General features: G+C 44.4%; 1 protein-coding gene, 1 long non-coding RNA gene and 2 pseudogenes across 6 annotated transcripts; 2 read left to right on the forward strand and 2 right to left on the reverse strand.

Annotated features, from left to right (window-relative positions):
- The first annotated feature begins 42,860 nt into the window (after positions 1 to 42,860).
- On the forward strand, positions 42,861 to 236,969 carry LOC100607558 (cat eye syndrome critical region protein 2). Of its 5 annotated transcripts, none has more exons than XM_030815771.1 (19): positions 42,861 to 43,328; positions 155,480 to 155,574; positions 176,363 to 176,546; positions 178,200 to 178,339; positions 179,735 to 179,839; positions 182,215 to 182,264; positions 183,648 to 183,817; positions 190,663 to 190,746; positions 205,720 to 205,873; positions 219,735 to 219,864; positions 221,172 to 221,209; positions 221,292 to 221,383; positions 221,646 to 221,772; positions 223,051 to 223,436; positions 224,454 to 224,582; positions 224,774 to 225,620; positions 230,795 to 232,211; positions 234,675 to 234,786; positions 235,852 to 236,969. In XM_030815771.1, the coding sequence occupies exons 1-19, from the start codon at positions 43,203 to 43,205 to the stop codon at positions 235,855 to 235,857; spliced, it is 4,392 nt and encodes a 1,463-aa protein (XP_030671631.1). In that variant the 5' UTR covers positions 42,861 to 43,202; the 3' UTR covers positions 235,858 to 236,969. The 5 variants fall into 5 exon arrangements, with proteins under 5 accessions (XP_030671631.1, XP_030671632.1, XP_030671634.1 ...); XM_030815772.1 differs by having other exon boundaries at positions 230,798 to 232,211; XM_030815774.1 differs by having other exon boundaries at positions 224,774 to 225,455.
- LOC100593064 lies at positions 94,146 to 95,216 on the forward strand (annotated as a pseudogene).
- LOC115836107 lies at positions 197,153 to 201,682 on the reverse strand (annotated as a pseudogene).
- Positions 236,970 to 237,096: 127 nt separating the features above from the next.
- On the reverse strand, positions 237,097 to 240,177 carry LOC115835966. The gene is made up of 2 exons (XR_004030946.1): positions 237,824 to 240,177; positions 237,097 to 237,783 (listed from the first exon to the last, which is right to left on the reverse strand). It is a non-coding gene; the product is annotated as an uncharacterized LOC115835966 (long non-coding RNA).
- Positions 240,178 to 243,793: the final 3,616 nt, after the last annotated feature.

Here is a 243,793-nt window from a genome sequence, read left to right on the forward strand (position 1 = left end):
ACTGCACTCCAGCCTGGGCAACAGAGCAAGACTCCATTTGAAAAAAAAAAAAAGAAATATTATCTTATTATTTGATCCTGTGATCCATCTCTGTTGTATTTACCCGAAGGAGTTGAAAACTTCTGTCCGTGCAAAAACCTGCACAGGGATGTTTATAGCAGCTTTGCTCATAAATGCCAAAACTTGGAAGCAACCAAGATGTCCTTCAGTAGGGGAATGGAAAAATAAACTGTGGTACATCCACACAATGGAATATTACTCAGTTCTAAAGAGAGAGGAGCTATCAAACCATGAAAAGAAATGGAGGAAACTTAAATATCATTTCAATGGCAAAAACCGCAATAACTTTTGCATCAACCTAATAAGTGAAAAGAACCCAGTCTATGGAGACTCCAAACTGTGCTTCTGACCATATGATGTACTACAAAAAAGAAAAACTGGGGCCGGGCACGGCAGCTCATGCCTGTAATCCCAGCACTTTGAGAGGCCGAGGCAAGCGGATCACAAGGTCAGGAGATCGAGACCATCCTGGCTAACATGGTGAAACCCCGTCTCTACTACAAAAAAAATAAGCTGGGTGTGGTGGCAGGTGCCTGTAGTCCCAGCTACTCGGAGGCTGAGGCAGGAGAATCACTTGAACCTGGGAGGCAGAGGTTGCAGTGAGCCTAGTCGTGCCATTGCACTCCAGCCTGGGTGACAGAACGAGATTCTGTCTCAAAAAAAAAAAAAAAAAGAAAGAAAAACTTAGGCCTGGTGTGGTGGCTCATGCCCGTAATCCCAGCACTTTGGGAGGCTGAGGCCAGCGGGTTGCTTGAGCTCAGGAGTTCAAGAGCAGCCTGGGCAACATAGTGAGACCCCATCTCTATAAAAAAAAATACGAAAACTAGCCAGGCGTGGTGGCATGCACTGTAGTCACAGCTACTCAGGAGGCTGAGGTAGGAGGATCTCTTGAGCCCAGGAGGCAGAGGCTGCAGTGAGCTGAGATCGCACCACTGCACTCCAGCCTGGGCAGCAGAGTGAGGCCCTGTCACAAAAAATTAAAAATAAAATAAAAATTTTGAGAAAGTGAAACTACTTAATATGATATTATAATGGTATATAGATTTTATTATACATTTTTCCAAACCCATAGAATGTACACCAGGAGTGAACCCTAATGGAAGCCAGGCATGGTATCTCATGCCTGTAATCCCAGCACTTTGGGAGGCCGAGGTGAGCAGATCACTTGCAGTCAGGAGTTCGAGACCAGCCTGGCCAACATGGTGAAATCCCGTCTCTATGAAAAATACAAAAATTGGCCGGGTGCAGTGGCCCATGCCTGCAATCCCAACACTTTGGGAGGTAGGGGTAGGCAGATTACGAGGTCAGGAGTTTGAGACCAGCCTGGCCAATATGGTGAAACCCCATCTCTACTAAAAATACAAAAATTAGCCAGGCGTGGTGGCACGCGCCTGCAGTCCCAGCTACTCGGGAGGCTAAGGCAGAAGAATCACTTGAACCCGGAAGGTGGAGGTTGCAATGAGCCAAGATCACAGCACTGCACTCCAGCCGGGGCAACAGAGCAAGACTCTGTCTCAAAAAACAAAAAATACACACACACACACACACACACACACACACACAAACACACACACACACAAATTAGCCAGGTATGGTGGCATGTGCTTGTAATCCCATCTACTCAGGAGGCTGAGGCAGGAAAACTGCTTGAACCCTGGGTGGCAGAGGTTACAGTGACCTGAGATCGTGCCACTGTACTCCAGCCTGGGAGACAGAGTGAGACTCTGTCCCCAAAAAAACCAACCAAAAAAGAGTGAACCGTAATGGACACCATGGACTCTGGGTGGTAGAGATGTGTCAATGCCAGTTAATTGATGGTAACAAATGCACCCCTCTGGTGGAAGAAGTTGATGACATAGGAGGCTACAGATACGCACGCAGGGGATGAGGGTATATAGGAAATCACTGTACCTTCTGCTCGACTTTGCTGTGAACTTAAAACTGTTTTAAAAAAATAAAGTCTGAAAAATAACTGCTCCAAAAAAATAAAGTCTATTTTTAAAAAATGTAGGAGACATGACAAGATATGCCAGGAAAAATCCATAAAGCCAAGGACAATCGTGAACAAGCAATACAGATTTGAGAAACAGTCCCTGAACTTAATTAGGGCCCAGGCATACACCAAAGACCTAGGTAGAAAACAGTCTGAGGAAGGACCAGGTTGTCTTTGGGGGAGCTGGCAGAGATACAGTATGCATGGTGTCAACATAGCTGACATATAATTTCAGACTATGTTAAAGATCCATAGAGCCCAGATAAGGGTTTTTTGTTTTGTTTTGTTTGCTTGTGTTTGTTTTTGTTTTTTTGAGACAGAGTCTCACCCTGTTGCCCAGGCTGGAGTGAAGTGGCGGGATCTCAGCTCACTGCAACCTCCACCTCCTGGGTTCAAGTGATTCTCCTGCCTCAGTCTCCAGAGTAGCTGGGATTACAGGCACAGACCACCACTCCTGGCTAATTTTTGCGTTTTTAGTAGAGATGGGGTTTCACCGTTTTGGCCAGGGTGGTCTCAAACTCCTGACCTTGTGATCCACCCGCCTTGGCCTCCCAAAGTGCTGGGATTACAGGCGTGAGCCACGTCGCCCCAGCCCAGATAAGGTTTTATTAGGTTTTATGTTTGTATGACTTCTGCCTTCCCTGGACCTCATATCTAATTTCTCTAACAGCTTCATCAACTTCATTCTTGAGTCATACTTACTTAATAAACAAGACAAGATCGACAACAAGAAAGGTGGAAGAACACAGCTGGTTTACCTGCACAGGAGCTAGATACTTTGCAATTCCATTGGCTGAGCACAACACGAAGAGGCTGACTAAGAGGAGCACACACGCACAACTGCTGCGTGGGAAACAGGATGGCAGCGAGTGGGTTGTCCTCAGAAGCTCAGCTTCAAGCAATGTTCTGTACCACTGAGTAACAGCAGCCGCTGACAAACCTGCTCAGCCTGTTGACACACTTCAGGGCAGCTCTGTCCAGTGCAGGGAGATGGCTGTGTACAAATAACTAGCAACGTGATGCAAGCTTCCCATGGTGAAATCAAAACACCAAAGGGCAGCCAGTCTTGACTTGTTCCTACTCTTCAAAAAATGGTCAAGCTTCTGGGTGGTACTTAGTGACTCTGAATATGCAGGACACACAGAGATAACCAGCAAGATGCTTACCTAGCAGATGAGACACCATGGTCACCTAATCAGGGAGTACACAGGGACAGCTAATAGATACAGAACCCTTCCTTCATGTTTGAAATTCAGATTTATAGAAGGCTTAAATATAATACATGCTTATATATAAAAATTTAAAAAGTAGCTGAGCGCAGTGGCTCACGCCTGTAATCCCAGCCCTTTGGGAGGCCAAGGTGGGCAGATCTCCTGAGGTCAGGAGTTCGAGACCAGCCTGGCCAACATGGTGAAACCCCTTCTCTACTAAAAATACAAAAATTAGCCGGGCGTGATGGTAGGCACCTGTAATCCCAGCTACTCAGGAGGCTGAGGCAAAGAATCACTTGAACCGGGGAGGTGGAAGTTGCAGTGAGTCGAGATTGTGCCACCGCACTCCAGCCTGAGATTGTGCCACTACACTCCAGCCTGGGCGACAGAGTGAGATTCTGTCTCAAAAAAAAAATTAATTAAAATAATGAAAACAAAAAAGAGGCAAATTATAAATTAAATAAACTACTAAATAGGCCAGGCGCGGTGGCTCATGCCTGTAATTCCAGCACTTTGGGAGGCCAAGGGGGACGGATCACCTGAGGTCAGGAGTTGGAGACCTGCCTGGCCAACATGGTGAAACCTAGTCTCTACTAAAAATACAAAAATTAGCCAGGTGTAGTGGTGCCAGTGAACCGAGATTACGCCACTGCACTCCAACCTGGGCAACAGAGACTCTGTCTCAAAAAACAAAACAAAACAAACAAACAAAAGTCGTGAATAGTGTATAAAGTGCCAGTATTGTTCGTTTTGGCTTTAACATAATACTAACTTCCAAATTCAATCTCCTTGGTCAAATAAAATCGAATAAAACTGGGCTAAGGGAATGAATTTGCCAATGCAACAAAGATGACTGCCATTCTGCCCTGCCTCTGGAATCACGAAAGGGGTGGTCTTCTGACGTCCTCCGTCTTCACAGGGGCCTGCAGAGGGAGGCAGCCGCTGTGGGGAGGTCACAGAGCGTCTGCAGCTGCCCGGGAAGCCCTCCTAACTGGCGCACCTGAGGGGCTGGGTGTCCCTGTGCTGCTTCTGGCTGCCCTGGTCCGCATTAGTACTAAATCTCTTCCTCACCTCCCTCTGGCCCAAGCATGGAAAACGCCAAGTCTTCCTCTCTCCTGAACACAGTTGGGACTAGTGGGAATGTACCAAAGGAACTTTCCTAAAAATTAAGGAAAGCCAAAAAGAAAATAAGCAAGAGAAATAAAAATCACAGAGGCGACAGGCGGTGTCCAGGTTTCTGAGCTTACAATAGCTCACTTGTGGGCCACTCCATTTCTGGTTTGCTGGGCCCCTCCCAGGAAACCCTCCTTTACAACGCAGAGCTGTTCCCCACAGAGGCGGGACTGGGTGAGGCCCACTCTCCTGGCTGTTCTTAAGAAAGCCGTGAGCCACAAAAGGCTGATGGCTCACAGACCTCATCTCCCGAGGCGCCTAAGCATCTTCTTTAACCACCCGTCTCTAGGATGGAGAACATTTTTTCTGCGTAGTGTCTCCTGGAGAGGGTTCCCATGCTCCAATCTCTGTGAGAGGGACAGGAATGAAAAGCGCCCAGGCCTGGCCCCAGTCTGAATCCAGGCTTTGATGCCTCCTGGCTGGGGACTGTTTCTTATTCAACCACTTTATTTTATTTTATTATTTTTGAGACAGGGTCTTGCTCTGTCGCCCAGGCTGGAGTGCAGTGGCGCAATCTCAACTCACTGCAAACTCCACCTCCCCAGTTCAAGCGATTCTCCTGCTTCAGCCTCCTGATTAGCTGGGATTACAGGCGCCCGCCACCATGCCCAGCTGTTTTTTGTATTTTTAGTAGAAACAGTTTTCACCATGTTGGCCAGGCTGGTCTCAAACTCCTGACCTCAAGTGATCTGCCTGCTTCAGCCTCCCAATAAACCACTTTATTATTCACAAACCATATAATTCACCCATATAAGGTATAAAATTACATGGTTTTTAGGATATTCAGAGTTGTGCAACCATCACCACAATCCATTTTATAACATTTTCCTCTTCCCTAAAAAAGAATCCCATACCTATTAATGTCACTCCCCATTTCCCCAAACCTCCCCGACTAGTTCCCTCAGCCCCCACCCTAGGCAACCACTAATCTTTTGTCGCTACAGACTTGCCAATACTGCTGGCTACGTATGCTTGAAAAACCTCTTTAGTTCTCAATTTCTTCCTATGTAAAATGGAGCTAACGATAGCCCCACCCCACATATGCAGCCGGTGGGAGGCAGTCTATAAAAATTAGTTGTCTGGCCCAGCGCGGTGGCTCACGCCTGTAATCCCAGCACTTTGGGAGCCCGAGGCGGGTGGATGACAAGGTCAGGAGTTCGAGACCAGCCTGGCCAATATGGCGAAACCCTGTCTCTACTAAAAATACAAAAATTAGCCAGGCATGATGGCACGCGCCTGTAGTCCCAGCTATTCGGGATGCTGGGGCAGGAGAATCGCTTGAACCCAGGAGGTGGAGGTTGCAGTGAGCTGAGATTGCACCTTGCACTCCAGCCTGGGCAACAGAGCAAGACTCCATCTAAAAAAAAAAATTAGTTCTCAATATATACCACCTGCTATATACACACAAAAATTAAAAATTTAAAATGAGTTAAATGAGTTCTCTCCTTCCTTTTCTTCAGGGCCTTAACACACTGAAGTTTGTTTGTTTTAGTTTTATTTTGTTTTGCCTTAATTACACCTGTGCTGAAGCAGAGGCATTATCGCCTGTATTTTATAAGAATAGGGCTCATGTCGCTGAGGTAAAGACCACCCATTTTCCTCCTCTGGGCCCAGGGTATGAGCAAGCTTCTCAGCACCAAGCGCGCCAGCAGTAACACTAATCCCTGTCCTTTGTTGAGAGCTCACTATGTGCTAAGCATTACTCCAGGTGTTGTGTATGTAATAATAATCCTCACCAACCCTATGAGACAAGTGCTGCTGCTATTCCTGTTCTACAGATGAGGAACTAGAAGTGTACAGGATGAAGTAATTGGCCTCAGTTACACAGCTAGCGCTGGAGCCAAGCTACAACCCAGGCAGGCTGCTCAGAGCCTGCACGAATGACTGGGCCACCTGTGCTTCTCCAGTGCAAACCCACCGTTTGTCATCAACAACAGGAGGGACTGACTGGAGGCCCGCTGCCGCTCAGAGAGTTTGTCCATTTCTGGGATATTATTGATTAACCTGTTTATATTCCACAGTATCAGAGCCTGGATCACCTGGAAGGCATTCCTTTCTAGACGCAGCAATGCAGGAGAGTCGGCGACTTCAGGCACTGCGGCTGGAGGTCTGCAAAGGCAGATCAGGAGGTGTGGAGGCATTTGTTTCTTTTTTTTTTTGAGTCGGAGTCTGGCTCTGTCGCCCAGGCTGGAGTGCAGTGGCGCGATCTCGGCTCACTGCCAAGCTCCACCTCCCGGGTTCACGCCATTCTCCTGCCTGAGCCTCTCCGAGTAGCTGGGACTACAGGCGCCTGCTACCACGCCCGGCTAATTTTTTTGTATTTTTAGTAGAGACGGGGTTTCACCGTGGTCTCGATCTCCTGACCTCGTGATCTGCCCGCCTCGGCCTCCCAAAGTGCTGGGATTACAAGCGTGAGCCACCGCACCCGGCTGTTTCTATATCATATCACCAACCGCAATACCACTCTGGGATGGAAAGACTCTGTATTTCCAAACAGTGTGCAACTGGGCCGAGCTGGTGGCAATAAGAAATGTCTATGTTACTTATCAAGCTCATTTCCTGGGATCACATCATGCCCTCCACTTACCTTAATATTGAGAACGCTTAATCGTTCATTTGAATTATTTATGTCTCCCCCCGATTCTCTAGGCTATATGGGGACAATGTCTTACCAGATACATCTCTAGGTTCCTTAAGATTAATACTGGTAGGCCAGATGCAGTGGCTCACACCTGTAATCCTAGCATTTTGGGAGGCCGAGGCGGGCAAATTGCTTGAGCTCAGGAGTTCCAGACCAGCCTGGGGAACATGTTGAAATCCTGTCTCTACTACTATGTATATATTAGCTGGATGTGGTGGCACACGCCTGTAATCTCAGCTACTTGGGAGGCTGAGGCAGGAGAGTCACTTGAACCCAGGTCAGGGAGTGGTGGGTGGTGCGGCGTGGAGGTTGCAGTGAGCTGAGATCATGCCACTGCACTTCAGCCTGGGTGACAGAGCAAGGCTCTGTCTCAAAAACAAAACAAACAAACAAAAAAGAAAGTTTGCTCCAGGTCAGCTCTGGGTATAAACAGGAGGAACCCAGTTTGAATAGGAAATAATATCTAACAGATACTCTTACTAACTTCTATTCTCTTATTAGTCAACTAATTTTTTTTTTTTTTTGAGACAGGGTCTGATTCTGTCGCCCAGCTTGGAGGGCAGTGGTGCAATCTCAGTTCACTGCAATCTCCTGGGCTTAGCCAGTGATCCTCCCACCTCAGCTTCCTGAGTAGCTGGAACTACAGGCACCGCCACTGCACCTGGCCAGATGGTCAACTCATTTTTAAGAAGGACTGCTTGTTGGCTGGGCGCAGTGGCTCACGCCTGTAATCCCAGCACTTTGGGAGGCCGAGGCAGGTGGATCACCTGAGGTCAGGAGTTTGAGACCAGCTTGGTCAACATGGTAAAACCCCGTCTCTACTAAAAAATACAGAAATTAGCCGGGCGTGGCAGGCGACTTAATCCTAGCTACTTGGGAGGCAGAGGCAGGAGAATCATTTGAACCCAGGAGGCAGAGGTTTCAGTGAGCCAAGATTGAGCCATTGCACTCAAACCTGGGGGACAAGAGCGAGACTTTTCTTAAAAAAAAAAAAAAAAAAAAGAAGGACTGCTTGTTAAACTATCAATGTAGTGTCTACTTTTTTACTTCATTCTGAAAAATTCAGTATAATTTTCAAAATTTTCCACTAGAAGTATTTTGAGAACACATACATACATTTTTTTCATTTGGGTGTGTATACATTCCCAAAATATTATAATTGGAATGTTTCTAGACTTTTTGAGGAACTTTCAGAGCAGCAAAGAACCAAAAAAAAACTAAACCTATATCATTTAAATTGATTATATTAACAAGGCAACTCAAGGGTTTTCACCTTAAACTGACTATAATCTTATTATTTTACAGCATCTGTGAATCTTGGTATTAGCATAGAGAAAACATTTTTTTTTGGCAAACACAGAAAGGGGAACCTTTAAAGAGACAGACTAACTTGCTCATTTTACAGGGGAGGAAATTGAGATGCAGAAAGTGAACTGATTTACTTAAGGTCCCTTGCTTAGTAAGTAACAAATGGGGAACTAGAACTCAGCATTTCTGATTCCTGACTCTTCAACTTTCCTATAATACCTATTGCCTTGTCAACGGAAAAATGATTTTCCATTTGTATTAAGTACATCTTCTAGTATTTATTTATTTATTTAATTTTTGAGACCGAGTCTCTCTCTGTCACCCAGGCTGGAGTGCAGTGGCGCGATCTCAGCTCGCTGCAACCTCCGCCTCCTGGGTTCAAGCGATTCTCCTGCCTCAGCCTCCGAAGTAGCTGGGATTACAGGCATGTGCCACCACGCCCAGCTAATTTTTGTATTTTTAGTAGAGTTGGGGTTTCATCATGTTGGTTGGGCTGGTCTTGAACTCCTGACCTCAAGCAATCCACCCTCCTTGATCTCCCAAAGTGCTGGGGTTACAGGCATGAGACATGGCACCTGGCCTTTGTTTATTTATTTACTTTTTTTTTTTTAGACAAGGTCTCGCTCTGTTGCTCAGGCTGGAGTGCAGTGGCGTGATCATAGCTCACTGCAGCCTCAATCCCCTGGGCTCAAGCGATTCTCCCACCTCAGCCTCCCTAGTACTGAAGACCACAGGAGTGCATCACTATGCCCAGCTGATTTAAAAGAGAAGTTCTGCAGAAACACTGTCCTGCTATGTTGCCCAGAGTGGTTTCAAACTCCTGGGCTCAATCCTCCTGCCTTGGCCTCCCAAAGTGCTGAGATTACAGGTGTGAGCCACTGCACCTGGTTCTAGTTTACTTTAAATGGTCAACCATCTCGGGCAAGGCATCTGTTCAGAATCACTCCACCTTTACCCCTTCCTTTGGCAGAAATTGTGAATTATCTTCCAACATCCATCCTCTCCTTCTTCCCTCAGAATAGAAGCCCTGATTTTCAACTGGGCATGAAACTGCTCCTTCTCCTTCCTGCTAATGGGACACAAGGGCTGATGGCATCTGGAGGTAGAAACTGTGTATTGAGGACAATAGAGCAGTAGGGCTCTTAGAAGGAGCCCGGCCTCTCCCTACTGTAGAGCCTCCACACCTGTCTTCCTTTGTGACAACACATTTTATATTGTTTAAGTAACTTCTATTGTTGTTGTTGTTACCTGCAGCCAAGTTAATCCTGAACCTAGCAAGTGCTCCGTCCCTCCACCCTTGTGTCTGTCTCTGCTCACAAAAGCGGTTTCCAGAGCTGTGCCTAGGTCCCATCTCTAGCAGCCTGGTCCCTCTCTGGCGGGGTCTCCTGACTTTCTGTCCTCTCTGCCTTTGTCATAGAATAGTACATTGTTGAGCTGGTTATTCTCTGGCCCCTGTCATCCGTTCTCTGCCTCTTCTCCATCGCAACAGGCTGATCCCTGCAGACCTATCACTTGGGCTCCCTTGCCAGTTGGCTGGGTGCTAAGTGGCTGGGCCACTTGGAGGGACCACTGAGGGCTCAGAAGGTAGGAGGAGAGAAGGATGGGATGTTTCCTGCTCTCCTGTGTTCCTGCTTTGGTATTTAGCTCTGGCACTGACTACATTTCTCCATGACTCTCACAGTGGCAGAGCAGTCCCTTCTCCTATCTCTCTCTGGGGTGCCATTCACACTGTCCGCACCTGTGACCCTTCAGGCCTGGCGGTGACAGTGGCTCCCTGCCTTTTCTGGTTCCTGAGTGCCTCAACATCCCACATCGGCTACTTTAACCTTGCTCCCCCTCTGTAAAAAGTCCTTCGTTTCCTTCTCCTCTGAATTCCATCAGAGTGTGCCCCTGTATCTTGCTGGACCGTGACTAATAAAATTAAGGCATAGTTGTTCGCTTACTTCTGTCTGCCTTCCTGGAGTATAAGTTCCCTGAAGGTAACCAACACTGCCCTTTTCGTTTCTTTGTTTTTTGCAGCTTATAGCATCATAGCATAATTTTTGACCCAGGAGTGTTTGTTGAAGAATGAATACATGTAAATTAATAAATGTAATAGACCAACAAGGTATTTCTTTCAGCCAGATGTGGTGGCATGCACCTGTAGTCCCAGCTACTCAGGAGGCTGAGGAGGAAGGATTGCTTGAGCCTGTGAATTCAAGACCAGCCTGGGCAGCATAGTGGGATCTGATCTCAGAAAAAACAAAAAGATATTTCTCTTAAGTATGCTTTCATAGTTTAGATTTTTATTTTAAGTATTCTATATTCTATTGGGAATAAGTAATACATCTTCCTTTCACCTCTAGCCAATAGCAACCCAGATCACCTTCCTGAAGCAAACACGCCAGCAATGTTATTTTAACAAAATCCATCCATATAAAACCAATGTTCATCTTCCTCTGATCTTTAAGTTTGGATACTACTAATTTAATACATCTTTTAATTTCTGAAGAGACTAGAGGAAATCATATGAGTTCCTTGATTAAGTTAAATTTGAAACTTTCAAAATATATTACAAGCTCAGAGAATTTTAAAGTACACTAGAAAATCTTATTAAAAAATAAAAAAATGAGCTGGGCACTGTGGCACACACCTGTAGCCCCAGCTACTCAGAAGGCTGACATGAGAGGAACTCTTGAGGGGAGGAGTTCGAGTCTGCAGCGAGCTATGATCACTCCTGTGAATAGCCACTGCTCTCCAGCCTGGGCTACATAGAGAGACCCTGTGTCTGAAAACAAAAACTAAACTAACATAGTTTCTAAAATGTTTTTTTGCAGGAGTCCTCGGGAATGTGGTGTATGGAAGAGCTTCAGTAATCTTCACTCCTACTGCTGGGGAATCCCATTCTGTCTCCTGGAGGCACTGGAACCTGGGTCAGAACCTGGTCTGTGCACTTTCTCTGGTCTAAAACTTAAGAAGTGTTTTTGATAATTTCCTCTCCTGCAGCCTGCATGGCCAAGCCAGGTTCCTGATGCTATCTTTGCAGCTTCTCATCACCCATTGCTCTGACTTCCCACTGGTGCAAAGCTAATCTTTGCCCTCGTTACCTCATTCCTGGCTTTTACAAGTATCCTAAAATAGCTTCACTGCTTTCAATACGTCTCTCTTAAGTCCTTCCTGGCCCTAGGCAACCTACCCGAGCTGTTTCCCAATCCTCTCTAGCAAACCTTCTCCACTGAAGATAGCCTTGTGTAGTCCACCCCACAAGCATGCCTGCCCAATCCTGTCTCTGCCTGTCCCTTTGTTGATGTTGTTCCCCATATCTGAAATGCCTTCCCGCCTCCTCTCCTGGCTATCTGGACCTCACCTCTAGTTTAAGTTCAGCTCAGATTTCACCTTCACCATGAGCTTTCCTCCAGCAACTCTAAGCCACAGTCATTGCTCCCTTTCGGTATCCCATAGCACTTACTTATAGAATCAAAGAGCTGAGAGGAATCTCAGTAGGCAATGAAATCAAAACATTGATTTTACTAAATGAGATTAAGCAATCTCTCCAAGGTTACCTTGTTCGGGTAGCAAGTGATAAGCAGGAACGAAGCCTCCCAGCTCCTGGTCCAGTGTTCTGTCACAGACACTATGCCATCTCTCCTCCACTTGCAAATTCATAGGAATTTGCTTGTATTATTTACATTCATTCCATGGAACAAAGTTGTATCTCCCTATACAATAGATTGAAAGCCTCTCTTGAGATTAAAAACCATGCCTTTTACTTCTTTAATATTCTCACAGCAAATATTACACACTCAAAAAAACTTTGTTGTATTAATTTTTTAAAAAATTTTGGAGGCCGGGCACAGTGGTTCACATCTGTAGTCCCAGCACTTTGGGAGTCTGAGGTGGGAGGATTGCTTGAGCCCAGGAGTTCAAACCCACCCTGGGCAACATAGTGAGATCCCATCTCTAAAATAAATAAATAAATAAATAAATAAATAAATAAACAAACAAAATTAGCTAGATGTGATGGCACACACCTCTAGTACCAGCTACTCAGGAGGTAGAAGTGAGAGAATCACTTGAGCCCAAGAGGTAACGGCTTCAGTGAGCTGTGATTGTGCCACTGCACTCCAGCCTGGGCAACAGAGTGAGACGTTGTCTCAAAAAAAAAAAAAAAAAAAAAAAGGCCGGGCACGGTGGCTCACGCCTGTGATCCCAGCACTTTGGGAGGCTGAGGAGGGTGGATCATGAGGTCAGGAGTTCGAGACCAGCCTGACCAACATAGTGAAACCCCACCTCTACTAAAAATACATAAATTAGTCAGGCATGGTGGCACACACCTGTAATTCCAGCTACTCAGGAGGCTGAGGCAGGAGAATCGCTTGAACCTGGGAGACGGAGGTTGCAGTGAGCCGAGACTGTGCCACTGCATCCCAGCCTGGGCTACAGAGCTAGACTCCATCTCAAAAAAAAAAAGAACAAAAGAACAAAAAAGAAAAAATAAATGAATAAAAATTTTAAAAAATATGTTGAGGCTGGGCACAGTGGCTCATCCTACATGTGGGAAGATTACTTGAGGCCAGGAGTTCAAAACCAAGCAACATGATGAGACCTCACCTCTACAAAAGAATGTTAAGACCGGGTGCAGTGGCTCACGCCTATAATCCCAGGTCTCCAGGAGGCTGGGAGTCAGGAGGATCTCTTGAGCCCAGGAGTTCAAGACCAGCCTGGGCAACATGGCAAAACCCCATTTCAACATACCAAAAAAATACAAAAATTAGTGTCAGCTACTTTAGGGGGCTGAGGTGGGAGAATCACTTGAGCCCAGGAAGTGGAGGCTGCAGTAAGCAGTGTTCATGCCACTGTACTCCAGCCTGGTCAACAAAGTGAGATCTGATTTTTTTTTTTTTAATGGAGTTTCATTCTTGTCACCCGGGCTGGAGTGCAATGGCACGATCTTGGCTCACCGCAACCTCTGCCTCCTGGGTTCAAGTGATTCTTCTGCCTCAGCCTCCTGAGTAGCTGAGATTAAAGGTGCCCACCACAAAGCCTGGCTAATTTTTGTGTTTTTAATGGAGACAGGGTTTCACCTGTTGACCAGCCTGGTCTCGAACACCCAACCTCAGGTGATCTGCCCGCCTCAGCCTCCCAAAGTGCTGGGATTACAGGCATGAGTCACTGCACCTGGCTGAGAGATCCAGTCAGAAAGAAAGAAAGAAAGAAAGAAGAAAGGAAGGAAGGGAGGGAGGGAGGGAGGGAGGGAGGAAGGAAAGAAAGAAAGAAAGAAAGAAAGAAAGAAAGAAAGAAAGAAAGAAAGAAAGAAAGAAAGAAAGAAAGAAAGAAAGAAAGAAAGAAAGAAAGAAAGAAAGAAAGAAAGAAAGAAAGAAAGAGTCCGGGCGCGGTGGCTCACACTTGTAATCCCAGCACTTTGGGAGGCCGAGGCGGGCGGATCACGAGGTCAGGAGATCGAGACCACGGTGAAACCCCGTCTCTACTAAAAATACAAAAAATTAGCCGGGCATAATGGCGGGCACCTGTAGTCCCAGCTACTCGGAGAGGCTGAGGCAGGAGAATGGCGTGAACCCAGGAGGCGGAGCTTGCAGTGAGCCGAGATCGCGCCACTACACTCCAGCCTGGGCGACAGAGCGAGACTCCATCTCAAAAAAAAAAAAAAAAAAAAGAAAGGAAGGAAGGAAGGAAGGAAAGAAGGAAAGAAGGAAAGAAAGAAAGAAAGAAAGAAAGAAAGAAAGAAAGGAAGAAAGAAAGAAAGAAAGAAATTTAAAAATTATCCAGGTGTGGTGATGACCGCCAGTAGTCCCAGCTAATTGGGAGGCTGAAACACAAGGATCCCTTAAGCTCAGGAATTAGAGGCTACAGTGAGCCACTGCACTCCACCCTGGACAATGTGACAGAGCAAGGCCCTATCTCTAAAATAAGTTTAATGTAATATTTAATTTAATTTGAAAATTTAAAAATGTTGGGTCTTTCGACAGTTCTACAATTTTGCACACGCTGAGCACATGGTAAATACTTCAGAAATGCTAGTTGCTTGATTAGCTGAGTGAAAGACAAACATACAGGTGTTCCTTTCTGCATTCAACTAAAGGCTGTCATGCATCAGGCACCATTTAGGTGCGAGAAGTGCACAGATTATTACATGAGATTGCGCTCTGGTAGGAGGTGATACATAAAGTTTTAGGGAAGCCGAATATGCACACAGCACTGCCATGCAATAAAATAACTCTTCCAGAGGAATACTGGGAGGGTGGCCCAAAGAGGTCTCCTTCGAGATGAGTCTTTTTTTTTTTTTGAGGTGGAGTCTTGCTCTGTCACCAGGCTGGAGTTCAGTGGCTGGATCTCGGCTCACTGCAACCCTCGCCTCCTGGGTTCAAGTGATTCCCCTGCCTCAGCCTCCCGAGTAGCTGGGACCACAGGTGTGCGCCACCACGCCCAACTAATTCTTTGTATTTTTAGTAGAGACGGGGTTTCACTATGTTGGCCAGGATGGTCTCGATCTCCTGACCTCGTGATCCACCCACCTCAGCCTCCCAAAGTGCTGGGATTACAGGTGTGAGCCACCGTGCCCAGCCTGAGATGCATCTTCAAGGACAAGTACAATTTCCTCACGTATGTGTAGGAAAAGAACTTCCGGAATCAGGGTCAGCAGACACACGGAGGTGGGAAAGTGTGTATTGTTCAGAGGAGAGTAGGGGCCTGGCCTATGTTTGTGTTGGAGAAGTTGAGGTGGAGGCAGGTAGGTGGGATCGAGTGTAGAGAATCGTGCATGCAGAGCTAAAGAGTTTGGAACTTATCCTGTAGGCAATGCAGAGACAGGAAATTTTCAAGCAGAGAAGTGACAGGATCAGATACTTGGAAACAGTGTGCAGGGTGGCCTGGAAAGAAGAGCCTGCAGGCAAGGACACCAGTCAGGACACAATTCCAGGCTTCCACTGAGGGAAGACGAGCAGCAGGCAGGGGCCAGGAGGGGCGGAGCAGAGACCACGGAGTGCAGATTTTTGTCTTCCAAATATAAAAGTTACACATGAGAGACATGTATAGTGATGTACAGCAGTGTTAACAGTAAGTACAACAATGTTAACGGTAATATATGTACATAATGGTATTACATGCAGTTTTTCTTGTTTTGAATTGTTTATGGTTTTTTTTTTAATTTAGTTGTTGAGACAGGGTCTCCCTCTCTGTCACTCAGGCTGGGGTGCAGTGGCTCAATCACGGCTCACTGCAACCTCAACTTCTTAGGCTCAAATGATCCTCCTGCCTCAGCCTCCCGAATAGCTAGGACCACAGGTGCTTGCCACTACACCCAGCTAATTTTTGTATGTTATGTAGTGATGGGGTTTCGCCATTTTGCCCAGGCTGGTCTCGAATTCCTGGCCTCAAGTGATGCTCCCACATCGGCCTCCCAAAGTACTGGGATTACAGGTATGAACCACTGTACCCACTGTGGCCTTAAAATCCTTTTTTTTTTTTTTTTTTTGAGATGGAGTCTCACTCTGTCACCACATAGGCTGGAGTGCTGTGGCACGATCTTGGCTCACTGCAACCTCTGCCGCCCAGGTTCAAACGATTCTCCTGCCTCAGCCTCCCGAGCAGCTGGGATTACAGGTGCTTAATTATTGTATTTTTAGTAGAGATGGGGTTTCACCATCTTGGCCAGGCTGGTCTTGAACTCCTGATCTTGTGATCCACCCGCCTTGGCCTCCCAAAGTGCTGGGATTACAGGCGTGAGCCACCACGCCCGGCCTTTTTTTTTTTTTTTTTTTTTTTTTGAGACAGAGTCTAGCTCTGTTGCCCAGGCTGGAGTGCAGTGGCGGCCACCTCCCAGGTTCAAGTGATTCTTCTGCCTCAGCCTCCCAAGTAGTTGGGATTACAGGTGCATGAAACCATGCCTAGCTAATTTTTGTATTTTTAGTAGAGACAGGGTTTCACCATGTTGGCCAGGCTGGTCTCAAACTCCTGACCTCAAGTGATCCACCCACCTTGGTCTCCCAAAGTGTTGAGATTCCAGGCGTGAGCCACCATGCCTGACCACGGCCTTAAAATTATTTTGTAGAGGTGAGGTCTCCCTGTGATACCTGGTTTTGAACTCCTGGCCTCAAGCAATTCTCTCACCTTGGCCCTTGGCCTCCCAAAGTGCTGTGTATTACAGGCATGAGCCATTGCGCCCAGCCTCAACATTTTTTTTTTATTCATTTCTTTTTTTATTTTTATTTTTCTTCCTTTTTTTTTTTTTTTTTTTTTTTTTTTTTTTGAGGCAGCACCTCACTTCACTGCCCAGGCTGGAGTGCAGTGGTGTAACTGCAGCTCACTGGAGCCTCCACCTCTTGTGCTCAAGCAATTTTCCCACCTTCACCTCCTGAGTAGCTGGGACTACAGGTGCACACCACCACACCTAGCTAATTTTTATTTTATTTTATTTTTTCAGACAGAGTCTCACTCTGTCACCAGGGCTGGAGTGCAGAGGTGCAATCTTGGGTCGCTGCAACCACTGCCTTCTGGGTTCAAGCGATTTTTCCACATCAACCCCCTAAGTATATGGGACTACAGGCTCGCGCCACCATGCCTATCTGATCTTTGTATTATTTGTAGAGACAGGGTTTCACCATGTTGGCCACAATGGTCTCAAACTCCTGGGCTCAAGCAGTCCACCCCCTCAGCCTCCCTAAGTGCTGGATTTATAGGCATGAACCCCTGAGCCCAGCTACTTTTTCTTTATGTGATGTGGATTTTTCTGTAGTTTTAAAGTTTTACACATTGAGCATGTATTATATATTATTCTAGTATATTATTCATTATATGACATACATTACTATGATTAGTAAAAGTGAATACTATTTTTAAAATAACACATGGTCATTATGAGAGACTTCAGAAATACAGAAATGTATAAACAATAAAAATTTTGAAATCACCCATAAAAATGCTCATGTCATTACATTAAGAGGAAAAGGATACAAAATTATAGATATAATTTCATTTTTATTAAAAAATACTTATGGGGCCGGGCCGCAGTGGCTCAAGCCTATAATCCCAGCACTTTGGGAGGCTGAGGTGGGCAGATTGCCTGAGGTCAGGAGTTCGAGACCAGCCTGGCTAACATGGTGAAACCCCATCTCTACTAAAAATACAAAAATTAGGCCAGGTGCGGTGGCTCACACCTGTAATCCTAACACTTCGGGAGGCCGAAGCAGGTGGGTCACCTGAGGTTGGGAGTTCCAGACCAGCCTGACTAACGTGGAGAAATCCCGTCTCTACTAAAAATACGAAATTAGCCAGGCGTAATGGCGCATGCCTGTAATCCCAGCTACTCTGAAGGCTGAGGCAGGAGAATCACTTGAACCCGGGAGGCAGAGGTGAGCCGAGATCGTGCCATTGCACTCCAGCCTGGGCAACAAGAGTGAAACTCCGTCTCAAAAAAGAAACAAAATACAAAAATTAGCCAGGCGTAGGGGCACACACTTGTAGTCCTAGCTACTCAGGAGGCTGAGACAGGAGAATTGCTTGAACCTAGGAGGTGGAGATTGCAGTAGCAGAGATCACGCCCCACTGCACCCTAGCATGGGTGACAGAGCAAGACTCTGTCTCTAAAAAAAAATTTATGTAAGGCAGGGCACGTTGGCTCATGCCTGTAATCCCAGCACTTCGGGAGGCCGAGGTAGGTGGATCACCTGAGGTCAGGAGTTCCAGACCAGCCTGACCAACATAGTGAAACGCCATCTCTACTAAAATTACAAAACTTAGCCGGGCATGGTGGCATGTGCCTGTAATCCCAGCTACTCAGGAGGCAGAGGCAGGAGAATGGCTTGAACCCAGGAGGTAGAGGTTGCAATGAGCCGAGATCGTGCCACTGCACTCCAGCCTGGGGGACAGAGCAAGACTGTCTCAAAAAAAAAAAAAAAATATATATATATATACATATATACGTGTATATATATATATATATATATACATATATACGTATATATATATATATATATATACATATATACGTATATACGTATATATATATATATATATACATATATATGTCCTGACCCCAAGTGATCCACCCACCTTGGCCTCCCAAAGTGCTGGGATTACAGGCGTGAGCCACTGGGCCCAGCTGGCAATTTTGTTTTCTACAATACTGTGTTTTACTTTATTTCTATATCTCTACAATTAGTATGTATTGTTTTTCCATTAAAATGTATCTTTTTCCATATAAAGGTAACACATAATCATAATAGAATATTTGAGAAATGCACAAAAATAGAAAGAAGGTTGAGGAGGTGGCCATCGTCATATAGCCCAAAGACAAACAATATTTTTACTATATTTCCTTAATAATAATAGCTACTTAAAAAAATTTACTGTGTGCCAGGAATACTTTGCTTATTTAATCTTCACGACACTATGAAGAAGTATTATTTTACCTATTTTAAAGATGAGTGCTCTGCCTTCCATAATTTTTTTTTCTGGAGATAGAGTCTTGCTCTGTCGCCCAAGCTAGGATGCAGTAGCGTGATCTCTGCTACTGCAATCTCCACCTCCCAGGTTCAAGCAATTCTCCCGCCTCAGCCTCCTGAGTTGCTGGGACTATAGGAGTGTGCCACTACGCCTGGCTAATTTTTGTATGTTTAGTAGAGACGGGGTTTCACCATGTTAGCCAGGCTCGTCTCGAACTCCTGACTGCAATCTGCCCACCTCAGCCTCCCAAAGTGCTGGGATTACAGGCTTGAGCCACCGTGCCTGGCCACATAAATATTTTTTAATAAAAATAAAATTATATGTATAATTTTGTATCCTTTTCCCCTTAATGTAATGACATGAGCATTTTTATGGGTGATTTCAAAATTTTTCTTGTTTATACATTTCTGTATTTCTAAAGTCTCTCATATGAAACTGAAAAATCATAATTGTTTTTGGCAGAGCCAATCAGCACATTTAACATGATTTTTCTCCAGCAACAACAATGCAGCATCATCTCATCAGCCTCTTCCTGTAGGTGCTATTTTCCAGTGCTTTTCTGAAGCTTTTTACATTCTCTACATGCTACTGGCATGTGGCACCTTTATTCTGACAGCAGTGAAGGCCTGTTTAATGCAGGTTGAAAGGGTCATCTTCTAGTAGGCAAATATGAAACTGTGTAATCAAATCCCAAAAACCAATTACAGAAAAGTAGTTGAAGGAGATCTTGGCCTGACCATTTATTTATTTATGTGAGTCGGAGTCTTGATCTATTGCCAAGGCTGACGTGCAATGGCACGATCTCAGCTCACTACAACCTCCGCCTCCCCAGTTCAAGAAATTCTCCTGCTTCAGCCTCCCGAGTAGCTGGGATTACAGGTGTCCACCACCATGCCTGGCTAATTTTTGTATTTTTAGTAGAGTTTCACCATGTTGGCCAGGCTGGTCTTGACCTCCTGACCTCAAGTGATCCATTCGCCTCTGCCTCCCAAAGTGCTGGTTTGATTACAGGTGTGAGCTATCATGCCCAGCCAGCCTGACTGTTTATTTTAAAATTGGGGGGTTTCTGTTGCCTCTGGACTCAATATGAACCAATGGTGTGATGAGCTGCCAAAACCCTAATGCTAGCTTGGTTGTCTTAAGATAAACATGCTTATCAGCTCAAGGGAAGGAAGCAACACTATCATACTGGGCATTGGTGAAATAACTTTTGCTTTGTTTTATTTGTTAGTACAATCCCAAGAACCTTGAGAAGGCTCAACAGGACTTTAAGAAGTCTTGGAATCGCGCCACTGCACTCCAGCCTGGTGACAGAGCAAGACTCCATCTCAAAAAAAAAAAAAAAAAAAGAAGTCTCGGGCCAGGCTCTGTGGCTCATGCGTGTAATCCCAGCACTTTGGAAGGCTGTGGCAGGCGGATCACCTGAGGTCAGGAGTTTGAGACCAGCCTGGCCAACATAGTGAAACCCTGTCTCTACTAAAAATACAGAAATCAGTCGGGCGTGGTGGCACGCTCCTGTAGTCCCAGCTACTTGGGAGGCTGAAGCAGGAGAATCACTTGAACCTGGGAGGCGGAGGTTGCAGTGAGCCAAGATCGTGCCACTGCACTCCAACCTGGGGGACAGAGCGAGACTCCGTCTCAACAACAACAACGACAACAAAAGTCTTGAATCCACGTCATGCGAGGAAGGAACGAGGGAAGGACCACAGCTCTGTCCTTAGCTCTTGGCCCCCCTCCCTTCCCATGTCCTCCCTGGGGAGCCTCACCAAGGGCTTGCTACACCCTGCTGGCTCCCGCACCACGTCCACTGGGACCTCCCTGCTGGTCCTGTGCATCCGGCTGGTCATCAGCTCATCGTGCCTCAGGGTTACCACGTGTATACCTGCTTGCTTCAACTTTCTCTGAAGAGCCATAGACTGGATTTCAGGCAGTGAGGTCATCCCTTGCCCAGTCACGCGAGTGTGGGATATGATGAGGTTTCTCTTCAAATAGCCCTATCAATCCTTTATTCTTTAATTCATATACTCTCAAACCCCTTTTTCCTTTTTCTCTTTTTTTCCTTTCTGCCTTTGTTACATGCCCAGACACGCCACAGTACCAGGCTTATCAGTACCAGCTCACATTCTTTCCTTATTTAAAAAAAAAGACCACCGGGTGCAGTGGCTCATGCCTGTAATCCCAGCACTTTGGGAGGCTGAGGCGGGCGGATCACGAGGTCAGGAAATCGAGACTATCCTGGCTAAAACCATGAAACCCCATCTATACTAAAAATACAAAAAAATTAGCCAGGCGTGGTGGCGGGCGCCTGTAGTCCCAGCTACTCGGGAGGCTGAGGCAGGAGAATGGCGTGAACCTGGGAGGCGAAGCTTGCAGTGAGCCGAGATCGTGCCACTGCACTCCAGCCTGGGCGACAGAGCGAGACTCCGTCTCAAAAAAAAAAAAAAAAAGAGTAGCTCGCTAACTCATTACAGACACCCTTTCCCCTTTTCCCCTCTCTCCCTTACGTGTCCACTTATCTAAAAAAAGTTCAAATGTCTAGCCAACCGGGATTAGTTCAGATTGTGCGACCCGACCCCGGCCAATGGGGAAAGGGTACAGGGGCAGGACTTGGCATCAGGAATAAAGGCTCTCGTGCCCCTTTGTTCAGGTGTGCTCTCATGGTGACCGACCAAGGAAAAGCAGCCCTCTGCGCAAAAGTAAAATTGCTTTGCTAAGAATCCTTTGTTTGAGTGTTCAATCTCCTTAAGATTTTAAGTGTTATTCCAACACAAGTAATCTTGGACACGTATTTCTCAAGCAGCACACACATCAGTCACCAAAGCCTGTGGGTTCTAGCTGCACAGTATTGTCCTGGCTCCTCCTTTTCTTCATGCCCTCTGCTGTTGCCTTCGGTTAGGACCTCACTGCTTCCTGCCTGAATTACTGACTTCAGCCTTTGTGACTTCAGTCTATTTTCTAACTTGTCTTTCTGACTACAACCTATTTGTTCCCTTTGCTTCTTCAAGCCATTCTCCATCATTGTGCCAACGTTCTAAACGTAAACAGTTTCTATCATTTTCTTGCTTAAACTCTTTCAGTGGCTTCCCCAAATGTGTCAGCATGAAGCTTTAACTCTGAGCTGAGCACTAAAGGACTTTCCTCACCTGGCTCCTGTACATCTGTAGCCTCATTCTTCTACCACAACCAACAAACATGCTTTGCCCCAGACACTCCGAGTGACGCGACTATTTTATGCCGCTGCGCCTCTTAGCTTCCCCCTTGTCCACCCAATGGGCACATGTCCTTCAAGCTGCACTGAAGTATCTCCGTGTCCAGGAAGCGTCCTCTGGTGTCCTAGCTTAGTGTAGATGTTCTTTGTCCGTGATCCCCATAACATATTGTGCCTACACGCAGATCTCTAATCTCTGATTTATTTGTTTGGCTTCCTCTCTAGACTTTAATTGCTGAACTGCATGGACCCTGGTTTATTGAACTTCGTACATCTAAATCTACAGTTGGATACCATGCATGGCACAGAAAAGACCTTCGATAAATGATTTCTGGTTTCGTTTTGGTTTTGTTTTATTTACTGCTTACTACCATCAAGCACTGCTGTAGTTGCTGGAAATGCAATTATGAACAATTCACACCTGGGTCCTACTCTGAGTAAATGAACAAATAAATATTAAATAAATGAAGTGGGAGTATTTACTTGCAGAAGACAGAAATCTTAGAGTGGCACTGACTAGCGTCTTCAAGGGGCTATTATTACGTGGAAGAGAAAGTAATACTTTTTTTTTTTTTTTTTTGAGATGGAGTCTCACTCTGTCGCCCAGGATGGAGTGCAGTGGCATGATCTCAGCTCACTGCAACCTCCACCTCCCAGGTTGAAGCAATTCTCCTGCTTCAGCCTCCCAAGTAGCTGGGATTATAGGTACCTGCCACCAAGCCTGACTAATTTTTTTTTTTTTTGAGATGGGATTTCACTCTTGTTGCCCAGGCTGGAGTGCAATGGCACAATCTTGGCTCACTGCAACCTCCCCCTCCTGAGTTCAAGCTATTCTCCTGCCTCAGCCTCCCAAGTAGCTGGTATTACAGGCACCCACCACCATACCTGGCTAATTTTTTGTATTTTTAGTAGAGATGGGGTTTCACCATGTTGCCCAGACTGGTCTTGAACTCCTGATCTCAGGTGATTCACCCACATTGGCTTCCCAAAGTGTTGGGATTACAGGCGTGAGCCACTGCGTCCGGCCAAGTAATACATTTTAATCTTGCTCTTCAATCATCAAGTTAAATTTACAGAAAGGCAGATTTCACTTCACTGTAAAAGAAGATTCCTTGAATAGTTAGAACTGACCAAAACTACGATCGTCTGCCTCCCGACGCAGTGACTCCCAATGCTGTAAATGGAAAGTGATCGAGTGCAGGCTGACGTGTCCTCAGAGATGTCAGGAGGCATTCCTCAGTGGGTGGGAGGTTGACCCACATGCCCCTTAAGGCATCTCTGGACCATGAAATCCCAATGCACTTTTGACTTTCATTCTTCTCAGGCTCCATCTTGCTAAACACCCTTTGCACAATGGGAGTCTTTATCTCACTAACGCCTTAATTTCAAAGAGTTAATGCATATCATTTTTTTTCCTTTCCACTTAATTTTCCTTCATAGCCTGTCCCTATTATGCACCAGCATATCTGGAAACTCATTTATCCTCTTTGCACCCCTATGCAGCCTCTCTGATGCTGTTCCCCTTGGCTCATCACTACCAATCCAAGCAGTCTTTCTTTCAGATGAGGACGATGAAAGAGCTGAGAAAACACAGCTGGATGTTTCACATCCTGGTTGGATTGACAGGGGTGCCAGCAGCTGGGAGTCACCCTTTCATGTCAACAGAGTCAATTAGATTGGGAAGTCAATGAGGAAGAAATTAATCTAGTATCCCATAGTATCATTTTTATAGTTACCATAGTTACCTTAAGACAGAGCAACCCAGAACAGCTACCTGCTTAATGCTTAAGTGACTACAATCTGCAGGTACAGGCTAGCTTATGCCAATGCTCCAGATACCAGTGCAGTGTCAAGCAGTCAACCAGCATAAGTTTGCTTTTTATTTGCTAGAGTTAATGAACTCTTGTATATCAAGAAAAAAAACAATAGGATGGGAGACCTGGAAATACCCAGTCCTTGCTTTTCCACACAAGAGGGCAAGAAACGCTTGGCAGTTGTACAGGCCTTTTCCACTCACCCAGGCAATGAACAAGTCCTAAGTCAGAGTAATAAAATAACACTTCTTCATTTATATGAAATCTTTCTTTCTTTTTTTTTTTTTTTTTGAGACGGAGTCTCACTCTGTCACCCAGGCTGGAGTGCAGTGGCGCAATCTCGGCTCACTGCAACCTCTGCCTCCTGGCTTCCAGCGATTCTCCTGCCTCAGCCTCCCAAGTAGCTGGGATTACAGGCATCCACCACACCCAGCTAATTTTTGTATTTTTAGTAGAGACAGGGTTTCACCATGTTAGCCAGGATGGTCTCGATCTCCTGACCTCGTGATCCACCCGCCTCGGCCTCCCAAAGTGCTGGGATTACAGGCGTGAGCCACCGCGCCTGGCCTTTTTTTTTTTTTTTTTTTGAGACAGCATCTTACTCTGTCGCCCAGGCTGGAATGCCCTCACTGCAACCTCCGCTTCCCAGGCTGAAGTGATTCTCCTGCCCCAGCCTCCCAAGTAGCTGAGATTACAGGCACGCGCCAGTACTGCCCGGCTAATTCTTGTATTTCTAGTAGAGATGTGGTTTCACCACATTGCCCAGGCTGGTCTTCAACTCCTGACCTCAAATGATCCACCCGCCTTGGCCTCCCATAGTGCTGGGATTCAGGTGTGAGCCACCTCACCCCCTTTTTTTTTTTTTTTTTTCTTCAGACGGAGTCTTGCTCTGTCACCCAGGCTGGAGTGCAGTGGCATGATCTCAGCTCACTGCAACCTCCATCTTCTGGGTTCAAGCAATTCTCCTGCCTCAGCCTCCCAAGTAGCTGGGACTACAGGCACATGCCACCACGCTATATATAAATATATATATATATATATATATTTTTTTTTTGAGATGGAGTCTCACTCTGTAGCCCAAGCTGGAGTGCAGTGGTGTGATCTCAGGTCACTGCCACCTCCACTTCCAGGGCTCACGTGATTCTCATGCCTCAGCCTCCTGAGTAGCTGGGATTATAGCGCATGCCACTGTGCCCAGCTAATTTTTTGTATTTCTAGTAGAGACGTGGTTTCACCACATTGGCCAGGCTGGTCTTGAACTCCTGACCTCAATCTCCCAAAGTGCTGGGATTATAGGCGTGAGCCACTGCCTGGCCTATATACAATCTTTCATTCTTCAACCACTGTTGACCAATCACTGACCATCCCCCCAGAACCCCCCCTTTGATGGTTCTGTCACTTCTATTTTGGCCTCAGTCTGAGCTGCCAACAAGAAACACTACTCTGGGCCGGGCTTGGTGGCTTACACCTGCAATCCCAACACTTTGGGAGGCCGAGGCGGGTGGATCACGAGGTCAGGAGTTTGAGACCAGTCAGACTAACATGGTGAAACCCCACCTCTACTGAAAATACAAAAATTAGCCAGGCATGGTGGTGTGCACCTGTAATCCCAGCTACTCAGGAGGCTGAGGAATGAGAATTGCTTGAACCCAGGAGGCAGAGGTTACAGTGAGGCGAAATCATGCCACTGCACTCCAGCCTGGGCAACAGAGTTAGACTCCGTCTCAAAAAAAAAAAAAAAAAAAAAAGAAATGCTACTCTGTGCCATTTGTTATGAGTTTTAAGGTGCAGACACTACCCTCGCAAATGAATTGGCAATACCAATTTCGTTTTTACACTTCACCATCCAGCCTTTAGCCAGAAAACTTGATTGCAGTTGAGTTTCAAACAGGCACATGAGATATACTCACAAGGCCAGGGGACTAATTTGGGACCTCAAACTGTTGGAGATATTTCCACAGTTCCCAACCTTTGCAACGGATTGTTTCTAGAGATTTGTCTTTTCTACCATTAATTAAGAAGCTTGCTAACTCCTGTTATTTAGTCTGGCAGGGATGAGCCATTAGATCAGAGTGTTTTTATTTTTATTTATTTATTTACTACTTTTTAGAGATGAGGTCTTGCTATGCTGCCGAGGCAGAGTACAGTGGCTATTCACAGGCAGAACGCCATTGCTGATCAGCATAGGAGCTTTGACTGTTCTGCTTCTGACTTGAACCCCTTCACCCCTCCTTGGGCAACCTGGTGGTTCCCTGCTCCCAGGAGGTCACCATACTAATGTTGAACCTAGTGTGAACACCCAGTTGGCATAGTGAACTATAGTCCAGAACTCCCGGGCTAAACTGATCCTCCCGCCTCAGCCCCCCATGTAGCTGAGACCGCAGGCATGTACTGTCATACCTGGCTATTTTTTTTTTTTCCCTGTGGAGATAGGTTCTCACTATTTTGCTCAGGCTGCTCTTGAAACCCTGGGCTCAATCAATCCTTCTGCTTCCGCCTCCCAAAGTGCTGAGATTATAGACATGAGCCACTGCAGCCAGAATTTTTTGTTGTTGTTATCGTTTTGTTTTGTTTTTTGATTTTTTAAATTATACTCTAAGTTCTAGGGTACATGCGCACAACGTGCAGGTTTGTTACATATCTATACGTGTTCCATGTTGGTATGTGCAGCCAGAATTTTTTTTTTTTTTTGAGATGGAGTCTTGCTCTGTCGCCCAGGCTAGAGAGCAGTGGCATGATCTCGGCTCACTGCCAGCTCTGCCTCCTGGGTTCATGCCATTCTCCTGCCTCAGCCTCCCGAGTAGCTGGGACTACAGGCACCCGCCACCACGCCCAGCTAATTTTTTGTATTTTTAGTAGAGACGGTGTTTCACTGTGTTAGCCAGGATGGTCTCGATCTCCTGACCTCATGATCTGCCCGCCTTGGCCTCCCAAAGTGCTGGAATTACAGGCGTGAGCCACCACGCCTAGTGCAGCCAGAATGTTTTCAGAGGTCATCACATTAGCTAATGTTTCTGTGGTCTAGGAGGGCAGGTCAGAAGCTGTCTTCTGGACTGGCTGCGATTTACCAGAAATGTCATGTTTTTTAGCATGATTAAACCTAACAGCATAATCATATCCATCTCTATGCAAGAATAACCACAGTTGTCACAGGGTGCCCCCCATCCTTTTCCTTTTTCACCAACAGGTCTCTTCCTCCTAAATGTTCAAAAACCTTTTCGTTTTTCAGCCATGCAAAGACAAGAATCTCACAGACTCTGCTTCAGTTGTCGTTAATGAAGATAGAAGGTGATAGGGAAACCTGATTAACTTTAAAAATAATGAACGCATACACATAATAGATTTGAAGTTCACAGGAATTTCTAGGTCTTCAACTCTTACAACAATGCTTAAAATATAGTAACTGTTTAGTAAATATTTATGGGGGAATAATATGAAAATTATTATTCATATTATTATTCCCCAAAATATGGGGAAAAATATGACTGGGGAAATCAAATTGGAAAACAATGTCAATCCCACAGTTGTATTCATAAAAAGGAAAAATTTTTTCTTTCCTTCTTTTTTTTTATTTTTATTTTTTGTGAGACAGAGTCTTACTCTCTCACCCCCACTGGAGTGCAGTTGCGTGATCTTACTGCAACCTCTGCCTCCCGGGTTCAATGATTCTCCTGCTTCAGCCTCCTGAGTAGCTGGGATTACAGGTGCACACCACCATGCCTGGCTACTTTTTGTATTTTTAGTAGAGACAGGATTTCACCATGTTGGCCAGGCTGGTCTCAAACTCCTGGCCTCAAATGATCTGCCCACCTCAGCCTCCCAAAGTGCTGAGATTACAAGCGTGAGCCACCTCACCTGACCAAATTTTTTCTTTTTGGGGTAAAATAATGAGTATAGCTTATACAGACTAGGGCTTTGTGTATTGTAATAAATAAGACAAATTGTTTTTACTGTAATTGGTGCAGGTAGCTTTAGGCTATATAATTGTTTACTCTTCATCTTAAGTTAAAAGCAAGGGAAGTTAATTTCCATGTTCCTCTTTTTTTTTTTTTTTTTTTTTTTTGTGACGGAGTCTTGCTCTGTAAGTCCTGGTTAGAGTGCAGTGGCACCACTCACTGCAACCTCTGCCTCCTGGGTTCAAGTAATTCTCCACTAAAAATACAAAAATAAGCCAAATTAGCCGGCTGTGTGGTAGGCGCCTGTAATCCCAGCTACTCAGGAGGCTGAGGCGGGAGAATTGCTTGAACCCGGGAGGTGGAGGATGCAGTGAGCCGAAATCATGCCATTGCACTCCAGCCTTGGCGACAGAGTGAGACTCCATCTCAAAAAAAATTTAAAAAGATAGGCCGGACGCAGTGGCTCATGCCTGTAGTCCCAGGACTTTGGGAGGCCAAGGCAAGTGGATCACCTGAGGTCAGCAGTTTGAGACCAGTCTGGTCAACACGGTGAAATCCCGTCTCTACTAATAATACAAAAATTAGCCTAGCATGGTGGTGCATGCCTGTAATTCCAGCTACTCCGGAGGCTGAGGCAGGAGAATCACTTGAACCTGGGAGGCAGAGGTTGCAGTGAGCTGAGACTGTACATTGCTCTCCAGCAACAAGAGTGAAACTCTGTCTCCAAAAATAAAAATAAAAAATAAAAAAAGTGGCCGGGCGCGGTGGCTCATGCCTGTAATCCCATCACTTTGGGAGGCCAAGGCAGGTGGATCACGAGGTCAGGAGTTCAAGACAAGCCTGGCCAAGATGGTGAAACTCCATCTCTACTAAAAATACAAAAATTAGCCGGGCGTGGTGGTGGGTGCCTGTAATCCCAGCTACTTGAGAGGCTGAGGCAGGAGAATCACTTGAATGTGGGAGGCGGAGGTTGCAGTGAGCCGAAATTGCACCACTACACTCCAGCCTGGGCAACACAGTGAGACTCCATCTCAAAATAAAATAAAATAAAATAAAAAATAAAAATAAAAAATAAAAAAAGTAAAGATAGAGATGGGGTCTCTGGGGTCTCGCTATGTTGATCAGGCTGGTCTCAAACTCCTGGCCTCAAGCGATCCTCCCATCTTGGCCTCCTAAAGTGTTGGCATTATGGGTGAGAGCCACTGCGCCCGGCCCGCAGATTTTTCGTTTGTTTGTTTTTTGAGACAGACTCTCACTCTGTCTCTCAGGCTGGAGGAGTGCAGTGGCATGATCTTGGTTCACTGCAACCTCCACCTCCTGGGTTCAAATGATTTTCATGCCTCAGCTTCCCGAGTAGCTGGGACTACAGACACCTGCCACCATGCCCAGTTAATTTTTTTCTACTTTTAGTAGAGACGGGGTTTTGCCATGTTGGACAGGCTGGTCTTGAACTTCTGACCCCAAGTGATCCTTTCACCTTGGTCTCCCAAAGTGCTGGGATTACAGGCATGAGCCACCATAGCGAGCCTAGAATGCCAGATCTTTTGAATGAATCCTACAAGACTGCTCTTGCCTTTTCAGTATATTGCCTTCTCTACTACATATCACTTCATTATTTTTATTATTTTTCTGAGGCGGAGTCTTGCTCTGTTGCTCAGGCTGGAGTGCAGTGGCACGGTCTTGGCCCACTGCAACCTCCACCTTCCGGGTTCAAGCAATTCTCCTGCCTTAGCATCCCAAGTAGCTGGGATTACAAGCACCTGCCACCATGCCCAGCTAATTTTTGTATTTTTAGTAGAAACAGGGTTTCACCATATTGATCAGGCTGGTCTCAAACTTCAGACCTCAAGTAATCTGCCCACTTCAGCCTCCCAAAGGTTTGGGATTACAGGCGTGAGCCACTGCGCCCAGCCTAAATATCACTTTAAGTTTAAAAATTATTTCTAAACTAATTGCTTTTGAATTTAATACAAACTTTATTTATTTATTTATTTATTTATTTATTTATTTTTGAGATGGAGTCTCGCCCTGTGGCCCAGGCTAGAGTGCAATGGTGTGATCTTTGCTCACTGCAACCTCTGCCTCTTGGGTTCAAACAATTCTCCTGCCTCAGCCTCCCGAGTAGCTGGGATTACAGGCACCGACCACCACGCCCAGATATTTTTTGTATTTTTAGTAGAGACAGGATTTCACCATGTTGGCCAGGGTGGTCTCAAACTCCTGACCTCGTGATCCGCCTGCCTCGGCCTCCCAAAGTGCTGGGATTATAGGTGTGAGCCACTGCATTGCACTCAGCCTACAATTTTATTTAAGTTTTTAAATCCTGGATAAAGATAGCTAACTGTGTTTCTCACCAGTTCAAGCCCCATCTTCCTCATGAAGCGTTTCCCAAACATTCTAGCTCACACTAAGTATTTGCTTCTCTGAGCTCCTCTAAAAGGAGCAATTGACTAGATTATTTCTAACACTTTATAACTTTAACACTATGTAGTATACTTATAGTCTATACTACACAGACAATCTTACTATTTTACCAATTGTATTAAAACTCCCTGAGGCCAGAGACTCACTTTTCGACCCAAATGTGTATTTCCATGTTGAATGAAACAAACTGGAGAAATAACTCAGGCCCAGCTAAAGAGTTTGAGTCCAGATGTGTACAACCCTGGGCACTTTGTCAACCAAAATAATGCGACCTTTAAACTGAGTAGGGTTGGTTAGAGGCCAAAGGAATGACACAAGGAGCTAAAATAATTAAAAAGAATGTAAGAGAAATTTGGATTGTAGCCCCTTTGAAAAGAGATTAAGGAAGAACGCATTAAGATTCACCACCTTCTGAATGGCACTGAGAATTGAGATGCTACAAAGCTGTTTGACCTGGTGTCAAGCACAAGGGAAGATGCCACAATGAGATAGGCCAGAGCTGGACACTCCAGGAATTCAAAGAGGAGTTCTGGAACAGAGCAGCACGAACAGGGGCTAAGCAACCCAGGAGCAGCAAGATAGCTGATTCTTAGAGTTTTTAGAAGAGAATTGAACAAAAGCCCTTCAGCAGGACATAAAATCTGGTGAGGACTTTGGTCCTGAATCAAAGTGGATGCCCATGGTAGAAAGGACTCCTTCAGCCCCATTTTATTCCCACCACTGGGTACTGAGTGAACTAACATTTGTACTCATTTCCTCCATGGCTGCGTGTAGTGTGAGAACATATTTGTTTTCTGTTTTTGTTTGTTTGTTGGTTTTTTGTTTTTTTGTTTTTTTTTTGAGACAGAGTTTCACTCTTGTTCCCCAGGCTGGAGTGCAATGGCACGATCTCGGCTCACCACAACCTCCACCTCCTGGGTTCAAGCGATTCTCCTGCCTCAGCCTCCAGAGTAGCTGGGATTACAGGCATGCACCTCCATGCCCGGCTAATTTTGTGTTTTCAGCAGAGTCAGGCTGGTCTCCAACTCCCGACCTCAGGTGATCCGCTGTTCTCGGCCTCCCAAAGTGCTGAGATTACAGGCATGAGCCACCGCGCCCGGCCGTGAAAACATATTTGTTAGGTTACAGCCCCCAGTTCTGATGCAGGCTGGCTTGAGCCGGAGCACAGAAGCAATACTCCAGAAAGCAGCAGCCTCCCTCCTCCGGGCTGAACTTCTTTCTCAACCAGGGTCAGGAGGCTTTCAAGCTTGACACTTGGGTTTCATGGCAATAACAAATTACCAATCTTAAGGGCCAAAATAAAGAGAGCTGTTCACACAGCCTTGGTCTAAGGCAGCCTTGCAGCTGTTACTAAAGCGCCAGGGGAGGACGTTGAGGCTTGCAAGCCCCACAAATCCACAGTAATGAAAGTCTCTGTTCTAAGGAGTGCTGAGAGTGCTGTGGCCAGGTAGAAAGAAGAGCCACAGTACGTTAGGCATGTTTCCACTTCAACCTGGGCTTTAGGAAAGGTAATTAACTGGAAAAATGCTTATAGAAATTTCTAGAAATGGGAGGACATTGATACAGAGCACAGCGTGATTAGCCAAATAATTTCTGACAGATTCTCTATTCGCAGTGAATGCTTTTTTCTTTTTCTTTCTTTTTTTTTTTTTAGATGGGGTCTCCCCATGTTGGCCAGGCTGGTCTTGAACTCCTGAGCCCAAGGGATCTACCTGCCTAGGCCTCCCAAAGTGTGTGCTAGGATTACAGGTGGGAGCCATCTTTTTCTTTTCTTTTCTTTTCTTTTTTAGATAGGGTCTGGCTCTGTCCCCAGGCTAGAGTGCAGTGGGATAATCATGGCTCACTGTAGCCTTGACCTCCTAGGCTCAGGTGATCCTCCCACCTCAGCCTCCTGCATAGCTGGGATTACAGGCACGCAGCACCATGCCCGGCAAATTTTCGTCTTTTTAGCAGAGACTGGGTTTCACCATGTTGGCCAGGCTGGTCTCGAGGGATCCTGGTCTCCTGGACTCAAGGGATCCACCTGCCTCGGCCTCCCAAAGTGCTGGGATTACAGGCGTGAGCCACCACGTCCCATCCATGGTGAATTCTTACAGTGACTGGCTACTTTTCCCAACATGCTTTTTAAAAAAAAAACAAAAACAAACAAAAAAACCTTCCTGCCATTTTCTCTCTCCAGTAGTCTGTTATGTTCTTTCCCAGCTGGTGGCCTGTCAATCTTTTTGGAACCTCCCCACGGTGCATCACTTTTCAAACTTGCTTTGCAGAACATTCCACGCTGACAAACTTCCCATGGAAGGGGAAGTAATAGAGTGTAAGAACTACAGGGTCCATGGCAGCTTGGAGGGAGTGCGGGAAAGAAGCTGGAAGGAGACCTGAAGATGAGCACAGGTAGCATCTGTGACACGATAAAGGAAAATTTTGTTGAATTCCTTATGACTTACCCTTTGTTCCTTCGCAGCCCGCGTTTGCCCTAGATGCCAGGGCAGTGCTGTTGGCCTTAAAGGAAAAAGGATGAACAAATACCTGTGTGGTTTCACTTATATAGTACTTAGCTTGACGCCATGTGAAATGAAGAGGTATGTGGAACTTGGTGATACGAAAATGGAAACCAAAAGCCTGATAACAATACAAGGGAAAAATCAGGATGGGGAAACCATCCCAAAAAAGGATTACGGAAATCACTGAAGAGTGGAGAAACTAAGTGGAAATAGAAAATCAAGTATACATGAAAGGCTTAAAAATAATCTTAAAATGTGGTAACTAGTTATGCAGAGCTGGGTGCAGTGGCACGTCTGCAGTCCCATCTACTTGGGATGCTGTTGTCGGAGGATCCCTTGTGCCTGGTGAATTCAAGGATACAGCAAGCTATGATTGCTTCTCTGAATAACTACTGTACTCCAGCTTGTACAACATCGTGAGACACCATTTGAAAAACAAATGAAACAAAACAAAACAAAACACTAGGCCGGGTGCAGTGGCTCACGCCTATAATCCCAGCACTTTGAGAGGCCGAGGCCGGCAGATCAGTTCAGGTCAGGAGTTCGAGACCAGCCTGACCAATATGCTGAAACCCCGTCTCTACTAAAAATACAAAAATTTAGCCAAGCATAGTGGCTCGTAATCCCAGCTACTCGGGAGGCTAAGACAGGAGAATCACTTTAACCTGGAAGGCAGAGGTTGCAGTGAACCAAGATTGTGCCACTGCACTCCAGCCTGGGCAACAAAGCTAGACTCCATCTCAAAAAAAAAAAAAAAAAAAAAAATTTGCCCAAGCATGGTGACATGTGCCTGTAATCCCAGCTATTTGGGAGGCTGAGGCAGAAAAACCACTTGAACCCAGGAGGTGGAGGTTGCCGTGAGCCAAGATCTGCCATTGCACTCCAGCCTGGGCAACAAAGTGAGACTCTGTCTCAAAAAACAAACAAACAAACAAAAAACCCACTAGGCTAGGTACAGTGGCTCATGCCTGTAATCCCAGCACTTTGGGAGGCTGAGGCGGGTAGGTTGCTTTAGCCCAGGAATTCAAGACGAGCCTGGGCAACATGGTGAAACCTCGTCTCTACAAAAAATACAAAAAATTAGCCAGGCATGGTGGTGTGTGCATGTGGTCCCAGCTACTTGGCAGGCTGAGGTGAGAGGATCACTTGAGCCCACGAGGTGGAGGTTGCAGCGAGCTGAGATTGTGCCCCTGCTCTCCAGCCTCGGTGCCAGAGGGAGTCCCTGTCTCAACAAAACAAAGCAAAACAAAACAAAAAAACAGGCCAGTTGCGGTGGCTCACGTCTATAATCCCAGCATTTTGGGAGACCGAGGTGGGCAGATCACTTGAGGTCAGGAGTTTCGGACCAGCCTGGCCAATATGGCAAAACCCCATCTCTGCTAAAAATACAAAAATTAGCTGGGCTGGTGGCGGACACCTGTAATCTCAGCTACTCAGGAGGCTGAGGCAGGAGAACTGTTTGAACCCTGGAGGCGGAGGTTGCAGTGCACCATTGCACTCCAGCCTGGGTGACAGAGTGAGAGTCCATCTCAAACAAAACAAAAAACAAACACCCCTCCCCCCAAAAAAAACAACCTAGGTTACATAGTAATAGCAAGGGTGTTGACACTTTACAAAGTATAATCTGCTAAAAATATAAAAATTAGCCGGGCATGGTGGCGGGCACCCGTAATTCTAGCTACTCGGGAGGCTGAGTCAGGAGAATCACTTGAACCCGGGGGCTGAGGGGAGGTTGCAGCGAGCCAAGATTGAGCCACTGCACTCTAGCCTGGGCAACAGAGCAAGACTCTGTCTCAAAAAAAAAAAAAAAAAAGAATATGTCCAAGAATTGTTGGTTCTTCCTTTAGATGCCTCTTACATTCCATTTCCTTTTGATAACCCTAGTCTCCATCCTATGTCATGTCCTTTGCATCCCACTATTTTAGCCATTTCCTTCTTTTTTTCTTTTTTTTTTAAGACATAGTCTCGCTCTGTTGCTCAGGCGGGGGTGCAGTGGTGCCATCTCAGCTCACTGCAACCTGCACCTCACAGGTTCAAGCAATTCTCATGCCTCAGCCTCCCAGGGAGCTGGGACTATAAGTGCACACCATCATGACCAGCTAATTTTTTGTATTTTTAGTAGAGAGGGGGTTTTGCCATGCTGACCAGGCTGGTCTGGCCTCAAGTGATCCACCCACCTCAGTCTCCCATAGTGCTGGGATTACAGGCATGGGCCACCGCACCCAGCCTATTTAGCCATTTCTGAATTTTTTTTCCCTCTAATTTCTCTGCCATCTACTGTACCTTGCCTAGTATTGTAAAATTTATTTGCTGAAAGCCGTGTATCAGGGTCTCACTGTCACCCAGGCTGGAGTGCAGTGGCATGATCTCGGCTCACTGCAGCCTCAATATCCCAGGCTCAAGCGATCTTACTACCTCAGCCTCCAGCATAGCTGGGATTACAGGCACATGCCACTACCCCTGGTTAATTTATTATTTATTTATTATTTATTTATTTATTGAGACAGGAGTTTTGCTCTTGTTGCCCAAGCTGGCATGCAACGGCATGTTATCAGCTCACCGCAACCTCCACCTCCCAGGTTCAAGCAATTCTCCTGCCTCAGCCACCCAAGTAGCTGGGATTATAGGCATGTGCCACCACGCCCAGCTAATTTTGTATTTTTAGTGTAGACGGGGTTTCACCGTGTTGGTCAGGCTGGTCTTGAACTCCTGACCTCAGGTGATCAGCCTACCTTGGCCTCCCGAAGTGCTGGGATTATAGGCATGAGCCACTGCGCCCGGCCACCCCTGGCTAATTTCTGTATATTTTGTAGAGATGTGGTTTGCCATGTTGGCCAGGCTGGTCTCAAACTCCTGGGCTGAAGCAATCCACCCACCTCGGCCTCCCAAAGTGCTGGGATTACAGGTGTGAGCCACTGCACCCAGCCATTTATTCTTCCTTTTAACATGTCGAGTTTAAGGTGATGGGGAAGCATCCAAGTGGTATTTAGCAAAATGACTCGGGACTCAGAGAGAAGCTAAGCTGAAGATGTACACTGAGAAAGGCATGACCTACAAGGCTGTGGCAGTGAATGAGTGGGTCCCACAAGGGAGAAAGAGTAAAGGCAACTAAATGAATTCAGGAAAGTCAGATCCAACCAGGCATTTAAAGGAGGTCTGAATTCCTTATGCTTTTATGCCATTACTTACATTATCACTATACAATCAAATCAATCATTTAATTGGTGCATATTAGGGAGGATCCCCCTTAAAAGCCTAATCTGGTTGAGAAGAAAAGACCCACCCCAATTATAGTAAAAGATTTAAGGCCAGGCGCAGTGGCTCACACCTGTAATCCCAGCACTTTGAGAGGCTGAGGCAGGTGAATCACCTGAGGTCAGGAGTTTGAGACCAGCCTGGCCAACATGGTGAAACCCCGTCTCTACTAAAAATACAAAAATCAGCCGGACGCAGTAGCATGTGCCTGTAGTCCCAGCTACTCGGGAGGCTGAGGCACAAGAATCACTTGAACCCGGGAGGCAGAGCTTGCAGTGAGCCGAGATGGAGCCACTGCACTCCAGCCTGGGCAACAGAGCAGGACACCATCTCAAAAAGAAAAAAAAAAAAAGATTTAAGTAACACTTCAAACTAAATATTGGAAAGAAGGAAGTGCTTGATAAGTGAATCATATAAACGGTAATTTCTTGTGAAAGAGGACCTGGCAAGATACCCCCAAGCTAAAGTATTTTAGGGAAGCTTAAAAATGAAGTGAGTTTTGAATGGGTCATGATCAGAGAGGCTGAGTTGTAGTCTTTCCAGGCAATTGACAGGGTGTGATTGAAAGGGAGGTGGCCAGGAGATCCAGCCAGTGAGTGAACCAGTTTGACAGGAGGAAGGAGTCACTGGTGGGATGGCAGATAAGGCTGGAAAGGCAGGTGGAAGCCAAATTTTGGCAGTTCTTAAATAAGAACTTGTCAGTTAGAACTTTTTTTGTTTTGTCTTTTTGAGACAGAGTCTTGCCCTGTTGCCCAGGCTAGAGTGCAGTGGCACCATCTTAGCTCACTGCAACCTCTGCCTCCTGGGTTCAAGCAATTCTCCTGCCTCAGCCTCCTGAGTAGCTGGGACTACAGGTGCCCGCCACCATGCCCAGCTAATTCTTTTGTATTTTTAGTACACGGATATTCACCATATCGAGACTAGGCTGGTCTCGAACACCTGACCTTATGATCCGCCTGCCTTGGCCTCCAAAAGTGGTAGAATTACAGGCGTGAGCCACCGTGCCAGGCCAATTTTTGTATTTTAAGCAGAGACAGGGTTTCACTATGTTGGCCAGGCTGGGCTCGAACTCCTGACCTCAGGTGATTTGCTTGCCTTGGCCTCCCAAAATGCTGGAATTACAGGTGTGAGCCACCACACCTGGCCTATTTATTTTTGAGGCAGGGTCTTGCTCTGTTGCTCAGGCTGGAGTGCAGTAGCATGATCTCAGCTCCCTCCAACCTTCACCTCTTGGGTTCAAGCAATCCTCCCACCTCAGCCTCCGGAGTAACTGGGACTACAGTGTGTACCGACATGCCTGGCTAAATTTTGTATTTTTTGAAGAGATGAAGTTTTGCCATGTTGCTCAGATTGGTCTTGAACTCCTGGGTTCAAGTGATCCACCCACTACAGCCTCTGAAAGTGTTGGGATTACAGGTGTGAACCACTATGCCCAGACTAATTTCTAAAAATTTTAAATTAGCTTGGTGTATACCCCTCTTCGGGAAAAGGGAGTTATGGAATGCAACTCCTTAATGAGAAAAGCTGAGCTGTTCATGAAGGGGTGTCAAGAATTTGTGCCATACTTCCGGGCACGGTGGCTCACACCTGTAATCCCAGCACTTTGGGAGGCCGAGGCGGGCAGATCACGAGGTCAGGAGATCTAGACCATCCTGGCTAACACGGTGAAACCCCATCTCTACTAAAAATGCAAAAAATTAGCCGGGCGTGGTGGCGGGCGCCTGTAGTCCCAGCTACTCGGGAGGCTGAGGCAGGGGAATGGCGTGAACCTGGGAGGCGGAGCTTGCAGTGAGCTGAGATGGTGCCACTGCACTCCAGCCTGGGCGACAGAGCAAGACTCTGTCTCAAAAAAAAAAAAAAAAAAAAAAAAGAGTTTGTGCCATACTTGGGCTTAGTTATACACAGTTGACTAAAATGCTAACATAATGTTTATACTACACTCTCCTGGTCCAATTTGATTCTGGCACTGAAACAAGAGGTATCCAGGTCAGGTTGGCAAACAAAGGTAGAGAAAGGGCAATTTAAATAGAAGAGAGAGGCAGGGCACAGTGGCTCACGCCTTGTACCTCCTGCTCACTTTGGGATTACAAAGTGCTGTAATCCCAGCACTTTGGGAGGCCGAAGTGGGTGGATCACAAGATTAGGAGTTCCAGACCAGCCTGGACAATACGGTGAAACCCCATCTCTACTAAAAATACAAAAATTAGCTGGGCGTGGTGCTGCGCACATGTAGGCTGAGACAGGAGAATCACCTGAACCCAGGAGGCAGAGGTTGCAGTGAGCCAAGATCACACCACTGCACTCAGGCCTGGGCAACAGAGGGAGACTCCGTCTCAAAAAACAAAAAACAAAACAAACAAAAAAACAAAAAATAAGAAGAAGAGAGAAGTAGCATGATTCCAAAGAGAGAAAACTGGCTGAACAGTTAGATTTTGATGCTTGGCCGGGCACAGTGGCTCACGCCTGTAATCCCAGCACTTTGAGAGGCCGAGGCGGGTGGATCACCTGAGGTCGGGACTTCAAGACCAACCTGACCAACATGAAGAAACCCTATCTCTAGTAAAAATACAAAATTAGCCAGGCGTGGTGGTGGGTGCCTGTAAACCTAGCTACTCGGGAGGCTGAGGCAGGAGAATCACTTGAACCCAGGAGGCGGAGGTTGCAGTGAGCCAAGATCATGCCACTGCACTCCAGCCTGGGCAACAAGAGTGAAACTCTGTCTCAAAAAAAGGAAAGAAAAAAAAAAAGATTTGGATGCTTGTCCTGGTTAACGATGGTTATGAAGAAGCCACACTTTCCTTTGTTCATCTCTTCCAAGGTTCAGTAATAATAAAGCAGAGCACATATTTTTAAATTAATCCTTTGGAACTAACAGTGTATTTCCCAAAGAAACAATGTCATAAAAAGGTGGTTCGGCCAGGCTCAGTGGCTCACGCCTGTAATCCTAGCACTTTGGGAGGCCAAGGTGGGCGGATCACGAGGTCAGGAGATCGAGACCAGCCTGGCTAACACGGTGAAACCCCGTCTCTACTAAAGATACAAAAAAATTTAGCCAGGTGTGGTGGTGGGCGCCTGTATTCCCAGCTACTCGGGAGGCTGAGGCAGGAGAACGGCATGAACCCGGGAGGTGGAGCTTGCAGTGAGCCAAGATGGCACCACTGCACTCCAGGCTGGGTGACAGATCAAGACTGTCTTGGAAAAACAAACAAACAAACAAACAAACAAACAAATGTGGTTAGCCTGGCCTGTAGTGCCAGCTACCTGGGAGGCTGAGGCAGGAGGATTGCTCAGTAAGGTGGCAGTGAGCTATGACTGCACCACTCCACTGCAGCCTGGACAACAAAGGGAGACCCCATATGTAAAAAAATAAAAAGGTGGTTCATTTCCCAGATTATCCTCCAGGAACCTATATAAATCCCAACATAGCTAACATTACTTTATATTTTGCAATGGGAAATATAAATATTTTTGCAATATTAATGAATAAGCAAAACAGAAAAACCAAACGAATTATTGTGGGATTTTTAAATAGAAAACATTTGATTAAAAGAGGATTATGGAACTCAGGGTCGGAGAATATGAAAGAATTACTTCTTGTTACTTTTGATATTATCTGAAGTTAATGGCACTGGCTCACAAACAGAAAACAGCATGAATGAGAAGGGGGAAGAAAATATGAGCTGTGTTTTTTCTTTCTTCTTTCTTTTTTTTTTGAGACCGAGTCTCACTCTGTCGCCAGGCTGGAGTGCAGTGGCACGATCTCCGCTCACTGCAACCTCTGCCTCCCCGGTTCAAGCAATCGTCCTGCCTCAGCCTCCCGAGTAGCTGGGACTACAGGCGCGTGCCACCACGCCCAGCTAATTTTTTGTATTTTTAGTAAAGACAGGGTTTCCCCATGTTGGCTAGGATGGTCTCGATCTCTTGACCTCATGATCCGCCTGCCTCGGCCTCCCAGAGTGCTGGGATTACAGGCGTCACCTACCGCCCCGACAAGCTGTGTGTTTTTAAGGAAGATGATACAACTAGTGTTTCGAGGGTGAAAAAATGGGCCAGGCTGGAGAAGTACAATAGCACTCCGAATCAAAGGGAGAAGGGAAGAAGGGTGAGTGGCCAGCCTATTGGTAGGGGGTCATTAATCTACATTCTAGGAGGTTAGGCTGGAAGTTCGTCCAGAAAATAGGTCTGAGGCAGTTAAGTCCAAGGGGAGGGGTGGCACAGATGTTCAAAGCAGGGTCAAAGATTCAGGGTATCAATCCTAACAGGGCCAGAGGAGGTCCAAATGGAAAAGCGCTGGTTGGAGCCCAAACTCAGGGAACTCAAGATTGAGATTTACAGTTCATTCCAAGACACTTGAGACCCCTCAGCTCCTGGGGACAGGATCCATTCCAGAGGGTAGTTGAGGCCAGAGTAGCAGGGTAGGTGGAGGAACTAGGGAAAAAACTGTAGAGACAGCCAGAGTTAGAGAATGGTGGGAGGAAATGGGTCTAAAGTTGGTGTGCTGGGCCGCAGAACAGAGAAGACCCTCAGAAGGAAAGGGCAGCAGAAGGGAGGAGGAGACCTGAGAGACAGGGCGGATCTCTGAGCGGCACCAGGGGGCGCGTGCGGTTCCCGGATAGTCTTGTTGATTTCCAGGCCTTGGCAGTGGGCGGAGGAGGCAGGAAGACAATGGCTCAGCCTTTAAATTGGGGCTGGGATGGTGTTTGTAAACGACATTAAACACACTACCGTACTAAAGGGTAGCCAAATCATCTCATCTCTCTGCTTCCTGGTGTCATTAATATCCTAGGCACTAATATTACTAGGCTGGCTAGTGGTGACAACTGAGAGGCCAGGGAAGAAGCTTAAACGATGACAAAAGATAAAGGAAGGGAAACGCATTAACACTTTTTTTTTTTATTTTTAGAGACGGAGTCTCACTCTTACTGCTCAGGCTGGAGTGCAATGGCGAGATCTCGGCTCATTGCAACCTCTGCCTCCGAAGTTCAAGCGATTCTCCTGCCGCAGCCTCCCGAGTAGCTGGGACTACGGGCGCCTGCCACCAGCCCAGCTAATTTTATGTATTTTTAGTAGAGACGAGGTTTCACAATGTTGGCCAGGCTGGTCTCGAACTCCTGACCTAAGGTGAACCACCCGCCTCGGCCTCCCAAAGTGCTGGGATTACAGGCGTAAGCCACCGCGCCCCGCCAACACACACAAAGAGGAAAAAGTGTGCAAAGTCTAACTGTGAGGAAATAAAGACGGAGAAGCAAGTCCAGAAAGCACCTCGTTCAGGTTACGTGACAATTCCGGGGTGGCCTGTGTCCCTCTCCCATCTCCCTTGCTAATGCAATACCTACAGGGGAGCTGTGCTTCACCAACACACACAAACGTAGGCTTGGCTTTTTGGGAGCAGTCACATGTGAGCTCATTTTTGCCAAACATTAAATAAAAAGCATGGTAGAATTTGAGGATGCACTTTAAATCATCAAATAGTTCCAGGGAACGACAGAGCAGAACTTTGGGGTTTTTTTTTCTGTGCCAGGAGAGTGGTGGGGGGCGGAGGAGACCCTTGTTAGAAGATGATGTATTTTGAGATTACTAGATTCACAGAAGATGCACGTGAATATACTCTAACCATTTAAAAAAAAGTTTCTGAATGCTGCCTTAAAAAATACAACAGGTTATTATCATAATAAAGTGAGGGGGAGTGGAGGGATAATTATCCAGACAGCCCATTCCAAAATCTATCATATAAATTACCTCCAGATTGTACAATGCTTAAATGTAGAAGAGGATCTTTGAGTTTAACCCTCGTACACTTTGTGATTGTGCCTGTCACTCAATAAATAGTTGATTAATTTGGCGGACGCGCCAGGAGCAGTGTTTCCTATCTGAGAGGTGGACCACAGAACTCAGAGGCGGCCCTCTGAGACCAGCAGGATGCAAGTGCAACGACCAATACAAATTTCTGAGCATTCAATGGAGTTTTTCCAAACTTCTAGCCTGTTTCTGGGGTGATTTTTTTCTTAGGATTTAGCAGTACTCCATCGCGCTACAGCAGTTAGCATTTCTAAAGCGCACACACCTCAACACCCTTCGGCCGCAGCACATTCAATCCCTCCGCCGGGGCGTGCGGGTCTCCTCCCCTCCGAGCACACTCCTCGGCTTCCCGGTCTCCTCTGCCCCATCCCCCAGCCTTCCAAGCACATTGTGCGCACTCTTCCAGGCAGCTCTTTCAGCGGCCGGGCAGTAGCAGGGCTCCGAGCCCGTCTTCTCCGGGGCGGTCACACGTGTCCATTCCCTGGGGTAGGGGATCGCTCTTCCCGCTTGGCTGCTGATTGGTGCCTCCCCCTACCCCACCCTTCCCGCCGCTCTCCGGCCTCCATCCTACTTCGTTCCAGCTCAATCAGCCCCACCGCCTTCTTCCCTCGGAGAAAAAAGCCACTTCAGAGCTCCTTGGGCGCCGTTCTCTGCTGGAGTAAAAGCGTTAAGAAACAGGTGGAAAGCACTTCACTTCTCTAGGCTTCATATTTCTAGGGTGGACAGCCCGCTCCTGCTCCGGCTCTGCCCTCGGCATCAATAATAACTGAACTCCCACACGTGCATGTTTCTGTATCTAGCCCGACCGAAAGCACCACCCCGCGGGCCCTTTAAAAGGACGCGACCACTCAGGCCAAGTGGGGGTGGGAGAGCTCCTGGCCGTCCTCCCTCGGGAAAGCGCTTCAACTCCCCAGTCCCAAAGCCCTGGAGGGCGGAGGGCGCCGCGTGAGAGTTGTCGCGGGGGCGGCCTGCGTTCCCTAGGTCCAGCGGATCTGGGCCCGGGGGCGCGCGCCCCGCCCCTCCCCCTCCCTGGCGGTGCAGCTGTCCGGGCGGGGGTGGGGCGGGGGCGGGGGTTGTTGTTGTGGCGCGGGCAGCCCCGCCCCCTCCTCGTGGGCGGCCCCTCCCCCAGGCCCCGCGTCCGGCTCCTCCGCCCCTAGCCCCATCTGTTTCCCCGGGGGGGACTCGATTATATTGTAGGGGACTGGGGGCGGCCGCCGCCGCAGCCGCAGGATGGGGCGAGCGCGCGGACCCCGCGGGCAGCCGCAGCCGCCTCAGTAGCTCGGGCCCCCGCGCCGCCGCCCCCCGCCCGGCGCTCGCCCTCGGCTCCTGCACTCGCCGAGCGGCGGCAGCAGCGGGAGGAGCGCCCCGCCGCCCCCGCCGAGGACCGCGCGGAGGCTGCTGCGCTGCCGCGGCGGGAGTCCCAGGTCGGCGGGCAGAGCGCGGGCAGCGAGGGGCCGCCGCCTGTGCCGCGGCGGGGAGATGTGCCCGGAGGAGGGCGGCGCGGCCGGGCTGGGCGAGCTCCGCTCCTGGTGGGAGGTCCCGGCCATCGCGCACTTCTGCTCGCTCTTTCGCACCGCGTTCCGCCTGCCCGACTTCGAGATCGAGGTGAGTGGCCGCGCGGGCGGGAGGCTGCGCGCTGCGTCTTCTGCTCCCCCTGCCCCGCGCGGGGCGTCCCGGGCCGTCGCGCAGAGGGGCCGGGGCCCGAGGGACTTCGGCCGGGAGTCGGGGGCCAGGAGGAGGGCGCAAAAGGGCAGGAGGGCGGGCGGGGGCTCCCGGGCTCTGCCCCGGGTGCCGAGGGGCGTCGGGCCGGGGACGCCGGCTCCTGGGGTGGAGAAGCAGGCGCCGCGAGGGCGGGGCGGGCCCGTGCTTTTGTGGGAGCGGGAGCGGGACCCGGTGACCCTCCCGGGACTTCTCCGGTGGGCTGGGGCTGAGTGTGGGCGCGAGGGCTGCGCGCGCTCGCCGCCCGGTGCCATTGAGGCGCGAGCCAGCTGCTCCGGCGGGGCCGGGCGCGGAGGGGGGGGGCCCGCGCGGGATTAACTCGGACCCGGGCGGGAGTCGGCCGCGGCCGGCGGGGAGGGCTAGCCCCGCTGTGGTGGGCGGGCGCGTGGCGGGGGCTCCCGGAGGCCCCAAGCTCCTGGGAGGCGCTCCGGCCAACTTCGGGCCGGTGGAGACCGGGCCTGGGCGCGGGGCTCTGGAGGTGTGGAAGGAAAGTTTGGGACTCCGTTATTCTTCCACAACGTCCTTCCTCCCGTAATATCCAGCCTCTTTATCGCGGGGCTCGGGAGCCCTTGGAGTTGATCTCGCCACCATTATCCCCCCGGGCGAGCGCGGAGGACGGGCTGGCCATTCTGGCCAGGCCAGAGGTGTTTTCCAGCCCGGGGCTTTGTGATAACTGGGCCGAAACCCGAGGGTCCTGGAGCGCGGCGGGTGGCGGGAGCGTGCGGAGCGCGGCGCACACGGCGGCCAGGCATCGGCCAGCCCAGCGGCAGCCCCCTTTTTCCTATTTTTATTTTTATTTTTGGAAGGAGCTGAGAAATAGTCAATTGGTTGGCAGGTTGAATTGTCTTCTCTTCTATGGCAATATGTGTCGTGACTTTTCACCTTTTGCCTTTGGACAAAGGTGAATGGCAACTGCGTTGGTCAATTTTTGTTTTCTGTTCTGCGGATGGGTTCGCCGACGCAGTAATCAAAATTAGAGCCACTCTTTTGGAAGAGCAAATCGTTGTTGTTGCCTCCCCAGCCCCACGGATCTTACTTTGTGCCATTTTCGGGTTGATTTTAACTCGTTTATTCCAGAGCTCTTTGCCTCACCTTTATTTTTAGATTCAGTCGTGTTTGCTGAAATATCAGTTGCTTCTTCTATGAATGAAGTGTGGGAACTTGGTCTTGTCGCAGTTAATGAAATCAGGAAAATAAAAAGATCAAAAGGGTTGGGGATGGGAGAATGAAGAGGAATGTGGACAGATAGTCTAGGGCCACTCACTGATTTTTGGCGATTCTTAGTCCCTTAAGCTGATTAAAACAATGTGAGGAAATGTGGGCTTCTCCACTTTTTAGGAAGAGGTAATAACTTGGGCATTTTACGCGGCGCGACAGCGTTTGTTTTCAAAGTTTGAACATGAATGTAGCAAGCATAATTTTATTAATGAAAATTTTCTTGAGGCAACTGTTAATATTGACGAAAGAAGAGAAACAGAGCCACGGAAGCTAAAGAGTTGGGAATCCTAAAGGTCAAGGGATGTTTCTCAGTTACTCTGATGTCCTGTGTTTTCTTTCTGTTGGTACAAAATCGTGAGTAGTTTAATTATATCCTGCAGTCAAAATGGTGGCTGTGGTGGGAGGTGCCGCCTGTGACAGGGCCATCTTGGGTGCGGGTATACTTGCACCTAGCCCCTTTTCTTCCTTGCGAGATAAAGTTGAGGTGGTGCTGGGATTACGAGTTCAGAGTTTAAAGACCCATCTTAAAAATATTGTTGGAAAAACTTCATGTCTCAAAATCCATGTATTCCCATTTTGTTGAAAAACTAGAGGTAACTTAAGTACTCGCAGCATATTTACAGTAACCTGTAAATAACTTGTCTTCTGTTATAAGAAATAAACTTGTGGTTTCTGAGAATTAGCTGGTTTAATTCCTAAGGGAGATGTAAACTGATTAAAGAGGTCAAATTTATATGTATAACATGAAAAATCACTGTAGTTTACATGGTGAATAATCAAGGCTATTTGATATGACTGCCCTCTCTTGACTCCTGTGTTTCTTGGAAATGACACTTTTTTCGGGCTAAAATACATGCTGTTTGAGATACATGCAACAGAAATGAATATTTGGCTTCAAACATGCAGGTGTCAAGAACTATCCACACTCGTTTTTATTCGGAGATGTTCAGTCAATGGATAACAAAGTCAGAGTGACTTTTCTCACCTGCAGTTCTTGTCTAATCCATCTCAGGTATGTTTTGATATGGCTAATGGAAATTTTAACTTAAGCTTTTTAGTAGTTATCAAAAATTAGAATTTTATTGGAAATGATTATATGTCAGATTAAAAAATTAAGATTTAAGAATGTATTTTCTCGGCGCAGTGGCTCACCCCTGTAATCCCAGCACTTTGGGAGGCTGAGGAGGGCGAAACACCTGAGGTCTGGAGTTCGAGACCAGCTTGAGCAACATGGTGAAACCCTGTCTCTACTAAAAATACAAAATTATCTGGGTGTGGTGGTGGGCGCCTGTAATCCCAGCTACTTGGGAGGCTGAGGCAGGAGAATGGCTTGAACCCAGGAGGTGGAGGTTGCAGTGAGCCGAGATCATGCCATTGCACTCCAGCCTGGGCAACAAGAGTGAAACAACGTCTATATATATATATAGATATATATATTTTTTTTCAGACTTCTTACACATTTGACCCGTTGACAGTGCAGAACTTACTGGAAGCACTGTCAATTCTGATTCTCTAAGTATACATAAATTATTTTATTTTTCCAAGGTGATTTTATTTTAATCTAATAGTTTATTGACCTGACAGTTTGAAAAACAATCCCTTGGTTAGACTTTATGATGCAGTGGAAGACCCTTTAAAAATAAAAAGCAGCTGGGTGCCGTGGCTCACGCCTGTAATCGCAGCACTTTGGGAGGCCGAGGTGGGCCGATCACCTGAAGTCAGGAGTTCGAGACCAGACTGGCTAACATGATGAAACCTCGTTTCTACTAAAAATATAAAAAATTAGCCAAGCATGGTGACGCGCTCCTGTAATCCCAGTTACATCTGTAGGCTGAGGCAGGATGATTGCTTGAACCCTGTAGGTGGAGGTGGCAGTGAGCCGAGATTGTGCCATTGCACTCCAGCCTGGGTGACAGGGCGAGACTCCGTCTCAAAATAAATATATTAATTAAAAAATAAAAAATTCAAATGCTGAGCCATACCTGTTAGGCCATGTGGAAGGGCCCTACAGTCTTAATTTTCTGCAACTTTATAAGGTAAAAATGATAAATAATAGCAAGTAGTAGAAGTTGGATATCAGTTATTTCAGGAAACTAGTTTTCACCTGTGGGAAAGATCTCACCAGGCTGAACGGATGGATTTATAGAAAATTTAGGAAGCAGAGTCCTCGAGGAAAAGTCCTCAAGGACTCTGCTTCCACTTATCTAAAGTGAAGCAATCTCCAAGACAGGTGAAGGGCTGGCAGGATTCATGCCCCACTTCTCCGGGAGAGTAAGACCTTCCACTTAGAAAACAGTCCCAAAAACGTGGATATTTTTATTTTTGTATGTATTAAATAAAAATTTTTTTTTTTTTTTTGAGTTGGAGTCTCACTCTGTCGCCCAGGCTGGAGTGCAATGGCGCGACCTCGGCTCACTGCAACCTCCACTTCCCAGGTTCAGGTGATTCTCCCGCCTCAGCCTCTGGAGTAGCTGGGACTACAGGCGCGCACCAGCACACCCTGCTAATTTTTGTATTATAAAAAAACTTTTTACTCTGTTAATCAACCTTGAATATACAGGATTGCTTTAGAGGAGTCAACATACTTGATTCTTAGTTTTAGACAAGAAACCTGTCAAGTCTATAATAGTAATGCTTTATCTCAGTTCAAAATTCCTAGTTGTAAAAATACTACAAAAAATTACATAAACCTGAAAATTATCATAAAATATAGGTAAAAATTAAAACCACCCATAGTCACCAATCAGGAATAAAAGTTAACTGTTAACATTGTATCCTTCCACTCAGGGATAAAAGTGATTCACTGTTAACAAACTTAGACATTCCTAAATATGCCCCTGGTGTAATTGTTCTGTAGGTTAGATGTTTTTACTTTTCAGATGAGATTGAGGTATAGCTGGAAAACAGATGAATGACACTGAATTCAGTAGTTGATATCATTAAGCCCCTACTTTGTGGTTAACTTGGAACTTGGAGATTTACCGAAGAAGCTCTTACCTGGCCTCCTTTGCCCCAGAAGATTATCTGTTAATATTTCAGAACCAGCAATTTTATACCACTTGAGTTAAATCAAGTATTTTATAATTGTTTAACATTCTAGTGGCTTAGGTTGGCTAAGTTTTGTTCTGATTCAAGAAAAGAAGAAAGGCTAATTGACCTCTCCAAGATTTACTGTTTTCCCCCTAGCCAAATGCCCTGTACAGTAAATACAATGTCTCACTTGAGTAAGGTAAGAGAGGACAGAATGATTTTCAGTAATCATGATGGATATGGGGCTGCATTGGTGTCTGTAGGTGGCCATTGCAAAATGGTCATGTAGAATTATTTGAATAGTTTGTATAGTAGCAGCATGATCAAAATAATCTGTCCTGTCTACCTTATTTCCTGAGTGTCCTGCTTTTGAGTACTTAATCCTTTGCCTTCTTTGTGTCTCCTTCCTGGTTGTGTTTGTACGTGGGTAAGATCCCTTACCTAATCAGCATGAGATCTGGGGGCAATATTCAGTTTCTTGAATTCCACCCTTGGTGCATCCTTGAAGAATCCAGCCCCTTAATCAAGTGCTGAATGCATGGATTGTTAAACATTAAGTAATAGAAATAGCTAAAAGAAACTTGTAAGTACATCCATCGTATCAGTGGTTCCTAAACCTGGCACCAGGGTAGGAGACTTTGTTTTGGTGTACATGTGTGCACTTTGCTGGAGGAGAGGGCCTATTGCTCTCATCACATTCTGGAAGCAGCCCCCAACCCATACGAGGTTAAGAAGCCCTGAACTGTATGAAAGAGTAAGTTGGCCCCAATTAGGGGTTCAGAAGCCTACTTCCGTGACACAAGATGTGCCGCACTAGGAGTTAGGAAACTTGTATTCTGATTGTGCTGCTGTAACTGACTGATTTGGGGCAGGTCAAAATAACGTGATAATAAATGACACTGCGTAGTACTTGGTACATTTTTGAAATGTTACCCCATTTTCTCCTTAGCTGGCCTTAACCCCATCACCATGAGGCAGGGGTATTCTCATTTTACAGATGTGGAAGTTGAAAGTCTAGAGAGGCTAATGCTTGCACAGGGACTCTCACTTGGATCTCAGGTTCTTTGAGGCCAAATTCTGCCTGTTTCTGCCACATCACACTGCTTCTTCAGTTCTTATTATCTTTAAAATGAGGGGCCAGACCCATATGTAATGGCCAGATTCCACAGTGCACCTTTAGAGTTCTTTGGCTTTTAATAGTGTGGGGTACAGAAGATTTTTTAAAAAACTTCTGAACTAAGTACAAAGGGACAAATTCAAGTATTCATTCATTTATTTCAGCAAACATATATATATATATATATTTTTTTTTTTTTTTCAAGTTGGAGTCTCACTCTGTCGCCCAGGCTAGAGTGCAGTGGCGTGATCTCAGCTTGCTGCAACCTCCACCTCCTGGGTTCAAGCGATTCTCCTGCCTCAGCCTCCCAAGTAGCCGGGATTACAGGCAAGCACTACCATGCCTGGCTAATTTTTGTGTTTTTAGTACAGACAGGGTTTCTCGATGTTGGTCAGGCTGGCCTCAAACTCCCGACCTCAGGTGATCCACCCGCCTCGGCCTCCCAAAGTGCTGGGATTACAGGCATGAGCCACTGCGCCCAGCCAGCAAATGTTTATTAAGCATCTACTACATTAGGCGGTGTACTAGGTGCCGATATGGTTGTGAACATAATAGAAAAATACCTGCTTGCTTTTTAGTGCAATGAGACACAATGTATATAATGTCAAAAGGCCCCAAGTAGAGTGGGGTGGAGGCTTGCATAGGGCCATGGTGAGGTGTAGATTGTTGCCGTTTAAAACAGGGTGATTAGTAGGGCCTCCCTGAGGAGGTGAGTGATTTAAAGTGATTTTTAAAATAGTCCTTTGTCACTGGTGGCTCACGCCTGTAATCCCAGCACTTTTGGGAGGCTGAGGCGGGCGGATCATGAGGTCAGGAGTTCAAGACCAGCCCGACCAATATGATGAAACCCTGTCTCTACTAAAAATACAAAAATTAGCCGGTTATGGTGGTATGCGCCTGTAATCCCAGCTACTCAGGAGGCTGAGGCAGGAGAATTCCTTGGAGCCGGGAGACGGAGGTTGCGGTGAGCTGAGATCGCGCTATTGCACTCCAGCCTGGGCAGCAGAGCGAGAGCGAGACTCCATCTAAAAAAAAAAAAAAAAAATAGTCCTTTGTCACACTAATCTATTTAATGTAACATACTAGAGGATAAAATGCCTTCTGAAGATTCAGGATCGGCACCCTCTCCAAGGAGGAAAGTCCAAGAACAGGATGTGAATTACAGAAGGACAGATTTGCACAGGCTAAGATCCTGAAAGGGGAGAATGTGCTATCATAATGTAACTCTTTAAAAGTGAATACCAGGTCCCCTTTCTATTTATACGCACGCTTTGAAAGGAAAGGCTTGCTGCTTTGTTGTGTGTGTGTGCCCACCATGTGAAGCTTCAAAGGCAGTTGGGATCTTCTGCAGTTTAGAAGGGGCAGCCCCTTCTCATCTCTGAAGGGTGGCCTGCATTAGCACATGGCTCGCTTTGCAACGGAAGTTAAGTTGCTTAATTTTCTGGAACACAGTTAGGAAAGCCTAAAATACACCTTGGCAGCATTCAGTACTACCGATCATCTGCCCCTTTAATCAGGGGAGCTCAGTGTGGGATTCCATGGTGTGCTGGGGCTCAGAATGCAGTGTGCTTGGCAGAGTGTGGAAAACTACAGTGCAAAGGTGGTTTAGGTAAAAATGTGGTGTGTGGACAGAGCCAAAGGGGAGCTTCTAACTACATGGTCTTAGATGTAGTTGATGTGACTAAACACATTTTCTTTGTTTTTTTTTTTTTTTGGAGACGGAGTCTTGCTTTGTCGCCCAGGCTGGAGTGCAGTGGCCTGATCTCAGCTCACTGTAACCTCCGCCTCCTGGGTTCAAGTGATTCTCCTGCCTCAGCCTCCCAAGTAGCTGGGATTTCAGACATGTGCCATCTGCCTGGCTAATTTTTGTATTTTTAGGAGAGACGGGGTTTCGCTATGTTGGCCAGGCTGGTCTCGAACTCTTGACCTCGTGATCCACCCGCCTCGGCCTCCCAAAGTGCTGGGATTAAAGGCATGAGCCACCACTCCCAGCCCCTGAACACATTTTCAAAAGGCAATCAGAAGGCTGGATTGTGGGCCCACCTGTCATTAAGTTGTGTTCTTAGGCAGATGACTGTGGGTTTCAGGTGCCCCATCTATAGACTCTGATTCCTAGGTGTTCCTAGGTCGAAAGTTCTGTGATTCTAGAAATGTTTCTCAGCATGCATAACACTTCTTAACTAATCTAGAAAATTGCTGACTCACCAGTTAGGGTCAAGGTTAGGATCCATGTCTTACAAATTAATTACGTACCAAGTGAAAACTGCAAATCCATACTTGGTGTGTTTGCAAATTATAGGAATTTTTTCTTTCTCTTTCTCTGGCATCTTGTCTGCAAATAAGCTACTTTGAAAGTAGCTTTTGAGACTTGAAGATTGACATTTTCACTATCTCTAGTGTCCTTAAAGTGATCTAAGATTTTGTGCTTTGAGATTTTGAGGAATTCTAGAGGTTGAAGGCCTTGAATTACGTGATTCTTATTTCTTTTTTTTTTTTTTCAAAGACAGTATCTCACTATGTTACCCAGGCTGGATTTGAACCCCTGAGCTCAAATGATCCTCCTGCCTCAGCCTCCCCAGTAACTGGGACTCCAGGCACATCCCACTGTCTTTGCCTCCCTTTCACTTAGTCTGTTTCTTATATCTCATGTCATCAGTAGCTAGAACTCTGAATAAGATCCACTTACAGCTTCTGGCTTGTTGTTTGCCTTTCATTTGCTATTACAACCTTTTCAGATGGCTGCTACCCTCCCTCCATATTTGCATATTTCATGGGATGCTATCCCTTGGATGCTTTTAGTATGTCTTTATATTAGCCTCTAACAAATAACAGTCAATTTATATTGGAAAACTTGGGGACAGTCATTTTTCAGCAGCTCTTAGGATTGAGAAAGGAATGAATGATTGAGCTCCAGATTCTGTGTTCCTTTAATCCTCTGGATTTCTCAGCCTCAGCACTATTGATAGTTTGATCTGAAAATCTGTTGTGGAAGCTGTTATGTGAGGAATATTATATGCATTTTGTTTTGTTTTGTTTTGTTTTTGAGACGGAGGCTCACTCTGTTGCCCAGGCTGGAGTGCAGTGGCGCAATCTCGGCTCACTGCAACCTCTGCCTCTCGGGTTCACGCCATTCTCCTGCCTCAGCCTCCTGAGTACCTGGGACTACAGGTGCCCACCACCATGTCTGGCTGATTTTTTGTATATTTAGTAGAGACGGGGTTTCACCGTGTTAGCCAGGATGGTCTGGATCTCCTGACCTCGTGATCCGCCTGCCTCGGCCTCCCACAGTGCTGGGATTACAGGTGTGAGCCAGCCCACCCGGCCCTCGTTTTAAGATGTTTAGCAGTATTGTTAGCCTCTGTGCTCCAGGTACCAATAGCACCCCCAGTCATGACAAATAAAAATGTCTCCAGACATTGCCAAATGTCTCCTGGGGGGTGAAATTGTCCTGCTTGAGAGTCATTACTTTAGTGTGTAAGGTAGAGGTGACTTTTCAGTGTTGGTCATTGTGTAGAAGGTACACCATATGTGGGATAGATGAGTTTTTCCTTGTGATGGGCATTTTTCCCCCTAAATGCAAACCTTTAGTATTTTTGTTTATGGAAAGTTAAGGAGATTAAAGTTGCTCCCAGATGTGAATGTCATCAGCAGTTGTACATGTCACAAACCTGGGAAACAGATGTTTTGTTAATTTTTTCTTTTTTTGAGACAGAGTTTTGCTTTTGTGGCCCAGGCTGGAATGCAATGGCGCGATCTCGGCTCACTGTAACCTCTGCCTCCCAGGTTCAAGCGATTCTCCTGCCTCAGCCTCTCAAGAAGCTGGTATTACAGGCGTGTGCCACCACACTCGACTAATTTTTGTATTTTTAGTAGAGACGGGGTTTCACCATCTTGGTCAGGCTGGTTTCGAACTCCTGACCTCCAGTGATCCGCCCGCCTCAGCCTCCCAAAGTGCTGGGATTACAGGCGTGAGACCCCGCACCTGGCCTTGTTAATTTTTTTTTCTTTCCTGGAGTGTCATTTAAGGAAAGAAGAGAGTTTGGGGCTAGTAGGGAGGGAACTGTGAAGCTGACTGAGGCTGATAAAGAAAGGCCTTCCCCTACAAAAGGCCTCCCTGAAGCAGGGCCTGGCTGCCTAGTGCCGCAGGGAGGAGGGGTGAGGGGTGTTTGTGCTGCAGCCTGGGGCTGGAGCGGCTGCCATTGCCTGTCAGGGCACAAGGCTCTTGACAGATCTCTTGAGCATTGCGCAGTGGTGTACTGGGGAGGGCGTTATCCATGACCAGGTCAAAAGTTCAGTGGGACCTACGTTGAAGGTGTGTGTGTGTGTGTGTGTGTGTTTGCGATATATGCATATGTAAAGTTCATTATTCCATCAGAATTTTCAGTGTAGAACACAGCGACCACATAAGCTTGAAGCTGCTCTAAATGTTTTTTAATGATTTTTCATGTTTAATTTTGCTCTCAGCAAGCATGGTGAAATAGTTTATGGATTCAAATAGATTTTTATTTTGGTTTGGGGAGAAAATGGTGTTGTGAGTGTGACTCAAGCAGTCTAGTGCACTGTGAAGGGCTTTGAGCTTCTTGGAAGAAAGATACCATAGAACTTCAAGGAAATGAGATCACTTATCTGTGGCTTTTGAAGATGTTTTTCATTGAGTGTCCATCTCCAAGTCCTCTTTTTCCATCTTGGGGTATTCAATCCCCACAGAGACCCTGTGTCTTGTTTTTTATTCTTTTTCTCTTTGACTGGGAACTAAGGTCTGACCATTGTTTCTTTTTGTTTTCTCTTCTACTCCCTTGTGCTCTACTCATGCCCTAGGGTTTGTTCTGGGCATCAGTGGAGGAGGGGTAGAATTTCTGGCCTGGATCAAGGTGTTAAATCCCAGAATTTGTGTAAATAAGTTGGTGTGAAGTCAATCAGTTCTACAGCCAAACGCAGTTTTCTCCTCTTTAGAGGGCAGATGACTCCTCTTTAGAGGGCAGATGACCCCTCTGAATAATTGTCTCATGTGTTCTGTTTTGTACTTCGTTAGCCATACACTCATTTAAAATGTAATACGGTTTATGCAAAAATATATAGAAGATAGTATTTCATTCTCCTTTTTTAAAGTCCCTGACCTCATGTGGCCTTTACGAAAGACATCGGCCGGTTTAAATGATGTCATATGCGTCTAAGTTTCACACTGGAATGGTCAGCTTTTAGCTTTGGTTCTACAGCCCAGACTCTTTATGAGCTAAATCAGGTCTACTTTTTCCCTAGGGTGGGTTTGCTGGAGTGACGTGTGACTTGGCATTGTGTCACTGAGGCATGTGGCCACCTGAATTGAATGTGTGAGTGGCTGTCAGAACAGACTGTGTGTACCCTCCCTTGCTCCTCCCCACCCATCACCTCCAAAAGTAAGTGAAAATAGAGGAAGCCATGGGGCCACAATTAAGCTCACTGCTTCACGTTTTCAATGTTGAACTTTTAAATCACACCCAATTAATAATTCCTGAGAATGGATAAGTTCTTAGAATTGAAAAATGCTGTTCAGCAGTCTTGTTGACTGCAAGAGTGTTTTTTTCTCCTGGCCAGTTCCTTTTAATGAACACCCCTACCCTGAGTGTTCATTGTCTCAGCAACAATGGCACTAAGGACAGTTGATTTGCTTGACAGAAAATGTGTTAAATTAGCAGATCTACTTCTTTAGCAAATCCTTTCTCTTCTCCATCCCCCATTATGTCTCTCTGTCTTCCTGAAAGGTTGTTTGTGAATTCTTTTAGGTGTGGGGACAATTTTTATAGCAGAGGCCTGGAGTTCTTTGTTCAGGGAACATTGTTCTACATGGGGGCGGGGGGGCGCGGAGGGGGCGTGCTTTAAAGAAAAAATTTCACCTGTTGTCATAATAAAGGAATTTAATTTTGGATTATTTTCCACTCTTATACTGGCATTGATTTGGGTTAGTATCCACACGAATGTGCTAATGCTTTTCACATTGGTTCTGAAAGACTTTCCCCCCATTTTCCTTTGTGGTGTTAAAGCAGCCCCCCAGCCCTCCTTACAGGAATGTTGAAGATTGGGAGGGGGATGCTCTGGTTGAGGATGCTTGTGACACCTAACTCCAGACTTTTTTTTTTTTTTTAACGTGGAACACTTCACGACTCTGCGTGTCATCTTGAATAGGCCAGTTTTAGTACAAGTGCTGCTGGAGTGAGCTCATAACCCTGGATTTTCATCACTTTCAACAATGGAGCCCATCTTCCTTACCCCTGACTCTGCTTGGATTTCTGTAACATGCACATTTTTAAGGTTAAAGTGAAATGTTTTTAAAAAAGGGAAAATCTCAAATCCCAATCAGCCTTCCCTGTTTTACTGTCATCATTATTAATATTAAGGTTGTAGAGGTATGTGGCAGAGTCCCTATTGTGCTGCTGCCCTGGAGGAATTTGTCTGTTGAAAAGAGGTAGGGCAGCAGTGATATTGTGAAACCTATGTTATTTGCCTGGTGAGCGATAGGGAATATGATTGCTATAAGAGTTCAGAGGAAGGCAGAGATGGCGAGTGAAAGGCTTCCTGGAGAAAGAATCATGCTTCTGGGGGTCATGCTGAGTAAGTCACTATAGTTAGCTAGGTCAGAGAGCCCCCACTTTTTTTTTTTTTTCGAGACAGAGTCTCACTCTGTCGCCCAGGCTGGAGTGCAGTGGCACAATCTTGGCTCACTGCGAGCTCCGCCTCCTGGGTTCACGCCATTCTCCTGCCTCAGTCTCCCGAGTAGCTGGGACTACAGGTGCCCACCACCACGCCTGGCTAATTTTTTCTTTGGTTTTTTTTTTTTTTTTTTTTTTTTTTTTTAGTAGGGACGGAGTTTTGCCGTGTTAGCCAGGATGGTCTTGATCTCCTGACCTCGTGATCCACTCGCTTCGGCCTCCCAAAGTGCTGGGATTACAGGCGTGAGCCACCACGCCTGGCCAGAGAGCCCCTTCCTTATAGAGACTAATAGAAAGAGGTTGAAAGAGAGAGATCACAGAGGCAGCATTGCAACAAGCCTTGAAGACTGGCCTCGCTGGTGATCATCATTTTTCTTCGGGCAGTGGGGAAACCAAGTTTTAGAATAAGAATTCCTGTATACTAAGTGTTTTAGGTTAAATCTGGTTTTGGTAGCTGGAATAGAACAGACTGGAAGAAGAAAGACTAGTTTTGGCTACAGGCATACCTCAGAGATATTTTGGGGTCAGTTCCAGACTATTGCAATAAGGTGAATATTGCAGTAAAGTGAGTCACGTGAAATTTTTGTTTCGCAGGGCATATAAAAGTTATGTTCACGCTATACTATAGTCTGTTAAGTGTGCGGTAGCATTATGTCTTAAAAAATAATGTATATACCTTAATTATAAAATATTTTAGGCTGGGCACAGTGCCTCACGCCTATAATCCCAGCACTTTGGGAGGCTGAGGCTGGCGAATGGCTTGAGCCCAGGAGTTTGAGACCAGCCTGGCCAACATGGTGAAATGCTTTCTCTACTAAAAATACAAAAATCAGCTGGGTGTGGTGGTGTGCACCTGTTGTCCCAGCTATATGGGAGGCTGAGATGGGAGGATCACTTGAGTCTGGGAGTCGGAGGTTGCAAGTCAAGTTTGCAACACTACACTCCACCCTGGGCAGCAGTGAGACCTTGTCTCAAAACAAACACAACAAAACAACTATTGCTTAAAAATCCTAGTGATTGGCTGGGCGCGGTGGCTCACGCCTGTAATCCCAGCACTTTGGGAGGCCGAGGTGGGTGGATCATGAGGTCAGGAGTTCGAGACCAGCCTGGCCAAGATGGTGTGAAACCCCATCTCTACTAAAAAATACAAAAACTAGCCGGGCACAGTGGTGGGCACCTGTAATCCCAGCTGCTCACAGGCTGAGGCAGGAGAATCTCTTGAACCCAGGAGGCGGAGTTTGCAGTGAGCCGAGATCACGTCACTGCACTCTATCCTGGGAAACAGAGCAAGACTCCGTCTCCAAAAAAAAAAAAAAAAAAAAAAAATCCTAATGATCATCTGAGCCTTCAGCGAGTCATAGTCCTTTTGCCGTGCAGGGTCATGTCTGAATAGTCCTTTCGTGAAAGATTTCTCCATAGCATGCCATGCCGTTTGATAGCATTTAACCCACAGTAAAACTTCTTTCAAAATTGAAGTCAGTCCTCTCAAACCCTGCCACTGCTTTATCAGCTTAGTTTAGAATATTCTAAATCTTTTGTTGTCATTTCAACAATGTTGACAGCATCTTCACCAGGAATACATTCTGCCTCAACAAACTACTCTTTTTGTTCATCTATAAGAAGCAACTCCTTTTAATCTAGTGTTCAGACAAGGTTAAAAAAGAAAAGAAAAAAGAAAAAACTCTTCAAGTTTCATCATGAGGTTGCAGTAATTTAGTCACATCTTCAGGTCCACTTGTTTTTTTGTTTTTTTTTTTTGAGGTGGAGTCTGGCTCTGTTGCCCAGGCTGGAGCGCAGTGGCAGTACACTCTCAGCTCACTGCAAACTCTGCCTCCCCGGTTCAAGCGATTCTCCTGCCTCAGCCTCCCAAGTAGCTGGGATTATGGACATGCACCACCACACCCGGCTAATTTTCTTTTTGTATTTTGACTATAGACAGGGTTTCACTATGTTGGCCAGGCTGGTCGCAGACTCCTGACCTCAGGTGAGCCACCTACCTCGGCCTCCCAAAGTGCTGGGATTACAGGTGTGAGCCACTGTGCCTGGCCCAGGTCCACTTCTAATTCTACTTCTCTTGCTATATCTATCACATCTGTATTTCTTTCCTCCACTGAAGTCTTGAACCCCTCAAAGTCATCCATGAAGGTTGGAATCAGCTTCTTCCAAACTTCTGTTAATATGGATATTTGGACCTCCTCCTATGAATTATGAATGTTCTTAATGGCATCTAGAATCATGAATCCTTTCTGAGAGATTCTAAATTTGCTTTGCCCAGATTCATCAGAAGAATCACTATCTGTGGCAGCTATTGCCTTACAAGATGTATTAATTTTATTTTTTGTAGAGATGAGGTCTCACTGTGTTGCCCAGAGTGGTCTTGAATTCCTGGCCTCACGCAATTCTCCCATCTTGGCCTCCTAAAGTGTTAGGATTACAGGTGTGAGCCACTGCTCCCAGCCATGAAATGTATTTCTTTAATAATAATACTTGAAAGTTGAAATTACTTCTTCATCCATGGGCTGCAGAATGGATGTTGTGTCAGCAGACATGAAAACCACATTAATCTCCTTGTATATCTCCATCAGAGCTCTTGGGTGACAAAGTATATTGTCAGTTAGCAGTAATATTTTGAAAGTAGTGACTTTTTTCTGAGCAGTAGGTCTCAAAAGTAGGCTTAAAATACTGAGTAAAGCATGCTGTAAACAGATGTGCTGTTATCCAGGTTTTGTTGTCCCGTTTAGAGAGCACAGGCAGAATACATTAGCACAGTTTTCAAGGGCTGTAGGATTTTCAGAATGGTCAATGAGCACTGGCTTCCAGTAAAAGTCAGCAGCCCAGCCTGTCCTTTGAAGCTTTGAAGTGGGGCATTGACTTCTCCTCTCTAGCTATTTAAGTCCTAGGTGGCATTTTCTTTCAATAAAAGGCTGTTTCACCTACAGTGAAAATCTGTTGTGTATTCACCCTCGTTAATGATCTTAGCTAGATCTTCTGGATAACTTGCTGCAGCTTCTGTATCTACACTTGAGGCCTTATCTTGCATGTTTACCTTACATTTCCTAAAGCGTCACGAACCAACCTCTGCTGGCCTCCAACTTTTCTTCTGCAGTTTCCTCACCTTTCTAAGCCTTGGTAGAATTGAAGAGTAAGGGCCTTGCTCTGGATTAGGCTTCGGCTTAAGGGAATGTTGTGGCTGCTTTGATCTGTTCTCCAGGCCACTCAGGCTTTCTCCTTATCAGTAATAAGGCTGTTTTGCTTTCTCATTCCTGTGTTCACTGGAGCAGTGCTTTTTATTTCCTTCAATAACTTTTCCTTTGCATTCACAACTTGGCCAACTGGCTCAAGAGGCCTAGCTTTTGGCCTGTTTCAGCTTTCAGCACACCTTCTTCATGAAGCTTAATCATTTCTAGCCTTTGATTTAAAGTGAGAGACGTGGTAGTCTTCCTTACACTTGAACACTTAAAGGCCATTGTAGGATTATTAATTGGCCTGGTTTAAATGTTGTGCTTCTGGGAATAGGGAAGCCCAAGGAGAGGGAGACAGGGAACTGGTCTGTAGAGCAGTCAGAACACACACATTTATCAATTGAGTTTGCTGTTTTATGTGGGCGCAATCCTTGGTGCCCCCAAAACATTTACAGTTGTAATATCCAAGATCACTAGTCACAGATCAACATAACAGATTTAATAATAAGCATGAAAGCGTTTGAAATATTGTGAGAATTACTAAAATGTGACACAGAGACATGAAGTGAGCACATACTGTTGGAAAAATGGCCCTGATAGACTTGCTCCTCGCAGGGTCGGCACGAAATCTTCAGTTTGTAAGAAATGCAATATCTGCACGTGCAGTAAAGGGAAACACAGTACAATGAGGTGGGCCTGTATTAGAGCGGAAGGGGCATGAACCGCTGATGGTAGTGGTAACAGGAAAGGACATTTCTCACTGGTGCTACTGAAGAAAGAGTAGGTGGGACTGGATGACCCCCAGGGTGGGAGCGTGTGAAGAAGGTTGCGTCGCTTAGGGTATTTTTGGCTGCGAATGATGGAATAACAGTGCCTTCAGCACTGCGGATTACCCTACATCATGTAAGCTGGAGGAATGGGGCTCCTGGCAGGCCAGGCGGCCCCACGGTGGGTGTCATTGAGCCCTCATATGGTGGTACCACTCGTGGTCACAGGACAGACTCTGCAGCGACAAGGTCTGCATTGCTGAGTGATGCAGAGAAGTATTAGGAAAATGACAACGGAAAACAGCCTTTGAGTTGGTGATTTGAAGGGGTCAAAGATGACTTCGGAGAAGGGATTTGAATTACTCTGACTGAAGAGGGAGAGGCTGAGACTTAAAAAAAACCTCATTCTACTGGAAGAGAGGACAAGACCTCTCAAAGAAGCTTAAGAGCATGGTGAGAAAGGAAGGGCGTTTTAAAAAAAACTTTTTTCACAAAGAATATATAGCGATTGTAACAAGACAAAGTTAAATTAATCTCAGTTCCTTCATGGTGAAGATTTTGGTGTTGTATTGAAGAGATCAGTTGTAGGACCCCCTTTCTCAGCCTGTTTCCAAACTCTGCACCATGTTTTATACCAGTAATCAATCCCCTTCTTTGTGGCACCACTCTCTAATTGTTGGGATGTGGTTATGTCACCCTAGGACTGTCAGTTGCTCGGTATTTTAGCTTTCTGTTGAGTAAAATGGAAATGAAAATCCAGCCACAGAAATGTGCCTTTCTTTTTTTTGTTGTTGTCCAGGCTGGAGTGCAATGGCAGGATCTCGGCTCACTGCAACCTCCACCTCCTGGGTTCAAGCCATTCCCCTGTCTCAGCCTCCCAAGTAGCTGGGATTACAGGCGCATGCCACCACGCCCAGCTAATTTTTGTAATTGTAGTAGAGACGGGGTTTTATCATATTGGTCAGGCTGGTCTCGAACTCCTGACCTCAGGTGATCCACCCACCTCAGCCTCCTAAAGTGCTGGGATTACAGGTGTGAGCCACTGTACCTGGCCAGAGATGTGCCTTTCTTTCATTAGAATTTTAGATTTATTCTTGTTTGACTGTTGACTTCAGTTTTTAGTTTCTCTCTGTTACGTGTTTAATGTTTTGTAACACTACTAAATGTTACTTTGTGATCCTTTTGTAATGGGAATTTGTGTACAAATAAGCTATTCAGGTATTTATGTTCTGTGTTATGTTTAATAACAGGTTCCCCATTGCCAGAGGGAGTTACAGCTCAACAGAAAGGCTTTTTTGTCTCATTTCTCCACTGGTTCAACTGAAATTTTCAGAGGTTATCTGGCAGCTGTACCTGCCCCTCCTTGCCCTTGTCAAGCAAATCTATATCTTGGCCAGTAATCTATAACACATCTCGCAAGAAAAGATGAACCGGGCCAATGAAATTTCCATTCTTGGGAGCGTAACCTAGGAAATACAAGGATTATCGAGTTAGCGTGGAAAAGAAGCTGAAAGGTCATGGTGAGCAGCCACGACGCAGCCAGAATCTTACAGATGAGGAAGCAAGCCTGGGAGAGACCCAGCCATAGAGGAATTAACGGGAAGGCCCCGGCTGCAGCCTGCTGGCGTGTGTCCAGCAGGAGCCGCCACACCTGAGGGAGTCTTCCATGCCCTGCCCCTCAAAGAGCCTAACACATCCTCACTTTTGTCTGTGTGCACATAACACGTTAAGTTTCTTGTAAACACAAGATCATACTTTTCTATATGCTTCTGAATCCTGACCTCAGGTGATCCGCCCGCCTCAGCCTCCCAGCGTGCTGGGATTACAGGTGTGAGCCACCACGCCTGGCCAAGTTTTCTTCATAGTTACTTTTTGTTTTATATTTTATCATAAAAGTTACATGAATTTTGGTGCCGTGCACTGCCTCAAGTGTTTCTCATGCAGAACTGACCCATCTGTTTAATTCCCCCATGAGGCAGGCATCACCATGACAGCACTGTAGGAAATAGGCCCAGAGTGAAGCGACTTACCCAAGGCCACATGCCCAGCGGGTGGCAGAACCCACACCGGCCGACTTCAGGAAAATGCGGAGGCATTTGTTGGTAAATGAATTGAACGGTACTGCTAGTGAGACAGGAAAACTGACATCCAGTGCGGGTTCTTGAGAGTATATGGGAAGGTGAGTGAGACTAAATTTTAGCTAGTGTCGTGGCATTAGAAAGGAATCTTTTACGCAATTTACGAAGAACACTGAGTCAGGAGACATTTTAGAAGTGAAAGAAATTCAGTTTTTCCTTCAGTTGCTTAAATTACTTACAAAATATGTTAATAACCGTTAAGAGCTCCTTTTATCATTTTTCCACTCTACTGTAACTCTGGGTGGAGCTTTTTAAAAACTTTCTTTATTTTATTTTATTATTTTTTTTGAGATGGAGTCTCACTCCGTCGCCCAGGCTGGAGTGCAGTGGCGCGATCTTGGCTCACTGCAGCCTCCGTCTCCGGGTTCAGGCAGTTCTCCTGCTTCAGCCTCCTGAGTAGCTGGAACTACAGGCACACTCCACCATGCCCGGATAATTTTTGTATTTTTAGTAGAGATGGGATTTCACCATGTTGGCCAGGCTGGTCTCAAACTCCCTGAATTCAAGTGATCCACCCTCCTTGGCCTCCCAAAGTGCTGGGATTACAGGTGTGAGCCACTGCGCCCGGCTTTAAAAACTTTATTTTTAAGTAATGTCAAACTTACCGCAAATTTAGAAGGCTGGTACAGAGAATTCCTAAGCTCCTACTGAGATTCCCCACGTGTCCAGTTTTACACCATGTGCTTTACTGCCATCTCCCTCTTTCTCCCCACCAAGCTTTCTTCATGGTTACTTTTTGTTTTATATTTTATCATAAAAGTTACATGAATTTTGGTACCATTCTCCTCTGTCTCCCAACTGCCTGCTCGCCTGCCCAGCTAGCTAGCTAGGCATCTCTAGCTGTGTAATTACTGTTTTTCTACGCTGAGAGTAAGTTGAAGACGTGATACCTTTCACTCCTTGACGTTTTAGTGTTTTTATGACTTGAAGACATTGTTTTTTTCTTTTGAGGTGGGGTCTCACACTATGTTGCCCAGGTTGGCCTTGAACTCCTAGCCTCAAGCAATCCTCCTGACTCAGCCTCCCAAGTAGCTAGGACTACAAGCATGAGCCGCCACGTCCAGCTCAGGGATATTCTCTTATTTATTTATTTATTTATTTTGAGATGGAGTCTCACTCTGTTGCCCAGGCTGGAGTGCAGTGGTACGATCTTGGCCCACTGCAACCTCCACCTCCTGGGTTAGAGCAGTTCTCCTGCCTCAGCCTCCAAAGTAGCTGGGACTACAGGCATGCGCCACAACGCCTGGCTAATTTTTGTGTTTTTAGTAGAGACGGGGTTTTGCCATGTTGGCCAGGCTGGTCTTGAACTCCTGACCTCAGATGATCCGCCCACCTCGGCCTCCCAAAATGCTGGGCTTACAGGCATGAGTCACTGTGCCTGGCTGGAATATTCTCTTATACATATAAGTACAATTACTAAAATCAGGAACTTAATACTGAGTAAGATCTGCAGATAATAGTATATCAAATGTTGCCAGTTGAGCCAATAATATATATAATTTGTACGTTATTTTTATGAATTTTAAATATATTATTATTTTAGAAATTGTTTCTAGTTCAGGTTTTCAGTCTAGGATCAGGCATTGCTTTAGTTGTTGAGTCTCTTTAGTCTCCTTTAAAATAGAGCCATTTTTTCAGTGTTTGTCTTTCTTGAGCTTGACCTTTTTGGAAGAGTAACAGCCGTTTATTTTATTGACGGTCCCTCCACTTGGGCTTGTGGGAAGTCCTCTCAGGATAACTTGGGTAATGTGTTTTTGGCGGGAGTGCTGAAGAGGCCCGTGCCCTTGGTGCATAGTATCAGCAGTTACATCATGTTGATTGGGCCCTTTATTGGTGGTGGTTACTAACTTTGATCACTTGGTTAGGGTGATGTCTGCTTTCCACTGCAAAGTTACTGTTTTTCCCTTATAATTAACAAGTACATTGTGGGGAGATACTTTGGAAACATCCTGTTTCTTCTCCAAATTAACCCATTAGGAATTGCCTGAATCAGTCATTACATCACAGTTGCCAGATTCCTTTTTACAAGTTGGCATTCGGTTTTCATCCATAAATTTTAAGTGTTTGATTCTCAACCAGGTGTTTTTATTTTGTTTTGTTTTGTTTTTTTGAGACAGGCCTTGCTCTGTTGCCCAAAATGGAGTGCAGTGGCGCCATCATAGCTCAGCAGCCTCAACCTCGGCTTCCCAAAGTGCTTGAATGACAGGCGTGAGCCACCACTCCTGACCCAAAACCATTTGTTCTTAATATCTGATAAAAATATAATTTATAAAAAGACTTTGATTTTTTTAACTTGGAAAATTAATCTAAAGTAGATGAACACTGATAAACAATGTTCAGAAAGTGAAATTACTTTTTAAAGCTTCAGCTTTTTAAAGCTTTTCCTATTTTATTTTGAGAATTTTCAGATGTACGGTGAAGTTCAAAGATAAGTGAAGCCCTGCATACGTTTTATTCTAGATGTACCAATTGTTAACATTTTTGCCACACTGGCTGAACCATTTGAAAGTAAGTCGACTGTGTCATGGCAGTCTACCCCTTCATAGTTTCACATGTACATGTACTTCCTATGAATAAGGACTTTCTCTTATATGACCACAATGTTATACTCACATTTAGGAAAATTAACAGTAATTCTGTAATAACCTCCGGTAAACAGTTCACATTGAAATATCCTCAGTTGTCCCCACAGTGTCTTTTATAGATGTACCACACCTCCATCCTGGTTTACACACTGGTTGGTTGTTAGGGGAATTGTTTTTAGGAAGGCTGAAGCCAACCCAGTTATCCTAGTAATATAGGGAAACCGGGAAACATTGGTAAAATGATTTAAATTTCAAGCCGCAGGGATACTAGTGAAGTAATTACAACAGAGAGTTGATTGGAATCACCCTGGCTCCGGTCCAGGCTTTGCCCAAGGTCTGGACCTGTCACTTAGCCCTTTGGAGCCTTAGCTTATTCATCTGCATCTTGGTTGTCTTGTGTTCCATAGGGCTATGGTGAGGTTCGAATGAGCCAAGCATGTGAGGGCCTGGCGCAAATAGATCTCAGCAACTGGTAATTATTGTTACATTTTCTTTCATTTTAGATTGTGATTATGGTAATAATATGGAAATTGTAACAATCATTTGGGAGAAAGGAATTAACTGACAAATAAATTGATCACATATTATTTTGAAATCAAAGTATAATGAAATAAAATTGTAAAAATATACCAATATAGTGTGCTTATGTGGATTAAAGTGATTGTTGAATACAAATACTTTGAGACGGAGTCTCACACTCTTACAGGCGGGAGTACAGTGGCGCAATCTCCGCTCACTGTAACTTCCGTCTCCCAGGTTCAAGCAATTCCCCTGTCTCAGCTTCCCGAGTAACTGGGACTACAGGAATGTACCACCATGCCCGGCTAATTTTTGTATTTTTAGTAGAGACGGGGTTTCACCATGTTAGCCAGGCTGGTCTCGAACTCTCGAACTCCCAAACTCAGGTGATCACCTGCTTTGGCCTCCCAAAGTGCTCGATTACACGCGTGAGCCACCGTGTCCTGCCGAATACAAATGTTTTTTGTTTAAAAAAATAAGCGTGGCTTGGTAGCTCATGCCTGTAATCCCAGTCCTTTGGGAGGCCGAGGTGAGAGGATTGCTTGAGCTTAGGAGTTTGAGACCAACCTGAGCAACATAGTAAGACCAATTATATTTTTAATTGGCCAGGCGCAGTGGCCAGCCTGGCCAACATGGCGAAACCCTGTCTCTACTAAAAATACAAAATTAAACGCATGGTGGTGCATGTCTGTAATCCCAGCTACTCAGGAGGCTGAGGCAGGAGAATCACTTGAACCTGGGAGGCGGAGGTTGCAGTGAGCCAAGATCATGCCGTTGCACTCCAGCCTGGGTGACAGTGAGACTCCGTCTGAAAAATAGAATAATAAAATAAAATAAAACAAAACCAGGCATGGTGGTGCAAACCTGTAGTCTCAGCTACTTAGGAAGCTGGTCTGGGAAGATTGCTTGAGCCAGGGAGGTAGAGGTTGTTGAGTCAGGGAGGTGGAGGTTGCAGTGAGCCAAGATTATACCACTGCACTCCCAGCCTGAGTGACAGAGCAAGACCTTGTCTCAAAGAAAAAAAAAAACAGCTTTATTGAGATATTATTTACATACTATACAACTCATTCATTTAAAGTGTTCAACAAGTAGGCCGGGCACGGTGGCTCACACCTGTAGTCCTTGCACTTTGGGAGGCTGAGGCAGGCAGATCACAAGGTCGGGAGTTCAAGACCAGCCTGTCCAACGTGGTGAAACCCCGTCTCTACTAAAAATACAAAAATTAGCCAGGTGTGGTGACGCACGCCTGTAATTCCAGCTACTCGTGAGGCTGAGGCAGGAGAATCGCTTGAGCCCGGAAGGTGGAGGTTGCAGTCAGTTGAGATCATGCCACTGCACTGCAGGCTGGGTGACAGAGTGAGACTCTGTCTCAGAAAATAAATAGTGTTCCAGTTAGTGGGTTTTAGTATATTTACAAACAACTGTTGCCACCCTAACCCTACCTTTATAAGGTTTTCATCACCTCAAAAAGAAACCCTGTACCCTTGAACTCCCTGCCTCCTCAGCTCTCACTACCTCTTGTTTCCCCAGCCTAAGCAAGTTACTCTGTGTTTTTATAGAGTTTCCTTTTTGGGCCTTCCTAATGGGTAGAATCATGTAGTATGTGCCCTTTTGTGACTGGATTTTTCATTTAGCATAACGTTTTTAAGTTTCATCCAAGTTGTAGAAAGTATCAGTCTATAATTCCTTTTTATAGCTATATTTAAAGCTATACATTATATATAATAATTTTTATTTTATTTACCCATTGGTGGACAGTTAGGTTATTTCCCCCTTTTGGCTATTATAAATAATGCTGCTCTAAACATTTGTATGCAGGTTTTTGTGAGGACATGTGTTTTCAGTTCTTTAGGTATATACTAAGAAGTGGAATTGGTGGGTCATACAGTAACGAGACTTGATCTGTGAACTGCCTGGTTATAGAGTGGCAGCACTATTTTATGTGCCCATCAGCAGTATATAAGCGTTACAGTTTCTCCACATCCTTGCCAACACTTATTATCTGACTGGTTCTAGCCACCCTAGTTGGTGTGAAGTGGTTTCACCATGTGGTCTTGATTTGTACTTCGCTTATGCTTAATGATGTTGAGCCCCTTCTCATGTGTTTGCCATTTGTATGTATTGTGTAGAGAAATGTCTGTTCACATCCTTTGCCAGTTTTAAAAAATGGGCTGTTTGTATTTTTATTATTGAGGTGTAAGAGTTCTTTTTTATTTATTTTTTGAGACGGAGTTTTGCTCTTGTTGCCCAGGCTGGAGTGCAGTGGCGCGATCTCAGCTCACTGCAACCTCTCCCTCCCGAGTTCAAGCAATTCTCCTGCCTCAGCCTCCCGAGTAGCTGGGATTACAGGCATGCACCACCAGGCCTGGCTAATTTTGTATTTTTAGTAGAGAGAGGGTTTCACTATGTTGGTCAGGCTAGTCTCAAACTCCCGACCTCAGGTGATCCACCTGCCTCAGCCTCCCAAAGTGCTGGGATTACAGGCGTGAGCCACCGCACCCGGCTTCTTCTTCTTCTTCTTTTTTTTTTAAAGACGGTTTCTGGTTCTGTTGTCCAGGCCAAAGCAGTGGCGTGATCATAGCTCACTGCAGCCTTAAACGCTGGGCTCAAACAATCCTCCCACCTCAGCCTCCTGAGCAAGTGGGACTACAGTTGTGTGCCACCATGCCCAGCTAAGTTTTTTTTTATTTTTTTTGTAGAGACAGGGTCTTACTATGATATCCAGGCTGGTCTTGAACTCTCGGCCTTAAGTGATGCCCCTGCCTAGGTTTTCTAAAGTTTTAAGTGTGAACCACCACACCCAGCCTAGGTTCTTAGTTCTCTTCCATTGATCTATATGTCTGTCCCTGTGCCAGTACCACTATGTCTTGCTTAATGCTGTCTTGTGAGTTTTGAAATTGGGAAGTGTGAGTCCTCCTTTTTCAGGATTATTTTGGCTATTTGGGGTCCCTTTGGAATCAGTTTTGTCGATTTCTGCAAAGACATCCATTGGGATTTTGATAGGGATTACATTGAATCTGTAGATGAGTTTGGATAGTGTTACCATTTTAACAATGCTAAGTGTTCCAATCCATGAGCATGAGATGTTTTTCCATTTATTTAGATCTTTAATTTCTTTCAACAATGTTTTATACTTCTCCAAGTACACGTTTTGGCTGTTTTTGTTAAATTTATTATTTTGATCTTGTGGATAGAATTGTCTTCTTATTTCGTTTTCAGATTGTTCATTGAAAATTGTTTTTTAAAAATCAATTTTCTTGAGCTGTAATTTAAATACATCAAATGCATTTCTTTTAAGTATATAGTGTGAGTTTTGAAAAATGCATGGATCCTTGTCACTACCATCAATCAAGATACAGAGCATTTGTATCTAACCCCAATGTTTCCTTGTGTCCCTTGGCGGTTGACCCCATCCCTACTCTGGTCTCAGGCAATCACTCATCTGCTTTCTGTCACTGTAGATTAGTTTACTTTTTCTAGAATTTGCTATTCATAGAATCTTTTTATTGGTAGAGACAAGGTCTCACTCTATTTCCCAGGCTGGTTTCAAATGCCTGAGCTCAAGGAATCCACCCACCTCTGCCCCCCAGAGTGCTAGAATTACAGGTGTGAGCCCTCACACCCGGCTTGAATAGAATCTTACGTATTCTCTTTTTTTTTTTTTTTTTTTTTTTTGAGATGGAGTCAGGTCTGTTGCCCAGGCTGGAGTGCAGTGGTGTGATCTCACTGCAAGCTCCGCCTCCCGGGTTCACGCCATTCTCCTGCTTTAGCCTCCCGAGTAGCTGGGACTACAGGCCCCTGCCACCACACCCAGCTAATTTTTTGTATTTTTAGTAGAGACAGAGTTTCACCAGGTTAGCCAGGCTGGCCTCGATCTCCTGACCTGGTGATCTGCCCGCCTTGGCCTCTCAATGTGCTGGGATTACAGGCGTGAGCCGCCACGCCTGGCCAAATCTTAGGTGTTCTTTTGTGTCCGGCTTCTTTCACTCACCAGAATGACTTTAAGATGCAGCAGTATTGTGTTTATCAGTATACCAGTGATTCATTTTTCTTACTGCTGTACTGCAATTTGTCTATCTGTACTGCAATTTGTCTGTCTGTTGATAGACATTTGGGTTTTTTTCATTTTCCTGTTAGCAGACATTTGAGTTATTTACAGGGTTTGGCAATTATGAATAAGGGTGCTGAGTATATTCACACACAGGTCTTCTTAGACATGTTTTCAATTCTCTTGGGTAAATACCTAGCAGCGAAATTGCTGTGTCATATGTAAGTGTACGTCTAAATGACCAAACTGTTTTCCAAGTAATTTACTTTTTATTGTTTTAATTGAGGCGTAGTTTGTATACATTAAAGTCCCCCTCCCACACCTGTTTATTGTACATTTCTGTGACTTTTTCCTTTTTTTATTTTTGAGACGGAGTCTCGCTCTGTTGCCCAGGCTGGAGCCATATAAATGGAAATGTATAATATGTAGCCATTTGAGTCTTGCATCTTTTACCTGGCATTATGCATTTGCTATTCATCCATGTTGTTGCATGTATCAGCACCTCATTCCTTTTTATTACCAAATAACAGTCCATTGTTGGGACTGACATCAGTTTGTTCCTTCACTAAAGGAAGAACATTTGTGTTGTTTCTAGTTGTGGCTATCATAAATAAAGCTGCTTAAGCTTCCCTGTACAGATGTTTGTGACAATACCTGGGAATAAGATTGCTGAGTCCTATCATAAATGCATGTTTAATTTTGGAAAGCATTTTTGCAGCTTCTTATGTTCCCAGTAGCTATGTGTGCGACTTTTCAGTTCCTCTGCATCCAGAGTTTGTTGTCAGTTGTTGTCTGAAGCTATCTTAAGAGGTGTGTAACACTATTTCCTTGTGGTTGGATTTTACAATACTCGGCATCTTCCGATCTCAGGTGATCCACCCACCTTGGCTTCCCAAAGTGCCAAGGGATTACAGGCGTGAGCCACCGCGCCCAGCCGTTTTTGTTGTTGTTTTTGTTGTTGTCCTAGAAGCTTTATGGTTACTTCTGAAGTTGCTTTTGGAATCTTTGGGATTTGTTGTTGTATTTTGAGACAGTCTCGCTCTGTTGCCCAGGTTGGAGTACAGTGACATGATCTTGGCTCACTGTAGCCTCCGCCACCCAGCTTCAAGCAATTCTGCTGCTCAGTCTCCTGAGTAGCTGGGATTACAGGCATGTGCCACCACATCCAGCTATTTTTTTATTTGTGTTTTTAGTAGAAATGAAGTTTCACCATGTTGGCCAGGCGGGTCTCGAAATCCTGACCTCAAGTGATCCACCCACCTTGGCCTCCCAAAGTGCTTGGATTACAGGCGTGAGCTACCATGCCCGTCCTGAAATGTTTTTGTTGATAGTGTGTAAGAAGTAGTTTAATTACTCTTTATTTAATTTTCAAGAAGTAGGTGGTATTTCCGTAATTGTAGTCTGGGACAGTCTAGTGGGCTAACCCGTAGAGGCGAAGTTCTGATTGCCTTTTCCAGCTTAATTCTGAGCATGGAGAATCAGTCTACATTGCAAAGGGCAAACCTTCCTCTCAGGCTGCTGAAAGGGATTTTGCTCAGAGGTTGGTTGTGGTGCGGGAGAAGAATGCACATTACCACATGTTAGTTTTGCATCCATTTGTCTTAGTTAGTTTTGGATCCCTTTGGGATCCCAGAGGGAATTTGATGATGATGAAAAGAGCAGGCTATTGAAATAATTGGTTGTAGGATAATTTAAAAAGCAAAGACAGGCTGGGTGTGGTGGTTCACACTTGTAATCCTAGCGTGATTACAAAAAGACTCCCAAAAGAGTTTGGGAGGCCAAGGCGGGAGGATCACTTGAGCCTAGCAGTTTGAGACCAGCCTGGGCAACATAGCGAGACCCCATCTCTTAAAAAAAATTAACCAGGCATGGTGGCACATTCCTGTAGTCCCAGCTACTTGGGAAGCTGAGGTGGCAGGATCACCTGAACCCAAGAGGTCGAACACTTTTAGGCCAGGCATGGTGGCTCACACCTGTAATCCCAGCACTTTGGGAGGCTGAGGTGTGCAGATCACCTGAGGTCAGGAGTTCGAGACCAGCCTAGCCAACGTGATGAAACCCCGTCTCTACTAAATATACAAAAATTAGGGTGGGGGTGGTGGCATGTCCCTATAATCATAGCTACTCGGGAGGCTGAGGCAGGAGAATCACTTGAACCCGGGAGGCGGAGGTTGCAGTGACCCAAGATCATGCCACTGCACTCCAGCCTGAGCGACAGAGTGAGACCCCATTTCAAAAATAAGAAAACACAAAATTCACACTTTTTTGTCAGCATACATCATGACATTTGACCGTTTTGTTTTGTTTTTGAGATGAAGTCTTGCTCTGTCGCCCAGGCTGGAGTGCGATGGCACGATCTCAGCTCACTGCAACCTCCACCTCTTGAGTTCAAGTGGTTCTCATGCCTCAGCCTCTCAAGTAGCTGGGATTACAGGCACACGCCACCATGCTGGGCTAATTTTTGTATTTTTAGTAGAGACAGCATTTCACCATCTTGGCCAGGCTGGTTTCTAACTCCTGACCTCAAGTGATACGCCCGCCTCAGCCTCCCAAAATGCTGGGATTACAGGGGTAACCCACCGTGCCCAGCTGACATGTGACTCTTAAATACTTAAGCATGCATTGAGTAGGAATATTATCCTGTACAACCACTTACCATTCATATTTCTACAGAAAAAAAATTCATAATATTGCCTAATGCAAGTCCAAATCCAGATTTTTTTTCCCTTATCACAAAAAGTTCTTTATCGTTGTTTTTATTTTGTTGTAAAAGGGTAATAAGTTGTTTATTTTTATAAGTAATTTGTTTGTATTAATCAAAGTATCATGAATATTCTTTCTCATTCCTGGGTTCTTTCACTTTCTAAAAACATTTTTAATTAAAAATATTTCGAGACCGGGTGTTTTGGCTCATGCTTGTAATCCCAGCACTTTGGGAGGCTGAAGTAGGTGGATCTCTTGAGTTTAGGGGTTGGAGACCAGCCCAGGCAATATATCGAGACCTTGTCTCTACTAAAATAAAAAAAAACAAAACTGGCTGTGGTGGTGTGTACCTGCAGTGCCAGCTACTTGGGGAGGTGAGGTGGGAGGATTGCTTGAGCCCAGGAGGTTGAGGCTGTAGTAAGCCATGATCATACCACTGCACTCTAGCCTGGGCGGCAGAGTGAGACCCTTTCTCAAAAAAAAAAAAAAAAAAAAAGACCAGGCGCGGTGGCTCAGGCCTGTAATCCCAGCACTTTGGGAGGCCACAGCGGGCGCATCACCTGAGTTCAGGAGTTTGAGACCAGCCTGGCCAACATGGCAAAACCCCGTCTCTACTACGAAATACAAAAAATTAGCCAGGCGTGGTGGTGGGCGCCTGTAATCCTAGCTACTTGGGAGGCTGAGGCAGGGAGAATCGCTTGAACCCGGGAGGTGGAGGTTGCAGTGAGCCGGGATTGCACCATTGCACTCCAGCCTGGTGACAGAGCCACATTCTTGTCTCAAAAAACAAACAAACAAAAACTGTGCATCACTTTGTTAAAAGGAAATTTTACGTAGAAACTGAACATATAAAATGGGTAAGAGTGAAGCACTGTTTGAAAATTGCTGTGGTAATGGGAGTTGAAGTTTAAGCAGGGCTGGGTGATGTGGTCGAGTATTTAGAACATTCGTGGTGTATAACGTGTGTGCCATAAACATTTGCTGATTGAATGGAGAAATAATCTCTGCAGAGTACAAAGATCACTTCACTGTCAGTATAGAATGAACAGTCCAGAACCAGAAGGACAAGTTACGAGGGTAGGTGAGAGATGACAGGACATGAAGTAGAAAGGATAACAGATCTAATGAGAGCATGGATTTGGGCGTAGGAGACAGAATTAACTGCATGTGGTTGGACAATGGCTTGTGAGAGAGGAAAAGCCTAGCGCAGTGCATCTTCAGGGCAGTGTCATCCCGAGGGAGTGTTGTGGGAATCTGGCAGTTAGTGGGTGGGACCTGCATGCTAGGTGTTACCCTGTGTTATATACAGTGTATGGGACATTCTCCACAGTGAAGGATTTGCTCCCTCCTAAAGAGCTTTTATTTGTTTATTTATTTATTTAATTAATTTTTTTGAGACGGATTCTGGCTCTGTTGCCCAGGCTGGGGTGCAGTGGCGTGATGTCGGCTCAGCAACCTCCACTTCCCGGGTTCAAGCGATGATTCTCCTGCCTCAGCCTCTCGAGTAGCTGGGGTTACAGGCATGCACCACCACACCTGGCTAATTTTTTGTATTTTATTAGAGATGTGGTTTCAGCCAGGCTGGTCTCAAACTCCTGACCTCAGGTGATCCACCCACCTTTGCCTCCCAAAGGGCTGGGATTACAGGCATGAGCCACTGCATCCAGCCTTGAGCTTTTATATAGGTTAAAAAAAAATTGTATTTGAATCTAAAACCAAACCCTACATATAAACACAAATTAATTTTTTTTTTTTTTTGAGACGGAGTCTCGCTCTTTCACCCAGGTCAGACTGCAGTGGCGCTATCTCTGCTCACCGCCATCTCCACCTCCCAGGTTCACCCCATTCTCCTGCCTCAGCCTCCCGAGTAGCTGAAACTACAGGCGCCCGCCACCACACCCAGCTAATTTTTTGTGTTTTTAGTAGAAACGGGGTTTCACTGTGTTAGCCAGAATGGTCTCGATCTCCTGACCTCATGATCCGCCCACCTCGGCCTCCCAAAGTGCTGGGATTACAGGTGTGAGTCACCGTGCCTGGCCAACACAAATTAATTTTTGTGGTGTTTTAAAATAAATGGAAATTTTTAGTAATGCTGCTGTGGTGTGCATTGAGGAAAGATGATGCTTCGTGTTGTTTGGAACATTAGTAAGAGTTTCCACCATTTTGGGAAATTCTGTACCACGTCATCATCTTTGTCAGTGGTCCTGTTGGATTGCTCATGCAACACTGTGTCCATCGGTCTCTGTACTCTTAGCTTGCATGGGGAGGAACAAGCCCCTCTTTCATCTTCTGCTGAGGTCATGCTTAAGCATTTTCATTTTGACATTTATTTTATTATATATTTCATGGTATGTCTGCTTCTGATTACAATTGAGGAATACATTGATTATATTTATGAATGTAGGAATTCGTATCATCTATTAATTGCATTTTGGTATAACAAAGTGGGGGGTGTTATAAAATATAAAATACGTGTTACAAAGAGGGAACATTGGGCCCAAGAAAGCTGGACCACCGGCCTGGTATGACTCCCTGGATCTGGCTCAGTGACTGTTCAGATGTTGCTTACTCTTCACTGAGATGGGAAAATTAAATGAGGATTGAGTGTGGGGTGATGAGTATGTAAGGTTGTAAGTGTGGGACATGTTGAATTTGAGGTCTGTGTGAAACATTTAATTTGAGTTATGCAGTAGACAGTTGAGTGGAGATGTGACCTTCAGAAGGGAGCTTTTGTCTGGGAGAAAATAACAGTAAACATTTATTGAGAGAAGTGGTAGTGAAGAATGCAGATTCTGGAGCCAGATGGGGTTTGTTTCCTGGTGCCATCCACAGTGCCTCTGTGACACTGGACAATTTACTTAACAGCCCTTACACTCAGTTTTCTCATCTTTAGAAATGGGAATAAACAGTACTGCTTGTGGAGTTAATGTGAGAATTAAATACCTTCAAGTTTGTAAAATACCCAAATCATGCCAACTTATGAATTGTGCTCAAATTAGCTGTTACTGTTTACTAAACATTCAATGTGTGCCAAGGATGGTTAATTAATATAGAATTATCTAATTTGGTAGTTACATTACAAAACAATATTTTTATGAGATAATTGAGGCTCAGGGAGATTTAATATAGACTTAGAAGTCATAAGTAGTAAAGTAATAAGGCTAAATTGGACAGGTTGAATCAGGTGATATCGGACTCCATCTGAGGTCCTCAGACCAGCATGGTGAGCACCTCCTGGGAACGTGTTAGAAATGCAGAATCTCAGGCCTCACCCTGGATCTGTCTACTCAATCAGATGCAGCATTTGAGCAAGGTTCCCAGGTGACTGCTATGTACATTAAAGTGTGAGAAGCACTGGCTCAGAGATCTGAGTTGGTCAAGTTCAGCAGGGACAGAAAACTTGGAGGACTCATTAATGGTATAGTAAAAGGCTCAGGAGGTGGGACGCCAGATGCCTATCCTGGCTTTAGCTCCAAGTTTTAGCTTTTGGACCTTGCAGTCTTTTTCTTTCTGTAGACCTCAGTTTTCTCATTTTGGTGAGGCAAGTTCTCTTTTAGCTCTCACATTTTATGGTTCTCAGTCCAAAGTCTTCTCCTGGGAAGATGCTTCTTCTGAAGGGTGCTTAGGGTTTGGATTAGTGGAGGAGTTGAAGTAATGGTGATTTTTTTTTTTTTTTTTTTTTTTTTTTTTTTTGAGATGGAGTCTCCCTCTGTCGCCAGGCTGGAGTGCAGTGGCGCGATCTCGGCTCACTGCAACCTCTGCCTCCTGGGTTCAAGCGATTCTCCTGCCTCACCCTCCTGAGTAGCTGGGATTACAGGCAGGCGCCACCACGCCCAGCTAATTTTTGTATTTTTAGTAGAGACAGGGTTTCACTATGTTGGTCAGGATGGTCTTGATCTCATGATCTGCCTGCCTTGGCCTCCCAAAGTGCTGGGATTACAGGTGTGAGCCACCGCACCCAGCCTGTAATGGTGATTTTTATATGGGAGGATGAGCACAAGTACACTCAGATGTGATTACACTACGAGTGTAAAATTGTGGATTTTACTACAGTAAAAATTTTAGTGTAATTTCATCATTTCTCCACTTTCAGTATTTGAATTTAAGGGAAAATTTGTCCAGAAATCTTGAAATTTAAGAAATACATTCTTTTGCCATCTCTTTGAATTTTGGACCTCACATTTAATGCTGACATGCTCATGGTATGGTTTTTCATTATTATGCTTATTATAATTCTGCAGTTAGCATTTTATTTACTTGTCATAGTTGGATGTATTTTATAATATATTAAGTTCTAAAGCACCATTACTTTTTAAAAAATCTGAAGTGCAGATTTGGCTTCCCCATTAGTCTTAGTTTCCTCATTTTCCTTCCTTTTGCCTGCAGAGACAATGTCCAAAATACACATTAGTGTGACTTAGGTATTGGATAATACGTTTTATATCTAAGTGTTTTATTTACATTATCTTTCCTGTAGTTTCAAAGCAATCTTCAGGATTACTGTCAACTGTTATATGCCAAAATCAGATGAAGTGACTGAGGAAGAGGAGTTTGTATTTTAAAAACAAAGCTGTCTGGGAAGGGCAGAACTTAGTGACAGCCAGTCACTGAGGTGTGTGGCATAGATGAGGAGGTCTGGAATGGATAGCAGGGTACAAAGTCACTCAGTGAAGATGCTTGCAGGGTGTTGAATAAGGTTAGAGAAGCTAGGCACACCTGCCAACTCTGTTTATCCTTAGGAGGCTCTTGAGAAATGTCCTTTTTCTTAGGAGTCATTTCATTTCTGAAGTCTGTTTTATGGCGGAGCTGCATTCTGACTCCCAGGCTGGCTGCCATCTTCATTTCTCCCAGGCTTAAGAGCGAAGGGAAAGAGAGAGTCTGAGAAGGACAGAGAAGAGGGAGGTCAGAGGGTTTGTTCTGTAAATACCTTGCCGCTTATCCAGGTAATTGGGATCTCACTTGCCTGTGTATAGTTTGTTGGCAGGATCCCAGGAGAGACTTTTTTGTTTGTTTTGAGATAGGGTCTCTCTCTGTTGCAGGGTGGAGTGCAGTGGCACAATCTCTGCTCATTGCAGCCTCAACCTCGTGGGCTCAAGCAGTCCTCTGGCTTCAGCCACCGTAGTAGCTGGGACTACAGGCTCGTGCCACTGTGGCTAATTTTTTTGACTTTTTTATTGTTGTTGTTTGGTAGAGATGGGATCTCACTATGTTGCTCAGGCTGTTCTTGAACTCCTGGGCTCAGGAGATTCTCCCGCCTTGGCCTTCCAAAGTGCTGGGATTACAGGTGTGAGCCACCATGCCTAGTCCCTAAGGGAGTCTTATTCTTGCAGGATTTTCTAAAGGCTTCTTCTAGAACAAGTGTGACTACGATTCAGAATCTTAATCTCCCCTAAAGAAAGAGTGTTCCAGAGGTGAGGAGGGACGGGTGACAGAAATTGGTAGCTGAAGAGGTTTGTCGATGGATTAGTCTATTTCTTCATAATGCTTGATATCAGCAGACCAGAAGAATATTTTTGCAACTTAGTTTAAGTTTAAAAAGCAGCTTTACGTTTAAAAAACAGCTTTACTGAGGTATAACTGACATAATCTACTGCAAATATTTATGTGTACAATTTGGCAGGTTTTGACATATATATACACACTAGTGAAACCATCACCACAGTCAAGATGAACGTGTCCGCCAACGCCACGCGAGGGTGTGATATCCTTGTGTCCCTTTGTAATCTCTTTACCTCCTGTCTCGCCCCAACCTGTGTTTCTCCCAGGGTGACCCCCTCAATCTGCTTTCTGTCACTGTATGTTAGTTTACATTTCCATGACTTTTGTTGTTGTTGTTCCTGTTCCTTCTACTCAGTGTAAATAGAGATTCATTCATTCTGTAGCATGTGTCAGTAGTTGATTCCTTTTTATTGTTGAGTACTATGCCAGTTTATGGATAGATAGTACTATAGTTTGTTTATTGAGTTCAGCTATTGGCAAAAATTTGTGTACCATTCTTTGGACGCATGCTTTCGTTTCTCTTGGATAAGTATCTGTAAGTAGAATGACTGGGTCATATGGTAGGTGAATATTTAACCCCCCCCCCCTTTTTTTAACAGATGGGGTCTCACTGTGTTGCCCAGTCTGGCCTTGACCTCCTGGGTACAAGCACTCCTCAGAGTCTCGCTGTTTTGCCCAGGCTAGAGTGCAGTAGCGCAATCTCAGCTCACTACAATCTCCGCTTCCCAGATTCAAGTGATTCTCCTGCCTCAGCCTCCTGAGTAGCTGGGATTACCAGGTGCCCGCCACCATGCCCGGCTAATTTCTTGTATTTTTAGTAGAGACGGGATTTCACCATGTTGCCCAGGCTGGTTTCAAACTCCCAAGCTCAGGCAGTTCACCTGCCTTGGCCTCCCAAAGTGCTGGGATGACAGGCGTGAGCCACTGTGCCTGGCCAACATTTTAACTTTTTTAAAAAATAAATTTACTTTAGAATCATTTTAGATTTATAGAATAGTTACAATGACAGCACAGAGAAAGACTTCATGTATATCAGGGCTCAGCAAACTTTTCCTGTCAAGAGCCAGATAATAAATATTTTAGACCAAATGGTCTTTCTTGAGACTACTGTGCTAATGTAGGGCAGAGGCTGCCATAAGACAGTGAATAAATGAATGGATGTGTTCCAGTCAAACATTATTTATAAAAACAGGTGGTAGGCTGGATTTGGCCCTTGGATTGTAGGTTGCTGATCTCTTCTATAAACCCTCCACCCAGCTTCCTCTAATGTTTAACCTCTTATAATCATGGTAAATTTGTTAAAACTAAGACATTCACATAAACTTCAGACTATTTAGATTCCAACAGTTTCCCCATCTTTTCTTTTCTTTCTTTATTTTTTATTTATTTATTTATTTATTTATTTTTGAGACGTAGTTTCGCTCTTGTTGCCCAGGCTGGAGTGCGATGGCGCGATCTCGGCTCACTGCAACCTCCGCCTCATGGGTTCAAGCAATTCTCCTGCCTCAGCCTCCCGAGTAGCTGGGATTACAGGCACGTACCACCACGCCCAGCTAATTTTGTATTTTTAGTAGAGACGGGGTTTCTCCATGTTGAGGCTGGTCTCAAACTCCTGACTTCAGGTGATCCACCTGCCTCGGCCTCCCAAAGTGCTGGGATTACAGGTGTGAGCCACCACGCCTGGCAGTTTCCCCATCTTTTCATTTCAAGATTTGTTCCTGCATTCCACTTAACATCGCATGTCTCCTTAAGTCTGTTGTCATCAGTATGGACTCATTGATACTTATCCTTTGGGTTTGAATCTAATACTGTTTACTTAGTTGCTCAAATTGTTTCAGCTTTGGCCATTGGCAATTCTTTCAGGTTGACTCCTTTCTCCTTTAGACATGTCCTCATTTTTTTCTTTTGCTACTGCCATTGTTTGGCTATACCCGCTTTTTATCCATTCACCAGATGATGGATTGTTTTTGTTTGGGGCTATTATAGATAATAGCTGCATGTATTTGCTTGTAAGTGTTTTTGTGCTTTCTTTTTTTCTTGGACAAATACTTAGGAGTAGGATTGGAGTTATGTTTTAACTTCTAAAGAAACTGGCAAACTTGTTTTCCAAAGGAAACACACCAATTTCTGTTTTCAACAGTAGTGAATAAGGGGCTCTAGTTTTTTCACATCATCAATACTTGTTATTGCCTGTCCTTTTGATTATCGCTATTCACTAGTGGGGGGTGAAGGGCTATTTTAATGTGGTTTTGATCTGCATCTCCCTTATCACTAATAATGTTCACCTTTTTCTGTGTTAGCCATTTATATCTTCGGTGATCTTTTAGTTAAGGTATTTTGCTCATTTTAAAATTGGACTCTTTGTCTATTGAGCTGTTTATATATTCTGGTTTTGCATTTTCCTAATCTAAGGTAACAAAGGTTTTTTTCTTACACTTTCTTCTAGAAGTTTTATTGTTTTAGATTTACCATTTAAGTCTGTGTTTCATTTTCAGTTGATATTTGCATATGATATAAAGTACTGATCGAAGTTTGTGGGTTTTTTTTTTTTTTTGAGGGGAGAAGGAGCATGTGTTTAGTAGCATTTGTAGAAATGACCATCCTGGCCGGGCACAGTGGCTCACACCTGCAATCCTGGCACTTTGGGAGACGGAGTCAGGAGGATCACTAGGTCAGGAGTTTGAGACTAGTCCGGCCAATATGGTGAAACCCCATCTCTGCTAAAAATACAAAAATTAGCTGGGCGTCATGTCGCACATCTGTAGTCCCAGCTACTTGGGAGGCCGAGGCAGAAGAATCACTTGAACCCAGGAGGTGGAGGTTGCAGTGAGCCGAGATTGTGCCACTGCACTCTGGCCTGGATGACAGCGCGAGACTCTGTCCCCGCCGCCCCCATGCCCCCGCCAAAAAAAAAAAAAAAGAAAAAACTATCCTTTATTAGTTGCTCAAGTCAGTTTTCCATATATACGTGGGTTCATTTCTGGACTCTGTTCTATGTCATTGTTCACTGTGTTCTGTTTTCGAGACAATATCACAGTATCTTAATTAGTGCAGCTTTTAATAAGTGGTGAAATCAAATAATGTTAGTCCTCTCACTTTGTTCGTTTTCAAAGTTGCTTTGGCTATTTTATATTCTTTATATTTCCATGTGAATTTTAGAATTAGCTTATCAGTTTCTACAAAAAAAGCATGCTAGCATTTAGATTGGAGTTGTATTGAATATCTAGGTCAATTTGTAGAAAATGGGCCTCTTAACACTATCGAGTCCTCTGACCCATAATGGTGGTACCTCTCTCTCTCTAGGTTTTGATTTCTGACAGAAAAGTTTTATATTCAAATTCTCAACTCTTTAGGTATCTCCCATCTTTTGTCAGATGTATCCCAAAGTATTTCATTCTTTTTGATGCTATTATACATTTTTAAAAGTTTTAGGCCAGGCACGGTGACTCACACCTGTAATCCCAGCACTTTGGGAGGCTGAGGCAGGCGGATCACCTGAGGTCAGGAGTTCAAGACCAGTCTGGCCAACATAGTGAAACCTTGTCTCTACTAAAAAATACAAAAAATTAGCTGGGCATGGTGGTGGGCACCTGTAATCCCAGCTACTCAGGAGGCTGAGGCAGGAGAACCGCTTGAACCTGGGAGGTGGAGGTTGCAGTGAGCCGAGATTGTGCCACTGCACTCCAGCCTGGGCAACGAGAGCGAAACTTCGTCTCAAATAAAATAAATTAGACAGGTGTGGTGGCTGCCGCCTGTGATCCCAGCTACTCCAGAGGCTGAGGCAGGAGAATCGCTTGAACCCAGGAGGCAGAGGTTGCAGTGAGCCGAGATCATGCTACTGCACTCCAGCCTGGGCAAAAGAGCGAGACTGTCTCAAAAAAAAAAAAAAAAAAAAAATTTCGATTGTTTGCTAGTATTAGAAGTAGCGTTGGGTTATATTACTCTTGTATCTGTAACTTTCCTAAACTCACCTCTTTTAGCAGCCTGTTTGTAGATTGCATTGGATTTTCTGCATAGATGATCATGTTGTCTGTAAATAAAGATAATTTTGCATCTTTTTGCAATGTGGAAGCCACTTACTTCTTTTTCTTACCTTATTGCATTGTCTGGAGCCAACCATAAAATGTAGAGGCCAGAGTAGACATCCTGGTCTTGTTCCTCATCTTAGAGAAAAAGCATTCAGGTCTTCCCCTTCTTCCTTTCGATTTCTTCCTGCAACCATGGGTTATTTAGAAGTATGAATATATTAGAAGTGTATTCGTTATTAGAAGTGTGAAGAATATTAGTTTTCAAATATTTGGGAATTTTCCAGAGATCTTTCTATTAATGATATCTAATTTAACCCACTTTAGTCAGACAGGATACTTTGTATGACTTGCATCCTTTTAAATGTATTGAGACTTATGGCCCAGAATATGGTGTCTTTTGGTAAATGTTTCATGTTCACTTGAAAAGAATGTGTAGGGCCGGGCATGGTGGCTCACGCCTGTAATCCCAGCACTTTGGGAGGCCGAGGCGGGAGGACCGCCTGATATCAGGAGTTCGAGACCAGCCTGGCCAACATGACGAAACCCCGTCTCTACTAAAAAAATGCAAAAATTAGCCGGGCGTGGTGGCACACGCCTGTAATCCCAGCTACTGGGGAGGCTGAGGCACGAGAATCACTTGAACCCAGGAGGCAGAGGTTGCAGTGAGTTGAGATTACACCACTGCACTCCAGCCTGGGTGACAGAACAGGATTCTCTTCCTCCGCCCACCCCTCCCTCCAAAAAAAAGAAAAGGAAAGAATGTGTATTCTGCTGTTCTTGGCTAGAGTGTCTTATAAATGTCAATTCAGAAACTTCTTTATCTTTTAATACAATAGGGGTGAAATATGAAATGATTCATTTCCCTTCCCCAAATTCTTAGCATGAGTCTGGAAATCCTGCCAGCTCTTTCTTCTAGCTGAAGAGCTGTCTCCTGATTGGAATGACAGCTTTGAACTGGAAGACATTATTTCATTAGTGCACTAATCAACCACAGAGATTACCTGATTGGCTGCTTAATAATTAAATGAAGTTCCTTGTAATTCTTTGAGCATACACAGAACTAATTAAATTAACCCTTTACTGCCTGGCATGCCTGAGGTATTCTCGTGTGAAAATGGAGGGACCTAAAATCCTTCTTGAACACTGGTGAGGTAAACAAGCAGATGTGTCAGTTTCAAAGGGAAGCACCTTGTATAAGAAGCATTTAAGTACAAATCGAAAATGCAGATTTAGAAACTACAGTCCTTTGATAACTTGAGTATTAGCTTATTAGCCGTGTTCTTGAAGTTTAATGGGAAGCTTTTATACCAATACTTTCTTTGGATGGAAATTTAAGATAAACTCTTTTCATAGCCACTTACTGTCTTTGAGGTGTTTGTTGTTGTTGTTGTTTTAAGGATCTTTCAGTGTAAAATTATTTCCTTAGTTATTTCAATATAAGCTCTCATCAGCCTAGTGAGATGTAGAGCAAGGCTGGTGAAAGAGAATACCGTACTGGGCTATAATTGAAAGAGGCTGGGTGCGGTGGCTCACATCTGTAATCCCAGCACTTTGGGAGGCCGAGGCAGGTGGATCACCTGAGGTCAGGAGTTTGAGACCACCCTGGCCAACATAGTGAAACCCTGTCTCTACTAAAAACACAAAATTCACCAGGCACGGTGGCGGGCGCGTGTAATCCCAGCTACCCAGGAGGCTGAGGCATGAGAATCTCGCTTGTACCTGGGAGGCGGAGGTTGCAGTGAGCTGAGATCACATCACTGCACACCAGCCTGGGCAATAGAGTGAGATTCCGTCTCAAAAAAAAAAAAAAAAAAAGAGGCGGTGAATAGAGAGCCTTATTTTAGCCTCAGGTTTTAGGTGGATGATTGAGGAAATTAAGATAGGAGAATTTAGGTACTTTGTCTAACAGTGGTTCTCAACAGGGGGTGATTTGCCCCCTTAGAGGACTTTGGCGGTGTCTGGAGACAGTTTTGGTTGCCACAGCTCGGGAAGAGGAGTGTGGGTAGAGGTCAGGAATATTGTCAAATAGCCTACAGTGCATAAGACAGCTCTTCAGAACAACAACAAAAATCATCTAGTCCAAAATGTCAGTACTGCTGAGACTGAGAAAACCTGGTCTGAAGCCAGCTTATCTTGAGTTTTGATTAGAACATGGGTGTCCAAAACTGTACCTTTGGTGTCTAATAATCTTGTCATCAGTTGTTGGTGATCCCCTCTAAATTATTATTTTTGTTTTTTCAAGTTCATTTGTTAAATTGAGGCAAAATTTACATAACGTAAAATTAACTATTACCCATTTTAAAGTGTAGGATTCAGTCACATTTAGTGAATTCAATATGTTGTGCAGCTGTCGTTTCTATCTAGTTCCAAGACATTTTTATCACCTCAAAAGGAGAGACCCTGTACCCCGCTCAGCCCCCTCACCCCCCGGCCGCCGGCAACCACTCGTCTGCTTTCTGTCTCTGGATTCTAAATTATTTTTATGTTTGCTTTTTTGTGGTGCTCTGGAAAGAACCCTGGTCAGGAAGTCAGGAGAGTGGACTTCACATCCCCACGTCTCCGTTCTTCCTCTTGGTAGCTGTGTGATTTGGGCCAGTCATTCATCTGTTGTATGCCTCAGTTTCCTTTTTGTTTATGTGGCAGCTGTCATGGTAGCCAGAATGCCATTTTTTTCTAAGTAAGATCTTTAAAGTCTGAAATTCTAGCCCACATGTTGTTTGCTCAGCATTTTTGTTGGACATCTGTAACAACATTTTTTATCCTACACTGATTGCTTTCTCACCCAAGATGTTTCTGAAACACCATTGCAGTTCCTGCATCAGGGTCCTGGGATTGGTGTGCTTGGAATGAGAAGTTAATGCTACTATCAGTTTAAATAAAAGGTTAGCGAGGTAAAGATGCCACCAACATGTTAGTTCATCCCATAGCTAAACATAAATATATTTTGGGTTACCTGATTTAGCACCTACCTTGTATTACCTTGTATTCATGAAACAAAGCAAGTATATTATCTTTCTCTCTTCCCATTGTTGCGTAAAGCCCTCCAGTGGCTTTCTCTTGCATTTAGAATAGTCTAAGTCCCTTACCATTGCTTAGCGGGGCCCACAGAAACTTTCTGCATCTTCTACCTTCCTTGTCTCGTACCATTCTCTCCTAGCTGTAGCTACATCAGCTTTCTTTTCTTCTCATAAAGACTCTGAACTCCTTAGGGCCTTTGCACCTGCTCATGGTTTCCAGCTTTCAGCTCATATTCATCTCAATGAATGAAACATGCCCTGATCAGCCTATCTATAGCTTGTTCTATTTTATTAGTTTTAAATGGTTTTTTTTTTTTTTTTTTTTTTTTTTTTTTGAGACGGAGTCTCACTCTGTCACCAGGCTGGAGTGCAGTGGCGTCATCTCGGCTCACTGCAATCTCCACCTCCCAGGTTCAAGCGATTCTTGTGCCTCAGCCTTCCGAGTAGCTGGGATTACAGGCACCCGCCACCACACCCAGCTAATTTTTGTATTTTTAATAGAGACGGGGTTTCACCATGTTGGCCAGGATGGTCTCGGTCTCTTGACCTCGTGATCTGCCTGTCTCCCACCACACCCAGCTAATTTTTGTATTTTTAGTAGAGATGGGGTTTCACAATGTTGGCCAGGATGGTCTCAATCCCTTGACCTCGTGATCCGCCTGCCTCGGCCTCCCAAAGTGCTGGGATTATAGGCATGAGCCACCACGCCTGGCCTAATTTCAAGTAAGTTTTATAAAGAAAGTAACACGATGAATTCCCGTCAGTGTCAGTGATTATTAACATTTTGTGTTCATGATCACCCAGTGAAAAGTATACCCTCGCCTCTCTTCCCAACCCATTCAATCTCTGTCATATAACTGTTTTCTGTTTTCTTCTTCTGAGGTTATCTTTTTGGTTTACTTTAGTCTGTTTTCTCCCTAAGAATGTGAGTTATATCAGAGCAGGGATCTTCTCTATCCTATGCATTCCTGTATTTACAGTACCTAGAATTGTCCTATGCATAGTAGATGTACTCAATATTTACTGAGTGAATGAATGAATGAATGAAGTAAAATTTCCAAAAGCAGGGGCTGTGTTTTATCCATATTTGTATTCTGAACTGTGTCTAGTAAAGAGCTTCACACATATTGAATGAAGTGTTTCCTGTCTATTTTTTTATTTTTATTTTTTTTTTGAGACAGAATCTCGCTCTGTCACCCAGGCTGGAGTGCAGTGGCAGTATCTCAGCTCACTGCAACCTCCACCTCCCGGGTTCAAGCGATTCTCCTGCCTCAGCCTCCCGAGTAGCTGGGATTACAGGCACACACCACCGCACCCGGCTAGTTTTTGTATTTTTAGTAAAGATGGGTTTTCACCATGTTGGCCAGGGTCTTGAACTCCTGACCTCAAGTGATCTGCCTGCCTCGACCTCCTAAAGTGCTGGGATTACAGACGTGAGCCACCGTGCCCGGCCCTGTCAACTATTTTTTTGTTGTCACTGCTCCCCTCTACTGACAGGAGATTTGTTTATATAACATAAGCCTTGTCAGGATTTTTCCAATGGGAGGAGAATGGTATAGTTTTCTTTCATTTGCTTTCTGATCCCCCTGTTTGTATAATAAAAACCAAGTGGTTTTTTTTTTTTTTTTTTTTTTTGAGACAGTCTCACTCTGTCGCCCAGGCTGGAGTGCAAGGGTGCAGTCTCGGCTCACTGCAACCTCCACCTCCTGAATTCAAACGATTCTCCTGCCTCAGCCTCCTGAGTAGCTGGGACTACAGGCATGCACCACCACACCCAACCAATTTTTGTGTTTTTAGCAGAGATGGGGTTTCACTATGTTGGCCAGGCTGGTCTCGAACTCCTGACCTCGTGATCTGCCCACCTCAGCCTCCCAAAGTGCTGGGTAATATTACAGGCATGAGTCACCACGCCCGGCCAAAACAAGCTTTGATTGACTAGAAATTTTTTTCCTTGCCAGATTTACTTGGTGGTTGTCTCTGCATAGGTAATTTATAACACATTCTAGAAGCCCACATTTGTCTTTCTTTTCTCTGATTCATTGTTTCTAGAGCTACAGAAGGTAAACGCTGGAAAGGATGTTAGAGATAATTGAGGTTTAACTCATAGTTTTACAGATGAGGATGTTGCCCAAGGTCATATAATAGGTAGTGAGTCGAATTGGGATTAGAACCGGTAGAGCCAAGCCTAGCAGTTAATAGGAAGCCCAAGACTTAATCGTTTTCTCATTGTTTCGTATTTACGAGTTCTGTTTTATCAGTTAGATTCTTAAGTTCTTTGTCATGACTGGCCGTGTATTATATTAGGCTCTTTTAGTACTTTGCATGGCCTTTAGCATTAGGGACAGAGTAATGTTTTTGGATTGAGAGTCATGTGAAGGCATTGCATTAGTTGAAAATAATTTAATTTAATATTATATTTCTACCTGCCTTATGGGAAGAGACACCTGGAGGGCAAATCTTGATTACTTGTACAATGGGTATGTAAAAAGAATTGGGAATGGGACAGATGAGATGGAGAAAATTAACAGAAGGCTGCAGATGGTGGCTTAGCACTTTGGAACGAGTCCATCAGTTCCTGCTGTCCAATCCAGTGTGAAAGATCCATCTGGGCCTCCCTTGAGTGCAAGAATGTGATGTAATGGGCCTGGGATGTGCAAGCTGGGTTTCACTGAAAGTAATTATCAGGCTGGGTCGGATAGACTTGGCAATGTTAGATATAAGATACAAGATGGGAAGAACTTAAGACTTGGGTTAGGCAGATCCTTAATATAGGACCTATCTTCCCATTTATCTGGTAAAATCCAGACCCTTGGCACCTTGGTCCTTGTTTTTGTTTTTTATTAAAACATCTTACATAAATGTCAAAATTTAAAACAGTACCTTTCTCTTTCAAAAAAATTATGGTAAACATTTTAGGAAATTGAGATAAGCAAAAAGAAGAAAATAGTTGTAATTACTTCGAGCCTATATAGGTCTACCTATGTATATATACTGATACATGTAAAATGTATCATATGATATATATTTTTATGGCTTTTTAAAGGTAATATATAATGTTTTTCATGTTAATATGTAGACCTAATGTCACTGTAATTCAGATATGGCCATGCTGTCACTTACACCCTATTGTCGGACATCAAGGTTTTTTCCAATCTTAAATGGACCAACAGTGCTAAGATGACATCTCTGTGTAAGTGTATACATGACTCTTTTCTTAGGATGTAACTTCATAGTGGAGTGTGTCATCTCAAAGTCATGGACTAGTAAATTTCTGAAATATTTTAATGGCCAGTATTCTCTAATATCATGGCTAATATTCTCAAAACTTGCCTTATTTCTTCTGCATGTCAAATAAACAGTGATCCTTAGCTGTGGCTGCAGTTCTGTTTTATTATAACTAGAAAAGACTGGGGAAGGGTCATTTCTGTTTGTTGAGTCTAGTTCCCCAAAATACAGTAATAGAAGTTGTCACCATCCATTGTTGATAATGCGATTCAGTCCAGTTGGTAAAGTCATTCTGCTGCTTACAGTTGCACGTGGTTTTCAGTTTCTAGCTCTTCTTTCCTTGTTCATTCCCCGCCCCACCCCCACACTCTTCACTACTTTGTGTGCCCAAAGCAGGCCTGGGTTTGGCTTGGCTCCCATTCTTAGGGCTAAAGAGGCCTTTGGCTCCCAGCTCCTAATTCAGTAGCATTTGCTGATTTTCACATTGTGGGGAGACATAAGGGCTGTCTCTGCCCTCCTGCCTTCACCAGAGGTAAGTGATGGAAGGGTATTGCTATGGGGTCAGAGACAAGGTGGAGAACCCCCTTTCCAGAGACTCTGCTAAAGGAAAATTAGGACTTCGGAGGTTGAGGAAACTGTCCCTCAGCCCGCCTGGGAAGCTCTTTGAAGCCATTCTTGAGTCTCCATCCGCCTTGTATTGTGTCTTTGTGTGGAGACAGGTGGCGGGCGGCCTTCTGGGTGAGGGGGATGGAACCATGACCACCTCTGGCAGGCGTCGGGCAGAGCCACCCCTTTCCTTTCTCGTGGCAGTGCGGGTGCGGCCCATCTGTATATCTGTGCCTCCGCATTCTGTTCTTGAGGACGATGCTGCTTTTTTTGCGGCCAGGCTGCAATCGGACTTCTGATTAGACATTGTTAAGTTTTCCTCAGGAGATGCCTGACATCCTCTTTAAAACTGGTCTGAGGTTGAGAGTGCCTGGCCCTCTCCAGCCTCTCTTGGGGTGCACACACCTCTCTTTGGCCTTGTTGGGAATACTCCTTTTGCAGAGCCTTTGGTCTTCCTGGAGTCAGTGGTGAGGCTGGTGGTGGATGAGGGTTATCTGATGGGGTATGAGCCTCCCATAAGGGGAGTAGTATCAGAAAAGTATTCTTGTGGGGAAAACACAGGGGAGAACAAAGAGAGCAGGTTGATGGTTCTAACCTTGGAGAGTGTGAAGGGAAACAGGGCACTGACAGCAGCAGAGGGCACGACATGCTCCTTTGCAGGATTTCTTTGTTTCCAAGCAAATACCCTATAAGATCTGCAGTCTGTTTTGGTTGCTTTTAATTGTTTTGAGGCACGTTCTTAATGTATTGCTGTGTCTTGGCCGTGATTACCTCACTTCCTTAAGCTCACTATTCCTGCAGCTGCCTGGCTTACAGACTCCATTAGCATTGTTCAGACCTGGGGATCTTAGCAGCAGGGACAAGAGGTAGAGTCCTTCACTGCAGGACTCTACCTGTAGTCTTTCATTTGGTATTCAGTATGATATTTTGGGCCTGCTCGCCAAACTATTCTGTAAGCTAGATGTGTGGTCTAAAGATAGTCCAAATTTCATGTGCATTTGGAAGGAGGATTATTATTATTATTATTATTATTATTTTTTTTTTTGAGATGGAGTCCCGCTCTGTCGCCCAGGCTGGAGTACACTGGCGCGATCTCAGCTCACTGCAAACTCCACCTCCCAGGTTCATGCCATTCTCCTGCCTCAGCCTCCCGAGTAGCTGGACTACAAGCGCCTGCCACCACGCCCGGCTAATTTTTTTGTATTTTTAGTAGAGACGGGGTTTCACCGTGTTAGCCAGGATGGTCTCGATCTCTTGACCTTGTGATCCGCCTGCCTCGGCCTCCCAAAGTGCTGGGATTACAAGTGTGAGCCACCACGCCCGGCCTATTATTATTATTTTTTGAGACGGAGTCTTGCTCTGTTGCCCAGGCTGGAGTGCAGTGGCGCGATCTCTGCTCACTGCAAGCTCCGCCTCCCTGGTTCACACCATTCTCCTGCCTCAGCCTCTTGAGTAGCTGGGACTACAGGTGCCTGCCACCACGCCTGGCTAATTTTTTGTATTTTTAGTAGAGACGGGTTTTCACTATGTTAGCCAGGATGGTCTCGATCTCCTGCCCTCATGATCCTCCCGCCTTGGCCTCCCAAAGTGCTGGGATTACAGGCATGAGCCACTGCGCCCGGCGGAAGGAGGATTATTAATCACTCTAGATCCCTAGGAGACAGAGATACTCAGTGTTGACAGAGTTTTGAAGTGTATTGCAGGTACTTTATTACTGATTGTGAATTCCCTAAGTTGGCAAATTATACACCTAAAAAGTTAGAGTAGATGCAAAGTTATTTTTGTAATTTTCTCACTCACAGTTTCTTTTTTTCTTTCTTTTTTAGAATGAAACTCATTTATTATATCAGTTTTCTTTTTGTTTTGCCTGATTTTTTTTTTATTATTATACTTTAAGTTCTAGGGTACATGTGCACAGCGTGCAGGTTTGTTACATATCTATATATGTGCCATGTTGGTGTGCTGCACCCATTAACTTGTCATTTACATTAGGTATATCTCCTAATGGTATCCCTCCCCCCTCCACCCACCCCACGACAGGCCCCGGTGTGTGATGTTCCTCTTCCTGTGTCCAAGTGTTCTCATTGTTCAATTCCCACCTGTGCTCACTCACATTTTCACATGCTCTCTAGGACGGGAGAAAACTGGTTGGGGTGAGGCATTGGGGGCAGTGGGAGTGCATTATAGCTAGTACCCCCCAGAGCCTGTGTGTGATTTATCTTGAGCCTTTCTTAGTGGTGTACCTGTTTGGGGGCATGCTTACATGTTGAAGGCATCTGTTTGTCTCCAGTGATTAATTTCTGAGGTGTGGTTTATAAAGTGAGAATCAATTTTGGACAGTGTAAAAATATATATGATATACATTTTTACTAAATTGTCTCTTACTTGGGGCATAGGAGTATGTGTAATATGAATGGTTAATTCACTTAGAAGCCATTCGTGTTGGTACTTTCAGTGCCTAGCGGTGGGCACTATAAAGTCATTACATGAATGCATATGAACCTTACCTGTTAACAGACATATGGCTTATAGTCTCAGTTACTGACTTTATTTTTTCAGCTGAAATGAAGTTTCTCTTCTTCTCCTTCTTTGTTCTTCCTTTCTTCTTCTTGAGACAGGGTCTCTGTCGCCCAGGCTGGAATGCAGTGGCACAATCTCAGCTCACTGCAACCTCTACCTCCCAGGCTCAAGCCATCCTTCCACCTTAGCCTCCCAAGTAGCTGGGATCACAGACGGGTGCGCCACCGTGCCTGGCTGATTTTTGTATTTTTTGTAGAGATGAAGTTTCGCCATATTGCCCAGACTGGTCTCAAACTCCTGGACTCAAGCGATCTTCCTTCCTTGGCTTCCCAAAGTGCTGGGATTACAGGCGTGAGCCACGATGTCTGGCCTACTGTTTTTTAATAGTTCATTTAAATTACTGTGCCTTTTACAGTTGGTATTTACACCATGCATAGGATAAAATGGGGAGATGTCTTAAAGTAGTATAGGAAAGCCTCCAACAGTCAGGAAAACCTGCACCTGGGTGGATCAGCACTTATACTTACTTTTGCCTTAGGCTTTCTTCGTGAAATGGAAGGTTTGTGTTTTTAAGTGGGTCAGAAATTGGAACTTTAAAATGTTGGTTTCAGCAATTTCGGTTTATCTATTCCTTACTTTCATCTACAAATAATTTGAAACTTTTATCTCTCTGTTGTTTGTTCATTAGCCCATCAATCCGTCCATCCGTTGGTCCATTGTGTAGCATCCATTGCAACACACCTTTCTCTTAGATTTAATTTTTTGTTCATTGGAGATTCGAGGGCTCCCCACCAAATCCAGAGGTCCAGGTTTCCCAGTACACTCATGATTTTTGGGAAGAAACTGTTTTTAGGATTGCCATTCGTGTTTCCAGGCCCTTCCCATTTTTGTGTTAGATTAAAATGGTGACAACATGAAGCCTGCAGTCAATGTGAAGGGAGTTGGGTGCCTTTCTTAGTGAGATAACTTAAAGGGAACCTTTGAATATGGCTCTCTAAATAGTGACCGATCTCTTACAAAATATGTTGGCATATATAGAGTTCAAAGGTAAGCTAGAGACATGAAGAAAGGAGCAGTGATTTATATTTATCACTTCCTTAAAAATGATTACTAATATGGAATTTAGAATTTCTCTTTGCTTTGTGAGTCAAGAAGATGGAATATATATACGTTTAATTTTTTTTCTATACCTTTGTCACTGACCTTTTTTTGTATTTGTTTCCTTTGCCCTCAGATATTGACAAATTGCATCCTCCTCATTAATGCTCTGAATGATAAAATGGGTAAAACCAAATAGGGTATGTTGGTTAGGATTTTGGTCCCACAATCTAGGCTATGGGAGTTCAAATCTTGATCATACTATATTATTACATTGTTATTTTGAGACAGAGTCTTGCTCTGGTCGCCCAGACTGGAGTACAGTGGCACCATCTTGGATTCAAGCAATTCCCGTGCCTCCGCCTCCCTAGTAGCTGGGATTACAGGCACGTGCTATCATGCCCAGCTAATTTTTGTATTTTTAGTAGAGACACGGTTTCACGATGTTGGCTGAACTGGTCTGGAACCGCTGGCCTCAAGTGATCTGCCTGCCTCAGGCTCCCAAAGTGCTGGGATTACAGGCGCGACCCACCACACCTGGCATTGATCATACTATTATAGATGGATCATGATTCTTCCAATTTGGAACCTTAGATTGTGTCAGTAGCTTTACTTTTTTTCTTTTTAAATAAAGCACCATTGGATACCAAATGTGCACATTTATGATTATTTCCATATAGTAACTCCTAAAAGTGTCACAGTATGAATCTTTTTAAAGTCTCTTGATACGTGTATCACATCGACATTGTTGTCAGATTCATTTTTTTTTTTTTTTTTTGAGACGGAGTCTCGCTCTGTCACCCAGGCTGCATGCAGTGCAGTGGCGCGATCTCAGCTCACTGCAAGCTCCGCCTCCGGGTTCACGCCATTCTCCTGCCTCAGCCTCCCGAGTAGCTGGGACTACAGGCACCCGCCACCACGCCCGGCTAAATTTTTTGGTATTTTTAGTAGAGACGGGGTTTCACCGTGGTCTCTATCTCCTGACCTCATGATCCGCCTGCCTCGGCCTCCCAAAGTGCTGGGATTACAAGTGTGAGCCACCGCGCCCGGCCTCATTTTTTTTTTTTTTTTTTTTTTAACGACAAAGGGACTTTGATAAAGTTTATCACATATAGTGGTAGATGTTTTACCTTGTTAATTCTTGAAGAAACTTATTTTTTGATTGGCTTTACTCCATGCGTTTCACAAGTTTCTGTTGCAGGCATTTGAATAGAAATGGCATTTAGATAAATTTAAATGTAGGCCTACCAACAACCATTGACTGGCACTATCTTTATAACAACTTAAAAAGCTGTACTTAGTGAAACTAATATTAATCACTGTCAGGTTTTGACAAGTCTTGTAAAAAGGGAGGAAAAAATAGGTTAAAGGTGTTACGATTTCTGCTTAGGATGAAAAGTAAAATTGTGGCTCTCTGGAATTTACTTGGAAGCAGATATTCTGAATAGCTGAGATTTCCATATAATGGAGTTTACTACAGTTTACTACTTGTGGCCTGAAAAAAATTTTTTTTAATTGATACGGGATCTTGCTATGTTGCCCCAGGCTGCCCTCCAACTCGTGGCCTCAAGCCATTCACATGAGCAGCTGGGACTATAGGCAGCATTCCACAACACCCAGCCTGACCTCTTATTTTATTTTAGTATTTTTTTGAGACAGACCCTTGTTTTTCACCCAGGCTGGAGTGCAGTGGCGTCATCTTGGCTCACTGCAACCTCTGCCCCCCAGGTTCAAGGGATTCTCATGCCTCAGCCTCCCTAGTAGCTGGGACTATAGACACGTGCCACCATGCCTGGCTAATTTTTTGTATTTTTAGTAGAGACAGGATTTCACCATGTTGGTCAGGCTGGTCCTGAACTCCTGACCTCAAGTGATCCACCAGCCTCGGCCTCCCAAAGTGCTGATATTACAGGTGTGAGTCACTGTGCCCGGCCCTCAATTTTAAATTTTCTGCTTTTGAGAAGAATCTTGATAGAACGTATTATACTTCTTAGCCTTAAAAAAAAAACATAAAAACCAATCATCTTTGAGGTATCATTTGTATACAATTAATTACACAGATTGTAAGTATACAGTTGAGTTTTGACAGCTGTATACAAGTATATAACCACCACCCCCCAAAAAATATAAATCATTTTCATTCCCCAAGAAAGTTCTCTCATGCCTTGTGCAGTCAAATCTGCCCCACCACACATACCCTGCCCCAGGCAATGGCTGATGTGATTTCTCTCACTACAGATAAATTCGTCTGTCCTGGAAAATAAGTGGAATCATAACATATGCCATTTTACTTGTCCTTCCCAGGCTAATGTATGGGATATACTTTTATCTAGTCCCAGTAGTTGTGCATCCTCAAGCCTATGTGTTGCTGCACTGCACTGTAGCCTAGTGGTTCATTTTCGTTCTGCTGAGCTGTGTCTGTCTTTGCCTGGAACTGTAGTAGCCCCATAGTTAGGTACTGGGAGAGGGAGGTTTCTGTTGCACCTCATGTCAGAAACCAACTCCCTTTTACTTGCATTTGTTCACATACACTTTCCTAATAGTTTTCTGTTTCTGTTATAATTAGTTGTGAGCTGTGCAGCCGTGTAACAAACTTTGTTTAAGTATTGTTTTGTTTTTCTGGTCTCCAGATGAGCTATATAAAAATGAGGTTAGGTCAGTCTCGCTGTGTGCCACACACTCGTGAGGGGCAGCTCCTCTAGTGCCTGGCGTCAGACATGGCAGAGGCGATGGATTTGGGCAAAGACCCCAGTGGACCCATCCATTCCTCGACTCTGTTGGAGAGAGGGAGGACAGCAGCTCTGTGTCCTTCCATGTGGGGCCCAGCCCGGCCGAGCTCATCCTGCAGGGTGACCGCACTGTCGGGTCCTGGGAGGCGCGGGCCGAAGCCTTGGGCCACTTCATCTCCACAGGTACATCCTGGACTGGTGGAGCCAGCGAGAGGCTGGAGCTGGAGGCTATCGGCTGGGCCCCGCCTCGCCTCAGGGGACACTGCTCGGAAACAAAGCCCAGGGCCCTGGCCAAGGGCACCACGGAAGGGCCTTCCCAGACGCGGATGACGTGGCCGTCCTGACTGACGGGAAGGAAAATGGCTGCTCGGCCAGCTCCATCACCAGCAGCGGCTTGTGGACAACTCGCCCACGCAGCCCTGGTGGCGGTCCCTGAAGCCCCCGCGGGGCCAGGAGCACGAGCACTTGCCAGGGGACGCCCGGAGCGCCCCTCCTCCCAAAGCTCCCGCGGAAGACTGGAGCAGGCCACCGGGCCGCGGATAAGGGAAGTGAGAGAACTCCACATCGGCCTGAAGAAGAGCATGTGAAGGTAGAAATCCAGGAGAGTGAAGAAGCGCTGGAAAAGATGCTTGCAGAAGCCATCCGGGGATTGGAGGAGGTTGTGGTGGATGAGAACCCTGATTTTGAAATACATTTAACAATGTGTGATGAGGATCCCCCATGCCTGAGGAAGACTCAGAAATACAGTCTGATCAGGAAGAAGAAGAAGAAACAGTTTCTCCAGTGGAAGTGGGAGCCGCCATTATGATCATTCCGCAGTTAATAGAGAAATTTAACTTGGATCTATCAACAGTTACACAGGCCTTCCTAAAAAATAGTGGCGAGCTGGAGGCTGCTTCCTCCTTCGTAGCGTGCGGTCAGAGAGCTGATGGATAACCCGTTTGGTCCCAACAAGATGACATAGGTTTGTAAAAAGATGATGGGGATAACAGAGAGGCATTGGTCAAAAAATTTGGTGTTTAGAATGTAGCTCAGAGGATTGAGTTTCGAAAGAAATAATTGGCAAGATGATGAGAAAAAAAAGTCATGGCAGATGAGGTGGTTCAAAAAAATTGTGACCATTTAACTTAAGTGCCAGTTCCAATGCAAGAACTCTCTAATCTTCTGACCATTGCTGCTGTTACTCTGTGAGTCCCAGATTTTGTAGCCAAGCAGAATTGTAGAGGGGAGGATAAAAAGAAAACAAATTGGATGTATTTACAGCTGTCCTTGAACAAGTATCAATATTTATGAAAGGAAGATTTAAACCAGAGAGGAGTTGGTCTACATAGTAGTAATCCTTTGTTGGAATGGAACCCTTGCTATATTAGTGACGAAGTCAAAGGAAATTTAGGAGGCATAGGGCATTTCAGGCAGCATAAGTAATCTCCTATCCTTTGGCAGAAGCTCCTTTAGATTGTGATGGATTCCAAATAATTAATTTAGAAATATGGGAAGATTTAATTATGAGGCCTTAAACATGGATTATCCCCAGACCCTTGTCGTTTCTCTCAATGAGCTCTGAGTTCTAGACTGCTTTGAAAATGCCATATTCGTTTTGCTAACTTAGTATTTATTTGGGGACCTTGTTCCTTGGCTGTTCTTTTCTTGGAACCCTTCTCAGTCAAGTCTGTAGGATGTCTTTCTTTACCCGCCACTCACTCAATTTTGTTTAGAACACGCATGCAACCCTAAGGAGTCTCAAGAATAAGCTTACTTGGTTATTGTGTTATTTATTGAGCATAGTTTGTCCCAACCATTGTGTTAGATTATAAAAATTAGTGGATTGACTCCACTTTGTTGTGTTGTTTTCATTATTGAAAATAAATATAACTTTGTATTTGAAAAAAAAATGAGGTGTTATGGCATGATAAAACACAGTAAAGTTGTACCTCAGCATTTTGATTTAGGGATTTTCTGCTCATCTTATTTACACTTTTATCACTTTAATGTTTATCTGTATGCATTTATCACTTTATTATCTTAAATAAACTTCTAATTTCTCAAAAAGTTTTAGATTTGCAGCAAAAATGGAGAGGAAGGTACAGAGATTACATAACTTATATTACCCCTGTCCCTCACCCACATTGATAGGTATTGTGAGGACCTTGTAATAACGATAGTCCTAATTCTTTCCTCCCATCCCTGTATCGTTGCTGTCTGTCATTTTACTTAGCGACACCGACACGTATAAGTACACATCAATGTATATCATAGAATACATTGTTGCCATTCCTATTTTGAACACACTCATTAGCTAAGAATTTTTTTTTTAAGTTTTTATATTAGCCTCATTCATTCTCCAGTGCTTTTTCTTCGTGTGGATCGGAGTTTCTGACCTGTATCATTTCCATTCTCTCAAGATTTTTTTTTTGGCTGGGCACGGTGGCTCACACCTGTAATCCCAGCACTTTGGGAGGCCGAGGTGGTGGATCACAATTCGGACCAGCCTGGCCAGCATAGTGAAACCCCGTCTCTACTAAAAATACAAAAAAAATCAGCCAGGCTTGGTGGCGGGCGCCTGTAATCCCAGCTACTCAGGAGGCTGAGGCAGAAGAATTGCTTGAACCCGGGAGGCAGAGGTTGCAGTGAGCCGAGATCCCACCATTACACTCCAGCCTGGGCGACAGAGCGAGACTCCGTCTTGCACTGGGTGTTCCCTTCCCCTGGGTCAGTTAGGCTCTGATAAAACCCCATCTCTACTAAAAAAAAAAAAAAAAAAAAAAAAAAAAAAAAAAATTTATTTTTTTTTTAAATTTCTTACAAGGCAGGTCTACACATCTCCTCAATTGTGGTTGCAGAAAGTCTTTATTCTCCTTCACTACACAAGGATACTTTGTCAGGGTACAGAATTCTAGGTTGGTGGGTTTTTTCTCTCATCACTTTATTTCACTCCCCTCTTGTCTTGCTTGCCTGGTTTCTGAGAAGTCAGATATACAGTAATTCTTATCGTCTATAGAGAAGGTGTTTTTTTTCCCCCTCTGGCTTCTTGCAGGATGTTTTCTTTCTTTATATGTATTTTTCTGTAGTTTGGATGTGACATGCTTAGAGTAGTTTTGTTTTGTTTTGTTTTTGTTTTGAGACAGGGCCTTACTCTGTGGCCTAGGCTGGAGTGCAGTGGCGCGATCTCGGCTCACTGCAACCTCCACCTCCTGGATTCAAGCAGTTCTTCTGCCTCAGCCCCCCGAGTAGCTGGGATTACAGGTGCGCACCACCAGGCCCAGCTAATTTTTTGTACTTGTAGTAGAGACGGGGTTTTACTATGTTGGCCAGGCTGATCTCGAACTCCTGACCTCAGGTGATCCGCCTGCCTCAGCCTCCCAAAGTGCTGGGATCCCATGCCTGGCCTTAGAGTAGTTTTTTGAGCATTCGTTGTGCTTGGTGTTCTCTGAACTTCCTTAGATCTGTGGTTTGGTGTCTGACGTTAATTTGGATAAATTTTCAGTCATTTCAAATATTTCTTCCTTTCTTCTCCTCTTGGCATTTTCATGTGTTTATATTACACCTTTTGTACTTGTCCCAGAGTTCTTGGGTATTCTGGTTTTTTTTGTCTTTTTCTTTTCCTTTGGTTTTCAGTTTGTATTGCTACATCCTTAAGCTCAGAGATTATTATTTTTTTTCAGCGGTGTCCACTCTCCTAATGAGCCCGTCAGTGGCATTCTTCATTTCTGTCACCATGCTTTGCTCTCTGGAACTTATTTTCATTTTTTCTTAGAATTCCCATCTCCCTGCTCACACTGCCCACGTGTTCCTGCAAGCTGCCTACTTTCTCCATTAGAGTCCTTCACATTAATCAGAGTTGGTTTCAGTTTCCTGCCTGATAGTTCCACTTCCCTGCCCTCTCTTAGTCTGGTTCCGATGAGTCTGGTTTGATGCTTGTTCTGCCTCTTCACACTACTTTTTGCCTTTTAGTGTGCCTTGCAGTTTTTCTTGGTAGTTGGACAGGATGTACTGGGTGAAGTAGGCCTTTAGCAATGTGGTGGTGAGGAGTGGGAAAGCAGGAAGCGTTCTTTAGTCTTAGGATTAGGTCTCAGCCTTTCAGTGAGCAGCTGCCTGTGGATGGCGAACTTCACACATGCTTCTTTGTTATCCCCCCCACCCTTCATGGGACAAGATGGCTAGACTGGACTGGAGTTGGGTGTTCCCTTCCCCTGCGTTTGTCAGTTAGGCTCTGATAAAACCCTGTCTCTACTAAAAATACGAAAAATTAGTCGTGTGTGGTGGCACACGCCTATAGTCGCAGCTACTCAGGAGGCTGAGGCAGCAGAATCACTTGAACCCAGGAGGTGGAAGCTGCAGTGAGCCAAGATCGCGCCACTGCACTCCAGCCTGGGCGACTGAGCGAGACTTCGTCTCCAAAAAAAAAAGAAAGAAGAAGAATTAAGTGCTCTGGCCTGTTTCAGAATGGCTCCTTTGCAGAGTGGTCTCCTGCTTCTGGCAAGAGAGGATTTTTCTGCTACTCGCCATGATAACCTGGTGGAACTCCAGAGGTAAATCTTAGAAGAACTGCCCCCTGCACACCATGAGTGGGTTCCCCTGGAGTTTTCAGCTCTCAGATTTGTTCACCCTGAGGCACTGGTTCCCTTGTAGGTTTCTTCTCTGGTCAGTTATGATACCCGGTATTCCCGGCTGCCTCCAGTTTGGGGCACTGTGATTTGCCCTGTGACCTCATCTCTTTGAGGAATCTAAGAAGACTTGTTTCGTCTTCAGTGTGTTTACCTTTTTACTTGTTTAGTCGGACTTCCAAACTCCTCACACGCTGAACCGGAATCCCATTTAGCATCGTTTTAAAGCCTCAGTATGCATAAATAATACTTTGCCTTTTCCACCTTAATATTTTCCATTCTTTTTGTTTTCTGTCACTCTGCATCTTCTATTCAGAGCCTATAGCTCTTGAGATTCTGTCATTGTAAGCACATCTTAAAATATTTTTATATTATATTACCAGAATATGCTGAGGAATTAAGTGAACTTTGAGAAGATAATTGTTACCTACCAGGCTAGTCTTGAACTCCTGGGTTCAAGCAATCCTCCTGCCTCAGCCTCCCCAAGTGCTGGGATTACAGGTGTGAGCCACCACACATGGCCATGGTTACTTTTTGTTTTTAAGTTTGGTGAAGTTTTAATGACCAAGTCTAAGGGTTGGAGTGAGTAGGGATTACTCTGTTAGCAGGCTCTGGGAGTCTCATGGTCATGTAGAAAAAGGGATTCCTCAACAATGGGGAGTGTGGTCATCTCCCTCAATTGCAGACACACCTTAAGTTCAGGGAGACATCTCTCCACACTTGGACCATCTTCACAGACCCTGGCGGGAGTCGATGGGCAAAGCTGTAACAGTGATGGCCATTTAGCATTGCCTGGTATTCATTGTCCAGCACGATGATTTGGAGCTCAAATACTCTGCCATCCTCAAAGGGCATATTGTTGGATCTCTCCTCACACTTCGAGGCCCACACTCATGGCTGTTCGTGATCACCCAGTGGCCAAAGTACACTCAGAAATGGAAGGCGATGTCTGAGTGCTCATCGTCCCCCTGTGGAAATGCACCTGCAGCTGTGGGTTGTTGAAAGGGAGGATTGGTGTCCCTCTCTCATGCAAGAACCAGTAGACAAGGATACAGGCCGTGTGTGGGGCACGGGCTCTCCCTCTGGGCGGCTCCTGTGAATTGTGACCAGTCTTCTCCATGGTTCCTTCTAAAGCCGTGTTTTTGCCCTAGACATTAATATAAGAAATATTTATTGCTTGCTTTTTACTAGCTGTTTTGCCAGACAACAGAGAGGTCGAAGACAAGACGGAGTCCTTGTGTTTCAGAATGATCTAATCTAATATCTAAAATTCAGGCTTCTTTCTTTGCAGTGTCTATTCTTGAAGCTTGGCTTTTACGTTAACTATGCATTTACTTGCCTTTTGAAAAATGCTAAGAAAGTGTCTTGTGCTTGTTTCCTTCTCACTACTTTTGGTTTGTTTTGTTTAGTAAATTTGTTTGGAAAGATGCATGTGGTTGCTTCTCCTTTTGGAGTCCAGGTGTAGTGTGGTATGGTCTTCAGAGGTTATAAATTGCATCTAGTATCTGAGGAAGATGATCTTAATCTCATGTATGTGAACACAGGTGAATATGTATGTAGCAGCACCCTGGAATGATTTTTGGTGTGAGAACAACTGAGCTTGGAACCGTCAAGCTGCCTTCTGTTCTGGACCCATTTGGTCCCGGTTTTCTTGTGCTTTGTAATTCTTACTTTCAGTACATATTTATTGAGGACCTATAACATGTCAGGTTTTAGGTGCTGAGTACAGGAAGTCAAATAAGTTAAAGACAACTAAATACTATATGGGCTCTGATAGGAATAGGACTATGCGAAAGGATACCTTGGGCACACAGAGCAAATACATCTAAATGAGACTTGGGATTGAGAACGGCTTCCCAGGACAGCAGAGCTTGAGTTAAGTTGAAGAAGCAAGTGTAGGAATTAGCTTGGGCAGAGTTGATGGGTCTTAGAGGAGAAGCAGCATTCTAGTCAGTGGAAACTTTTGTCTCTTGGTTTCTAGTCCAGGCGGATAGACCAAGGGTCTAATCTAGAGATAAACCAGATAGGAGGTTAACATTTAATTAAATGAGAGATGATGATGACTCTGAACTAGACTGGTGACGGTGGGAATAAAGAATAGGGGCCATAAAAGTGAAGTTAAAGAGAAAGGAAAGGAGATAAGATCTACAGAAATTGGTGAATAGTTCAAAGTGGGAGTGTGGGAATGGCGTCCGTGCTCCTTCCCAGAATTCTGCTTTTGGTGGCTGAGATACAGAGGAATTTCCTTTTTAACCATATATCAAGCTAAGAGATTAGGAAATAAACCCTCAGGTACTCATCATATATATAGCTTCAGCAGTTACCAGCTGAAGGCCAGTCTTGTTTTATCTGTTTCCCCCCACTCAGATTATTTGAAGCAAATCCCAGACATCGTATCATTTCATCCATGAATGTATCCATTTGTCCATCCAAAAGACACTGGTCTTTAAAAAAACAAAAACCCACAATACATTATCACACATAAAAAGATGAAAAAGAATTCCTTAATGTTGTCAAATTTCAGATTTCCATAGTGGTCCTCCCTATTTTTTACAATTTGTTTAAAGTCACATTCAAATAAAGTCCATATGTTGTAAATGGTTCTATTCTTTTTTTTTTTTTTCTTCCCTGAGACAAGTCTCTCTCTGTCTCCCAGGCTGGAGTGCAGTGGCACGATTTCAACTCACTGCAACCTCTGCCTCCCAAGTTCAAGGGATTCTCCTGATTCAGCCTCCCAAGTAGTTGCGACTGCAGGCATGCGCCACCATGCCCAGCTAATTTTTGTATTTTTAGTAGAGACGGGGTTTTACCATATTGGCCAGGCTGGTCTCAAACTCCTGACCTCAGGTGATCCCACCCGCCTCAGCCTCCCAAAGTGTTGGGATTACAGGCGTGAGCCACTATGCCCGGCCTAAATATTTTTTTATTCTATACCTTTCCCCTTTTTCTTGCAGTTTATGTTTTGGAGAAACCAGGTTTCTCTTTTTCTGTAGATTTTCCCAGTTTGGAAGTTGGTTATTTTATCTCCGTTGAATCATTTAACATGTTCTTCAGTTCTCTCTGTGTCCTATAAATTGGTGGTTAAATTTGATCAAATTCAGATTTATGTTGGGGGAACACAAATTCTTTTTTTTTTTTTTTAATTATACTTTAAGTTCTAGGGTACATGTGCACAACGTGCAGGTTTGTTACATAGGTATACATGTGCCATGTTGGTTTGCTGCACCCATCGTCATTTACAGCAGGCATTTCTCCTAATGCTATCCCTCCGCCAGCCCCCTACCCCACGACAGGCACTGGTGTGTGATGTTCCCCAAGTGTTCCTGTGTCCAAGTGTTCTCATTGTTCAATTCCAACCTTAGACTGAGAATATGCGGTGTTTGGTTTTCTGTCCTTGTGATAGTTTGATGAGAATGATGGTTTCCAGCTTCATCCATGTCCCTGCAAAGGACATGAACTCATCCTTTTTTTAATGGATGCATATTATTCCATGGTGTATATGTGCCACATTTTCTTTATCCAGTCTACCATTGATGGACATTTGGGTTGATTCCAAGTCTTTGCTATTGTGAATAGTGCCACAATAAATATACGTGTACCTGTGTCTTTATAGTATCATGATTTATAATCCTTTGGGTATATATCCAGTAATGGGATCACTGGGTCAAATGGTAACTGTGTTCGGAATTGATTCCTTCTGGTGGGTTCTTGGTCTCGCTGACTTCAAGAATGAAGCCGTAGACCTCATGGTGAGTGTTACAGCTCTTAAAGGTGGCGCGTCCAGAGTTTGTTCCTTCTGGTGGGTTTGTGGTCTCGCTGACTTAGGAGTGAAGCCGCAGACCCTTGCAGTGAGTGTTACAGCTCTTAAAGGTGGTGCGGACCCAAAGAGTGAGCAGCAGCAAGATTTATTATGAAGAGCAAAAGAACAAAGCTTCCACAGCATGGAAGGGGACCAGGGCGGGTTGCAACTGCTAGCTTGGGTGGCCAGCTTTTATTCCCTTATTTGGCCCCTCCCATGTCATACTGATTAGTCCATTTTACAGAGTGCTGATTGGTCCATTTTTACAGAATGCTGATTGGTGCATTTACAATCCTCTAGCTAGACAGAAAAGTTTTCCAAGTCCCCACCTGACCCAGCTGGCTTCATCTCTCAGTATTTCTAGTTGTAGATCCTTGAGGAATCGCCACACTGTCTTCCAAAATGGCCAAACTAATTTACACTCCCACCAAGGGTGTAAAAGCCTTCCTATTTCTCCACATCCTCTCCAGCATATGTTGTTTCCTGACTTTTTAATGATCGTCATTCTAACTGGTGTGAGATGGTATCTCATTGTGGTTTCGATCTGCATTTCTCTGATGACCAGTGATGATGAGCATTTTTTCATGTGTCTGTTGGCTGCATAAATGTCTTCTTTTGAGAAGTGTCTGTTCATATCCCTTGCCCACTTTTTGATGGAGTTGTTTTTTTCTTGTAAATTTGTTTAAGTTGTTTGTAGATTCTGGATATTAGCCCTTTGTCAGATGGTTAGATTGCAAAAGTGGGGGAACACAAATTCTTAATGGATGGTGATGGAAGTAGTCACATAATGTCTGCTGTCTCTGAGATGTGAACAGACATTGATGGTTATTGCCTAGATCCTAGATCCATTATTTTCTAGGGCTTGCACAGTGGCAATTTTTTTCTTTTTAGCGTTAGTACCTTCAGAGTGCACAGTACTTACACAATGGCGATAATTTAATTTTTGGTCATTCATTCTTCAAAGATAACTGGAATATCTTTATAAAGAGAAACTTATCATCAAACATTTGATTATCCTGAATACAGTTCAAATAAGGTAAGATAAAAGCATGATTATTTCCCGCCTTATTTCACAATAAAAGGTTTCAAAATATTGAGTTTGTTCCTAGTGAAAAATACTGTTTCTTTTTCTTTCTTTTTTAAATTTAAATTAAATAGAGACATGGTCTCCCTATGTTGCCTAGGCTGGTCTCGAACTCCTGGGCTCGAATGATCCTCTTGACTCAGCCTCTGAAAGTGCTGGGATTACAGGCGTGAGCCACTGCACCCAGATGAGAAAAATAATGTTTTTATTTGTGTGTGTGTGTGTGTATAAAGGCAGCAGAGTCATCTGGGAATGCTCAGGGAATAGGCGTGGTGGGGTAATGTGCTCGAGTCATCTGGGAATGCTCAGGGAATAGGCGTGGTGGGGTAATGTGCTCAAGAGAGACAAATATTTGTAGTGGCCTCTAGGAGAACAGGAGAGGGGTTGTGGAGCTTCGTTGATGATGGAGATAGCTTATAGTGGTACCAGTGTACATGTGTGAGTCTATTGTTTTTCATTTTTCCAGTGCTCAGATAACTGCCTAGGAGAACATAAAAATGCAATCATTGTTCATCAGGGTTGGGATTTTGCACGGAGGCGTAAAAGAAGGATTGGTGCAGTAGAGAAGAGTCTGGAATCATGGGGAGAATGCCTGAAGTGACTGATCATGGTGGCGGGGTCGGGGGGATGGTCTTGGGTGACCATCCCTAGTGCATGGAGAGAAATGCACAGTGGTTGGTACAAAGAAGGTCCTCAGTAAATATATGGTAGAATTAATAGATGGAGGGAACTAATAGATTTGAAGAAAACATAGTATTACAAGGACTAGAGATTCCAGTGTAGTCAGAATAGGTATTTTGGATATGAATGACATGTGACAGTAAGATAAAAGACAGGAGGTGAGGATTTGAGAGCAGGGCATATGAAGATCTCACAGGGAGACCGGGCATGGTGGCTCACACCTGTAATCCCAGCACTTTGGGAAGCCGAGGTAGTTGGATTGCTTGAGCCCAGGAGTTCAAGACCAGCCTGGCCAGTGGGGCACAACACCATCTCTACCAAAAAAAAAAGAAAAAAAAAAAAGAGATCTTGCAGGGACAGCATCTCTGGATTAGCTTATACAGAGTAAGTTATATCAATGGGGGTTGACTTACGGAAGATAAAAAGGAACCACACAGCGTTGGATGAGTTCTAAGTAAGGATTTCACAACCATTTAGGTTGATGGTGGGAGGGACAGAAGGAGATTACAGCTTATTATAAGGAAATGGGTAGGTTAGTGAATAACAGGGAGAAGCAGAGAACTGGAGCTTGATTGTATGAGCCTCAAAAGATGTTTTCATTCATGGTCAGAGTGGCAGTAAGAAGTCCTATACGGCCAGTGGAGGACTTAAGCCACCATTAGTGCAGTCTCTAGAGAAGGACTTTCTCCTTAGGAGAAAAAATAGTTTAGTTACGACAAAGAGGAGAATATTGCCAAATTGCTATGCATAGAGGTTAAACCAGTTTATACCCCCACCAACAGTGTATGAGAATATTCATTTCCTATATGGGACATTCTTTATTTACCACAGGGCTGATGATAGTTTTCCTTTTTATTAGATTTATAATTGGTACATTGGAACTTGATTCACATCATCCTGTATTCAGTGATGTCTGGCTTCTGAAATGCTGCTGTTATCATTTTATCTGCATTACTTCTTTCATAGGTCAGGCCTCTTAGAGTTGTCAAACTTCAGTATGGTTCTATATGAAAAATGCACGTAACCTATACCCCCATTTGTTTAGCAAAATGGTGTGCTCGGGTTCCTGATGAACGTTGCAAATGTGTATCTATAGAAGCAGCCCTACCTTTCTGCACCCTCCCTCTCTTCCCACATGTCCTTTGGCCATCCTTCCATCTGGCACACTTATTCTACCCCCTAATTCTTCAAGATGCTCTATCAGCCAATTTATTCTCCATCAGCCCTTGTAGTTCATCACACTCAATTATCTCTAACCCTCTCCCACCTCCACTCCCACCACACACCCCAGTGCTCCTGCCTCTCAGGGTGTGATTGATTTTCCTTCTCCTTCTGCCAGCTTTCTCTCTGAGTTAGACTGCCCTGTCAGATTGTAGTGCTGAGGAAAGACGTGTTCCATCCTAAGCCTGACTTGTACTCTGTACAGCTGGAGTTGTTTCTCAGCATCCAGCCAAGGCTTCTTTGAAAACACTCACTGGGGAAAAGAACAAGGTTGCATCATCCCTGTGGGTCATGGCTGCAGTGTCTCTTGCTGGTTTTAAAAACAGCTCACTCCCTGGCTCTCAAATGACCCTGGAAAACAATTGCATTGGCTACATAAGTCATAGTAGTTATAGTCAGATCATTGCCTACTATTTTTATATATATAATTATTTACCATAATTATGCTAATACACATCATTAAACCAGATTAACTCTGTTAGTTTTATTTGATCACAACAGTGCCTCGTCTGTGAGTGCCCTGTCTCTATAGTTCCTTGTGCATGCTGCATGGTCCAGTGCTCACAACTTAAAGGGAATCTTGGTGAACCTGACAGTGTTGATGTTTAAGTATTGATCATAACCCTGTTCATCCATACACATTTTGCTAGCTTCTGAATGCCGTATCTGTTTTTGCCAAAGCTGGGGTAAAAAAGAAAACCCTGAAATTTGAGTGTCCATTTAATCAGGCACTTAATATACCTTATTTCATTTAGCACTTACAACTCTGATGTATGTAGGATTGTTATTTCTTTTACAGGTCAAGAAACTGAAACTTACAGTAATTAATTGAACTGTTCTGGTCTTGAGGATATTTGGTTTTGAGCTATTTAAAATGAAGACGATACTACTCACCTCACAAGGTTGATGGGAGGATTATAGTGTCTGTGTAAAACGTGAATCATAGTGCCTGACACAGAAGTTATTGTACATACATGTTTCCTGTTCTCAGTAAATTTATGGTCTAGAACACTCTTCAAAACATATTATTTTGTTTGAACTTCATCATCTCTAAAAGTGATCCATTCCATCTGGAGCTATGGCATAAAATTATTTGCATGTAGATCTTGAATAACTACCAGCAGTTCCTTGCTTTTATATACTATTGTTTCACCTGAATTCAATAAATTAAAATAGGAGCAAAGAAAACTATATTTATATTTTGAACTTATATTTTGAATAGTATCATTGGAGCATTACTTAAAATGGAAAAAAAAAGACTAAAGTGGTAATTCTTATTGATGCCTGTTGTAACATCAAACACGTTTTCTAGTATCCCTTGTATTTTTTCACAGATTTTTTTGGGGGAGGGGCGCGGCTTATTGAGATATTCACAAACCGTGCAATTAACTCATTTGAAGTATACAGTTCAGTGGTTTTAGTATAGAGTGCGCAGCCATGACCACAGTCAATTTTTGAACATTTTCGACACCCCAAACCGTTCAGCAGCCACACTCCACTCACTTTTTTCCCCATCCTCTGGAAGCCACTGAGTTTTGTGCCTGTATGGATTTGCCCACTCTGGACATTTCCTGTAAGTGGAATCATACAGCCCCACTGTGGCCCTGTGTGCATGGCATTTTCACTTAGCAGAATGTTTTTATGGTTTATTTATGTTGTAGCAGGTATTAGTACTTCATTCCTTTATTGCAAGATACCATTTCATTGTATGGCTAATACCACATTTGGTTCATCTGTTCACCAGTTGTTGGACATTCGGGTTGTTTCCACTTTTTGGCTATTATCCATAATACTGCTATGAATATTCCTGTAAATGTTCTTTGTGTGCTCCTAGGTTTTTATTTCTCTTGGGTATACAGCTAGTTGAATTTCTGGGTCATATGATTACTGTGTTTAACCTTTTGAGGAATTGTCAGACTTTTCCAAAGTCACTGCTTTACTTTACATTCTCACCAGCAGTGTATGAGGACTCCAGTGTTTCCACATCCTCGCCAACACTTGTTTTTTATTTTTTATTTTTATTTATTTATTTATTTGTATTTTTAGTAGAGACGGGGTTTCACTGTGTTAGCCAGGATGGTCTCGATCTCCTGACCTCGTGATCCGCCCGCCTCTGCCTCCCAAAGTGCTGGGATTACAGGCGTGAGCCACCGCACCCGGCCTATTTTTATTTTTTTAAGAGACAGGGTTTTGCTCTGTTGCACAGGCTAGAATGTCATGACATGATCAAAGCTCACTGCAGCCTCAAACTCCTGAGCTCAAGCAACCCTCCCACCTCAGCCTCCTGAGTACCTAGGACTGCAGGCGCCACAATGCCCGGCTAATTTTTATTTTTGTATAGGCAGGGTCTCACTGTGATCCTCCCACCTCACGCTCTGATTACAGGTGTGAGGCAGCACACCCAGCTCTATCTGTCTGAGTGTGGCTTTAACAGAGACTTGTTCGTGTCAGTATTGATGACAGTCAGATGCTTTCTTGTTACCCATAATTACAACACATTCTGTATGGTGTTTTTCCTGGTACATTTCTAAGCATGCATTCTTATCACTGAGCTACATCCCCACCTCGTGTGTTACATTTCTGGTTGCCTAAATACTGCACTGATTTTTGGGTGGAATCGTTTATCACTTATATCACTGGCAAACTGGAGAGTTAATTCTTTGAACTCATATGAACAATATCACTTTCTGGTTAAAGTCAGTATGTGTGTGAAGGCCTCATATTGCTGTATTTAAAAGATCTTTAGAAACACTTTTCATATGTGGTCTGTCTCAATAATTGTGTAGATTTTAAAGGAATGCTGTTAATATAATACCCAGTTTGGGAAAGTTTATGGGTAGAACTGATAAAGGTATTTTAAAGGTTGTCAGTAACACATGTCAACTCAAACTGTGTGTTGATTTGGTCAAAGAAGTTAAAATTAACATTTTAGAGTTACATTCTCCCCTGTCATCACGTTGTTTTTGTCTTCCTTATTGTTGTTCTTTAAACAGACTCTGGCTCTGTTGCCCAGGCTGGAGTGCAGTGCCTCGATCACTGCTCACTGCAGCCTTGACCTCCTGGGCTCAAGCAGTCCTCCCACCTCAGCCTCCCAAGTAGGTGGGACTACAGGTGCGCACTGCCATGCCCGGCTAATTTTTGTGTTCTTTGTAGAGACAGGGTTTTTCTGTGTTCCCTAGGGCTGGTCTTGAACTCTGGAACTCAAGCGATCCACCCACCTCGCCTTCCCAAAGTACTGGAATTACAGGCATGAGTCACTGTACCCAGCCTCCTGTCATCACAGTGTTACTGTGAATATCCAAATACAATTGAATGCATTATCAAGGAGGAGCTATTGCTGAAAATTGGTTCTTTTAGGGGGAGGTGATGAAAAAAGCTCAGCTATTATGATGGTTTTTGCAATACACAACCTGTTTCTGTAATACTAAAATTTCATGGTTTGGGGACAATGGGGAGCGAATCTAAAAAGATTCCTTAAAAGGGTGGTAATGAAAAATAGGTTGAGAAATAGTTTTCTGGGCATAAAACAGATGCTAGAATATAACTAAGGTCACTAGAGATCATTTAGTCAGACCTTTTCCCCCAGTGCTTTAAAGTAAGGCACAGAGTGAACTAACTTATTTTGTTAAATAAGCAGTACTTACTCTATGTCAGGCCACTTTTTCTGTCCATGAGGGTAAAAAAAAATGAAGAGGCCTTTTGCTTCCCTTGGGAGAATGAACAGTTAAAGCATGGTGTGACTGTTGTTCTGTCAAGGTGAGTGGGAACACAGAGGAAAGGCCACTCACGTTAAGTCAGCTTGAACGAAGGCGGGGAAGGATCCAGGAGAGGTCATGCTCTGAGTCCAGACCCATCCTTCTAGGCAACTGTAGTGGAATTTAGTTGTTTTCCAAACTTGAGTGTGTTTGAGAACCTTGGATTGCTTAATTTGAAATGCAGCTTCTGAGGCCGGATTCTGGAGACTCTGATGCAGGCAGTGCAAGAATCTTGCTTTAGGATTCAGCGCTTTACATGGTGGCAGTACAGTAGGCATTCTTCAGGGGCAACTTAAGTTAGTAGTCTAACTTTTCTTTTTGGACACTAACCCTTTAGGCTGTTGTCTTAATCACTTTCCCAGCAGTCTAGAAATAAATTCACCCCCACCATGGATTAGAACCCCCCCCCTCTTTTTATGCCTGCACCATCCCCCGCCACTCCCCGTAGCTAAGCTGTTACTCCTGTCTTGTTTTATGTTCTGTTTGTGTGTATTTTCTTGAGCACTTTCTTTTGTGGTCATTTTGGGTGTGGGATACCTTTACCTACTGCTGTTCAGAATAAAGGCAGTGAGTCTCATCTTTTTACCTAGTCAGAGAGTATTTTGTTGAATCCTGGGTGTTACAGTGAAAGGATAGTGTCAAGTCAAGGGGGACTTGAGAGCAGCCAGCATTATCTGGCACTGATGGAAAGAAAGGAAGGAACACACATGGGGTATTGTTCAAGTACGAGCTAACCTGCTACTCATTGATGTTGTAGGGCTCATGTCGAAACTCAGAAGCCTGCAGGGCCAGACGGGTAACTTAATGGAGGGGATGGGGCCTCATGTGCAGTTAATGAGTTGGAGGATCCATGTCCAGTCTAAGAGGCAGCCCCCTGTTAGTGCCACTTGAGTCATGAAGAACTGTGAATCAGTCAGACTTGATTTTTCAAGCAAAGGGAGATATCCATATTTTTATGTAAGCTCCTCCGAAGTTTTTTCTTTCTTTTTTTTTTAATGTTGGACAACCAGTGAAAAACAAGACAAAACTACAGACCAAAACAAACGTTGCTGCCTGCTACCAGTTTGCAATTTCTTATGCATTCCATGAAACTGACTAGTTGACAGTCTTCAGATTGACGGTCCATGAACAGGAATTTGCTTGTATTTCTAAGAGTCAGACCTTGGCAGAAAGATCGGGAAGCAAGGTAGAATTTGGAAACCGGGTTGTATAATTGGAAGATCTCACTTTTGTGAATTGCTGATTAGAATTCACAAAAGTGAGATCCATGGTGCAGTGCCTCTTCTCTCATCTCTAAGTTTAGGAAACCCTGAGCGCCTTTTGAACTGTGTAACCTGACAAGAAAGATGTCTGGGGAATTAGCAAGTTCTATTTTTGTTTGGTCCAGTGAAAATTCTGGACAGGCCACAGACATGTTCTAGGGAGTCTAGAATAGACTCCCTAGAGCTCTTTTAATTCTTAAAAAAAAAAAAAAAAAAAAAAACAATAGGAGCAGGACCATCCAACTTAATCCAGTGAAACAGTGATTTTTTTTCATAGTCGTCCTGTCCTTTATACAGTGTCTCTCTGGCCAAATTAATTAATACATCAGATGTTCTGAAACACGCTGTAATAAATTAGATTTGGGGTCATAGCTATGAATTATCAGTCATCCTCCAAGGGTACTGGGCAAAGCAAAGGTAAATTTTTTGAAACTTTAGTTTCTTTCTTTTCTTTCCCTTCCTCCCTCCCTCCCTCTGTCTGTCTTACTCTGTCACCCAGGCTGGAGTGCAGTGGCACCATCTCAGCTCACTGCAACTTCCACCTCCTGAGTTCAAGAGATTCTCCTGCCTCAGCCTCCTGGGTAGCTGGGACTACAGGTGCGTGTCACCACGCTTGGTTAATTTTTTATATTCTTAGTAGAGACGGGGTTTCACCGTGTTAGCCAGGATGGTCTTGATGTCCTGATCTCATGATCTGCCCGCCTCGGCTTCCCAAAGTGCTGGGATTGCAGGTGTGAGCCACTGCACCCGGCCTTTAGTTTCTTTATGTACCATTTGCTGTTAGTGTAAATTATGCCAACTACAGCCCAAGCTTAATTCAACATTTAAATAAAGTTCTATGCACAATAATGCAACACAGCACTTCTATTATAGCAACAACATTAGCTGTCTCTAGTTCATAAAATAAGAAACCGGAGTGACGGAAGAAAGACTTGGGTTGCTTGTTCCCACCTTTGACTTGTAAACTTCCTTAATGGTCTTTCATCAGATGCTTAAGCTGCCAGAGTATCCCTTATGAATTAACCAGCTACTTTGTGGGAAACTGCTTTTGTACTACTTCCAATTCTGACAACCTTTTTCTCAAGTTGAGCTGCCTCTGTCTCTACTTCTGAAATGCCTGTGCTGTGCTGACTGAGTTTGTCACCAGTAAGTTTGCCCCAGACAGGGAAGTCCTGCGGGACAAGTATCAGTCCTCGGTCAGGAAGAGGTTGTATAAATAGCGGGTGCTCACACTCTAGAGAAGGGGGCGGAGGAGAAGGTAAGTGTTGAGCCCCAGATGTGAACTCCTATTTTTGTTTCAGGGTAATTAATGTTTCCTTAAGTGAGCTAAGCCTTGGGCTCTTGAGCCTCTGGCTTTCAGGCCTGAATCAGCAATCTTCAGGCAGGAGCTGGGGGTGGGGAAAAGGATTTTGTATTTCATGTCATCCCCAAATGAATGAAGTAATGTGAGAGCAGCACTTTCTGAAGCTTGGACTTGAGGCCGGAGAATGGGCTGTGGAAGGTGAAAACTTTCCTTTTAAAATCCTAGTGACTTGGGGAGAACTGGCCTCTGCCAAGTCTCTTGCTGCAGTCTGATGACGCAGCTCTCAGAGATGCTGTTGGGTTGTCTGGTGTTTGTTGCTAGTTCTCTGCTCGAGTGTTTGTGCCATTAGATGGTCTTGCCCCTGTCTGCGGTTCTGCCTTCCTTGTCTTCCCCTTCCCCCTTGGCCTCCTAAATTAGATACATTCCCCCTCTGTTCCCAGACGTCTCCATCTCCTCATCCCCTGACAGAGCAATCATTTATCAAGTTGTTTCACGCGTTGTCGGGAGGGGGGCCCTGGGGACTCAGTTTGTTTCGTCCCTTTGTTGAAGCTCCACAGGATCAGCCAGCTTAGTCTCCAGCCAACTGCTGAGAGTTGCTGGACTCCAGGAGCAAATGTTAAAGGGGCCGCCTTTCATCTACTTGCTGTGACTTCAACCTTTCTATTTAAATTCCAGCTTATTGGAACTCACATACATACACTTCCTCGACATGTTTTTGATCACATGATATTTCTTTTTCATTATGTACCTCCCCATCCATACCATCATTGAGGACCTGAAATAGATTTTTAATAGTATATTACCGTAGACATATTTTGTAAGTAGGAGTTCCTGCTTTTTTATGACTTCTTTTTATGTGTGCTTTGACTTATCAAGGTGTCACACTGTTCACTGTCCATAGAAATTTCTAAATAGTATAGGGATAAAAAAAGATTAAAGTTTGTCAGACTTTAAAATGCAAGGTGAGCATCACCGCTTCTCAGTAGGAGTGGTGCAGGTTTTCCATAGTGTCTACAAAGATAAAAGGAAAAATTTCCTTCGACTTCAAGGATGTATAGTGTGAATGTTAACCAACGTTGACCACGAATTTGAAAGATGGATGTTACTTACTGTAACTTAATAGTTTAAAAGGACAAAGTTTCTTTTGTGGAGTAATAGAAGTGAGACTTTAATGTTAATGAAAAATTTTTTCTGTGATCTAGGAATATTTCCTCCCAGTATTTTATTATGAAAACTTTCTAATGAACAGAAAAGTTGAAAGAATTGCACACTATATTTGGGGTTTTAAAAATGCATTTCTTTAGCAAGCTGAATATAACATGCAGTAATATAGTGCATTGTAAAGTTATGCTTGGAAGCAAAGTAACAACAAAAATGCCCCAGATGACACGCATTACAAACAACATTTCTAAAATGAGTCCCTTTCAACCTGGACAGTGCTTATCTTGTGTTTATTGTAGACAAGCTGAGCCCAGAACCTAAGTTGTATAGTATTGAGAAGTTTAGTGGGGAAAATGTTTTCCTTTCTCATCACGTTTTGGGTTAGAAATATTTAATCACTTTGATGAGACTTGTTGACTGACGAGTAGTTTATAATGAGAGTAAATTATCCTTAGTACTGTGATTTGGTTCCTGTATATGGAGTCTCTTAAAACAACTTACTCAATTTAACATCAAAATGAGCCCAAAATGTTTTCCCATAAGGCAATCTTGTCCAACCCACCCACCCGCAGGCCGCCTGCAGCCCAGGATGGCTTTGAATGAGGCCAACACAAATTCTTAAACTTTCTTAAAACATTATGAGATTTTTTTTTTTTGCAATTTTTTTTAAGCTCATCAGGTATCATTAGTGTTAGCATATTTTATGTGTGGCCGAAGACAATTCTTCTTCTTCTAACGTGGGCCAGGAGAGCCAAAAGATTGAACAACCCTGTCATAAGGTATGTCCTTATTATTGGGATGATTTCCAGCTGAAAAACTTCAGTGTGTTATTTCTTACTGATTTTTCACAATGAAACTTAATAAAATTGTAATTGCTAAAAAAAAAGTTGTTTTCTTTTTTTCTTATATTAATACTGTTTGGCTGGACATGGTGGCTCATGCGTGGAATTCCACACTTTGGGGGAGGCCAAGTTGGGAGGATCACTTGAGGCCAGGACTTAGAGACCAGCCTGGCAACATAGTGAGACCTCATCTCTACACATTTTTTTTAAATATATATATATATATATATATATATATATATAATGGCCGGGCGTGGTGGCTCAATCCTGTAATCCCAGCACTTTGGGAGGCCGAGGCGGGCGGATCATGAGGTCAGGAGATCGAGACCATCCTGGCTAACACGGTGAAACCCCATCTCTACTAAAAATACAAAAAATTAGCCGGGCGAGGTGGCGGGCGCCTGTAGTCCCAGCTACGCGGGAGGCTGAGGCAGGAGAATGGCGTGAACCCCAGGGGGCAGAGCCTGCAGTGAGCTGAGATAGCGCCACTGAACTCCAGCCTGGGCGACAGAGAGAGACTCTCTGTCTCAAAACAAACACACACAAAAAAGTATATATATACAAAAGCAAGAAGACCTAGCATTAATTCTGAAAATTAATGTGTACTACTTGCTAGATATTTTTTCTAGCAGTGAATAAGACATATAAAAATCCTTTGGGAACATGAATTCTATGGGAGAAGAAACACTCCCATTTTTTTTTTTTTTGGATGTTCCATATAGCTAGTATTGGCAAATTTTTTCTGTAAAGGGTCAGATATTAAATATTTTAGGCTTTGAGTGCCAGATAATTTCTGTTGCAGTTACTGAATTTACTACAAAAATGAATGGGCAAGGAAGGCTGTGTTTCATTAAAGCTTTATTTATACTAACGGGTGGTAGACCATAGCTTACTAACCTTCTGTTCTAAGGCATAATAAAACATGGACAAGCACCAGATTTAAGAAAAAAGTGTGTGCAAAGCAGGTGACAGAGAGTTAATATTATAATATACAAACAGCCCAGTGGAACAATGGGCAAAGGATATGAATAGGTGGCAGGTCACAAAAGAATGAATAAATCTTAATAACAACAACAACAAAAATACCTGAAAAGATCTGACTGGCAAAAACTATTAAGTAATATCTGTGATTGGAAAGGAAAAAGAATACTCTTAAACGTTACTAACAGAAAAATTAGACTGATGCAGCCTTTTTGAAAAACAATCTGGTAGTACCTGTTAAAATTTAAAATACATAAATATATGTACTCTCATTGCCCCAGTAATGCCAGTCCTAGAATTTTAATCAGTGGGTACAAAACAACTGCTGTGTAATGGACAAGGAATGTCATTGCAGCGTGGTTCTCTGTGGCCTAAAATGGAGAACAGAGTGAAAGCCTGTCATTAGCGGGGTGGCTGAATAGGATGTTACCTGCGTACTGTGGAATGTTAGCTTGCCTTTTAATAGAATGAAATGGAGCTACACTATAACACTTGACTTGGAGGGATTTGCACAAGGTAGAAAATGTGCAGGCAAGCATGGGTAATATCAGTCTATTAGAAAAGGCCGACGCCCATACATTGATGCATGTGTCTGCATGTATGTATATATGAATATGATTACATTGAAAAAAAACAAAAAAGAAGTATACTTTTTTGTGTATAAGGGGAGTTACTGAAGTAGGGAGTAAAAAAAGGAAGGAAAATTGTATACAAACAACCCCCAGAATGAATAGTATGATTGTTTTTTGAATTTATATAAAACTGTGTGTGTGTTGTGGGGGGTATCTGTATTTATTCACATCATTTTTTAAAAGGAAAAACTAAAATAGTCATTAGTCATTCAGGCTCCATCAGCTTAAAGATTTGTCAGAGGGCTTCCTAGCTCCCACTCGATGTTGTAAAATAGGGTCACCTTTATTACATTCCCAATTACTTGGCCTCTTTTTTGCCTTGTTGATTGAAAAATGGAACTCTTTCTCTGTCTGTTGTGGCATAAAAACTTTATGGGAAAGACAAACTGCCTCAGAGAAATGACTCTCTGTAGGTCTCACTAATAACTAAGGAACTAAAATTTGAGTGGAATTCAGGCCTGTCCTTACACTTATTATGATATCCCACACTGTCTAATCCCTGTCTCTTGAAGTGAAGCCGGGACTTTTATTGATTATTGATCTGATATCTGACTTGAAGTAATGAGAGGGAAGGTTATATAGCATTATAGCAAAGTGATGCAAGAAAACAAGAAAAACTTGATTTCAAGTCTCTGAACAGATTTATTAGAAACAGAAATTTGACTACCACCCTCTGATCCCTACCCCTCCACTCCCTTCTCAACATGACGATTATACAATCATTACAGACATCCCCTATGTTTTCTGGGACTTTTTTTAGTAACCAAATGTTCAAGAAAGTGTAGTGCCTTGTATCTGTTGATGATTATATTTCTAATTTCATGGGTATTCAGCTGACTGTCAGGTCTTATTAACACTTTTTTGCGGGGGGAGGGGCAGGGGGCGGGATGGAGTCTCACCTTGTCGCCCAGGCTGGAGTGCAGTGGAGCGATCTCAGCTTACCACAACCCGGGTTCAAGTGATTCTCCTGCCGCAGCCTCCAGAGTAGTTGAGATTACAGGTGCACGCCACCACGCCCGGCTAATTTTTATATTTCTAGTAGAGACGGGGTTTCACCATATTGGCCAGGCTGGTCTTGAACTCCTGACCTCAGGTGATCTGCCTGCCTCGGCCTCTCAAAAGTGCTGGGATTACAGGCGTGAGCCACTGTGCCTGGTCTGTTAACACATTAAAATGATGCATGTTGAGGGAGCAAGTATACTGATTGTTGTTGGGAATCTGGGATGGCCCTAGATAGATCTTTCCTGCCGCCGGATATAGGAGGAATATGATGGAACGCACAACTATGATACTGTACTAGGCTGATAATCTTAACACAGAGCCCTTCAATTTTATTTTAGTTTAGCAGATAATATTTGTATTGTAGTATGGCAATTTTAAATCACTCACTATGATTTGTATAGAATAATGCATCATTTATTCTAACGTGATGAAAGCTTTCTTTTAAAAAGTAGCCGGGGGAGATTGACTAGGGGTTAAATGCTTTCCCTGTGTCTTACTCTGTGGACCCCACCCCCCTGTTACTTGAATGAATGAATGAATCCTTCTTTTTGAGGATATTGCCAGAGGATAAGTTATCTAGATGTCTCAGTCTGGATCTATGAATAGGTTGTTTTTCTAGTCTTGATAGATTATTTCTGGTTTGAAGAATTTTACATGGAAACAAGATTAAGAAAGATGATAAATAATTGTTTGGCTAAAGTCCTTTATGGAACAGAACTTTACAGAAATGTGATTAAGATGTATAACTCACCTTGTGGTAAGAATTTCATGGAACATGTTCGAGTATAAAATAAAGTTCCATAGGGAGGTGATACCACACACCATACTCTCTTACAATTTTTGTCTCTCACAAGGAAAGGATTTGGATGTTCTGAACATATTTCTCTGCAGGAAGTGGGTGGCAGACCTGTTGACATCATTTTCATTGACCATCTTCTACTTAGAATCAAACTCTGGTCTCTTTGAAATTATACAAAGTTGGGAAGCTATTTACATTATCAACAGCTTTACCTATTTTGAATTCAGAAGAAGATGCAAGGTGGGAAAGACAGAAAAAGAACCGCAAAACAAGAGCATGTCATACTAGAAGAGTTCCGTGTGAAATTCAGAATTTGGTCCCCTTAACACTGTTCACTTTGGAGCTCATGGGAATCCATGGTGAGGGAAGCTTGTTAAAAAATGCAGATCAGGCCAGGCGTGGTGGCGGCTCACACCTATACTCCCAGAACTTCAGGAGGCCAAGGTGGGGGAGGATAGCTTGAGGCTAGGAGTTCTGGAGCAGCCTGAGCAACATAGCGAGACCCCCATTTCTACAAATACATATATATTTTTAAATTAGTTGGTCGTAGTTGATGCCCATCTTGTAGTCCTAGCTGCTAGGGAGGCTGAGGCAGGAGGATCACTGGAGCCCAGGAGTTCAAGACTGCAGTGAGCTTTGATCACACCACAGATTTTTTTGTTTGTTTTGTGTTTTTTGAGGTGGAATCTCGCTCTGTCGCCCAGGCTGGAGTGCAGTGGTGCAGTCTCAGTTCACTGCAGCCTCCGCCTCCCGGGTTCAAGCAGTTCTCTGCCTCAGCCTCCCGAGTAACTGGGATTACAGGTGCCCGCCACCACCGCCTGGCTAATTTTTGTATTTTTAGTAGAGACGGGGTTTCACCATCTTGGCCAGGCTGGTCTTGAACTCCTGACCTCGTGATCCACCCTCCTCGGCCTCCCAACGTGCTGGGATTACAGGAGTGAGCCACCACCGCACCTGGCCAATTACTAGATGATGATAGTAATTCACAGGCTTCCCTAGAATCATTCACATTTTTCATGACTGAATGAGTCATAGGTGTTAATGGCATTTTGCATTTGCAGTTTTTTTATTTTTTAAACTTTATCTTGGAAGAAAACCCTTTTTTCTATTGGAATAGTGGAACCTTTTTCTATTCTTTCATCAGCCTCCATTTACTTGCTGTCCAGTCCGCCAGTGGTATGTCCTGGTGTGTTCCTTTGTACTGTTTGCTTCTGAGCGTCTCTTCCTGCCCTCTAGCTTGTTTTCTTAAAGGACAGACGAAACCTCTCAGCAGCCATTCTACAAATCCTTAAATCCGTAATGCCCAGGAAAGCAAGGCAGGTAGAAGGTTGGGCATCCAGTTAGAGCTGATGAGCTTTAAGGTAAGTTTCCCGTTTTTAATTTTAACAGTCAATAATGTTGCTCTGGGCAATTTCTCTATTAAAATTGTTTGGCTGTAACTTGTTAGAAATTGTAACAATATTTTACATAGTTTTATTATCTGTGGAATTAATCTTAGAATATTAAGAAAGGAAAAAAGGGCAGAATCCCTTTAAGCAACAGGAGTCTTAGAGGCTCCCTGGGAGCTTAAGGGCAGATGGTGGAAAGGCACCAGTAGGGAGGAGACAAGATCATATTCAGTCCCAGGAGTTTACTCATCTCTAATTCTGACCCAGAAGAAGAGAGGAAAAAAAAGTTACTGCTTAAAATTGACTCCACCTTAGCAGCCTCAGTTCTCTGAAGTAGGCAGCGAGGATGGGCCTTTCTCTGCAGCAGCACCCGCACCTTCATATCGCCTGTTCTGTGCACCTCTGTTGTCTTTAGAGCGACTTCCGGCTGACTCCCCACTCCTCCTAATCTCCTTCCTGGTTTAGCCTACTTTATCTTTTTAGGTTACTTACCAGATTCCAGGAGGCGTTGAGGGGTGTCAGCTCTTAAAATCGGCCTGACAAGCTGAGGAGAGACATAAAAGTTGATAGAGGCATGGAGATTCAGACTGGGAAAACATTTTGAAATGTAGGATGGAAGAGAACAAAAGTAATGTAGCTGTAGGACGGAACAGAACAAAAGTAATGTAGCTGTACTGTAAACAAGCAGAATGAGATGACTAAAGGCAAGGTTGTTCAGATAGTTCACCTTCTTTTTTGGTCCACTAAAACATTAATTAAACTCTCTAGGCTTCACCCTTCCTCCGAGGTATTTGCATGTGCAGGCACACACACGCACTTGGCTGGTCGGACTGGCAGTGCACCCGGCCTCTGGTTAGTCGGTCTGTGGTCTCCCCTGGAGCTTAGTACAGCTCAGTCATCTTGTCACCCTCTCTTTCAGGCCCTGGTGGTTTCTTTTCACAGTATACTTCCATAGTTGATTGCAGACAGTGAAGCGTTTGCTGGCCAATACAGATCGTGTTAATTCCTCAGCTGGCATCTGAAGCACCAGGTGACATATGAATAAGCAACTCTTTTAGGTTGTCAGGCTGGTAAGGAGTACTTAAAAATAGCCTTCTTGGCCAGGTGCAGTGGCTCATGCCTGTAATCCCAGCACTTTGGGAGACCAAGGCAGGCGGATCAGTTGAGGTCAGGAGTTCGAGACCAGCCTGGCTAACATGGCAAAACCCCATCTCTACTAAAAATACAAAATATTAGCCGGCGTGGTGGTGCACACCTGTAGTCCCAGCTACTCGGGAGACTGAGGCACGAGAATCGCTTGAACCCAGGAGGAGGTTGCAGTGAGATCATGCCACTGCACTCTAGCCTCGGCGACAAAGTGAGACTCCACCTAAATAAAAAAAAAACACTTGAACTACCACCATCAAGATTTCTCATGAGAGAAGTCATACAGAATGAGAAATTGCAATAGCATCCTGTTCACACCAAACTGGACCCTGCCTAGAACTAATCCTGAAGGAACTAGCGAAGGCAAGCTAAGGCTTAAACAGAATGTTTTTTTTTTTACACAAAATCAAAGGGTTAGTAAAAGCTTTCAGTAGGAGCACCCTTGGGTTTACTGTGTTAATTACATCAGGATAGTAGCAGTACTTTTCTAGGAAGGTGATACAGATAATAACCTGATCGCTACACTAAAAAGAATATTCCACAAAAAAAACCAAGTATGCTTACTGTGAAAAAGAATGTGTGCTGATTTTTCTTTGAAGAACTTTGACTTCTCAAACAGCTAAGATTTTATTTTTCTCTTTATTTTGCTACTTTTATATCCTTAAATGCTTTTGAATACTATAATACATATTAACAATTTGGATTTGTTAGACTATTATATACCTCATATTAAGTTATAAGTCTAATTGTCATATGTAAGGGAAGCATTGTACTTTATGACCTAAGATCTATAGGTTTTCATTTCCTTGAGAAGAATTTGATGCAGCCAGGTGTGGTGGCTCATTGCCTGTAACCTCAGCACTTTGGGAGGCTGAGGTCAGAGGATTGCTTGAGGCCAGGAGGCCAGTCTAGGTGAGAGAGCGAGACGCTGCCTCTAGAAAATAATAAATGAACTCACGAATTGGATGCCGTAACAGTTTAATTGGGTCAAGAGCCTTGCTGCTCAAAGTGCAGTCATCTCTAAGTTTCCACTGGGGATTCATTTCAGGACCCCTGTGGATACCAAAATTCGTGGATGCTCAATTTCCTTATATAAAATTGTATAGTATTTACATATAACCTATGCACATCCTGCTCTATACTTTATTATTATTTGAGGCAGAGTCTCACCCTGTCGCCCAGGCTGGAGTGCAGTGGTGCAATCTTGGCTCACTGCAATCTCTGCCTCCCAGATTCAGGCAATTCTCCTGTCTCAACCTCCTTAGTAGCTGGGACTACAGGTGGGCACCACCATGCCTGGCTAATTTTTGTATTTTTAGTAGAGATGGGGTTTTGCCATGTTGGCCAGGCTGGTCTCGAACTTCTGACCTCAAGTGATCCTCCTGCCTCAGCCTCCCAAAGTGCTGGGACCCTGCACCTGGCCACTGCTGTATACTTTAAACCATCTCTAGATTACACAATGTAAATGCTGTAATGCTATATACATAGCTGTTACACTGTGTTGGTTTTTTATTTGTATTGTTTTATTCCCGAATGTTTTCTGTTCATGGTTGGTTGAATCTGCCGATGTGGGCCCTGTGGATGTGGAGGGCGAACTGCACAGTCCTTGCATCAGTGGTGTCAGCATCACCTAGGAGCTTGTTAGAGATACCTCACTCCAGACCTAGATGAATCAAAATAGCCATTAAAAAAAACTCGGCAGGTGCTTTCTGTGCACACTGAAAAACACTATTCTGGAGCAGTAGTTGTTTTATTTTAGCTACACTTAAAAATCCCAAGTCGGGTGTTGTGGCACATGCCTACAGTCCCAGCTGTTCAGGAGGCTGGGGCAGGAGGATTGAGTGAGCCTAGGAGCTATAATTAGCTATGATTGTACTGTGTCCGGAATTGGTTCCTTCCAGTGGGTTCTTGGTCTCACTCACTTCAAGAATGAAGCCACGGAACTTCGTGGTGAGTGTTACAGCTCTTAAAGGTGATGCGGACCCCCCGGGCGTGGTGGCTCACGCCTGTAATCCCAGCACTTTGGGAGGCTGAGGCAGGCGGATCACGAGGTCAGGAGATGGAGACCATCCTGGCTAACACAGTGAAACCCCGTCTCTACTAAAAATACAAAAAAATTAGCCGAGCGTGGTGGTGGGCGCCTGTAGTCCCAACTACTCAGGAGGTTGAGGCAGGAGAATGCCGTGAACCTGGGAGGTGGAGCTTACAGTGAGCTGAGATCCTGCCACTGCACTCCAGCCTAGGTGACAGAGCGAGACTCCACTCAAAAACAAAACAAAACAAAACAAAACAAAAAAAAGGTGGTGCAGACACAAAGAGTGAGCAGCAGCAAGATTTATTATGAAGAGCAAAAGAACAAAGCTTCCACAAAGGGGATGCGAGCAGGTTGCCCTGATGGCTGGGGTGGCCAGGTTCATTCCCTTATTTGGCCCTGCCCACGTCCTGCTGATTGGCCCATTTTACAGAGTGCTGATTGGTCCATTTTACAGAACACTGATTGGTGCATTTTTTTCACGGTGCTGATTGGTGCATTTACAATCCTTTAGCTAGACACAGTGCTGATTGGTGCATTTTTACAGAGTGCTGAGTGGTGCATTTACAATCTTTTTCTTTTTTTTGAGACAGTCTTGCTCTCTTGCCCAGGCTGGAGTGCAGTGACACGATCTCTGCCCACTGCAAGCTCCGCCTCCCGGGTTCATGCCATTCTCCTGCCTCAGCCTCCCGAGTAGCTGGGACTACAGGCGCCTGCCACCACGCCCGGCTAATTTTTTGTATTTTTTAGTAGACGGGACTGCAAGCTCTGCCTCCCGGGTTCATGCCATTCTCCTGCCTCAGCCTCCCCAGTAGCTGGGACTACAGGCGCCCGCCACCATGGCCAGCTAATTTTTTGTATTTTTTAGTAGAGACGGGTTTCAGCGTGTTATCCAGGATGGTCTCGATCTCCTGACCTCGTGATCCACCCACCTCGGCCTCCCAAAGTGTTGGGATTACAGGCGTGAGCCACCCTACCCAGCTGTTTACAATCCTTTAGCTAGACACAGAGTGCTGACTGGTGCGTTTATACCACTGCACTCCAGCCTGGGCAGCAGAGCAAGACCCTGTCATTCATTCATTGGTTCATTCATAAATAGTAATTAATAAAATAAAATCACATAGGAGTAATAAATAAAATAAAATCACATATGCCTGAATCCCATCCCCAGAGACTTAAAAAACAAAGCCGGGGTGCGGGGGCGGTGGGGGGCTTTAGTTTACTCAGTAGGATCTAAAAAGCTCTCCTTGTCAGTTTTAGTGTGCAGCCAGGATTGAGAATCATTGTTCAGAGCCGTGTTGTCCAATGTATTAGACACTGGCAGCTATGTAAGTTTACCTTAAATAAAATGTAAAGATTAGTTTTCTAGCCATGGTAGCCACATTTCAAGTGTTTGTTTGTTTTTGTTTTTAAGTGGCCATGTGGCTCGTGGCTGCTGTGTTGGACAGTGCAAACAGAGAACAGGTACCGGTCCATTAGAGCAATTTCTATCTTAATACTTTGAGATAATGTTGGGTAACATAATTTTTTAGAGAGTTTTAATTTAACGAATGGATTTACGCTATTTTTAAATAGTTTTCCGGAGAAAGTACAAATAGATATTTAGATACTGGGAGATGAATAGACTGCAAGTAACGTCTGTATTTTAGTTAAATTTCCTTTTCATGTCTGATAATCATTGTACTTTTACCACATGTAATTAGCTCAAACGACAAGGATGTGAGATGTGTGTACTACACGTCCATGACTAAAAACTGGTTGGATATGACTACTTTTAGCAAATTAAACAGGTGGGCTAGTAGGAACAATCAGGGCAGATTAGTTGAAATAGTCTAGTTTCAACTTTGTTGTGTTATAATTCTTTTATCATTAAGTTTTTGTAAATATAATGAATATAATTTATCGTATATGATGCATGGAAAGAAGTAATGGAAGGTAACTTTGACATCAACTAGCAGTAGTTGCCTCCATTTGTTATGTGACCTTTGGTTTTTCCTGATGAATTCCCATTTTTGCGTTTATCTCATAGTATCGCTGAGGATTAATGAAATTGTTTACATAAAGCCCTAAGTCACTGCTTTCTACACGGTCGATTTTCCATGAGACAGCCCACATTATCAGCAGTGTATTTATACTTTGGGACCTAAATAGATCTACTCGTGATCCTCTGGCCCCATCCGTTGCTGTTTTCCTTTGTCCAGCTTGTCTACTGTCTTCTGTTGACTCCTTATTGCCAAGTCAGTCACCTTTCATCTTGAACTCTGTAGCACTTAAATGTAACAGTGGATCCTTCCCTCCATCCTGGATTCCCAGATGCTGTCCTCCTAATACTATCAGTCCTTCTGTTCTTCTCTCTCCCTTTCAGATTCCTCTTTTTTATTTATTATTTATTTATTTATTTATTTTTGGAGATGGAGTCTCACTCTGTCGCCCAGGCTGGGGTACAGTGGCATGGTCTGGCTTACTGCAACCTCTGCCTCCTGGATTCAAGTGATTCTTCTGCCTCAGCCTCCCAAGTAGCTGGGACCACAGGCGGCAACTACCATGCCCAGCTAATTTTTGTATTTTTAGTAGAGATGGGGTTTCACCATGTTGGCCAAGCTGATCTTGAACTCCTGACCTCAAGGGATCTGCCTGCCTCTGCCTCCCAAAGTGCTGGAATTACAGGCGTGAGCCACCACGTCCCACCTCTTTTATCCCCCCATTTAAATGATAATGTTCTTTTTTTGGCCCAGAGTGGTAAAACCTCTGAAACTGTAGCAGAGGACCCTGGCTTGAATACAAACTCTGCCTCCCATGCTTTACACTTCTTACTGGATGCCGTCACCTGTTTGTCTGTTTATTTCTCGGACACTTAGGGAAAACCCAGACCCGCACACCAGCTGTTCCACCTGTCTCCACTGTCTTGGTAATTGGCACCACTATTCACCTAACTAAGACAGAGTCTCAGGAGTTCTCCCATTTTTTTCAGCTCTGCACATCTAATTGGTAACCGATTCTTACTTCCTTTTTTTTTTTTTGGAGACAGTCTTGCTCTGTCGCCTAGGCTGGAGTGCAGTGGCATGATCTTGGCTCACTGCAAGCTCTGCCTCCCGTGTTCAAGCGATTCTCCTGCCTCAGCCTCCTGAGTAGCTGGGGCTATAGGCGCATGCCACCACACCCAGTTAATTTTTGTATTTTTAGTAGAAACAGGCTTCTGCTATATTGGCCAGACTGGTGTCAAACTCCTGACCTCGTGTTTCGCCCGCCTCGGCCCCCCAAAGTGCTGGGATTAAAGGCGTGAGCCCACCTCACTTAAAACATTGAAACAGTATAAAACCTATGCAGTGAAAAGATCTCCTGGTTAACCTGTCTTTCCACAAATAATCTGTGCATATACAACCGTTATCTGTGTGGATGTACTTCCTTCTATTTAATAATAGTACATTACTCCATCAGTCTGGTTTCCCCAACCTCTAATCCAGTTCTATCCATTATCATAAATGGCATCTTTCAACTGAAATTTTGCCCACACAAAAACCTTAGTCTTCTAGCTTTCTGCTTTTCTTTCACCTTGCTCCTTACCACTTGCTGTTGGTTTTGCTGTCAGCACAAATCTTGTATCTCATCTCTGATGCCACTCTAGTCCAGACCATCCTCAACTCATATCTGGATTATTACAGTTCTCTTCTCACTGTCCCTCTGCTTTTCGTTGCCCCTTCTATTCCATGCACTACCAGCAGCTAGAGTAATAAACGTGTCAGAGCCTGACCTGCTTATAAGCGTTCCCACTCGGTGTCAAAGAGGACAGACTTGGTGCCATGGTTTACACATCCACCTCTGTGATTTGCCCCCTACCAGCTTCATCTACCTGAAAGGAAGAAGCTGAGGCAAAATTAATTTAAGTAGAGAGTTCAGATGGGCCAGGCTTGAGGCTTGCAGCCTGGGAGCATAGACTCAAGTTGCCCTGAATCTGCACTTCAATTGGCAGCCATTACAGGTAGATTTTTAAAGGCGAAAAGGGAGACAGGGAGTGGGACTGATACAAAGTGGTTTGTCAGGAATTCTTTTTGGCTTACAAAATTAACTGATTAGGGATTGCTTGTACATTGTGTGGTGAAGGTAGCATTATTAGGTTAATTTATATGAATACCTACTTGTGGCTATGGCAAGCAGTTTCGAGATGAATGCATAGCTCAAGGGGAAGCCAGGACGAGATTGCAATCTCATTTTAGTGTCCCTCTTGGCCTGAAAATTTAGAAGGACTCACATTCCTCAGATAAGAGCTCTTTTCTTTTCTCAGTTCCGTGGGGCTTGCTCCATTCCAGCCTCACAGGACTCTTCCATTTCTCCGAGCACCAGAGCCCAGGGCTTTTCAATGGTGGTTTCCTTTGCCTGGAAATTTCTTTCTAGTTATGGCTGGCTGCTTCACATCCTGAAGGTCTCAAGTTAAATACCATTGCAGCAAAGCATCCTTCACCAGTTACAACTCAAATTACCCAGATTATTTGCATTAAAATCCATTAGAGATACAGCAGTGAGCCAGAGTTCCTACCCTTGGTGTATATGAACACCATGGCATTCCATAGCTATCTTTTATTTCAAAGAAAAAGAGTAAATCATACAACTGTCTCAAAATAATGGGAGTTTTAGCTTAATGAAACAAACATGAAGGACTTGAGGCCTGTTAGTGGACTGACAGGAAATTCAGTGGGCCAGATGTAAGTCAAGGGAAATAGTAGAAATTAGTACCCTAAGTTGTGGGATGTCAGATCGCTTAGGACCTTCCAAGCTATGATAGAAGTTTGAATTTTATTTTTATTTATTTATTTATTTTTGAGACAGGGTCTGGCTCTTTCGCCCAGGCTGGAGTGCAGTGGCACAATCTCTGCTCACTTCAACCTCCACCTCCTGGGTTCAAGTGGTTCTCCTGCCTCAGCCTCTGGAATAGCTGGGATTACACGTGTGAGCCACCATGCCAGACTAATTTTTGTATTTTTAGTAGAGACAGGGTTTCACCATGTTTTCCAGAGCTGGTCTCGAGCTCCTGGCCTCAAGTGATCCACCCGACTTGGCCTCCCAAAGTGCTGGGATTACAGGCGTGAGTTGCCACTCCAGGCTGAATTTTATTCTGAGTAGTGGCAGTCTTTTTTAAAAGGATCCCTCTGGTATGTGTGGAGAGAATAGACCATCAAGTATAAGAGGGAGAATAGGGGAAAACTGTGGTGGTGGAGGTAGAGGTAGTGAAAATCAGTCTCTTGAAGGTGGATTTGCTGGACTGGGATATGGTGTGAGAGAGAAGAGTTAAGGTGATACCAAAGCTTTTGAGCTGAGCAGCTGAAAGAATGGAGGTGCAGGTACCATTGACCGAGATGGGGAAGACTAAGGGAGGAATACTTGTGGAGTGAGTGATATCTGTATTCGGGTTTTGGAAATAGTAAGTTTTATGTTTTTATTAGGCGTTGGTCATTGAGTAGGAAGCTGGGTATATAGAGTCTAGAGTTCCAAGCTGGGAAGGTAATTTTTGGAGCCTTCAGAGTATAGCTGGTTCTTCAAGCGCTGAAGAAGGGTGAGATCACTAGGGAGGGAGGAAGGAAGCTATAAAAGGAAGAGGTCACTCATCACATCTTACACACTTTTTAAAATCTTGGTTTTTTAATGTCCATGTTCCTCATTAGCAGTAAGCCCTGTGGAAGCAGGAGTCTTTCTCATTGATCACCATGACAAGACCCTATTTATGAAACATAATAGACACGCAAATGTTTATCAGATATTTATTGAAATATAGGAATCTTTCCCCTCACACCTCCTGACCACATTGTGGTACATTGTATGAATATACCATAATTTTACCTGTGGCTGTATATTTAGGTCTTGTCGTGCAGGCTATAAAAATATGTATGGGCCAGTCACAGTGGCTCATGCTACTAATCCCAGAACTTTGGGAGGCCGAGGGTGATGGATCACCTGAGGTCGGGAGTTCAAGACCAGCCTGACCAACATGGAGAAACCCCGTCTCTGCTAAAAATACAAAAATTAACCGGGCACGGTGGCGTATGCCTGTAATCCCAGCTACTCGGGAGGCTGAGGCAGGAGAATTGCTTGAACCCAGGAGGTGGAGGTTGTGGTGAGCCGAGATTGCGCCATTGCACTCCAGCCTGGGCAACAAGAGCGAAACTCCATCTCAAAAAAAAAAAAAAAAAAAAGTATGAATATATTTAGAGTAGTATGTGGATTTGAAAAATTAATAAGTGTTGCCAATTTACCTTAGGGTTTATACCATTTATGAGGGTGTTGGTTTCCTTAAAATTTGGCCAGTACGTGATGATCTAATTTTCATCTAGAATAGTTTATTACTGTATATAAAAAGGATACATCAACCCTAAATTCTCCTTCCCATTAATGATACCAATGTGACTGGCATTAGAAACTTTTCCTTGATAGGAATTTTATACTTTGATAAGTTTTGTCTGAAATAATCACATTCCTGAAAACCTTAAATGAGTGAAGGTCATGTAAGAGTTGTGTCTGGGCTTCATGGCAAAACTGCTGGCGAGTGTACCCTTTCTGCATAAAGTATAAAAATGGCCTTGCTGAGGAAATTAAATTTATGTTCAAGTGCTATTTCTTTATGGCACCGGGAAACAAGCATTTCAAACAGCTGGAAATGGTCAGAGTGGTCATAAAGGGTTTGTGTTAAGAATGGTTACTTAGGTGCCAGGTGTCAGCCTGTCCAAGTGCTGGCTTTGCCACTTACCAGCACTGTACACTCAGAAGTGCACCTCTATCTTTTTTTTACCTTATTTGTAAAATGGACCAATGCATGTGAAGAGTTTAGCACAGTGTCTAGCACATAAGAGCTCAATACAAATTAGTTAGTATTAGCCAGGTGTGGTGGCCCATGACTGTAGTCCCAGCTACTCAGGAGGCTAAAGTGGGAGGATTTCTTGAGTCCAGGATTTTGAGGCTGCAATGAGCCATGATCGCACCACTGCACCCCAGCCTGGATGACAGAGTGAGACCCTGTCACAAAAACCTGCAGCTGGCCAGGCACAGTGGCTCATACCTGTAATCCCAGCATTTTGGGAGGCTGAGGTGGGCAGATCACGAGGTCAGGAGGTTGAGACTATCCTGGCTAACACAGTGAAACCCCGTCTCTGCCAAAAATACAAAAAATTAGTCAGGCGTGGTGGTGGGCACCTGTAGTCCCAGCTACTGGGAAGGCTGAGGCAGGAGAATGGCATGAACCCGGGAGGCGGAGCTTGCAGTGAGCTGAGACCACACCACTACACTCCAGCCTGGGCGACAGAGCGAGACTCTGTCTCAAAAAAAAAAAAAAAAAAAAAAAAAACCTGCAGCTGGGCAGGTCTGAGTCAGCAGGGAGAAAACAGGTCTGTTGCCCTTGATAAGCCTGTACAAATACATATTAGTATCTTATGAATGTGACACAAAGAGAAAAAGCCTAGGCCTTGTTATTTACAAACTGCAAATTCCACAAAGTTTTAATTTTAAGCATACCACTCTGACCATTTCCAGCTGTTTGAAATGCTTGTTTCCCGGTGCCATAAAGAAATAGCACTTGAACATAAATTTAATTTCCTCAGCAAGGCCATTTTTATACTTTCTGCAGAAAGGGTACACTCACCAGCAGTTTTGCCGTGAGAGTACACCAAACAAAGGAGACAGGGTCATTTATAATCTGACGCGTCCACCCTACTGCTGTGTCCGGTTTCCATTGGCTGGAACAGGACCTCACATTCCGTATTTGTCCCGATTGGCTAGCAACTTAGAACTTTTAAAAAGCGGCAAAGGCAGAGGAGAACAAAGGAAGGAGGAAGTAACTTGTGGAATGCTGAGAAAGGTAAAAACACCTTCAAATAAGGAAGAAGAACAGGCTATGACCTAATGCTTGCTTGGACCAGTAGAAGCATGCCAGGGCAAATAATTAGGCTAAGTTGTGGGAGCTAAGAACATAAAGTACATTGATTTCTTTATTATGGCTAGCAGATATTTAAGAATGTTAGCACAAGTGTTTGAATAAATTTTGCTTCTAAGAGAAGTTACTATTTATTCCTCCTAATTAGACTGGGAGGAAAGTCTTTGAAGAGAAACCTCTACTTTACTTTTTAAACACAGCTCATCCTAGAACCTTGTCTCTGGCAATCTTCATCTTCCCAGGATTTACACATATTGATCGTTCATCTTTTCTCCTCCCTACTCTCCTGACCCACTTTATAGTTCATGGTCCATCATTATAATGTCTTTCTTGCATATGGCCTTTATTAGGTATCCATTGATGTGTATGGTGTATGCAACTTGGCAGCTTAAAACAGCACACTGTTTTTGTTTTGTTTTGTTTTTAAGACGGAGTCCCCTCTGTTACCCATGCAGGAGAGCAGTGGCACAATCTCGGCTCACTGCAACCTCCACCTCTGGGGTTCAAGCAATTCTCCTGCCTTGCTTTCCCCTTGGGAAACTACAGGCGCACACCAGCACGCCCGGCTAATTTTTGTATTTTCAGTAGAGACGGGGTTTCACCATGTTAGTCAGGCTGGTCTCGAACTTATGACCTCAGGTGATCCACCTGGGATTACAGGTGTGAGCCACGGCGTCCAGCCCAAAACAGCACACGTTTATGACCTCACACTTTCTGTGGCTCAGCTGCAGTGAAGGTATTAGCTGAGGCTGTGGTCTCATATCAGGGCTCAACTGAGGAGGGATCAGCAGATCCAAAATCATGTGGGTTGTGATACCCACATTTTCTTCTAGTTTTCATTGTTGTATTTTAAATATTTAACTATTTAATCCCTGTAATGCATGGTAGAATCAAAACCTCACCCCTAAATGTTTAGTCAATTATTATTATTATTATTGCTACACACTGAATAGTCTACTGTTGTACCATTGATAAAAATACTATATTTATTCTAAAATGTTATGTACAGCTGAGTTTGCTTTTGGATTTTCCGTTCTCTTCCGTTTTATTTAATCCCAACATCAGTTTTAAATCACACTTTTATCATATTTTATAATATGCTGTATTTTCTGGCCATCTTGCTTCCTCTTATTTTGCAAATTCCTCACAGTCATTCTTCTAAGAGGTGAAAAGGCAATATAGAACATTAAATTTGTTGGAATCAATTTTGTTTTTCTCAAAGTGATCTACTTTTCAGTGCCTTAATAATTTTGTCATTTGTAATTTGAAACAATTTACATTTTTATCTGCAAAAAGCCCTTCAAGTTGGTCACAGTAGTAACTGTTTATTCCACAATTAAAACTGTAATTTTTTTATGGTTTCAGAAAATATGGTAGATAATGTGCATCACAAAGTATAATTGAGAAATTCCTGTTTTCCTCAGGAAATTTTCAGAAACATCCCTTTTTAAAAAAAAGAATAACAACCTTCTTCAAGCACTGTTTTTATATAAGGACAACCAGCTTGTTCTGTCTTGGCCTTGGGGTAAAAGTGCCTTCATTTATTACAGCATCACAGTATGGAGATGGACTAAAATAAATTCAGATCTTAGAATAAACAGGTAACAAAAATGTCATTGTGTTGCAGATATATTTTTACTCTTCTACATCTGGGGCCTCACGTGGCATTCTTCCATATTAAAAAGAAAGATGAGCAAAAATGTTTTAACACATTTAGAATAAGGGTAGCGTTTCATGTAGTACATGTTTATGTCTCTAATCCTTGTTAATCTCATTTGCTCCCTATTTGGTCAGGTTATTTAACTGGAATTTATATTTACTAGTTTGTTTGTTTGAGACAGAATTTCTCACCCTTGTTGCCCGGGCTGGAGTGCAATGGCGCTATCTCAGTTCATCACAACCTCCGCCCGCCCCCCCCCGGGTTCAAGTGATTCTCCTGTCTCAACCTCCTGAGTAGCTGGGATTACAGGCATATGCCACCATGCCCGGCTAATTTTGTATTTTTAGTAGAGACAGGGTTTCTCCACGTTGGTCAGGCTGGTCTCGAACTGCTGACCTCAGGTGATCCACCCGCCTCAGCCTCCCAAAGTACTGGGATTACAGGCATGAGCCACCGCACCTGGCCTATATTTACTAGTTTTGTCTTGCTCTCTTTGTCTAGCCCTTTCTGAATTAATAGGGTCTTGGAATCTAGCTCAATTCTATGTTCTTGTGTGTGATATTTTTGCAATTCATTCATGATACCTTTCATTAATAAAATTCTATCATTTTGTAAAATTTTTTGTGCTATAGCCTATTTCTTGTCAGGAACTCTTCACTGAGGCAGAAGCTCCCCAAGGGCAGGGAGCTTTCTCCATTTTGTTCACTGTATCCCCAACACCTAGACAGTTGCCTTGCACATGAGTGCTCAGTAAACATTTGTTAAGTATAAACATCCATTTACCATATGACCCAGCGGTTACACTTTTGAGGCATTTATGGCAAAGGAAAAACCTGTAGATGAATACACACAGCGATTTTATTTGCTGTAGCTCTCAAGCTGCAAAAACCCAGATGTCCTTCAGTCAGTGAATGGTTAACAAAAGCATGGTACAGCCATTCCATAGACTACTCCTCAGCAATAAAAAGAGATGAAGTATTGATTCATGCAAAAACTAGGAGACATTTCAAGGAAATTAGGCTGAGTGAAAGAAAGCTAATCTTAAAAGCTTGTATATGATATTTTTCCATTTACATATAACATCATTGAAATAATAACATTATAGAGACAGAGAACAGATTAGTGGTTGCCAAGGATTAGAGATAAAGTGAGAGGAGAGTGGACATAGCTATAAAGAAGTAACACAAGGGAGCCCTGTGGTGATAGGACTGTTCTTCATCTTAATTGTGGTGGTGGCTGCATGACTCAGTACATATGATAAAACTGCACAGAATTGGCCGGGTGCGGTGGTTTACACCTGTAATCCTAGCACTTGGGGAGGCTGAGGCGGGTGGATCATGAGGTCAGGAGTTACAGACCAGCCTGGCCAAGACGGTGAAACCCCATCTCTACTAAAAATACAAAAATTAGCCAGGTGTGGTGGCGGGCACCTGTAATCACAGCAACTTGAGAGGCTGAGGCAGAGAATTGCTTGAACCCAGGAGGCAGAGGTTGCAGTGAGCTGAGATTGCACCAGTGCACTACAACCTGGGCGACAGAGCGAGTCTCTGTCTCAAAAAAAAGCATAGAACCACACAACACACATGTGAGTGCATGTAAAACTGGTGAAGTTTTAATACAGTGGGTAAAATGGTGCCAGTGTGAGTTTTTTTCTTTTTAATATTATAGTTATGTAAGATGTTACCATTGGGGAAATTTTGATGAAGATCACATGGGATTTCCCTATATAGTGTTTATATAATAAATCTATAATTATTTCAAAGTAAAAAGTGTTATTTTTTAAAATAATGAATAGTACAGAAAACACTTAGGTACATATGGATCATTCAAGGAAGAATTAAAGCTACAGGGTTATTATTACCAAATATTCTTGGAATGCACTGATTTAAAAATAGAGTACTTTGCTGACTTTTTTTTTATGAAGGAGCAAGTTTCTTGAGTTTACTGTTTGTATTACTCTGTGTGTCTAACCTAAGTCTAGGTACTTAGTTTTAAAATACCTTTAAAAGGAGCAAAAAAATCTCACTTTAGGAGCTTTAAAAATTGTGAAGTTAGCACATTTAAATAATAGTGACCTATAGCTTTGTGAAAATGAGTCATTATGAATTACTGTCTACATCAGTTTGAGAAGAAAGCAACTTATACTTGGAAAAAGTAAAAGCGAATCATCGCTTCTTACCCTAAGCACTTCTCTCCCTTCTGATTGTTGAGTTACACAAAAGTATTTCAAGGACAGACCAAGGAAGCCTAGATTCCAAAGGATTGATTTTAGTCGTCTGTTGCATATTCCAGTTACAGTAAGAACCTGCAGAGTGATATACTCAGGGCCTAAGGACCCCCGGGGTCCTTCTAGGGCTTATATTTTAGAAAAAAGATCCAGAGCAAAGATACAGTTTCTTTCTTTCTTCCTCTTTTCCTTTGCCCTGCCCGGCCCTGTGTCCCAGGCTAGAGCATAGTGGCATGACCACAGCTCACTGCCTCTGCAACTTCCCGGGTTCAAGCTATCCTCCCATCTCAGCCACCCGAGTAGCTGGGATTGCAGTTGAGCGCCACAACGCCCAGCTAATTTTGTGTGTGTGTGTGTGTGTGTGTGTGTGTGTGTGTGTGTGTGTGTGTGTGTGTGTTTGTAAAGACAGAGTTTCACCACATTGCCCAGGCTGGTCTTGAACTCCTGAGTTCAAGGGACTCCCCGCTGCCTCGGCCTTGCAAAGTGTTGGGATTACAGGTGTGAGCCACAGCACCTGCCCAAAGATGCAATTTCATAATACCAAAAATACAGAGAAATAGAAAAAGAGAACAATGAAAGCCACATGCCAAAATTATTGTAGTTGCTTCTTTGTAGCCACTTTGCAAACTCCTGAACTTCTTTGTGACAGAAGTCTGTTGTGCATCCTTCACTCTTTGAAAATCTTCAACACGGGAAACCTGGCTTTTCACATGGGTTTTCCAAATGTGCAACCTAAAGCAACTGTCTTGAAACAAATTCTTCAGAAGCCTCTTACCCTTTTAACTCCTTAAGCTGAGCATGTAACTTTGTAAGCTGGGTTTATGAAGGGCCACATGTAGCAGCTTAGTATGCGCTGTGCGGGTGTTTCTTAGGGTATTTATTCTACTCCACTGATCTATTTCTTGTCTTCCTCTTCCTTTCTCCAGCTTTCTGAGTAGTTGGGACTACATGTTTGTGTAACCATGCCTGGACTTCTTTATTTTTATAACTTCCTCTTCCAGCGCAGAAAGCAGTTTGGTGTCTTTGATAGCCCCTCACCTATGACACCTCTCTGTGTACACTTGCAACTTGGAAGTCTTCTCTGAGGTTTCTTCTTTGGAAAAAATTTAGATTTAATTTTCTGAGACAGAGTTTTGCTCCGTAACCCAGAATGGAAGACAGTGGCACGATCTTGCTTCACTACAACCTCGGTCTCCCGGATTCAAGCAGTTCTCCTGCCTCAGCCTCCCGAGTAGCTGGGATTACAGGTACGTGCCACCATGCCTGGCTAAGTTTTCTATTTTTAGTAGAGACAGGATTTCGCCATGTTGGCCAGGCTGGTCACTAACTCCTGACCTCAGGTGATCCACCCACCTCGGCCTCCCAAAGTGCAGGGATTACAGGCATGAGCCACTGCACCCGGTCTCGATTTGGATTCTTAAGAGGGATTGAAGGTTATTCACATGTGATTCATGTATTCCCCAGTGACCCAGGTGTCTTGATTCTGGGGCTTCAGTTTCTTGCCCCATCAGTTTTCTCTTCCCCTCTCATTTTAGTTCAGACTTTCAGGTTGACAAGTCTTAGATTGTATGGAGAGTCTCTGCCTCTAGCCAGTGCCTGTCATCCCCAGTATCCTTATGTCCCAATGGTTGAATCACATTAATAAACACTATCTACACAGCTGCAGCCTATCTTTTCACATCACAGGTTTCTCTCCGACAAAGTGAAACTTCATTTTTGGGGTGGAGGAGAAGGAAATCTCTTATGTTTATATCAAATCTTTATTTTCTTGCCTAGGACTTCATCCTTTCTAGGTCTCTTCTGGGGTTAGCAGCAGTGTTTCATCCCCACAAAAACTAGCCAAGTTTGGCTTAGTCTTAGCTGGCCTTTAGTTCCATCCTGGAGACCTGTTTGGGGGTGCTGTGTGTCTCTTTGTAGACCTGTCAATCCTGTGGTTGCTTCCCTAATTCGCAGCATCAGGGAATCACCCTTTACTGTGATGGGTTTCCCCAGTCGTGCCGCTCTGCCAGCAGCTCTAGCAGCTCTTATGTGCAGAAGTGAGACGTTCTGTTTATTGTAGGTCCTAGTCAGTCTGATATGAGGAAAGCTTCTCTTCTCTTTCTCTGTTGATTCAGAGTTTATTTTTTTTTATCCAAAGTAACTGCTGATACACAACTTATTGATACTAAGTTTGATTCCCACCAGTCTCCTGAAACAATGGTGTTTTTTTTTTTAAGAAAGTTATTTCCTTTATCCTCTTTTAAATATTCTGTTTGTGAGACAGTATTTTTCAAATCCCATTCTCTTTCAAGTATTTAAAGATGATGGATGCCTCAGGCAGAAAAATAGATACAACAAACTCCCTATATTTCCCACCCCATCTGTACTTCCTGTTGGGGTTAGGACTCATTTAGAATTTACCATCATTTGCCAGTCACTTTCTCCTGAAACTCCTGGCAAGGAGTGTGATGGCTTTTGTTATCAATAGACCAATTTATCCAGGTAAAAGCAATTAGCATTCTCCAGTGAGCCCAAGTGTGTGAGCCCTTCTCATGGGCAAGCCTTTGTGCACCAGAATACACAGAAGTCAGTCTTCGTTCCAGATGTTTCCCATGTTTTTCCTTTGTGATGGGATTGGGTGGGAGTGAAGAAACCATGCCTATGACAACAGAAAAAGCAACGTGAGTCAAGACTGGGAAGTACCCGTTACTTTTTTTATTTTTTGAAATGGAGTCTCGCTCTGTCGCCCTGGCTGGAGTGTAATGGAGCAACCTTGGCTCACTGCAACCTCCGCCTCCCAGGTTCAAATGATTCTCCTCCCTCAGGCTCCTCAGCAGCTGGGAATATAGGTGCGCATCACCACGTCCGGCTAATTTTTGTATTTTTAGTAGAAACGGGGTTTCACCATGTTGGTCAGGCTGATCTCGAACTCCTGACCTCATGATCCACCCGCCTCGGCTTCCCAAAATGCTGGGACTACAGGCGTGAGCCACCATGCTCGGCAGTACCTGTTACTTTTTTTAAGATAAAGATCTTGGCCGGGCATGGTGGCTCACGCCTGTAATCCCAGCACTTTGGGAGGCCAAGGCGGGCAGATCACGAGGTCAGGAGATCGAGACCATCCTGGCTAACACGGTGAAATCTCATCTCTACTAAAAATACAGAAAATTAGCCGGGCATGGTGGCAGGCACCTGTAGTCCCAGGCAGGGCTTGCAGTGAGCAAAGATCGCGCAACTGCACTGCAGGCTGGGCAACTGAGCGAGACTCCATCTCAAATAAAAAAAAAAAGATAAAGATTTTAAGATAATACTGAGAAGGTGTAGGTTGAGATCATTTGGGGAGGCTTTGAATGTTAAGCTCAGGATACAGACTCAATCTGATGAATTGCAAGGAGTCTTTCGAGGCTTCTACACAAAAGCAATATTGTCAGAATTGAATCTAAGCAAATTTAATCGGGCAGAGGTTTAGTCTGTATTGGATATGGGGAACCAGTTTGGAAGTCCTGGTGAGAAGTTTAGGTCATCAAAACCTGCCTGTCCTAGGCCAGCTGCAGTGGCTCACACCTGTAATCCCAGCACTTTGGGAGGCCAAGGCAGGTGGATCATTTGAGGTCAGGAGTTCCAGACCAGCGTGACCAACATGGAGAAACCCCATCTTTACTGAAAGTACAAAATTAGCCAGGCATGGTGGCGCATGCCTGTAATCCCAGCTACCTGGGAGGCTGAGACAGGAGAATCACTTGAACCTGGGAGGTGGAGGTTACAGTGAGCCGAGATCGTGCCATTGCACCCCAGCCTGAGCAACAAGAGGGAAACTCCATCTCAAAAACGAACAAAAAACAACCCTGCCTGTCTTAGTCCATTCCTGCTGCTATTACAGAAATACCTTTTCTGACAGAGCTGGCAGCCAGAACGTTACACCACGGCACCAGCAGATTCAGCATCTGGTGAGGGCCTGTTCCATCAGTGGCATCTTCTTATGGTGCCGTTACATGGCAGAAGAGATGGAATGGTCAGGCAGCTCTCTGGAGCCTCTTTTATAAGGATTTTAATCCCATCCAGGAGTGCAGAACCCTTATGATTTAGTCATTTCCCAAAAGCCCTACCTCTTAGTACCACCACGGTGAATTTTGGAAGACACAAACCGTATTAGTGTCCATATTAGAGCAGTGACAGGAGAGATAGAAAGACATGGGTTTAAGAATACTCAAAATGGGCCGGGCGCGGTGGCTCGTGCCTGTAATCCCAGCACTTTGGGAGGCCGAGGCGGGCAGATCATGAGGTCAGGAGATCGAGACCATGCTGTCTAATGCAGCAAAACCCTGTCTCTACTAAAAATACCAAAAATTAGCTGGACGTGGTGGCAGGCGCCTGTAGTCTCAGCTCCTTGGGAGGCTGAGGCGGGAGAATGGCGTGAACCCGGGAAGCAAGCTTGCAGTGAGCCAAGATTGCGCCACTGCACTCCAGCCTGGGTGACAGAGCGAGACTCCGTCTCAAAAAAGAAAAAAAGAAAATACTCAAAGTGGAGCTTTTATTCATCTTTAACACTTCGTAGACCTAAAGAAGTGTTTCTGTATAGCTGATGTCTTAAACCCATGGGTCAGCTTAACCTTCCCCCAGAGAGCTACACCTGTATTTGTTCTGTTAATGAATACACGTTGAGCATCCCTAAACCACCACACCTGGCCTCGGTTTTTGAGCACTGACACGATGCCACAAGTGGAAAATTCCACCCCAACCTTATGTGACAGGTTGCAGTCCAAACACAAAGAAAACTGTTTCATGAGCAAAATTATTTAAAATATTGTGTAAAGTTACCTTCAGCTTATATGTATGAGGTGTATATGAAATACAAATGAATTTTATGTTTAGACTTGGGTCTCATCCCTATGATACCTCATTTTATATATGAAAATATTCCAAGATTTTTTTTTAAATGTGAAGTCCAAAATGCTTCTGTTCCCATGCATTTTGGATAAGGGATACTTAACCTGTAGTTACAGATTGAATTTTGGGATGAAATGGTTTTCACAGACTAGGTAATTTTTTTTTTTTTTGAGATGGAGTCTCGCTTTGTCGCCCAGGCTGGAGTGCAGTGGCGCAATCTCGGCTCACTGCAAGCTCCGCCTCCCGGGTTCACGCCATTCTCCTGCCTCAGCCTTTCCAAGTAGCTGGGACTACAGGCGCCCGCCACCACGCCCGGCTAATTTTTTTTTGTATTTGTAGTAGAGACGGGGTTTCACCGTGGTCTCGGATCTTCTGACCTCGTGATCCGCCCACCTGGGCCCCCCAAAGTGCTGGGATTACAAGCGTGAGCCACCGCGCCCGGCCTCAGACTAGGTAATTTTTAAACTATTTCATAGGAAACTTCAGTGTAGCCATAAAGTATTTCAGATGCCTTATTGTCATGATATGCTTTTTAGTGTTCATGTTTTTCCTTATTGTCCCTTCTCATGGCTAGAATTTAGGGCTTTTCTCACTAGGGTGTATGTTTAAACCCATTTATGCCTGAGGTTGCAATTATTTGAAGTTTTGCAATCAGATCTTGGCAATGACCTTCAGCAGTATGATATAAATAACTCCCACATGCTTAGCGTTCCAATAATGGAACACTAGGCATAAATAGGTTAACCTCATTTATTGAGATTCTTGGATTGTGGGAACTGGCTAACTTCTTTTTAAAAATATTTACTAAAGCCGGGCACGGTGGCTCACGCCTGTAATCCCAGCACTTTGGGAGGCCGAGGCGGGTGGATCACGAGGTCAGGAGTTCAAGACCAGCCTGGCCAAGATGGTGAAACCCCATCTCTACTAAAAATCAAAAATTACCTGGTGTGGTGGCGAGCACCTGTAATCCCAGCTACTCAGAAGGCCAAGGCAGAGAATTGCTTGAACCTGGGAGGTGGAGGTTTCAGTGAGCCAAGATTGCGCCACTGCCCTCCAGGCTGGGCAACAGATCGAGACTCTGTCTCAAAAAAAATTTACTAAATACTCGCTGTGGGCAAATACAATTTTGGGGAAACAGCCACAAACCCAAAACAGACAAAGCTCCTCAAGGGGTTTACTTAGTAACGGTGGAAGACAGAAAATAAATGCATATAATCAATAGCTGGTAAGTTACTTAGAAAAATAAAGCAGAGTAGAGGGACGAGACAGTGACTGGACCTACAGAAAGTGAGGGAGAGGCTATTCCAGGGAGAACCTAGTGCAGAGGCCCCAGGCGGGAGTGCTGAGTATGTGTGAGGAGCAGGTAAGAGGACAGTATGAGTTAGGGAGGTGATCAAGGATGAGAGTAGTGAGAAGCGATGTTAGCGTGTCAGCAGGAGGCTGACAGGTGAGGTCTTAGAGGTCATATAAACTTTGGATTTAGTTCTAAAGGAGGCATTGGTACAAAGGGGTGGAATGCGCTGACTCATGTTTCGAAGACTCATTAGCTGTTGATATGAGGAGCAAACAGAGAGAAGCAGGGAGTTTGGGTAGGAAGCTTTTAAATGGATGAAGCTCAGACAAATGGGCCGTGGAGATGGTGTGAGAAGAAAGGGGTTTCTGGATCTCTTTTGAATATAGTCATCAGGATTTGTTAATTGATTAGATGTGAAAAGAGAGAAAAAGGGAAAGGTCAAGGATGCCTCAAGTTTTTGCTGGAGAAACATGCTGTTTACTGAGATTGGGGAGTTAGAGGGAATCAAGTTTGAAGAGGTGAGATCCAAAGCTCAGTTTGGTTCTGTTAAGTTTGCGCTGCCTGTTTGACATTCATTGCTGACGTCAGGGACGGGCACTGGGATTAAGGGGACTCCGGAGTTGAGGAGAGGTGAGGAGGTGTAATGAGAGCCAGCCTAATGGATGGGATTTTGAGCCATGATGCTGAAAGAGCGATCAAGGGTCAGTGGGTGTAGAACAGAAAGGGAAGGAAGAGCAGGGAAAAGAAGAGGTTCAAGGGGTGGTTCTCCAGCAGTAGAGTTGGAGGGTTAGGGTGAGGAAAACAGCAAAGATGGAAAAGAAATAGCAATGCAGTGGTGGGTGGGTGTGTCCTGAAAGCCAGAGAAGAAATTATTTTAAGATAGAATCAACTTAAATGCTGCTTTTAAACTTAGTATGATGGAGGCTGAGAACCATTTGTTAAATTTGGCTTGGTTGCAGTACAATGGTGGGAATGAAAATTTGTTTGCATCACTAATACTGGCATTAAGATTTTGTATAGAGGTTTTTGTTACCATCTCTGAGGTTTCAGTCATTTTAATGAAGTTTCACTAGTGAACTGCTTCGTCAGTTGAGACAGATAATTACTTAGGCAGGAATTTCTTCTCTTTAGGCCAACTGATGAAATTTCTTACTAGTATCAAGTTTAAAAAGGTGTCCACATAATTAAAAGAAAACTCCTAGTTCTTAAGTTGTCAAAGAAGTGGCCATATTCTCCCTGCTGCTTATCTCTGACGAGTAGGGGTTTGACAGAGGGCATCTTTGCTCTGCCACCCCTGACTGTCTTGGCCCAATTCAATTAATATTGGCAGCTACCCACATTTGTTATGCTTATTACATTTTTAAGGAATAAAAGTCTTTTTTCTCTTTTGAGGCAAGGTCTGTCTCTCTTCTCTGCTTGGTTGTTCAGACTGGAGTACAGTGGCATGCTCATAGCTCACTGCAGCCACAAACTCCTGGGCTCCAGCAGTCCTCCCTCCTCAGCCTCCTGAATAGCTTGGACTGCAGGCACGCACCACCATACCTAGCTAATTAAAAAAATTTCTTTGTAGAGATGAGATCTCACAAAGTTGCTAGGCTGGTCTCAAACTCCTGGACTCAAGCAGTCCCACTTTAGTCCCCCAAAGCACTGGGATCACATCCATGAGCCATCGTGCCCAGTCCAGAACTTCCTTTTGAAGGAAAGTATTGATGTACAGTTTTCGAGAGCACATCAGCCTCTCTATTAAGTTTGAGTGTACTTCTGATAGTATTTTCTGAAAATTTTTCTAAGTCACAATTTCTAATTCACTTGACGGTTGGGTATTTGACCTATAGGTAGGTGCACATTCATGATCATTAAAACATCAATACTTAAATTTTTTTTTTTTTTTTTGAGACGAAGTCTCGCTTTGTCACCCAGGCTGGAGTGCAGTGGTGCGATCTCAGCTCACTGCAAGCTCTGCCTCCTGGGTTCATGCCATTCTCCTGCCTCAGCCTCCCGAGTAGCTGGGACTACAGGCACCTGCCACCACGCCTGGCTAATTTTTTGTATTTTTAGTGGAGATGGGGTTTCACCGTGTTAGCCAAGATCGTCTTGATCTCCTGACCTTGTGATCCGCCCGCCTCGGCCTCCCAAAGTGCCGGGATTACAGGCGAGAGCCACCGCGCCTGGCCAAATATTTCTATTTAAACTGTTTTTGTGTTTTGTTTTGTTTGTTGTTTTTTTTTTTGAGATCTAGTCTCACTCTGTCTCCCAGGCTGGAGTACAGTGGCACAGTCTTGGCTCACTGCAATCTCCACCTCCTGAGTTCAAGTGATTCTCACGCCTCAGCCTCCCTAGTAGCTGGGATTACAGGCATTCACCACGTATTTTTTTCTTTTTTTTTTTTGAGACAGAGTCTTGCTCTGTCACCCAGGCTGGAATGCAGTGGTGCGATCTCGGCTTACTGCAAGCTCCACCTCCTGGGTTCAAACGATTCTCCTGGCTCAACCTCCTGCGTAGCTGGGATTACAGGTGCATGCCACCATGCCTGGCTAATTTTTGTATTTTTAGTAGAGACGGGATTTCACCACCTTGGCCAGGGTGGTCTTGAACTCCTGACCTTGTGATCCACCCACCTCAGCCTCCCAAAGTGCTAGGATTACAGGCGTGAGCCATCACGCCCAGCCTAATTTTTGTATTTTTAGTAGAGACGGGCTTTTGCCATGTTGGTCAGGCAGGTCTTGAACTCCTGTCCTCAAGCAATCCACCTACCTCGGCCTCCCAAATTGCTGGGATTACAGGCATGAGCCACTGCACCCTGCCTAAAGTGATTTTAATAATGAGAATACAACACGTGTTATTGAATCCTCAGAGCATTTATTGAACATGGTAAAGTAACCACCCCCACTCCCTTATTTATTTATTTATCTATTTATTATTTATTTATTTATTTATATTATTATTATTATTTTTAGACAGAGTCTTGCGCCATCACGCAGGCTGGAGTGCAGTGGTATGATCTCGTTGGCTCACTGCAACCTCCGCCTCCAGGGTTTAAATTTTTAGTAGAGACAGGGTTTCACCATGTTGGCCAGGCTGGTCTTGAACTCCTGGTCTCCCAAAGTGCTGGGAATACAGACGTGAGCCAGAGCGCCTGGCCTTTCGCTCCTTTTAAAATGGATTCAATCAAGTGACCTCTGTAAACATCCATAACCTGTATTGATTGAGGTTGTTTTCAGGCTATTTATTGTTGTTTCCCTCATTTTCTTTAAGCAAATTTCTATTACTCAAAATTAAAACAATTGAATGAGCATCTTAGAAGAAACTTTCTAAGCATTTGGATTCAAGGTAACTCTATTTTGTGAGAGATAATTACACTGAAAACCCTTTATGTCAGCCCATAGTTTAGTTATCTGTAAAACGATGCCATTAATACCTACTTTGAAGAGTTTTGTGCAGAGTAAATAAGCTAAAGAATGGAAACCTGCTATCTGCCCCCAAGATGGTAACTGCTTTTGTTACTTAAAACCTTGCTTTTTTTTTTTTTTTGAGAGGGAGTCTTGCTCTGTTGCTCAGGCTGGAGTGCAGTGGCGCTATCTCGGCTCACTTCAACCTGCACCTCCTGGGTTCAAGCAGTTCTCCTGCCTCAGCCTCCTGAGTAGCTGGGATTACAGGCACGTGCCACCACGCCTGGCTAATTTTTGTATTTTTAGTAGAGATAGGGTTTCACATGTTGGTCAGGCTGGTCTCAAACTCCTGACCTCGTGATCCGCCCGCCTTGGCCTCCCAAAGTGCAGGGATTACAGGCGTGAGCCACCACGCTTGGCCAAAACCTTTCATTTTTTTCCTTTACATTCAGTGTTTCTCTCTTCCTCGTGCCTGTATGTGCTTTTGCATGGCTATGCTGCAGTAACAAGCAGTCCTAGAAGCTCAGTACTTAGCAGCCACAGAAACATGGGGGGAGTGTTCATAAAGTTTTTCCAGATCAGCTATGGACTCTGCACTTTCTGTCTTCCTTCCGCTGTCCGGATTAAAGGAGCAGTTCCTATTTGGGATAAAGGGAAAACAGCTATACTTGAACAGTGTGATAATCTTTTAAGCTTCTGCTCAGAGGTGGCATATGTCACTTCACTCATATTTCATTGACCAGAACATTTTCATAAGCAAGCCATATGAACAAGTCTGATGTCAGTGATGATGGGCAGCATAATCCTCTTATGAGAAGCCAGTGAACAATCAGAACACGTGTGAGATCTCTCTCAGCTGGGTGACTCGCTTTGAGGAACATATCTGTAGATGCCATGAAACCCTTAGGACAGGACTTGGGTGAGCATCACAGCAATAACAAAGGGGAGGGACTGAGATCCAGTGCAAGGGGAGGGACTGAGATCCGCAATCTGGCTGATAATCAGATTCACCTGGGGCACTTTTTAAAAGGTCCCGGGCACGGTGGCTCACACCTGTAATCCCAGCAGTTTGGGAGGCCAAGGGTGGCAGATCACGAGATCAGGAGTTCGAGACCAGCCTGGCCAACATGGTGAAACCCCGTCTCTACTAAAAATACAAAAATTAGTCAGGCATGGTGGCGGGTGCCTGTAATCCCAGCTACTTGGGAGGCTGAGGCAGGAGAATCATTTGAACCTGGGAGGCAGAGGTTGCAGTGAGCTGAGATCACGACATTGCACTCCAGCCTGCATAACAAAAGCAAAACTCTGTCTCAAAAAAAAAAAAAAAAGTCCCGGACAACTTTCCAGGACAGTTGACGGAAATTTTGAGGGGTGGAGCCCAGAATTTTTACCCTAGGAAATCAGTGTTGAAGGTCTTGTAAGAATAAAATAGTCTCAGCAAAATGCAGCATGAAAAATCAACTGTTCTGCCCTCTAAAAATTTGAAACCATGAGAAATTTCTAAGCCAAAAGTCCTAAAGGCAATAATACTGTTTTCTAAGCTGGTGCAAAATTTGCTACCACTCATGTTTTGAATAATGAACACCAGTCCTTACATCTCACTGCAAAGAATCCAGAATTGCCACTGGGTGCAGTGGCTCACGCCTGTAATCCCAGCACCTTGGGAGGCCAAGGCAGGCAGATGACGAGGTCAGGAGATCGAGACCATCCTGGCTAATACAGTGAAACCCCGTCTCTACTAAAAAATTAGCTGGGCATGGTGGCACACACCTGTAGTCCCAGCTAATCGGGAGGCTGAGGCAGGAGAATCGCTTGAACCTGGGAGGTGGAGCTTGCAGTGAGCCGAGATCGCGCCACTGCATTCCAGCCTGGGTGACAGAGCAAGACTCCATCTCAAAAAAAAAAAAAAAAAAAAAATCCAGAATTGCATTCATTACTGGAGCATTCTAGACTGCTTCGTTGATGGTGATTAAAAAAAAATGAGAGTGCGGGCGGTTGGGGGTCGGGGGCGGCGTAGTTGTTCATGCCTGTAATCCCAGCCACTCAGGAGGCTGAGGCAGGAGAATCGCTTGAACCCGGGAGGTAGAGGTTGCAGTGAGCCGAAATCGTGCCATTGCACTCCAGCCTGGGCAACAAGAGCGAAACTCAGTCTCAAAAAAGATAAGAGAGAGAGAGTGGGGACTAAACCAGTCCAAGGGAGCTGGCTTCTGCTTTCTCTTCTACACTACCCCATGGATCATCAGAAAGAGAACTGCTGAGAATTCACACGACCTTTTGAGACCATGAGCTGATGTGAAATGTGTTGTTTTTGCATATATGGTCTGTATACTGTCCCAGAAACAGTTTCCTAGAAGACAGTCATTAGTTAGGTCCTTCTTGGTAGAAGGAGAGGGCAGTCGTCTTTTGTAGCCCCTTAAACAGGGGCTTGTCTTTTTGTTTTTGCTGTGGAGGTACTTAAAATACAAAAGGTTTGTGGAAGATAACAGCAGGTCCCTGTGTTAAGAAAAAGGGATTTGTCGAAGAAAGGGGAGTGTGCCCTTTGTTGTTGTTTAAGCATCTTACTGAAAATAAGTAATATATGGGTTTATGTGGTGGGCTCTTTTCAAGGTGTCTAAAAGGAAATGGGGATACTAGGGAATAAAAGAAAGTTTTTTCAGTCCCTGCCCCCACATTTCTGTATAATCTGTGTCTTGCTCTCTTGTGATTGTGTTCAGGTCACCAAGTCTGGCCCTCACCTTTGTAGGTTTAAGATGTTAACTATATTGCCCAGGTGTGGTGGCTCATGCCTGTAATCCCAGCGCTTTGGGAGGCTGAGGCAGGAGGATTGTTTGAGGCCAGGAGTTGAAGACCAGCCTGAGCAACATAGTGAGATCCCGTCTCTACAAAAGATTTTTTTTTTAATTAGCTGAGTTTGTTGATGCATGCCTGTAGTCCCAGCTACTCAGAGGTTGATGTGGATCAATTGAACCTGGGAGGTCGAGGCTGCAATGAGATCATACTACTGCATTTCAGCCTGAGCGACAGAGCTAGAACCCTGTCTCTTCAGAAAACCAGCAACCCCCCGCCCCATGATGACCATAGGTCCCAAGTCTCAGAATTATATTTCGTGTATTTAAAATCGGATATATAACTGTCTTAGTCCATACTGTTTTGCCGTAACAAAATATCACAGACTGAGTAATTTATAAAGAAATGTATTTCTCCTAGTTCTTCAGACTGGAAAATTCAGTATCAGAGTGCCAGCATCTGGTGAGGGCTGTTGTGTGGCACCTTGTCATCCCATGGCAGGAGGCAGGAGGATAAGAAAGGTGAGAGGAAGTGGGCAAGGTGGCAAAACTCACTTTTATAAGGAAATCACTTTCTTGATAACAGCCCCGCTCCCAAGATGGCATTAATCCATTCAGAGCCCTCCTGACCCAATCACCTCTTGTTGGTGATTATACAGAAAATTTTATGTACAATTTCAGTGTGTGTGTCTGTGTGTCTGTGAGTGTGGTAGTTTCCTGTGATTGAATCAATTCAATCAGCATCTTATGGACCTGTGATAGTTGGAAGTTACACAAGCAGAAAGGCAGCTGTGGCATCTGAAGACATACTATGTGCCAGGCTCTGTGTTATGTGCTGGCCCCACCTCCCTACACTGTTGCATTGGGAATTAGCTTTCTAGTACCTGAATTTTGGGGGACACACTGAGACCAGCAGTACTTTTCATGGTCCTCATGTTTACCTGCCGTTCAACACACACCACCCTTCTAATACTAGGAGTTGAGAATCAGAAGGGAAAGAATTCGTTTCCACGGGGTCATTTCTCCCAGGGCTGATGAAGTATTCTTGGCCCACGACAGCGCGTCATCACTGTCTCTCCCCGAGCAGGGGGGATGATTACTGCCAGTTCTTTGTCTTGGGACCTCTTTCCCATGATGGACAGCATACAGCGCATCCTCTTTTGATGATAACATTGTTTTTTTCAGTAAGAATCCAATTGTCTTTTCTTCATTATAATCCTACCCGGGCTGTTCCTAATTGTCCTACCTTTCCAGATTTCTTCTTGATTGGATTTCAAGCATATCTGGAAATCTTCATTCACACGTTCACCTTAGCATTTCTTCCTTGGTGGTGACCTGCATGTTGCCGGAGTCCTGTGCTGTTGCCCTCTTCTCTTGCATGCCTGCTGGCTCCTCCTGGCCTTTCAGCCGTTGCTGTCCTCGTAGCAGCATGCCTGTGCCGTGGTATCCATCACATTGCATGGAAAAGGTTACTGGTTTTTTGCCTGTCCTCCCTTCTAGATCTTTGCTATTTGAGGGCAGGGCCCTCTTTTTCTTCTTTATGTCCCCAGCACATAACACAGAGCCTGGCGCATAGTATGTCTTCAGATGCCACAGCTGCCTTTCTGCTTGTGTGGCTTCCCACTATCACAGGTCCTAAGATGCTGAGCTGATTGAATTGATTCAATCACAGGAACCTAACACACTCACAGACACACACTGAAATTGTATATAAAATTTTCTGTGGGCTAGGCATGGTGGCTCACGCCTGTAATCCCAACACTTTGGGAGGCTGAGGCAGGCAGATCATTTGAGGTCAGGAGTTTGAGACCAGCCTGACCAACATGGTGAAACCCCATCTCTACTAAAAATAAAAAAAAAAACAGCTGGGCGTGGTGGTGCACAACTGTAGTCCCAGCTACTCGGGTGGCTGAGGCTGGGAATTGCTTGAACTTAAAGGGTGGAGCTTGCAGTGAGCCGAGATAGCGCCACTGCACTCCAGCCTGGGTGACAGAGCGAGACTCCGTCTCAAAAAAAAAAAAAAAAAAAAAAATTCTGTCCATGCACATTTTCATTATTCTCACACAGGAGACCAGGACACAATCATGTTAAGAGCAACCAGACCTAGAACATCGGAAGATGAAGTCCCACATTAAACTTCTATGACCTTATCTCTGGCATCACTCACCATCCCCCAACCTTCTAGCTCCCCTATTTCTGTTTATCCATTAAAGATACTATAATCTTTTCTTTTCCTGGACAGGATTAAAACTTACCTAGAATTTTCCTTGTCTGTTTTTCTCCACCTACAGTTAGTTGCAAAACCCTATTGACTGTGTGTCTGAAACTGTTCTTTCATAATTTCTTTCCATTTCCACTGTCATTTCTAGCACTGGCCCCGTCACCTCTTCCAGACTAGACCAGGGTTCTTCTCGCCCTCCAGTCTCTCTCCCTAACGGTGTGTTCTGCAGACCACATCCAAATTAACCTTCCAAATTTGATTATTCTTTCTTTTCTTTGTTCAGAAGTCTTTGGTGACTCCCCAGTACTTAACATAATTTCCAACTAATTCAGCAGTGATCTCCTAGTAGCAGAGAATGATGACTCCAAACCTCAGAGGCCTGGAGCTATATTCCAAAGCAGCTCTGAACATAAATTCTCTAATGACATCTCCCATTTTATCTGTAAGAGTCATGCAAGTATTTAAGGTAAAAATATCGTCCCAAACAACAAGCAACAGCAATACAAAGTCAAAGTAAAACTCTAGGAACCTGTGCCATTTTTACCCTGTGGCTTTTTATATTCCAGCCACACACCATGGAACCCAGGGAACACTCACATCCTAATTGGAAAGTTGGGTCTAAGCGATGAAGTCCAGATGACTCCATCTGGTATCTGAGGCTGTCTGTGGTCAGCTGCGAACCTGCTTTTCCAGATTTTGTCTCTGGCCATGCTTGTCCAGTGTACTAGTCACCTAGTATAATTGTTCTAGTCACCTAGGAAATTGTGTTAGGTATTGGGGAGACACCAAAGACTTTTGAACAAAGAAAGGATCATCAAAATGGATTAATCAAACCTAGAACATGTTGCGTAGTTTCCAACTTTCACAGTGCTGAGGAATTGTTAATATGGGTGTAGGGTTTTTTGTTCTTGTTGTTTTTTGTTTGTTTGTTTTTTTCTGAGACACTCTGGCTCTGTCGCCCAGGTTAGAATGCAGTGGGTGTGATCTCGGCTCACTGCAACCTCTGCCTCCCGGGTTCAGGCAATTCTCCTGCCTCAGTCTCCCCAGTAGTTGGGATTACAGGCACCCACCACCACTCGTGGCTAATTTTTGCATTTTAGTAGAGACACGGTTTCACCATGTTGGCCAGGTGGGTCTCGAACTCCTGACCTCAGGTGATCCACTCGCCTCAGCCTCCCAAAGTGCTGGGATTACAGGTGTGAGTCACCACGCCTGGCCATGTGGACATTTTTTTATGGGAGAAGACTTTCATGGAACTTCTTCTTAGCCTTTTTTAACTTCTGGAGACAGTTTTAGTAATTTACACATTTTCAGAAAACCCTATTCTAGATTTACACATGTATTGGTATAATTAGTATTTTCCAGTTAACCTAACATTTAGAGTTGTAGTCATATTTGAGGGGAGGAGCTGTTTTGGTTTCCTTTCTGTGTTACTCAGCATCAAGCCAGTGACACAGCTGTTTGATGCAAGGCTGAGAGGAGTGACATGGTTGCAGCAAAGCAGCAACATGGACCTGGCCCGCCTTTGGGGACTCCTGGGATCCATCTCTTGGCCAACTGAAAGTGTTATATAGCTGGTTTCAGGTCCTCACCATTATACCCACTTGAGCTGATTTATACTTTACAGTGTAAATTGGCATGGGGCATGCCTTTGGGATTAAATTAATTTATACCAAGTTAGAAAGCATCAGCTGTCAAAGTCAGGGGAGCCTTCTGGAGGCCAGTGTGCTTTTTTTCTTTCTGTATTCTGAGCCCACACTCCAGGCATTCTCTCTTGGATAGCAGCTGGGACAGTCCTTCAAGAGGCCTGCTTTGCATCTCCTTTGTGTCCGTGCGGTTCCGGGTCCTATACAGAAGCCAGATCTTTAACAGAGATACTACGTAGTAGTTGGTCCCTGTGCAAATTAGGAAGATTTGTAACCCTCTTACATAAAATACAACAAACACGATTTTTTTTCTTTAAACATTTTCCCCCTCCTTAAATACACTCAAAGGAATTACAGTGACCGAATGACAGTAGTACAGATCTGTGATCTCGATCCTTAATCAGAAGTTGAAGAAAAGAGTTTCTCTCTTTACTACCTCTTTAGCGAAAGATTAATGAAAATTTATACGGGGATTAGAAACACATCAAACAAGAAAAGGTACCTGTAATGTTATTTAAGAAAAGGTGTGTTAAATGGGTTGTTAGGGTTACAATAAAGGCATTTAGCAATATCCTGCATATGTCACTTGACTGTCTCCAGTCTGGAAATTATCTTAGTGTATTAGGCAGGCAGGACTTGCCGAAGTGCAGAATGGTAAACTGCTTTTCTTAAGAGGTATGTAAAGGCACTGTTTCTTCTGCTTGTTCCCGCTGCTGTGAGAGGCTGGGGCTAGTCCCCTTGCTCACTTCTGAGTTCTTTTCCCAGCAGCCACTGCACGGCTCGAAGGATTTGTCGTTGAGGGTGGAGAAGGTGGAAGGATGTTGAACAGACTTTTCCCTAATGAGCTGTGATGCCAGCTGCAAAGGCGGCAAATCCTGTTACTCCCTTCAGCTACTCTCTGAAGCTGCAGAGGGGCAGTGGTAACTGGTCTCCCTGCCCTATGCTGATTAGCTGCCTTTTCTGCTGTTTTTTCCCCCCTTCCTCTTCTGTCCCAGAGCATCTTGGCAAAGTTCAGATTTCTGTGCTCACAGCTCAATGCTCACAGTGAAAAGGAAATACAAAAGAGGAGGAGAGAAAGTGAGAAGAAAAGAGAGAAAAGGTTGGGGTGGAGATTTTTAGTAGAGTCCCTTATTGCGTTAGTCTAAGACTTAAGCTCTTGGTTGAAACCTTAAGTGGTAAAGCTTTGTAAGTAGTAACCTGGATTTCCAGATAGTTCTTGCAGATAGTTTTATTGGCACATGAACACAGCAGGCTGTATATTAAAAGCATTTGAATTTCTATCGTTTAGAAACCTCTGAATTTTGAAAAGGACACTTTGCTGTTTTTCCACAAGCTATCATTGTGAGGAAGATGAAATAATTGTAAGATAAATGTTTTCATGTGGCATTTACTGTGTGCCATTGCTTCATTTAATCATTACAACTCTTGAAAACAGACACTTTTAATGTGAAAAATAATTTATTGTAGTAAACACATTTTAAAGTGGTCAGTTCAATAATATTAAGTAGATTCACATTGTTGTCGAAGAGATATCCAAAACTTTTTTGTCTTCCAAATGCCAGCCGTATATCTGAAACACCATACCCATTAAAATAATGGGGAAACATTTTAACTGATTAGCCAACATTTTAACTGTTTGGCCATTTCTTTTGTTCAGCAGGATTAAAAATAGCTCTCCTGTTTCTTTCCTCGGCTGTTTTGATAGAACATTCTGCCTCTGTATTTCATCACAGGATGGTGAGAGCAGGGCTTGTATTTACTGTTCCTCGGTTTATCCATTTGGTACTAACTGGGGGGGTTTATAGTTACTAAAGGGAAAGAGAAAAGGCTTTGCTCTCCAGGGATTCATCACCTATTCTTGGTTCTCATCTTTACTGATTCTGCATTTTAAGTTCTACTGAGCTCCAGGAGTAAGTTCAGCGATGTCTTCATCACCTCACAAGTTAGCTTGGACCTGCAAATTTTTTGGTGGGTTTTCTGGGTGGCTTCTGACACAGTAAACATAATATAGAATTTTATTTAAAAAGCAATTTTATGGCCGGGCGCGGTGGCTCACGCTTGTAATCCCAGCACTTTGGGAGGCCGAGGCGGGCGGATCACGAGGTCAGGAGATCGAGACCACAGTGAAACCCCGTCTCTACTAAAAAATACAAAAAATTAGCCGGGCGTGGTGGCGGGCGCCTGTAGTCCCAGCTACTCGGAGAGGCTGAGGCAGGAGAATGGCGTGAACCCGGGAGGCGGAGCTTGCAGTGAGCCGAGATTGTGCCACTGCACTCCAGCCTGGGCGACAGAGCGAGACTCCGTCTCACAAAAAAAAAAAAAAAAAAAGCAATTTTACATTTTGAACCCTGTTTTTAATGACTTCATGAGTTAGTTACTATATTCCAGGGATGGTGAAATGGGGAATATGGTAGGTAAGGGAGAAGAGTTGGAATATTTAATAAATGACGCAGAGTTCCTCTCCCTACGTGTGTCCTTTGAGGGACCATTTAAGCCTATTCAGTTCTCCTTGGAAGAGCTAGTCCAGCATCCCTGATACTCTACTTTCTATTGTGTTAGAAGAAAAGGCATTCCTGACATTGTTGCTATAATGTAGAAAACTTGTCTTGCCTCCTTGGAAGATAGTATTCTAGCTAGAACCTAGGCAGCGCTGGTGAAAATGGCCATGATAAAGGCGGAAGCCAGAAGAGGATGTCTGTGTGCCGAAGGCAGAGATGGAGAGAAAGGTAATTAAATTTCTTGGAAACCACATAGTAAAAGTGATCCTCTAAGGAGATGCCACATGAACCATATGGCAAACTTTATGCAGTCCCCTCCTTGGGAACACCCTCCCAGTTCTTAGCTTATCTTCTCAAATGTGGCCTTTGTTATTTATTTATTTCTGTAGAGATGGGGTCTCGCTATGTTCCTCAGGCTGGTCTTGAACTCCTGGCTTTAAGCAATCCTCCCATCTCAGCCTCCAGTGTTGCCTTTATTATTTAATTTGGTACTTCCATGCTTAAAAAAATCTTAGGAGAAATCAGTTAGTACAGACTGTAGCACCTTTAATCACGATCCGATTGTGCTCTTAGTTTATGATGGCTGGAAAGGGAACAGAACAGGACGTGTAGAAACATGGGGATGCATGGATGCCACAGTGACAGCGAGCACTGGTGGGAGCAGCGTGGGGGAGCTTGGCTGGGAAGACTTTGCAGATAAGGTTTCTCCCGTAAAGAACTGCAGTACAGTTTGGCAGAGGGACAGGATTTCCGCCTAGGGAGAATGATACATGTGAGGGCTCTTAGAGAAAAGACACAGTGGTTGGGGCAGGTCACTGTAATTGTAGAAACCATCAGGCCTTTCTAGAATGGAGAACATTGGCGGCGGGGAGCAGCTTGGTTGTGGGAAGAACACTGTACTTGGTGACCTGGGTTTCCACTCAGCTGTGTCACTGATTTGCTGAGTGCCCTTGGAGAAGCCAGTTAACCTTTCTGGACCTAGTTTATCTTGCTGTTGTTGTTTTTTCTCCCTTAAAAGAGACAGGGTCTTGCTGTGTGGCCCAGGCTGGTCTCAAACTCCTGGGCTCAGTGATCCTCCTACCTCAGCCTCCCAAGTATGTGGGACCGAAGGCATGCACCACCACACCCGGCTCGTTTCTACATCTTTAAATTGAGAGAATGGAAATACGTGATCTGTAGTTTCATTTCCGGCTCTGGCTGATTCTGACTTCCCTATCAAATGAGATTGGCCTGGGACTTTCGGCATTGAAGATTTTGCTTCTGTTATAAGTCACTGGGAGGCTTGCCCAGTGCCCAGCTTAAAACATCAGCCATTCAAGTCTTCCCTCGCCTCGGCTGGCCTTTACTTCTGGCAGATCTTGAATTCCTATTTCTCCTTTCTCTCATTTAGTAAGTCCTTCAGAACCTTCCTCTTGTGCTGTTGCTTGGGCTAACATCATCCCTCCCACCCTCCACCACTAGAATTCCTTGTATATACACAGCAGCTAGATGAGTCTCACTTTGCCTCTCCTCTATAGAAATAAACTGAGGTAGATCTCCATTGTCTCCCGAAGAAAGGCCAAACTCATTAGCTGGGTATTCAGGATTGCCTGTCAATCTCAGCTAACATTACTCCCCTTCACCTAATCTACAGAATAGTTAAACTGAACCTAATATCCTCCTGCACCTGGTCATGCCCTGCCTCTCTCTCCATTGTCACTCGGTCACAATTACCATCTCACGAAATCTCCCAGGCTTCCACAGCAGAAGTAATCCTTTTCTTCTCAGCTCCCATAGCATGTTTTCTGTACCTGCTAGTACTGATTGATTTGTGTTTTTTGTTTGTTTGAGACAGTGTCTCACTCTGTCACCCAGGCTGGAGTACGCTGGCACGATCTCATTTCACTGCAATCTCCGCCTCCTGGGTTCAAGCGATTCTTGTGTCTCAGCCTTAGTAGCTGGGATCACAGGTGCGTGCCACCATGCCTGGCTAATTTTTGTATTTGTAGTAGAGACAGGGTATGACCATGTTGGCTAGGCTGGTCTCGATCTCTTGACCTCAAGTGAGCCACCATGCCTGGCCAGAGCCATATTATTTCTATATAAGAAGCAAACCACCCCGTTTTGTGTCTGCTATCATGTAATTGCTGTTAAGATCAGAACTTGCATCTTAGGCACATCTCGTACTTTTCAGAACCGTTAATAAGATTGTTAGAAGTTTGGTTTTTCTGGGGATTACTGATCTGGTTATGAGCAAGTCAAACCATAGGGAGCAGACTCTTGGGAAATGGTTTACATGCAGGAGATTGCATCCTGGTTGAAAGAATGTGGGCAAACTTTTCTAGTAGGAGACTTGATGGCCTAGAAAATATTCTGTCATCTAAGAAAATACCTGCTTATTTTGGGGGTATTGAGAAGGGAAATAGGATCTCCTAAAGTTCCCCACCACCACTTTTTGTCCAGTGGCCCCTTTCCAAACAATTCCTTGTTGGAATACCGTGTCGAGGCAAGCTGAACCCCAAGGAAAGCAAAGACATTCACACAGACGTTACCTCATTCTGTTTAGATGATGTAAGATTAGCCTTGGATCTCGCAATCACCTTTCATCAGCCATGTAGGTGTGGCGTCCCAAAATAAAAATTGTCATTATCACTTACTAACAAAGGCCGTTCAAAATACAGTGGTTCTTTAAAGCTGTTGCAGATTGTTTATCTCTTGAGAAGGTTGAGTAAATGACAAATGCTCGATAAACAATTACATGAGCGCACCTTTCCTCTCTTTTGCGATTAAAATAGAAAGTAGTACAGCACGTTTGTACTTATACTCGATTATATATAATCAGAGTTAAGCTCATTAATTATGCAGCTAGCATTGATTTATCACAAAGAGTTATGTGTGTTTCTTCTCACGTGCAGGTAAGAGGAATGGGGTTGGGGAGGGAGTAGTGAGATAAATAAAACCCTGGGAAAAAGAAAACGCGGAATCCGGTTGCTCTTCTCACAGTAGCCAGAAGGAAGGGCAGAGCTGATCTCTGGCAAGCCCTTCTGCTGCTGGGACCATTCAGTTCTTGGGGCTTGTGCTGGTGGTAGGGAGGGGCGTGTATTTTAAGAAATCTCTGATTTCTCAACTTGCCTCTCTCCCTCCCTCAGGAGTTAGAAGCTGCTCTTCACAGAGATGACGTGGAGTTTATCAGTGACCTGATTGCCTGCCTGCTTCAGGGCTGCTATCAACGAAGAGATATCACGTGAGTAATTCTGATCTTTCTAAGCATTTCTTGCATGGAGAACCAATTAACCAGCCATAGTGATGTTTCCTGTCTCCTGTGACAAACCAGAACCGATCGTTAGCCATCACGGGACAGTGTAGATGGAGGACATACACGTGAATTTCCAGGCTGTGTTTGGCTCATTCTGCAGTTGAGTTTTTATTCCATCATAATCTTTGAGTTTATTTCATTCTCACAAATCCGTATCGCTTACTCTTGATACCCCAGCTAACATATTTTAGTGTAGAATTTCTTCTTATATTTGCCTTTTTCTGATTTTGCAGTATTGGTAAAGTATTGCCTAAGAAATCAAAACTAGTTTTTATTACCTTTCTGTCATTTGAGTATCTCCTGTAGTTTACATAGCCAGCAGCAGTGATGTAATTAACTTGGAGCCGAAGCACCCTTACCCCTTAACTGCAAGGTGTGAACAGCTCTCCAGTGCCTTTGAGATGTATAGAGGCCATGGGGCGTGGTGGCTCACGCCTGTAATCCCAGCACTTTGGGAGGCTGAGGTCAGAAGTTCAAGACCAGCCTGGCCAACATGATGAAACCCTGTCTCTACTAAAAATACAAAAAATTAGCTGGGCATGGTGGAGCGTGCCTGTAATCCCAGCTACTCGCGATGCTGAGGCAGGAGAATTGCTTGAACCGGGACCTGGGAGGTGGAGGTTGCAGTGAGCCGAGATCGTGCTACTGCACTCCAGCCTGGGCTACAGAGTGAGACTCCACCTTAAAAAAAAAAAAAAAGAAGAGATGTGTAGAGACGTTGAGCAGAATGTGATGTATGGAGACAAATAAAGGAGAGTCCTGATAGGACCTCTTGTTTTGATCATCACTTAATACACATTTCTTTGCTACATGTCTTCATAGGACGTAACTACAGGGCAAACTCACAAAAAGGTGAGACGCAGTGGGTTTCCCGGTCTCTTGCCCTCCGATGCCATATAGGGGGTTTGAGTTGTTATGGTTTGTCTTTCTTAGATAGGTAAAGATGGTATCTTTTTTTTTTTTTTTTTTTTTTTTTTGGAGACAGAGTCTCACTGTCGCCCAGGCTGGAGTGCAGTGGCGTGATCTCGGCTCACTGCAAGCTCTACCTCCCGGGTTCACGCCATTCTCCTGCCTCAGCCTCCCGAGTAGCTGGGACTACAGGCGCCCGCCACCACGCCAGACTAATTTTTTATATTTTTGGTGGAAACGGGGTTTCACCGTGTTAGCCAGGATCGTCTCAATCTCCTGACCTCATGATCTGCCTCTCTCGGCCTCACAAAGTGCTGGGATTACAGACGTGAGCCACCGCGCCTGGCCACGTATCAAATATTTTTGTTCTAATGAATTCAGTCTGTTAGGGCTGGGAAACGATGCTTGTTGTTAATTTGCAGTAAAGTTGTATACAAGGTAAGAAGGAGATGTAAATGCTGTTTTTCTCAGGGTGGAAGTCTGCATTCTCTAGGGGAGAGTTATTGCTCCTGCACTAAGTATAATGACTTTTCCCCCTAGAATACCCAGGTTGTATTTGTAAATACAAATAAATATAAGGTACAAATAAAATAAATATAAGGTATAATAAAATATACCTTAGAATATTTTCTTCCGTTCTCTATTTAGGATGTAGACTTGGGAGTTTGTAATTTTTAAGCACTGTTGTATTCATACCTTGTGTTTTAATTCCACATTTTCATAACCTGGAATTTTTTTTTCATTATAGCAATCAGTTTTCTTATAACCACATTTTCTCTAAATGTCATTGTCAAATAATCCAGTCTGATAGCTGACAGTTATGTCTAGCTTTTAGCTGTTATAAACATATATAATGCATAGCTTTGTACAAAATTCACCAGGTTCCTGGAAGTACATCACTCAGTCAAAAGATATGCCCATTTAAGATCTTCGTTTTAAGCAAGGCTTAAAGGTTTTTGCCAGGTTTCCCGTCGCAGAGCTGGTTGTATTTTAGCCTTAAATGATCAGTGCATGAGAGTGTCTGCTTGCATGATCCTTGTGAGCCCTCTGTACACAGACTAGTAGGTACTGGCAGCACAAACACTCACCAGGTCTCTTAGAGCTCACAGTTCTGACAGGGAGGTCCGCGAATCATTATAGTAATGATTATATAGTTGCCAGTAAGTGCTTAGAAATAAAAATACAACATATTAACAGAGCATACAACTTGGGGTAAGAAAGTGACTTGTGAACTGAGCCTTCACATATCGGCTGTTTTCTCTTATAGGATATTCCTCCATGGCAGAGTTCATCCCTCTAATTTGTCCTTCTGTTTAAAATCGGTCTTAACTAATTCTGCTTGTTTGTTCTTCCAGATAGTGGTTACAAAGTTATGTCCTGTTCTTTAAGAACTCCCCTTATCTAATCATTCTAACTAGAATCAAACAAACCTATGAAGAAATTTGGGCAAAATTGACATCTCTACAATGTGGTCTTTCTTTTTTTTTTTTTTTTTTTTTTTTGCACAGGGTCTTGCTTTTTCACCCAGGCTGGAGTGCAGTGGCAGAATCCTGTCTCACTGTAGCCTCGACCTCCTGGGCTCTAGCAGTCCTCCCACCTCAGCCTCCTGAGTAGCTCACTACAGGACTGCGCCACCATGCCCAGCTGATTTTTAGCAATTTTTTGTAGAGGCAAGGTCTGTGTTCCCCTGGCTGGTCTTGAACTCCTGGTGCCTTGGCCTCTCAAAGTGCTGGGATTACAGGTGTGAGCCACTGTGCCTTGCCCCTACAAGTATTTATTAAATAATAGAATACTGTATCCCTGTATCTGTCTTTAATTTGCAGAGTTTATTGGCCTTGATTTTTTTCTTAAGTTAGTATTCTTTTGACTCTCTAGGATTATTATCTATCTCTTTTTTCAGTGTTAATACTCGTGTCTACTTCAAGCTGTGTTAGTTATCCACTGTTAAGTAACAAATTACCCTAAAACTTAGCAACTTAAAACCACAAAAAGTTGTAATCTTACAGTTTCTGTGGGTCAGGAACCTGGACAAACCACAACTGGTGTGTTTAGCTCGAGATGGCTTACAGGGCTGTGATCAAGGTACCAGTGACAGCAGTCATCTTGAAACTTATTACTCATGTATAATACACACACACACACACACACACGCACACACACAGAGAGAGAGAGAGAGAAGTGCTCATTTCCTAATTCTACAGCTCAATGAATTTTCACAAACTGAACACACCTGTGTAACAGAGAACCTGGACAAGAAAGAACACTACAATCTACTTTGCTTTTTTCCCTGAAGGGAATTGCCTAAAATGATGGTTCCCTATGCAGTTACTGTGAATGTACACTTGTTCTTGTCCAAAGTTCTACTTTGATCTCATTCTAAAGAAAGAGAAATTTGAGGCCGGGTGCGGTGGCTCACACTTGTAATCCCAGCACTTTGGGAGGCCGAGGCGGGCGGATCCCGAGGTCAGGAGATCGAGACCACGGTGAAACCCCGTCTCTAATAAAAATACAAAAAATTAGCCGGGCGTGGTGGCGGGCGCCTGTAGTCCCAGCTACTCGGAGAGGCTGAGGCAGGAAAATGGCGTGAACCCGGGAGGCGGAGCTTGCAGTGAGCCGAGATTGCACCACTGCACTCCAGCCTGGGTGACAGAGCGAGACTCCGTCTCAAAAAAAAAAAAAAAAAAAAAAAAGCAAGAAAGAGAAATTTGGATAAGTAAATGTTTACCTGTTATGCCTCCAAGACTAAACTGTTAACATGCAGCTTAAAAAGTTACTTAATTTCGGCTGGGTGCAGTGGCTCATGCCTATAATCCCAGCACTTTGGGAGGCCGAGATAGGCAGATCACTTGAGGTCAGGAGTTCAAGAGCAGTCTGGCCAATGTGGTGAAACCCCATCTCTACTAAAAATACAAAAAAATTAGCCGGGTGTGGTAGCAGGCGCCTGTAGTCCCAGCTACTCGGGAGGCTGAGGCATGAGAATGGCGTTAACCTGGGAGGTGAAGTTGCAGTGAGCCAAGGTCATGTCATTGCACTCCAGCCTAGGTGACAGAGCGAGACTCCATCTCAAAAAAAAAAAAAAAAAAAAGTAACTTAATTTATTTGTGCATAATTCGCCTCATCTATAAAATGGAATTAATGACAATATTTAGTAAAGTTATTATGAGGATTAAATGAAACAATTAGTGAGAGTAATCATGTATGCCTAGTTCCTCCAAAGGCTCAGCAGAAAACAGATTTTGACTCAAGCAACTGTATCCTTTTCCATTGTGGTTTGCATGTTTTAGAACAGGGGCCAGCAAATGTTTTTTGTAAAGGGCCAGATAGTCAATACAGGCATGCATCACATACTGTCATTTTGTTCAGTGGCAGACCTCATATACAACAGTGGTCACACAACGTTGTGATAGAGACGAAAATTTTTATCCTCTAGAGATGTCATTGCCCTTGTAACATGGTTGCACATGCATTACTCAAGTGGTTATGGCGATGCTGGTGTAAACAAACCTAGTGCGCTACTAGTCATATAAAGACATAGCACATACAGGCCAGGCATGGTGGCTCACGCCTGTAATCCCAGCACTTTGGGAGGCTGAGGCGGGCGGATCACGAGGTCAGGAGATTGAGACCATCCTGGCTAACACAGTGAAACCCCGTCTCTACTAAAGATACAAAAAAATAGCTTGGCGCGGTGGCGGCACCTGTAGTCCCAGCTATTCGGGAGGCTGAGGCAGGAGAATGGCATGAACCCAGGAGGCACAGCTTGCATGGAGCCGAGATCACGCCACTGCACTCCAGCCTGGGCGACAGAGTGAGACTCCGTCTCAAAAAAACAAAAAAGGAGGGTGGGACGTGGCATGGTGGCTCACGCCTGTCATCCCAGCACTTTGGGAGGCTGAGGCAGGTGGATCACAAGGTCAGAAGATCGAGACCATCCTGGCTAACACGGTGAAACCCCGTCTCTACTAAAAATACAAAAAATTAGCCGGACGTGGTGGCAGGTGCCTGTAGTCCCAGCTACTCGGGAGGCTGAGGCAGGAGAATGGCGTGAACCCAGGAGGCAGAGCTTGCAGTGAGCCGAGATCATGCCACCGCACTCCTGCCTGGGTGACAGAGCAAGACAAGACATAGCACATACAGTCATGTACACTATGTAATACTTGATAGTAAACAACTCTTACTGGTTTCTGTATTTACTATGCTGTACTTTAAATCATTATCTTAGAGTGTATTCCTTCTAGTTTTGTTTAGTTTTTTTGACACAGGGTCTCACTCTGGCACCCAGGCTGGAGTGCAGTGGCGCAGTCTTGGCTCCATGCAATCTCCACCTCCTGGGCTCAAACGATCTTCCCACTTCAGCCTCCCAAGTAGCTGGGACTCCAGGCGTGCACCACCAGGCCCATCTAATTATTTCTTTATTTTGGGGTAGAGATAGGGTTTCATCATGTTGGCCAGGATGGTTTTGAGCTCTTTTGAAACGGGGTCCTGCCTCAGCCTCCCCAGCAGCTGGGACAGTAGTCGCCCACCACCACATCCGGCTAATTTTTTTTTTGTATTTTTAGTAGAGACGGGGTTTCACCGCGTTAGCCAGGATGGTCTCAATCTCCTGACCTTGTGATCCGCCCACCTTGGCCTCCCAAAGTGCTGGGATTATAGGCGTGAGCCACCACGCCCGGCCTAGTTATTTTTAAAAAGTTAACTATAATATACAACAGCCTCAGGCAGGTGCTTCAGAAGAGATTCCACAAGAATCTCTGTCATTGTTACAGGAGATGACAGCACCATGCATGTTACTACCTTGAAGACGTTCCAGTGGGACAAGATGTCGAGGTGGAAGACAGTAATACTGATGATGCTGACCCTATGTAGGCCTAGGCTGATGTGTGTGTTCTTGTCTTCATTTGGAACAAAACAGATCAAATGTAAAAAATAAAAAATTTCAACAATAGAAAACAGCTTACAGAATAAGAATATAAAGAAGGCCGCCACACAGTGGCTCATGCCTGTAATCCCAGCGCTCTGGGAGGATGAGGTGAGAGGATGGTTTGAGGCCAGGAGTTCAAGACCAGCCTGGGCAACATAGCAAGACTCCGTCTCTACTAAAAAATAAAAATAAATGAATTAGCTGGGCAACATAGCAAGACCCCTGTCTCTACTAAAAAATTAAAATAATTAGCTGGACATGGTGGTGCATGCATGTAGTCTAAGCTACTAGGGAGGTTGAGGTGGATCAGGAGTTGGAGGCTGCAGTGAGCTATGGTTCCTACTGCACTCTAGCTGGGGCTACAGAGCAGAAAAAAAGAGAAAAAAAATATTTTTGTATAGCTCGAAAAAGTGTTTTAGGCTGTTATTAGAATCAAAAAGTTAAAAGTTTGTGAATTTTTAAATGTCATAATAAGCTAAATGTATTATTGAAGGAAAGGCTTTTTAAAAATAAACGTAGTATAGCCTAAGTTTACAGCATTTAGAAGGTTTACAGTGATGTACAGTCATGTGCCAAGCCTTCACATTCGTTTACTACTCAGTTACTGATTCACCCAGAGCAACTTTAGTTCCGCAAGCTGCACTAATGCAAGTGCTTTTTACAGATACACCATTTTAAAAATCTTTTCTACCATGTCCTTACTATACCTTTTCTATGTTTAAATGGGTCTGGATCCACAAATCCTTAACATTCCATTACTGTGGCTTACAGTATTCAGTACAGTCAGGTGCAGTGTAGGTTTGTAGCCTAGGAGCAGTGGGCTATGCCATATAGTCTAGGTGTGTAGTAGGCTCTACCATCTAGGTTTATGTAAATACACTGTGATGTTTCCACAGCAACAGAATCACCTAACCATGCGTTTCTCAGAACATATCCCTTATGTTAAGCAACGCATGACTATTTTAGGCCCTCACTTGCAACAGAGTCTCACTCTGTTCCCCAGGCTGGAGTGCATTGGACCTAACTCATTGCAGCCTCGAACTTCTAGATTCAAGCAATCTTCCTGCCTCAGCCTCCTGATCCTGAGGAACTAGTATTACAGGTGCACACCCACCTTGTATTTTAGGCTCTGTGTTGCAGCTACTCAGCTTTGTCACTATGAAAGCAGCCATAGGCAATACAGAAAAACCAATAGTGACTGTGTTTTATTAGAACTTTCTAATCACTGAGGTTTGACTTTTATATCATTTTCACCCGCCAGGAAAGACTTTTTCTGTTTTTTAGTTTTAATTTTTTTCCCCACCATTAAAAAATATAAAAACCATTATTATAGGCTGTTTTTTGTTTGTTTGTTTGTTTGTTTTGTTTTTAAAGGAGTTCTGGCACAACGTCTCACGCCTGTAATCCCGGCACTTTGGGAGGCCAAGGTGGGCAGATCACTTGAGGTCAGGAGTTCGAGACCACGTCTCTACTAAAAATTCAAAAATTAGCCGGGCGTATTGGCACATGCCTGTAGTCCCAGCTACACGGTAGGCTGAGGCATGAGAATTGCTTGAACCTGGAAGGCAGAGGTTGCAGTGAGCCGAGATCATGCCATAGCACTCCAGCCTCTGCAACAGAGTGAAAGTGTGTCTCAACAAAAAAGGACATCAGGCCAGATTTGGCCCTCAGGCTATAATTTTCCGACTCCTGTATTTAGGAAGCTAGTTACTATTCCAGTTCCACTGACTCAATCTAATCTTTAAAATTGAAATATAGAGGCCACATTTCCTTTCAACCGTACTCTCCAACCTGAGGTTTTTGCACTTACAGGACAGCATAACACTGTCTACTCATGGAAATGATACTGGCCAGCATGTCCTATGTTCTGGACTCTGCCAACTGCTTCTCAAGAACACTCATTTAATCCTTCCGACAGCCCTCTAATAGAAAGTCCTCTCCCATCCTTCCATCAAGGATGAGGAATTTGAGACACAGAGAAGTTAAATAAATTGCCCAAGGTTACACAGCTGGTAATTGAGACGGTACAGATCTGTTTCCTAGACCTCCGACTTCTAACTGCAGCCCCATGCTGTAAATGAGAAATATAGAAGAAAAGTGTTAAGTAAAACAGTTTTCCTTGAAAACAGGATTTTTAACTCTTTGGCACACTAAGGAAGCCTGTGAACCCCATCTAAAAATAATGTTTTGAAATCATAAAATAAGATTACACCCAAACCCAATTATACTGAAAAATAGTGAAGTATTGGCTGGGCGTGGTGGCTCATGCCTGTAATCTCAACACTCTTGGGAGGCTGAGGCAGTCCGCTCACATGAACTCAGGAGTTCGAGACCAGCCTGGGCAACATGGTGAAACCCTGGCTCCACAAAAAGTATTATACAAAAATTAGTGGGGTACAATGGCGCACACCTGTGGTCGCTGGTACTCGGGAGGCTGAGGCAGGAGAATCAGTTGAGCCCAGGAGGCGGAGGTTGCAGTGGAGATGGTACCACTGCACTCCAGCCTGGGTGGCAGAGTGAGACCCTGTCTCAAAAAAAGAAAAGAAAGTAAAGTATTGAAGAATGAAATTTTTGATATAGTTAGTGTTGTATTCATCTAACAGCAGAGCTAATTTCCCAAAATTACTGTCTTCAGGTCTCAGTGAGCATAAGTGCTATTTGGAAATATCTGCAGTATCTATATGATTTCAGTAGAAATCAGATATTTCTGTGGCCCTCTGCTTTAAAACGTGTGTTTTCTTTGTTTTGTTTTTGTTTTGAAGACGAGATCTCACTCTTCCGTGCAGTCTTGAGTGCTGTGGCACAGTCGTAGCTGACTGCAGCCTCCAACTCCTGGGCTCAAGCCATCCTCTCACCTCAGCCTCCTAAGTAGCTGGGATGACAGGCAGGCACAACCGTGCCCATCTAAAAGGGTTTTTAAATCCTCGATCAATCTGTAGTTCATAGTCAACAACTTAGACATAAAAGGAACCTCATCATCGAGTACAGTTTATTTTTTTACCTGAGGAAACGAAGGCAAAACAAAACTGGTATAAGCCTGAGAGACATTGAGAATAAAGTCTCAATTCAAATGATTTTTCAGGAATTTGTTCGTTTTGTTGCCAAAATAAAGTGGTATTTTCCTGGGTGTAAGGCGTGGCGCTGGACTCCGAGGAGGCCCCCGTGATGCTGTGGAGCCCTGTGTGACTGTATGTGACATGCTACTGGGGGCGTGTCAGTCACATGCTAGTGTTCACTGTCACACTCTGGAGACACCCCTTGCGGCTTGGATGAAGCATCAGCCGCTGGGAAAGCCCACATGGCTGGGAACGCGGGTGGCCTTGAGATGCTGAGGGCAAGCCTTACTACAGCTGTGCATTCTCCCCAGGAAAAACTAGGCCATTAGAAAGAATGTTAGGCAAATAATGCAAGTCACAGAAGCATACACACCAGTGACTTATTAAGTGTAAGGCGAGGAGAACCAAATAAGGATACATATATGTGGAAAACTTACAAAGAAGAACAAGAGAAAGCTTATCGCAATTCAGGAAAGTTATCATACCTGGTAAGCAGGGAGAAGACAGAAGGTATGAATAAGCGCAAGTGGTAATTCTCCAGCCTTACAACACAATCACTCAAGGGTGGTTACAACACAAATCGCTGGGCCTCACCAGCATTTTCATTCCGTAGGCTTGGGCTGGGGCCTGGGAATCTGCATGTTGTGCAAGTTCTGGGTGGTGCTGATGCTGCACACTGCTGGTCCAGGACTTCGCTGGAAGGTCACTAATCTAAGGCATTGCTCACTTTCTGTTTTTCAGCTCGATGGTGAAAAGTGGATTCTTCATTTTTGACAATTCTTTGCCTTTCTCTTTCAATATAAAACTTAAGCAGAGTTTTTATTTGATACTAACACGTTCTTTGCAACACTACATACTTTTTCTTCTATATTCTCCCTGGAATTGCAAATCTTGTCAGTGGGTTTTATGGTCCTGTATCAATAAAAATACTTTAGGAATTATTATACTAGTGGCTCTTTCAGCACCTTTGTTTTCCATTGGGAAGTAACCTGGCAAATTGAGCACTGGGTGGAAAATAGGAACTTCTGATTTGCTCTTCGCTGTCAAAGTAAAGCTACGATTGAATCAAACTGTGTTTTCAGCTATGGTTTAAGCAGTGTAAAAATATTTTTCATTGGTCGGGCGCGGTGGCTCATGCCTGTAATCCCAGCACTTTGGGAGGCCAAGGCGGGTGGATCACTAGGTCAGGAGGTAGAGACCATCCTGGCTAATACAGTGAAACCCCGTCTCTACTTTAAAAATATAAAAAATTAGCCGGGCGTGGTAGCGAGTGCCTGTAGTCCCAGCTACTGAGGCAGGAGAATGGTGTGAACCCAGGAGGCGGAGCTTGCAGTGAGCTGAGATCGCGCCACTGCACTCCAGCCTGGGCATCTCAAAAAAAAAAATTTTTTTTTCATTGAATACTCGTGATGATGATACTTACTGCTAAAATGTTTTTATTTTTGTCCATACATCTGTAGTAGAGTGCTCTTTATAGAACGCAGACTGATTTGTGCTTCAGTATGGTCTTCACCCAGCCACTGTCCTGTGGCTTACACTCTTAAACGGTAATTCATCGACATTGTATATTCAATTTTTCATTTAATTTTTTTTTTTTTTTGAGAGAGAATTCTCGCTCTTTTCCCCCAGGTTTGAGTGCAATGGCTTGATCTCGACTCACCGCAACCTCCACCTCCCGGGTTCAAATGATTCTTCTGCCTCTGCCTCCCAAGTAGCTGGGATTAAGGCACCTACCACCATGCCCGGCTAATTTTTGTATTTTTAGTAGGGACAGGGTTTCACCATGTTGACCAGGCTGGTCTCAAACTCCTGACTTCAGGTGATCCGCACCCCTCGGCCTCCCAAAGTGCTGGGATTACAGGGGTGAGCCACCGCGCCTGGCCTCATTTAATTTTTAATTATGTATCTAGCATTTTATAATAGATTCCCTAATTTAGGTCCCTTATAAACAAACATTTAGTGTTTTGGGTTCTCTTTACGGAAATATCTGTCATCTTTTTGGAAATGACAATGCTTCTGTTAAGTACGTTCATCATGTCTTTTTTAACATAGGCCAGTGTTTTGTAACAAATGAGTGCACCACATAGTGACTATCCTACTGAAGAAAATAGACATTTCTGTCTCCCCAGAAAGTTTCCTTTGTAGTCAGTCTTCCCCATACCTACACCGTACACCTGGCAACCACTGACGACATTTTTATCACTATAGTTGGAGCCTAACCTGTTCTAGAACTGTATGAATGGGATCACACAGTGTGAAATGAACTCACATCAGCTTCTTTCATTCACATAGTGCCTGTATGATATTCATCCATGCCATTGTTTGTATCAGTAGTTTATTCCTTTGAGGGGAGTGGGAGACTAAATTGTCTGTAGTGAAAAATATATCACAATTTATTGAATCTGTTCTTGGGATGAGCACTTAGGTTGCTTCCAGTTGGAGGCTATTATGAATGAAGCTGCTGTGAACATTTGCATACAAGTGCTTGTGTGCACTTAATTTCATTTCTCTTGGGAATTGCTGGCGGGTCACATGGTAAAAGTATGTTTGACTTAAACTGTGAAATTATTTTCCAAACACTTGCAACATTTACATTTCCACCAGCGATTATCTGAACAGTCCAGTTGCTTCATATCTTTTTAAATTTTTATTTATTTATTTATTTGTTTGAGACAGAGTTTTGCTCTTGTTGCCCAGGCTGGAGTGCAATGGTGCTATCTCTGCTCACTGCAACCTCTGCCTCAAGTGATTCTCCTGCCTCAGCCTCCCAAGTAGCTGAGATTACAGGCGTGCGCCAGCTAATTTTCTGTATTTAGTAGAGACGGGGTTTCACCATGTTAATCAAGCTGGTCTTGAACTCCTGACCTCAGGTGAGCCACCCGCCTCCGCCTTCCAAAGTACTGAGATTACAGGCATGAGCCACCTCTCCTGGCCTAGTTGCTTCCTATCTTTGCCAACATCTGCTGTCTTTAATTTTACAAATCCTATTGTGTTGAAAGTGGCAGCTTATTGTGGGTTTAATTTGCATTTCCCCGATGACTAGTAATGTGGAGTGGTTATTCATGTGCTTACCATACATTTGTATATGTCTTTTTTGGTGAAATATTTGGCCAAGTGTTTTACTTACTTCTTTTAAATTAGGGATGTTTATTTATTTATTGACTTTTTTGAGACAGAGTTCCCACTCTGTCACCCAGGCTGGAGTGCAGTGGTGTGATCATAGCCCACTGCAGCCTCGACCTCCTGGGTTCAAACAGTCCTCCAGCTTCAGCCTCCTGAGTAGCTGGGACTATAGGTGTGCTCCATCACACCCTGCTTATTTAAAGCATATTTGTTGTAGAGACAGGTCTTGATATGTTGCCCAGGCTGGTCTTGAACTCATGACCTCAAGTTGTCCTCCAGCCTCGGCCTCCCAAAGTGCTCGAGTTATAGGCGTGAGCAGCCATTCTAGGCCTTATCAACTTTTTAAATGTTTACTAAGGAACTGTTTTATATTATTAATTTTCTTTACTCTTTGCTTCTTTTTTGTTTTATTGATTTCTCTTTTTTATTTCTTCTATTTACTTTGGCTTTAGCTTGCTCCTTTTTTTTGCTTCTTTGGAGTACTGTTTTTGAGCCTTTTTTCAAATAACAGACATTTAAAGCTATACATTTCCCCTAAAAAAACTTTTAAATTTCCTTCTAACCCATGGTCGGCTGCATCCTGTGAATTTTGATGTTTATATTATTGTTTAAAACATGTTCTCCTTTATTTCTTCCGTGACCCAAAAGTGTATTATTTAAATTCGTGATTTAGTATGTTAGTGGTAATACTGTTGAGATCTGTTCCTTACTGTTTTTTGTGTGTGTGTATGTGTGTGTGTGTGTTCTATTAATGAGAAGCCAGTATTAAAATCTCTCTGATGGTGGATCTATTTCTCCCGTCATTTGTGCCCATTTTGTCTCATGGGTTGTGGTGTCCTGTTATTGGATGTGTAGCGGTAGCTTTGTTATGTAGTCCTGGGAAGTTGTTCCGTTCCTTCTTATGTGACACTCTGTCTCCACATCTGCTTTGTCTCATATTAATCCTCAGCTTTCTCATGCTTACTCTGTCTGGTAGATCATTTTCTATCCTTTTAATCTTTGTATTTTTATTTATTGATTTTTATTTATTTATTTTTTGAGATGGCGTCGCGCTCTGTCACCCAGGCTGGAGTGCAGTGGTGCAATCTCAGCGCACTGCAACCTCCGCCTCCCGGGTTCAAGCGATTCTCCTGCCTCAGCCTCCGAGTAGCTGGGATTACAGGTGCATGCCACCATGCTCGGCTAATTTTTTTTTTTCTTTTGTATTTTTAGTAGAGACAGGGTTTCACCGTATTGGCCAGGCTGATCTCAAACTTCTGACTTCGTAATCTGTCCACCTCAGCCTCCCAAAGTGCTAGGATTACAGGCATGAGCCACCACGCCAGGCCTCCTTGTGTTTTTTTAAAGTGTACAATTCATTGGTTTTTATGTATTCACAAAATTGTGCAACCATCACCAATATCTAATTGCAGAATACTTCTATTACCATACAGAAGACACTTTGTACCCATTAACAGTCATTCCCTGTTTCCTCCCACCCCACTTCCCAGCATCGCTATTCTCCTTACTGTCTCCACAGGTTTGAGTGTTGTAGGCCCATCTTGTAACTGGAGCCATATGGGAAGTGTTCTTTTGTATCTGGCTTTTTTCACTTAGAGTTATTTTTCAAGTTTTAACCATGTTGTAGCATGAATCAGTACTTCATTCATTTTTATGGTAAAATAATACTTCATTGTGTGGATACACACTTCATCCTTCAGTTCATGGGTATGTACGCAGATTTTACCTTTTGGCTGTTATGAATTCTGCCGCTTTGAACATTTATGTGCAAGTCTTTGTGTGGATGTGTTTTCCTTTCTCTGGGGTGTACACCTAGGAGCTGGAGTGGCTGGACCGGTTGGTGGTTCAATGCAACTTGGCAAAACTTCCACAGCAGCTGCACCACTTAGCCTTCCCACCAGCCGTGTGGGAGGGTTCCGTGTCTCTGCATCCTGGTCAGCACTTGTCACTGTATGTTTTTTGACGTCCACCATTATAGTGGACATGAGGTGGTACCTCATTGTAGTTTTGACTTGCATTTCCCAAGTGGCTAAGGTTGAGAAACTTCTCTGCTGCCTTCTGCTTTTTGTTCCTTTGTTGGTCCTTTAATGCTTTCTTTTAGGCACATGAATTTGTTTTAAGTGTATCACTTTATTTCCACTATTGGCTTCTTATTCCTGTGTGTGTGTGTGTGTGTGTGTGTGTGTGTGTTTAGCAGTTGTAGGGCAAACAATATATATCCTTAAATTTTATCCAGAGCTATTCAGAATTTTTATTGCACCTCTTCATGCCTTATACATGATACTTGAGACTTCTCACTTCATCTATACAGTATTTAGGTTCCATTAAAAAAAAATAGCCTTTATCATTTTAAAGATACATTTGGGGTTTATTCACTTTCTTGGTTACCCAACATAAACATTCATAAACACATGTAAAAATCTGTATTATGTACATGTTTCTCTAGGCAAAGATGTTTTGCATAGATTCTGACTTAACCATATTTTCCTTTAATTTGAAATAGTCATGATTTTAACTTATCTTGGCTCTCGTGTTGATTTTAGTATGTTGGATATAGTAGCTATTCTACAACCCTAGAGAAGAAGAACTGTTATTTTAATTATTTTGGCCTGGTCTTTTTATAAACTTCGAGAATAAATGCTTTATCAAGTATTCGCACAGAATCTTTTACTTACTGCTTTACTACTAGAACCAGAATATTTATCTCAATCCAGTACTCACGTTAAACGTGGCCTGTGTGTACATGTATTTCATTTGCTTCACAAATTGTTGTAGCAAATGGCAGAGCGCAATTTGATTTTTCATCTTATCTCCATTCTGGGATGCCTGGTGCCATACCTTTATTGCTCCCCTGTAGAGAGACCATGGCTGCCCTTTCATGTCCATAACACATTCCTCAAAGAACTTAAGAGCCTTCTTCTTGTGATCTCCCTAAACAGGGTGCAGATACTAAACATGTGTTGTCCTACACAGTGAAGAATTCTGCCAGTTCCAGCCGGCAGAGGCTTGTGCTGGAACACTTGAATCAGGTCGGGCCGTCCTTGGTCTCAGCAGTAGAAGCATGTTCTGTCTGGAGGAAGCTGAGAAATTCTCTGCTGGGCCTCTAAGAAATGGCTAACTTTAAGAGTTTGGAAAGGTGGTTGACTCATTCTTATTTTCACTCTTTCTTGCTCTTTCACTCATAGGGGGAAAAAAAGAGGTAATTAAGAGCCAGTCTCTTACTGCTATTTTGTAGGGTGGAAAATGAATGCGAAAATGGGTCATTTAAGAGTATTTGGAACTTTTCCTAGACAAGAAATAAAATAGACCTTGTTGTTCTGAGAAATTCCGTTTGGTTTGATCTTTGCATTACTATTTTTAAATGAAATGTTTTATTATAGTTCAAGATAATTTCAGAATGATGAGAGTTACTAAGTCATTAAGAGGGAATTGCACGGAGATGAATGGATGAGTAAGTGAATGAATGTTCCAGGTAATCTAAACTTGAGAAGCTTAAATATGTACACATTAGTTTTTAGCAGCACAGTGCTACTGTTCTTTTTCCTTTATTTTATTTTACTTTTATTTTATTTTATTTTTGAGACAGAGTCTGTCTCTGTCGCCCAGGCTGGAGTGCAGTGGTGCAATCTCAGCTCACTGCAACCTCCTACTCCCGAGTTCAAGTGATTCTCCTGCCTCAGCCTCCTGAGTAGTTGGGATTACAGGCACGTACCACCATGCCTGGCTAATTTTTGTATTTTTGGTAGAGATGGGGTTTCTCTGTGTTGGCCAGGCTGGTCTCAAACTCCTGCCCGCAAGTGATCTGCCCATCTCAGCCTCCCAAAGTGCTGGGATTACAGGAGTGAGCTACTGCGCCTGGCCTCTTTTTCCTTTAAATAGTAAAACCCCAGGCCGGGCGTGGTGGCTCACGCTTGTAATCCCAGCACTTTGGGAGGCCGAGGCGGGCGGATCACGAGGTCAGGAGATCGAGACCATGGTGAAACCCCGTCTCTACTAAAAATACAAAAAACTAGCTGGGCGTGGTGGCGGGCGCCTGTGGTCCCAGCTACTTGGAGAGGCTGAGGCAGGAGAATGGCATGAACCCGGGAGGCGGAGCTTGCAGTGAGCCGAGATCGCGCCACTGCACTCCAGCCTGGGTGACAGAGCAGGACTCCGTCTCAAAAATAAATAAATAGTAAAACCTGAAAGTACATGCAAAATTGTGTGCTCATTTTTCTGGGGGAGAAAGTATGTAGTCTTTATCAAATTCTTAAGTGTTTTCTGTCCTATAGAAGATGAAGAACCAGTAAATCAAAAGAATTAGCCTGATTTTTAGCTTCCTGAAGCCTTTTTATTTCAAATCACCCTTAGCCAGTACCTTTGCCCTCAAGAGATTTTTCACCATTCACTTTCTGATGTTTAAAAGGAGATGTAGATTTCTAGGAGAACGTTGATCTACATACAAGGAGATGGAATTGTCTTGGATTGTAGGCCCTCAGCTGTCTCCTAGTTAAGGTGGCGTGGAGATAGATGCCTTAAGAAAGCTTTTAGCAAAAGTGATGTAATTTAAACTGAGTAGAGCAATAGGCCTGTTGGGAAGGAATCTGAAACATGCAATTGTTTGAGACAAGTAAGGGCTTCCAGAACGACTGTTGGCTAAAGGAGCAGCACTGCGGATGCACACGCAGTGTTTGTGGGCTGGTATGCCTGTACTTTCTCAACCTCACATTGGAATAAGAAAGGTATCGCTCCCTGGCCCAGCATCTTCTGCACATCCTCCAGTGAAGCTGCAGTTCTGGTGAAATGATACAGATTTCACTGATTCCGTGTTTTATTTTATTGCAGGAAAAAACAGACTTTAGTGTTTGTGGAACTTGGTGTACATTAGAAATTCTCGAAAGCATGCAGTAGATAAAGAGATTTATTGCCAAAGGATGATTGTCTTCTACACACTTCTGGCTACTAAAAAAGCAGTTTTTAAAAAAACACCTTTTCATTTTCTTTCTTTCTTTCTTTCTTTCTTTCTTTCTTTCTTTCTTTTCCTTCTTCCTTCTTTCTTTCTTTTCTTTCTTTTTTCTTTTTTTTTTTTTTTTTTTTTTTTTTTTTTAGAGATGGCGTTTCTTCTTGGCCAGGCTGGAGTGCAATGGTGCGATCTTGGCTCACCACAACCTCTGCCTCCCAGGCTCAAGCGATTCTCCTGCTTCAGCCTTCCTGAGTAGCTGGGATTACAGGCATGTGCCACCACAACCGGCTAATTTTATATTTTTAATAGAGACGGGGTTTCTCCACGTTGGCCTCCCAAAGTGCTGGGATTACAGGCATGAGCCTCCACGCCCGGCCAAACTTTTTCATTTTCAAATTCACCATTAAGACACTGTCTGCATTTTAATGTGAGCTTGAACTACTCTTTGCCCGGCTCCTCACTCCGGAAGGGATGGCAGCAACTTCACAGTCAATGGAGAGGCAGCCAGTCCAAACCCCGCAAGGTTCAAGCACTTATTAATGGCCGGTGCTGCTGTGCTGAATGTGAATGCTGTAGTCCAGTGAGATTTGTGAGAGCCCTGATTGTTAGAACTATTACGCTGCATTCTGATAAAGCTGCCATACTCATGTTTTCCCCAGTGAGATAGTAAGAGGAGGGGAAAGATGTTTCTTCTCTCTTTGAAAAAGCAAACTGTTTAATTTTTTTTTTTTTTTTTTTTCAGACAGCGTCTTACTCTGTTGCCCAGGCTACGGTGCAGTGGTGCAATCTCGGCTCACTGCAAGCTCCGCCTCCCAGGTTCAAGCAATTCTCCTGCCTCAGCCTCCTGAGTAGCTGGGACTACAGGCACACGCCACCACGCCCGGCTAATTTTTGTATTTATAGTAGAGATGGGATTTCACCATATTGGCCAAGCTGGTCTCGAACTCCTGACCTCATGATCCACCCACCTCGGCCTCCCACAGTGCTGGGATTACAGGCGTGAGCCACCGCGCCCGGCAAACTGTTTAATTTCTTATTTGCCTAAGCCTTCTTAATTTTTTCCACAAATATTTCCTTTCACTTTGCTGCAAATATAACTACCATAGATTATAAGTCAACATAGTACTTGCCTAATTTTAAAGTGATACCAGTAACTTCTTTAGGCCTCTTTGCTTATTAATAAGAAAAAAATTTTCACATGAAGCATGAGGTAAATTAGATCTTGATTCTTAATAGTTGAGGTGTAAAATAACCATCTAACAAACAGCACATTATTACGTGCAAGACACATTTAGGCACTAATCAAAATACGTGGCTGGGCACAGTGGCTCACATCTGTAATCCTAGCACTCCGGGAGGCTGAGGCAAGCGGATCACCTGAGGTCAGGAGTTCAAGACTAGCCTGGCCAACGTGGTGAAACCCCATCTCTACTAAAAATACAAAAATTAGCCGGGCATGGTGGTGGGCATCTGTAATCCCAGCTGCTTGGGAGGCTGAGGCAGGAGAATTACTTGCACCCAGGAGGCAGAGGTTGCAGTGAGCCAAGATCACGCCATTGTACTCCAGCCTGGACTACAAGAGCAAAACTCCATTTAAAAGAAAAAAACAAAACAAAAACCGGGTGTGGTGGCTCACACCTATAATCCCAGCACTTTGGGAGGCCGAGGCGGGTGGATCATGAGGTCAGGAGATCGAGACCATCCTGGCTAACTCAGTGAAACCCTGTCTCTACTAAAAATACAAAAAATTAGCTGAGTGTGGTGGCGGGCACCTGTAGTCCCAGCTACTTGGGAGGCTGAGGCAGGAGAATGGCGTGAACCTGGGAGGCAGAGCTTGCAGTGAGCCAAGATTGCACCACTGCACTCCAACCTGGGTGACAGAGCAAGACTCCGTCTCAAAAAAAAAAGGCATTTACACCTGGATGTGGTAAGACGCACTTGTAGTCCAGATGCTCTGGAGACCAAGGTGGGAGGATTGCTTGAGCTCAGGAGTTTGAGTCCAGCCTGGACAATATAGTGAGACCCCATATGGGGAAAAAAAAAAAAAATATATATATATATATATATATTTTTTTTTTTTTTTTTTTTTTGAGATGGAGTCTTGCTCTATTGCCCAGGCTGGAATGCAGTGGCACGATCTCGGCTCACTGCAAGCTCTGCCTGCCAGGTTCACGCCATTCTCCTGCCTCAGCCTCCCGAGTGGCTGGAACTACAGGCGCCCGCCACCACGCCTGGCTAATTGTTTTTTGTATTTTTTTAGTAGAGACGGGGTTTCATCATGTTAGCCAGGATGGTCTTGATCTCCTGACCTCGTGATCCACCTGCCTCGGCCTCCCAAAGTGCTGGGATTACAGGCATGAGCCACCGCGCCCGGCCTGAAAAAAATATATTTAATGCAATTATAGGATTGCCAGACTGTACCGAAGAAAAAATTTAAATTGCCATCTAGGTGTCTTAAATGTCCTCTGTAGAAAAACTATCTTCAAATTTTAATATACAGACATGGGAGGATTGCTTGAGCCCTGGAGTTCAAGACCAGCCTGGGCAACATGTTGAGACCCCATCTCTGAAAAATCAAAGAAAGGCCAGGCGCAGTGGCTCATGACTGTAATCCCAGCACTTTGTGAGGCTGATGTGGGTGGATCATGAGGTCAGGAGATCGAGACCATCCTGGTTAACACAGTGAAACCCCGTCTCTACTAAAACTACAAAAAGAAATTAGCCGGGCGTGGTGGCGGGCGCCTGTAGTCCCAGCTACTCGGAGAGGCTGAGGCAGGAGAATGGCGTGAACCCGGGAGGCGGAGCTTGCAGTGAGCTGACATCGCACCACTGTACTCCAGCCTGGGCGACAGAGCGAGACTCCGTCTCAAAAAAAAAAAAAAAAAAAGAAAAAGAAAAAAAATTTAGAATGCAGTGTTCGTGCCTTAAAGTTCATGTATAATAGAATATGAAATTATAGTTGCATATCAGTGTAGCCATTTGTATTCTGGAGGAGTTTCCACCTTTGTATCTTAACCTGAAATATAAATTATGTTAGGCCAACTACGTGTTTCTTTTTTTCTTTTTTCTTGCCACCTAAGTGATGAACCCAACTTTGTACTGTCTGAACCGCAGAATGTCTTCAGTTGTACACGTAGCGGGTGAGACTTTTGCCTCAGCTTCGTAGCCTACACATTTGATTATGCTTTTACCCATTCCACCAGAATGTGCTATTTGGGCTTTAAAGTCAACCTATTCTGTGAAAAACCCTCTTTATGTATTTATCTCCCTTGATAGTTGACAAAGCACAATATCCATGTAAGTAGGCTGAAACTTTATGAGGGACTTCCTATTACTGTTTTTCATTTCTGCTTTCTGTGTAAAATTTGTCAGCTGGGCCAAGCGTGTTACCTCACCCCTGTAATCCCAGCACTTTGGGAAGCCAAGGTGGGCGGATCGTGTGAGCCTGGGAGTTTGAGAACAGCCTGGGCAACATAGGGAGACCCCTGTCTCTACAAAAAAATACAAAGATTAGCTGGCTGTGGTGGTGCATGCCTGTGGTCCCAGGTACCTGGGAGGTTGAGGTGGGAGAATCTTTTGAGCCCAGGAGAGCTGCAGTGAGCTGAGATCATGCCACTGTGCTCTAGCCTGGATGACAGAGCAAGACCTTGTCTGTATAAAAACAAAAATCTGTTAGCTGTCAGATCATGAGTTCTCTCTCTCTCCTTCTCCCAACCATCCTATATTTTATATTAATGTATTTTTGTGTGTGGGGCCCTGGTCTAGGCCTCAGACATTCCACAGCTACCTAGAGGACATCATCAACTACCGCTGGGAGCTCGAGGAAGGGAAGCCCAACCCTCTGAGGGAAGCCAGTTTCCAGGACCTGCCTCTTCGCACACGGGTGGAGATCCTGCACCGCCTCTGTGATTACCGGCTGGATGCAGACGATGTCTTCGATCTTCTAAAGGTATGCTTAACTGGCGAGCCTTTCCCTACAGCTATGAAAAGCCAGCAATCAGAAATGTAGTTAGAATGTAAAACCCAAAGATATTAAGCCAGAGTTTGGCTTGTGGTACTAGTCTTGGGACTATTCATTGCCAATAACACTGTATGGAAAACCATGATTGCTGTAGCCACGGAGATGCAAGATGAAGAACTTGAAACCATATATGCTAGTGAAGGTCATCCTCTACACACATCCACATTACAAAAAATGTGTTGAAGATGGAAGCTATGGCCATCTCTCTCTCCCCCTTGGTGTGGTTATCTGTTTTAGAAGTATATCCTAGAGGGGGCCGGGTGCGGTGGCTCACGCCTGTAATCCCAGCGCTTTGGGAGGCCAGGGCAGGCGGATCATGAAGTCAGGAGATCGAGACCATCCTGGCTAACACAGTGAAATCCTGTCTCCACTAAAAATAAAAAAAATTAGCTGGGCATGGTAGCGAGCGCCTGTAGTCCCAGCTACTCGGGAGGCTGAGGCAGGAGAATGGCGTGAACCCAGGAGGCGGAGCTTGCAGTGAGCCGAGATTGTGCCACTGCACTCCAGCCTGGGTGACAAAGTGAGACTCCATTTTTAAAAAAAAAAAAGGTATATCCTCAAGGGAGTGTGTGGGTTATTGCTTTCACTCGTAGGGAAGTCAGTTTCTAATCCTGTTCTAACATCAGTGATTAAATGTGGTGATGACTTCTCAGTTGAGCTCTGGTTATGGACACATTATAAAAAAATCATTGTGTAATTTATTAGCACAGTCTTTGCTGAGGACTCAAGGACTTCAGTAGCAGTGAGAAGCCCAGTACAGGTCAGCCCCCGAGGTAAATTGGGAGCCCTGTCACTGGAGCTCAGCTGGAGTGAGAGGTCACAGGAGGTTATGCCGGAGCTGCCACAGAGGATCCCGTGGGGCAAAGCTTGCCCCGTGCCTGATCCCACCCTCCACCTGGTTGTACTTGTCTTTCTTTTCGTGTGTGCTCACATAAAACAACAACCGCTCCCAGCCAAATCTGTAAACTGTTCGTCAGGATTGCTGTTGGATTCTCTTTTTTTTGAAAAGGGAACAATGGTGGGGATAGGGAGCATTGTAATATTTCCATCTCTTGTTCCTCAAAGTAGGTACCACCTTTCCATTATATCTGTGTTTCTTATGCCGAATGAAAATTACATAAGATACTTGGACATTTTTATTTATTTTATTTATTTATTTATTTTATTATTATTATTTTTTGAGACGGAGTCTCTCTGTTGCCCAGGCTGAAATGCAGTGGCATGATCTCGGCTCACTGCGACCTCCACCTCCACAGGCTCAAGTGATTTTCCTGCCTCAGCCTCCCGAGTAGCTGGGATTACAGGCGCGTGCCACCATGCCCAGCTAATTTTTTGTATTTTTAGTAGAGGTGGGGTTTCACCATGTTGGCCAGGCTAGTCTTGAACTCCTGACCTCATGATTCGCCCACCTCAGCCTCCCAAAGTGCTGGGATTACAGGCGTGAGCCACCGCGCCCAGCAATACTTGGGCATTTTTAGATTTGAGGTATGCTTGAGTGTAAATTTGGAATCCTCATTTTCGTTCTTTCCTGGTGCATTTTGTTCCCCATTTCCCCAAACCCCTTTTTCTTGCTCTGTCTAGGGTCTGGATGCAGACAGTCTCCGTGTGGAGCCATTGGGTGAAGACAATTCTGGGGCACTCTATTGGTATTTCTATGGAACACGAATGTACAAGGAGGACCCGGTACAAGGAAAATCCAATGGAGAACTCTCTCTGAGCAGGTATGTTCTTCAATGTCAGGGCATGATAGCTACTGTATTAAAATGTCATTAAGATTAAATACGTCGGCTGGGCACGGTGGCTCACGCCTATAATCCCAGCACTTTGGGAGGCCAAGGCGGGTGGATCACGATGTCAGGAGATCGAGACCATCCTGGCTAACACGGTGAAACCCCGTCTCTACTAAAAATACAAAAAAAAAAATTAGCCGGGCATGGTGGCAGGCGCCTGTAGTCCCAGCTACTCGGGAGGCTGAGGCAGGAGAATGGCGTCAACCCGGGAGGCGGAGCTTGCGGTGAGCGGAGATCATGCCACTGCACTCCAGCCTGGGGGACAGAGCAAGACTCCGTCTCAAAAAAAAAAAAAAAAAAAAGATTAAATGCATCAGAATTCCACAGCACAATTTTTTTTTTTCCTAGTGAGGGAATTCTCTAAGCATGTCTGCAAAGAGATGGTAAGGAGATACTTCATGCAAAAACAAAAAGGAATTAATTCTCTGCTACCAGAGGGGTTAAATACACTTTTTTGATCTGAAATTCTTGATAGGAGGTTTCTGAGAAATGCTACTCCTCTTGCCACAAGCTATTTTAATATGGCAGGTTTCTTCTCAGCAGCACAATCATTTCACTGCAGTAACAGTTTCATCTTGCATTGTCAGTCCTTGAGATCTCCTTTTTTCTACTAGAATTAATGATGTAGTTTAGGCCAGGCACGGTGGCTCATGCCTGTAATCCCAGCACTTTGGGAGGCCAAGGTGGGTGGATCACGAGGTCAGGAGATCAAGACCATCCTGGCTAATATGGTGAAACCCCGTCTCTACTAAAAATGCAAAAAATTAGCCGGGCGTGGTGGTGGGCGCCTGTAGTCCCAGCTACTCGGGAGGCTGAGGCAGGAGAATGGTGTGAACCCAGGAGGCGGATCTTGCAGTGAGCCGAGATCGTGCCACTGCACTCCAGCCTGGGCGACAGAGCAAGACTCTGTCAAAAAAAAAAAAAAAAAGAATTAATGATGTAGTTTATGAACCTTAGTATCCATCAGTTTAAGAACAGAAGGAACTTAAATGATGCCTGAAACATAAGCTCTACTAAGTAAAGAAGAGGCCGCATTTCCATAGCATCCCAAAACGATGCTAACCTCTTATTTAGGCTTTCTTATTGCTAGGAGCATGCTTACTCTTTGGAAGGTGTTAGATGTTAAGCATATTTTAGTATTGCAAAATGTTAGTTTTCCTCAGATCCATAGTCTAATAATGAAGACTGGAAGTTGCTCTTCCCTTTTCCTTTCACTGCTACATTTAATCCTTTTTGGTAATCTCATAGCCAGAAATACTGTTTTAAAATCATATGTAGCAATGGCAATCCAGTGCCAGAACATTTCTATTTAATATTATTTATTAGGGAAAGTGAAGGACAAAAAAATGTCTCAAGTATTCCTGGAAAAACGGGAAAAAGAAGAGGAAGACCCCCAAAACGGAAGAAACTGCAGGAGGAGATTCTGTTGAGGTAAGAAAATCTTGTTAGTTGTGGTCATAGACCATGGCAGAAGGGACCTTAATTCATTTATTCATTTTTCTTTATTTTGCCTGTGCCGTGGGAAGCACATTATTATGGCAACCTGAAACTGAGTCCTTATGAAATTACCACGTGTGCGGTACTACAGAGTCAGGAAGCCTTTAGTGTATTATATCTGGCAAGTCACCTGCCCTCTCTAAGCGAGTCCTCTTCCTAGGCAATGGGTGTGCACTTAATGAGGGTTATATTGAACAAGACAATTTTTTTCATTCTTCAATTTTATATTTAATTTTAGCAAAGAAAAAGATACTTGGGGGATTTTCTTTTATATGTCATTATCTTCTAGGAAATTTCACCATGTGAATCTTGCTATAGGAGTTTTCAAAATCTGACCTATGCTGTGTAAATACACTTTTACTTAAGGATCAGCTCTATCACTAAGCCTATTGAAGTGAGGCTGTATTCTTAAAAATTCTGATAACTCAGGACAAGTGGCTTCTTCCCTTCCTACTTAATCTAAATGCTTGAGTTAGGCTGAATTTCACCATGTCGCTTTTTAACCACTAAGAAATATTTCTAGGAAATCAGATTAAGAATGTAGATCACTCAGGAGATCGAGACCACCATCCTGGCTAACAACGGTGAAACCCTGTCTCTACTAAAAATACAAAAAATTAGCCGGGCGTGGTGGCGGGCACCTGTAGTCCCAGCTACTCGGGAGGCTGAGGCAGGAGAATGACGTGAACCTGGGAGGCAGAGCTTGCAGTGAGCGGAGATGGTGCCACTGCGCTCCAGCCTGGGCGACACAGCGATACTCCGTCTCAAAAAAAAAAAAAAAAGAATGTAGATCACCCAGATCCTGATTTTAACTCAATGAGCATCCACTTAACTTTCCAGAAGTTCAGCTTCAGATTGCAGCTGCCTATTTCTTGCTTATCCGTTTCTGTGACAAATGTCCTGTAATTACTTAGGTTTTATGTATCAACACCTGTTTCTGGGTTTGTTAGGATTCCACACGTCCTTTTATACTCAGAAAGCTGCGTGATACCTGTCTCCATTTCTCCATAAGTATCAAGAATCACCACCAATAGTGACGGTAGCTTAGGGTTGGGACTGTAGAATCATTTTAACAAGCATCCATGGACTTGTGCTACCCTCTACTGGTGATTTTTTTCCTTTAGAGCTGTGTGTGTAAGCCAGTATTTAAATATTTTTTCATTAAATTTAAAATTCAGTTTCTGGTGCACGCTGGCCACATTTCAGATGCTCAGCAGCCACGTGGTTTATTGGATAATGCCAATATAGAACATTTTCATTCTCATAGAAACTTGAATTGAAAACAAGCGAAAAGTCCACAGAGTGTCCTTTCTGTTTCAGGGATACAAGTGAAAATGATACTTCATGCTATTGCGTTATATACTTTGCATTTTGTCATTTAATCTCCAACATCCCTATGAGGTAGACACTATTAATAGCTCCATTTTTGGGGAAAGTTAATTAACTTTCCTGAGGTCACATTGTAAGTGGCACAGCTTGAATAGAGGCATTCCCCCTTCGGAACCCGTGCTCTTAACCCTCTACCTTAGGTAAGGATCAATTGTAATAAATACACCTGTCTTCAGTGCGGCCCTGAATCAGGGAGGAGGACATTGGAATCCCTACAGTTCTTTTTTCTTGGCATTTAATTATTAACGATTGCATCTCTCTCTTGACTGGAGCAGTGATAAAAAACAAGAACAAACAAACAAAAAAAAAAACAGTGCATCTGTTTGATTTCCAAAAAAAGTTTTAAAAGTTACTGTTTTGTGGCCAGGCACGGTGGCTCATGCCTGTAATCCCAACACTTTGGGAGGCCAAGGCGGGCAGATCATGAGGTCAGGAGTTCAAGACCAGCCTGGCCAACATGGTGAAACCCCATCTCTACTAAAAAATACAAAAATTAGCTGGATCTGGTGGCGGGTGCCTATAGTCCCAGCTACTCAGGAGGCTGAGGCAGGAGAATCATTTGAACCCAGGAGGCGGAGGTTGCAGTGAGCTGAAATCGCGCCATTGCACTCCAGCCTGGGTGACAGGGTAAGACTCCGTCTCAAAAAAATAAAAATAAAAAATGAAAGTTACTGTTTTCTTATGCATTGATACTGTTGCCATAACATAGGGTAAGCTATTTGTCAGTACTTCCCTCCTAGAGCAGCATGCCTACATCCTAGTGTTCATTTATTCAGCGTTCCGCCTCCAAGCCTTGTCCCCTTAACACACACATACACTCTCTTAGTGTTAAATTAATGGGGTCTACCGTCCTGGGGTGGCACAGAACAATTTTGGACCTGTCTTTGTTTTAATTGGCACCTCTTTTTCCTGTGTTTCAGTGAAAAGCAGGAAGAAAATTCCTTGGCATCCGAGGCACAGACAAGACATGGTAATGTTCTTTACTGGCGTTGAGAAAGAATTAAGTAAATATGATTCATTTATGCTAGGGTGTTGACTCTTTTTCTAGAGTCATAGAAAGTAAAGGTTATTGCAATAGCCTTTTACCTACCCCCTGTACTCTTCAGTTCTCTTCCTCACACCTTATCCTGCGCCCAGCTCATCATCTGATTGAGGATTAAGATCAAAACTAGATCTTTTCATTAGTGCCCTGTTTACTAGGGACAGTGTAATAGACACCTCAACGTTGGAGTGAATAACCAGCTTCTCAAAGAGAGGTCTTTTTAATGTCAGTGCTTCGTGACACAGTAGTTTCCTTATAGGTTTACTACATACTGGTTTCCTACCTAGATTTTAATTTTGTAATCCAAATAGCATAAAAATGGGATGCAAATACCAGTTTGCACAGTGTAGTTGAGGCAGGGTAGACTCTGCAAAGACTCAAACTCAAAACTGTTTCTGTCAGTAAATCATTTCTAGGCTATGAATCTCTATCTTGTTAAATTCACAGTAGTTGTATTGCCTTTAGACATTATATTCTTTTTTTTTAGTTGTTAACAATGACTTTAACAGGAAAACCAGAAGTATACATTGTCAACTTTAAAATTAAAAAGAGGCCATTGAAGTGGCTCATGCCTGTAATCCCACCACTTTGGGAGGTCGAGGTGGGTGGATCACTTGAGGTCAGGAGTTCGAGACCAGCCTGGCCAACATTGTGAAACCCCGTCTCTACTAAAAATACAAAAATTATCTGGGCATGGCGGCAGGCACCTGTAATCCCAACTACTCGGGAGGCCGAGGCAGGAGAATCACTTGAATCCGGGAGGCGGAGCCTGCAGTGAGCTGAGATGGTGCCTCTGACCTGGACAACAGAGCAGGACTCTGCCTCTAAATAAATAAATAAATAAATAAATAAATAAATAAATAAATAAAATATAAATTTAAAAGTAGGCCAGGTGCAGTGGCTCACACCTGTAATCCGAGCACTTTGGGAGTTCGAAGCAGGCGGATCACTTGAGCTCAGGAATTAGAGAGCAGCCTGGGCAACGTGGCAAAACCCTGTCTCTACGAAAAATACACAAGTTTAGCTGGGTGTGCTGGTACACACCTGTAGTCCCAGCTACTTGGGGGGTGCTGAGATGGGAAGATGGCTTGAGCCCAGGAGGTGGAGGTTACAGCGAGCTGAGATGGCGCCATTGCACTCCAGCCTGGACAATAGAGCCAGACCCTGTCTCAAAAAAAAATTAAAAAGTAATAGGTCTCTTTTTTGAGTTCCTTGTTTTAGTCATGACCCATGGTAGAAACAAAATTGAGAACAAATAAGGAAAGGTCCTCATAGGATCTCCTGTAGTGAATCCATTCCTTTATTTTCTAGGGTCCCAAGGGCCAGGCCAAGGTACTTGGTGGCTCCTGTGCCAAACAGAAGAAGAATGGAGACAGGTCACTGAGAGTTTTCGCGAGAGGACCTCCCTTCGAGAACGGCAGCTCTACAAGCTCCTCAGTGAGGACTTCCTGCCTGAGATCTGCAACATGATCGCCCAGAAGGTGCGCCACACACTGCTCAGTCGTCCTCAGTGTTAGGCCTGATGCTGCATTTTTTAAGGATTATTCATGAGACCTTCCCCATACACCCCACTGTCCTGGAAATAGTGCAGGCTTCCATCCTGTCTGAACTCCAGTGTTAGAATGGGACCTCATGCCACCCGCTCTCCTTCTCTGTGGGTCCTATCATGTTCTCCTTCACCCAGGAAGTCCTCAGTGTCTACCACCCACCAATAGTGACGGTGGCTTTTCACAGCCTGGAACCAACTTTCCTTCTCCCATACACTCCTCAGGAAACATTCCTTGAGTCCCTATGTAATGCTTTAAAAAAAAACAATATCTTACGGGTTTGTCTTTGTCCTTGTATCTCCATTGCCAGCCCTTTGCCTGGCTCTGCCTGATAGTGTCCTCTTCAGCAAATTCAGGGCAAGCCATAGTCTCATGAACCATATGCCCCATATTATCATGCATGTACACCCCACTTCATGACATTTTCAAACATCCTTCATCCTCTTTTTCCTTTTTTTTGAGTCTCCTTCTGTTTCCCAGGCTGGAGTGCAGTGGTGCAATCTTGGTTCACTGCAGCCTCTGCCTTCCAGGTTCAAGCGATTCTCCTGCCTCAGCCTCCTGAGTAGCTGGGATTATAGGCTCACACCACCACCACACCCAGCTAATTTTTTGTATTTTTAGTAGAGAAGGGGTTTCACCATTTTGACCAGGCTGGTCTAGAACTCCTGACCTCAAGTGATATACCACCTCAGCCTCCCAAAATGCTGGGATGACAGGTGTGAGCCACTGCACCTGGCCTTTTTTTTTTTTTTTTTTTAGGACAAGCTGTCTCACTTTGTCGCCCAGGCTGGAGTGCAGTGGTGCGATCACAGCTCACTGCAGCTTCGGTTTCCCAGGCTCATGTGATCCTCTCATCTCAACCTCCCAAGTAGCTGGGGCACAGGCTCGTGCCACCACACCCAGCTAATTATTTTTTATTTTTTGTAGAGACGAGGTCTTGCTCTGCTACCTAGGCTTGTCTCAAACTCCTGGCCTCAATCCGTCCTCCTGTCTTGGCTTCCCAAAGTGCTGGGATTACAGGCATGAGCCACTGTGCCCAGCTTTTATTGCTTTAAGACAGGGTCTTACTCTATTTCCCAAGCTGGAGTACGGTGGTGCAGTCATAGCTCACTGCAGCCTCAACCTCCCAGGCCGAAGTGATCCTCTCAAGTAGCTGGGACCACAGGCACATGCCACCATGCCTGGCTAATCTTTTAATTTTATCTATGCGTAGGGTTTCCCTATGTTGCCTGGGCTGGTCCTGAACTCCTGGGCTGAAGCACTCTTCCTGCTTCAGCCTCCCAAAGTGCTGGGATTACAGGTGTGAGCCACCACACCTGGCCCCCTCTCTACTTCCCTACCCATTTAAATACTGCTCTCTCAAAAGCCTTACTTAAATGTCACTATGTCCATGAACTGTCCTTGTTTCCCCCAGCCTTTTGTCGCTTAACATGTTTCTTTATGCTTATGTTATATCTTTGTGAGTTTAAGCTTCTTCATCTCAAGGACCATGTCTTACTCATCTTTTTAACAGCCACAACACCTAATGTCATTTCTTTTCTACCTAATGTCATTTCTTTTCTTGTTTTTTGTTTGTTTGTTTGTTTGTTTGTTTTGAGACAGATACTCGCTCTGTCACTCAGGGTGGAGTGCAGTGGCACAATCTCGGCCCCCCATAGCCTCCACCTCCTGGGTTCAAGCGCTTCTCATGCCTCAGCCTCCCAAGTAGCTGGGACTATAGGCGTGTGCCACCATGCCCGGCTAATGTTTTTATATTTTTAGTAGAGATGGGGTTTCGCTGTGTTGGCCAGGCTGGTCTTGACTCCTGGCCTCAAGTGATCCACCCACCTTGGCCTCCCAAGTGTTATGATTACAGGCGTGAGCCACCACATTTAGCCTGTCTTTCCTTTTCTGTGGTGGTTGGTTGATAATTATTCAGTTTGCTTATTTCATATTGATAATAATATTTCTCATTATTGATACATGTTAATAGAGGACCAGAAATATTTGACCACTTGCCAGTGAAATATGAAGAGAAAGTATTTGTAAATCATCACTGCAGTACCTACAGGGAGGCAAACATGTCACATGTATTATTTAATTTATTGTAGATCTGGTGCTGTGTCTAACCCTTAAGCAGGTTGATGCTTTAGGGAAAGTCCTAGAAATTACCTTTCTCTAATAACGGGAACTTACAAACAGTGCTTCAAGACTTCCGCCGTCCTGGATGATCCAGAAAACCTCCGTTTCACCATCAGTGTACTTAAGTTCATGTACGATAATTGCATTCCGTTTTTGTGATCAGCAATTTACTGCAACAATTTTTCTAGGAATTAAAATATATAATCTAATTTTCTTAAAGTAACAATGATGTAAAGAGATAGTTTTTATGACTTTGCGTAACCTTGCATATGACTTTATTGATATCATCAGTCATGGCACATTAAATTATGTGCAAATATACCCAATCACCTTAAGCCTTCTTTTATCATTTCTGCTTTTTTACTGCTATATTCAGCCTAACATTTGGGGGATAGAAGAATTAAGGGGGAAAAAAACTTAAAGCATAAAACTTGAAATTTTGATTAAAAATTCAATTAAATTAATTGAATTAGTTGATTAATTGATTAAAAATTTCAATTAAATTAAAAATTTCAAATTAAAAATTTTGATTAAAATTTTCAAGCATTGATTCTTTTCAAAAGAAGAAGAATTCAAATAAGGTAACCCTTAAATAGGGTAATCTTTAAATACAATTTTCAAGAACCATGGAATTGCAGACCAGAAAGAAATAATGGATTTGATGTTTTCAAAGAAATAGACAGTGCTTTTAAGTTCAAAAACCTCAGTGAAGTCCTATTAACCAGAAAAGTAGTATAGTAAGAAAAATCTAAATTGGGAAGTAGAAAATCTTAGCAGACCAGTAATTAGGGAGTTTTCACAGAAGGATCAATTTATTCACAGGTAAAGTTTTCTAAACCTTCAAGGAAAAGATAACTTCCAAACATTTCCAAAATGAAAGAAATAACTGGAAGCTACTCTGTGCGTTCTGATACAGATACCTTTGAATGCCAGACCTGATAAAATTAAACATACTCTCCTCATTCCATAGTATGTACAATAATGCCCCAAGTAACCACGTTTTGGTCAATGACAAACCACTTATACCACTGTGGTCCCATAAGATTATAATCGAGCTGAAAATTTCCTATCATCATAGCCTTTATGACACTGTAGCACAGTTCCATTTCTTTTTATAAATTGAGTGCAGCCTGAGTGCATTGTGTTTACAAGGTCTACAGCAGTGTACTGTAATGTCCTAACCTTCACATTCACGCCACTCAGTCACCGACTCAGCAGAGCAACTGCCAGTCCTGCAAGCTCCATTCATGATAAGTGCCCTATCTCGGTGTGCCAGTTCTTAAATCTTTTATACTGTATTTTTACTGTACCTTTTCTATTTACGTATGTTTAGATACACAAATACTTTACCATTGTGTGTCTGGGATTGTATGTGGTAGGCTACACCACCTAGGAGCAATAGGCTATATATCCTGTAGTCTGGGTGTGTAGTCGGTTGTACCATCTAGGGTTGTTTATAGTAGACTACACCATCTAGGACCAACAGGCTGTACCCCATAACCTAGGTGTGTAGCACACTACACCGTCTAGGGCTGTAGTAGGCTATACCATCTAGGACCAACAGGCTGTACCCCATAGCCTAGCTGTGTAGTAGGCTATGCCATCTAGTCCCTGAATTCTGTATTGTTGAAAACATAACAAAATCACCTAAGAATGTGGTTTCTCAAAATGTATCCTCATTGTTAAGTATAACACACGACTGTGTATCAGATTGTTAATAGTGACAAGTAAAAGCTATCTTGTTACCAAAAGAGTAATGTTTGAGACTATCTTACTGGTAATATTGTTTTGGAGACTTATCCAGTGTAACACAATAAATAGTAAGATGCAACATTTAAAAATGTGGACCTGGGGCCAGGGACGTGGTGGCTCATGCCTGTAATCCCAGCACTTTGGGAGGCTGAGGTGGGTGGATCACCTGAGGTCTAGAGTTCAAGACCAGCCTGGCCAACATGGCAAAACCCCATCTCTACTAAAAATGCAAAAATTAGTCAGGCATGGTGGCGGGTGCCTGTAATTCCAGCCACTCAGGAAGCTGAGGCAGGAGAATCGCTTGAACTCAGGAGGCCGAGGTTGCAGTGAGACGAGATCGCACCACTGCACTCCAGCCTGGGTGACAGAGTGAGAAATAAAAAAGGAAAAGAAAATACAGTGTGTAATGGAAGCACAAGAAACAGGGCAGTGGAAGAGGCGTTAACGTGGTATGTGGAAGAGTCAGGAGCTTTTCTTTCAAACCTACTTAAATTATGGCACTCCCCTGTCCTGTCCCTTGGATAAGTTTCTTGATACCATTCCATTTCAACTTCTTTCCTTTTTTTTTTTAAACAGAGACAGGGACCTACTCTGTTACCCAGGCTGGAGTGCAGTAGCGTGATCATAGCTCATTGTAACCTTGAATTCCTGGGCTCAAACGATTCTCCTCCCTCAGCCTCCTGAGCACCTGGACTACAGGCACACACCACCACGCCCGGTTAATTTTTTAATTTTTTGTAGGAGTGGGGTCCATTTCATTTTTCTTATTAGTAAAATGAAATACTATCACTTGACAGAAGTTTTTGTGGGAATTAAACAAAGAACCCATGTCAATGTACAGAGCATAGTATTTGGCAATCAAAAGACACTACTCGGTCCTCTCCCGTTGTTTATGGTAATGGATAATTGATGAGAAACCTTGATAGAAAGCTAAACCCACATTTTGTAGTAAGATAAAGGCAATAGTGGATGACATTAATCCTTCTCTCTCCGCGAGCAGAAGATTTGGTACATCTCTGTGGAGGTATTATATGATCATCCTCTAAACTTTGAAATAATAATCAGAAGGTAAGTCCTGCTGTGATGGCCATATAAAAGTTTACTTAAACCTTTTGTTGTTGTTGTTTAAATAAAAGGCGATGTAGATACTGGTAGAGCTTGTTGCTCGTGTTACAGAATATACAGCTTTATAAACTTTAATTTCTCAACAAATAAATTGACTAAGGGTATAGATGGTTTACAGATGCGGCAATGAGAAAGTGCGTAGGGAAACATTCACCTTCTGTATCAAGAATAGCGTTTTTCTCATTTGTAGCTTTTATCTGATTTGGCAGGGTTGAAGTGAAGCTGGCATTGGCATTTTTGCAACTATCATGGTAAACTGGCATAATCCCTTTGGAAGACAATTCCCTGATAAGTTTTTACTGTATTTAAAGTTGAAGAGATCTTATTAGAGTCTTGAGGCTTACAAAATAATTGCTATCTCAGTGCTTTGGGAGTCCAAGGTGGTACGATTGTTTGAGGCCAGTAGTTTGAGGCTGCAGTGAGTTATGATTGCACCACTGCACTCCATCCTCGGCGACAGAACAAGAACCTATGAAAATAAAAGCTTATAGGCATATTTCAGGAAACTGCTGGGGTAGGTTTTCTGGGACAAGTACTTAAAGAAGGTCATGACAGCATTTGATAATTGGGCTTGCATTTGCATTAGGCACTAGTCATTCTTTTTCTTTCTTTCTTTTTTTGAGATGGAGTCTCGCCCTGTTGCCTAGGCTGGAGTGCAGTGATGTGATGTTGGCTCACTGCAAGCTCCGCCTGCCAGGTTCAAGCAATTCTCCTGTCTCAGCCTCCTGAGTAGCCTGGCTAATTTTTTTTTGTATGTTTAGTAGAGATGGGGTTTCACCATGTTGGTCAGGATGGTCTCGATCTCCTGACTTCGTGATCCGCCCGCCTCGGCCTCCCAAAGTGCTGGGATTACAGGCGTGAGCCACCCCACCCAGCCCGAAACAGAAAAGCTTTCTAAAGTTGCTGACTCATTAAATGTACCCCTGTGGCTTTGCGGTACGTTTAAGTTGTATAAACCACCCCTTCTTGTCATTTTCTGTCCTATAATTCCTTACCTAATGGATTAAGTGGTGCCAGAACCGACCCTGGAGAATGCAGATTTTTGATGCGGAAGTCACGGAAGTTATGTTATCTTAAGGGAAGGCCTTTGCTTGTCACCTTTTAATAGTAGGTTACAGTTGATGATGCCATGGGGCTCATTCCTCACAAATTGCAAAACTTACATGTGCTAATAAACCTTGGCCTTCAAAAGTAGTAACCTAGATAAAAGTAGTTCTCCATGCTCTTTCTTTGAGATTTCCTACAAGGACTGCTTTTCAGCCTGGTGCATTTCCTTGGCACTCACTGCATTCTGCTCACTGAGCCCTTTTCCCACCCCTGCTCTCTCCCTGGCTTCCCCTCCTGGGCAACTGCTCTCACTTCTCACTGCTGCCACTGTGCTGCCTTTGCCTGGTGGCCCACCTCCGGCTGCTCCTGATGCCCCCTCCCAGAGCCGCCCCTTCAGCTGAAGGTGATAAAGCATGGCTTTCCCTTCGTAATTTGGGAAGATTTTTTTTTTTAACTGTTTAAACTGTTAAGGGAGTTTTTTGCCAGTGATACATATTATAAAAGACACTTGTTTGTCTCCAAGTTTTTGTTTTTATATTTTCAAGAGAATCAACTGGCTTATGTCCCTACACAGCTGAGCAGTGGTTTTCCCTGATTGTCCTAAGGAAGCCTTTGGCCCTAACCTGTGTGCCTCATTGGCCACTTTTTTACTGGCGGCGGCAGCAGCAGCAGCATCAGTAGTTGAGAACACCCTAATCTATCTTTTCCTTTCTCTTCTTCACTCCTAACTATAGGGAAAACGTCCACAGCACACAAAGGCAGAGTTGCATCCTAGGTGGATGTCTGACCACCTGTCCATCAAAACCGTCAAGCAAGAGGTGAGTGTGTGAGAGTAGCGAGGAGGAGCTTTCCTGATGAAAGACACGGATCCTTTTCATATACTTCCATTCCTGCCTTTTTATTTTCCTTCATTTTTTTCCTAAACCCCAAATATTTATTGAGCAATCTTATGCTTAAGATGCATTTCCAGAAAGAGAAAGAATTAGAAGACATGAGGCCACACTCTGGTTCTGACAATCTCCTGGGATGCTAGGCATGTCCACACTTAATAAGAATACATACTGCAATAGGTACATGTATAGGAGCAGTTCACAAGTGCAAAGATGGGAGGATTTAGAGCTGGGCAATGAAAGGAGAATTTGAGTAGGCAGAGCCATATTTGACCTGAATCCTGAGATGGCTGGGATTGATGGAGGGGGGAGCAAACAGGGTGGGAGAGGTGGGGCAGAAGGCATCCCACACTACAGGAGTAGTAGAAAAAAGCACAGAGACAGGAAATTATATAAATTTATATAAAATTATATATGGTCAGAAAGCAGTATATATTAGAGCCGGGCATGGGTAGCTCATGCCTGTAATCTGAGCACTTAAAGAGGCCAAGGCAGGTGGATTGCTTGCACTCACGAGTTCAAGACCAGCCTGGCCAACATGGCAAAACCCCATCTCTACTAAAAATACAAACATTAGCTGGGTGTGGTGGCAGGCACCTGTAATCCCAGCTACTCGGGAGGCTGAGGCAGGAGAATTGCTTGAACCCAGGAGGCGGAAGTTGCAGTGAGCTGAGATCGCACCACTGCACTCCAGCCTGGGTGACAGAGTAAAACTCTGTCTCAAAAAAAAAAAAAAAAAAGAAAGGAAACGTAAGAGTTTGTGGCAAGTTTGTTGTTTTGTTTCTAATTGGAGACATAGCATGGACCTGAAAAGGGTTCAGGAATGAGAGAGCGTGAATCTGGCTGATCTGTGGGGAGATGAAATTCTTAGGTGTCAAGGCCTCACTGTGGAGGGTGGATAATCACATTTCTTCTAAGACACAAAGCAAAACAGGACATAAATGGGAGGGCAGGGAAATGTTTAGGTCACATGAAAGAGAGAGGGCATCATGTGGGAGTTTGAGATACGATGTTAGGTGAAGAAATAATGTTTGTTGCAACCACTAATTGCTAATAAAAGAATTGTCCAAGCAGCATTCTGGAGCTGACTGTGTTTCGGCATTTTCATTTTGTAATGTAGCTCAGGAGCCTGAAGCAGGAGATTTACTTGAGCCTAGGAGTTTGAGACCAGCCTGGGCAACATAGCAAGACCCCACCTCTGAAAAAAAAAAGTAGTTAAATTACTTTATCACATCACATCACACTGTAGGAAGGGACAACACTTTTTAACTGTTTATCTCCTTTGGGCACTCTTTCATCGAATATTTAAACAGTTCAGTGATCATAGAGAGTTTTGAGTTAAGACACAGTAGTTTTAGGCCAGGCACGGTGGCTCACGCCTGTAATCCCAGCACTTTGGGAGGCTGAGGCGGGCGGATCACGAGGTCAGGAGATCGAGACCATCCTGGCTAACACGGTGAAACCCCGTCTCTACTAAAAATACAAAAAAATTAGCTGGGTGTGGTGGCGGGCGCCTGTAGTCCCAGCTACTCGGGAGGCTGAGGCAGGAGAATGGTGTGAACCCAGGAGGTAGAGCTTGCAGTGAGCCAAGATCGCACCACTGCACTCCAGCCTGGGGACAGCGAGACTCCTTCTCAAAAAAAAAAAAAAAAAAAGACAGTAGTTTTACTCTAGATCATGTCTTTGAATTGTTACGTTGCGGAGCCTGTCTTTTGCCTTTCAGTAACATTTTCATGGCTCTTAAATTTGAGTGATGACACGATGTTCTATTACAGAGATCTTGTCAGTAACTAAACGCATTCTACCTTGAGCCCTGAAAAGGGAAAGCTAATTTATAAATTTGTATTTACTTCAGTATATTTTGATTTCACATCTGTCTCTTTTTAACTCAGAGATGTGTATTGCCCAATGTTTAATTACCTGGGGGTTGACAATTCTATTAATGATTGACTTCCCTTCTCCAGTATCCTCTTCCTCCTAGTAGTCACTAATTTCAGAGCGGCCTTTGGTCCCTGGTATTCAGCCATGTTCTCAAATGGTTTTCTAGCCTAGCCTTGTTGGGCTCTCTCTGCTGTCTTTATTACCTTGACAGTTAACACCTCCTTGAAAGCTCCCTTTTCTGTTTACTGTTCACTGCCCTGAGCATTCCTAGAAGCCATAACTTACACTTCAGATTGCCTAGCAGGCTGAATAGACTGAAAGGTCCTTCATTGCTGCAAGCAAAACTTTGGCATCAAACACTAAAATTTCTTCTTTTATTCTTGGCAGTGTTTGAGCTTTCTTCTATTCTACTCTTCAGTTTGAACGAAAAGAAACCACAGTATTAAAGAGACTGTAAAATATCTGTTGTGGTCCCCGATATCCTGGAGAAACCCTTAGTGGTGACATGACTTTTTAAGCCTGGAGGCAGGGTTTCTGGCCTCTATTGGTCACTCAGCAGTCCAAACTTACTGCCTGATAAAAGACTTTGAGTTGTGACTTCTTGGGGAAAATATCAGTGAGGGGAGACTGTCTTGCTGAACTCGGGGATTCGGGATGCGGTGGTTATTTTTGTCCAGACACTTTGGTCATTGCTGTTGCTAGGGAGCTGTTTGTTGGGTGTTAGTCTCAAATGTGCTGCTAACAGGAGCAAGGGTGCCAGCAAGTCTGATACCTGCCCTCAGAGAGGGGAGCGTGTAAGGACACAGCATGTTGGGAATTGGTGAAACCAGGGGTTCTGTTGAATCGTCCTTGACTGGATTTTAAAGTGTTGTTTCTCATTAGCTTCTCATTAAAAACCCCCTTGATTCTAGCAGGCCTCTTATCTGTAAAGCATTCCTACACCAACATCTATCCCATTTGCAACTAACCTCACGTTTTAAAGAAAAAAATTGCAGCCTAAGACAGTATCACATTTTTTTAACTGTGCAGGTTTATTTTTGCTTGGCCAGTTGTCATTCATTTGGTTGTACTGGTTCTTTAATAGTTAAAACACTACAAAAAGTGAGTCCTGTTTTTTAGTGGTGTTTTCATCAAGACTTGCTTTACCTTGCATCGGCCTAGTGCTGAAAATCAGCACAGGAATTTTAAAACGGACTTGTGGGCCAGGCGCGGTGGCTCACGCCTGTAATCCCAACACTTTGGGAGGCCAAGGTGGGCAGATCACGAGGTCAGGAGATCGAGACCATCCTGGCTAACACGATGAAACCCCGTCTCTACTAAAAATACAAAAAATTAGCCAGGCGTGGTGGTGGACGCCTGTAGTCCCAGCTACTCCAGAGGCTGAGGCAGAAGAATGGCGTGAACCCGGGAGGCAGAGTTTGCAGTGAGCCGAGATTGCGCCACCACACTCCAGCCTGGGCGACAGAGCAAGGCCTCCATCTCAAAAAAAAGAAAAGAAAAAAACAGACCGTGGTTCACAACATAGATTTTTTTTTTTCTCAGATGTGTGTAATGTCATTTAGGTAAAATTGTAATTGTTGAGAATTCACATCAGATGGGAAACTGCTAAAATGGTAACCCATGCTGATGAAAGAAAAAAGGCCCAGAGAAATGTGAGGCAGACGTATCCAGCTAAGCAGGAGGTGTTTGCAAGTGCAGGGCCGTGCTGGAGGAGGGGGCAGATTGTGGAGAAAGTGGTCTGAGACAAGTGGAGCAATAACTAGGGGACAGATGGCATCGACAAGGGCAGGAGCCACAGCTGTGCATGGCCAGTGCAGGCTCCACCTGCCCACCATGTCTTTATAGAAAATGTGGAGACTACATGTAGAAAACTGTAAAAGACCTGGTAATCCCACAACTCAGGAATCATTACTATTTATGTTTTTACGTATTTGCTTCAGGCTTTTCCTCTATGCCTTTATTACAAAACGATCATATTGAGCATTATTCTACGACCCAGATGCTCTTTTTTTTTTTTTGAGACACTTTGTAATCAATATATTGAGACATTCATAGATTTCAAGAATTGTTTAAATTCTGATACCCAGATTTAAGCACGTGAACATGTGATGAGATTTTTAACATACAATAAAAGCTATTCATAATTTGCTGTATTACCAACCTTTTTTTTTTTTTTTTTTTTGAGACGGAGTCTCACTCTGTCGCCCAGGCTGGAGTGCAGTGGCACGATCTCGGCTCACTGCAAGCTCCACCTCCCAGGTTCACACCATTCTCCTGCCTCAGCCTCCCAAGTAGCTGGGACTACAGGCGCCCGCCACCACGCCCGGCTAATTCTCTGTGTTTTTACTAGAGATGGGGTTTCACCGTGTTAGCTAGGATGGTCTCGATCTCCTGACCTAGTGATCCACCCGCCTCAGCCTCCCAAAGTGCTGGGATTATAGGCGTGAGCCACCACGCCCGGCCAGTACCAACCTTAAATTAGTTACTTTGGGGGGCGTAAGTCAAATGGTTTAAACTGTGAGCTTGTTGAACATACCTAAGGAGTACCTTCCTATATTATATATGTACGTGACTTCTTCGTGTAAAGGTCTTTTCACTTGAATTTCTATGTTACCTGGCTCTGGAAGTCACTACTCAGGAGCTTATGGTCCAAAGAGGAGAGGGACAGATAACCAGGATTGGTCAAAATATAGAGATACATATATGGGTATATATACATATACACATATTTACAGTTATATACATACATATACACATTTATTATATTTATATGTGTATACATTTTATATGTACATATACATATATACATGTAGGTACACACACGTGTGTGTATACATATGGATGGCACAGCAGAAGGGAATACAAATCTCGAAGTGCAAGCCTTCAAGAAGCAGCATATTGCAATAAATCCCTTCTTTAGAAAAGTATTGATATGGTTTGGCTCTGTGTCCCCACCCAGAGCTCATCTTGAATTGTAATCCCCACATGTCAGGGGAGGGGCCTGGTGGGAGGTGATGAATCATGGGATGGACTTCCCCCTTGCTGTTCTTGTGATGGTGTGTGAGTTCTCAGGAGATCTGGTTGGTGTTTTGTTTTGTTTTGTTTTGAGACGGAGTTTTGCTGTTGTTACCCAAACTGGAGTGCAGTGGCGCCATCTCAGCTCACTGCAACCTCCATGTCCTGGGTTCAAGCTATTCCCCTGCCTCAGCCTCCCGAGTAGCTGGGATTACAGGCACCTGCCACCACGCCTGGCTAATTTTGTATTTTTAGTAGAGACAGGGTTTCTCCATGTTGGTCAGACTGGTCTTGAACTCCCGACCTCTGGTTAACTGCCCGCCTCGGCCTCCCAAAGTCCTGGGATTACAGGCGTGAGACACTGCGCCCAGCTGATCTGGTTATTGTTTTTTTGGTGTTTTTTTTGAGACGGAGTCTCACTCTGTCGCCCAGGCTGGAGTGTAGTGGCGTGTCTCAGCTCACTGCAACCTCTGCCTCCCGAGTAGCTGGGATTACAGGCACCTGCCACCACGCCTGGCTAATTTTTGTGTTTTTAGTGGAGCCGGGGTTTCACCAGGTTGGCCAGGCTGGTCTCGAACTCCTGACCTCGTGATCCACCCTCCTCAGCCTCCCAAAGTGTTGGGATTACAGGCGTGAGCCACCACGCCCGGCCAAGATCTGGTTGTTTTAAAGTGTGTGGCACATCCCCCGTCGCACATGCGCGCTTGCGCTTTCTGTCTCTGTCTCTCCTGCTTCGCTGTGCTAAGACGTGCTTCCTTTCCCCTTGCCTTCTGCCACGATTATAAGTTTCCTGAGGCCCCCCAGTCATCCTTTCTATACAGCCTGTGGAATTGTGAGTCAATTAAGCCTCTTTTTTTCATATATCCCAGTCTCATGTAGTTCTTTATAGCAGTGTGAGAACGGAGGAATACCGGTATTATTTCTACCACTGATACCACAGGTTAAGTTATATATTATGCCATCTTCGAGTAACATTTGAAGCCATAGAATAAATGCAAAGGCATCACAATGAATCCCACTTAATACAAATAACTATATAGACCAACACTTCTCTACAAATTTAGCTTGGGTCTTTTTCTAGTGGCCCGTTAAATGCAGTTTTAATTTCATAGGTTAATGGTGAAAGTTCATACACTGAAGTCAGTACGTATACCTAGCATTGCTTTTCAGCCTAAACTTATCCACGTACACAGCTGAAATCAGTTGCAAGGCTTGGCCTTAAAATGCTAGGAGAGCTTATGCGGGTATTAAATTTCGTCTTGCACACTGAAGTCATCGTACATACAGGGCAAAGTCAGAGCTTTTATCATTGCGTTTATTCGTTTACCTTTAAAACACTTCTGTAGCTGAATATTTAAAACAATAGGAAGCAGTGAGCATATTATGGTTACAGGCCTTCACTCAGTCACTGTTGCAGATAAAATGCCAGCAGTGAGTGTTACTCACTGGCCCAGTTAAGGGCTTTGATGCCGACCACCTCTTCTGGGAGATGGTGTTCGTTGCCCTCATATGCTTCTCCATTGTCATGCCGCCATCTTTGCTGATTTGCCTCGAAGCCCACCAGTTCTTTTTGGTGATCCCATCAGTCTCTTCTACCTTCCTACCAGGTAGAAGTTTTTCCAGCAAAGAGAGTTTATCAGGAGAGCGAGCCATTCTGAGGAGCGTTTACATAAATTCAGTGATTAGGCAACCCTTTGCATACAGTGTGCAGTAAATTGGCATTCCTTCATTTAGCACACACTTGATATCCCCGTGCTTGACATTCTGACCTGGATAAGAGGTCGTGACCATGGTTCAGTCTGGAAAGTAGATGTTAGCGTTTGGGAGTCAAACACAGTGTTTCAGCCAGCTGTGTGTCTGCACACAGGAAAAGGTCTTCTCCCTGTCGAGTAAAAGCAGCATGGTCTTTCTGTTCTACCCCAGTGATAATGTTTCCTGACTCCAGTTCTGGTCTTGGTATCCTTCACCACGGAATGTTATCTTCTGGCCATCTTTCATGCCTTTGTCAATAGGGACTTCTAGAATGTTCTTCTCTGCAACTGTCTTCCTTCCATTGCAGCTTTCACATCTCTCTTTAGGACTGATGGTTCCCCATGGCCTTGGCACTCCATGCACACAGATTGAATTTGCTGAACCATTCCAGGTCCTATCTGATGAATTACTGTTTGCATTCAAGCACCTCAGCAGTTGGCACAGCAGGATCCTGCTCCTTTCTTAACACCTCTGCCTTCACATTTGTCACAAATCATATTCTTTTGCAGAGCCAGTTTTCTTTTTTCACCATTATATGGATCTCCTAAGGCTACTGAGAGCTGATGTAGGACTTTTTACCTCTCCTTTCTGTATCCATCCTTCTCCCCCAAAAAACTTATCAGAGATGTCCATGGGGGAATGACAACTGCCACCAGCCCCACCCTCTTTAATTGCCTGTCCTCCTTCGTCACAGAATTCCCTATTCTCTGCATCAGAGAGAACTTCTCAAGGTTTGAGAAATCCGTTTAACTTCGCTCCTTCATTTAGATTCTTACCAGGGTATTACTTCAAGGCCATTTTTAAGTCTTTGTCAGTTCTTCGTGGGTAGCATTAGGTTTGACCCCCAAAACGTCATAGTAAGTGGTTTCTTTCACAGTTTTCTGTAGCCAGTGAGTGGGCTGAGGCTGGTGGTGGGGAGTGGGGAGGGGCGTGTAGCTCTGTGCAGTCCGTGCAGCCACTGCTCCTCCACCTCACACCAAGCATCTGGAAAGTTCCCTCAGGTGTTTTGTTTTTTGTTTTCTGTGTTTATTTGAGACGGAGTCTCATTCTGTCACCCAGGCTGCAGTGCAGTGGCACAATCTCAGCTTACTGCAACCTCTGCCTCCCGAGTAGCTGGGACTACAGGCGCCCACCACCACGCCCAGCTAATTTTTTGTATTGTTAGTAGAGACAGGGTTCACCATGTTAGCCAGGAAGGTCTCGATCTCCTGACCTCGTGAACCGCCCACTTTGGCCTCCCAAAGTGCTGGGATTACAGGCATGGGCCACCACACCCGGCCCCTCGTGTGCTTTGTATATTGCTTGTGAGTTTTGTGTTCGTGTTCCAATTGTTTGAGGGGAGCACTATTAACTGATTGTAAGATATTACATATTAAGACTAATAAGTCATACTCATTACAAAAAAAGAATTATATATTCGTAAGATTTAGGTTATTGGCTTTTGGCTTTTTTCTCTTTCTCCCCCTCCACTGACTTAACACATGAACACTTCCTATGTTTGTTTAGATTATCAAGTCTTTTTTTTGAGACAGAATCTCGCTCTGTTGCCAGGCTGGAGTGCAGTGGCGCGATCTCGGCTCACTGCAACCTCTGCCTCCCAGGTTCAAGCAATTCTCCTGCCTCAGCCTCCCAAGTAGCTGGGACCACAGGCGAGCACCACCATGCCCAGCTAATTTTTGTATTTTTAGTAGAGACAGAGTTTCACCATGTTGGCCAGGATGGTCTCAATCTCTTGAGCTCGTGATCCGCCCGCCTTGGCCTCCCAAGGTGCTGATGAGATTACAGGCGTGAGCCACCACGCCTGGCCAGATTATCAAGTCTTGAGTGACTTAACATTACAATTTCATAAGTAATTGGCTTGCATTTGCTCAGTCCTTTTTAAAATGTTAGATCCTATTTAATGTACCCTGTACTGATGAAAGAAGAATATTTCACAGGTTTACACCTACTGTCTTTTGTTGTGGGGGACAGTGGCCAGAATACACATAGGTAATTCTGTAAATAACTTTCATGTTTGATATATATGTATACCTGTTTTCCTCTCATTTTGGGGTCTGACATATATAAAGCATCACAGTTCTCTTTCAATGAAATCTTCCCTTTGACAAGGCTCAGTTTTTTTTATTGTAAGTAGGATTTTTAAATTATTATTATACTTTAAGTTCTAGAGTACCTGTGCAGAACGTGCAGGTTTGTTACATAAGTATACATACATGTGCATGTTGGTTTCCTGCACCCATCAACTCCTCACTTACATTAGGTATTTCTCCTAATGCTATCCCTCCCCCAGCGCCCAACCCCAACAGATCCCAGTGTGTAATGTTCCCCGCCCTGAGTCCAAGTGTTCTCATTGTTCAATTCCCACCTATGAGTGAGAACATGTGGTGTTTGGTTTTCTGTCTTGTGATAGTTTGCTGAGAATGATGGTTTCCAGCTTCATTCGTGTCCCTGCAAAGGACATGAACTCATCTTTTTTTTGGGCTGCATAGTATTCCATGGTGTATATGTGCCTCATTTTCTTATTCCAGTCTATCATTGATGTCCATTGATGGACATTTGGGTTGGTTCCAAGTCTTTGCTGTTGTGAATAGTGCCGCAATAAACATACATGTGCATGTGTCTTTATAGTAGCATGATTTATAATCTTTTGGGTATATACCCAGTAATGGGATCACTGGGTCAAATGGTATTTCTCGTTCTTGATCCTTGAGGAATCACCACACTGTCTTCCACAATGGTTGAACTAGTTTACAGTCCCACTAACAGTGTAAAAGTGTTCCTATTTCTCCACATCCTCTCCAGCATCTGTTGTTTCCTGACTTTTTAATGATCGCCATTCTAACTGGTGTGAGATGGTATCTCATTGTGGTTTTGATTTGCATTTCTCTGATGACCAGTGATGATGAGTATTTTTTCATGTGTCTGTTGGCTGCATAAATGTCTTCTTTTGAGAAGTGTCTGTTTGGCCGGGCGCGGTGGCTCACGCCTATAATCCCAGCACTTTGGGAGGCCAAGGCGGGCAGATCACGAGGTCAGGAGATCAAGACCATCTTGGCTAACATGGTGAAACCCTGTCTCTACTAAAAACACAAAAAATTAGCCAGGCGAGGTGGCGGGCCCCTGTAGTCCCAGCTACTCAGGAGGCTGAGGCAGGAGAATGGCGGAGCTTGCAGTGAGCCGAGATCGCGCCACTGCACTCCAGCCTGGGCGACAGAGCGAGACTCCATCTCAAAAAAAAAAAAAAAAAGAGAGAGAAGTCTCTGTTCATATCCTTTGCCCACTTTTTGATAGGGTTGTTTGATTTTTTTCTTGTAAATTTCTTTAAGTTCTGTGTACGTTCTTTGTACATTCTGGATATTAGCCCTTTGTCAGATGGGTAGATTGTAAAAATTTTCTCCCATTCTGTAGGTTGCCCGTGCACTCTGATGGTAGTTTCTTTTGCTGTGCAGAAGCTCTTTAGTTTAATTAGATCCCATTTGTCTGTTTTGGCTTTTGTTGCTATTGCTTTTGGTGTTTTACTCATGAAGTCCTTGCCCATGCCTATGTCCTGAATGGTACTGCCTAGGTTTTCTTCTAGTTGTTATGGTTTTAAGTCTAACATTTAAGTCTTTAATCCATCTTGAATTAATTTTTGTATAAGGTGTAAGGAAGGGATCCAGTTTCAGCTTTCTATATATGGCTAGCCAGTTTTCCCAGCACCATTTATTAGATACGGAATCCTTTCCCCGTTACTGGTTTTTGTCGGTTTGTCAAAGATCATATGGTTGTAGATGTGTGGTGTTATTTCTGAGGCCTCTGTTCTGTTCCATTGGTCTATATCTCTGTTTTGGTACCAGTACCATGCTGTTTTGGTTACTATAGTGACAAGGCTCAATTTTCTTATCTCCTCTCTTTCCCCTGCCCATGTGAGTCAACTGATACCTTATGGTGTTTTTTTGGCATCAGTATACATCTGAAAAGAGCAAAGGCAAATAGTTTTGTTTTACTTTGCTTTGTTAACTGCAGTTTCATCATATCTGAGCTGGGTAAAGATGTTGCTGGAACAATTAAGAACCTGGGAAGTGGGGTGGAAGTGAGAGCAGGGATTATGGCAAAATTTAGGGAAGGTGCTTGACAGACATTTATTCGGGAAGCAGTGGCCAGAGTTGCAGTCTTCGGGACAGTCGTCCTTGCCAAGTGTCCGTAGCATCACCTTTTCAGAATCAGCATCCACCATATTGAAACTGGCCTGCTCTGGTTATAGGATAAATATTTTATGGGTTTTATTTAATTCTGTTTGTTACACTGAGACACCTTACGGGTACAGTGTTACGTATGCAGTTCATTTTTTATTTTTATCCCTCCTGTTCATTCCAGATTTTTACCTGTAAACTCTTCTAAAGTCAGGCTCATAGATTTTTGAATGGTGAAAATGACTTTGAGAAGTCTACTAACTGGGCCAAGCGCCATGGCTCACGCCTGTAATCCCAGCACTTTGGGAGGCTGAGGTGGGCAGATCACCTGAGGTCAGGAGTTCTAGTCCAGCCTGGTCAACATGGTAAAATCCCATCTCTACTAAAAATACAAAAATTAGCCAGGCGTGGTGGTACACACCTGTAATCTCAGCTATTCAGGAAGCTAAGGCAGGAGAATCACCTGAACCCAGGAGGCAGTGGCTGCAATAAGCCAAGATCATGCCACTGCACTCCAGCCTTGGTGACAAAGCAAGACTCTGTCTCGGGGAAAAAAAAAGCCTGCTATCTAGGCAAGATCGTCTCTAAGCTTGGAGTCAAATGAGAATCTAAACCGGTTTGTTTTGTTTTGTGTTTTTGAGATAGGGTCTGTCCCCCAGGTTGGAGTATAGTGGCACAGTCACAGCAGTGCTGTGACTGAAAATCCCAGGCTCAAGAGATCCTCCCGCCTCAGCCACCCATGTAGACGGGACTACAGGTGTACGCTACCACACCTGGCTAATTTATTTATTTATTTATTTTTTATTTATTTATTTATTTTTTTCTGTAGAGATGAGGTGATGGGGTTTCACTTTGTTGTCCAAGCTGGTCTTGAACTCCTGAGCTCAAGCAGTCCTCCCCATTGGCCTCCCCTAGTGTTGGGAGTACAAATGTGAGCCACCACACCCAGCCTACGTTGGTTTTAAGAACTATGAAAATGTGAACTCCACAGGGAGCAGGGGAAAAAAAAAGCACCATAAAGAAAATAATATAAAATTTTAATCAAGGGCATTTTCAATGCCCTTACATTGGGCATTGAAATGGTAATTGACATAAGTGACTGTCTTGAATGGTAATTTCATAAGTGACTATCTTTTTTCCTCCACATTAAGGCCGCTAGTTCACCTTCCACAGTGTAAAGCCTTTGCTGGTTGCAGTGGCTCGCACCTGTAATCCCTGCTACTCAGGAGGCTAAGATGGGAGGATCGCTTGAGACCAGGAATTCCAGACCAGCCTGGGAAACATAGCAAGTTCCCATCTTTTAAAAAAAAAAAAAAAGAAAGTAAAACTCTTGAAAATGTATCTGATATAGATCTTTAGGTCTTCTCCTTACTAAAAAGACCTGTTAAAGGAAGCTTGACTTTTTCATTACGTTTCACTCGAAATGGGATAATTAGTAATGTGAATTCTCCTTGTGTTGACACCTGGTTCATTTTTCTGTCTCTCTGCAACTTACACATACAGTCTATTGCAGGCACCAGTTACTATCTCTTCAAAAACAATTTTAAAAAAGGAAAATGTTTTAGCTTTCACATTAACACAAAAGATGGGGAAAGAAATTGAAAATAGGGCTGGGCGTGGTGGTTCACACCTGTAACTCCAGCACTTTGGGAGGCCGAGGTGGGCGGATCACCTGAGGTGAGAGTTTGAGACCAGCCTGACCAACATGCAGAAACCCGGTCTCTACTAAAAATACAAAATTAGCTGGGTGTGGTGGCACATACCTGTAATCCCAGCTACTCAGGAAGCTGAGGCAGGAACTCGCCTGACCCCAGGAGGCAGAGGGTGTGGCGAGCCAAAATCGCACCATTGCACTCCAGCCTAGGCAACAAGAGCGAAACTCCGTCTCAAAAAATATTTAAAGGCCGGGCGCGGTGGCTCACGCTTGTAATCCCAGCACTTTGGGAGGCCGAGGCGGGCGGATCACGAGGTCAGGAGATCGAGACCACGGTGAAACCCCGTCTCTACTAAAAATACAAAAAAATTAGCCGGGCGTGGTGGCAGGCGCCTGTAGTCCTAGCTACTCAGAGAGGCTGAAGCAGGAGAATGGCGTGAACCCGGGAGGCGGAGCTTGCAGTGAGCCGAGATTGTGCCACTGCACTCCAGCCTGGGCGACAGAGCGAGACTCTGTCTCAAAAAAAAAAAAAAAAAAAAAAATATTTAAAAAGAATAAAAATACAAAAACTAGCCAGGCATGGTGACGTGTGCCTGTAATCCCAACTACTTGGGAGGCTGAGGCAGGAGAATTGCTTGAACCCAGGAGGCAGAGGTTGCAGTAAGCCAAGATCGTGCCACTGCACTCCTGCCTGGGCGACAGAGCAAGACTCTGTCTCAAAAAAAAAAAAGGAAATTGAAAACAAACGACTTCTGTTCTGGGCTACGGAGTGTCTCAGAACTAGTTCACTGAAGGGGGGTGCGGGGGGGTGGGGGCTGGAAATCAGCATTGTAAAACTTTCATAAATTAGATAATAATAGTCCCGTTTTCCTTTGTTTGCCTTACCTTTTTTTTAGATTTCTTAGGTAATCACGTCACGAGCAACCACTTGAAATCTCTGTTAATATTTGAATTGAAACACTCGTGGAAAGACTAGGCAATCTTCGGGCAGTTTATGAATTTCCATAGGGTCTCCTTCATCCCTTTTCTGCATCTTAAGCCAAAACAGTGGCCCTTTCCATCAGAACTCCAATTTTATTCATTGGTTTATTTGTAAAGCATAAAAGTTAAGACTTTTAATACATGCACATTGTTGAAATTAAGAAACTGTGTTCTGGGCCAGGCGCAGTGGCTCACACCTGTAATCTCAGCACTTTGGGAGGCTGAGGTCAGAAGTTCGAGACCAGCCTGGCCAACATGGCGAAACCCCATCTCTATTAAAAATACAAAAATTAGCTGGGCGTGGTGGCAGGTACCTGTAACTCCAGTTACTCGGGAGGCTGAGGCGAGAGAATCACTTGAACTGGGAGGCAGAGGTTGTCGTGAGCCAAGATCATACCATTGCACTCCAGTCTCACAGAGTGAGATTCCATCTCAAAAAAAAAAAAAAAAGGCCGGGCGTGGTGGCTCACGCTTGTAATCCCAGCACTTTGGGAGGCCGAGGCGGGCGGATCACGAGGTCAGGAGATCGAGACCATCCTGGCTAACATGGTGAAACCCCGTCTCTACTAACAATACAAAAAATTAGCCGGGCGTGGTAGCGGGCGCCTGTAGTCTCGCAGAGGCTGAGGCCGGAGAATATCGTGAACCCGGGAGGGGGAGCTTGCAGTGAGCCGAGATTGCGCCAGTGCACTCCAGCCTGGGCGACAGAGCAAGACTCCGTCTCAAAAAAAAAAAAAAAAAAAAAGGAACTGTGTTCTGTTGAGTGACTGTCTTCCATCCTAGTATACTTTTTAAAACTTACCTTTATCGGCTGGGCACGGTGGCTTACACCTGTAATCCCTCCACTTTGGGAGGCTGAGGCAGGCGGATCACAAGGTCAGGAGATCAAGACCATCCTGGCTAACATGGGGAAACCCCATCTCAAGTGAAAATACAAAAAATTAGCCGGGCGTGGTGGCAGACTCCTGTAGTTCCAGCTACTTGGGAGTCTGAGGCAGGAGAATGGCGTGAACCCGGGAGGCAGATCTTGCAGTGAGCCAAGATCACGCCACTGCCCTCCAGCCTGGGCGACAGAGTGAGACTCTTGTCTCAAAAAAAAAGAAATAAAAGCTTCCCTTTATCAGATATTAACTCTAAAGAAACACATCTCTGAACTGCCGCAGTTTCTCTTCTCTCCAGTAAATTATCCATAGGATTGTCTCCTAAATACCACAAATTATATAAATCGTTGGACACAAAACTTTTACCCTGTTTTGAATCTCCCTTATGTTTTAACGTTTATATATATCCCAACGTGTATTTTCCAGATAACAAAATCAGCTTTTCATGATATAAAGTCCCTAGCTAATATCATTTGTTGAAAATATTGAATTCAATGAACTGAGAGCAAAGAGTTTATCTTGCATGATTGTGTACTGACGGGATGTGCTCATTGGCTCCTCACAGGAGACTCCTGTGCTGACCAGAATAGAAAAACAAAAGCGCAAAGAAGAGGAAGAAGAGCGTCAGATTCTTCTAGCAGTGCAGAAGAAGGAGCAGGAGCAGATGCTAAAGGAAGAGAGGAAACGCGAGTTGGAGGAGAAGGTCAAGGCAGTGGAAGGTATGTGTAGTGTCCGCGTGGTCTGGAGAGGTGCATGTCTGTGGACCAGCCGTCCTGTAGCCAGAGCCAACTCAAGCTCAGTCCTGCCATGCATCTAAGTTGTTTCCGGCAATTTTTTTTTTTTTTTTTTTTTTTTTTGAGACGGAGTCTCGCTCTGTCCCCCAGGCTAGAATGCAGTGGTGCGATCTCGGCTCACTGCAAGCTCCGCCTCCTGGGTTCACACCTTTCTCTTGCCTCAGCCTCTCCGAGTAGCTGGGACTACAGGCACCCGCCACCACGCCCGGCTAATTTTTTGTATTTTGTTTAGTAGAGATGGGGTTTCACCGTGTTAGCCAGGATGGTCTTAATCTCCTGACCTCGTGATCCGCCCGTCTCGGCCTCCCAAAGTGCTGGGATTACAGGCTTGAGCCACCAAGCCCCGCCGTTTCCGGCAATTTCTGTTTAAATATCTTGTGCATTGTATTCCGACATGTTCATTGACCTGTATCCACCCCCACTGGCTTTACATTCCTTCTAAAGCACTAGTATTGGTCATTCTTAGTGTGTCTTTCAGAATCTTGCTTATTTTTCTGATCTCTGGGTTCCACATATGAAATAGAAAAAAAAAATTTTAAGGTATTGATGACAACTGACTTCACAGATATAATTTTGAACACAAATGAGGTATGTTTAAGAAAAGTCTCAGTTTTTTGTTTATTTTTAGATGTGGCCCTGTTCACCTCTAGAATATTACCATTAATATTATTAGGACAAAGCTGTTTTCTCAGGTCCAGTTCTAGGTCTTGGGCTAATGAGGCTTTTTTTCTGTTTATTTTTATTTTTATTTTTATTTTTGAGATGGAATCTCGCTCTGTCGCCCAGGCTGGAGTACAGTGGCGCGATCTCGGCTCACTGCAAGCTCCGTCTCCCGGGTTCATGCCATTCTCCTGCCTCAGCCTCGCGAGTAGCTGGGACTACAGGCGCCCGCCACCACGCCCGGCTAATTTTTTGTATTGTTAGTAGAGACGGGGTTTCACCATGTTAGCCAGGATGGTCTCAATCTCCTGACCTCGTGATCCACCCATCTCGGCCTCCCAAAGTGCTGGGATTACAGAAGTGAGCCACCGCGCCCGGCCACTTTTTTTCTGTTTAGAGTTCTGCAAGCAAAGGATAATAACTGTCTTTAGGTGTTTTCTTAGATAACAATTGTATTTATAAGTTCAACCTGATAAATCATGTGATAACAGATCACTTGGTGTAATTGAAGATAGTCCAAGATTTACCTTTTAAATAAGTGTATTGAATATTTTTAATTTTTCAATAAAACAGCATAGCATATGGATTTGGCTTTTTGAATGCAGTGTTTTGCAGGGCAAAATTTCAGTAAATTTCAGCTAAGAACATTGAAGGATTCTGGCCTTATGTACCTATTAAGTAATGGAAAGTTACTTATCCTATTATGTGCACCTCATTCCTACCAAGATCTTTTTTTTTTTTCTTTAGTCTTGCTTTGTCACCCAGGCTGGAGTGCAGTGGCACGATCTCATCTCACTGCAAGCTCCACCTCCCGGGTTCTCACCATTCTCCTGCCTCAGCCTCCCGAGTAGCTGGGACTACAGGCACCCACCACCACGCCCAGCTGATTTTTTGTATTTTTAGTTGAGACAGGGTTTCACTGTGTTAGCCAAGATGGTCTCGATCTCCTGACCTCGTAATCTGCCCGCCTTGGCCTCCCAAATTGCTGGGATTACAGGCATGAGCCACCGTGCCCAGCCCTTTTTTTTTTTTTTTTTTTTTTTTTTTTTGATACGGAGCCTCACTCTGTGGCCCACCTGGAGCGCAGTAGCACAATCTTCACTTACTGCAACCTCTGCCTCAGCCTCCCAAGTAGCTAGGACTATAGGTGTGCCACCACACCCAGCTAATGGTTGTATTTTTAGTAGAGACGGTGTTTTACCATGTTGGGCAGGCTGGTCTCAAACTCCTGACCTCAAATGATCCTGCCGCCACGGCCTCCCAAAGTGCTGGAATTACAGGCGTGAGCCACTGTGCCTGCCCACCTTAAGGATTTTAGAATGAATAAAGAAATGAGGGGTCAGGCACAGTGACTCATGCCTGTAATCCCAGCACTTTGGGAGGCCAAGAGGGGCGGATCACATGAGTCAGGTTTTCGAGACCAGCCTGACCAACATGGAGAAACCCCATCTCTACTAAAAATACAAAAAATTAGCTGGGCGTGGTGGCGCATGCCTGTAATGCCAGCTACTCAGGAGGCTGAGGCAGGAGAATCGCTTGAACCCGGGAGATGGAGGTTGCGGTGAGCTGAGATCGTGCCATTGTACTCCAGCCTGGGCAACAAGAGTGAAACTCCATCTCAAAAAAGAAAAAAAAAGGAAGGGAGGGAGGGAAAAGAAAAGAGAGAAAGAAATGATGGCTGGGCACAGTGGCTCACGCCTGTAATCCCAGCACTTTGGGAAGCCGAGGTGTTCGGATCACTTGAGGTCAGGAGTTTGAGACAGCCTGGCCAACATGGCCAAACGTGGTGGCTCACGCCTGTAATCCCAGCTACTCAGGAGGATGAGGCGGGAGAATTGCTTGAACCCCGGAGGTGGAGGTTGCAGTGAGCCAAGATCGTGCTACTGCACTCCAGCCTGGGCGACAGAGCAAGACTCTGTCTCAATTAAAAAAACAACCCTTAGTGCATATAATCTACAGGTTTATCCTGTGTCATACTATGTAGTGTATCTCACTTGTAAGATCTTCCATAATTGGCTATGTCCAGTGCCACATTTAAATTCCTCAGGACATAATAACTGGCTTTTGTTTAAATTTTTTAGTGGAATTGTGTTTTTTTATTTAATAGGGTCCTTATTGGGTACACGTGTCATTTTAATTTATATAGGCAGGTCCAAAACTCATTTTTATAGCTCAGTTTCTATAATGTAAGATTAATAATGCCTATATTGTAGTCCCATCTACAGTAGTCACAAATAAAATTAAATCCTAGGAATTAACCAAAGAAGTGAAAGAGCTCTATAATGAAAACTATAAAACATGGATGAAAGAAATTGAAAAGAACACCCAAAAACTGGAAAGCTTTCTACATTCATGGATTACAAGAATCAGTATTGTTAAAATGTCCATACTACTCAAAGTAATCCACAGATTCAATGCAACCTCTACCAGAATACCAATGACATTCTTCACAAAAATAGAAAAAAAAATCCTTTAATTTATATGGACCCACAAAAGACCGAGAATAGGCAGAGCTATCCTAAGCAAAAAGAACAAACCTGGAGGAATTACCTGACTTCAAATTACACTTCAGAGCTGTGGTGACCAAAACAATATGAGGATCTGGCATAAAAACCAACACACAGAGAAATGGAACAGAATAGAGAATCCAGAAACAAGTCCACACACCTGCAGCGAACTCATTTTCAACACAGGTGCTAAGAACATACACTGGGGGAAAAGACAGTCTCTTCTACAAGTGGTGCTGGGGAAACTGGATATCCATAAGCAGAAGAATGAAACTAGACCCCTATCTCTTCCCACATACAAAAATAAAATCAAAGCGGATTAAATAATTATATCTAAGGCTGGGCGTGGTGATTTACGCCTGTAATCCCAGCACTTTGGGAGGCCAAGGCGGGTGGATTACAAGGTCAAGAGTTCAAGGCCAGCCTGGCAAAGGTGTTGAAACCCTGTCTCTACTAAAAATACAAAAATTAGCCGGGCGCGGTGGCAGGCACCGTTAATCCCAGCTACTCACGAGGCTGAGGCAGGAAAACCGTTTGAACCTGGGCAGCAGAGGTTGCAGTGAGCTGAGATTGCATCACTGCACTCCAACCTGTGTGACAGAGTAAGACTCCATCTCAAAAAAAAAAAAGAATTATATCTAAGACCTCAAATTATGAAACTACGAGATGAGAAAAAACGTTGGAGAAATCCTCTAGGACATTGATTTCAAGCACAGGCACCCAAAGCAAAAATGGACAAATGGGATCACATCAAGTTAAAAAGCTTCTGCACAGCAAAGGAAACAACCAGCAAAATGAAGAGACAACCCACAGAATGGGAGAAAAGATTTGCAAACTGCCCAATTGACAAAGGATTAATAACCAGAATATAGAAGGAGCTGAAACAACTCTTAGGAAAAAGTCTAATAATCGGATATTAAAATGGGCAAAATATTTGAATAGAGATTTCTCAAAAGAAGTCATACAAATGGCAGACGAGGCCAGGTGTGTTGAGTCCTGCTTGTAAGCTCAGCACTTTGGGAGGCCAAGGCTGGCAGATTGATTTAGCACAGGAGTTCAAGACCAGCCTCAGCAACACAGTGAAACCCCATCTCTACAAAAAATACAAAAATTAACCAAGCATGGTTGTTCATACCTGTAGTCCCAGCTACTGGGGAAGCTGAGATGGGCACACAGCTTGAGCCTGGGAGGTCCAGGCTCCAGTGACTCGAGATCATGCCACTGCACTCCATCCTGGGCAATAGAGCAAGACTCTGTCTCAAAAAAATAAAAAAAACAAGCCAGGTATGGTGGCTCATGCTTGTAATCCCAGCACTTTGGGAGGCCGAGGCGGGCAGATCACTTGGGTCAGGAGTTCAAGACCAACCTGGCCAACATGGCAAAACCCTGCCTCTACTAAAAATACTAAAATTATCTAGGCATGGTGGCACACACCTGTAATTCCAGCTACTCAGGAGGCTGAGGCAGGAGAATCGCTTGAACCTGGGAGGCAGAGGTTGCAGTGAGCAGAGATCAAGCCAAGACTTCACTCCAGCCTGGGCAATACAGCAAGATTCTGTCTCAAAAAAAAAAAAAGCAAACAAGCTTATGAAAAATGCTCAGCATCGTTGATCATCAGAGAAATGGAAATCCAAAACTATTATGAGATATCATCTTACACAGTTAAAATGGTTTATATCCAGAAGACAGGCAATAACAAATACTGGTGAGAATGAGAAGAGAAAATCCTCATACACTGTTGGTAGGAACATAAATTAGTCCCCCACTATGGAGAACAGCTTAGAGGTTCTTTAGAAAACTAAAAAGAGAGCTACCATAAAATCCATCAATCCCACTGCTGGGTATACACCCAAAAGAAAGGAAATCAGTATATCGAAGAGATAACTACACTTCCATATTTTTTGCAGCTCTGTCCACAATAGCCAAGATTTGGAAGCAAGCTGAGTGTCCGTCAGCAAATGAATGGATAAAGAAAATGTACTGATACACAAGGGAGTACCATTCAGCCACAAAAACAGAAAGATGCAGCCGTTTGCAACAACATGGGTGGAACTGGAGGTTATTATTGTAAATGAAGTAAGACAGGCACAGAAAGACAAACTGGATATTCTCACTTACTTGTGGGATCTAAAAATCAAAATAACTGAACCCTTGGAGATAGAGGGTAAAAGGATGGTTACCAGAGGCTGGGAACGATAGCGGAGGGTTGGGGAGAGGTAGGATGCTTAATGGGTACAAAAAAAATAGTTATTATGAATGAATACAATCTGGTATTCGATAGCACAGCAGAGAAGTATGGCTTTCTCTTTTTTTTTCTTTTCTTTTTTTTTATTTTTGAGACAGAGTCTCACTCTTTTGCCCAGGCTAGAGTGCAGTGGCATGATCTGGGCTCACTGCAACCTCTACTTCTCAGGTTCAAGTGATTATCGTGCCTCAGCCTCCCAAGTAGCTGTGATTACAGGTGTACACTACCACACCCTGCCAATTTTTGTATTTTTAGTAGAGATGGGGTTTTGCCGTGTTGGCCAGGCTGGTCTTGAACTCCTGGCCTCAAGTGATCTGTCTGCCTCAGCCTCCCAAAGTGCTGGGAATACAAGCATGAGCACACACCCAGCCAGAAGTACTGTTTTCATTCCAGTGGTGAGAAGGTGGAGAGTAGACAAACATTGTGGGATAATAGTGGTGAGTGATCTGAAGTAAAATTAGGCCAGGTTTACAGGTAAAGAGTGACATGGCTGGGCGTGGTGGCTCCACGTGTGGTCCCAGCTACTTGGGAGGCTGTGGCAGGAGGACCCCTTGAGCCCAGGAGGTCGAGGCTGCAGTGAGCACTGATTTCCCCTACTGAACACAGCCTGGGTGATACAGCAAGACCCTGTCTCAGACAAAAAAGAAAGTCCTCTGTGAGGATTTGACATTTAAATAAAGTGAATGAGGTTGACCCGTGAGTGCTTGAAGCGGAAGGCGCAGTGCAGACAAGAGCAGAGGCACGGAGGCAAGGATATGCAGCAGGAAGTCTAGGGCGAGGCTGCAGTGGAGCAGAGCAAAGCAAGCACAAGAAGGCTGGCTGGAAGTCCCGGCAGGGCTGGAGCGGAGCAAGCACAGGAAGGCTGGCTGGAAGTCCTGGCGCGGCTGCAGCAGAGCAGAGCGGAGGAAGCACAGGAAGGCTGGCTGGGCATGAATGAGTCCTAGCAGGTAGCCCAGGGTCGCATTGGGATGGGCTGTGCAGACCTTGTTAGAAGGGTTAAATGGGCTGGGCACGGTGGCTCACGCCTGTAATCCCAGCACTTTGGAAGGCCGAAGTGGGCGAATCACGAGGTCAGGAGATCAAGACCATCGTGGCTAACACGGTGAAACCCCGTCTCTACTAAAAATACAAAAAATTAGCCGGCCGTGGTGGCAGGTGCCTGTAGTCCCAGCTACTCGGGAGGCTGAGGCGGGAGAATGGCGTGAACCCAGGAGGCAGAGCTTCCAGTGAGCCGAGATCGCGCCACCACACTCCAGCCTGGGCGACAGAGCAAGATTCCGTCTCAAAAAGAAAAAAGGATTAAATGAAAACAGGACAGTCTCTAAATGATAGTTTTGTTTGCTTGTTTGAGACAAAGTCTCGCTCTGTCTCCCATGATAGTTCTTATGGAAGGAATTTTTGTAAGCCATAAGATACTTAACAATAACCTTTTCCAGACTTTTTAGTAGCTTCCAACTACAAAAAAAGAGAAATAATCAATTATGTACTAATCAGACACTTTTAAAAATTACAACAGTTTATTCAGAGAAACAAGCTTTGTATGACATTCTAAGCGGATTTTATTCTGCAGGTTCTTTTCACATAATGAGTAATATTTGTGTTGGGAATGACTGAGCAGAAATTTCATAATGATGTGAAGATCTACCTGTAAATAGTTCCTCTGTCGTATGCTGGTATTTATATTCTAGCATCTCAACAGTGCTGATGGTCACTCACCTTGGAGTTCCCTGAATTTTTTTTTTCACAACTCCTGTAATGTTACATTATCCATACTTTTTTTTTTTTTTTTTGAGACGGAGTGTCGCTCTGTCACCCAGGCTGGAGTGCAGTGGTGCCGCGCCTGGCACATGACTGCATACTTTCAAGGAGAGGACTCAGAGCTTTTATTTATTTAAAGAAACTTGAAAGGAGGAAAGTGGATTAAGAAACAAAAAAAATTAATAAGGCCAGGCGCGGTGGCTCACGCCTGTAATCCCAGCACTTTGGGAGGCCGAGGCAGGCAGATCACGAGGTCAGGAGATCGAGACCATCCTGGCCAATATGGTGAAACCCCGTCTCTACTAAAAATACAAAAAAAAAATTAGCTGGGCATGGTGGCGTGCACCTGTAGTTCCAACTACTTGGGAGGCTGAGGCAGGAGAATTGCTAGAATCTGTAGGCAGAGGCTGCAGTGGGCTGAGATCATGCCGCTGCACTCCAGCCTGGGCGACAGAGCGAGACTCTATCCCCCTCCAAAAAAAAAAAAAAAAAAAAAAACAGAAGGCAAAAAGTGAAACAGCCATGTGTCCACCAGTGGATAAAAGGAGAACCTGAATGCAGTATACACTTAGAGTGGGGTGTTATTCAGCCTTAAGAGGGAAGGAAATTCCGAAACATGCTACAACATGGATGAACCTTGAAGGTATTAAACTAAGTGATATCAGCAGGACACACCTGGACAAATGTTTTGTACTAGAAGCTGAGGCGAGAGGGAAATGGGGAGTCAGTGTTTAACGTTACAGACTGGAGTGATGAAAAGGTTCTAGAAATGGATACTGGTGATGGCGGCACAACATTACTTACACACTTAATGCTACTGAATTGTGTGCTCATTTGGGTGATATGTCTGGGTAACTAGAATGAGATGAAGCCGGCCATGACGAAAGAAGTAACTTGTAGTTAATCAGTTGGGGTCCAGCCTTGAAAACCAAAACTACACTAGCTACTTCAGCAGGGAAAACGTCACATGACTCTTTGGTAAAATGGGAGTTAGAAAACAAAAAAAAAGGTTAAAGGGATCTCCGTGGTGACACAGATGGAGGAAATGGGAGTGTCAGAGGTGGGGGGCTGCAGCCCCACTGCTGGCACTATGAAGGCAGGCAAACTCCCGCCGCCACGTGTGGCTTCGCAGATGCGGGACCATCCATCCCAGGATGGGTTGAACGGCATCAGCAAGCAAACGGAAGGAAATCGCTGTTCTCAGCGTGCCTCCCATGGTCCCTCTGATGCTCCCTTTGACAGAATATAAAGCCAGCAGAGAAGGGAGTTGTATGTGCAGGATCCCAGCCCAGTATCACAAAGCAGAACATGAAAATTGGATTTGCAACTATCAGAAAAGGCTTCATAACAGATGCAGGTGGCAGAAAGCATGAAAGGTCCTGTATGTGTTCACTATAAGTTCTAGAAGGAAAGAATCAGTATGGTAAGGCCAAGAGAATATTCAGAAACAATGATTGAGTAGTTTTTTGGTTTGATGAAAAACCCTGATCCTCAGATACAGAAAACAAGAAGAGATATCAACTGGATATAAATTACATGTGGGCATATGGAACTGAATTATGGATCATTCTGTTCCCTAAAACAACCAATTGGGAAAAGGTAGATTACCCTGAGAGGATGTTCTTAATAGTGACAGCAGATAGGAGCAACAGCACACCTCAGAGGACGATGGGATTGATGGCCAGGTGCAGTGGCTCGTGCCTGTAATCCCAGCAGTTTGGGAAGCCAAGGCAGGAGAATCACTTGAGTCCTGGAGTTCAAGACCAGCCTGGGCAACATAGTGAGGCCCCATCTCTACAGAAAATGTTAAAAATTAGCCGGACCTGGTGGTGCATGCCTGTAGTCCCAGCTACTCGGGAGGCTGAGGTAGGAGGATCACTTGAGCCCAGGAGGTCAAGGCTGCAGTGAGCTGTGGTTGTGCACAGCACTCCAGCCTGGGCAACAGAGCGAGACCCTGTCTCAAAAAAAGGAAGGGGTGGGTAGTGGGTTGAATTTTGAATTTTTTAATTAGTTCCTTAGGGCTGCTGTAACAACCTCCATTAACCAGGTGGCATAAAATAACAGAAAGTTATTCTCTCATAGTCCTGGAAGTTAGAAATCCAAAACCTAGCTATTGACAGGGTTTCACTCTCTGAAGACTATAGGTGAGAGTCTTTGGCCCTTCCAGCTTCTAGTAGTTTCAGGCCTTCCTTGGGTTTTCTGCAAACTTAGAATAATAGAATGAAACTTCCTCAGCCAGTATCTTAATAATCTAGGCAGACCTACTTAATGGGGAAACATTAGAAGTGTTCCCTTTAAAGTCAGGATAAACACAAGGATTTCCTCTATCGTTTCCATTTAATATTGTATTGTAAGGATTTAGTGTCTACAAAGAAAAATACATAGGTATGTATACATATTTGGAGTGGTGTATTACTTGAAACTCCAAGAAAATCACCCAGGAAACTATTATAGCTAAGAAATTCACCAAGTAGGTATATTCATTATTATTCTTTTTTTTTTTTTTTTTTTTTTTTTTTTGAGATGGAGTCTCACTCTATTGCTCAGGCTGGAGTGCAGCGGTGTGATCTCGGCTCATTACAGCTTCCGCCTCCCGGGTTCAAGTAATTCTCCTGCCTCAGCCTCCAAAGTAGTTGGGATTACAGGCATGTGCCACCACGCCTGGCAATTTTTTTGTATTTTTAGTAGAGATGGGGTCTCACCATGTTAGTCAGGCTGTTCTTGAACTCCTGACCTCAGGTGATCCACTGCGCCCAGCTGTTCATTATTATTCTATAAATGTCAACATGAACAATTTTATTAAAAGATAGCATGACCCAGGCAGGCGCCGTGGCTCACACCTGTAATCCCAGCACTGTGGGAGGCCGAGGTGGACGGATCACTTGAGCTAAGAAGTTCGAGATCAACCTAGCTAACATGGTGAAACCCGTCTCTACTAAAAATACAATAATTACCCAGGCATGGTGGCATATACCTGTAATCCCAGCTACCCGGGAGGCCGAGGCACGAGAATTGCTTGAACCTGAGAGGCAGAGGCTGCAGTGCGCTGAAATCACACCACTGCACTCCAGCCTGGGTGATAAGAGTGAGGCTCTGTCTCCTAAAAAAACAGAATCTGTGGATCTCGACACACTCTTCCTAAAATTCATATAAAAGAACAAAAGGCCTTTTTTTTGTTTATTTGTTTGTTTTTGAGACGGAGTTTCGCCCTTGTTGCCCAGGCTGGAGTGCAATGGCACGATCTCGGCTCACCGCAACCTCTGCCTCTGGGGTTCAAGCAGTTCTCCTGCCTTAGCCTCCCAAGTAGCTGGGATTACAGGCATGCACCACCACGCCTGGCTAATTTTGTATTTTTAGTAGAGACGGGGTTTCTCCACGTTGGTCAGGCTGGTCTCAAACTTCCGACCTCTGGTGATCCACCTGCCTTGGCCTCCCAAAGTGCTAGGATTACAGATGTGAGCCACTGCACCCGGCCGAGCAAAGGGCGTTGTATAGCTATGATAACTTGCAAAAACAATACGATAGGGGCAATCACTATGCCACATAATGAGACCAAATCTGCAGTGATTGAGAGAGAATGGTATTGGCATAGAGACAGACAATGAGACCAGAAACAGACCTTGAGAGAGAACATGGGTTTTTCAGAAACAGCGCCAGGCGTGGTGGTGTGTGCCTATAGTCCCAACCACTCAGAAGTCTGATGTGGGAGGATCCATTATGCACAGGAGTTCGAGGTTGTAGTGAGCTATGATCCCAATAGAGCGAGACCCCTGTCTCTTGGGAGAGAACAGTGGTACCAGGACACTTGTTCATTTATAGGGAAAAAATTTACATCCCTGCTCCTTATATAAGTTCCACATACACTAAAGGACAGAACCTTTCTAAAGAAATTGTAGATGGAATACAAAAGAATTTTTAAGTACAAAAAGCAAAAACCATAAGGAGAGAGAAAGAGACAGAACTGACATATTTGATTGCTTTATTTATTTATTTATTTATTTATTTATTTATTTTTGAGACGGGAATCTCACTCTGTCACCCAGGCTGGAGTGCAGTGGCACAATCTCAGCTCACCGCAAGCCCCGCCTCCCGGGTTCACACCATTCTCTTGCCTCAGCCTCTCGAGTAGCTGGGACTACAGGCACCTGACACCATGCCCGGCTAATTTTTTTTTTCTTTTTTCTTTTTTTTTTTTTTTTGTATTTTTAGTAGAGACAGGGTTTCACTGTGTTAGCCAAGTTGGTCTCGATCTCCTGACCTCATGATCCACCTGCCTCGGCCTCCCAAAGTGCTGGGAGCTGAGATCGTGCCATTGCACTCCAGCCTGGGCAACAAGAGTGAAACTATCTCAAAAAAAAAAAAAAAAAAAAAAAGGCCAGGCATGGTGGCTCATGCCTGTAATCCCAGCACTTTGGGATGTCGAGGCAGGTGGATCACAAGGTCAGGAGATCGAGACCATCCTGGCTAACATGGTGAAACCCTGTCTCTACTAAAATACAAAAAGTTAGTCGGACGTGGTGGCGGGTGCCTGTAGTCCGAGCTACTCGGGAGGCTGAGGCAGGAGAATGACGTGAATCCGGGAGGCGGAGCTTGCCGTCAGGCGAGATTGCGCCACTGCACTCCAGCCTAGGTGACAGAGCGAGACTCTGTCTCAAAAAAAAAAAACAAAAAAAAAATTAGCCAGGCATGGTGACAGACGACTGTAGTCCCAACTACTCAGGAAGCTGAGGCAGGAGAATCGCTTGAACCTGGGAGGCGGAGGTTGCAGTAAGCCGAGATCACACCACTGCACTTTAGCCTGGGCAACAGAGTGAGACTCCATCTCAAAAAAAAAAAAAATTCTGTAACCTCATTGGAAATGATGGACACCCGTTTGACAGTGCCTGATGAAGTTTACGTATATACTTTTTACTCCTCTCTGGTCGTTCTGCTGCTGGGTTCACATCTTAGAGAATCCTTACACACATGCTTGAGAAAACATGTTTTAAAATAACTTTGTTGATACTGTTGTTTACAAACCTCTAAAACTGGAATCAAGGAGAATAACGGATTGTTAAGCTGTGGAATAATCATACCATGAAATACTGTGTTAACATTAATAAGACAAAATGTTTAAAGTTTGACAGGTTGGGTGATACATGGGTATTTGTTAATTTACAGTTTTCTTTATGGTTGAAATTGTTCTTTTTTTTTTTTTTCAGAAAAAAAAAGTTGGTTTAGAGAACTTTCTTAGAGGTCGAAAAGAAAGAAAAATAATTTTTAAAAATTTAAAATTATTCTTAAAAATTGGTGATAGCAAACTTCTTTTCATTGAGTAAAGGAGATATAGATTAGCATCACAAATGAAAATAATTTAGGAACAAAAACTCAAGTCAAATGTAACCCAACAGAGATCGTGTCTTGCTCACAGCAGTAGTCAGGCAAGGATCCTATCCCTTGTGGAACAGAAGCTAGAACTGGGGAAGAAAATAGAGGCTCAGGCCGGGCGCCATGGCTCACTCCTATAATCCCAGCACTTTGGGAGGCTGAGGCGGGTGGTTCACCTGAGGTCAGGAGTTCGAGACCAGCCTGACCAACATGGAGAAATGCCATCCCTACTAAAAATACAAAATTAGCCAGGCGTGGTGGCGCATGCCTGTAATCCCAGCTACTTGGGAGGCTGAGGCAGGGGAATCGCTTGAACTCAGGGTGCAGAGGTTGTGGTGAGCCAAGGTGGCGCCACTGCACTCCAGCCTGGGCAACAAGAGCAAAACTCCATCTCAAAAATAAAAAGAAAAAATAAAACAAAATAGAGGCTCTTGCTGGCTTCTCCTCCCTTCCATCTTTGTGCCTTGCTGTCTGGCAGTCTCATTTTTCTCCTTGCCTCTTTTCTTTGGCCCCTACCTCCTTGTTCCCTGCGAGTGGTAAGTGCCCCACCAGGCTGGGAGTGGAATGCCAAGTGTGCTTCTCATGGCTGTGGCTGGGAGCCAGGAAGAAAATCATCCCTGCCTTCCAGCTCCTTGCCAATCCCAGCTGGCATCTTTCCCCTCTTCCCAGCCAAACTCCCACTGGTGGCAGGGCCTGCTGCCTGATCTGGGGGTGGGGTGGGGAGCAGACCATTGCTTGCATGAATGCCTTCATAAACGCAGAACACGAAGAGCTGGGGCGTGCATTTAAAATCCTGTGTGTGTGTGGACTGAGAGTCTGGTCCTAAAAGAGGATTTGCGGATGTTGCTTTTTTTAAGTAAAAGATCAGAATGGCCTCAAGTAATCCAAGAAGATAGTCCTCATTCAACCTTGTACTTTTTCCTTTTTCTTCGACTGCCATTCTTCTGTTTTCTTCTGCCTTGCTCCCTCCCCTCCTGCCCACCCTGTGCCTGCCCTGCCACCTTCGTCTCCCACCTTGAGCTCAGTGTGAGTGAGGAAACAGGTTCAATTAGTTAGTTTACCCTTGTCTTAAAGCATTCCATCTGTAGAAACATCCTAATTACCAAAAAGAGGGTGGCACAGGGAGCAGAAGTTGCTTCCTAATCCTGCTTTGGTGGCCTGGTTCTTCCTTCTCTCACAATGATGAAGGAACACGCCACGTCAGTGTCTGGAGTGTGCTTAGCTCACTCAGCCTTTGTGTTCATTGTAGATCGAGCGAAGAGGAGAAAGCTCAGGGAAGAAAGGGCATGGCTGCTGGCTCAAGGAAAGGAGCTCCCTCCAGAACTTTCCCATCTGGACCCCAATTCCCCCATGAGAGAGGAAAAAAAGACTAAAGACCTGTGAGTATTTAGTAACAACAACAGTAGCAACTGGTAGCATTTATGAAGCATTCAGACACTTGCCCCATGCCATCCTTAGAACAGCCCTGTTGGGTAACAGTGGTCACCATTTGCGAGTGCACAGGGTGGGTCCTGCACTCACAGCTAACCCTGGTGCCCTTCCTCAGGCACACACAGACATGCCTGGCTACCCTGGCCTCTGACACTCTTGCTGCCACACTGTGTGATACTTAACACTAAGCTCTTCTTTCCTCATCCCCTCAATTTAATGAAATCAGAATCTGATTATTATGTAAATTAGCTCCTTGGAAATGTGAACAGTAGTTTATTCTTTTTGAAGTAATTACTTCCCGTGATGGTACTAGGTACTGTGTCTCTTTGCGCCTTACTGAAAATTCAAGAGGCAGATACACATTCAGTGTTCATGAGCTCATTTATCATATGCTTTTTTGGATTATTCTTTAGATCACAAAAATATTCATAAGTAAAGTTAAGAATGTGCTATAGGCTGGGCTCACGCCTGTAATCCCAGCACTTTGGGAGGCTGAGGTGGGCAGATCACCTGAGGTCAGGAGTTCAAGACCAGCCCGGCCAATTTGGTGAATCTCCATCTCTAATAAAAATGTTTTAAAAAATTAGCCGGGTGAGGTGGCACATGCCTGTAGTCCCAGCTACTCGAGAGGCTGAGGCAGGAGAATCGCTTGAACTCAGGAGGTGGAGGTTGCAGTGAGCCAAGATCATGCCACTGCACTCCAGCCCAGGTGACAGAGTGAGACTCCATCCAAAAAAAAAAAAAAAAAAGATTGTGCTATGAAGCCTGGGCAACGTGGTGAAACCTCACCTCTACCAAAAATACAAAAATTCACCAGGCATGGTAGCACACACCCGTAGTCCCAGCTATTCAGGAGGCTAAGGTGACAGGATCGCTGGAGCCCAGGAAATGGAGGCTGCAGTGGGCTGTGATCACACCACTTCACTCCAGCCTAGGCAACAGAGCAAGATCCTGTCTCAAAATAAGTAAACAAAGAATGTGCAATTCAATAACTAACATTCTAGAACCATAAAGTTCTGGATCATCCAGGCCAACCCCACATTTTATAGATGAGGAAAGTGACATTTCCGGTTTTGCTAAGATCCACTGTCCCTCATTGTATTTCCAGGGAGTGTTACCAGTGTCACAGGCTCATCTAAACTATTAGGACTATTCCAAATCTTCCTTCAGTCAGCTGTGTCTGCAATAGACCTGAGAGAGCGCAAGAGAGAAGGTGGTCAGAGTTACTATTAATTTCTTATTTTGTGATTTACAGCTTTGAGTTGGACGATGATTTCACTGCTATGTATAAAGGTTAGTTCCCATTCTCCACTGTTCTGTTTGTGATGGAAGTTTTCCTCTGTGAGTGTGTTAAGATCTCTTCTCTGGCTTTCAGTTCTAGACGTGGTAAAGGCTCACAAGGATTCCTGGCCCTTCTTGGAACCTGTGGATGAATCTTACGCCCCTAACTATTATCAGATTATTAAGGTAGAAGTTGTCTTTGCAGTAATGCCTACTATAGTGTGTATATCTTTCTTGGGTTTTGTCGTTTGTTTCTTGTTAAATATATATATATTTTTTTGATATGTTTTTCTTTTCAACTGTCAAAAGTTCACGTGATGTTTCTCGTTTTATCTGTTTTTCGTTACAGATCAGCATTGCTGAATTCTCATTATCTCTCTATCTCTCTCTCTATGGAATGTTTGCTCTCAGCATATTTTAACTATAAAGAGTTATGTGTCTCATTTAGGCCCCCATGGATATTTCCAGCATGGAGAAGAAACTGAATGGAGGTTTATACTGTACCAAGGAGGAATTTGTAAATGACATGAAGACCATGTTCAGGAATTGTCGAAAGTATAATGGGGAAAGTAGTGGTAAGCAGGGAAGGAGTTTGTGCTAGATACATATCTGTAATCAAGAATAAAATGCCTTCTCTTTTACAAATACACATCCTAGTGCCTTTTCTGTAGGACAGTGAACAGAATGTGTATGAAAAGTCATGGGATTGACCATTCCAGCCACTTACACAGTATCTGCCAGGGATTCTCTCCTGCCCCACAGGACAAGAGAGTGCAGCTGGCAGCTAACTGGCTCATCCTGGAGACCAGTCTGGTCTGGATAATACTGTGTGTGCCTCTTTAACCACCGAGGGGACTGACCCTAGATAGAGCTAACTCTTCAACCATCTGGAGAAGCTGGCGTAGTAGATCTCTAATATCAAAGTAGAAATGGCTCTTTCTGAACATCACACACCGGGGCCTGTTGTGAGGTGGGGGGAAGGGGGAGGGATAGCATTAGGAGATATACCTAATGTAAATGACGAGTTAATGGGTGCAGCACACCAACATGGCACATGTATACATATGTAACAAACCTGCATGTTGTGCACATGTACCCTAGAACTTAAAGTATAATAAAAATATATATCTATATAAAAAAAAGAAATGGCTCTTTCTACTTTGGGTCATTTATGCATTAACTAAAAATGCCCTGCTTAAAGACAGCATTCAGCCATTTTTTATTTAGTATTTCTGCAGTTTAGCCTTAAAGAATTAAAGCTTTTACTGGCTTTTTTTTTTCTTTATTTACTTACTTTGAGACAGGATTTCACTCTCACCCAAGCAGGAGTGCAGTAGCGCAAACATGGCTCACTGCAACCTCAAATTCTTGGGCTCAAGGATCCTCCTCCCTCAGTCCCAAGTAGCTGGGACTATGGGCAGGTGCCACCACACCTGGCTAATGTTTTCTTTTTGGTAGGGACGGGCGTCTCACTTTCTTGCCCAGTCCGGTCTTGGAACTCCGGGCTCAAGTGATCCTCCTGCCTTGGCCTCCCAAAGTGCTGGGATCACAGGCATAAGTTACTGTACTCAGCCTGGTTTGACTTAATAGTCCTAGGGGCCCTGTCCCAACCATACAACCTTGGGCATCTTACGGATAGAAACCATGTCTTCTTCATCTTGCATCCATAGCTCTACAATATAATGTGCCCTAAAGGTGAATTAAACTCATGGTTTACCCAGGTTGCATCTTCTGTTTATTAGAATTGTCTTTTGTGACCTATAGGTCAGTTTCTATAGTTTCTATAAACTATAGTTTCTATAAACAATTTCTATAAACTATACCTAGAAGTCAATCCTCCTGTCTTCCTATAGAGTATACCAAGATGTCTGATAATTTAGAGAGGTGTTTCCATCGGGCAATGATGAAACATTTTCCTGGAGAAGATGGAGACACAGATGAAGAATTTTGGATTCGAGAGGATGAAAAGCGGGAGAAAAGACGGAGTCGGGCTGGACGAAGTGGTGGGAGCCACGTTTGGACCCGCTCCAGGGACCCAGAAGGACCCAGCAGGAAACAGCCCATGGAGAACGGAGGAAAGTCGTTGCCCCCCACACGCCGAGCGCCCTCTTCTGGGGACGATCAGAGCAGCAGCTCCACACAGCCCCAGCGGGAGGTGGGCCCTTCCAATGGCCGAGGCTTTTCTCATCCCCTGCATTGTGGTGGGACACCCAGCCAGGCACCCTTTTTAAACCAGATGGTAAGGAATAGAGTGGAGACTGTTGCAGTTTCTCGTCGTTTGTGAGTTCATAGGAATGTAAAGGCCATTCAGTTAGTACTTCCTGCAAAATACTTCTGTGTATGTATGGAATCTTTTCCCCTGTGAGTCCTTCGTTCATTTCATTTTGTTTACTTTTTAGTAGAGACACAGTGTTGCTATGTTGCCTAGGCTGGTCTCAAACTCCAGGCCTCAAGCAATCCTTCCGCCTCAGCCTCCCCAAGTGCTGGGATTATAGGCATGAGCCACTGTGTCCAGCCCTTCCTTTATTCTAAATCCTCCTTTTTCTCAATCATTTGAATTAGGTATTCGCAATGTGGGCAAAAATTGGGATTAAAAAATATATAATCTGGCCGGGTGCAGTGGCCCATTCTTGGCAATCCCAGCACTTTGGGAGGCTGAGGTGGGCGGATCACGAGGTCAGGAGTTCGAGACCAGCCCAGCTAACATGGTGAAACCCTGTCTCTACTAAAAATACAAAAATTAGTCAGGCGTGGTGGCGCTACTCAGCTACTCAGAAGGCTGAGGCAAAAGAATTGCTTGAACCCAGGAGCTGAGATCGTGTCACTGCACCCCAGCCTGGGCAACAGAGTGAGACTCCATCTCAAAAAAAGAAAAAAAAAATGTAATCTTTATTGTATAAAGCACAGGTATACATATAGTACATAAATGTACAGTATATCTGCAACATTATAAGATTTCATGGTAACAGGCAACTGGGGAGAAACGGCTAAAATGGATCCTTGGGAGGAGGAGTAATAAAAAAGAGATTGAGAAACACTGATTTAATCTTGTATCTGCTGGAGAGGGAAGTTGCTTCGGGCTCATAGGCAAGCCCTGATGCGGGTGAGCACGTGTTCACAGTCTCCCTGTCTCCAGCTGAGGTTTAGTCATCTGTTTTGTTTTAGTAGAACGTTCCTCTTCAGGAAGACCCTTGTTGTCAACCTAAAGTCTGTGCCTTTCCTTTTTCCTCTTCTTGCTTTGTTCAATGCGCTGCAGAGGCCAGCAGTACCAGGAACATTTGGCCCTCTGCGAGGATCAGATCCTGCCACCTTGTACGGCTCCTCTGGAGTCCCGGAGCCACACCCCGGGGAGCCTGTGCAGCAGCGTCAGCCTTTCACCATGCAGGTAAGCAGCCCACTCTGGAGGTGCAGGTGCAGGGGGTCCCACAGGTACGTTTCAGAGAAACAGTCTCTTTCCAGGTTAAATGTCGTTCAATGCCTCCTTCCCCAAAGAGTCTGTTCCCATAGAGAAGCATGTCACAAAGTGTGCCTTATTCTGTGTATCTGGTTAACTGTGCTGCCTTTTCTCATTACCAGCCTCCAATTGGAATTAACAGCCTCCGAGGACCCAGGCTAGGCACATCCGAAGAGAAGCAAATGTGCGGGGGGCTGACACACCTTTCTAACATCGGCCCACACCCTGGATCCTTGCAGCTTGGGCAGATAAGTGGCCCAAGTCAGGATGGAAGCGTGTATGCTCCAGCTCAGTTCCAGCCAGGATTCATTCCTCCCCGGCATGGCGGGGCTCCAGCCCGGCCACCAGACTTTCCTGAAAGCTCAGAAATTCCTCCCAGCCACATGTATCGATCGTACAAGTACCTGAATCGAGTACACTCTGCCGTCTGGAATGGGAACCATGGTGCTACGAACCAAGGACCCTTGGGCCCAGATGAGAAGCCCCACCTGGGGCCAGGACCCTCTCATCAGCCTCGCACTCTCGGTCACGTGATGGATTCCCGAGTCATGAGACCACCTGTACCCCCCAACCAGTGGACTGAACAATCAGGCTTCCTACCTCATGGAGTTCCTTCCTCAGGGTACATGCGACCACCCTGCAAGTCTGCTGGACATCGGTTACAGCCACCTCCAGTGCCAGCACCCAGTTCTTTGTTTGGAGCGCCTGCCCAGGCTCTGCGGGGGGTGCAGGGAGGGGACTCCATGATGGACAGCCCAGAGATGATTGCGATGCAGCAGCTCTCCTCCCGTGTCTGCCCCCCAGGTGTGCCTTACCACCCCCACCAGCCTGCACCCCCCCGTTTACCTGGCCCTTTTCCGCAGGTAGCTCACCCAATGTCAGTCACTGTGTCAGCCCCCAAGCCGGCCCTGGGCAACCCTGGGAGGGCACCGGAGAACAGTGAAACACAAGAGCCTGAGAATGACCAAGGTAATTCACACTGTCACTTTGGGCTCTTTAAGCTCTTGTTTCATGAGTAATCTTTTTACATAGCATATCAAACCAAATGTAATCTGGTTCCCAGCCTTTCTTTTTTTATTTTTTGCCATTTTTTTTTTTTTTTTTTAGACGGAGTCTCGCACTGTCGCCCAGGCTGGAGTGCAGTGGTGCGATCTCGGCTCACTGCAAGCTCCGCCTCCAGGGTTCACACCATTCTCTGCCTCGGCCTCCCGAGTGGCTGGGACTACAGGCGCCCGCCACCACACCCGGCTAATTTTTTGGTATTTTTAGTAGCAACGGGGTTTCACCGTGTTAGCCAGGATGGTCTCAATCTCATGACCTTGTGATCTGCCCCCATCGGCCTCCCAAAGTGCTGGGATTACAGGCCCACCGCGCCCGGCCTTCCCAGCCTCTCTTTCTTGAGCTTCTCAGATTTGGGCCAATCACAGTGCTTCTGTTGGTCTATCGATCCCATTTCTGGTCATAATTCTGACTCTGTGCAGGTGGGCGCTTGCTGTGCCAGGCACTCCTCCTGAGACTTTTTTTTTTTTTTTGAGACAGTCTCACTCTTGCCCAGGCTGGAGTGGAGTGGCACGATCTCAGCTGACTGCAACTTCTGCCTCCCAGGTTCAAGCAATTCTCCTGCCTCAGCCTCCTGAGTAGCTGGGATTACAGGTGCATGCCACCACATCCGGGTAATTTTTATATTTTTAGTACAGACAAGGTTTCACCATGTTGGCCAGGCTGGTCTTGAACGTCTGACCTCAGGTGATCCACCTGCCTTGGCCTCCCAAAGTGCTAGGATTACAGGCATGAGTCTTCCTGAGACTTTTATACATTAACTCATTTATTCTCAGAACAAGCCTTCGAGATAGCTACTGTTACTATCCTCGTTTTTACAGATGAAAAATCCAAGGCATGGAAATGTTAGATTATTTGCTCTCAGCCAGCTAGTAAGTAGCAGAACTGAGATTTGGGCCCAGGCAGACCAGATCCAGCATCCATGCTTTACCCACTGCATCATCATAGTTCTCTAAAAAAGTACTGTCAGCCAGGCAATAGTTTTGGTGGCTCATGCCTACGGTCCCAGAATTTTGGGAGGCCAAGGCCAATGGATCACTTGAGCCCAGGAGTTTGAGACCAGCCTGGGCAAGAGAGTAAGACTGTCTCTACTAAAACATTAAAAAATGGCCAGGCACGGTGGCTGATGCGTGTAATCCCAGCACTTTGGGAGGCCAAGGCAGGCAGATCACAAGGTCAGGAGATTGAGACCATCCTGGCCAACATAGTGAAACCCCATCTCTACTAAAAATAGAAAAAATTAGCCAGGTGTGGTGGCAGGCGCCTGTAGTCCCAGCTACTCAGGAGGCTGAGGCAGGAAAATGGTGCGAACCTGGGAGGCAGAGGTTGCAGTGAGCCGAGATCGTGCCACTGCACTCCGGCCTGAGCGACAGAGCGAGATTCTGTCTCAAAAAAAAAAAAAGTTAAAAAATTAACCAGGCGTGCTGGTTCATGCCTGTAATTCCAGCACTTTAGGAGGCCAAGGCAGGCAGATCACCTGAGGTCAGGAGTTGAAGACCAGCCTGTCCAACATCGTGAAACCCCATTCTACTTAAAATAAAAAAATTAGCCAGGCATGGTGGCAGGTGCCTGTAGTCCCAGCTACTCAGAAGGCTGAGGCAGGAGAATCACTTGAACCCGGGAGGTGGAGGTTGCAGTGAACCAAGATTACACCACTGCACTCCAGCCTGAGCCACAAAGTGAGACTCTGTCTAAAAAAAAAAAAAAAAAAAAGGGGTTCATGCCTATAGTCCCAGCTACTTAGGAGGCTGAGGTGGGAGGATCACCTGAACCCAGGGAGGTCAAGCCTACAGCGAGCTATGATTGCACCACTGTACTCCATCCTGGGCAACAGAGCAAAACCATGTCTCAAAAAAGAAAAAAAATACCATCTTGAAAGTCATCAAGTGAATTTCTGTTCCTTGGATACATACCTGGATTTATTAAGAATGGCCAATAGTGAGATCTAGCAAATTTTGAAGCAGTTTCTTAGAAATACCATTTAGGCCAGGCGTGGTGGCTCACACCTGTAATCCCAGCACTTTGGGAGGCTGAGGTGGGTGGATCACTTGAGGTCGGGAGTTTGAGACCAGCCTGGCCAACATGCTGAAATCTTGCCTCTACTAAAAATACAAAAATTAGCCGGGCGTGGTGGTGCAGGCCTGTAAGTTCAGCTACTTGGGAGGCTGTGTCATGAGAATCACTTGAACCCGGGAGGCGGAGCTTGCAGTGAGCCGAGATCACGCCACTGCACTCCAGCCTGGGCGAAACAGTGAGACTCCATCTCAAAAAAAAAAAAAAAAAAAGAAATGCCGTTTAAGAGGAATAAACATTAAACTAGGGGAGAGAATGGAAAAAAGAAATACTTTGCAATCAATGCTTATTTCTAGGATAAATATAGCATGCATGTAATTTTCTTCAGTATCTGGCAGGAGAATGGACACACTTGGACTTAAGATAATAGATTCCTGGCCGAGCGTGGTGGCTCACCTCTGTAATCCCAGCATTTTGGGAGGCCAAGGCGGGTGGATCACGAGGTTAGGAGTTCAAAACCAGCCTGGCCAACATGGTGAAACTCCGTCTCTACTAAAAATACAAAAATCAGCCGGGCACAGTGGTGGCGGTGCCTGTAATCCCAGCTACTCGGGAGGCTGAGGCAGGAGAATCGCTTGAACCCAGGAGGCTGAGGTTGCAGTGAGCCGAGATCACGTCACTGCACTCCAGCCTAGGCAACAGAGCAAGACTCCGTCTCAAAAAAAAAAAAAAAAAAAAAAGATAATAGATTCCACATTAAATTGATGGTAGGGGTTAGAACTCATTTAAATTTTTGTGTTTCTCATACCTGTAATCCCAACTACTTGGGAGTCTGAAGTGGAAGGATTGCTTGAACCCTGGAGTTCAAGGTTTCAGTGAGACATGATCACACCACTACACTCCAGCCTGGGCGACAGAGTTGAAACTCCGACTCTTTAAAAAAAAAGAAAAAAAATGATTAGGGAAAAAAAACCTTTTAGTATTTCTTTTGTGGAAAGTCCTACTTTGTTTTTTTTGTTTTGTTTTGTTTTGTTTTTTTGAGACGGAGTCTCGCTCTGTCACCCAGGCTGGAGTGCAGTGGCGCAATCTCGGCTCACTGCAAGCTCTGCCTCCCGGGTTCACGCCATTCTCCTGCCTCAGCCTCTCTGAGTAGCTGGGACTACAGGCGCCCGCCACCACGCCCGGCTAATTTTTTGTATTTTTAGTAGAGACGGGGTTTCACCATGGTCTCGATCTCCTGACCTCGTGATCTGCCCGCCTCGGCCTTCCGAAGTGCTGGGATTACAAGCGTGAGCCACCACGCCCGACCATCCTACTTTGTTAACAGCACCTCTAGCAGAATTTTCTAATATTGATTTCAAGTGAGTTCTGGAATTCAGAGCTTTACAAGAATCCTGTTTAGTTAAGTGTAGTTGCTAAGTTTAATGTTGGCTGAATAATGGAAAGTATGGTTTTTCACTTGCATTGTATAATTTGTACCATTGACCTTTAGGGCCAGCTTCAAGTAGCCTGAGCTATGTTAATAGCTCTTTAAAAGTTGTTAAAAAATAAAATAAAATAAAATAAATAAAAGTTGTTAAGAATCTCTAACCTTGTCCTTCAGATCTGTTACCAGGATGGTAATTTGATCACACCTGGACAACTGTCCGCCTAGAAAGATAATAAAAATATTATTTAGGCCGGGCACAGTGGCTCACACCTGTAATCCCAGCACTTTGGGAGGCTGAGGTGGGTGGATCACCTGAGGTCGGGAGTTTGAGACCAGCCTGGCCAACGTGGTGAAATCTTGTCTCTACTAAAAATACAAAAATTAGCCGGGCGTGGTGGTGCAGGCCTGTAAGTTCAGCCACTTGGGAGGCTGGGTCATGAGAATCACCTGAACCCAGGAGGCGGAGGTTGCAGTGAGCCAAGATCATGCCACTGCACTCCAGCCTGGGCATCAAGAGTGAGACTCTGCCTCAAAAAAAGAAAAAAAGAACAAAAGATTATTTTATATAGATATGTACACACACTTAAACACTATTGTATATTGTAGTCTTAGTTAAGACCTTATTTTTAGGTCGAATAGTAAGTTAAAGAATTCTGAGGATGTAAACAAGCATAGGAGTCTAAATAATTTGGTTGGGCTTAGTAAATTTCCATAATATGTTAAAAATGCCTCTTTTTTTTTTTTTTTTTTTTTTTTTCTGAGATGGAGTCTTACTCTGTCGCCCAGGCTGGAGTGCAGTGGCACAATCTCAGCTCACTACAATCTCCGCCTCCTGGGTTCACAACATTCTCCTGCCTCAGCCTCCCGAATAGCTGGGACTACAGGCGCCCGCCACCACACCCAGCTAATTTTTTATATTTTTTAGTAGAGATGGGGTTTCACTGTGTTAGCCAGGATGGTCTCAATCTCCTGACCTCATGATCCACCTGCCTCGGCCTCCCAAAGTGCTGGGATTACAGGTGTGAGCCACCACGCCCGACCCCTAAAGATGCCTTTTGAGTTTCATGTTGTAGGCATCTTGTCTTCAAGACATGCAGACAAAATGAATGTATTCATTCAACAAAGTGATTGAGTCTGTGTGTGCACAAACTGAGAGGACCGTGAGACGGAGAAGTACCTCCTGTGCAGCTTTTATTCTCGTGGAGCAGAAATCAGGCGTTTGGCCTTCCTGAGTGCCCATGATGCCCTGTTCTTTCTCGTTGCATCACATTTTAGAGCTTCCCAGCATGGCCAGCGATTCTGATGACAACCATCCCCTCCCAGCGTGTTTCACATGCACCTGCCTAGAGTCTGTGAGCCACAAGCCGTCTCTCAGCCTCTTACAAATCGGGCAACCCACGGTTAAGGACATTTCCATTCTCCGGCCCACCGTAAGAGTGGCTGTAGAGGTGCTAGGTTTTACCTTTGTGTCCATTAAAGGGGTGAAAGGAAGTGTACAGGGACCCCAATGTCCTGATCTCTTTCAGGGACTCAAACAATTTCCAGGTGGGGCTTGAATCACCGCACATCCACCTTAATCTGACTCAGGCGTGCTCTTTACATTAATACTGCCATTTCAGCTACTGAATTATTTTTTCTCCAGCAGAGCCGTTGCCTGGCCTTGAAGAGAAACCACCAAGTGTTGGTGCTTCAGAGGGGGTCTACCTCAAACAACTACCTCACCCCACACCTCCCCTGCAGACCGACTGTACCAGGCAGAGCTCACCACAAGAAAGGGAAACAATGGGCCTGGAGCTCAAAAGCAACTCCTCCGAATCTGCAGACAACTGTAAAGCAACGAAGGGCAAGAATCCCTGGCCCTCGGAGAGCAGCTACCCCGGCCCAGCTGCCCAAGGGTGCATGAGAGACCTCTCCGCGGTGGCAGACCGGGGCGCTCTACCCGAGAATGGAGTCATTGGGGAAGCATCTCCTTGTGGATCAGAGGGGAAGGGCCTTGGTAGCAGTGGTTCCGAAAAGCTGCTCTGCCCCAGAGGCAGAACGTTGCAGGAAACCATGCCATGCACGGGACAGAACGCAGCGACGCCGCCCAGCACAGACCCTGGTTTGACGGGAGGCACTGTGAGCCAGTTTTCCCCCCTGTATATGCCTGGCCTGGAGTACCCGAATTCAGCTGCCCATTACCACATCAGTCCAGGCCTGCAGGGTGTGGGCCCTGTGATGGGAGGGAAGTCCCCAGCATCCCATCCCCAGCATTTTCCCCCAAGGGGCTTTCAGTCTAACCACCCACATTCTGGAGGCTTTCCCCGGTATCGCCCCCCACAAGGAATGAGGTATTCCTACCACCCACCATCACAGCCTTCCTACCACCACTATCAGCGAACTCCTTACTATGCCTGTCCACAGAGCTTTTCTGACTGGCAGAGACCTCTCCATCCCCAGGGAAGCCCAAGCGGACCCCCAGCCAGTCAGCCCCCCGCACCGAGGCCCCTCTTCTCAGATAAGAATGCCATGGCCAGTCTGCAAGGCTGTGAGACACTGAATGCTGCCTTAACTTCTCCAACCCGTATGGATGCAGTGGCTGCTAAAGTCCCAAATGACGGGCAGAATCCTGGTCCAGAGGAAGAGAAGCTGGATGAATCTATGGAGAGGCCAGAGAGTCCCAAAGAATTTTTAGACCTGGACAACCATAACGCAGCCACCAAGCGGCAGAGCTCATTGTCAGCCAGCGAATATCTCTATGGAACTCCTCCGCCTCTGAGTTCAGGGATGGGATTTGGTTCATCTGCATTTCCACCCCACGGTGTGATGCTGCAGACAGGGCCTCCCTATACCCCTCAGCGGCCGGCCAGTCACTTTCAGCCCAGGGCTTACTCTTCCCCTGTGGCTGCCCACCCACCTCACCACCCAGGGGCCACCCAGCCCAACGGCCTCTCTCAGGAGGGTCCCATCTATCGCTGCCAGGAAGAGGGCCTGGGTCACTTTCAAGCTGTGATGATGGAACAAATTGGCACTAGAAGTGGAATAAGAGGACCTTTCCAGGAAATGTACAGACCATCAGGGTAAGATTGCATTCAGGCTTTTCCCCCTAAAGAAAGAAGAGACGTTTACTTTATGTATTTATTTTTGAGACAAGAGTCACTTTGTCACCCAGGCTGGAGTGCAGTGGTGTGATCATGGCTCACGGCGGCATCGACCTCCCAGGCTCAAAGATCCTCTCGCATCAGCTGTTTAAGTAACTGGGACTACACACGTGCCACCACACCCAGCTAACTTTTTTTTTTTTTTTTTTTTTTTTTTTTTGTAGAGGTAGGGTTTCACCGTGTTGCCCAGGCTGGTCCTAGTCTCCTGAGCGCAAGTCATCCTCCTGCCTCAGCCTGTCAAAGTGCTGAGATTACAGGCATGAGCCACCACGCCTGGCCTGGATGTTCATTTTAAACAGAAAAATGGCCTTAGAGATAAAGATAACAGTTAATGGTCTAGGAACAAAAACGTGAATTATTGATGTTGCACACTCTAGGAAGGCATTAGAGTCCAACTTTATCTTTGAAATTTTTTCCTCTCATGAAAATGAATTGGCATTTAAATGACTGACTTAGATTTTGATATTGTAAACTTTTTTATTTTTTTTTATTTTTTATTTATTTATTTTTTTTTTTTTTTGAGATTAAGTCTTGCTCTATGGCCCAGGGTGGAGTGCAGTGGTACGATCTCTGCTCACTGCAATCTCTGCCTCCCAGGTTCAAGCGATTCTCCTGCCTCATCCTCCCAAGTAGCTGGGATTACAGGTACCCGCCACCACACCTGGCTGAGTTTTGTGTGATACTATAAACTTAATAACCACAGTTTGAGAGCTGTAAGCAAGCCTGTGTCAACATTGCTGCCATGTGCAGACACTCTGACCAAGGTAAAAAAAAAAAAAAAAAAAAAATAGGCCTACCCAGGAGTAGAAGAGGAGATCATATGTAGTATTGAAGTTTTATTACATACCTCTCATTTCTTACCCTGCCATTGAATGAGAAAACCAGGTTTATCCAGAATGCAAACAAGTCCCCATGAGACTTCTTTCACACGTGCTTGTGTAGTGTTGTTCTCCAGATCCAGTTAGGTGATCTGCCATCCAGGAAGTTTTCAAATCGATACATACAAATGAAAGTTATGAAGCGGCCAGGCGCAGTGGCTCACGCCTGTAATCCCAACACTTTGGGAGGCCGAGGCGGGCGGATCACGAGGTCAGGAGATTGAGACCATCCTGGCTAACACGGTGAAACCCCGTCTCTACTAAAAATACAAAAAATTAGCCGGGCATAGTGGTGGGCGCCTGTAGTCCCAGCTACTCGGGAGGCTGAGGCAGGAGAATGGCGTGAACCTGGGAGGCGGAGCTTGCAGTGAGCCAAGATCGCGCCAGTGCACTCCAGCCTGGGCGACAGAGCGAGACTCTGTCTCAAAAAAAAAAAAGGTATGAAGCGTAATCTTGAAACCAGTACCATTCAGCCTAAAAACCAGTGTGCCCCTCCTCAGTGCCATCCTGTCGTCTTACTGCTACACCATCTCTACTATTTAATATTTTGTCATGTTTGCTTTATATGTCTCTAAATACCTGTTTTCTTTTCTTTGCTTTTTTTCCTAAGCTGTTGGAAAGTAAATTGTAGACATCATGGCCCTTAACCCCTCAATACTTGAGCATGCATCTCCTAAGAATGGACATTCCTTGGAGCACCATTTCAAAATGATTACCACACTCGAGGCAAATAACAGTATCTACTAGAGTTCTTATTTCTGTTTCCTCAGTTGTCCCCAGAGTGTCTTTTAGAGCCATTTCTTTGTGTTTTATTTTTATTGTTTTTTTCTGATAAAGGATCCAGTCAAGGCTCATGGATTTGCATTTGGCTGCTGTCTGTTTAGTCTCTTAATTTATAGCAGTTGTCATATCTTTGTTTTGTTTTCCAAAGAGTCCAGGCCAGTTATCATGGAGAGTGTTCCAGATTCTAGATTCATCACACAGTCTCCTTGTGTTTAGATGAAACTCTTGTGCCAGGTCCGGTGGTTCATACCTACAATCCCAGCACTTTCAGGAGCTGAGGCAGGAAGACTGCTTAAGCTCAGGAGTTCAAGACCAGCCTGGGCAACGTAGCGAGATCCTGTCTCTAGTGAAAATAAAGAACTTAGCCAGGCATGGTAGCACACACTACTCAGGAGGGTGAGGCAGGAGGAGCACTTGAGCCCAGAAGATTGAGGCTGCAGTAAACCATGATCCTGCCACTACACTCTAGCAGGGTGACAGAGCAAGACCCTGTCCCTAAAAGAAAAAAAATAGACTAAACACTTTTGTCAGGAATGCAGTAGGTGGTGCGTGTCACTTACTGCACCAGGAGGCACAAAATGTTGAGTTGTCCCAGTATGGATGATTCCAGGCCTGATCACCGGAGTGATGAAGGCAGTACCCTCGTGACTGCAGTGTCTTGTTTCTTTTGTCGTTAACACGTCTTCATTAATTCTTCATCGCTTCTTTCTCGTGGCTGTAGAATGCAGATGCACCCGGTCCAGTCGCAGGCCTCGTTCCCAAAGACCCCCACAGCAGCAGCATCACAGGAGGAGTTGCCGCCTCATAAGCCTCCAACACTTCCCCTGGATCAGGTAAGAATCACTAAAAATTAGAGCCGTTCTTCTTCCTCCAGGTGATAGGAAGAAAGTATATGACATCCTTGCTGTTCTGAAAAGATGTTTTAAGGTATCCTGTGGATACAGGAACTTTGCCTGTGTGGTGCTTCCTTGGCACTTGGAAAAAGAGCAAGAGGCCTCGGAAGTCACCTCTCACATGTCTCTTTCCTGTTGTGATGTGGAATGTAGACCTATTTGGTGAGTATTTAAACCCTCTCACATGTCTCTTTCCTGTTGTGATGTGGAATGTAGACCTATTTGGTGAGTATTTAAACCCTCTCACATGTCTCTTTCCTGTTGTGATGTGGAATGTATACCTATTTGGTGAGTATTTAAACCTTCTCACATGTCTCTTTCCTGTTGTGATGTGGAATGTAGACCTATTTGGTGAGTATTTAAACCCTCTCACATGTCTCTTTCCTGTTGTGATGTGGAATGTATACCTATTTGGTATTTAAACCCTCTCACATGTCTCTTTCCTGTTGTGATATGGAATGTATACCTATTTGGTATTTAAACCCTCTCACATGTCTCTTTCCTGTTGTGATATGGAATGTATAACTATTTGGTGAGTATTTAAACCTCATTTTTTCCAAGCCATCTGCAAACATTTTTTCTTCCATGATCCCTTGTCTGTTTTATGCTTCCCACCTTTCTCATTGGAGACAGACTAGTTGGCGGGTTTTAGAGTAGTAATAGCTGCCTCTGAGTGCTGCTTCTCTCCCATGCATTGTCTCGTGCAGTGCTTCTCTCCCATGCAGTCTTTCCCTTGACGCCCACAAAGTAGTTGTCATTGGCTGCATCATGATCATTTCCCAGTGTGCAAGTCCTACTGCTGTTAAGCACGGGGACTGGGATCTGAATTGAGAAGTCCAGGACTCTGGAACCTACCCTCTGGAAGTAAACTGTAACTGATGAAACAGAATCAAGCCATTTTCACAGCTGAGGAGCTTGGACACTCTTTGGCTTACTTAAGTTTTGTTTTTTTTTAACAATTAACCCAATTTTTATTTTTGTTTAAAATGTCTTTGTTTCTTTCAGAGCTAGTCCAAGGAGGAAATGAGCCCCAAGCAATGGAAAGCTGCACACGAAGACTGGAACGTGGAGAACTGGGGAGTGCCCTGTCAGCTCTATTCCCATCACCTGCTCCACCCCTTCACGGCAACCCACTCGTGCCATCCTTGAGCTGGAGCCAGTCACGGGCCCTAAAAGGACACTCCTTAGATGACTGACACACAGATTGCAAAGGTCCTCGGCCAGGGATCTCTTGCACAGCTGATGTAGACAGTCAGGCAAAACTAATGAACGTGGAGTTAATGATGACTTTTCCAAATCCTGAGACACTTTTCAGGGAAAAATCACTTTAAACTTGGGGGCGGGGGTATACTCAAGAATGGAGTGGTGCTTTTAAACTTTGATGAGCAGCTAAACTCAGGTATATATTTGGGGAAGGGACTACTCTTAGTATTAATGGTTTTGGAGCTGGGTCCAGTTTACAGAATTTTCATGTTGCCTTTTAAAATAATTTTTGTTGGTGGTGAATGTATTGTACATAAAGTGGGAAGGGTGGGTGGGGATGCGGAAGAAATGGGGGTCCTGGTGGGCACACAGCACTGGAGTGATTTTTATCTGTTTACAATCATGTCACACTGAATACTTCTGGGAGCTGGAGATGAGGGTAGGAAAGGTTTGATCTTGTAATATGTCACTGTGTTTCCTTAGTGGCCAGCCAGCCTTCAGAATAGCTAAAGGCCTTCCTTCCTTCCAGTCAGCCTGAGAGAGAACACCTGTCCCCTCACCACCTGGTGTCTCCTTGGAGGCAGAGTGCTCTCAGGAGAGTACTAGAAGCTTCAGCCCGGAAGACAGGCTGCTCTCTCACGCTGGTGGCCCAAATCCTGGATTTGAAAAAGTGGTGTCCCTTCCTGATTTTGCCACCAGCCCTACCGAATAGTTGTAAACCAGTATCAGGAATTGGGATCGCTAGAGTGTTTCACGTATTAGAAGATGAATCGTCCTCATCACAGACCTCCCTGTCAGGACTGTGATCTAGAAGGCACCACACACAGCTTTCTGGCACGAATCACATTTTGTGGAAGTGACTACTCAGGTTTGTATATTTTAGTATCAATAAAGAATTGCACAGGTTTGAATAGGAAAAATGTACTCTATAGATTTACAGTTTGAATTTAGGAATATTTCAGTATATATAGTTTTTATTCGTTTTAAGTGAATCATAGTAAAATCAGTCATGGTGATTTAAAATAGCTATCAAGAAGAAGTTCTTGGAATTATTTGTTGTGTCTGTGATAGGAAACCATTTTACAGTATTAAATTACTTTATTACAGTTGTAGAGTTGAATTACACTGGATTCTCCCTCATTAGCATTCTGTATTTGATTTTAGCTGAAAGGTCACCAAAGTTAGGACCCATGTTTTAAACTTTTGAATATCCCACAAAAGAAAAAACTAAGGAAAATACTGAAATTACAGGTCTTTGTAAAGAATAGCATATTTTCAAGCATGCTTTTGGGATAGTAGAAGAGCCTCTATGAAATATTAATCTGCCCTAGTTTCTTATAAATTCAACTGTGGGAGGGGCCGGTAGAGTGTTTCCCGCCAATTCCAGGATTCCTAGTGAAGCATGGAACTGTCACGTTTACAGTTTGCTAAACATACGCCGTCCGTGGAAAAGGAAGCTAATCAGAAGCATCCGTGATAGAGAGAAATGAAAGCCAAGACACCAGTTCCAGGATGATGGAAGGTCATATCCGTACGCAAACGCTGAACCTGGTGGTGCTGCCTAGGGCTCAGGCAGATTTGAGAGTTGAGTAGGGAACACAGGTGCCTCTAAGGTATAATGCACAAAAATGCAGATTTTCTCTCACAGAGGCTTTGATTTTAAATTTGATGTGTTTGCAAGTGGATTCAGTTTTGATCCTGTGCTCTCACCTGATCCTGATTCTTGTTAGGAACCTGTCACTGGCATAACCGGGTTTAGAAGAGTGTTAGGAACCTGTCACTGGCATAACCGGGTTTAGAAGAGTGAAGAGGACAGAAGGATTGTGGATGGGTCCGCCCTTTAGCTAGTGTCCGCTAACATGGGGCATTACTACTTCAGTTTCTGTGTTTGTGCAGAAGCAGGGAAGAGGAAAAAAGCTAGTTTGGAGCTGGTTAGACCTGGTCTAGGTGCAGAGAATTTGGCCACTGACAGCCTGTCTCTTTTCCTGGTAATGCTGGTTTGAATCAGAGCCCTCTCACTTCTCCTTAACAAGAGCACTGTCACCGTGGGCCTCTCCCTATGACTACCCCAGGGGCCTGGGTGGGAGTGACTGCCCCAATCAGCTGTTGCTAGAGCGATGCTAGAGATGCTGTGAACAATACAGGAAAAGTCAGTAAATCCCTTTATCCTTAATCTCCCTTCTTGGTTTTAGACAGAAAATATTAAGGAAGAGCAATAGGAAATAGAACTACTATATTATAACACTGTGAACAAGAGCAACAGCAGCAGCAGAATTGTCAGCCTTCCTGCATCCTGTGTGGGAATGTGTCCATGCCTTATAGGTACTAGTGCTTCGTGCATTGTCCAGGGAGTGTCCTGAGCTTTCACTGGTCTTTGAAGTGCAGATCTGCTATAAGCTGTCTGGAGCTGCAAGGTTGCAGGAATCCACAGGACTGTGAGCTGCTGTGAACCCCTAGTCCACCCATCCCCAAGCAGGATCTTTTTCTCACCTTTTCTTCCTCCTCGAGCACTTCTCTTTCCAAGTGTCTTAAGCAGATGCAATGTCTTAAAGCAGATGCAAATGCATTTGCCGTCTTCTCCATTAGGAAAATGATGGGTATGTGATATGTTATAATTAGGAAGTAGTGTGTAAGGTGTCCTGAAAAGGTTTGCTTTCAAGCTAGAAGGACATTTCACCCTGTGGATCACTGTCACCTTGTCAGCGTGCCAGCTCTCAGTGGTCCCCAGGAGGACGGGGATAGCTGAGATCATGGAGAATGGAAAATACCATCGCACCTCTTTGATTTAACACTCATGACTCACCTTTATTAGACTTGTTAATAAGTTAGAAACTTGTGTCCCTAAGGCCCAAGAGAAAGAAAAGATGAGCTTCTTGGGAGGATTCTGGGTTTGTTTTCCCCTCAGAATTAAAAAATAGTTTTTAATTTAGCCACTTCTTCCCCTCAGTTAAAAGGTAGCAGGAGCTATTGGCTGAAATTTGTTACAGTGAATGAATGTGGAGAATAAATAAGAACAAACCCTGCAGGATTCTTGTTGATATAACTTTCCATCCCACCTCTCCGCCTCTCCTTCATCACCAGCCTTCATCAGGTTGGTTTAGTTTACCTGGCTGTACACATGAGCTACTCATCGGCAGTTCGTATCTTGCCACTGAGCCCAGGCCAGATGCTCTCAGAAGGCCTTCTCATGCTCCTCTTCGTTAGGTTTAGTGAAAACCTTAAGACCTGCAGTTTGTGCCCCTCAGTTCAGTCAGACCTCAGCTTTAAATGTCGATTTACTCTGGCTTGTTCTCTGAAAGTGCTTCTTGTGACTAAGCATTTGGTGTCATTATCCCATGCCATTTATCTGCTGTATAGTTATTATATTATTTTTGCTGATTCCTACTGCTGGCAAATGCCATCCCAGGCCCACAAAATCCCAGTGTTGCAGTCACCACAGCTGTCAGAAACAAGCTTGCAATCCATACTTCTTGGTTCAATTTTTTTTTTTTTTTAATGGAAGTTCAAATCTGTAAATACTACACTGCTCTTAAGACCTGATTTGAAATTTCACAGGAAGGCTTAATCCTGTAGTCACAAGGTAAGGACAGTTGAGTAGTGTCAGAACCCCAACCTGCTTGGAGAAAACCTTGGTTTTCATAGAAAGGAAAGGCTGAAGGTTTTCTAGCATTGTTGCCCTTCTTTGTCTGTCAGTCAGTTCACCCTCTGCGATTCTCCATGGACCCGCATTGCAGAAAATCAGTCCCATATATTAGTGAGCCATGTACTGCCCAATCCTGGGGCTCCTGGGATGCAGTGTCTCCTCCAGTGACTCTCTGGACAGTAGCTTCAGTAAGGGTACTTCTTATTTCGATTGAGAATGCAGAGGCTTTTATTCGTGGACTCACATCACTGCATAGGCACAAAGAATGTGATTGCCATTTGCTGCGTGAGAAAAAGCTGGGCTCCCTATTTCTTGTTTGAGTTGGACTCTGTGCCGTGCAGCCATAGGACACCGAGCCTTGCGCACTTCCCCTTGGGACAGTAGTGTTTGGGTGAATGTTACTGCATCCCATTTTTCTTTTCTTTTCTTTTTTTTTTTTTTTTTTTTTTTTTTTTTTGAGACGAAGTCTTGCTCTTGTCCCCCAGACTGGAGTGCAATGTCGTGATCTCGGCTCACTGCAACCTCCACCTCCCAGGTTCAAGGGATTCTTCTGCCTCAGCCTCCCGAGTAGCTGGGACTGTAGGCGCGCACCACCACACCCGGCTAATTTTTGTATTTTTAGGAGGGGGGGGGTTTCACCATGTTGGCCAGGCTGGTCTCGAACTCTTGACCTCAGGTGATCCACTGCCTTGGCCTCCCAAAGTGCTGGGATTACAGGCGTAGCCACCACACCTGACCTTCATTTTTTAAATTAAGCTGGGACACAAGCTTTGCCTCCAGGCTGGATGTTGATCCCGCTCTGTGCTAGACAGACGTGGCTTGACCTTTTCCTACCTAGTTTCTCCCTCTTGTCCCGCACGAGAGGACTAACTGAATTCTAACGTCAGAATGGCTGACGAGCAGCTGATTGTCCTGCTAGTGTTTTTGAAAGGGGTGGGTGGGGTGGGAACAGGGGTATGGATATTGCATAAGTTATTGGAATGCTGACCGCCGTTCAGGAAACCATACGGCCCCTTCCCTTCCCTTCCCTAGCCAGGGCTCAGGTACCTCACTCTCCTGCCTTGTGCATAGCTCCTGGGGCCCAGGTCAGTCTCCACCAGCCTTGGCACACAGTGTCCGGAGCCTCTGCTCCTGCTGCAAAAGCAGAAACCGTGTGAACCTTCTGGCCAGTACTGGAAAGGGGAATGCTATTTATTTTTATATTGTGTATATTTTGTCGTGGTCTGCTGATTCCCTGTTTCACTGAGAGCGACACTTACCTCAATAGTTAGTTCAATATTGTGTGTTGGATAATTTTTTAAAAGAACTTTTTAAAAAGCTTTTTGATCCTTGGAGGTCTGTAGATTTATTTCCATATGAACTGGTTATTTTGTATAAAGTACATTCTTAAAATAGCAAGGCTCCTCTGTGTGTGTGGTGTGTCTGTCCATGTGTCATTTCCATATCAGGGCAAACCCAGACTTCCATCAGGACGAAGGCATGAACTAGGCCACAAGGCCACCAGCTAAAATGCCACCCCTCATGTCCATTCTCATGCATGAAGAATCCATGGAGGCGGGGCACGGGTCCTGTGCACGTGACAGAGGAATGTGGTTCCAGAGAACTTCAAAACAGTCATATACTGACTGGCAGTTCTAAACCATGTCAGGGATAAAACTCTCCTCACAGTTGATCCTCGCACATCTGGCCCGGCCTTCGGCATCTCACTGGTAAAGGCGTCCGCTTTCAGAAGGTTACTACACCTGAGGTGCACGACTTCTCTCCTTCCAGGCTTTAGGGTGCCTGGGATGGGAAAGGCGTATACAGTGGGGCAGTGGGGCAGCTCCAGCCTGGAGCCCGCTGTGCACACACATGGCCAGAAGTGGGAGCTCCAGCCTAAGCAAGTGGGCCATTTTATACCTGCCAAGGTCATTTATGTTTTATTTCCAGTTACTGGGAGAACAGATTGAAAGTAGCTACATTCAGCCAGGCGCGGTGGCTCACATCTGTAATCCCAGCACTTTCGGAGGCCGAGGCGGGCAGATCACGAGGTCAGGAGATGGAGACCAACCTGGCTAACACGGTGAAACCCCATCTCTACTAAAAATAGAAAAAATTAGCCGGGCATGGTGGTGGGCGCCTGTAGTCCCAGCTACTCGGGAGGCTGAGGCGGGAGAATGGCGTGAACCCGGGAGGCGAAGCTTGCAGTGAGCCAAGATCGTGCCACCATACTCCAGCCTGGGTGACAGCAAGACTCTGTCTCAAAAAAAAAAAAAGAAAGAAAAAGTAGCTACATTCTTAGAAATTAGCTACAGTCTTAAGAAGACCAAAACTCCTGTTTTGTCCTTTAAAAAATGCAGACTGTCCCAGTTTAATGGTCATTCAACTTAGGAGTTTTTGAAAATGAGACACATTTTGTAGAAACTGTACTTCAAGTCCTCGTACAACAATTCTCTTTCACTTTCTGTATGGTATTCAATAAACTCCGTGACATATTCAACACTGTATTATAAAGGAGGCTCAGCCAGGTGTGCTGGCTCACGCCTGTAATCCCAGCACTCTCGGAGGCCAAGGCAGGCAGATTATCTGAGCTCAGGAGTTCGAGAACAGCCTGGCCAACATGGCAAAACCCTGCCTCTACTAAAAACACAAAAATCAGCCGGGCGTGGTGGCGGGTGCCTGTAATCCTGCCTACTCAGGAGGCTGAGGCAGGACAATTGCTGGAACCTGGGATGCGGAGGTTGCCATGAGCCAAGATGGCGCTACTGCATTCCAGCCTGAGTGACAGGAAGACCCTGTCTCAAAAATAAAAGAGGAGGCTCAACTGTGGGCTAGCATAAGTTTCCTGAGCACGCTTGAGGCAGGCGAAGCTGTGATGTTCGGTGGGTTACGTGGATTCAGTGCGTTTTCAGCTGACGGTATTTTCAACTCATGATGGGATTATGTGGAGGTGACCCTGCTGGCAGTTGAGGAGCATCTGTAATTGGCTGTGGAAGTAATCCTCATTCCGTAAAAATTTAACCACAATTAGTACCCATTTCCAAACCCATGCTTGGGGCTGTCCCTTTCTAGGCAGTGATCTGTTCACTCTCCTTTTAACCTCCAGTTGTTTGGTGTCTGATTGTCCCCACTGATACTCTGTTTTTGGCTAACAAATTTTTGAGCCCTTTATCCTGCTACTATTTTAAAACCGTTCAATTGTTCTCCCATGAAAAGTGTTTCTCCGATAAAACATTTTATGCCAACCGTACTTTCTTGTGTAGTAGTTGCATTTCAGTATAATTTCTGAAACAAAACAAAAATCAACTTTAAAGTGAAAAATCAGGCTGGGCACGGTGGCTTACTTGATGTCAGGAGTTTGAGATCAGCCTGGCCAGCATGGTGAAACCATGTCTACTAAAAATACAAAAATTAGCCAGGCATGGTGGCACACGCTTGTAATCTCAGCTACTTAGGAAGCTGAAGCAGGAGAATTGCTTAAACCCTGCAGGCAGAGGTTGCAGTGAGCAGAGATCGCACCACTGCACTCCAGCCTGGGCAAGAGTGTGAGATCCTGTCTTAAAAAAAATCACTAGTAAACCCCGGATTAGACATGATGCTACTCAAATTGTGCATCTCGTTGGATTCTCCCAGTGGGTGGGAGGAGCACCACTCTGGCCTGGCTTCCTTCACTGACCTGTCAGCATTCCTAGAGCCCAGTCCAGCTGCATCAGTGGCGAGGATGGCATTAGCAAACCCACTCCCTGTGTATATCAGTAGCACACCCTTAAAATGCATGCAAACTTTGATTCCTAACTTTCAGATTTCCTCCTACCGTGACATGAATTCCTCACCAAACAAAGGCCAGAATGTTTTTTTGACATATTTAGCTATTGATAGGCTTTAATTTTTCTTGAGACAGGGTTTCACTCTGTTGCCCAGGCTGGGTGCAGTGGCATGGTCTCAGCTCACTGCAGCCTCAACCACCCGGGCTCAAGCAATCCTCCCACCACAGCCTCCCAAGCAGCTGGGACTACAGGGGCACCCCACCACAACCCAGCTAATTTTCTGTCTCACGATGTTGCCCTGGCTGGTCTAGAACTGAGTTCAAGTGATCCGCCTGCCTCAGCCTCCCGAAGTGCT

The sequence above is a fragment of the Nomascus leucogenys genome, chromosome 7b (assembly GCF_006542625.1).
Source record: "Nomascus leucogenys isolate Asia chromosome 7b, Asia_NLE_v1, whole genome shotgun sequence".
Lineage (NCBI taxonomy): Eukaryota > Metazoa > Chordata > Mammalia > Primates > Hylobatidae > Nomascus > Nomascus leucogenys.

Excerpts from the sequence above, each read along its gene's own strand:
- LOC100607558 (XM_030815771.1), top strand. The coding sequence starts at position 43,203 with ATGTGCCCGGAGGAGGGCGGCGCGGCCGGGCTGGGCGAGCTCCGCTCC. Across the intron at positions 219,865-221,171 it reads GAAAAAAAGACTAAAGACCT|CTTTGAGTTGGACGATGATT; the intron begins GTGAGTATTTAG and ends TGTGATTTACAG. Across the intron at positions 232,212-234,674 it reads GAAATGTACAGACCATCAGG|AATGCAGATGCACCCGGTCC; the intron begins GTAAGATTGCAT and ends TCGTGGCTGTAG.